The sequence below is a fragment of the Pongo abelii genome, chromosome 1 (assembly GCF_028885655.2).
Source record: "Pongo abelii isolate AG06213 chromosome 1, NHGRI_mPonAbe1-v2.0_pri, whole genome shotgun sequence".
Taxonomy (NCBI): domain Eukaryota; kingdom Metazoa; phylum Chordata; class Mammalia; order Primates; family Hominidae; genus Pongo; species Pongo abelii.
The window spans coordinates 143,770,689-144,014,481 of record NC_071985.2 but is presented as its reverse complement, the minus strand read 5'-3'; the positions used below and the strand labels follow the sequence as shown (position 1 = coordinate 144,014,481).

Below are 243,793 nucleotides of genomic sequence, written 5' to 3'. Positions count from 1 at the left end.
GGTGCCAAAAAGGCTGGTGACTGCTGACTTAAGATGTTTGCTCACCTATTTCCTCCCATCTTTATTCTGACCCTTCTTCCAACCAATGTAGTTTGTATGGAATTGACCTCAAATTGGCTTAAGACATTTAGCAAACCTAATCCCATTGGCCACAGTGATTAGTTCAGGGATGGGTCAATAAGACACAGTATGCCATTTGCTGGAGCTTCTGAGAAAGTGTCCTCTTTTGCTGTGTTTGCTAGAGTAACTATGTGATATTTAGAAACTGCTACAGCCATGTTGCTATCACTAGAGGGGTAATCTTAAGGTAACACTGACACACGGAGAAGACAGAACTGTGAAATGGAGCTTGGTGAAAGATTATAAACAGATTCCTGTATCAAGCTGTAACTGAAACTCTTCTACTCCTAAATCTCCAGTTGAGACAGAAAATTACCATTTATTAGATTTAAAACCATATGACATAGGCTTTCTATGCCTTGCAACATGAATATTGTTAATATATGTCAAGTAATCACATTTTCATTTTAGAAAGCTTATTTTGGTCTATAGGGATAATGGATTGCAAGGCATAAGGAAGGGAGACAAGTCCCAGGAATATTAGGTCACAGTTTAAAAATTTCCTTGATTTACAAAGATGGTGCACCTCCATTTCCAAGTTCTGGGCTCTTGCTGTTGCAGGGCAGACTATGGCTGCCAGGAAGCCACCCCAGGCAGCCTGTCAGAGGAGAGCAGTACTTTGGACCTGCCATAAGCCTGTATGTGAGGGATTATGTCCTGCAGAGATGCAGCCAAGAGGCCAACAGCAAGGCTTTTAGTTCTGTGAAATTCCATTCTTTTCCTTGCTTTTCTGATGTGGATCCAGACACCAGGAGCCTAAATACTAAACAAAATGACTCTGGGACCACTGAGAACTTTTGATTTCACCTTTCTGTGAAAAGCCAATCAGAGACCAAAGAAGAGGATAATGGACTTCAGAAATCTCTGGATAAATTCTATGAACTCTTTGGCTATCCAAAGCTAGCCTCTGGGAATCCATTCTCTGCATCTGTCTGCCAGTGCCTGTCTCAGAAAATCCCTCAGCTAAGAGTCCAGGAGAGCCAAAAGTATGCCCTCTATAGTTTTCAAATGTCCCAGGTCATCTTTAACTGCGATGGCTGCTCAGTCTTGCAGAGGGACATCCACTTCTACTCACTGGAGGAAGGAAGTACATCTGTAGATGATGAAAAACCAACCCAGAACTTTCAAAAGATATTATTAATTTTCTCTTATGGCAGAATGCAATGAAAGACCCAAAACTGGTGCCTGGTGGTGAGCAGGCAGTATTGGAGGTATAGGTTGTGACCAGTACTGTTGGCAGCCACCCAGATCCCCCAGGGTCTCTTGCCAGCTCACTGTGTTTAATCTTAACTAAGTGATTTGTGGTTAAAGGCTGGCACCTATGACCTGGTGTTGGAGCCAGTCAGTCCGTATAGAAAGCAGCAGGGTCTGGGGGTTTTATGTGCCTGTGGCCACTCCACCTCCCACTCCCCTTGGCTGAGGCCATTGACTGACAGGGTTAGGAGTCAAAAGCCCAGCTCCCTTCACAAGGAGGCACACACTCTGAGGCATAATTTATACTCCATAAGTCCCTCCCCTGGCAGTCAGGCCAATGCTGGGACTTACATGAAATCACACTTGCTGAGTTTCATCCCTTTCCCCATCCTCCTCCCATTCATTTATGGGTGTGTCTGTAAGCCTTTCCTTAATAAACCTCTTATATCTGAAAAACAAAATTCCTTTGTTCAATACTGCACTATTCACCCACAGACCTCATATTTAAAATCCATTTCCAGGCAACCACCTTTGGGTCCCCTCCCTTTGTATGGGAGCTCTGTTTTCACTCTATTAAATCTTGCAACTGCACTGTTCTGGTCCCTGTTTGTTACAGCTCGAGCTGAGCTTTTGCTCGCCATCTACCACTGCTGTTTGCTGCCATCACAGACTCGCTGCTGACTTCCATCCCTCCAGATCTGGCAGGGTGTCTGCTGTGCTCCTGATCCAGCCAGGCACCCATTGCTGCTCCCGATGGGGCTAAAGGCTTGCCATTGTTCCTGCATGGCTAAGTGCCCAGGTTCATCCTAATCGAGCTGAACACTAGTCACTGGGTTCCATGGTTCTCTTCCATGACTAATAGAGTTACAACACTCACCACATGGCCCAAGATTCCATTCCTTGGAATCTGTAAGGCCAAGAACCCAAGATCAGAGAACACGAGGCTTGCCACCATCTTGGAAGCAGCCCACCGCCATCTTGGGAGCTCTGGGAGCAAGGACCCCGGGTAACATTTGGTGACCACGAAGGGATTTCCAAAGCAGTAATATTAGACCACTTTCGCTTGCTATTCTGTCCTATCCTTCCTTAGAATTGGAGGAAAATACGGGCACCTGTCGGCCGGTTGGTCTGCCTGGAGCCAGCTTCCACTTTTAATTTTCTGGGAGAAACCAAGGGCCGACTAGAGGCAGAAAGCTATTATCCTGAACTCCTGACATTAGCCGGTTGAGATCATGACACAGCCAGAAGTCTCTACAGCCGCCCATGCGTGTGCCCCTACCTTTCCTTCTGACCCATACCTCCCGGGTCCCGACCATGACTTTCTTGAAAGTGTAGCCCCAAAATTCTCCTTACCTCTGAATCTGCTTCCTCTGATCCATGCCTCCTAGGTACTAATGGTTCAGACTTTCATTTCCTCTAGCAAGTTGTATCTCCAAAGGGATCTAAGGAAGCTCTGTGCTGTGTCCTTAGGCATCTAGACATAAACCCAGGGAGTCTTATCCCTGGTGTCCCTCCTGATTTAGTTATACAGCTCTCGACATGGGCAGTTATGTGGGACCCGTTCCCCACCACCCTTGCCAGGGCCCCAAGTTTATAATGGCTAAGAGAAGAGAGAGAGTGACAGAGGAGAGAGAGATGGAAGAGAGAGAGGTGGAGGAGAAAGAGAGAGAGAGAGGAGAGAGAGAGAGATGGAGGAGAGAGACAGAGGAGAGAGAGAGACAGAGGAGAGACGGAGGAGAGAGAGAGAGAGAGAAAGAGGGAGTCAAAGAGAAAAAGAAAAAGATAGAAATAGTAAACAAACAAACACGCAAAAACCAGTGTGCCCTATTCCTTTAAAAGCCAGGGTAAATTTAAAACCTATAATTGATAATTGAAGGTCTTCTCCATGACCCTATAACATTCCAATACCACTTTGTTGTCAGTGTAAATAAGGGCGTAGTCGAAAGCACTGAGGCCACTGACAACCAGTAGCCTTCCTATCAAAAGTCCTTAACCCAGGAACCTGCGGGTAGCCCAAATGCATTCAATCTGTAGCAGCAACTGCTTTGCTAACAGAAGAAAGTAGAAAATTAGCCTTTAGAGGAAACCTCATTGTGAGCACACCTCACCAGTTCAGAACTATCCTAAGTCAAAAAAGCAAACAGGTAGCTTACTAACTCAAAAATCTTAAAGTATGCGGCTATTCTGTTAGAAAAAGGTAATTTAACACCAACCACTGATAATTCCCTTAACCCGGCAGATTTCCTAACAGGGGATTTAAATCTTAATTACCATACAAAGGTCCGACCAGACCTAGGAGGAACTCCCTTCAGGACAGGACACAGGGTCTTGCTCTGTCACCCAGGCTGGAGTGCAGTGGTACAATTATGGCACTCATTGCAGCTTCAACTTTCCAGGCCCAAGCAATCCACCCACCTCACCCCCACAATTAGTTGAGGGTACAGGTGTGTGCCACCATACCTGGTTAATTTTTCTTTACTTTTTGTATAGACAGGATCTCACTGTGTTGCCCAGGCTGGTCGCAAACTCCTGGGCTCAAGCGATCCTCCTGTCTTGGCCTCCCAATGTGCTAGGATTATAGACGTGAGCCACCACACTTGGCCCTGACCGATAGATGGTTCCTCCCAGGTGATTGAGGAAAAAACCACAATGGGTATTCAGTAATTGACAGGGAGACTCTTGTGGAAGCAGAGTTAGAAAAATTGCCTAATAATCGATCTTCTCAAACATGGGAGCTGTTTGCACTTAGCCAAGCCTTAAAGTACTTACAGAATCAAAAAAGACTATCTCAATCCTGACTCAAAAGGTTACCTACACCCTCTCTGAAACAAATTTGCATAAGAACTGTTGTTTATAGGAATGAATCTTGATGGGGCAGCTGGGTTGTTATGAAATACTCAGGAACCCAGCCCAGGTCTAGGACTCACCCCTGAGCACAAATGCAATGTTGGGCACACTGGTAAAGGACCACTAGAATCCAGCAGCCCGGACCCATTTCTTTGTGGTCAAGAAAAATGGAAAAAGGGGTGCAGGACTGCTACATCGGTAAGCGTAACTAATCTGATAAGCAGAGGTCCATGGGTGGTTACACACCCTGGAAAGGAATAAACATTAGGACCATAGAGGATGCTCTAGGACTAATGCTCATCAGAAAATGACTGGGGGTCCTGGCATCCCTATGTTCTTTTTTCAGATGGGAAACTTTCCCCCTAAGGCAAAAACGCCCGTAAGATGTATTCTGGAGAATTGGGACCAATTTGACCTGCAGATGCTAAGAAAGAAACTACTTATATTCTTCTGCGGTACTGCCTGGCCACAATATCCTCTTCAAGGGGGAGAAACCTGGCTTCCTAAGGGAAGTATAAATTATAACAGCATCTTACAGCTAGACCTCTTTTGTAGAAAAGAAGGCAAATGGAGTGAAGTGCCATATGTGCAAACTTTCTTTTCATTAAGAGACAACTCGCAATTATGTAAAAAGTGTCATTTATGCCCTACAGGAAGCCCTCAGAGTCTACCTCCCTACCCCAGTATCCCCCTGACTCCTTCCCCAACTAATAAGGACCCCCCTTCAACCCAAATGGTCCAAGAGGAGATAGACAAAGGGGTAAACAATGAACCAAAGAGTGCCGGTATTCCCCAATTATGCCCCCTCCAAGCAGTAGGAGGAGGAGAATTTGGCCCAGCCAGAGCGCATGTACCTTTTTCTCTCTCAGACTTAAAGCAAATTAAAATAGACCTAGGTAAATTCTCAGATAACCCTGATGGCTATATTGATGTTTTAGAAGGGTTAGGACAATCCTTTGATATGACATGGAGAGATATAATGTTACTGCTAAATCAGACACTAACCCCAAATGAGAGAAGTGCCGCCATAACTGCAGCCCGAGAGTTTGGTGATCTCTGGTATCTCAGTCAGCTCAGTGATAGGATGACAACAGAGGAAAGAGAACGATTCCTCACAGGCCAGCAGGCAGTTCCCAGTGTAGACCCTCATTGGGACACAGAATCAGAACATGGAGATTGGTGCCGCAGACATTTGCTAACTTGCGCGCTAGAAGGACTAAGGAAAACTAGGAAGAAGCCTATGAATTATTCAATGATGTCCACTATAACACAGGGAAAGGAAGAAAATCCTACTGCCTTTCTGGAGAGACTAAGGGAGGCATTGAGGAAGCATACCTCCCTATCACCTGACTCTATTGAAGGTCAACTAATCTTAAAGGATAAATTTATCACTCAGTCAGCTGCAGACATTAGAAAAAAACTTCAAAAGTCCTCCTTAGGCCTGCAGCAAAACTTAGAAACCCTATTGAACTTGGCAACCTTGGTTTTTTATAATAGAGATCAGGAGGAGCAGGCGGAACGGGACAAATGGGATTAAAAAAAAAAGGTCACCACTTTAGTCATGGCCTTCAGGCAAGTGGACTTTGGAGGCTCTGGAAAAGAGAAAAGCTGGGCAAATCGAATGCTAATAGGACTTGCTTCCAGTGCAGTCTACAAGGACACTTTAAAAAAGATTGTCCAAGTAGAAGTAAGCCACCCCCTCATCCATGCCCCTTATGTCAAGGGAATCACTGGAAGTCCCACTGCTCCAGGGGACGAAGGTCCTCTGAGTCAGAAGCCACTAACCAGATGATCCAGCAGCAGGACTGAGGGTGCCCAGGGCAAGCACTAGCACATGCCATCACCCTCACAGAGCCCTGGGTATGCTTGACCATTGAGGGCCAGGAGGTTAACTGCCTCCTGGACACTGGCACAGCCTTCTCAGTCTTACTCTCCTGTCCCGGACAACTGTCCTCCAGATCTGTCACTACCCGAGGGGTCCTAGGATAGCCAGTCACTAGATACTTCTCTCAGCCACTAAGTTGTGACTGGGGAGCTTTACTGTTTTCACATGCTTTTCTAATTATGCCTGAAAGCCCCACTCCCTTGTTAGGGAGAGACATTCTAGCAAAACAGGGGCCATTATACACCTGAACATAGGAGAAGGAACACCCGTTTGTTGTCCCCTGCTTGAGGAAGGAATTAATCCTGAAGTCTGGGCAACAGAAGGACAATATGGACGAGCAAAGAATGCCCATCCTGCTCAAGTGAAACTAAAGGATTCCACCTCCTTTCCCTACCAAAGGCAGTACCCCCTTAGACCCGAGGCCCAACAAGGACTTCAAAGATTGTTAAAGACCTAAAAGCCCAAGGCCTAGTAAAACCATGCAATAGCCCCTGCAATGCTCCAATTTTAGGAGTACAGAAACCCAGCGGACAGTGGAGGTTAGTGCAAGATCTCAGGATTATCAATGAGGCCTTTGTCCCTCTATACCCAGCTGTACCTGACCCTTATACTCTGCTTTCCCAAATGCCAGAGGAAGCAGAGTAGTTTACAGTCCTGGACCTTAAGGATGCCTTTTGTGCATCCCTGTACATCCTGACTCTCAATTCTTGTTTTCCTTTGAAGATCCTTCGAACTCAATGTCTCAACTCACCTGGACTGTTTTACCCCAAGGGTTCAGGGCTAGCCCCCATCTATTTGGCCAGGCATTAGCCCAAGACTTGAGCCAGTTTCCATACCTGGACACTCTTGTCCTTTGGTATGTGGTGATTTAATTTTAGCCACTCGTTCAGAAACCTTGTGCCATTAAGCCACCCAAGCACTCTTAAATTTCCTCGCCACCTGTGGCTACAAGGTTTCCAAACCAAAGGCTCAGCTCTGCTCACAGCAGGTTAAATACTTAGGGTTAAAATTATCCAAAGGCACCAGGGCCCTCAGTGAGAAATGTATCCAGACTTTACTGGCTTATCCTCATCCCAAAACACTAAAGCAACTAAGAGGATTCCTTGGCATAACAGGCTTCTGCCGAATATGGTTTCCCACGTACGGCGAAATAGCCAGGCCTTTATATACACCAATTAAGAAAACTCAGAAAGCCAATACCCATGTAGTAAGATGGACACTTGAAGCAGAAGCAGCCTTCCAGGCCCTAAAGAAGGCCCTAACCCAAGACCCAGTGTTAAGCTTGCCAACAGAGCAAGACTTTTCTTTATATGTCACAGAAAAAACAGGAATAGCTCTAGGAGTCCTTACACAGGTCTGAGGGATCAGCTCGTAATCTGTGGTGTACCTGAGTAAGGAAACTGATGTGGTGGCAAAGGGTTGGCCTCATTGTTTACTGGTAGTGGCAGCAGTAACAGTCTTAGTATCTGAAGCAGTTAAAATGATACAGGGAAGAGATCTTACTGTGTGGACATCTCATGATGTGAATGGCATACTCACTGCTAAAGGAGACTTGTGGCTGTCAGACAACTGTTTACTTAAATATCAGGCTCTATTACTTGAAGGGCCAGTGCCGCGACTGTGCACTTGTGCAACTCTTAATCCAGTCACATTTCTTCCAGACAATGAAGAAAAAAATAGAACATAACTGTCAGCAAGTAATTGCTCAAACCTGCGCCGCTCGAGGGGACCTTCCAGAGGTTTCCTTGACTGATCCCCACCTCAACTTGTATACCAATGAAAGTTCCTTTGTAGAAAAAGGACTTCGAAAAGTTGGGTATGCAGTGGTCAGTGATAATGGAATACTTGAAAGTAATTCCCTCACTCCAGGAACTAGCGCTCAGCTGGCAGAACTAATAGCCCTCACTCGGGCACTAGAATTAGGAGAAGAAAAAAGGGTAAATATATATACAGACTCTAAGTATGCCTACCTAGTCCTCCATGCCCATGCAGCAATATAGAGAGACAGGGAATTCCTAACTTCCGAGGGAACAGCTATCAAACATCAGGAAGCCATTAGGAGATTATTATTGGCTGTAAAGAAACCCAAAGAGGTGGCAGTCTTACACTGCCAGGGTCATCAGAAAGGAAAGGGAAATAGAAGGGAACCGCCAAGCAGATATTGAGGCCGAAGGAGCCGCAAGGCAGGACCCTCCATTAGAAATGCTTATAGAAGGACCCCTAGTGTGGGGTAATCCCCTCCGGGAAACCAAGCCCCAGTACTCAGAAGAAGAAATAGAATGGGGAACCTCACGAGGACATAGTTTCCTCCCCTCAGGATGGCTAGCCACCAAGAAGGAAAAATACTTTTGCCTGCAGCTAACCAATGGAAATTACTTAAAACCCTTCAACAAACCTTTCACTTAGGCATTTATAGCACCCATCAGATGGCCAAATTATTATTTACTGGACCAGGCCTTTTCAAAACTATCAAGGAGATAGTCAGGGCCTGTGAAGTGTGGCAAAGAAATAATCTCCTGCACTGCAGGCCATATATTACAATCACTGTATCTTTAACCTCCTTGTTAAGTTTGTCTCTTCCAGAATCGAAGCTGTAAAACTACAAATCATTCTTCAAATGGAGCCCTAGATGCAATCCATGACTAAGATCTACTGTGGACCCCTGGACCGGCCTGCTAGCCCATGCTCCGATGTTAATGACATTGAAGGCACCCCTACTGAGGAAATCTCAACTGTACAACCCCTACTATGCCCCAGTTCAGCAGGAAGCAGTTAGAGTGGTCGTTGGCCAACCTCCCCAGCAGCACTTGGGTTTTCCTGTTGAGAGGGGGGACTGAGAGACAGGACTAGCTGGATTTCCTAGGCCAACTAAGAATCCCTAAGGCTAGCTGGGAAGGTGACCACGTCCACCTTTAAACACGGGGCTTGCAACTTAGCTCACACCTGACCAATCAGAGAGCTCACTAAAATGCTAATTAGGCAAAAACAGGAGGTAAAGAAATAGCCAATCATCTATCACCTGAGAGCACAATGGGAAGGACAATGATCGGGATATAAACCCAAGCATTCGAGCCAGCAACGGCTACCCTCTTTGGGTCCTCTCCCTTTGTATGGGAGCTCTGTCTTCACTCCTGCAACTGCAAAAAAAAAAAAAAAAAAAAAATCCATTTCCTCCCCCTCCCCAGCTCAGGTTAATGATTCTGTCTCTTGAATCACCTAGACATGGAGTTTCCCATGGTAATCTTAGGGCTGTTGGATCAAACTGTGGAAACCCTCACTCCAGGGTGCACACAGAAATTCTAGAAGCCCTGAGGTTGAGGCTGACATGCAAAGCTTCAATGATCACAGCACTTGATTCTAGTATTACAGAATACTGTCTACTGAGAGCTCTAGCTCATTCTTTGAAGGCACTGTGAAGAAACCCTATGACAACAGTGTTGATGAAATTCATTCATGTTATTGTGTGTAGCTGTACTTTGTTAATTTTCATTGCTATATGATATTCCACTGTATGAATATGCCCCCTAAATTATTAGACTATTGATAGATATTTTGGTTGTTTCCCATTTGGAGTAATTATATACAATGCCACAACAGACATTATTACTATTATTATTTTAAGACAGAGTCTTGCTTTGTTGCCCAGGCTGGAGTGCAGTGGTGTGATCACAGCTCACTGCAGCCTCGACCTCCTGGGTTCAAGCAATCCTCCCCCTCAGTCTCCCAAGTAGCTGGGACTATGGGAGCACACCAACATGCCTGGATAATTTTTAAATTCTTTTTTGTGGCAATAAGGTCTCACTATGTTGCCCAGGCTGGTCTGGAACTCTTAGCCTCAAGTGATTCTCCTGTCTCAGCATCCCAAAGTGCTGGGATTACAGGTGTGAGCCACGGCACCAAGGTGGCATTATTTTACATATTAAAAAAAAAATGGAACAACACTCTGATTCTCTGGATTAAGCCATCATCCTTATAATAGTCCTTGAGGTCCTATGTTACTTCTCTGATGTAATACCTACTACTCTCCCCCTTGGTTATTCCATCCAATCACACCAGACTTTTAGTTACTCATCAAACATGCCAGGCACCCTCCTGTCTTAGAAGCACTGCACTGTCTATTCCTTCTGCTGGGAATGTTCTCCCCAAGATCTGCACAAGGCTGTCTCCCTTCCCTCCTTTAAATTTGCTTCCATGTCCCCTCCATAAGACCTTTTCTGACCACACTATTGTAATTTCAATTTGCTTCTGTAACAGTCATCCCCCTTTATTCCGTTCTAGTTCTTTTCTTCATACAATTAGGTATAAATTTACATACAATATATTTTATTATGTTTATGACTTAATCTCCCTCCCCTGGCTAGATGAAAAGCCTAGAGGACAGGAATCTTTAATTTTTGTTCACTGATGTATAGTAAGTGCCTACAAGAGTGCCTGGCACATAGTAGGAGTTCAGGTGATACTTATGGAAGGAAGAAGGAGGAGAAGAAGGAAAAAGGGAAAAGAGAGGAGGGAGGGAAAAAGTAGGGGAAGGAGGGAGGCAGAGAGGGAAGAAGTAAAGGAGATAGGAACAAAGGAAAGAAGGAAGGGAGGGAGGAGGAGGAGAGAGAGGAAAGACAGAAGGAATTTTGCCCTGAATAGGAAGACATAGCAGGTTAGTAGATAGACTCAATCAGTGAAAGAATTTTCTAAGATGGGAGAGATTGGAACATATCCCACTTCTGAAGAAGGGAACCAGTAGAGATTGAAGGTCCAAGAGCATAGACTGAGCCAATTCTGAGAGTGTGTGAGGAAACAAGATCCAGAGCACAGGCAGTGGAATTAGCATTAGACAAGCCCAGGGCTGCAAAAAGCTGCTTTAAATCCTGGTGAAAATTTTGTCAAGTTCCTAGCAAGGGTGGACAGGCTAAACATTTGCCATGGGATTTCTGTTGCTACAGAATTGTTGGCTCTTGGGGTCCTGAGCTTCCTTCTAGATGGCTGGGCCTGGTAATTTTTAACCAAGTCCTCCTTACTCTACTGCCACCCCTAACCTGTCGGCCTTGGACAAGTCAAAGGATGAATGACCATTATAACTGGAGGGAAGGAAGGATGGATGGTGATGCAGACAAGTCACAGGCTTATTGGTATGAACCTAGTTGGAAGTGCTGGTTTGGTAGCTTGTTTTTTCATTATATTTTTCACAGAAGTGGGGTTGAAGTTATTTGCTATGATGTAATCATGCTACTGGTGGTAGGCTTTGAGGTGAGAATGGAGGTAGCATATTTTTGTTATTAAAAATAGGAGAATCGGCTGGGTGCGGTGGCTCATGACTGTAATTCCAGCACTTTGGGAGGCTGAGGCGGGCGGATCACTTGAGGCCAGGAGTTTGAGACCAGGCTGGCCAACATGGTGAAACCTGTCTCTACTAAAAATACAAAAATTAGCTAGGTGTGGTGGCGCACACTTGTAATCCTAGCTAACTGGATGGCTGAGGCATGAGAATTGCTTGAACCTGGGGGGTGGAGGTTGCAGTGAGCTGAGATTGCGGCACTGCACCCCAGCCTTGGCGACAGAGTGAGACTCCGTCTCAAAACAAAACGTAAATATAGGAGAATGGTAGGAATTGCTGCTGTGGTAAAAGGTAGGGGAACATAGAATTATGTCTAGTTCGTGTCAGTGATGTGAATTCATGGTTGCTAGAACATGCCCAACTGTGCAATGTACAGCCCAGGTACAGGCATGGAGCTCCAACCCCAGGGTTGAGTTCTTTCTTTTTGGTCAGCTGAGATAGAACAATGGTGCAAATAATTCAAGGCAGCAAAAGCAACTTGGCTGAAGTGATAGACAATGAAGTCAAGGCTAGATGAGAAAGGGAGTGAAGATTTAAGGGAACCGATAGAAATAAAATGGAGGATTCTACAAACTACAACAGTAATGATCAAACTTTCATGTGTGTAAGTATCACCTGGAGGGCTACATCCTGAAATTATTATTCACTAGGTCTGGGGTGATGACCAGAATCTCTATCTTCAACAAGGATCCTAGTAGATTCTAATGAAAGAAGGTCATGGACCAATTTTTTGTGAAATAGTGGATTTGAAATTGCAGTAAGTTTAAAGAAGTGATTTTTTTTTTGAGATGGAGTTTCACTCTGTTGCCCAGGCTGGAGTGCAGTGGCACAATCTTGGCTCACTGTAGCCTCTATCTCTCAGGTTCGAGCAATTCTCCTGCCTCAGCCTCCCAAGTAGCTGGAATTACAGGAATACGCCACCACGCCTGGCCATTTTTTTTTTTTTTTGTATTTTTAGTAGACATGGGGCTTCACCATGTTGGCCAGGCTGGTCTCAAACTCCTGAATTCAAGTGATCCACTCACCTTGGCCTCCCAAAGTGCTGGGATTACAGGCATGAGCCACTGCACCTGGCCAAGAAGTGATGTTTTGAAAAGAGCTGAGGAGAAGGAGATGGAGGAGAGAGAGGGACAGAGAGAGAGAGAGAGAGAGAAGGGAGAGCATGAGCACAAGACAGCAATAATGAGCTGGAAGAGTAGGTCATTATAGTGGGAGACGATGAATTTGTGATCTCAAAAGGTGAAGCCCACTTGAATGATAAAAGCCTCAGGGAGCCACCAAGGCAGGGGTGGCTGAAGTGCAGTGGAGGCGAACATCACCAGAGGTGAGGATGTCAAAGTATGGAAAGCCTGGCTAATCCATGTGGACCTGAAGCCACCGCAAATAACAGCAGTACTTGGGGTATGAAGCAAAACTGTGAACAGAGTTCAAGGTCATTGGTAAATGAAAGGGAGGAACTACAGGTGGGTACACAAAACAAATAGATGTGGTTGAGGGGTGGAACTGGTTAGGAGTTTTTACACAATGGTGGAAACATGAAACCGGCTAAAGTCAGATGAGTGTTTATTGTTTGCCAGGCTTTTTGCATACATTAGTCCATTTAATTCTCAGAAACGACCTTCATATGAAACAGGTACTGATTTTATTCTGAGAGATTTATAATGAGAGAACCGAGTTACTGAGAGGTTAAACATCTCACAGTTCTTATCCACTATGTTATGCTGACTCTTATAAAATGATTGTGGAAGGTGTGTTAATACATTTCAACTGGAAAAAAATGGTCAGATCCCCTGAATATTGTTAGGAGCTGGGTTAACCGCTTTGGAAAAACAATGGAAATATTTAAATTCCAGTTGTACTGAAATACCTCCTAACATCCAGCAGGTGGCAGCACTAAGTAACAATTCCATACTAGGTCATCTAACAGAAACATTAATCCATTCTGCACAAATCAAGACTTCTGTACACTCCATGCCTTGATGATTTCTTCAGCAGCATCTAGTGTGCTGTCTTTCTGTAAATTAATGAAATAATCATTATTATAGATAGACATAAATTCAAGATGAAGCAAAGATTTAAATATACAACATAATGAAGATTTAAGTGAATATCTGATCTCAAGTGAAGAAAAATTTTCAAAGTGAAAAAGCAAAAGCAAAACCCAAAACAGGAAAACAGTTAACCAAATGAATTATAATTACAGAAACAGGTCAAAGGGTGCAGAAGAGTTTACACTGAAAAATAATAGCTGTCTGCTCCACCCCTTTTCCACCCGTTTCTATGACTCCCTCTACCTTCAAGATAACTTTTTATGGCAATTTCTGGTTTTAGTTCTAATGGCTACCACCAAAATCTAATAATGTACTCATGCTTCTGTTTCCTTATTTGTGAACTTCGCATATTATCTACTATATCTATACTTTGCTCTGAACAAAAAAAAATTAGTTCATTCACACTACTCTGCCCCTTGCTTTCAAGGTTTCATAGTTGTAATTATTGAAAAACAGTTTATTTTTTGAATAAGTGATTCATACATATAGCATAAAATTAAACAGAGGTGTAAGCAGAGACAAATCCAGCCTTCTGTTGTTCATCTTCTGTTTCTCTACTTCTTTTTCTTTGTCTTCTCTCTCCACCAGAATGATTCAGTCTGAAAGCCAATAGGTGAGGCTGAGCAAAGCGGCTGTCCATGTATAGGGCTGGGAGAGCCTTGGCAACCCTAGTGCAGGACACTGCAGCCAGAATGGAGTGAGCAGGGTGGCCAGCACGGGTGTCATGAGGTGATAGTGCTGGCTGGAACAGGATGTCAGAGTCTGAGTGGGGTAAGTGAGGCACCTGTATGGTAGGGTGGCCTCATGCAGGGTCCTGGAGCCTGGATCAGATGAGGCAGGCATCTGGCATGGTATCAGTGCCCAAGAGGGGCAAGGAGGGCTTCTGTGTAGTAGGTGACAGTGGTGGCCTGGTATGGGGTATTGGAGACCTAGATGGGGGCACTTCTCCAGGAGGATGACAGGACAGGTCAGCATGGGTGATAAAGCCCAGGTGGGGTGAAGATGTAGTGTAGTAGCCTGGCACAAAATGTCAAAGCCTGAACGGGGAAAAGGGTATCCTCTCAGGGACTGGGAAGGTGAGGGGTGCAAGTGGCTTTGACAAGAGATTGATCCCACACAGAAGTATTGATTAAATTAGTAATTACATGACTAGTGACCAAATCTGGGAAAATCTAAGTATCAAAATAAGTAATAATAATAATAAATTATAGCCCACTGTACTACAAAATAAAAATCCAGAAGTCTACATTGATACATATGAATAAGTTAATAAATAAATTGCTTAATGAGATATGGAATATTTTCATAGTACCTTACTACAAAATATTTATTATTTAACAAGAAAAAGTATAACTTTATAGTAGAAAAGACTGGCAAACACCACCTTAATCAGGTGGTTAAAGTTAACATCACTGGTAATAGGAATAATTGAAATCATGTGCCTCCTGATACAATGAAAAGGATAGAGCATCATCACTTCTGTGGTTTCCCGCCGAAGTGCATAGCCTGAATCTAAGCATGAGGAAACATCAAACTTAAATTGAGGTACTTTCTTAAAAATAATTCATTGATAATTTTCAAAGTATCGAGATCATGAAAGTCAAAGAAAACTGAGAAACCATTCTAGCTTGAAGGAGACATGACAACTAAATGCAAGGCATGATTCTAGCCTGAATTAATTAATTATTATAAAAAGGACATTATTGGGACAATGAATGACATTTAAATCGGGTCTGAGGATTAGATGGAGTATCAAGGTTAACTTCATGATTTTGAGGGTTATATTGTGGTTTGGGAGGAGAATGTCTTGTTTATGAAGAATACAGAAGAAAGTATATGGGGGTGATAGGAGCATCATCAGTAATTAAGTTGACGACTTACTCTGAAATAGTTTAGAAAAAAGTTCTTGAAACTTTTAGGTTGTGATCATTTAAAAATATTCGTTTTAAAGTAAGTCAGCTTCCCACCTATCTTCCTCAGTCACTCAGTTTTTCTCTCCAGAGGCAACACTGGGATTTCATTATATATTTTTCCAGAGATTTTCATCTATCTTTCTTTTTAAAATTGTATATTTTTTATTGTTCTTGTTTATTTATTTTTAACTTTTATTTCAGGTTTGGGGGTACATGTGAAGGTTTGTTACATAGGTAGACTCATGTCACAGGGGTTTGTTGTACAGATCATTCCATCACCCAGGTATTAAGCACAGCACCCAATAGTTACCTTTTCTGCTCCTCTCCCTCCTCCCACCCTCCACCCTCAAGGAGGCCCCAGTGTCTGTTGTTCCCTTCTTTGTGTTCATGAGTTCTCATTATTTTTGGCTCCACTTATAAGAGAGAACATGTGATATTTGGTTTTCTGTTCCTGTGTTAGTTTGCTAAGGATAATAGGCTCCAGCTCCACCCATGTTCCTGCAAAATACATGACTTCATTCTTTTTTATGGCTGCATAGTAGTCCATGGTGTATATGTACCACATTTTCTTTATCCAATCTGTCATTAATGGGCATTTAGGTTGATGTGAATGTAGCATCATTTATTCAAGCAGCCCCCACTGGTGAATAATTTTGTTGTTTACAATATTTTGCTATTACAAATGATGCCTCAGTGAAAATCCTTGAATATAAGTCATTCAAAATGTGCAACTAAATCCACAAGAAAACACTTGTGGAAGGAGAATTGTTGGATCAAAGGGTATGGGAAATCACATCTGAATAGAAATTTTCAAACTAACCATCATAGAGATTTTACAAATTATACTCCCACTCTCAATTTGTGAGAGTGTTTTATGAAACTTTTTAGTTGTTTTGGTTGTTTCCAATCTAAGAGATAAAATTTCTTTGCAGTTCTATTTTTCATTTCCCTTACTATGAAATAAGTTTGACAACTTTTATAAGTTTAACAACTACTAAGGATCTTACCCATAATATTATAAAGTGCTATTTTTACCTTAAATTTATTTACTTTTATCACTTTTATTTTGCTCTGAATTCAAACTGATTTCTTTCAATTTCTATTTTCTTGGTATGTTTTTGTCATTCTTTTATTTTTAGCCTTTCTAAGAGGTGGAGTTAGGTGTGTCCACTTTCCCTAGAAACTTCCAGCTACTTCCACACTATCTGCCAATATTGACTGCTGATGTAAGAAGAGTCTGGGCCCATACTGATCCTCCTCTTCTGGCCCCTCTGGAGGCCTTGATCTTATTGTCTAGGTGACCAAAGGAATTGTCTTTGAGGCCCAATATATCAAGCGAGGTATATGTCAGTGTTAATAATTGTGTGACAATTATTATTATATCCAGGTTCCATTTGTTCTGCTCTTATTTTTTTCTAGCAACTCTACATATTTTATTTTTCCTCTGCATCAATAATTTTTCTGCCTAATATTTTGAAAATTATTTGTTCCTTTCCACTTCCTTTTGCTCACTTATCTCCATCCTTAATGTCCTTACAGAAGTATTTAGTGCTCTTTGTGGTGTTTCTATTAATAATGTCACCATAATTTCTAATAGCTTTATTTTTTCTTTTCAATTTCCTACCTGAACTCTGAAAGCTCCCATTTGATCTTCTTATAATATCTTACTCTATCTTCCCTGAAATCATAAAATCTCTGCTTTCTCATTTTAAAGGTTTTAAATTTGAAATAGCACTAATTTTATTTGCTCCATGGCAACATTTTTTTTGGGCGAATATTCTCTAACACTTGTTTTTCCTTGTACCTTTCTCTTTTCCTTATAGTGTCCTATATAGATTCACAGTTGGTTCCTCTTTTATTATTATTATTGTTATCATATTTTTTGAGACAGAGTCTGACTCCATCACCCAGGCTGGAGTGCAGTGGAGCAACCTCAGCTCATTGCAACCTCTGCCTCCTGGGTTCAAGTGATTCTCATGCCTCAGCCTCCCGAGTAACTGAGATTACAGGCATGTGCCACCACACCCACCTCAATTTTTTGTATTTTTAGTAGAGATGGGGTTTCACCATGTTGGCCAGGCTGGTTGTGAACTGCTGACCTCAAGTGATCCTCCTGCCTCGGCCTCCCAAAGTAATGGGATTACAGGTGTGAGCCACTGCACCTGGCCCCTCCTCTTTGATTATCAATCATTTTTGATTGAATTCTCTTTGTAAGCTTCCACTGCCAAAGCATGTACTATACCTATTGTTCTGAGTAATAAGCATGCTACCTGCTGGCTTTGTCTGTGATTTGAAAATAGATTTGCTGATTTATATAAGGGAGAAGCTGGGGCAGCACCAGAAAAGAGCAGAAATTCTCCTTGTCTCATAGTAAAATTTAATACAGTTGATGTAGGGTTCAGTGGGTGAGAGTTCTTTTAGACCACACTTCTTACCAAATAATTAAATTGGCTATCCCCAATTTAAGACATCTCTTCCGCATTGCTTCAACATAGCTTTTAGCAAAATGACAGGAGTAAATGAGGAAATCTATAGACCAACCAGAGTCTCCTTTCCACCTTGCCTTACATAGTTTCCGGATGACACGACTGTATGTTTTTGCCCTGTTTCCTCCATCATGCCAAACTGTCTAGAGAAGTTCCTGCTGCCAGTGCATCGACTGCTCCTATTGTTCTCAATAATGAGTATGCTGCCTGCTGGCTTTGTCTGTAATTTGAAGATGTAAAAGCAGGATCTTTTCTAGGGATCTTCCCTCTACCATCACCTTCACAGTATTTAGCAGCCTTTCCTTAAACACTGGGGAATTTGTTTTCTATTATCTTAGTTGTTTTTAAATAATTTCTAAAAAGAGATTGGGGAGGGCTGGATTTACCATTTTAAAACTGGAAGTCCTACGTTACTTCTTTCTTCTGTTAGTTTTGTTTACAATTTCAAATAATATACCACTATTTCTCAATCCAGTGTAAGATGAAGGATATTAATAGCATTATCGTTCTTTAAAATTTCAGTCAATTGAATGTTTACATTGTTAGGTTGTTAATATTTATATTCTATTCTGAGCAAGTCTGGCGATCCGTTGTCTCTAAAAGTTGAAAACAGTGTTTATGTTATTCTGACTAGGTTTAAAGATGAATGGGTTGATAGAGTGTCTTGATCTTAATAAGACTATTTTCAGTACCAACAACATTTTAAAAATAGCAGTAACACACTTGGAACCTTTTAAAAAAGGAGAAGTTTGATAGTGATAAATCTCTCAGCTTTCATTTGTCAGGGATATCTACTTCATTTTCATTTTTAAAGGATATTTTCCTACATATGGCATTCTAGGCTGTTATTTATTTATTTTTTTTATGTTGGTGCTCAGAAGACGTTATTTCATTGTATTCTGGTCTCCACTGTTTCTGATAAGAAGTTAGTTAACATTTCTACCTGGACGTGCTGGGCTCATGTGATCCTTGTACCATAAACTCCTGAGTAGCGAGTACCACAGGTGTGTGCCAGCAAGCCTGGCTAATTAAAAATATTTTTTTATAAAGACAGGATCTCATTACGTTTCCCAGGCTGGTCTTGAACTCCTGGACTCAAGCAATCCTCCCGCCTTGGTCTCCCAACATGTTGGGATTATAGGCATGAGCCACTACACCTGACCTCTGGCTGCCTTTAATATCTTATCTTCACTTTTGTTTTCAGCAGTTTATGATGTACTTAGTTGTGCTTTTAAAATATTTATCCTGTTGTATTTCATTGACCTTTTTAGACATAAGTTGCTTTTCACCAAATATGGGAACATTTTGACTATTATTCCTTAAAATATTTTTTCTGTCATATTCTCTCTCTTGTTTTTCTTGGTTCTCCAATGACACATATATTATCACTTGGTATTGTCTCATAGACCTAAGGTTCTGTTCACTTTTTAAAAATAATATTTCTCCTTTTTTCAGATTGGATAATTTCTATAAATCTGTATTCAAGTTAACTCTTTTTTTCTGACATCTTCAATACTCTCTTAGCACCATAAGTATTTCATAGCAGATATTTTACTTTTAAGTTCTTGAATTTCCATTTGGTTCTTTTTTTTTTTTAATAGTTTGAATCTCTCTGTTCACTTATTATAACCACATTTTCATCTAATTTCTTAAACATACTTCAAATGTTTGCTTTAAAGTCCTTGTCTGCTAATTTCTAGATCTGGGTCACCTTTAGGCCTATTTCTATTAACTTCTTTTTTTCTTTGCTACAGGTCATATTTTCTTGTGTTTTCCTATGTCTAGTAATTTTTCATTGTAAGCTAGAAATTGTCATATTACATGGTAAGGGGTCTGTATTATGTTGTCTTCTTTCAAAAAGTGTTGAATTTTATTTTAGTAAGCAGTTAATTTTTTTTTTTGAGACGGAGTCTGGCTCTGTTGCCCAGGCTGGAGTGCAGTGGCGTGATCTCGGCTCACTGCAAGCTCTGCCTCGTGGGTTCACGCCATTCTCCTGCCTCAGCCTCCCTAGTAGCTGGGACAACAAGCGCCCGCCACCATGCCCGGTTAATTTTTTGTATTTTTAGTAGAGATGGGGTTTCACTGTGTTAGCCAGGATGATCTTGATCTCCTGACCTTATGATCTGCCCGCCTTGGCCTCCCAAAGTGCTGCGATTACAGGCATGAGCCACCATGCCTGGCCAGTAAGCAGTTAATTTTAAAGCCATAAGCCAAAATTTAAAAACTGCATATGAGCATATCATTTTTAGAAACAGAAGAAAATAGTGCTTTAAAAATTGAAATGAGGATACTATATATGTGTTTTCAATAGAGCAGGGAACTTACTTTAATGAAGCAAAATCGCACAAACTTCTCAAACTGTGATTTAGTCTCTGAGTTACAGAATGCTGAAACGGGGATGGCTGATAGTTTCTGAAAAATAAATAGAAACATATAATAAGAAAACTACTTACACTTCAAATATTAATTTTGGTACTGCAGATACTAGAGGCAACTAGATACTTTTAAATAGTCACAATAATTTCCAAAAAGAAAAATGCTTTTAAAAGCCACAAGTGGAGTATCATATAACGTTACATTTGATCGATTTCAAAGCATACCAGCAGATTTCCTTCATAAATTAACTATAAAATATAATAGAATCTTGCAAAGAACAATAAACATTACCTTATGTTTAGTCATCCATTTCACAAACTTATAGTCATAAGGCTCATTATTCTTCATATCAGAGAGGTCTGGATCTAAAACCACAATGAAAATTAGGTGGCCTATGAATTTCTTCTGATGCAACATGTATTTCATTTAAGTCTATCAAGATTCAACATTTTCTCCTATTTAAATTAGCTTGGTTTAGAATTTTCTCAGAACATAGTCACAGAATATGCTGGAGTCTCACACTGTACGGTGGGGTGGGAAGTGAATTCACAGAGCTTTACTGATAGTCTAAGGCAGTACTCACATATGCATCAGGGTGATTAGGCTTATACATGCAGCTTTCAGCACAGGAAGAGAGTAGAAAAGGTGAAGGGCAGAGGAGGGATGCCTTTCCATTGAGAAATAAGATTCTATGATCATTACTAAGGAAATAACTGCTAAATTTATAAGTATTCATCAGTAATGATTATATCTCCACATAGCCACTCATTAGACTATAAGTTCCACAAAAGTAAAGTGTCTGTTTGGTAACCTATCGTATTCCCAAACCCTAGGTCAGTGTCTAGCACATAAGTGACAAAAAGTATATTTGTTGAATGAATAAATTAATATTATGCATTATTTATAAATACAGGATATCTGTTTAGATCTTCCAAATGCTACTCTTAGTTTTCATCTCTTGCTCCCATATATTATACTGTTTTTTAAATTTGTGAAAAAAGTCAAATATATACTCCTACTCGCTCGTGCCTCAATTTTGCTTTAAGGTCTGGGCAAGATATATCTCTGGCATTCAGTTTCAGCAATCCACATTTCATATTGTTTCAACTTTATTGACTTGTACTCTTCAATCTTCTTGAATGCCCTAAAGCAACTAATGTTGATGGTTATCGTCATCAAGGAAATTTTATAATTTATTGCTGAAAACAAATTGAGGCAGATATCTTAATTCTTTCTTCTATACATTAAATACTAGTGGTTCTTTTCAAATTAATCATGTAAAACCTTTGACACTGAAGAAAGGTTCACCTGTATTTTTAAAACAAAGCCCTAATATCCTTTTACCTGCTATTTTAATCTCCATTCTCCCCTGTGTTTTAAGGAGAACATAAAATTTCCAAGTAATAATGCCAACAACAAACTGCAATTTATTGAACACTTACTATTGGTTAAGCATGCTACATGATCATCTCATTTAGTTGTTACCACAATTCTGAGAGGTAATGATAATCCTCTGTTTACAGATAAGGAAGTCAAATTATTATTTCAAGGTATTTATGTGTAATTCAGGTTTGGCCCTAACAAAAATACCAGCTAAAAAACTTAGTCTAATTGTAAATTATGTAAAAATTCCATGTGACAGGTATACAACAGCAGTGAATTGAAGGTACACAGGTAGCCAGAGAAAGGAGTGAACACCTAAGGGAGTAGAAGAGGATTATTAACTAATTCTAATTGACCCTGTACTACTCATTTATTCTTGTAGAGCTTAGACAAAAGGAATTTATTTATTTATTTATTTTTTGAGATGGAGTTTTGCTCTCGTTACCCAGGCTGGAGTGCAACGGCATGATCTCGACTCACTGCAACCTCCACCTCCCGGGTTCAAGCAATTCTCCTGCCTTAGCCTCCTGAGTAGCTGGGATTACAGGCATGCACCACCACACCTGGCTAATCTTTGTATTTTCAGTAGAGATGGAGTTTCACCATGTTGGTCAGGCTGGTTTCAAACTCCTGACCTTAAGTGATACACCCACCTCGGCCTCCCAAAGTGCTGGGATTACAGGCATGAGCCATGGTGCCCTGCCAGAAAAAAGTAATGTAATACCATGATGCTGAAAAAGGAAAGAAGGGAATAAATATAATTATAAAGGTTTTATAGTCAGAAGGAAGTTGGAATCTATTTCTTTTGACATGCCTCAGTCAGACATCCTCAAGGGAACTAAATAAAGTCTTTCTTTATTGACAGTAAGAGTTTAAATCAAACGTGTGAGCATATTTAAGTAATCTATGAAGGCCCAAATTTGTTTTTGCATTCTTACTATATCCTCCATAATTTTGGATCCTATTATTTCACTAGAAAAACTGTAATAATCTCATTTGAAATCTTGTCTTCTAATTACTGGATTCAGAGGCCAGCTTTGATACTTATTAGTTGATTAACTTAAGTAAATTACTTGATTCTCTATCTCCTCTATCAATAGTGATATAATAGCACCAATTTCATACAGCTTTTGTGAGAATATATTTGCAAAGCTCCTAATGTAATTCATACTGTATCATAAATTCTCAATAAATATTAACTAGTCAGCCCTTGCTATTAATTGTAAAGGGAAGTAATTACTATTTTCATGAATATTATGGTTTACTTTTATTCTCAAGCTACAATTAAATAAGAGTTTTTGTTTTTATCTCTAGTTTATGGGCCAACTTTTAGTATATGGAAGAATTATCACATTGCAAATTAAGCAGATGAAAAGGTAAAACAAAACATAAATTTCTTTATATGTAGGAAGGTTTCGTGGACATTAACATTTTTCCACATGAGTGAAGGAAGACCATAAAAAAATCTTGTTTTCATTATCAGAAAAGCTTTCCTAACCAAAATCCTTTTTGCTCCTATTATCACCACACTAGTTCAAGATCTAAGACCTAAATTAGTATTGCATATAGAATGGATTGACTGAGGAAAGAAATGGAAACTAATTAGGAGCTTAATGTAATATTCTGAGTTGTATCACTGTTCTTTTGATAGTTAATGTCACAATGTGATAAATCGAGTTTCATATCTGGAAAAGCTTGGTTCCAGGAAAGAATTGTTCTTATCTAAAAAGCTGTTTCCTTTTAGTCAAAAACTATGCAACTAATTTCATTTTTCTGTTTGCCTTTACTGTCAGGAAGTTTAGTCTCAAGTTAATGCTAATTACAATACTATGTGAACCTAGGTGACTGAAATATTTGCTTTCTTCCCCTCCTATGTGTCACCGATTTTTTTTTTTTTTAATTTAAGAGACAGGATCTCACTATGTTGCCCAGGCTGGTCTTGAACTCCCGGGCTCAAGCAATCCTCCTGCCTTGACCTCCCACATTGCTGGGATTACAGGCAGGAGTCACTGCACTGGCCATGTGTCATTGATTTTTGATTTAGATACAATCATTTCTATTTATATATTATTGCATAGAAAACTTTTAATATGAGTAGGCTTACATTCCTTTTGGAAGCATATAAAGTATAAATGTTGTTCTTTTAAAAAATAATAATTCATATGGAAATCTTGTGGATTTATGATTCAAAGGCAAAAATATAAGTGATGACAACTGTGCTAATATTTCTTTTTATCATTTCATAAAATGAACTGCACATTTAGACTCAATATAGAAAAAGCACTTCCCAAATCTCAGAGTCTAGAATACCTTAAGGGGTTTTATATAAGCATAGAGCAATAGGACTGCAGGAATCTTTGCTTGTCAAAGCCTCTTCTCTCACAACAAATGAAGAAATACGCTAATGTGAAAGGAAGGAGAGTGTTTCAGTTTGAGCCAAACCTCATGTAATGAATTCTTATGACTGTATGTTGCCTTGGCATCCATTGTGAATTTAAGTTGGTCTTATACCAGAAGCAGGGCTTAGTCACCCTTGACACAATTTCTGCTTCTCTTCCTCCTCACAGTTCCTCAATGTAGTTGATTCAGATATCTGCCTGAGACAACCACCTCCTGGCGAGCACCTCACTGTGGGACAGCTAGATACAACCTACTTGACTCGCCCACTGACCCCCACCCTCCTCATGGACTGCCTAGATATGCCACAGTGACCACCTCTCAGTCACAGCCTGACACCATGAGCTTGTGCCTGCTTGCTCTAAACCCATCTGTTAGAAGTCTCTGCAGGAAACCTGCTTGGGTAACACCCTGGGCCCCCAAAAAGGCTTTGGCCCGCAGATCCCACTCTCTCTCTGTTCCCCACCTGCTGGTTGAATGTGTATATCCTGGACCACTCCTCACTTCCCATTGGTCCCAGGAGGCCTGCTGCCTCCTCTGTGTCCCAACTGACCAACACACTGGAACCTAACTCTCCTCCTCCTAGAGAGTGGCTATCTCTGTGGAAATAAACTGGATACAGGTCAGACGAGAGCCACAAGGGTGTCTGCCAGTATAAACCAGTTTCCAGGGATGTCTGGTCATGGGTCAGGCACTTAACATCAGGCCATCTGCCAGGATAAACAAGTAGCCCATGAAAGGCACACTGCAAACATCCAGGACCTCCCCTGGAGCCCCATCAGGGAACAGCTAGAGTTTATAGCCACTTTCCAGAGAGACAGATCTGAAGACCAAATTATAGGAAAATCATAACACCTTACTTTTCTGAAATTTGCTAAGATGATAATGAACCATTACAAGTAAAAATTGCTAGCATCAAATGCTTATAGTAAGAAAGAACTCAGCCAGTGGCTCATGGCTGTAATCCCAGCACTTTGGGAGGCCGAGGCAGGTGGATCACTCATTAAGCTCAGGAATTCATGACCAGCCTGGGAAATGTGGCAAGACCTCGCCTCTAAAAAAAATTTAAAAATTAGCTAGGCGTGGTGGTGCCTGCCTGTGGTCCCAGCTACTCAGGAGACTCAGGTGGTGGGATGGCTTGAGCCCAGGAGGCAGAGGCTGCAGTGAGCTGAGATCACACCACTGCACTCCATCCTGGGTGACAGGGCCAGACCCTGCCTCAAACAAAACAAAACAAAACAAAATGAAACAAAACAAACTCCTATGTGAAGGATGTAAAGTTAAAAAATATGATCAATGTTTTGTTATAAAATTGAAAATTTCCTTTACTCTTTCCAGCTTTATACAATTTGGTATAAATAAAACACTTCAGTTTTTCAAGTTCATTGGCATATAACTTCATTGTAATAAAATTTGAAAACATTTAAAGCTATATTTAGAATGGCTGTAATTTCTGTCACGATAAATTAGGCTTCAAGGTTTACTATTACTAATTTTTTTTAAAAGAAAATTTATATATGACACATTATCATGCTTCTAACTTTAGATTTGTATGGCATGTCAGAATTACATACAACAGCTTTAGATAATTTAAAAACCAATGCTTTTTGGAAACAGAACTATTTAGAATCTAGCTGTGTGGCTTCAGGGAAGTTATTTAAAACTTTCTAAATCTTCTTACCTGCAAAAATGGAGCTAATGTTTTCTTCAAAAGGGTGTTTTGAGTACATGGCACAAAGTAGACCCTCAATAAGTGTTATTCTCCCATTTATTTTATTTCGATACATTCTAAAATGGCAAATATTCCCTGATAGCTTCAAAATTTGTAGATATTTTTCTAATGAAATAGTACATTTTGTTAAGTAAAAAGGAAACTACAATTTTACTCAAATGAACACTGAGTATATAATATTATTTCACACACTTGTGTTTTAAAATTACACACCAGAAGAGAGTGATAGCAAATCCTACGTTTAATAGACTAACTAGAACAACACTGACTCCATAACCATTTAACAATGGTCACATTTAAGGTAAAAGACCTAAAAGTAAAGATAATTATAGAAAATGTAGACATTGCAAAAATCTATGCTTCTCCACAGATAAAATGCTGCTGTGGCTTTGACACCAATCTTTTCTCCATAATTCTGATATAATTTCACACGTAAGTTTCCGTATAGTTGAAATAATAAAAGCCTTTACAAACCTAGCAAAGACACATCAGCGATGATGAAGTATCCTCCATCAGGAACTATGGGTTTTAGGCCAACACTTTCAAGTAAACGTACCATCCGATCTCTTTTTACTTCTAACTCTTTTGGCAAAGAATTAAAGTAACATTCTGGGTCATCCATGCGCTTGATGTCAATCCAGAAAGCTTGAGCCAAGGCTTCCTGTTTGTTAAGAATTAAAAAATATGAAAAGGAATATGGCAATGTTATTTATTGCTTAGTTTATTGGTATAATAAATAGAGATGATCTGAATAAAATTATTGGCAAAGAAGTCACTCAGGAAATAACAGTTGAATTCCTGTGAACCTATATTAAAATCTGTAGGTTAATGGAGGAATCAGTTATACCTAAATGATTAAATCTCATGTGAAGAACTGAGAATGAGTCCTGAAAATTCAAATTGAAAAAGAGCTGTTACATAAAGGTGGCTTGCTTGGAAACAAAAAGACATTAAGATATTTTCTGCTGAGGTGAGTTGTAGAATGACTTGCTAAATCTAAGTCAGAAGAACAACCAGAGAGTAGTCAGCCTCTCACCATTACATTTGGGGACAGAGTGGAAATGAAAGCTCACCTACTGTGCAAAGGAGAAATATGCCTTTCTTATTCTCCATAGGTGTGGAAATCCTTGCTGGAATTATTCATATGCCAGGAAGGTGGTCAAAGTGTAAGAGGGACTAGAAATGAGTTTCTGGAACATCTACAGTAATTCCTCTACCTTTCTTCAAGAGCCAGGACAGCAAACTGGGCCAAGGAAAAAGGCAATGTTGTTAAGTACAGTGGACTGAATGTTTGTGCCCACTCTCATATTCATATATTAAAATTGTAAACCCCAAGGTGATGGTATTAGGAGGTAGGGCCTTTAGGAGGTGATTAGGGCAGAAGGGTAGAGCCCTCAGGAACAGGATTAGTGCCCTTACAAAGGAGGGTTAGCTTGCTCCTTCCACCATGTAAGGACACAGCAAAAGTCACCATCCATGAAGAAGCATGTCCCCACCAGACACCAAATCTGCTGGTGCCTTATCTTGGACTTTGCTGCCTCCAGAACAGTGAGAAATAAATTTCTGTCGTTTATAAGCCACCCAATCCAACTAAGACATTAAGGATCAGGCAGGTAAGAGAGACTGTGTGGCAAGAGATGAGACTGGAGACAGAGAGGGGCAAGATCACAGAGATTTTATGCCAAAAGAATGCAGTAAAACAGAATTAGTAATAAATCTCCAGTACCACAAAATCTTGGAAAATAAGGATCAATTGCCTTAGCCTGGAAATCTCTGGTTTCCTGGAACCAAACATGGTTGTCCCAGGACAAAACAGAGCACCCAGCTGAAATGGAGAATAAGAGGGTTCAGAAAAAGATGTTCTGCATTCTTAGCTATATCTTTTTTTTTTTTTCTCTTGGCAACTTGTTCATTTACTATAGGAAATACTGCCTTAGAAAATTCCAAGTATAAGGAGACATAAATATCCATCCTAACTACAGCATTATCCTGGACTCCTTTCTTTTTCACATATCCCATATGTAACCTATTGACAAATAATGTTGGCTCTACTTTCAAAATATATTCAGAGTCCAATCACTTTTTACTGCTTCTACCATCCCCATCTTGGTTCAATGCACTGGCATTTCTCTCTTGGATCACTGTAACAGCTTTCTCACTCAATGGGGCAGTCAGAGTCCGTTTGCTAACACAAGCCAGACCAAGTCACTCCTGAGCTCAAAACTATCTAGTGACTTCCTGTCTCACTCAGTCCTTACAGTGACATGCATGGCCCAGCTCCACTGGACTCCCAGCTACCTCTCTGATCTTAGCTTTTCCTACTCTTCTCTCGATCATTCCATTCCAGTCTCTGTGCTGTTCTCTGATATTAACATGCCAGCCAGGCTGTCTACCACTGGGCCTTTCCACTTGTTCTCTCTGTCCAAAGGGGTTTTTCTCTAGGTAACCATGTGGCTGCTTAATCTCCTTCAGTTAGTTGTTCAAATGTTACCTTATCAGGGAGGCTTTCAAAGATTACCCTATTTAACACTGTATATCTCCCACCTGGAGCTTTATATCCTTCCTCTTCCCTATTTTATCTTTCTTCTTCATACCTATCGACATCTTTTTTTTCTTTCTTTTCTTTTTTTTTTTTTTTTTTGAGAGGAAGTCTTGCTCTTGTTGCCCAGGCTGGAGTGTAGTGGCATGATCTCGGCTCACTGCAACCTCTGTCTCCTGGATTCAGGCAATTCTCCTGCTTCAGCCTCCTGAGTAGCTGGGATTACAGGCGCCCGCCACCATGCCCAGATAATTTTTGTACTTTTAAGAGACGGGGTTTCGCCATGTTGGCCAGGCTGGTCTCGAACTCCTGGCCTCAGGTGATCCGCCCACCTTGGCCTCCCAAAGTGTTGGGATTATAGGCGTGAGCCATTGTGCCTGGTTCTTTTGCCCTTTTAACTGCCTTCTAGAAAAATACTATTTTTTTCAGCATTTTGATTACCCATAGAATGATGGTAACTAAATCCCTATTTCCATAATAAATATTAAAAATATTAAATATTAAATAATATTTAAATAGTTTTTCTTTTTTTACTTTATGATGTATTCTAGAAATCTTTTTTATCTCAGTACAGTAATTATAGTATTTCCCTATTTTCTTTCTTGTTTCTTTTCTCTTCAGCAGCCAGTAGACAGAGTAATGGGTCCCAATGACATCTAGGTCTTAAAACCCAGAACTTGTAAATATGTTACCTTGCATGGTGAAAGGAACTTTGCAGATGTGATTGAAATTAAGGAGATTATCCTTAATTAATTGGACAGATTATCCATTGGGCCCAATGTTATCTCAAAGGTGCTTATAAGGGAAAAAGGGAGGCAGGAGGGTTGAAGCCACAGGAAATGTGTTGACGGAAGCAGAGGATGGACTCTTCTAGAGCCTTCAGAAGGAACACAGCAGTGCCAGCACCTTGATTTTAGCCCTTTAAGACCCAATTCGGACTTCTGAGCTGAAGAACTGTAGGATAATAAATTTGTGTTGTTTTAAGTCACTAAGTTTGTGGTAATTTGTTATAGCACCAGTAGGAAACTTAATATGGTCATATAATGTTTCAATGTTTGGATAGATCATGGTTTAGTAATCAATTGTCTGTAGATGATAATGGATTATCCTCAATCATCTGCAATGAATAGCCAGGTAAGTACATAACTTCTTACATGTGCAGATAGCTTGATATGGTTTGGATCTGTGTCTTCATCCAAATCTAGTGTCCAGTTGTAATCCTCAATGTTGGAGGTAGGGCCTGGTGGGAGGTGATTGGATCATGGGAGTGGTTTCTCATGAAACCACTTGAGGCTGTTCTCATGATAGTGAGTTATTGTGAGATATGGTTGTTTAAAAGTGTGTTGTACCTCCCCACTTCTCTCCCTCCTGCTCCAGCCATGTAAGACATGCCTACTTCCTCTTTGCCTTCCACCATTATTGTAAGTTTTCTGAGGCCTCTCCAGAAGCAGAAGCCACTATGCTTTCTGTACAGCCTGTAGAACCGTGAGCTAAGTAAATCTCTTTTCTTTATAAATTATTAAGTCTCAGGTATTTCTTTACCTAAGTGCAAGAATGGACTAAAACACAATTTTAGGGTAAATTCTTAGAAGATGGATTGCTTTCATAGGGCAAACACATGTGTAATTTTGTTTGGTGTTGCCATTGTCCTTCACAGAATTTGTAGCACTTTAGATTCCTGCCAGCAATGTTTAACACACCTAAAATTGTGTTTAAAAAAAACCCCAAACCATCCTTGATAACAGTGAATATGTATCTGCTCCCCAAATTCCAAATTATATTAGAAGGCCCTGCAACAGAAGGAAAGAGAATTAAGTCAATTCAAATGTGCAATATAAAAGTAATACCTTCACCAAAAGACCATGCTTCTACCCTGAGTTACTATAACACTTACCTGTAAAGGAGTTGCACAAGTATAAATCGTGTTTTGTTGAACTGTCTGTAAATGTTTTATCAAATGATTTGGACCAATGGACCAGCCAAGCTGGAAAAGGAAAAGATAAAAGGTTTCAGAAAATCTAATTGTATATAACAAATCTGAGGCAGCAGTTTAAACTTAGTGCAATCGTTAAATATATACAATCCTAAAATGTTGGCTGGGTATGGTGACTCACACCTGTAATCCCAGCACTTTGGGAAGCCGAGGTGGGTGGATCACTTGAGGTTTGGAGTTGAAGACCAGCCTGGTCAACATGGTGAAATGCTGTCTCTACTAAAAATACAAAAAAATTAGCTGGGCATGGTGGTGGGCACCTGTAATCCCAGCTACTTGGGAAGCTGAGGCAGGAGAATCACCTCAACCCGGGAGGCAGAGGTTGCAGTGAGCTGAGATCACACCACTGCACTCCAGCCTGGGCAACAGAGTGAGACTCCACTTAAAAAAAAAAAAAAAAAGTTTACACTATGAAAGTAGTACAGTATTAGTACTTAGAATCATTTCAATGGTGTTCTTTTCAAGGAACAGCTTCCAAATGGAGTCAGTAAACTCTGCTTTCATCACTAAGCTCTGCCTTTCTGAAGGTAAACAGCCTGCAATCATTATTAGCCTCTTCCTTTCTTCTAATTTGCTACTTCTGGTATTCTGGAATATTAAAAACTGGTAACAAAGCTTGTTTGATTTACAGATTAAAGTAACTCTGAAAGAGGGCCTAAGGGACTCGTAATTAAAACATATAGACTTGATTCTCCAGGCCTAATTTTTGTTTGATGCTCCCTCCTTCTTCTTCTTCTTTTTTTTTTTTTGAGACGGAGTTTTGCTTTTGTTGCCCAGACTAGAGTGCAATGGCCAGATCTCGGCTCACTCAACATCCGCCTCCCAGGTACAGGTGATTCTCCTGTCTCAGCCTCCCAAGTAGCTGGGATTACAGGCATGTGCCACCACGCCTAGCTAATTTTTTTGTATTTAGTAGAGATGGGGTTCCACCATGTTAGGCTGGTCGAGAACTCCTGACCTTAGGTGATCTACCTGCCTCAGCCTCCCAAAGTGCTGGGATTACAGGCGTGTGCTACCACGCCTGGCCGATGCTCCCTGCTTCTTACCCATGTTCAGGAGAGGTGAGGCTGGAAGAGAATTGGGTTTTAACTGGATAAATTATTGTAATAAATAATACAGTGGTTAAGTGCATGAATTCTGGAGCCAGACTTCCCGTACTGGCTTGAATTATTAGCGGGGTAATCTCAGGCAAGTCATTTAACTTCTCTGTGCTTTAGCTTTGTCATCTGTAAAATGAGGATACTAATCATACCCACCTTACAGTGTGGTTATGAGAATGAAAGAAATTAGTATATGTAAAACATTTAGAACCTGGTATATATTTAGAACCTGCCAAAATATTAGCTACTATTATTTTTTCTCCTTTTATATTAATATGCAGCAATCTGAACACTTTTTTGCAAAGAAAAAGGTGTCATAAAAGGGAAAATGACCTAATTTTTCTTACTTTTAAAGAAATAATTAGGTCTCAAAAAGGATAAAACTCAACATGAAAGCCAAATAAGTCAAGAGATAAGCAAAGATCACCAGGTATAAAAATCTATATAAACTGAATATGTATGTAATTATTCATTTATCTGTTTACTTATTTATTTCATTATTTTTTAAAGATGGTCTTGTTCTGTCTCCAAGTGGCTGGAGTGCAGCTCACAGCAGCCTCAACTTCCTGAGCTCAAGTGATCCCCCCATATCAGCCTCCCAAGTTGCTGGGACTGCAGGCATGCACCACCCTGCCTGGCTAATTTTTTAAAAATGTATTTGTAGAGACAGGGTCTCACCATGTAGCCAAGGTTGGTCTTGAACTCCTGGCCTTAAGTGATCCTCCTGCCTTAGCCTCCCAAAGTGCTGGGATTACAGGCATGAGCCACCATGCCTGGCCAGCATTTAAAACACAAAACACTCAACAAAAAATAAATAATATATAGGCCTATTTTTAAGCAATTAAATTCTTACTCATCTTACCTTCCAGCCAGTTACACTGAAAGTCTTTCCAGCACTTCCTATTGTTATTGTTCTCTCCCACATACCTGGAAAAGTAGCTAAACAGAGGAGGAAAAAAGGGTAAATATTGTTTTCCAATTAATCACATTTAGTATAATCTAAAAACATAACAAAGATACATAAATTCAATGAAAATAAGTGTATTATAGTTTAGCCAGTATAGTTATTTCTAGTTTTTTTTAGATAATGTAACTTTAATGCAAAACACAGATGAAAAGGTTACAATACTGTAATGTTGCACCAAAATAATATATAAATAGATTTAATAATTTTAAAATTAGTTCTGGGGCAGGAGTGTCAGGGGTACCAGCAGGCAGTGTTCCAGACTGCCTTAAGTGGCAGCTGTCACAGGAGCTGTAGCATTCAGTGTTCAATGTTAGCAGTGGCTGCAGTTTCAATATAATAGGCCAGTGGCAGGGCTTAGGTTGTGATCCTGATTATTGTTTAGGCCCCTTTATTTTGCCTATTTTCTGAGTGTATTTCTCCAGGCTTCCTAGAGCAATGGCTCTTAAAATGTGATCTCACACTAGCAATATCAGCATCACTGGGCAATTTGTAAGAAAGGCAAATCACTGGGCCTCATCCCAGATCTACTGAATCAGAAGCTCTGGGAATGGGACCCAGTAGTCATGTGTGCACGTGTGTGTGTGTGTGCGCGTGTGTGTGTGTATGTGTGTATGTGCATGTGTTTTGCTAACAACTTTATTGGGATATAAATCCCATAAATTCACCAATTTAAAGTATGCCATTCAGTGAGTTTACAGTATATCCATAGACCTGTGCAACTATCACCATAACCAATTTCAGAACACTTTTTTCATCCCAAAATAAGCTCTGTACCTTTTAGCTATCACTCTTTAATATCCTCATGGCCATTGTGCCTGAATGAAACTTATCAAACACACATATTTTCTCCGTAAGGAACATCACAGCCTTCTTGCACTTAGGGATACTAGACAGCACTTCAGCACTAGGCTTGGGGGCCATTTTAAACAGCAAAATCACTGTACAGAGAACAATTGCTTATAGTGTGAATTGAAACAGAAGCAGAGTGTGGCCTTGTTTGACCTCGACTGGGAATGTGTGTAGGGTGACTCAAATTTCCCCTTTATTGATTTTGGGGTTACACGTATATTTTAGGAAGTAGGCAAATTTGCAAATACAGAACTCAAGAATAATGTGAATTGGCTGTATAATGGTTTTCAAGTTGATTAACATCTTTAGTAAAGACATTGATTCATTCGTACATCAAATATTCATTAGCAACCAACAGGTGCCTAGGGACTAAGGTCTAGAGGAAACAAAAATGAATAAGATGCAATTCTTCAAAAAATTTAATGTCTAGGGACATGAGACACATACAATGACAATTGTAATACAGTGTGATAAATGCTGTAATAGCAGGAGGCATGGAGGGTGATGCAAGAATAGAAGAGGGTGTTGAGGGTGGCTTTCTGCAGCCGGTAATTCTTAAGCTGAGACATAGAAGACCACATAGGCCATAGCCAGGCAGAGAAGGGGAATGAAGATATTTTGGGCTAAGAGAATGCAGGTAACAAAGGTCGGGAGGTCTAAAATGCAAGAGTATGTAAATTTTGCTAGACATTGGTAATAACTGGTAAATTACCATTCTGTCACTCTTCTGACAATGTCACCCACAATACTGCTTTTTGGATTCCTCAAATAATTTAGTTGTGACGTTCTTTCCATGCAACCCACAGGTTTTTCCACTTGTTTTTCAGAAGCACAAGTGGGGGCTCTTGTATTGTTCTTAGAGTGTTGGTACACACAAAGGGAAAATAAATGCTCGTCTCTGGGAATCTAAGCTTCTGCTTTCTTGAAGTAATCTGCTCATAAGCAAGTAAAGTGCCTACTAAAATGTAAGGCAGCTACAGAAATTTCCAAAACAACGTATAAGTAATTTCAGTCTACCCTGAAATACCTGCTAAATTTGAAACAGTAGGAAAAGTATATAAATCAGAAAAGTTATAATTTTATTCTCTGTGGAATATAACAAAACCCAAAAAGATAAATGAGAAAAATAGTTAGAATGTCCACTTGAAGAAGGAATACTTTAAAATTTGATGTAAATAATTATATCCCTTCTACTTTCGAGACATTTCTGGTCTTCCAAAATACTCCAAAAGAACACTATGACACATGCCCCACTTTTCTATTTGACCAGAGAAAATCTAAACTATGTATAATGTGGATTATCACTTCCTTTAAAGTAAAGGATACATCATATATTAAAGGACTACTGTTGTACTTTGCAAATTGATGTAATAGCCATTTTGTAGCCATTTTGCATCTTTAATGTAACAAAGACTATTATATTTGATAGAATACCTAAGTTTTAATGCAAACAAATTGCACTTTCTAAATAATGAAATAGTGTATCCATTTTTTGGTCTTATTTAAACTTTATGGGCTGTTACAAATAAAAAAATCTAAGTTCAAAATATACATCTTGCATATCTTTAGTAAATACTGTTGCATATCTTTAGTAAATAATGTTACCAGTTACACTTTACCTGGAAGGGCTTAAAATGAGTAGATCTAAACAATAAATTTCAAGATGATCTAAAGTGATCTTTTGGGATGAATATTGCTACACTGAGTTAATTACAACAAGAAAGTAACTGTTCATGTTAACCTGATTTTCCACTGGTAAACAGTTCAAATTACGTGAGACAGAGGTCACCAACAAGATGGGCAATGGTGGACTCTGATGCAATTTAACACATGATAACATTTTGGTGTATTAAGGTGTCACACCCTGCAAATCTCTGGCTGCCTTCTCTGTTTATATATTCCCCCTGAGAAAATTCATTCTCTTCCATGTGTCCAGCTACCACCAACATTTTGATAACTGCCAAAAATATATCCCATTATAATTTGATTCTGATGATCAGGCCTATAATTCTACTTGTCCCCAGATATCTATTCTTCTATGTCCTACAGACACTCAAACGCAGCAAGTTTAAAGCATGAGAAGCGGGAATTCCCTTTGCTCAGCCCTTCCGTACAAATCTGCCCCTCTCCATATTTACTCTGGTTAAAGGCCTCATCACTGCTGAGTAGTTCAGGCTAGAGATCTTAGTATCATGCTTGCTTTCTTCCCACCTTCAAATGCTATACTCTATAGTTTCTAAATAGCCCCGACGTACCATCTCCACTGCTAGGTTATCTGATTTGCTTAAGACCCTCCTCTGTGGCTGTCTCTCATCTTCGTAAAAAAAAAAAAAAATCTAGTCATGGAACCAATTCTCCTGTTTTGTTACACCTTTTGCAATAGTTCTCAAAGTAAGCTCACTGGCACTCTGGTGATCAAATTAATGTGCAGAATTTTAAAAAATCAACGTTAAGTTTTCTACCACACAATTTTCTTAAGCCTTTAGCAAATACTACCACTTATCTGATAGTGGATGCTCCAATAGTGAAACAGATGAGCATTTAGTAAATGCATATTAATGGCAAAATCAGAAAAACTCAAATGTGTTTATTTCAATAGCTTTTTGTTGTGGACAAGTATGAACAGAAGTGTGATTTTTATATTGGCTTCTAATTGTTGAATTTCCTTTAGGAAAATTGCTATTACTGTCAGGATGGAATTCACAATATCACTGTTTCATGATGTAGAACACTGTGATCTCATGGTGATCTACCACTAAAGTAAGTTTCAGAACCACTGACCTCCTCAACAAAGTTTACACTCTTTATCTCATATTCAAAGTCCTTTAGAATCACCCTAGTTTTCCACCCTGATCTATGCCAGTTACTAAAACTCACCCTCATAAATCAAACTGAGGCTAGGTTCTATGGCTTATGCCTGTAATCACAGCTCTTTGGGAGGCCGGGGCAGGAGGATCGCTTGAGTCTAGGAGATTGAGAATAGTTCCAGCAACATAGTGAGATGCTATCTCTACAAAAATTTTTAAAAAATTAGCCAGATGAGGCGGTGCAGACTTGTAGTCATAGCTACTTGGGGGGCTGAGGCAGAAGGATTGCTTGAAAGCAAAAGTTTGAGATTACAGTGAGCTCTGCGCCACTGCATTCCAGCCTGGGTGACACAGCGAGACCCTGTCTCTTAAAAAAAAAAAAAATAATAATTAAGGCCGGGCACGGTGGCCCACGCCTGTAATCCCAGCACTTTGGGAGGCCGAGGTGGGTGGATCATGAGGTCAGGAGTTTGAGACCCGCTTGGCCAACATGGTGAAACCCCATCTCTACTAAAAGTAAATTAGCCAGGCGTGGTGGCGTGCACCTGTAATCCCAGCTACTTGGGAGCCTGAGGCAGAAGAATTGTTGGAACCCAGGATGCGGAGGTTGCAATGAGCTGAGATCACACCACTGCACTCCATCCTGGGCGACAGAGCAAGACTCTGTCTCAAAAAAAAAAAAAAAAATTAAATAACTTATTTACCTTTCTTCTTCTTTGTTTTTAAAATTTCAATAATCATTTACCTTTCTTAAGTGTATCTTGACCTTTCATACCTCCTTGTCTAAGTACATGCTAGTTTATGTTTTAGGAATTTAGTTTCTATTTCTCTGTTTAGCTAATTCTCTATCTTTCGGCCACTCCTTTTTTATTCCCCTCAAACAGTTGCTTTCTCTTCCCATCTCTATAGCAACTTGTAATATACTATAGGAATAATTATGGCACATGCAACAATGCAACAATTTAATATATAAGTGCATTACATTTCTTATTTTTATTTTTCTTAAAAAAAATTAGCTGGGTATGGTGGTCTGTGCCTGTAGTTCCAGCTACTTGGGAAGCTGAGGTGGGAGGATCGCTTGAGCCCAGGAAATGGAGGCTGCAGTGAGCCAGTGGTGCCTGGGCTCAAGGTATCCTCCCACCTCAGCCTCCCAAGTAGCTGCGACTACAGGCACAGACCACCATACCTGGCTGATTTTTTGAATTTCTGTGTAGAGATGGGGTTTCTCCATGTTGCCCAGGCCAGTTTTGAACTCCTGGACTCTAGCAATCCACCCACTTTAGCCTCTCAAAGTGCTGGGATTACAGGTATGAGCCACTGTACCTGGCCTAAATTTTAAAATTTATCTATTTCTGCCACATTTTTTAGTCATCCTTCCCTTAATCTTTTCATCTTTCATCTTCATTTATTCAACAATTTCTTTCTAATTCTCTACCATGTACAAGATTCTATGGAAAATGGGGATGCAGAAGAGACTAAAACAAACAAAATCCCTCCATTACTGCGGTTTAGAAGTAAAATGTATAGATTCTGATATTTACTATAGAGGAAAAAACAAAACAAAACAGAAAAAGGACAAAGCAAATGCTGGAGGGAGAGGTGTAGCTATTTTCAATGTGATGGTCATGAAAACTGACATTGGACAAAGGCGTGAAGGAGGCGAAGGATATTTGGAGCCAGGTGGATATTTGGAGGAAAAGTGTTTCCAGGCAAAGGAAAGGGAGGCGCGAAGACCCAAAAGTTGCAGCCCAGTTTGTAATCCTATAGTTGACATGGTTTGGACTACCCCAGCAGACACTACGGCATTCATGAGATAGCCCAGTAGTAATGGCTGAATCTCAAGCAAGGGCCAAGCAGCATACCTGACTACCCCTGTAATTTCTTTCTGTTGACATGGCATTTTGGTAAGTTGTCTAGCACAGACCGTCTAGAACCTCTTCAGGCACAAGAAAGCTCCCTGTGTCTTATGTAACAAGTAATTGCTGGATTTCTGCTAAGAGGCCAGGGATATATGGGCAAAAGAACTACTTCTCTGGTATCATAGCTTTATAGTATGATCCAAAATCTCTTACTCTTTGTCCTTTGAACTATTCATCAATTCACTAAAGTATTGCTTATTTAAATACTATTTTTAAGTGTTCATACAGACAGATACCCATTACAAAGACTATTTTAGAGTTGGTCTGGGATGCTTTCCAATCAGTTCTTCCATATGTGCCCAAACACATTTAGATTTGTGACTCTATATTATAGTTGGTACCTATTTTTAAGTGCTTATTTCCAGAATATACAAGCCATTCATAAACCTCATCGCTGATGCACAGTGTGTCATATTTGATGCAAAGGTCAGCAATTACTTGCAGTTCCTCTTTGTTATACACCTACACATAATAAAGGAAAGAGCACAGCCAATTATTCAACACGTGAGAAAATGATAGGTCAGAAGACTGTATAAGGAGATAAGAGACTTGCTTACCTTGCCGAGTGGGTTATGTGGAGTATTTAGTATAACAGCTTTGGTTTTGGAATTAAATTTACTTTCCAGTTCTTGAGGATCTAATGTCCAGTCAGAACTAGACCATCTTTTTCCATAAACAGGTTTCTAAACATGAAGGATGAAGATATAATTTAATTCAATTAAGTCATGTTTACTGTCTTACAAACGAATAACCTAATAAGGAAAAAAACATCAAAGAAAGTCATGGCAAAGGAAACTGAATAAATTACCAACAAATGCTTCCCTGGAGTAGGAACAGAAAAAAAAGTAGAAAAAGACTAACAAAGAAGATAAACAAATAACTAGGATGTAGTTCTGCTTAAGAGCCTAAAAAGACCTAAGTCTTATGCTCACACCTGTTAAATGGAAAAATAAGCCCTGTCAACATTAACTGCTGTTAATATTACTTCACAGGAACTAGCTATAACTATGGTTAACATGTCTGACATTGTAAGGCTAGCTGAAGATTTTGTGACTCACCTTAGTGTATTACTTATGTTGAAAATATTTAAAAAAGACAACTAGACAAATGGAGATATACGGGAAATCTCCAAATGCAATCAAAGTAGAAACTTTATCATGACAAAGTAATTGGTATTTTCAAGACTTCTTAAGTCTTGAAACTTTGCCATATGAACCGTACTGGCAAACTTACAGATCTCAGGGGAATAAAAACAGGTGTTGCTCCAGCCATTCTCACCATGGGCTCATAGCAGTCATAGAAAGGCACTATTAGTATGACCTGCAATAAAAGCAAATAAGACCACAACCTGTCAATCATTTATTCAAGTTAATAATACTGTGTACCTACTGTGGGCTAGGCACTGTACTATGTGTTGGGATACAGCAGTGAAAAAGGCAGTCTTTGCCCTTGTGGAGCTAACATCTGAGGGGAAGAGACCTCGGAGACAAACTTGTCCAGGTAGTCTTAATTGGACTCCTTGGTATCACATGCAGTGGGAGTATTTGAAATTACATATAAAATTTCATATATGCATAGGTAGATTTACCTGGAGAATGGGACTATCACATTCTCAAAGGGATATTCCAGCCAAAACGATTAAGCATTTCTTCATATTTCAAATTAGAAAATAAAATCTAGAATATAAGTGATGTATAAGCAGTGACAGACAGCAGGCTATGTGGAAAGAGAACACTGTAATGTTCCCTGGTATAAAATGCTAATTTAAAAGCATTATCTTGAGAGTAAAGATGTTTCTCTCTTCTCAAAATCACGGTTAATTTTTGTATTTTTAGTAGAGATGGGGTTTCGCCATGTTTCCCAGGCTGGTCTCGAACTCCTGACCTCAGGTGATCTGCCTGCCTCAGCCTCCCGAAGTGCTGGGATTACAGGCCTGAGCCACCACACTCAGCCTCATCTGTGAAGTTCTCAGGGACTAAGACAACCTATCTTTGTAACTCTAGTGGGAAATATAAAGCTCAATACAAAGTGAGAGCACAATAAAGGAAAATAAATTGGAGAGGCAGGGCAGTAGAGTGGGAGAAATATACCTGCTACTCTTCGCCTTGATTTTTTCACTTTTATGATGTGAATAATTCCTCTCTCTTTTTTTTTTGAGAATATTTATTGAGTCCTCACTCTTTTAGGTGCTGGCAGTAAAGCTATAAGGTTCTCCTAGAACTTATATCCTACTGAGAGAGGCTTATAATGAACGTAGATACAAATAAGGACATTAGATAATTTCAGATAGTAATAAATGCTATACAGAAACAATAAATAGGTCAGTATGATAGCAAGTGACATGTATGTGGTTTCAAAATACTAGATAAGTTGATGAAGGAAGAAAGAATAGAGGAAAGAAGGCTAAGGGCTAAGCCTTACAATACTCCCAACAGAGTGCAGAGAAAGAAGCAACAAAGGATTAACAACATCGAAGTATGAGACAAAACTATGTTATAGGATTAAAGGAGATTATGTATATGAAACTGTGAACTTCCTTAACATGTTTCCTTAAACATCTTGTCTGGCAGAGTGGAGGGAATCAAAGTTGTAAAAGAATAACATAACACAAAGCAGATAGCAGCATCTTTCATAAAAGTGGTATGATAAAGGGTTATGAGAGTTTAAAGAAAGTTAACAATATAGATCAGGATAAATATTCGTTCTTCAGTCCCAGCTTAAGCAATGTCTCTCTGGAGCTTTCCAGACTTAGCAGAGGTGATTGCCTCTTCCTTTTGTCACTACCATAATGTTCCTCTTAATCCATTTGCAAGTCTGTGTTCTCTACTAGACAGGGAACACCTTCTGCATAGAATCTATCTTTAAAATATCGTCTATCTCACAGTGCTTAGCATATATTGGATCCTCAGTATTTTCTGAATAAATGAAAGAGGCAAAAAGTATTAAAGCAAGGCTATTGGAATGCTAATGGGAAATATGGGTAGAGATGACTGAGGTAGGTGCAAAAGTTGGTCACACATCACAGTACTAAATCGCAGAAATCATTTTACCTTCCTATTATATTAATACATTCTCAGCTGGGCATGGTGGCTCATGCCTGTAATCCCAGCACTTTGGGAGGCTGAGGCAGGCGGATCACCTGAGGTCAGGAGTTCGAGACCAGACTGGCCAACATGGCAAAATCCCATCTCTACTAAAAATACAAAAATTAGCTGGGCTTCATGGCGGGTGCCTGTAATCTCAGCTACTCAGTAGGCTGAGGCAGGAGAATCACTTGAACCCGTGAGGTGGAGGTTGCAGTGAGCCAAGATCGCGCCACTGCACTCCAGCCTGGGCAACAAAGTGGGACTCCGTCTCAGAAAAAAACAAAAACAAACACAAAAACATCCTCACATGGGATGGCTTATACAATTACTGGGCACACAAAGACATTGATCAAAAACTTGCAGACCAAGTTAAGAGTAAAGGTTATTTTAGCAATGAAAACAAAAGATTCTTTTTCCCCAGCAGTGTTAGTCCCTTCCATCTGCCCTTATTTAAATAGGCTATAAAAATAAGAATAAATTATATGCAACAAAATGGATGAATCTCACAGATGCAAAAATAAATGAATGGATCTAGACCCAACAGTATACACTGTATAATTATATTCATATTAAGTAAAAGAGCAGTCAAAACAAGCCTATTGTAATAGAAGACATGAGAGTAGTTACCTCTGGGAGAATATAGACTATGAAGAGGAACAAAGGAGCTTTCTGGGTACTGGAAATGTATTATATCTTTGTCTGGTTGTAGTTGCACAGAAATTTACACAGTAATTTATCCAGCTGTACATTTAAGATTTGTGAACTTTACTGTACATGCATTATACTTAAAACATAATCAAAAATAAAAAGAGAAAAGAGCATAATATAAGCAAAAGATTCAAAGGTGGGACAAATGATAATTGATTAATATAGGTATTATGATAATGTTAATATACTTACTTCATCTCCCTCATCAATTAATGCTTGAATGGTGTTAAAAAGAGATCCATATGCTCCTACTGTCACAAGGATTTCTTTATTTGAATCAATTTGCTTTTGATAAAGCTTTTCATACAGATAGGACAGAGCTTTCACAAGTGACGGATGGCCCTGTTGGATTAAAAATAAGAACAAAACCTTGAATTTAAATATGGGAACTACTGTTTGAGGTACTATGGCTCTAAAATGTAAGAATTTTTAAAATTTGGATTTGATGTTTATAATTACCCAAAGAAAATTTATATTTTTTAATGGCAATAAATTTTTAAAAATTTCCTACATTTAGAGTATTCCCACACTATTTGTCATGAAGGCTTGCTAATGATTAAAACTTCTTACTAAATAAAGGGTTTGGGATTATATAATTTCAAAGTATTTGCTTTGAATAAAAATCAATCATTTGTATTTTTTGACAGTAATTAAGTCATATTGAAAAGAGTTGGATTTGTTTCCCAGTTAAAATAAGTAAAAAAAACCCACGTTAACTGTATACCCACTCCTTGGCTCTTCCTGATTGCTGGAGAGATGGTTATGCCAACCAATGGACTAGAGAGAGAGAACACAAACAAATTCACCAACGACACGAACACTGGTGTTGATGTGATAGCAAATGTTAGAAGGAAGTGAGACACTACTCACACTGACAGTCAAGAAAACAGTTGTTATCCAAGGTAACTACTTTCATAGGAGAAGTGAAGGGATTATGAAGGTACAGTCTGAGGCAAGTAGGGGGTCTGAAGACTCCTGGATTAGCTCTCCCTAAGTTCTCTTCTAGGTTCTCTCTCCTTCCTTCCTTTTTTTTCTTCCTTTTCCTTTCCCCCTCCTTATTTTATTTAGTATTTAAGTCAGTATTTCTTGTTGTTTTCTGTCCAGCATCTACCTCCTCATTTTGCTTTTGAAGTACCATCCAGATTTTCTATCCGTTGAGAGTAAGAGTGCAAGTGCAGGTCATGTGCCTTTGTTTGAAAGCACTTTGGGCTCTGGAGCAATAAACTGAGTTCCTTTGAATTTTACTTTAATAGCAGGTCTAACAAATTCTAGCAAAAGGAGATCTGAAAAGCAACTATAAACACTATATACATGTCTTAGAATGATAAGTGTTTGTGCTTTTAAAATTAAAAATTTAAATACAAAAATAATTTATGCTTCATGTAATAAGTAAAACTAGGCAAAGATGTGTAAAAAATTACAATCGCTCCTCAATATTATTTCATTCCCATCCCCCTGAGGTGACGAATGTCCACAGCCTGGTGATAGTGCAACACCACTTTCAGTGCTTATACCAATATAAAAACACATAGACATGTATATACCTATGTATTTACAAAAACTAGAATATACGTATTAATAAATAAGTGGGTGTGGTTTTGTTCTAATGAAACTTTATTTACAAAATTTGACATATTGGGTCCATAGGCCACAGAATGCAAAACTCTGCTATAGACCAATTTGGGAAAACTGACATAGACAATATTTAGTCTCTCAATCCATGAACATCATTCCCAATTTATTTAGGTATTGCTTAATTTCTCTCAGTAATGTTTTATAGATTTCATTGTACAGATCTTGGATATATTTTAAAAAATTTATTCTTAAATGTTTTGTGTTTTGGGGTATTACTATAAATAGTATTTAAAAAATTTTACTTTCTAATTGTTCATTTTAATATACAGAAATACAACTGATTTTTGTATATTGGCTTTGTGTCCTGTGACTTGCTCTATTCATTTATTAGTTGTAGTAGGCTTTTTTTTTCTTTTAGAATGCCTTAGGATATTCTATGTACACAATCATGTTTTCTGAAAATGAGTTTACATTTTTCTTCTTTCTAATCTATGTATCTTTATATCTCACAGGACTCCAGTACACTGATGAATAACAATGGTCAGAGTGGACATCTTTGCTGTCTTTTCAATCTTACTATATTATGTGCATTACAGGTGTAATCTGTAGGTTTCTCATAGATTCCTTTTATCAGAGTGAGAAAGCTCCATTCTATTTCTAATTGGCTGAAAACTTTTATTATAAATGAGGGTTGAATTTTGTCAGATGCATTTTCTATATATACTATGTAAGATGATTTTTTTTTCTGATAATATAGCATAATTGCAATGATTAATTTTTGGATATTAAAACTAATCCTGCATTCCTATGGTAAACCTTACTTGGTCAGGATGTATTACTTTTTATATCTTTATACACACAGGCACACACACATGCACACATACATATCTGGATTTGATTTGCTAAAATTTCATAATCTTTGTTTCTATATTCATGAGAGATATTGAACTGGAGTTTTCTTTATTTCTTTTGCTGGCATTTTTTAAATCAGTTTTTGTATCAGGGTAATGCTGAAACTAATTTTATGAGACCAGCATTACCCTGATACAAAACCCCATTAAAAGGTCAGACAAAACCATTAGGCATTTCTTTATTTTTCAAATTACAAAAATTGTTGATCAATAAGTAAAAGTTTTTCATCCTGCTCCACTTTCTGAATAAATGTGTGCAGAACTGGTATTATTAGGTTCGTGCAAAAGTAATCGTGTTTTTGTCATTAAAATTAATGGCAAAACCGCAATTACTTTTGCACTGACCTAATAGTTCTTCCTTAAATGCTTGATAGAATTCACTAATAAGCCATCTAGGTATTGAGGTTTGTTTGCAGGAAGACTTTAATTACAAATTCATTTTCTTTCATTGACACAGGGCTAGTTGCATTTTTCATCTCTCCTTGTGTCAGTTTTGGTAATTTGTATCTTTTAAATAATCTGTTCATTTCATCCAAGTTGTCAATGTACTGACATAAAATTATCCATAATATTATCCTATTATTGCTTTCATGTTTGTATGATCAGTAATGATATTCCTTATTTCATTCTTCATATGGTACTTTGAGTTTTCTCTTTTTTATTGGTCAATCTAGCTAAAACTTTTACTTATTGATCTTTTCAAAGAACCAGCTTTTGGTTTCATTAATTTTCTCTATTGTTGGTTTGTTTCTAGCCTTTCATTATGGATTTGTATAGGCTGGGGAGTGAGTTATGTTGAGTAGGTCTGAGATGGGGGTCTGTAGGGTGGGCCAGGGAGTGAGAGTCTATGAAAAGCAGGGATTCTCACCAGTGTCAAACCTTGTGACACAGGTAGGTTTCACTGCTTTTCCCTGTGCTATTCCCAAAGCAAAACCCTTCTATAGATTTTTATAGTTAGACCACTAATAAAAGACAAAAAACAGGCTTCCTCCTATACCATTCCGCTCCCCATTTCCTCCTATACCATTCCCCTCCCAATATCATATAAGGAAAAGACAAGTGCTCAGACATATGATAATTGTATGGCTTTTGGCACAACAGATACAAGTCTACAGTTCAAAGGTACATCTGATCTAGAAAATCTTTGGCTATCCTAGGCATTTCATTACAGAAGGATGGGAGTGAGCTGGCACAGGGAGGAAAAACGTAGCTAGTTGGATATAGAGTATATTAAATAAAGGGTCAGTGCTGAGGCTGCATAAATGTTGATGAGATAGAAAAGACATGTCTCAAGAGAATGTTGTTCCTTATCGTGTTGCCATAGGATCCTATCGTGGAGCAACAGTAAAGTAAGGGCCAAAAGAAAAGTGTAGAGGGGCTGGAAGTAGGGGAAGGCTCATCCCAGGACATAGGGCAAGGGCAGAAGTTTCTGTGGTTGCTAGGATGGGACAGCTGGTCCCAGAAAGTCACTTACATATGAATGACAGAAGGGCACATGCACACACACAGACACACACCCCAGTATAAAATAAAAGCTCACGCCCCATATGGTCTTGATATACTTACAAAGCCTCGTGTATACTGATTCAGGCTATCGATTGCTGCAATCTTTGATAATTCTTCTTTTACATATATAGGAGGAGATATATCTGGAAAGCCTTGGCCAAGATTCACAACAGAAGGGTCTGCAGCCAATTTGGTAAATTCAATCCTAAGATTGAAAAAAATACTAATATTAATAAGTTCTACAATTATAAAGTTTGCTTTTTTACATCTTATAGTCTTATCACAAAACAGACAAATAAGATCCTAGTTTAGTCCTATAGGTTTTAAAAAATGAGTTTCCAACAAAAATTTACCAACCACAAATCAGTTTACCAAATAGAATGATGGCTGAATTTATGAACCCAATGTCCCTTACAAACCTCAGTTTCACGCTACCCATATTTTAACCATGTATATATATTTTCTCAACAATTCCAGCTGCTGCCAAGTTCTTTCATCAACTATTAGAGAACAGAACTAATAAGAAAAGTTCCTGGATTGGAAGGTAAGTTCCATGAGGGCATTAACATTTGTCCTTTTCTCTGCCATATGTCCAGTGTCCAGCACAGGGCATGGCACATGTGCCAAATGAACAATTCAGTATATGGATTGCTAACTTCCTTCCATTTTCATTTAATGGATGAATTAAATGAGGACCTTTATTTATAGACCATGGATGAGGCAAAAAAACTCCTATCTAAAGATACGAAAATATGTAGGAAACCCTCACTAAATTATTATTATTTATTTTAAGATACTCACCACATATTACTATCAAGTCCTTCAATCCGTTTTGCATTTGTGAATTTCAATGACATTTTCTGAAATATATAAATATTGAAAAGGATTTGCCTTAGTCAAAATTTTAAAACCAGTAAATCATGGGTCACTCTTCTTCCTTTTCCCTACTGTTACCATGTAAATAGTAGTTCCATAAAGATAAACCTTAGACTCCAACACAAAATTCTGAAGAGGAATTCATCTCCCACCTACTACTGAAGGAATGCCTTTTTTTCTTTTTTTTTTCTCAGACATGGTTGCCCAGGCTGGAATGCAGTGGTGTGATCATGGCTCACTGCAGCTTCAACTGCCCAGGCTCAAGCGATCCTACTGCCTCAGTCTCCTGAGTAGGTGGGACTATAGGCATATCCCACTGTGCCAAACTATTTGTTGTTGTTGTTGTTGTTTGTTTGTATATTTTATAGAGACAGGGTCTTGTGGTGTTGCCCAGGTTGTTCTCAAACTCCTGGCCTCAAGTGATCCTCCTACCCTGGCCTCTCAAAGTTTGGGATTACAGGTGTGAGCTACCATGCTTGGCTGGAAGGAATGCTTTTTAAAATGAAATTTAGATGTTCATCTTCTCACCTAAGGACAAAAAGTATCATCCTACCCTAGAAAGCTAATCCGTTTGAAGGCTTGTAACGTAGTAAAGAGAACAATAATAATATTTAAAAAGTCAGTTTCAAAAAATATCTTAAGCCATGCTCTGAAGATCATTTTAGGTAAGATGTACTAAGAGTTTCACAAGTAAGTTCCTTGTATGACATACAGGAAAGACTCAACAAATGGTTTTAAAGCTACTCAGTAAGGGGTTCCGTAATTATTGCTAACATTATTGAGTACTGAGTATGTCCTAGGTATTGTTCTAAGTGCTTTACGTAATGAACTCATTATTACTGTATGTTTACAAAAATATGTAGTAGTTCTATCACATAGTTAGAACTATGAGGTACAGAGGTACAGAGAGGTTAAGATCACACAACTTTTCTCATCTGCTCAAGTTTATGAAAGCTTGTAACATTTAAACCCAAACAGGTTCAACTCAGGATCTGAACCCAGACAGTCTGACTCCAGAATCCATACTCAGAACTGTTATATAATTTTATACTGTCTTTTATATAATAAGACCTTCTAAAAATATTACTAGAATGCTGCCTCTTGAAAGTATATTATAAATTTAGGATAAGCCTACTAATACCAAGCAAGCTAAGGCTGTGGTAGAAAAATAGGAATTAAAATTATCACATAGCATACAATTTTTTAGTTCTTTAGATTCTAAAATTGAGTTTTATACTATCTCTCAAAAGTATTGAATTAGCTTTGAGTTCATTGTTAACAAGCTGGTAGAAATAAAAAAATGATTGACAGCATTTTTGCGAAGAATTTTCTAATAGAATATTAATGTAATTTTAATTCAATCTGGGAAGAAGATAAAGATAATGGTTATTAAATAAACCATTGTTCTCATTCTATTCTAAATAATGGGACCAAGAAAAATACCTTTTTTAGTCTCATATTTTGTCTTTGAAACTCCAGTGAAGTAAATCACATGAAAATTCTCCAGAGGTTAAAAAGCTTGCTGGAATAGCATTATAATTACCCACCTGAACATGATGCCATTCTAGAGACAACAGTTGTACAACTACCAAGTTCTAGCATGATAGGTTGAAATATCTATCTTAACAAATGCTCTTGTCTATCTCTAACACAATGTTTAAAGCTTAATTCATTCAGTAGAGACCACAAACACAAAGGATGATGTATACATAAAAAAGTGAGTTTGATGTGCTGTAGATAATTTAGACACAAAGTCCAACTTTACTTAAAATTATTTAGATAATTGAGGTTGAAATGCACTTTCAGGTTTAATTTTCTTTAAAATTTGTTTCTAGACTGGCCTCTTCTCTCATTGTTCTTCTTGCTTCCTCTTCCCTCCCAATTCTATGCCACACCCATTCTAATTTTTCAAATAGTCTATGTTCTCTCTCATTTCAGTAGTTTCATGTGTGATCTTTCCTATGCCCAAATGCTCTTTCTATACCAATGTTTCTCAATGTTTTTTTTTTTTTATTATTGCCTATCTAAGGAGACCTTCTTAGAAATGTTTTCCTAGTCATCTTCCCTCCCCTCAATTAAATATTAAGAGGAATACAATTTTGTCACATAGGATTGAGCTTTGGATGGTGACAAAACAGTGTGATAGCTAAGATTTATCTAGTCTGCCAAGCACCCATTTTCTTCTTCTGGGGGAGATCATGCCCTTGTTTAGAGTGCATGTTCTCTACTCAGTCCAATTCCTGGTCCCCACCACCCTTCCTTGCACTTGGCTAACTCCTATTCCACCTGCCAAGTGCAGTTCTCAAATTCGACTTCATTGCCTCCCGAAAGGCTTCTTTGGTTCTACGAGTCAGGGTCAGGTGCGTCCCCTATGTGCTTCCATTAAATGCAGTACAGCAAGTCATCACTTAAAAGTGTCATATAGGTTCTTGGAAACTGCAGCTTTAAGCAAAATGATATACAGCATGACCAATTTTACCATAGGCTAATTGAGATAAATAAGAGTTCAGTTTCTACAGCATATTTCTGGTCACAAAAACATTACTATACTTCTAAATAAAGACTGAAACACTTCTAATATGAAACATTGAAATAAATGTGAGCTATACATACATTTATTTTAAGGAACTGGCTTATGTGTTTGTGAGGGCTGGCAAATCTGAAATCTGCAGAGCAGGTTGGAGACTCAGGGAAGAACGGATGCTGCAACTGGAGTCAGAAGAACTCCCTCTTCCTTGAGGACCTCAGTCTTTTCCTCTTAAGGTCTTCCACTGAATGAGGCCCACCCATATTACGGATGGTAATTGGCTTTACTGAAAGCCTACTGATTTAAACGTTAATCTCATCTAAAATACACCTTCACAGCAATACCTAGACTGATGTTTGGCAAATATCTGGGTACCATGGCATAGCCAAGGTGACACCATCACAGTGTCCAACATACAGTTATATGCCTAGCACACAGAGAGTTTTTAATAATTATCTGATGAATGAATTTTTTTAAAAAAACCTCACTCACCTTACAGGGTGAACTTATGGTGTCAGTTAGCTGTGTCAGTCAGCTAAAGTTAATTTATGCTTCAGTGATAAATGACCCCAAAGTCTTGGTGGCCTAAAATCATAAAGGTTTTCTTGTTCATACTACATATCCACTGAGGTTCAGCTGCTGCCCTGGTCTGTGTCACTGTCATTCTGAGACATAGGCTGATGAAACAGCCTTCACCTGGAACACTGCCTGTTTCACGGCAGAGGGAAGAGGCTCTTAAAAGGTTCTGTTAGGATGTGCACACATCACTTCTTTTCATATTTTATTGAGCAGAGCAATTTCACGGCTAAGCTTCACATCAGTGGGGCAAGGAAATGTAACTGTCCAGCAGGGAAGAGCAGCAAATAATTGTGAAAAACAACATGGTGGAAATGAAGCCTGGAAGTCTAATGAGATATGTGGTTGCTATGGGTTGCACCATGTCCCCCTTAGTTTCATATGTTGAAGTCCTACGTCCCAGTTCCTCCGGATGTAATCTTATGTGGATATAGAGTTACTGCAGATGTAATTAGTTAAGATGAGGTTATTAGCATGAACCCTAATCCAATATGACTGTGGTCTTATAAAAAGGTGAAATCTGGACATATACATAGACCCTGTGTGAAGATGAAGGCACAGACTAAGGTGATGCTCCTACCAGACAAGGAATGCAGAGATTTCCAGGCAATCACCAGATGATAGTGGGGGTGGGGTATAGAACAATCTTATTCACAGCTCTCAGAAGGAACTGGCCATGCTGATACTTATCTTAGACTTTTAGCCTCCCAAACAGTGAGGGAATAAACTGCTGTTATTTAATAAGCCACCTAGTTTGTAGTACTTTGTTAAGGCAACCTGAGGGAACTAACACACTGGTGAAAGTTTACAAGACACTATACAACGTTCAGAGTCACCAAGATTCAGCAGTAGATGCAAATGCTCACTGTCTAAGTAAGAACTACTTCCCAGAGCAGATCCGGTATCAGGTAATTAAATCAACCTGGAATCCTATGGGGAATCAAGGCATGAGTCCCAGGCAAGTAAGGGAACGTCTATAAGGCTTGTATAACTTCTGGATCAGCTAACCCTGTGATATGACTTTGGCTACCAGGGCGATTAAAGGCCTATACTTCCATGTAATTAACGTAAAACTGCTAGTGAAATCAAAGGTGGCATCTTTTAACTTTACTTTTGCTAACTTGAGGCTAATTTCTAGAACAATGAAGTTCTAGAAATTCACCACCAGGTGGCAACCTTGACAAAGATAAGGAAAAGATTAAGTCTTTAAAAGATTAAGTCTTAATCCAAACTTAAAGATTAAGTTTGGACAGATTGAAAAAAACTAATACTATATGTTGAACCCATGATCTTAAGACCCTAGTCCATCAAAGTTTCAATTGTATATATTTTTAGGACTCTTCCCATAAGATCTGAGGCAGGTGAGATGGGACAGGTACAGAAAAAGTCTTCCTAAATGATGGGCTGAAGCTGGGGGAATTGAGCCTGTGGATATCTGTGTAGTATGGGCTGTGAAACAAGTCTTCATCCAGAGAAGCCAAGGTCACATTCAAAAAGTTTAATATTAGTAACAATAATAATAACTGCAAGAAAAGGCCAGAAATAGGAAATGCAAAGCTCATGGTTGGAGAGGTGAAAACAGAGAATCAGGCTTGGGAAACAGATGGATATCACACTTCAGGACCAGGAAAGAGCAGAAGTGAGCACCCTTTTCATGGGGAGCCTGGATGCTGGAGGGCCCAAATGTTACTCTCTTTTAGATCTATGAAGTAGGGATTTGTAGTTGCAATAGTGTCGTTTAAAAATATTTTTAATTGTCTCTTAACAAAGTACTGTATCTTAACTATTTTATGAATTTTCTGAGTCATAAAAATTTCACTTTTAATTACAATGTATATTTTTGGTTGTTTATGTGCCATATTTTACTCATTCATTCCCCTGTTGCTGGGCATGTTATTTCCAGTGTCTTGTTGTCTTGCAGTGCATTTTGGTGTTTCTTTCTTTTTTTTTTTTTTGAGATAGAGTCTCGCTGTTGGCCAGGCTGTACTGCAGTGGCATGATCTCGGCTCACTGCAACCTCTGCCTCTTGGGTTCAAGCGATTCCCCTGCCTCAGCCTGGGACTGAGAGGTGAAGCCAGGTGGACTTCCTGGGTCTAGTGGGGACTTGGAGAACTGTTCTGTCTAGCTAGAGGATTATAAATGCACCAATCAGCACTCTGTGTCTAGCTAAAGGATTGTAAATGCACCAATCATCATTCTGTAAAAATGCACCAATCAGCACTCTGGGTCTTGCTAAAGGATTCTAAACGCACCAAATCAGCACTCTGTGTCTAGCTAAAGGATTGTAAACACACCAATCAGCACTCTGTAAAATGGACCAATCAGCACTCTGTAAAATGGACCAATCAGTGCTCTGTAAAATGGACCAATCAGCAGGATGTGGGCAGGGCCAAATAAGGGAATAAAGGCCGGCCACCTGAGCCAGCAGCGGCAACCTGCCCAGGTCCCCTTCTGTGGTGTGGAAGCTTTGTTCTTTTCATGCTTCATAATAAATCTTGCTGCTGCTCACTCTTTGGGTCCGCACCACCTTTAAGAGCTGTAACATTAACCCGAGGGTCTGTGGCTTCATTCTTGAAATCAGCAAGACCAGGAACCCACTGGAAGGAAGAAACTCCGGACACATCTGAAGGAACAAACTCCAGACACACCATCTTTAAGAGCTGTAACACTCACTGCGAGGGTCCGTGGCTTCATTCTTGAAGTGAGCGTGACCAAGAACCCACAGGAAGGAATAAATTCCGGACACAGGACTACCGGCACGTGCCACCATGGCTGGCTAATTTTTCGTATTTTTAGTAGAGACTGGGTTTCACCACGTTAGCCAGGATGGTCTCGATCTCCTGACCTCATGATCTGCCCACCTTGGCCTCCCAAAGTGCTGCGATTACAGGCATGAGCCACAGCGCCCAGCCCCGCATTTTGGTGTTTCTACTGTGCATTTTAACTATATGGTCTCTGCTCTTTTTCCCTTCATTTTAAAGTTTCATGTGGAAGGTGAGTGCTGTATTGTAACAAAACTAACTATCACAAGAAGGATATCCTCAATATTATAGTCATCTGGTTCTATCAAACTAAACACATTTAACTTTTGATTTACTTTTATTGAAGCTTTACATTATATATACAACACAGAGTCATGTGCTGCATAAACACATTTTGGACAACGACAGATCGCATATATGACGGTAGTCCTATAAGACTATATGGAGCAGGCCAAGCATGGTGGCTCATGCCTGTAGTCTCAGCACTTTGGGAGGCCGGGGTGGGCGGACCACCTGAGGTCAGGAGTTTGAGACCATCCTGGCCAACATGGTAAAACCCCGTCTCTACTAAAAATACAAAAATGAGCTAAGCGTGGTGGCAAGTGCCTGTAGTTCCAGCTACTCAGGAGGCTGTGGCCGGAGAATCGCCTGAACCCAGGAGGTGGAGGTTGCAGTGAGCCGGGATCATGCCACTGCATTCCAGCCTGGGCGACAGAGCGAGACTCCATCTCAAGAAAAAAAAAAAAAAGAGTATATGGAGGTAAAAATTTCTACTTGCAGCCAGGCGCAGTGGCTCACGCCTGTAATCCCAGCACTTTGGGAGGCTGAGGCGGACAAATCACAAGGTCAGGAGTTCGAGACCAGCCTGGCCAATATGGTGAAACCCTGTCTCTAATAAAAATACAAAAATTAGCAGGGCATGGTGGCATGCGTCTGTAGTCCCAGCTACTCCGGAGGCTGAGGCAGGAGAATTGCTTGCACCCGGGAGGCAGAGGTTGCAGTGAGCTGAGATTACGCCACTGCACCCCAGCCTGGGTAACAGAGGTAGACTCCATCTCAAAAAAAAAAAAAAAAAAAAAAAAAAAACCAAAACAAAACAGTTCCTACTTGCCTAGTGGAGCCATTGTAGCTGTTGTAACATTGTGGCACAATGCATTAGTCATGTGTTTGTGGTGATGCTGGTATAAACCTATTGCAGTGCCAGTCATATAAAAGTCTAGAACATACAATTATGTACAGTACATAGTACTTGATAACAAGCAACTATGTTACTGGTTTATGTATTTACTATACCATACCTTTTATTGTTATTTTAGAGTGTACCCTTAATTATTAAAAAAAAGTTGACTATAAAACAGCCTCAGGCAGATCCTTCAGGACATTCTGGAAGAAGACATTGTTATCATAGCAGATGACAGCTCCATGCATGTTATTGTCCCTGAAGACCTTCCAGTGGGACAAGACGTGGAGGTAGAACACAGTGATATTGATGATCCAGTTCATGGGTAGGTCTAGGCTAATGTATGTGTCTTAGTTTTTAACACAAAAAAGTAAAAAAAGAAATAAAATTTCTAAAAATAGAAAAAAGTTTATAGAATGACATAAAATATTTTAAAATATTTTGTATAGTTTGTATGTTAAGTGTTACAGAAGAGTCAAAGATTAAACATTTAAAAAGTTTATAAGGTAAAAAGTTATAGTAGGTGAACTTGTCTTCAATTTATTATTGAAGAAAGAAGGTTTTTTTGTTTTGTTTTGTTTTTTTGAGACGTAGTCTCACTCAGTTGCCCAGGCTAGAGAGCAGTGGCACGATCTCGGCTTACCACAACCTCTGCCTCCCGGGTTCAAGTGATTCTCCTGCCTCAGCCTCCTGAGTAGCTGGGACTACAGGCGCGTGCTACCACGCCCAGCTAATTTTTGTATTTAAAAAAAAAATTATTTTTATTTTTTTGAGACCAAGTTTAGCTCTTGTTGCGCAGGTTGGAATGCAACGGCGCAATCTTGGCTCACTGCAACCTCCACCTCCCGGGTTCAAGTGATTCTCCTGTCTCAGCCTCCCGAGTAGCTGGGATTACAGGCACCTGCCACTATGCCCAGCTAATTTTTGTATTTTTAACAGAGATGGGGTTTCACCATGTTGGCCAGGCTGGTTTTGAACTCCTGACCTCAGGTGATCCACCTGCCTCAGCCTCCCAAAATTCTGGCATTATAGGCGTGAGCCACTGCACTCGGCAGAAAAAAGTTTTAATAAATTTAGTATAGCATAAGTATACAGCGTTCATAGAGTCTATAGTAGTGTACAGTAATGTCCTAGGCCTTCACATTCACTCTACTCACTCACTGACCCACCCAGAGCAATCATGCACGCTCTATTCATGGAAAGTGCTCTACACAGGTGTACCATTTTCTTATCTCACTGCATTTTTACTGTACCTTTTCTATGTTTAGATATGCAAATACCATTATGTTACAGTTGCCTGTAGTATTAAGTACAGTAACATGCTATATAGATTTGTAGCCTAGGAGCAATAGTCTATGCCATATAGCCTAGGTGTGTAGCAGGCTATATACCGTCTAGGTTTGTGTAAGTGCACTCTATGATCACAGAATGTATCCCAGTTTTTAAGTGAAGCATAACTCTATTGTATATAGATATGTATATAATATATACACGTATGTATATATGTATATAATATACACATGTATGTATAATGTTATGTATATTTTGATGTTCCAACCATCACAGTGATGACATTTAGTATTAATTCATTCCTTAGCACTTGTACCATTTCCTAAGTATCTTTGTTTAAACACAGATCTATCTTAAAAAGAAACTTTGTTCTTTCCTAGCTTTTTTGCTTTTTCTTTCCTGCTATATAATTGTGTTGGCTGCTCATGCTTCCATGAGATTTTATTACTTCTCCAGGTGGAGTTGTGGTGTCTTTTTTTTTTTGAGACGGGGTCTCGCTCTGTCACCCAGGCTGTGGCAGTGCCACCATCATGGCTTACTGCAGCCTCAACCTCCTGGCTAAGGTGATCTCCACCTCAGCCTCCCAAGTAGCTGGGATGACACATGTGTCAGTATGCCTGGTTAACTTTAATTTTTTTGAGATAGAGTCTTGCTCCGTTGCTCAGGCTGGAGTGCAGTGGTGCAATCATGGCTCACTGCACCCTCAACTGCCCAAGTTCAAGTCATCCTCCCACCCCAGCCTCCTGAGTAGCTGGGACTACAGGTATGTGACACCACACCTGGCTAATTTTGTTCTTTTTTTTTTTGGTAGAGATAGAATATTGCTATGTTGCCCAGGCTGGTCTCAAACTCCTGGGTTCAAGTGATCCTCCTGACTTGGCCTCTCAAAGTGCTGGGATTACTGGTGTGACCCTCCATGCCTGGCCTTAATTTTTTTTTTTTTCAAACATTCATTTGTAGAGAGGGTCTTGCTTTGCCCATGCTGGACTGGAACTCCTGGCTTCACACAATCCTCTTGCCTTGGCCTCTCAAAGTGCTGGGATTGTAGGCATGAGCCACCACACCTGGCGGAGTTGTGATTTTTGCTAAAGGGCAGAGTACATGCTTCAGGTTGAACAGTGGGGAAGAGACAAGTGCATAAGATGCCTTAGAAGCTCCGAAGCTATAGTAATTAGATCTCTTAGTTGTGTGAGAGAAACTCAATCTGAAACAGTTTAGGTGAAAAGGGAGAATTCATTAGAAAGCTCATGTTACCATGGGAAAGGCAGAGGTCCAGCCAGACTGAACGGTAACAGAAACCAGGAACTTGAACATCACAGGGCTTTGCTTCATCTCCATTTGTACCCATTATCTCAGTTTGCATTTCTTTACTTGAGACTAAACAGAGTCACACATCTCCCACCTTCATGACCATAGAGGGACTGAGAGATGAACACTCAAAAAATGTTAATTATTATTAAGCCTTGACTTAAAAAAACTATAAAATCTATATATCATTCAGTGGGCTCAAGTATCTCTTAAAAAGTTGCCAGATTCTAAGCCACAGAATGAAAGAAAAGTATTTACGAACATGTGTCTTACAAAGGACTTTAATACAGTATATATAAACAACTTTTACAACTCAATAAGACAAACAATCCAATTAAAAGTGGGCAAAAGATTTGACAGCCACTTCACAGAAGATATACAATTGGCCAAAATGTACCTTAAAAGATGCTTACCAGCATTAGTCACCCGGGGAAATGAAAATAAAACCACAATGAGATACCACTAGATTCCCATCAGAATGGCTGAAAACTGAGTGTTGGCAGCTGGAACTCTATACAACCCTGGTGAGAATATAAAAGGGTATAGCCCCTTTGGAAAACAAACAGTTTGGCAGTTACTTGATTAAACATAAATCTGCCATGCAACCCAACCATTTTACTGGTAGGTATTTACCCAAGAGAAAGGAAAATGTATGTCTACACAGTGGCTTGTACACAAATGTTCCTAACAGTTTTATTCACAGTATCCCCAAACTGGAAACAATCCCAAGGTCCATCAACAGGCGAGTAGAAAAACAAATAATGGCATATTCACATAATGGGACACTACTCAGCAATAAAAGGAATAAGCTACTGATACACTGCAACCTGGTGAATTTCAAAGTGATTATGTGTGTGAAAGAAACCATAAACAAAAAAGTACATGCTACACAATCCCATTTATATAAAATACTAAACAACACCACGAAGCAAACTAATATATGGTGACAAAGACAAATCAGCAGTGTGAGGGATGGATTGCAAAGGAACTTGAGGAATCTTTTGGGGGCGATGGAAGTGTTCTGCATGTTGATGGTGACAGTGGCTTCATGGCATATACATCTGTCAAAATAACCATTGAGTTGTAATTCTAAACAGATACAGTTTACTGTAACTTGATAAAGCTGAATTTAAAAAGCTGCCAGAGTATTCTGAAATCATGCCCTCTTTTCTCCCTCTGGACCAAGCACCCGCCCAAGCAAGCCAACTTTAACAAAATTATCTCATAGATTTTGGAATTTTTTTTTTTTTTTTTGGCCATGTTAAAGTTGTATTAAGTTTCAATACAAAACATTCCAAAAAGTGAAAAGTGATCTATAATACCTAAGTTCTATGTTCAACTACCACTTAAACAAGGAAAACATTTTCTATATCATTCTGTTTTACAACCAGTATAAACCTGGAAGAATCAAGATCTGATTCTTTTTCCACACGTCTGCTAGGTCAGTAAACTATCTACCAAACAGGTGTCTGGTCATTTTAACATACTCCTTGCTTTGAACAATATCATTCATATTTGGTACAATCTCTATATCCTATATTTAGGATATCTAAAAATTTTAAATATTTAGGATATCTCAAGAGCCAAAAGGTCCTCACAGAAGCTTTAACCCAAGTAATCATTAGAATATGGAAGGATTGGGCTAAGACAACTATGGAAGTGCAACAACCACATAAATTTGGTCATTACCCTTGTGGTCTGTGATTAGTAGTAGTCTGTCAAATGAGAGTTAAAAATGTTGTACGTACTATCCCTAGTTGCAAATGTTAAAACATGACAGTGCCATAATTATGACAAAAAAAATATTAGAAGTTGAGTTAGTTCCTCTAATCTAACAACTCGTCTGTTTCCTTTGAGAATATTATACTATTGGCTCTAGTCTCCAAAGCAATAAACTAAAACTTGTTTCCAAGACTGGGAGGTAAAGTAGGCTTATAAAACAATACAGCAAAAGAAAGCCAAGTGGCCCAGTTGTTTCCAGTGTGTTTGCCATCTTAGCATGGTTGTTACTTTCCAGATGTCACTCATAAGTTTTATTCTACAACTAAACTGTTTCTGGATAAGCCACCACAAAAAAAATGTTTCACTTACTGACAGACACTTCACTAGATAGAGCTACCACTTATATCTATCATTTTTATAATTCATCTTAAGTTCTAAATTGAAGAGTTGTCCCCATGACTTTAGCTAAACAAAATGAAACCCAAAGCTGTAAAATTTGTGTAAAGGACCACAAGAACTTCCTGACTACCTCCACTTACCAATTTCCTTAATTACTTCCCCTTTTCCATTTGGTCAATTACTTGTTTTAAGTAACTACCACTCACTCCCTAGTTATGAGTGTTAATCAACACTGATGCCTTCCTGAGATCCACAGGAACCCTTGAAGGCAAAATCTATTGCCTGCACCAAACCAATTCTGACAGCACTGCTTATGCAACTGCACTGACTTACTGAGAATCAGCCGCCTTCTGCTTCAACAACTCTTAGCATTTGATTTCTCTTACTGCCAGCTTTATCTACTGTGAATCAATCAGCACTCCACAACCATAATGAGCATAATCTTCAACCATCTTTGCTGTTTCACGGCATTTGATGCTTTAAATCTGATGTGGAATGCTGATAGATTCACTTTTTAGAAGTCATAAGCCTTTAGGAAGTTGGAGATAACTTCATTGCTTATCTATTTTCTCCTTTGCAATCAAGCTGTTCCTTTAAAAGTGAGACACTACAGAGTTGCAAAAATTTGAAAGAGTAAGAGCAAGCACCTTTGCAGCTTCATGGTTGGTTTTGGCCAAACTTTTTATTTAGTATTCTGTAGTTGTTTAGCACACACTTAAATGATCTTATTGTGGGAAGGGAAAGGGGAGGTTCTTGCAGATTCCCAAGGAAATGTCAGAAAGACAAAATGGCCAGCATTATCCATTTGCTTTTTTTGGGTTTACTGGGTGAACAGCACTTTCCTTACATAGGCATCTGATTTCAGGTTTTGCATACTGACAACATTGAGATTTCAGTTGGAAAACACCCTGAAATCTTATGAGTAGCATACCCCAACCACCCTCAAATAGCTAGCTTGTTTGTATTGGCAGAATGATTCATCTCTCCATTTTAGATAGCTAGATGTTTTGTGGAAGATCTTAGAATTGCTTGCCTCATTTACTGGGAAAAACCAGATAGGAAGTGGTCTTTAGGGACATCTTTACTTGGAAAGTTACACCACTAGTACAAGGCTTAACACATTTAACATTTGCTTGTTGAAAAGCAATGTCATAAAGTCAAATAAAATTAAACACGTTTTACCTTTTTCCTCACAAGAACATAAAAATTACGGAGGGGAACTTAACAGGGAATTTTAAAAAGGTAACACAATTTTTCCTTTTAGTAGTCCTTGGGTAGTTATGATAGAATAGTTTCCACTCTTTTTTTTGTTTCTTTGAACTGGGATTTTGGTCCAAAGTTTTGTTTGTTTCTAGTATCTGCTTCTGCCTTCCCCTCTATCAGATCGGCTTCCTCCAGCGCCAGCACCTCTTGGTGCTCCGCGGCTTGAACTGCTGTAGGAATCACGTGAAGAAGGGTATCCCCTTTCTACAGAAGGGGGAAGCCCTCTTTCTTGTCTGCCAACCCTATCACAACCACTTGAGTAGAGATCACTTCGGCTGCTTGAGTAACTGTCTCGACTTCCACCATATCCATCACGTGAGCTGCTATAATCATCATAGCGACTGCTTCCACCATAAGATGGCGGGGGCCCTCGTGTAGGTGGAGCACTACGTGAGTTACCGTAACTCTCATATGAATCTCTGTAGGAACCTCCACTTGGATGATCTGAATAGTCACGATCACGACCATATCCATCTCTATCGCCATAGCCTCTTGATGGATAGTCATCACGTGAACTGGAATGACCATAATCACGGTAAGTATAATCTCGTGGTGGTGGTGCATAATCTCTTGTATCACGAGAATTTGGGTAATCTCTGCTTGAATAGCTGTCTTTAGTAGAATACCCATCATCTCTTGGGGACAAATAAACATCTCTACGAGAGGGGAGCGGTTCCCTTCGAGGTGGACCTCCGTAACTATCTCTTCCACGTGATAGAGGAGCTCTTCCTCCCATTCCACTGCTGCTGCGAACTAGTCCTGAAGGTGCAGATCTCTTAGGAGAAGGACCCCCACTTCTTGGTGGTGGTCCTCTTTTTACTGGGAGTGGTCCCCTGGAAGAACTCATGTTAAAATTCATGGAATATCCACCGTCATCCATGTGTCCTCGTGAAGGAGGTCCCCTGGTTCCTCCACTTCCTCCTCTTCCAGCTCCAAAACCTCTTGGAGGACCTCTACTTCTTGGAGGTGGGGGCGGTCCATGTCTACCTCTTTCAAATGATGGTTTGGTGGCTTGTTCCACCTTGATGGCTTTTCCATCTAATGACTTTCCATTCATGTCTCTGGCTGCATCCTTAGCGTCTGCTGGGCTTTCAAAGGTGACAAAAGCAAATCCTCTTGATTTGTTGGTTTCACGGTCTTTTATTAAGAGTACTTCCACTATTCGTCCATATTTGCCAAATACTGTTTCAAGAGCTTTCTCATTTGTTTCCGTATTAAGCCCACCAATGAAGAGCTTTCCTGGGCGATCTGCTTCAACCATTTTTTTTTTGCCGGTGAGTCGGAGGGGTGACAATGGGTTCAAGCTCCAACAAGCTCGCCGACAGGGGCTTCCTAGCAGCTCGACACCAGTGGCGGCTGTCGGTTAGGAGGACTGAACCGCGAAGCCGCTAGCACTACTGCTCAATCTGGATGCTTTTTAAGGTATGGCTATCCATTCAAAAAACCAGGAAAATTACTTTCTTTTGCCACTAGATGGCAGAGGAAAACAACAGAATGTTCCTGTAATGGTGGAAGAAATGAAAGTAAAACTCAGAAGTGGAAATGTAAAGCAGGGAAAGATGCTTAAAGATACATAAAAAATGCAATTATATTAAGCTCATAAGTGCGTATAATTAACAGGAACCCTTTTTTTGTAGCCTTTTTTTTTTTTGTAGACAGAGTCTCACACTGTCGCCCAGGCTGGAGTGGAGTGGCACAATCTTGGCTCACTGCAACCTCTGCCTCCCAGGCTCAAGCCATTCTTGTGCCTCAGCCACCTGAGTAGCTTGGATTACAGGCATGCGCCACTACACCTGGCTAATTTTTGTATTTTTAGTAGAGCGGGGTTTCACCATGTTGGCCATGCTGGTATGGAACTCCTAGCCCAAGTGATCTGCCTGCCTCGGCCTCCCAGTGTTGGGATTATAAGGGTGAGCTACCATGGCTGGCCTTAACTGGAACTTTGAAACAACATATATTTTGTTACTTTATTTTATAAAGAATTATTTGTGCCTGATACGCTATAGCTATTTAATATGTTGACTGAACAGATCTGCTGAGTGAAAGGGAAGCAATTTGGACTCCCTCTGAGAGATAATGTATTTGGGGAAAAAATTGTACTTCAATAGAAAACTATGCACTGGCCACAACACAGCTTTAGGGCTGATACTTGCAGGGCTAGAATTTGCCTTTGAGTTATTCTGGGCTTTTGTAAATTGAAGCTAAGTGACAGGCATGCAAATTCTGGTTCTAGCGTTTTGATTATCTTCCCTCCACCCTGTAGAAAAAACAGTTTTGCCTTCATTTGCAATCCAATTCCTTTACTACATATGAATTCGTGCTTTTTGACTTTCCATATGTACTGGTTATAACTTCTGTCTGGTTATCTCATATCACTTGAGTAAAATAAAAATCTTTATTAGCACATGTTCATTTTTATATTTGTATGAGTCATGATTTAATCTTTTTCTGAAAATTGTATTTTAACAATTACTTCAGAGAAACAAGCTTATTGGAAACAAGGCTTTCTCTAAACCTGAGAGCTGATAACAGGTAAATACATGGCTGGAATGCCAGAAATGGAGTCAGGCCAAGTGGAGAACAAAAAGCCTGGTTTATTCTCTCAAAAAAAATTGGGTTCAAGCCAAGACCTTGGAAGAGTGAGTAAGTGAAGGGAGTGTGTGAGTATTGTCCTCACCCATATGAACAGGCCTGGGGCCCTTCTGCCTGCCTACACTGTGTCATCTCAGCTCCCCCAATCACAGCTATAATTAAATCAGAGTTGGACAGTCAGGCTGAACCAATCAGGACAACTGGAAGTTTGGATTTGAGGCTGAGAAACAGGTTGTTTCTGCTGGGCACATGAAACAGGAAGATTGGTAAGTTTGAATCTGGGCAAGTCTGTGCTCAGTCCCTCACACACATGCCATGTTCTGTGCCAAAAATACACCTATGTTCTAAGTATATTGTTTAAGGTTGTTTAATGCAAAGAGCTTCAAGCCAGATAGATCTTAGTTCAAAATTAAACATCAAAACTCCTAGTGTGTGAAGTAGGCAGGTTACCTGACATCTTTGAAATTCAGTTTCCTTATTTGCTAAGCAGGAAAATGAATACCTGCCCCATGTAAGTGCTATGGCAATTAAATGAGGCAAAGCCATAAGCGGAAAAATAAAGTTCATGGCATACAATATATATACTCCAAAACTAGTGCCCACTCAGAAAGTAGGAAAGATTCTCTTAGATACAAGTAAGGATGAGTAACTTTGCACTAAAGGAGGCAAAGAGATGTTGGGTATGGACTAAATGTACAAAAGGTGATACTTTCACATCAAAAGAGGGTTGGACTGGACATAGTGACTCATGCCTGTAATCTCAGCACTTTGGGAGGCTGAGGAGGGTGGATTGCTTGAGCCCAGTAGTTTGAGACCAGCCTGGCCAACATGGCAAAACCCTGTCTCTACAAAAAATACAAATATTGGCCGGGAGTGGTGGCGGGCACCTATAGTCCCAGCTACGCAGGAGGCTGAGGCAGGAGAATCACTTGAACCCGAGAGGCGGAGGCTGCAGTGAGCCGAGATTGCGCCATTGCACTCCAGCCTGGGCAGCAAGAGTGAGACTCTGTATGGGGAAAAAAAAAGACAGAGAGACAGAGAGAGTTGATTTCCTTAAGGAAGGACAGACCTAAGGAAAAGGTTTTGTCCAGTGTTGCTTTTGCGCTTCTCTGGTGGACATTTAAATTTTAGAATCTCTTAAAAAAAAAAAAAATTAATAGACTATTTTAGGGCCAGGCGCAGCGGCTCATGCCTGTAATCCCAGCACTTTGGAAGGCCGAGGCGGGCGGATTACAAGGTCAGGAGATCGAGACCATCCTGGACTACAGGCGTGTGCCCAGCTAATGTTTTGTATGTTTAATAGAGATGGGGTTTTGCCATGTTGCTCAGGCTGGTCTTGAACTCCTGGTCTCAAGCGATCCACTGGCCTCAGCCTCCCAAAGTGCTGGGATTGCAGGTGTGAGCCACTACGCCCCGCCTACATTTTTCCTTTAGCATTCAAAACATTCTTTAAAATTAGAGAATACGTAAAATGTTTTTGTAAAAAAGCAAGTAATACAGGAAAATACAGCCTATCCTTCATTCTATTCCCTCACTTGGAGGTAACCTTCCCGGCAGGTTTTCATGACATTAAGGATGATGTGGATGAAACGAATATTCTAAGTAGGTTCACAGTAACTTATCTGGCTGGTTCTGACAAGTCTTTCTTGATTTAAACTTATCACTATTGCTTTTGTAACACTGCCCAGTGTTTTTCATTTGCCCAGCAATAGGAAGAATATTTATCTTTATCCCTGTGCGACTATTTTAAATGCAAAGCTTCTGATGAACTGTAGACACCTTTCCAATGTAGTTAAAATGATACAAACACTTTGGCAGTTACTTAATTAAACATAAAGCTACCACACAACCCAACCATTCCACTGCTAGGTATGGAGAGGGGTCAGTGCTATCACAAATAGTCCACAAGTTTGAATAATGCATTGTCAGTGGTTCTTGCCTGGGACATACATCAGAATCAGCTGGAAAGATTTTTCAAAATACATTCCAGATATGTAGAATTAGAATGCATAATGGTGGGCCCTGGCATACGTAGTCTAATAAAAGTTCCACAAATGAGGATTGTGCACACAAATGCCCTTTTAGTGCCATGGTTTCATATGATCGCCTTGGGGAAGCACACCCACTTCCCTGGCTTCAACTGAATTCTGTGTTGGGAGAAGGCCTGAAAAAGGTGGTCATGGTGGCATACAGGAGAGAATTCAAGACAGTTATGAGGTAGAATTCATAGGATTTACATATAGAAGACACTGATGATGGTTTTTATGAAAATTTTAAACCATTGAGAAAATTTTAAACCAGTTGAGAGATTAGAATTAGGTTGAATACAAAATTGCCAATATTCAACCATTTATGACAAAAATGGTACTTCATATGCCAAAAACGGAATTTTCATACAAAAATAGCAATTTCATATACTTTAACCTAATATAAAACACTCATATGCACACTACTGAGATTCAGTAATTCTCAAGATTTTGCCTCCTTTTTTTTTCTTTAATTGCTGAGTAACTTTCAAGCAAATCTTAGATCTTAGATCATTACATCCCTACATACTTGGCATATATCTAAAAAATATTGCCACTTATATAACTGCAATTTCATTACCACACCTCACCAACAATAATTTCTTGTTATCATCTAATACCCAGTCCACATTCGTATCTCTCTGATTGTCTTTAAAAAATGTCTTTCTGCATTTTGGTTGACTGAATCAAGTTCCTAAAGCAGATGTACACATTGTATTTGGTGGTTATGGTTTTTAAACCTTTTTCCATCCCTGAGCAGTCCTCCTGAAATATCCTCTTCTACTTTTTTCCCATGCCACTGGACCTATATTCATAACTTGAAGGGTTTTGTGAAGACAAAATGAGGTAATGAATATATAATGACCAGCACATGGCCTGATCCACAGACAGGCAAGCAGTTGCTCAGTGAATGTCAATTCTAGTCAACGACAAGAGACACCTTCAGCATATGTAATAGAAATGTTCATTTCAATAAAATATTTGTAAAAAAGCATCTGAAAAATTACATATTTTTTGGACAGTGCAGAATATGTACAATAATTTATCTGTAAGTAAGCAATACCTACAGCAGAAGTAGAGAATCCGAGGATTTTGGAAGAAGAAATTGTCTTCAGGAATTTTGCTCTACCGCTAAGAGAGCAGAGGCTCCTCTGGGCCAAAAACATGCTATTAAATAAAAGAAAAATTGAGAAGAGGAATAAATATATGATGGGTACATCACTATCAGACACTTACAGCTAGCTGATATATCATAAGCTTACGTAAAATCCAAGTAAACATTTTTGATAAGTGAGCTTGCTTTCTTTCAAGTTTTCTTTCTATGATATAATCTCTCATCACTGGAAGCATTCTAATAAATGCATTCTTCCTTACACAAATTTATATTCACATCATTTTAAACTAGAGAGCTTTAAGAATATTCTTAATTCAAAAAATAAGGCTTCAATTTAGTCAAGAGCATTAAATTTCAGTAAGTGAAAGTTCCATTTCTAGCAGCTATAAAATCCAGAGTATTTCAATCTAGGAACTACTCAAATTTCAGAATCCTCTGGATAACAGTCACTAGTAAAAGCATAATTTGTAACAGTAAATTAAAGTTGTTAGAAACAGTTATTTAAAAAGTTGTTTGAAAAGATGAATGACAGTAGGTCCTTGATAAATATAAAGAATATATGAGTGAATCTTAGGTTATTCTGAAGGTACTTCCTCCAACAATTCCCACAAGCCATTTTAGTGGATTCCAGTGGCATGATAGGCATACATTCTGAATTGCTTCTCTACCTGCAAGTATAAAATTGATATCCATCATGGGTAAACGGAGGAAGACCAAGGCAATGAAACTCTATTATAATACTGCCACTTAGACGTGGAAAGAAAACCCAGCTTTCTAAAAACATTCAGGCAAATAGATATTTCTCATAAGGTTTTACTCTGAGAATGTTGTTCTCTTAAGTCTACAGTATAAGGCTGCTGTATCAGTGGATGGCATTTCGTCTAACAGTTATCAAACCTTAGAGAAAAAGAGACCTAATCTATGGAAACTAAATAGAACTTCTATATAAAATGCTAACAAATCAAACCCAGTAGTATACAAGAAGGATAATACATCATGACCAAGGGGGGTTGGGTTTATATAAGAAATCTATTAATGTGATTTACCACATTAAGAGATTAAAGCAGAATTCAATCTTAAAAAAAGTTTCTATCTGTAGTCAAGTTATGGACTCTTGCTGGGCCTCAGTTTCTCCATTTTTCACAATAGATGAATAAATTAATAAGGTTTGAGTTAAAGCAAGCAGGTAGAGGGAACCCTCTAATGACATAAAGATACAATGGAATTTGCTGATTATGGCGCAGCTGTCCCAAAAGACACAGTTGAAACTTTGGAAAATGGAAGAGAAAGGAAGAACTGGGTCAGTTGCCAGGAAGTACATTGCATGATGGAGGTAATATGCTAATAATAAAAGCAAGTAAGCTTGGAGTGCAGCTTCTGGGAGATTTCACCCCAGACTGGGTGAGCCATACTCTCTAGGTACCAGGCCTCAATGCCCACCTTCCTTCTTAGGGAGTTGCCCCTAAATCTAAATCTACTTGTTTTCATCTGGAAATCTCAAAGCCTAAATCCCAAATCCCTCTCTCCTATCTGTCTTCTACAGCACATTACCTCCATCATGCAACGTACTTCCTGGCTGTGGACTGCTGGAGAAAGTCCCACAGGATATTGGTTTCACCACAGATTTGTGGTCATCAGTCTTAAATTGACCCCCAACACTGCAGCATTTCTACTATATTTTGTAGGCAACACTTGTCTCCCATAGTCCAAAATGATTCTTTAAATTTTTCCCACACTCCTTTAAACTAAATCCCTCTACCTTCCTCCTCAGTCCAAGCAGATTGTGCTCTCTACTTTCCCAAATCTAACAAATCCTTGTTTTTCCTTCCCAATATAATAAAGGAAATTACCCTCCTTTAAAAGGATCGCCTCTCCTCCACGACTTAGATCTCATTCCCTCTATGGAGACCTTGCTTCACTGATTATTACCTCTTTTCTCCTGCATATTCAACTTTGTCTCTCCCGGTTAAAAAACATAAAAAACAAACAAACAAAAAAACCATAAAAAACAAACAAAAAACACAAAAAATAAAACTCTTGACTGTACCATCTCCCTGTTGCTCATTTTACTAGCTCTCTCCTTTTCCTCAATCTACGCTCCTCAACCCAGTGCAATCTGACTTTTCACCCATTACTCCATAATGGCAACTCTTACTAAAGTCAGTTTTGACCTTCATATTGTTAAATCCAGTGGACATTTTGCAATTCTCACTTTCCTAGAGCTCTCTGCAGCTTTAGATACTGGCAAGCAAGCCCTTTTTCCCCTGAGAAACACCATGTCCTCTTGGCTTTTGACATCTTACAATCTCTCATTTATCTCCTACCTCTCCCACAATCCGCCATTGAATGATGGAATTCCAAGACGTAGACCTAGACCTAGGCTCTCTTTCCATCTAATTTATGACCCTCTCACTAGGTAATCTCATTGTGTAAGGAACTGTGGGAGCATAGGTGAAAAAATGGCTCCGAAGAAATCTAAGCAGGCTGATAAATGCAGACTCAGAACCTTTGAACCAAGCTAGTTTACATCTGCATTTTATTAAGTATTTTGAGCAGTATTTTGGGCAGCATTTTCTAATGCAATCAACATTGCATATATATACATATATTCACAAATGAGATAAATACATTAAATTTAGATGTCATCGAAAAGTTGGAGAAAATAAAAAGGTATATGGCTTTTAATTCTAAACAATATTTTCATTGTATTTTTCTAGTTTCTCCCTAAAAACAATTTCTGTGAAGAAAACCTGGCAACTCATGAATCAGGATGATCTACGTGATCTAATTATAGCATATTATGCATAAAGTCCATATTCCAAAACGCATGATCTATACAAATGAAACTGTCGATTTATTATCAACGGGTTAGACTGTTTAAAATGAAGATTCAGAAGGTACGCTTGGCAGATTTGGGGGTGGCCTGAAGCTGAGAAAGCTGGTGAATTTTGGGGGGCCGAATATAAAGCTAAAAGGCAGACAAGCCCGTCAAAATAAATCTTAAGAGGCTTAAAGCTCTAGACTTAAATCCAAATGATCAATTTATACTTCACACACGGGGAGGAGAGGTAGGAAGAGATTTAATTTGACAAAGTCCAGAACATCTGGGTTAACTGCAAGTTGAAGCAAGATTAACATGAGGCAAAAAGGGCTACAGCTAATAATGCGCCGCCCACACTGTTACAAGAGTCCGACCACTGGAAAGATGATTTTCCTTTCACACTCTACCTTGTTAGTTTGCTTCTAGAATGTTTATAAGGTTCACTGATACAACAGAGGGCATCTAGACGGTGAACAAAGTCCTGGACGGGGGAGTACAGTGGAAGGATGCGCTTCAAAGCCAGGTCTTTAGAACAAGAGCGGAAAGAATTAGCCAAAGTCGGGCAGCATATGCTTTAAGGAGACACGAGCCTGAAATTGCTGAAAAACTGTTCTATGAAAACGGATTCGTGTAACTATAAACATCTCCAGAAGGAAAGCAGTGCGGCTGCCTGGCTGATAGCAGGAATTCGGTTTTGGCTCCCGAAGTCAGACTTGCTAAAGGCTGACCTGCAGCCCCAGTCCCCCCTCAGGTGGCCGCCAAAGAGCCACGCGTGGGAGAAGCAAAGGAAGCATTTCTGCGCCACTCGACTCCAAAAGCAACAGACACCTTTTCTCTTTCAACTACAAATGTTGGATTCTGCTAAGTTTCATTTATAAGGCAACGTAACAACCTTGGTATTCTTTTAGATTTTTTTTTTTTTTTTTTTGAGACGGAGTCTCGCTCTGTCGCCCAGGCTGGAGTGCTGCGGCCCGATCTCGGCTCACTGCAAGCTCCGCCTCCCGGGTTCACGCCATTTTCCTGCCTCAGCCTCCCGAGTAGCTGGGACTACATGCGCCCGCCACCACGCCCGGCTAATTTTTTGTATTTTTAGTAGAGACGGGGTTTCACCGTGTTAGCCAGGATGGTCTCGATCTCCTGACCTCGTGATCCGCCCGCCTCGGCCTCCCAAAGTGCTGAGATTACAGGCGTGAGCCTCTTTTGTATTTTTAAATTAAGAGTCCCAAAGTCACTCTTCTCAGACTGCCTTCTAAAAGCCCAAACAGCGAAATCAAGAGTAAAAGCGCCAAGACGGTGACCCGGGTCCAGGGGATTCCCCCTGGAGGCCAGTCACCTCGGCGCCTTCCCCTCAAACTGTTAATCTAGGGCCGACTCCCTGCAGCCGCCCCCGCAGGCGGCCCCGGAGCGACTCCGGCAAGAGCAGCCCGGCCTCCGTCCCCTCACCCCGCACGCCGGGACGGCCCTAGTCAGTCCGCACCGAAGCGCCGCGCCACGCGCCCACCCCACTCACCTATCCGGTGCGGGAACCTTGCCTCCCTAGGCTCGAGTCCCGACTGGGCTTGAGGGCCCGGCTGGGCGGGATTCGAACGCGGGGGGCGGAGCCGGGACAGGGATTGACTCTGGGGTTTGCACTCAGTGCGCGCTTTGGCGGAGGGGTAGGCCAGGATCTCTAAGCTGGAAGAGACTGGATGAGGGGTGTTTTTTTTGGGAGGGGAGGGGCGGGATTTGGGGAGTTCCGGGCTTGTGGGAACAAGGGGGAGGGGCAGGGGCGAGCCCGGATGTGGCCAGGGATTGGCTGTGGAGTGTGACTCACGGCGCGCGATGACGGCGGGGTCCGCCGCGATCGCGGACTGGATGGAAATGGAGGAGGGAAGGCGTGGCGGCACTGGGTTGGGCTTGAGTGAGGAAGGGAACAAGATGGAGGATGGCCTGGACGTGGCCGAGGATTGGCTATGGGTGTGGACTCAGGGAACTCATTGGCTGTGGAGTCGGCCGGGATCACATGCTGGTTCTGGCAGGCGTAAGTGCGGACTCGAGTTAGTGGGGCGGGGACTTGGATATGGGTATGGAATTTGGGCCCAGGGCTCGAGTCGGATGTATGCGACTGATCGGGGTGGGGCAGGTTATAGGACGAGGACTGGTTTGCAAGGATGGGCAAGCTGTGGGGCCGCTGGGCTTGTACAAGTGGAGGGATCGGGGTGGAATAACTTTGGAAGGTGCGTGAGAGGGCAGGGCTAGAGAGAGTGTGAAAAGGAGTTCCTAGATGCATTTGTCATTTGAGATGGGGGTGTGGGGTTAAAAAGCGGAAAGGAACTTCACTTTCCTGGATATTAGTTTGATCAGCAAACTAAGAATGAAAGGGACATGTGAGACTGAAGGAGGAAGAAAAATGACACTAAAAAGCGAAAAAGAAAATTCTCTAGGAAAACAAGGAAGGAAACCACTGGTGACTTCTTTGGGGAGGGCAGTGTCAGCGAAAAGAGAGTTTTTGTTAAAAATTGAATTTTATGTTTGGATATTTTTCCTCTTCTATTTTAAGAGGATGAGAGGCTAGAGGGAGTGGGAGAGGCGTTAGCATTGTTATTCAGTTCTAAAGGAGGGAACAAAAGTATACATTGATTAAAGGAATATAGTCTTCAACTAGGTACAGGGAGTTTCAGCAGACGGTTAGGTGCATGGAGAAATTATTGTGTACAGGTAGGGGCGAGCCTGGATGTGGCCTGGGATTGGCTGTGTAGTGTGACTCAGCGCGCATTGCCTGTGGGGTCCGCCGCGATTGGGGATCATACTACATCTCACCTTTAGGAGGGAGGAAAAGTGCAAGGCTAAAGCTGTAATCCGCAAAGAAGCAACAATCATATTAGCTGGGAGGGGAGGATAGTTTGATATTTTTGTAGTTTGCACAGTGACCTTTTTAAAAATCTGGCTGGGCAAAAATAGTGTGATCTTGTTTGTTGTGTCACTTCATTATGATCACAGAATGACCTGGTATGATGTTAGTGTTTTGTGAGATTGTTATGTTTTAACAGGGGAACACTGCAGTCAATTCCTAACAACACTAAAGTGTTAGTTCTGTTCGTGACACCAAGGGCTGTTTTTCTTTTTCTCATAGAATGTTGAGGCAACTGGGAAGAATGAGGTAGAGAAAACATGTGTCTTAAACCTTACATTCTGGTAGGGAGAGACAAGCAATAGACAAGTAAGTATAAAAAATGACTTTAGAGGGTGATAAGTGCTATGAAAGAAGCAGTGATGGGTGGAGATAGCTGCAAATTTAAATAGGATGGTCAGGAAGGCTTTTTTGAGGAGGTGACATTAGAATCAGAATTGAATGGTAAGGAAGCAGCCTTGCAAAAGTGATTCTGGAAAGGGAAATAGGAGTTGAAAAGGCCCCGAATGTACAAAAAGGCCGTGTAAGTGAGTCCCTTAAATTACTAGCTAATAGGCTGGGTGCGGTGGCTCACGCCTGTAATCCCAGCACTTTGGGAGGCCGAGGTGGGCGGGTGGATCATCAGGTCAGGAGTTCGAGACCAGCCTGACCAACATGGTGAAACCCCGTCTCTACTAAAAATACAAAAAAATTAGCCAGGGGTGGTGGTGCGTGCCTGTAATCCTAGCTACTCAGGAGACTGAGGCAGGAGAATCGCTTGAACCCGGGAGGCAGAGGTTGCAGTGAGCCGAGATTGTGCCACCATACTTCAGCCTATGCGACAGAGTGAGACTCCGTCTCAAAAAAAAAAAAGAAAAAGAAATTACTAGCTAATAGGTATATTGCCCTTTAATCTTGTTTTCTGAATACAAAAATTACCCTTATACCCTAATATTACCCTTATATTACCTTATACCCTTGTTTTCTGAATAAAAAATTATGTAGATTAGGCCTTTTTCCTTGCCTCATCTAAAGAACTGAAAATATTTTGAAATATAGCAGAGAGAAGGTGGTATAGCATAATGGATAAGCCAAATTGCCTGGTTCAAATTCCACCTCTGCGATTTTCTAGCTGTGTTACTTTGGGCAAGTTATTTCATTTCTCTGTGCTTCAATCTCCTCAATTGTAAAAAGTGAATAATAGAACCTTACTCAGAGTGTTATTGTAAGGATTAAATGATTTAATGAATCAGTCAACCAAAACAAAACCAACGATACTTAGGAGAGTACTCAGTCCTTAGTAAGTACTATAACATTGGTCGTTACGAAAAAGGGAAAGAGAAACTTTAGGATGGGGCTGCTATTTATCCCCCACTATTTGATACTCTCTTCTATTTTTTTTAAAAACTTTTTTTTGGGTCACAATCCCTTTTTAAATCTATAGTAATAGAGTCCCCAAGTTTCAGCAAAGTACATGGGTGCATTGTATAAAGAATGCATTTCCACCTTCTGTTATGGCTAGGTTGGCTGTATGACCAAATTGTGGCCAATGGCATATAAATGGGAGCTGTACGTGCAGCTGCCATGAAATGTCTTAAAGGAGTGGTAGGCCCTTCTTGTTCCCTTGGTTTGCAGTTTACCTGCCAGTTTGGGTGCAGGGTACAGGTCTAAGATGCCTGCAGCCCTCTTGGACCACCATATGGAATCTACAAGTTCAAGATGATCTAGTGCAATAGAACGAGAGAGAAGGATCCTGAGCCCTGACATCATGGAGCCACCACTCCAGCTCTGGACCAACTATCTATATTTGCAGATAAATAAATCAACTTCAATTTCGTTTAACTCTTTTACATTTGTTTCCTGAAGTATAGCCACAGTTTGCCTGTAATTGTTTACTGACTACTATTCTAGTTGATTCCCAAAGGCATTCCGCTTTCCTTTTACATGGATCTTCCAGGTGACAATAGAGGAGTGAGGGAGGAAAACAAGTTGGAAGATAGTAGCAATGCCTCATTATCTGAAAATGCTGCTGAAGAGGTATCTGTGACTTCTAGGTACTAAGAGTCAAGGAGGCAGGACTACATTTTCTTTTATCTTATAACCCTACAGTAGTACTAAGAAGGACCTGCTCTAGGAAACAAGACAACTAAGTGTGGGTTTGGAAGTTCCTAAAGACTTTTCCACCTTATAATCCTGCTCTAGAGAATTATGTTCAGTTTTCAGTCTCACGTAAGTATTTTAAATGCAATATTTATGTGTGTGTATTAGAATATTAAACTAATGTTTCCTAGCCAGATAATAATAGCTATACAAACATTAGTTCAACTATTTCAAAAACCATAATAGAAATTGTACACTTAACCCATGGAAAGGCTGATCAGGGTAAATGTGTGTCTCATTTATCTGTTGTCTGTCTATCCACATACACGTTTGGCTGTATTGATAGCAACTTAACTGTTAGAATTTGTGATTTGAATCAGTCAGATAGTCTTTACAGTCTTTGAACAATTTTTAAAAAGGGAAAATGAATTTTGACTTTACAAATCAGTTTGGCAGCAGGATATACATTCCTCTCATCTGCACATGGCACATACTCTAAGGCTGACCACATACTCTAAGGCTGACCACATGCTCAACCATAATGCAATTCTCAACAAATTGCAAAAAACTGGAATAATACCAGCCATACTCTAGTACTACAGCACAATAAAAATAGAAATGAATACCCAGAAGATCTCTCAAAAGTATAAATTACATGGAAATTAAATAGTCTGCTCCTGGGTGACATTTGGGTAAACAATGAAATTAAGGCAGAAATCAAAAAAGTCTTTCAAACTAATGAAAACAAAGATACAACATATCAGAATCTCTGGAACACAGTTAAAGCAGGGGTAAGAAGAAAGTTTATAGTGCTAAATGCCTACATCAAGAAGTTAGAAAGATCTCAAATGAACAACCTAACATCACACCTACAGGAACTAGAAAAACAAGAGCAAATCAACTCCAAAACTAGCAAAAGAAAAGAAATGACCAAAATTGAACTGACTGAATGAAATTGAGATGCAAAATCCATACAAAAGATCAATGAAACCAAAAGTTGTTTCTTTGGAAGAATAAATAAGATTTAAAGACTATTAGTTAGATTAATAAGGAAAAAGAAAATCCAAATAAACACAATCAGAAATGACAAATATGACATTACCATTGACCTTACAGAAAAAAAAATACCCAGACACTATTATGAACTCCTCTGTACACACAAACTAGAAAACCTGGAAGAAATGGGTAAATTCCCAGAAACATAACCTCTCAAGAATGAACCAGGAAGAAATTGAAATCCTGAACACACCAATAATGGGCTCCAAGTTGAATCAGTAATAAAAAACCTACCAACAAGAAAAACCTGTGGACCAGATAGATTCACAGCCGAATTCTACCAGATGTATAAAGAAGAGCTGTCAATAATCCTACTGAAATTATTCCAGAAAAATCAAGGAGGAGGGACTCCTTACTAACCCTTGAGGTCAGCATCAGTCTGATATCGAAACCTGGCAGAGACACAGCAAAAAAAGAAAACTTCAGCCAGGCGCAGTGGCTCACGCCTGTAATCCCAGCACTCTGGGAGGCTGAGGCGGGCGATCTCGAAGGAGATCGAGACCATCCTGGCTAACACGGTGAAACCCCGTCTCTACTAAAAATACAAAAAATTAGCCAGGTGTGGTGGCGGGCACCTGTAGTCCCAGCTACTTGGAGGCTGAGGTAGGAGAATGGCCTGAACCCAGGAGGCAGAGAGCTTGCAGTGAGCCGAGATCTAGCCACTGCACTCCAGCCTGGGCGACAGAGCAAGACTCCGTCTCAAAAAAAAAAAAAAGAGAAAACTTCAGGCCAACATCCCTGATGACTACAGACACAAAAGTCCTCAGCAAAATACTAACAAATCAAATCCAGCAACACCAAAAAGCTAATCCACCATAACCAATAGGCTTTATTTCTGGGATGCAAGGTTGGTTCAAAATATGCAAATTACACATAAAAACTACTATGAGATATAGTCTCACCCCAGTTAAAATGGCTTACATTCAAAAGACAGGCAATAACAAATGCTGGCAAGGATATGGAGAAAAGGGAAGCCTTGTACACTGTTGGTAGGAATGTAAATTAGTACAACTACTATGGAGAATAGTTGGGAGGTTCCTGAAAAAAAAAAAAAAAAACAACAACAAAAACTAAAAACAGAGCTACCATATCATCCAGGAATCCCACTAGTGGGTATATACCCAAAAGAGAGGAAATCAGTATATCAAAGGGATGTCTTCACCCCCATGTTTATTGCAGCAGTGTTCACAATGCTGGCCCAAAGTTAGTGCTACATGCTTCATGCCAGTTAGATCCCTAGAGCAATGTTAGGAATATTAATCAACACCAGCTTCTCCAGGTTTTTAAAGAAGGGATACTGATGAAATCCTTTGTGGGGAGTAGAGGGAGAAGATTCTATTATAAATAGCACAAGAATATAAATAATTATAAAACTCGTGAAATAATATGATGTTTAATAATTGTAAACTTTCAGCGGGAAGTGTTAGGAATGGAGTTGGGATAATAAAGTGTATATAAGATGTTCATTCATTTAAAAAAATTATTTATTGTATGTATGTGTGCCTGGCAACCTTTCTAGACTCTATTGATGCTGTGAGGAACAAAAAAGACAAAGACCCTGCCCGCTGGACCTTATTTTCTAGTAGGGAGGGGAGACAGGCAGTAAGTTTGAACAAACTCATCAGTAATGTAAGGTAGTGATTAAATATTGTGAGGAAAAATAAAAATTCTGGCCACTAGATGGTGCTCATTACTTTCTTAATTTCTTTCACTTACCCAGTTCATTCAACTGGGTAGGGATGCTGACTGCATGATGCTCTATTAAAGTTGTGTTTGGGGCCAGGTGCAGTGGCTCATAACTGTAATCCCAGCACTTTGGGAAGCTGAAGTGGGAGGATTGCTTGAGCCCAGGAGTTCAAGATCAGCCTGGGCAACATAGCCAGGGCTCATATCTATTATTATTATTATTATTATTCTTTTAAAGTTGTGTTTGGGTCAAAGTAATATGTTCTTTCTTTTCCTGTCTCCCTTCTCCCAATTTTGATTTGTTTAAATTTGTTTTTTATTTTTTAGAGACAGGGTCTCATTGCTGTGTTGCCTAGGCTGGAGTGCAGTGGTGGGATCATAGCTCATGGCAGCCTCGAACTCCTGGGCTCAAGCAGGCCTCCTGCCTCAGCCTTCCAAAGTGCCGAGATTACACGCGTATGCCACCATTCTCAGCTTCCTTAGAGATTTCCAAGGACTTTTTTTTTTTTTTTTTCTTTTTTAAGAGGCAGGTCTTGCTCTGTTGCCCAGGCTGGTCTCGACTTTGTGGCCTTATGCAATCCTCCCTCCTTAGCTTCTCAAGTACCTGGGACTACAGGCACACACTACCATGCCCTACTGGATTTCTCTCTTTCTTTCCTCCCTCCGTTCCTCCTTCCCTTTCTTCCTTCCTTCCTTCCTTTCCTTCTTTTCTTTCTTTCTTTCTTTCCTTTTCTTTCTTTCTTTTCTCTAATTAACTGATAAGGTGAAATAGGGCTAAGACATCCTAAAGAGCTGTGTGAACTATCTTGTTATAGGGGGATTAGATTAACTCCTTCCTAAATCATAGACGTGCTCTCCCTTCAATTTCCTGGGTATTTAATTTTCTTTCATTTGTTTAATATATGTATTCAGCATAGACTTTTAGCTCTTTAAGAGAGAAACACAACTATGTTTCCTAGTCCTTGGCGGAGTATCTTGTAGATAACAAATATCTTGAATGAATAAATTCCTCTAGCCTAAGCAATTGCTGTTTTCTATGTAGTCTTACCTAACTTCCTAAAAGGACCGTTTTAGAGTTAGACTGGGGGGAAAATCTATATAATAAAACATGAGAGAACATTAAAGTTAGTCTTTGTTAAGGCTAACTCTAGAAAGAAGGTCTTGAGCCTTTTCTATAGTGAGTAGAAGGAGCGTTATAAGAAGTACAGGGTCATGGAATCTAAGGAGATACAGGAATTGTGATCCATCCTGACAGTCTCTTGGTCTTAGAGTAGTTTCAATATACAGATCCTGTTCATGCTCTGTTAGATTTATATCTATTTGTTTCCTTTTTTTGTAGCTATTGTAAATAGTGTCATTTTTAAAATTTTGGTTTCCAGTTGTTCTTTGCTTATATACAGAAACTGTTGAAGGTTGATTTTTGTGGGCTGACCTTGTATCTTTTGACTTTATTAAATTCATTTATTAGTTCTAAGAGTTTTATTGTAGATTACCTGTGATTTTCTACATAGGCAATAATGTTGCCTGCAAATAAGGACAGTTTTATTTGATCCTTTCTGATCTATATGCCTTTTATATCCTTTTCTTCCCAAATTGCACTAACACTTCCATTGTACTAACAATTCCGGTGTAATGTTGAATGGGAGTGGTGAGAGTGAACATTCTTGTGTTGTTCCTAGATCTGAGGGGCAAAAGAGTCAGTCTTTCATCAAGTATGATGTTAGCTGTAGAGTTTTTGCAGATGCCCTTGGTCGGTTTGAAGAAGTTCATTTCCACTCCTATTTGCTGAGTTTTCATATGAATGACTGTCATATTTTATCAAGCTTTTTCTTTATCTATTTATATAACCATGTGATTTTTTTTTCCTTCTTTAGACTTTTAGTGTGGTGAATTACACTAGTTAATTTTTGAACTCTTTGCATCCACAGGATGAATCCCACTCGATTGGTGTGCATTATTTTTCTGTATTGCTGGATTTGATTTGCTAATAGTTTGTCGAGGATTTTTGCATCTATGTTTATGAGGGATAATGGTCTGTAGTTTTCTTTTGTACTGTCTTTGTTTAATTTTGTTATCAGGATAATGCTGTGCTCATAGAATGAATTGGGAAATGTTCCCTTTTATATTTTCTGAAAGAAATTATTAAGAATTGGAATTATTTAAAAAATGCTTAGTAAGATTTGCCAGTCAAGAGGAACTGTCTGGATGTGGAGATTTGTTTTTCAGATTCTTAACTTTTTTACTCTGTTTTAGTTTCTTTAGAAATTATATGACAGTTCAGGTTATCTATTTTAATTTGGGTGAGTTTTAGTTGCTTGTTTGTGCTTTTTTCAGAAATTAGTCCATTTGTCTGAGTTGTAGAAGTTACACACATAGAATTGTCAGAATATTGAAATGTTGATTTTTAGTTTTACTATTTAATGCATCAAAGATTAAAAGTATTTCTTAAATCTTTATGTTTTTTATAATTTTTTTGGTAGGAACACTTTATTTGGCTTTGTGGATTCTTGAGCCTGGTCATTTGTAAGACTGATTGGACAGGTTTCACTGAGGGATTTCTGCTTTTTTTTTTTCTGTCAGGATCTCAGTGTTTGATGTGCTCCTTCCCTGTAGATCAGAGGAAGGAAACTCAGAGAAGGAAAACTAGCAACTTTTTACTTAAACAAGAGAAGAAATACTTCTGTAAACTGAAAATATTTTTGGCACAGAGACACATACCATACAGGCCAACAATTGTAGGCCTTAAGCTATGGTAGCTTCAGCAAACAGGCAGGAAATGAATAAGGGAAACCTGAAGCACCCTGTCATATAGATAGTGAGAAGGCTACAGGGTCATTCCAAAAGGACTCCAGAGCCAACTTAATCAGGCTCCCAATGGCCAGTACTCCTGGTTGTAGATCCAGGAACAATGCAAGAAAAGCATAGCATTGCATTGCCATTTTCTTGTCATTGTTGCACTCAATGACACTCTCAGACCTACTATGTCAGAAAGTCAGAGGAAGGGTAGGGGCCAGGGAATCTTTATACTTAATAAGGTGATTTTAATGCATATCAGGATTGAGGAGCACTGGTGAAAGCAACATGCCTCCTTGGAGAGTGAGCTTTATTTGATTCCTGGAGATATTAAAGAAAAGCACTAAATCAGAAGTCAGATGATATGGATTCGGATCAGGACATCAATGCTACCAAACTAAGGAGGAAGTAACTTAATTTTGCTGAGTTTCAATTTTCTTATTTTTAAATGGTTGAAAAAGAAACTATTATTTGGTTTTGAAGGCAGAGTGAAATTTTTCTACTGTGAAGTTTCAACAATAAAAAATGTATTTTATTTAATCCTTTGTAGCAATGCAGCTTGAAAAAGAAAATACAAAGTATGTATTAGTCCGTTTTCATGCTGCTGATAAAGACATACCTGAGACTGGGAAGAAAAAGAGGTTTAATTGGACTTACAGTTCCATGTGTCTGGGGAGGCCTCAGAATCATGGCAGGAAGTGAAAGGCACTTCTTGCATGGTGGCGGCAAGAGAAAATGAGGAAGATGCAAAAGCGGATACCCCTGATAAAATCGTCAGATCTCATGAGACGTATTCACTGCCATGAGAACAGTATGGGGGAAACCGCCCCTATGATTCAAATTATCTCCCACTGCATCCCTCCAACAACATGTGGGAATTATGGGAGTACAATTAAAGATAAGACTTGGGTAGGGACACAGCCAAACCATATCAAAGCATATCTACAAAAACATACCATCTATATGTTGTGGTCTTTACTGGTCCCCTATGAAGTTTCAGTTCAGGTGAAGAAATACTGCTTGGCAGCACCATGCTCAACTGTGAAGAGGCATTTCCATCTGATGGGAGAGGAGGGAGTTCTCGATTAAAAAAAAAAAGACCCCAAAGCAATCAAGAAAGACAGTTATTAATGTGGATTGAATGGCATAACTGCTTTCCTGCTTTTTTCTCATCATGTAATATTTATTTTTTTCCATAAGTTATTGGGGTGCAGGTGGTATTTGGTTACATGAGTAAGTTCTTTAGTGGTGATTTGTGAGATTTTGGTGCAACCATCACCTGAGCAGTATACACTGCACCATATATGTTGTCTTTTATCCCTCACTCCCTTCCCACTCTTCCCCCCCAAGTCCCCAGAGTCCATTGAATTATTCTTATGCCTTTGCATCCTCATAGCTTAGCTCCCACATATTAGTGAGAACATACGATGTTTGGTTTTCCATTCCTGGGTTATGTCACTTAGAATAATAGTCTCCAGTCTCATCCAGGTTACTGTAAATGCTGTTAATTCATTCCTTTTTATGGCTGCATAGTATTCCACTGATATATATACCACAGTTTCTTTATCCACTCGTTGATTGATGGGCATTTGGGTTGGTTCCACAATTTTGCAATTGTGAATTGTGCTGCTATAAACATGCATGTGCAAGTGTCTTTTTCAAATAATGACTTCTTTTCCTCTGGGTAGTACCCAGTAGTGGGATTGCTGGATCAAATTGCTGGTAGTTCTATTCTTAGTTCTTTAAGAAATCTCCACACTGTTTTCCATAGTGGCTGTACTAGTTTACATTCCCACCAGCAGTGTAGAAGTGTTCCTGTTCACTGCATCCATGCCTACATCTACTGTTTTTTGATTTTTTGATTTTTTGATTATGGCTATTCTTGTAGGAGTAAGGTGGTATTGCATTGTGGTTTTGATTTGCATTTCCCTGATCATTAGTGATGCTGAGCATTTTTCCATATGATTATTGGCCATTTGTATGTCTTCTTTTATATGTCTATTCATGTCCTTAGCCCACTTTTTGGTGGGTTTGTTTGTTTTTTTTCTTACTGATTTGTTTGAGTTCGTTGTAGATTCTGGATATTAGTCCTTTGTCAGATGTATAGATTGAGAAGATTTTCTCCCACTCTGTGGTTTGTCTGTTTACTCTGCTGCCAGACAACCTGCCGGCTCCGGAGGGGTAGAAGTCAGCGGCGGGTCTGCAATGGCAGTGATCAGCAGTGGTGGATGGCGAGCGGTAGCTCAGCTCAAGCTGGAACAAACATGGACCAGAAGAATGTGCAGTTGCAAGATTTAACAGAGTGAAAACAGAGCTCCCATACAATGGTAGGGGAGCCAAAGTGGGTTGCTGCTTCCTGCTCAAATTCCTGGGTTTATATCCCGATCATTGTCCCTCCCCCATGCTCTCAGGCGATATATGATTTGACTATTTCTTTACCTCCTGCTTTAGCCTAATTTGTATTTTAGTGAGCCCTCTTTACTACCTGATTGGTCAGGTGTGAGCTGAGTTACAAGCCCCATGTTTAAAGGTGGGTGCGGTCACCTTTCCCAGCTAGGCTTAGGAATTCTTAGTTGGCCTAGGAAATCCAGCTAGTCCTGTATCTCAATATTAAAAAGACAATCCACCACGATCAAGCAGGTTTCATACCAGGGATGCAGGGATGATTTAACATATGCAAGTCAATAAATGTGATACATCACATAAACAGAATTAAAAACAAAAATCACAAGATCATCTCAATAGATGCAGAAAAAGCATTCAAGAAAATCAAGCATCCCTTTATGATTAAAACTCTCAGCAAAATCGGCATACAAGGAACATCCAGCGAGGCGCCCATTGCCGCTCCTGATCGGGCTAGAGGCTCGCCATTTTTCCTGCATGGCTAAGGGCCCAGAGTTCGTCCTAATGGAGCTGAACACTAGTCTATTAGAAGCATGACCCACGGCTTCTAATAGAGCTATAACACACAACACATGGCCCAAGGTTCCATTCCTTGGAATCCGTGAGGCTAAGAAACCCAGGTCAGAGAACAAAAGGTTTGCTGCCATCTTGGGAGCTGCCTGCCCCATCTTGGGAGCTCTAAGAACAAAGACCCACCTGTAACAATATGTTGTTGGATTTGGTTAGCTAGTATTTTGTTAAGGATTTTAGCATCTATGTTCATCAAGGATATCGGTCTCTAGTTTTCTTTTTTGGTTGTGTCCTTTCCTGGTTTTGGTATTAGGATGATGCTGGCTTCATAGAATGAGTTAGGAAGGGTTCCTTCTTTCTGTAGCTTGTGGAATAGTGTCAAAAGGATTAGTACCAATTCTTGTTTGAATGTCTGTTAGAGTTCTGGATTGAATGTCTGTGAATCCATCTGATCCTGGACTTTTTTTTGTTGGTAACTTTTAAATTACCATTTCAGTCTCACTGCTTGTTATTGGTCTGTTCAGGGTTATCTTATTCTTCCTGATTTAAGCTAGGTGGGTTATATTTTTCCAGGAATTTATCCATCTCTTCTAGGTTTTCTAGTTTATGTGCATAAAGGTATTTATAGTAGCCTTGAATGATCTTTTGTATTTCAGTGGTGTCAGGTTTAGTACCTCCTGTTTTGTTTGTTAGTGAAGTTATTTGGATTTTCTCTCTTCTTTTCTTGGTTAATCTTGCTAACGGTTTATCAATGTTATTTATCTTTTCAAAGAACCAGCTTTTTGTTTCATTTATCTTTTGTATTTTTTTCAATTTCATTTATTTCTCTGATCTTTGTTATTTCCTTTCTTCTGCTGGGTTTGGGTTTGGGTTTGGTTTGTTCTTGTTTCTCTAGTTCTTTGAGGTGTGACCTTAGATTGTCTGTTTGTGCTCTTTCAGACTTTTTGATGTAGGTGTTTAGGGCTATGAACTTTCTTCTTAGCACTGCCTTTACTGTATCCCAGAGGTTTTGATAGGTTGTGTCATTATTGTCATTCAGTTTGAAGAATTTTTAAATTTCCGTCTTGATTTTGTTTTTGACCCAATGCTCATTCAAGAGCAGGTCATTTAATTTCCATGTATTTGCATGGTTTTGAAGGTTCCCTTTGGAGTTGATTTCCAGTTTTATTCCACTGTGGCCTGATAGTGTGCTTGATATAATTTTAATTTTCTTAAATTTATTGAGGCTCATTTTATGGCCTATCCTGTGGTCCATTTTGGAGAAAGTTCCATGTGCTGTTGAATAGAATGTGTATTATGAGGTTGTTGGAAGAAATTTTCTGTATGTATCTGCTAAGTCCATTTGTTCCAAAGTATAGTTAATCCATTGTTTATTTGTTGATTTTCTGTCTTGATGACCTATCTAGTGCTGTCAGTGGAGTATTGAAGTCCCCCACTATTATTGTGTTGCTGTCTATCTCATTTCTTAGGTCTATTAGTAATTACTTTATAAATTTGGGAGCTCCAGTGTTAGGTGCATATATGTTTAGGATTGTGATATTTTCCTGTTGGACAAGGCCTTTTATCATTATATAATGTACCTCTTTGTCTCTTTTAACCACTGTTGCTTTAAAGTTTGTTTCACCTGATATAAGAATAGCTACCTCTGGTCACTTTTGGTGTCCATTTGCATGAAATGGCTTTTTCCACCCCTTTACTTTATGTGAGTCCTTATGTGTTAGGTGAGTTTCCTAAAGACAGTGGATAGTTGATTGGTGAGTTCTTATCTGTTCTGCAGTTCTGTATCTTTTAAGTGGAGCATTTAGGTGATTTACATTCAATGTTAGTTTTGAAATGTGAGGTAATCCTTGCATTCATCATGCTCTTTGTTGCCTGTGTAGTTTTGTTTTTGTTGTTTGCTTTTGCCTTTTACCTTGTATTTTTGTTTTGTAGGTCCTGTGTGATTTATGCTTTAAAGAGGTTCTGTTTTGGTGTGTTTCCAGGATTCGTTTCAAGATTTAGACCTCCTTTTAGCAGTTCTTATAGTGGTGGCTTGGTAATGGTGAATTCTCTCAGCATTTTTTTGTCTGAAAATGACTGTTTCTTTCCTTCACGTTTGATGCTTAGTTTTGCTGGATACAAAATTCTTGGCTGATAATTGTTTTGTTTGAAGAGGCTAAAGATAGGGCCCCAGTGCCTTCTGGCTTGTAGGGTTTCTGCTGAGAAATCTGCTAGATTAGTCTGATAGGTTTTCCTTTATAGGTTACCTGGTGCTTCTGTCTCACAGCTCTTAAGATTTTTTTCCTTTGTCTTAACTTTGGATAACCTGATGACAATGTGCCTAGGTGAAGATCTTTTTGTGATGAATTTCCCAGGTGTTCTTTGTGCTTCTTATGCATGTCTTTGTGCATGTCTAGGTCTCTAGCTAGGTTGGGGAAGTTTTCCTCAATTATTCCCCCAAATATGTTTTCAAAGCTTTTAGAATTTTCATCTTCCCCAGGAACACCCATTATTCTTAGATTTGGTTGTTTAACATAATCCCAGACTTCTTGGAGGATTTTTTCATATTTTCTTATTCTTTTTTCTTTGTCTTTGTTGGATTGGGTTAATTCAAAGACCTTGTCTTTGAGCTCTGAATTTCTTTCTTCTACTTGTTCAATTCTATTGCTGAGACTTTCCAAAGCGTTTTGCATTTCTAAAGATGTGTCCAAAGTTTCCTGAATTGTGGATTGTTTTTCTTTAAGCTGTCTATTTCATTGAATATTTATCCCTTCACTTCTTGTATCATTTTTTGGATTTCCTTGCATTGGGCTTCACCTTTCTCTGGTCCTTCCCTGATTAGCTTAGTAACTAACCTCCTGAATTCTTTTTCAGATAAATCGGGATTTCTTCTTGGTTTGGATCCATTGCTGGTGAACCAGGATGATTTTTGGGGGGTGTTGAAGGGCCTTGTTTTGTCATATTACCAGAGTTGGTTTTCTGGTTCCTTCTCTTTGGGTAGGCTCTGTCAGAGGGAAGGTCTAAGGCTGAAGGCTGTTGTTCAGATTCTTTCATCCCATGGGGTGTTCCCTTGATGTAGTACGCTCCCCCTTTTCCTATGGGTATGGCTTCCTGTGAGCTGAACTGCAGTGATTGTCGTCTGTCTTCTGAGTCTAGCCAGCCAGTGCGTCTAACCAGCTCCAGGCTGGTACTGGGGGTTGTCTGTACAGAGTCTTGTGATATGGACCATCTATGGGTCTCTGAGCCATGGATACTAAGGGAGGAAACCACCCCTCATGTTGTCTTATGCCCAATTTCTGCCTCCAAAGAAAGAAGAAGTAAAAATTAAAAGGCAGAAATGAAATCCACAAGCAGACAGCCCAGCGCCACACCCTGGGCCTGGTAGTTAAAGATCGACCCCTGACCTAATTGGTTATGCTGTCTATAGATTACAGACATTGTATAGAAAAGCACTGTGAAAATCCCTGTCCTATTCTGTTCTGTTCTAATTACTGGTGCATGCAGCCTGCAGTCATGTACCCCCTGCTTGCTCAATCGATCACGACCCTCTCACGCAGACCCCCTTAGAGTTGTGAGCCCTTAAAAGGGACAGGAATTGCTCACTCAGGGAGCTCAGTTGTTGGAGATGTGAGTCTTGCTGAAGCTCCTGGCTGAATAAAGCCCTTCCTTCTTTAACTCAGTGTCTGAGGGGTTTTGTTGGTGGCTTGTCCTGCTACAATACCAGTGCCTGTTCCAGTGGAGGTGGTGGAGGGTGAAATGGACTCCATGAGGGTCCTGGCTTTGGTGGTTTAATGCTCTGTTTTTGTGCTGGTTGGCCTCCTGCAAAGAGGTGGCACTTTCCAGAAAGCATCAGTGGGAGAGGAACTGGTAATGGGCAGGGTCCTAGAAGTCCCAAGATTAAATGCCCTTTGTCTTCAGCTACCAGGGTGGATGGAGAAGGACCATCAGGTCGGGGTGGGGCTAGGAGAGTCTGAGCTCAGACTCTCCATGGCTGGGTCTTGCTGTGGCTGCTGTGGGGGATGGGGGTGAGATTCCCAGGTCACTGAAGTTGTGTACCTCGGAGGATTATGGCTGCCTCTGCTGAGTCATGCAGGTTGTCAGGGGAGTGGGGGAAGCTGGCAGTCACAGGCCTCACCCAGCTCCGTCACAAACTGGAAGGCTGGTCTCACTCCCACTGTGCCCTTCTCCCTGCCAACAGCCCTGAGTCTGTTTCCAGGCAGAGGGCAAGAGGGGCTTAAAATTTGGCTAAGCCTTTCTGCCTCCAAGCTGAGAAAGAAAAGGACTTTAGTTCTTCACCAGCCTGTGAAGTTTGCATGCTGGATTTGTGCCCTCCCCGAGTTCTGGCAGGAGGCTTCTCGCCCCATTCAAATTGTTACAAAGTTCGGTTGGAGAATTCCTTCTTTCTGTGGAGTTTAACCCATCGCTCCTCTGGCTGACCTCCCGATAGATCCATGTGGTGCCAGGCAGGATGGTCTGCCTGGGGACACAGTGAGCTCCCAGGGCCTTCCAACTGCTTCCTCTACTCCTGTATTTCGCTCGGCTCTCTAACTTGACTCAGCTTCAGTTAAAGTCGGAAACTCTTCCCACCCACAGACCTTCAGCTTCTCCAGTGGGGCTATGTGTTCCAGAGAGGAGGGTCTCCCTTTCCCACTTCTGCAGTTGGGGCATCAGAATATTTGGAGTGTTTCCTGGGTCCTGCAGGAGCAGTCTGCTTCCTTCAGAGGGTCTGTGGGTCCTCTTGGGATTCATCATGTAATATTTTGAAACACTACATAATTATTTCAAGATTCTAACATATACAATCTAATCCTTATGATTCTTATAAATGTAAGTAAAATAAGGCAGGTACATAATGAAACTTTGACTAATGTTTCTATAAACAAAGGTCTGCAAACTATAGCTTGTGTGTGCCACCTGGTTTTGAAAATTAAGTGTTATTGGCACATAGCCCCACCCATTTACTTATATATTGTCTATGGCTGCATTTGTACTATATGCAGAGTTTAGTAGTTGAGACAGTTGACCTGCAAAGCCATAAATAATCACTGTCTGGTATTTTTACAGAAAAGTTAGCCAACCACTGCTATAAAGACTCAAACCTTATTTTTTGGTGAAAAACTAAAAAAAAAAAAAGGAAATAAAAAAACTAGTGAAACTTACTTTATTTCTTGTTTAGTTTATTTCTAGTTCAAAAATAATCTGTAATTGCTGTAAGAAATGTCAACCACTTACCTAGGATGTTTGACAATTGGGATGAAGTCTACATATACTAAGTAATAACAAGACAATTATTTTATTGCTAAAAAAAAGTCAAAAAAATTCCATATTCCCTTTGGGGAAAATTGGCAGGATTTCAAGTATGACCTTTAAGAATCAGGAAAAGACTAGCCTATGCTTTAGGATTAAAACAATCAAATAATTAAATTAGTTCAATTTTCTAACATAGTCTCTATCTTCAGTTAAAGCACATCATTGCAAGTTATACTTTACTAAAATTACACAGTGCATAATTGTTATCATGTGACTAATTCAGTGTCAACTCTAAAGGTCTAAGGTGTCACATTAAGGTTATAATCTAGATGAATTGAACAAGAAAGAAAAGATTTCTTCATTAGTCCATTTGTTTATGATTCCATTCCTACTCATGCTAATGATTTCTTTACCTTCCTATGGAAAATATAAGATTCTAGATCTCTGTATAAGATGGTTTGCTTTAGCTTGAGATCCGTCAGTGAGAATTATCCATGGGCAATGTCCAGAAATCACATTATTGCTCATAGACCTTGTAGCCTTGATATAATGGAGAACTGTACACTGTCTTCCCTAGGAAGCTAGGATGGTTGTTTCTGATATTGAGACCCATTGTACACTTGGCCAAACCAGTGCCCAAATATGTCCCAAGATTTTTACCTAAGACTTTCCTCAGTATCCACTGGTCATCTGGAAGAATAAACTTCTGAGTGGCAGCAACTCATGATCCCTCCTCTGTTGGTACAGAGGTAAATGCATCTTTGTTGCACAATTTACAATCTTTTTAAGGAAAAAACATGATTTTGATCATTGAACTGCATGTTCTTGTAAACTTTTAGTGTTATGATGCAAGATCTAATTATTATCAAATATAGTGACACTTGTTCCAAATTCTAAAATTGTTTCAGTTATGCCTTGGGTCAGGGTGACAGAAAAGCTCTGTTGTTTAGATCTTTAGCTTATGGGACATATATCTCTTGGTTTTTTTTTTCAGGGTCTTCTGTAGCTTTTGTATCTCATTTTGAAGTTGGGTACTTTCACCTTGGCATCTCTCCTTTAGTAGTCGGGCCTGTTCCTAAAAAGGGACAAATGGAGGCTAAATAAGTGTAGCATTAAGTAAATCTCTGTAAGCTATCTAGTTTCAACATGCATTGATTTATTTAGTACTTAATTTTTTTCTTGAAATTTTCTCTACCCTTGATTTTAATTATAGTTTTTCTTGGGCATTTGGGCTGTGTGATTATTTCTCCTGGGTTTTCTATAGCCAAAAGAGTTTCAGCTTATGCCTTCTGCTCTATTGATGAAGGTCTTGCTCTTTTCCCCCTATTAATTATACAAAACCTTTGTGGGCAATCTTAACAATATATTTGACTTCAAATCTTCTCTATGCATTATAGACTTTTTAACACACCTACCTACACACATATTATTATTATATACACATAATACAGAAATAAGGTACTCTCAAAATCTGATTAGCTATATGAATCTTAGATCAGGAAATTTGATCTAAGTCTCTACTCCCTATTGGCAGGGGTAGCAGAAGATAGGCTAGGAAATCCGAGTGCCAGACTTACCATATAGAATTTCTGCACATAGCTCCCAACTCAACACAAACTGTGAGTAGGGCACAGAAAACAGGCAGGAGTGGTAGACTGCCCTACAGGTGTGAGGGTTAGGGAGTCCTTCTGCTCATAGAAGTTCTCTTAGAGCCAAAGTCATACTAGATGGGATAGAAAAAATATTACTGTGGATTCCACTAAGTGATGAAGATGGGCCAGATATTTACTAGCTGTGTGACACTATGAAAGTTATTTAATGTTTTCTGAACCTCTGTTTCCTCTCCTAAGTAATAGGGATAAAGTTCTCGCTTCATATGGTATTAAGCAAGAGATATAGATAAGGCATTTTTATGATGCCTAGCATATGACAGCCGTAAGTGGAAGGATACACTAAAACAGGACTGAATGTGACACGCTGCAAATAAACTTAGTGACCACATGTAGGCAGTGGCCATTTCAAGTCAGACAGACAGAAACAAGAAGGTACAAGTGAGCAAGCAAAATCCTTCCCCTGGGCTTTATGTTCTCTCTGCCATACTAAGTTTGTGATCAGGAAGAACAGAGAGAAAACAGAAAAACAAACCACAAGGTGATGCATTTAGATACCTGAAATTTACTAGTGAGGGTCTTCTCTTGCTCTTCTAGCAACTGGGCCCTCTCCCTCTCCATCTTCTCAGTCAATTGTTTCACATGTTCCTGATAACTCTTCTCTTTCTCTTCCATCATCTGCTGATACTTTATTTGCATTTCCTCCACCATTTTTGCTGAAGCCTGTGCAGATTCAGCTTTTACACGTTCCACTGTGGAGGAAAAGGAAGAAGAAAAATTTGTGTGGAGTTATCTTGTTGCCTCATTCTTTGTTACACAGTTACCCTCCATTGTTGCTGCTGACTGCATATGCCCTACTCAGAGATGACCTCAACAAGTAAGACATGTCTTGCTTTAGTTTATGGAACTTAGGTTTATCCAGTCAAATTATTTAAAATTTGAAAAGCTTTAGGATAATCTGATCCTTTGACTTGCTCCTCACCTTCAATCTCCTTTTCCTTTTCTGTGAGAATTTGGTCTGTCTGTAGAATTGCATCAGTCACAGACTCCTTGGATTTCAAGTATGTCTGCAGAATCTCTTCAGCCTTAGGACCCAGAGAGCACAGAGTGAGAAGTAGGAAATGGCTGTAAGCAGGTGTTCCTGTTCGTCTGCCCACCATCTTTTCTTCTGAGAATTCTTCCTCTTGGCCCTGGTGTGCCTGGTGGTCAAGATTCCCTATCACAGGGCCAGATACATGCTCCAAGCTGGCCAATCAGATGACCCTACTTAGCAGAGTCTTATTTAGGAGGATGATATAGATACTGGGAAATAAGATTCCCTGTCCTTTTCAAACTGAGGGCTCTAAATTTGATGCTGTGGTTCCATATGGGCTGAGCTGACTGGAGAATGAAGCCCTCCTTGAGAGAGCAAATCAGAGTGATTCAGATAGAGGGAGTAAGAGAGGGAGAGAACTGTGGGGATGCAGGGAGGACATCGGGCAGAGAGACAGATCATGACATTATTTGAAATCTTGGATCCAGATGTCCTTTAAATCCAGTTTGAAACCTAAAACGATGAATTACCATTTTTTTTTAAGCAATCATCATTGGGTTTCTGTCTCTTGGAATAGAAAAAAATCCAGCTGTAATGATCATGACAACAACTTGGTGGTTAATCTGATAATTGAATTTATAACTCAGTAGTTAATTGACTGCACTCTCTAATTAATTAATTATTTTTATTTATTTATTTTTTTGAGACAGAGTCTTGCTCTGTTGCCAGGCTGGAGTGTAGTGGCGTGATCTCGGCGCACTGCAACCTCCGCCTCCTGGGTTCAAGTGATTCTCCTGCCTTAGCCTCCTGAGTAGCTGGAATTACAGGCGCCTGCCACCACGCTCAGCTAATTTTTGCATTTTTAGTGGAGTCAGGGTTTCACCATGTTGGCCAGGATGGTCTTGATCTCCTGACCTTGTGATCTGCCTGCCTTGGCCTCCCAAAGTGCTGGGATTGCAGGTGTGAGCCTCTGCGCCCGGCCTAGTTAACTAATATTTGAAAGACAGAGTCTGGCTCTATTGCCCAGTCCAGAGTGCTGAGGTGTAATCTTGGCTCACTGAACCTCCTGGGCTCAAGCAATTCTCCTGCCTCAGCCTTCTGAGTAGCTGGGACTACAGGCACGTGCCACAGTGCCCAGCTAATTTTTATATTCTTACTAGAGACATGTTTCACCATGTTGCTCAGGCTGGTCTTAAACTCCTGAGCTCAAGCAATCTGCCTGCCTCTGCCCTCAAAATGTTAGGATTACAGGCTTGAGCCACCGCACCCGCCGACTGCACTCTCTTTGATGAGCACCTGGGACATATCTGATATAACAGTCTCCCTGCATATGTTATTGAATAAAAGCATGAATGTTATACAAAAAAGCACATCTGTGTGCAGTGAAGCTTGGTCACTTTGGTGTTCATAGGAGGCAGGTCAGCAGGTTTCCATAATCGACAGATGAATCTTGGTTACCTGTATCCCCTTCCTCGGTTCCTCATAGTACTTTTTCTCCAGGTCTTGTAGCTTCTGAATAAAGAGACAATAGCCCCCTGGTTTCGAATAAATTCCCGCCTTCACTTCTTCTTCTAGAGGACTGAAAATGACCTGAAGTAAAGCTGAGCAATGATCTGATGATGCTTCTTGATTCTGTTTACAAAAGTCATCCCGCTTTTTTTCTAGCTGGGCCTTTAATGTAAAAATAGGAAGTAAAAAGAGTAACAGGGAAAGGATGTTAGCTTGACCTCAGAATTTTGGGAAACATTTCTGAAAATAAAAAGTCAATGATGCTGGAGAAACTGACAGACTCCTCAGCAGGAACACGCTGTTCCTCCTGACCCCACTTTCTACTGAAGTCGCTTTCTCTTTAGAGGTGAGGTTCAGGGCTGAGATTGATAGCTTTATGTCAACCGTTAGAGGAAAACTCTGCTTTTGCATATTGGACTAATGATTTCATATGGAATAAATGTGGCTGAACAGAAGCCTGCTCAAGATAACTAAGATGAAAATTTTCTTTGCATTTGGCTAGAATATCAAATCAGTCTGAGAAGAGGGGGCATGTAATTTGATTAGAAGCTCTGATTGTCAGTTATATGAATTTAATAAAGGGAAGACCATTTATTGATAAGCAATGTTTTTAAACTTTGAGTCTGAAGTAATAAAATTGTTTTTGTCTGATTATTATCATTACCAAGAGCTAGTTGTCACCATTTTAAAATCTAGAGTAATCATTTCTCTCAAAATAAATACCAATTTCATTTCTTAGTAGTACTTTGCCTTCCAAAATCCAAATCCATGTAAACGTGATAGAAAAATTACCGCTAATTTCTTTTGAAACAGATGGTCCACGTCCTTGAAAGAGTTCTTCATAAATACTTCAGTGGCCTCCCTCTCACTAACCCTGTGCAGGTCCAGTAGCTCCTGGAGGGTTTCTGCGGGCAGCTGCACCTTCTGGCCCATCTGCTGGTCATAGTGGGCAATGGCTTTTTGCACTGCAGCTGAGTTCTCTATCTGGGCCAATGCCAGGACTGCGTTCTCCATGCAGGGCAGATCCCCTCTGCTGATAGTATCGATATAGGTCAGCACCAGGCTTTCTAGACCTACATATAAAGAAGAAATGATAATGTTTCTTGTACTAAAGAAAACTCTCTATTCTGTGTAATTCTGAACATGTCAATTTCCACCTATTTTCCTCACAGCATCAAGGTCCTCAGAATCACCTGGAAGCTTGCTGGAAATGCCTGTTCTCAGCCTCTGTCCCAGATCTACTGAATTAGAGTTTTCTCTTTGGGTAAGATCCCTAGATGATATGTATGAATATCAACATTTGAGAATCCTTGTTCTAGATGACCTAGGCCTGTGTTAGTTGAATGTTTGCATCCATTTCAACCCCAAGCACCATCAGGAAAGGAACTCATAGCTATTCCATTTATGACTGTATCCTCAGCTTATTCACAGTAGCATTTGATCAATACTTATGGAACAAATGATACTCTCCTAATCAAAAGGAGCCCTCCATTTGGTTTATTTTAGCACAGCATTGTCCAAGAAAACTTTCTGTAATGGTGGAAGTGTTCTGTGTGTGCTGTTCAGTATGCTAGCCACTAAGTACATGTAAATATAAGCCTTTGAAATATAGCCATGTGAATTGACCTTTAATTTTTCCTTATTTTAATTAATTTACATTTACATTTAGATAGCCCCACTTGTCTAGCAGCTACTGTACTGTACAGTGCAGGCCCAGTTTACTGTGGCAATTTTAAGTAATAAAACTTTTTTCCTTTGCTTTTCCTATCTTTTCCCACCAAGAAGGTTGACCAACAAAATCTATTAGAAATGTTGGTGTCATCTAGAATTTAACACAAATGTAGCAGTAGATTGGGATTTTTCAATGCTGATACTAGGTGGAGTTATTCCATGCTCCTTTCATATTTTTTTTTTCCTCTGTCACCCAGGCTGGAGTGCAGTGGCACGATCTCATCTCACTGCATCCTCTGCCTCCCAGGTTCAAGCAATTCTCCTGCCTCAGCCTCCTAAGTAGCTGGGATAACAGGCATGTGCCACCATGCCTGTCTAATTTTTTTTGTATTTTTAGTAGAGACATGGTTTTGCCATGTGGGCTAGGTTGGTCTCAAACTCCTGGCCTCAAGTGATCTGCCCTCCTCGGCCTCCCAAAGTGCTGGGATTACAGGCATGAACCATCATGCCTGGCCATCCTTTAGTTTTAACAATGAGTGGAAGTACTAGGAAGGGGACTTACGAGGCCCATTGACCTTGATGCCTCCTGAAAGAGTTTTAGTTTTGGAATTGCTGAAGATGTAGGAACAGAAGTCTGCTACTTGTTGCACAAATTCAGGGTCAAGCTCTTCATCATGTAGTTTCTCGAGCTGGGCAAGCTTCTTGCAGTGAATGGGCAGATCGAAGACAAAACATTTTTTCTTTGGGAAGAACTTCTGGATACAGAGTCGGGGCAGATTAAAATTTTTATCTTTTTCACTGGTACCTAGAGAAACATAATAAAGAAATTTGCCTACTGTAAGTGTTTCTGTAAAGGGTCAAATAGTAAATATTTTAGGCTCTGCAGGCTAGGTGGTCTCTTTTCCAAGTACTCAACTCTGTTATTGGAGCATGACAACAGCTTTAGACAATATTTAAATGAACAGGCATAGCATTCTTCCCCAAAAACCTCATTTAGAAAGACAGCTAGCAGGCAGAATTGGCCATCATTTGTCTGAGGCTGCAGTTTGCCAGCATTTGGACTAGTACACTGTTCATGTTTAATCTATGTTCTTTAAGTAAATATCCATTGTCCTTCATATTTTACAGGTAAATACAGAATCACAAACCCTACATAAGGAGATAAAATTTACCTAAATTATAAAATAGGGACAAATGAAAGAAAAAGAAACTTATTTTAGAACACAGGAGAATATAATTTAAAACCTAATCTATTAATTTAGATATTCAGCAAGCATTCATTCCTTTTTTCCGTTTTTCAAAAAACCTTTTCTATTGCTAATAGCAAGCATTAGTTCTTAAGAATAGCAAGCTAGAGATATAGAAAACTGTAAATGTGAGAAAACTATCAATAGTAAACTAAAAAATGATAATTTATAGCGTTTTGTCATCCTCATTTATCAATGGTACGTCCCTGTTACCTTGTGTTAGCTTCAGGGAATACTCCAGGTACTCATCTGCTGTGAGGGGTTGTCCATCTGCTTCTAAGTCCAGGGAGAAATCTCTCAGTGTCCACACAAAGTCTGGGAAGAAGCTCACAAAGTCAGCTGAATCCTCATTCTCATTCTCATCAGGTGAGGATTTTGATCGGATTCGATGTGTCAGCTCTGTCACATAGCTGAGTAGCTAACTAAGGAAATGTGACAAAATGAACAGGGACCTCATCCCATATTAGTTCAACACATTCCCAAACCTTCCATTTTCCTTTGCTCCTAACCTAGGTGTCAATTCTAAAGTGGATACATGGGATCTCTCCTCTGTACTCGCATTATTTTTCGTTTTCTCCTTTTGAGCTTGATTCATCAGGATTCACAGTCAGGCAGCTGGTTTATGAATACAGGTGTCCCCTCTGACCTTGGTGCTGTTCTGGGTCACAAAAGGATACTACAGTTGGTCCATAGCCTGCTGGTTGATGGTTCCCATGCTATTGTACACGAGGGTGCTGCTCAGGAGGACGGCGAGGGCGAAGATCCAGGAGTCATTCTGGTTGTCACCCTGGAAGTCAAGACACACTGGAGTCAGGAGCAAGTTTCATCATCACAGCACTTTCCAGAGTAACAGTAGTAAAAGTATATCATAAGTTAGAGTTTTCTTTTAAGACTAATGACCTATGAAAAGAACCCAAATCCAAACAAAATGATTGTTACTCAGCTGTGGAATGTGTATAGTTTTTTGATTAGTGTTTTTTGGTATACATTGATTCTCACTAGGTCCTCTTATGATCATTGGCAGACAATTGCAAAATAAATATTCAAGGTTAGTGGGCATTCTAAGGCCTGAAGTATAATTTAAACTTGCTCAGGCTACTGAATTATAAGTTCTTTGCAGGATAGGACTCGTGACATTGGACTTATTTGTGCTCCCTTTATGCATCTGTGTTAACTCACATAGCTTACAACCTATAGTTAGTAGAATACTGTGTGTTGACCACCATGCTTTGCTAGGATTCTGTCTTATGAATATTTTTCTCACTTTTGGTTGCTAAGTTTGGCCTTATGACATGTACACAGAAATGAAAAGACAAATTATAGTTAAATGCAAACTCTTCTTTAAGAAAAAACTAAATGGTGCTTAAAATATTCAGAGATGAGGGGCTTATTTCAAAATTGAATCTCTGACCCTTACCTTCTTTACATCTCCCAGGCCCTCAGTGTCAAGCAGGACTAAGGTGTGTTCTGGCTTCTTGGGGTGAGGCACACACCACATCCAGATTCCTTTGGTGTGAGATTTCACTGTGGAACCCAGAGAGAAGCCTGTAAAGGAGATATGGGATAAGAAGGGCTGGAGGTTTAATAGCAGGTACTTCAGGAAATTGAGGCAAATATAGCATCATCATTAATGTTAAGAGAGATAACCAAAACCACAATCAGTACTTATCTTACTTATAATCAGAAAAATAGAAAAATTTGAATATCCAGTACATAAATGGATTCAGGACCTTTCATGATAAAAACAATCAACAAATTAGAAATAGAAAAAAACTGAGGCAGGAGAATCACTTGAACCCAGGAGGTGGAGGTTGCAGTGAGCCAAGATAGCACCACTGCACTCCAGCCTGGGCAACAGAGCAAGACTCTGTCTTAAAAAAAAAAAAAAAAGAGGGATAGAGAAACAGAAAAAAATTACCTAAACAAAACAAAGGACATACATGAAAAATCCACAGCCCACTTCATACTCAATGGTGAAGACTGAAAATTTTCCTCTAATATGGGAACAAGGAAAAGATGCGCACTTTTGCCACTTCTTTTCCACAAAGTACTAGAGGTCCTATCCAGGGTAATTAGGTGAGAAAAGGAAACAGAAGGCATCTAAATTGGAAAGGAAGATGTAAAATAATCTCTATTCATTGATGATATGATCTCTGCAGAAAACTTTAAATATTACACAGAACTGTTAGAACTAATAAAAAGAATTCAGCAAAGTTGCAGCATACAAAATTAACATGCAGAAATCAGTTGCATTTCTATACAGTAGCAAAGAACAATCCACAAAGGAAATTTTGAAAGCAATCCCATTTAACATACCACCAAAAGGGCAAACTACTTCAGAATAAAATTGGCCGGGCACAGTGGCTCATGCTTGTAATCCCAGCACTTTGGGAGGCTGAGGCAGGTGATCACAAGGTCAGGAGATCCAGACCATCTGGCCAATGTGGTGAAACCCTGTCTCTACTAAAAATACACACACACACACACACACAAATTAGCTGGGTGTGGTGGCGGGCGCCTGTAATCCCAGCTACTCTGGTGGCTGAGGCATGAGAATTGCCTGAACCCAGGAGGTGGAGGTTGCAGTGAGCCGAGATTGTGCCACTGCACTCCAGCCTGGTGACACAGCAAGACTGTCACAAAACAAACAAAAAACCCAAAAAACTTAACAATAGAGGGGAATGACTTGTATAATGAAAATTACAAAATTTTTTTTTTTTTTGGAGACAGTCTCACTGTGTCATCCAGGCTAGACTGTGATCACGGCTCACTGTAGCCTTGACCTCCCAGACTCAAGCAATCCTCCCACCTCAACCTCCCGAGTAGCTGAGACGACAGGCACGTGCCACCAGACCTGTCTAATTTTTGTATATTTTGTAGAGATGGGGTTTCCCCGTGTTGTCCAGGTTGGTCTCAAATTCTTGAGCTCAAGTAATCTGCTGGCCTCAGCCTCCCAAAGTGCTGGGATTACAGGTGTGAACCACTGCACTTGGCCAAACATTCTTAAAAGAAATTAAGGAAGAGTTAAATAATTAGAAAGACATCCTGTAAAAGTGACATACAGATTCAATGCAATCCCTATCAAAATTCCAATGACTTTTTTATAAATAAAAATATCAAAAATATCCACACTAACTTTCATATAAAATTTCAAGAGATCCCCAAATTGTCAAAATAATCTCGAAAAGGAAGAAGAAAGTCAGAGGCTCACAGTTTCTGAGTTCTGAAACTTACTACAAAACCAGGATAATCAACACAGTTTGGTATTGGCTTAAACACTGTTATCAACCAATGGAGTAAAGTAGAGAGCTTAGAAATAAACTCTCACATCTACAGTCAAAAAATTTTCAACATGGGTGCTAAAATCATTCAACGCAGAAAGAGGAGTCTCCACAACAAATGACATTGGGAAAACTGGATATTCACATGCTCACATACCAAAAAAAAAAAAAAAAAAGTTGGACTGTTAGCTTACACAATCCAAAAACTAACTCAAAATGGATCAAAGAACTAACCATTAGAGCTAAAACTATAAAACTCATGGGAGAAAACAAAGGGGAAAAACAGACAGTAAAAGGAAAAACAGATAACTTTGACTTCATCAAAATGAAAAACTTTTGTGTATCAAATGACACTATCAACAGAATAAAAAGGCAACACATGGAATGGAAGAAAACATTTGCTAAACCTGTATCTGATAAGGAATTGATGTCTAGCAAATATAAAGAATTCCTACAATGCAACACAAACAGATTAAAAAGTAAAGAAAGAACTTGAATAGACATTTCTTTAAAGAATGGCCAATAAGCACCTGAAAAGATGCTCAACATTACTAGTTGTTAGGGAAATGCAAATTAAAGCCATAGTGAGATACTACGTCACATCCATTAGTATGGTGACTATCAAAAAAATTGAAAAGGGCTGGGTGCAGTGGCTCACGCCTGAAATCCCAGCACTTTGGGAGGCTGAGGCAGGTGGATCACCTGAGGTCAGAAGTTTGAGACCGGCCTGGCAAACATGGAGAAACCCCATTTACACTAAAAATACAAAACTGAGCCATGCGTGGTGGCAGGTTCCTGTAATCTCAGCTACTTGGGAGGCTGGAGCAGGAGAATCGCTTGAACCTGGGAGGTGGAGGTTGCAGTGAGCTGGGCTCATGCCACTGCACTCCAGCCTAGGTGACAGAGTGAGACTGTCTCAAAAAAAAAAAAAAAATTAAAATAACTGTAGGGAGACCCCCTGAAACTATTGCTATGGAATAAAATATGAAATGCTCCTGATTATTGTAAATACAAAATTGCATGCAGGATTGTGTAAAGACAATGCCAGGTTGGATCACCAGAATGAGCCAACAGCGCATGATGTGCTTCCCCCTGCAGAGAGCCTATGAATGGACGTGCAGTCAGGGAGGTTTCACATCACCAAGATTCCTATCTCAGAAAAGCAGATGTTCATAGCTCTGGGAATGGAATGCGACCCTTGTGGAGAGCCTATAAATGGATGCATGGTGGGGGGCACCTGTCCATGTGGATAAGATAGGGCTATAAACGCCCTCATCTTGCCATGGCTCTTCTAGGCATCTTTAGGGTTAAGGCATACTCTTTTCTGAGAATTTCTGGTCTAACCGGTTGTCTAGCTTCATGTCCTGTTTCTATGGATTGTTTGTAACCAGCTTTTGCTGCAACTGTTACTGCTGATTAATATCTTGCTAATCATAGGTTATGGAAAGACTGTGTTTCTGTTTTAAGGCTCTGTTAGAAATTACTGATGCACACACTATATTGTAAATTCTTATCTCTGTATACTGTACTTCTGCATACAGATGTTATGTTAAAGAATTACTTCATCCCCATGTGACCATCTCACCTCATAATCAAACAACCCTAAATCCCTCACTAACCTACCCCCGCCCTCACTAAACTTAATAATAAATGCTGGCATATCCAGTGCATTGGCAGCACCGCGGGACCAGAAGACTGTGACCCCCCTGGACCCAGCTTTCACTATCTTGTGTGTATCTATTATTTCTTGACGTGCCAATCTGGCTGGGAACAAAGAGACAGCCCCGTTGCATTGCAGGCTGCTGGCCAGATCCCGCAATAAATAACAAATGTTGGTGAATATGAAGAGAAATTAGAACCCTTGTGCATTTCTATTGGGAATGCTAAATGGTGCAGTCACTGTGGAAAATGATATAGCAATTCCTTAAAAAATTTAACATGGAATGACTATATGAGCCATCAATTCCACTTCTAGGTGTATACTGAAAAGGAGTGAAAGCAGGGACTTGAACAGATATTCAGACACCCATGATCCTATCAGCATTATTTATAATAGCCAAAAGGTGTAAGCAACCCAAGTTTCAACTGACAAGCGAACAGATCAATTAGTGTACACATATAATTACTTAGCCTTGAAAAGGAAGAATTTTTTATTTCTTTATTTATTTTTGAGATGGAGTTTCACTCTATGCCCAGGCTGGAGTGCAAAGGCACGATCTTGGCTCACCACAACCTCTGTTTCCCAGATTCAAGCGATTCTTCTGCCCCAGCCTCCTGAGTAGCTGGGGCTACAGGCATGTGCCACCATGCCCACCTAATTTTGTATTTTTAGTGAAGACGGGGTTTCTCCATGTTGGTCAGGCTGGTCTTGAACTCCCGACCTCAGGTGATCTGCCTGCATTGGCCTCCCAAAGTGCTGGGATTACAGGCATGAGTGCCCAGCCAAAAAGGAAGAATTTTGACACATGCTACCACACTGAACCTTGAAGACATTATGTGAATTAGAATAAGCCGATCACCAAAGGACAAATATTGAATGACTCCATATATATAACATTCCTAGAGTAGTCAAATTAATAGAGATGGAATGTAGAATTGTGGTAGGAGATGGATGTATGTGGGGCTTTTGTTTAATTGGCACAGAGTTTCTTTTGGGGAAGATTAAAAAGTTCTGGAAATAGATGGTAGTGATGCTTGCACAACAATTTGAATTTAATTAATACCACAGAACTACATACTTAATAATGGTTACAAGGATAAATTTTATGTTTATATATTTTTTAAAACAATAAACAAGAATATCTAATACAGACTGAAACGTTTTTTCAACCTTAAAGATCAGTGTAAACTTGCTGTTACTATGTGAACATAGGCAGGTGACCTCTTGAGCCCAGGAGCTTGAGACCTGCATGGGCAACATGATGAAACCCTGTCTCTACAAAAAGTACAAAAATGTGTATTTTTGTGTGTGGTGTGGTGGCATGCATCTGTAGTCCTACCTACTCAGGAGGCTGAGGTGAGAGGACTGCTTGAGCCCAGGAAGTCAAGACTGTGGTGAGATGAGATCTTGCCACTGTACTCCAGCCTGGGGAAAGAGCAAGACCTTGTCTCAAGAAAAAAAAAGAAAAAAAAAAAAAAAAAAAAGACTAGTCAAGTGCAGTCAGTAGTGAGAAGGGTGAGGGGAAAGAGTAGAACAAGAAGTTCAACTGTAACTCATGGTGAACCGTCAATTGAGATAACTCACTGCCTTCAGAACAGCCGTGAGCTGATGCTTATTCCCTAGAAGAGTGAAGATAAGGAGCCCAACTGTGAATGGAAAGTTAGCTTATTCCCAGTGCCAGCTTTCTCTCCTCACATCCTCATAATGGATGCTGACTGTGTTGGGGGACAGAAGGGACTTGGCAGAGCTTTGCTCATGCCACTCACCCTTATTCTTCCCAGCCAGCTTGTTCATCAGGTAGGATTTTCCTGTGCGGTAGAGGCCCACAATTGCCACCACCACCACAGGCTGTGTAATGGCAGACAGGATCTTCAGAGCTTCTGGATTCACCACCAGTTCCCCGTTAGTGTTCTCAATGAGGCACATTGGGCCTGTCATGTGGATCTCTGGAGCCAATGTCCAGGGCATTGTTCTCTTGTCTGCAAGGGAAGAGTTGGAATGAATTAGAATTTCCAGTCTTTTGCATTTAGAGGATAGAGTCACAAAATTCTCCAGGATGGCCAAAAGTTTTGTGTGTGTCAGTGAGAGAGATGAGGGAAAATCTGTATCATTTTAAAAAATTATGGAAGTATTATCATCAAATTAAATATTGGTATGACAGTAACTTATCAACAGTCAACTACTCTTGCAACCTAGAACTTTCATTTAATTTATTGTGGAAAAGCTTCCCTTGCATTCTCATTAAAAAATTTACACTGGGGGGAGGGGGGAGGGATAGCATTAGGAGATACACCTAATGCTAAATGACGCGTTAATGGGTGCAGCACACCAGCATGGCACATGTATACATATGTAACTAACCTGCACATTGTGCACATGTACCCTAAAACTTAAAGTATAAGAATAAAAAAAAAATTTACACTAGACAATAAATGGAAGATAAAGTAGAGAATTTTTTTTACATCCTGGCTATATGTAAGAAATTAAATATTGATTTGTTTATTCATGAATTCTTATGGTGAATAAAGAACCCCATGAGTAAATGTTTCATTGTTTGACATGCCCTTAGGACGATTTCCAGAGATTTTAAAATGTGTTCCTTCCTCCATTTTCAACTGGTTATGCTTATTTCACTGTAATGAGGATCCACAAAACTTCTCACAGTGCCATTCTGGAAGTGGAACCAATGTAACATACTTTGGCAAATTCTATAGAACTACATAACCATGTGAAACACATAGCTAGGGACTTTTCCAAGGGCTTTGAAGGGACACGTGCAAGAGAGGGGCCCTGAAACTTAAGCTTTATTAGCGTCATGATAAGGTAGACTCTAACTCAGTGTGGGTATAAATGCAAAACTGCCAATACTGAATGTTGCTAAGAAACACGCACACACACACACACACGCACATCCCAAAAAAAACCAAACCAAACAAACAACAACAACAACAAAAAACCCCATGAAATAGGGACTGAAAGACCAGGAGGCACATAAAGAGAGCTACATGGGAAGATGTTAAAAGAAAATATATTTCCAGCAATACAGCTTTAGGTTTTCTGTTTTGTTCTGTTTTTCCATTTTGTAGAGTAGGAGAAAGGGAAATGGGAAGAGGAGAAATAGAAGTGAGGAGGACGAGGAGAAGGGGCTGGAAAGATGAGAGAGAGAGAGAGAGAGAGAGAGAGAGAGAGAGAAGTGCCAGCGAGGGAGATGTCAGACAAGGTGATGAGTGAAGCTAGTGTTTTGCCAAGGAATTCAGGGGAGGAGTTTTCAGAAGGTGGGATCTAAGTTGTCTGAGTGCGTGGGAGAGGTTAAAGTAAGCAAAGATACTGGATTTAGTAGTGATGCATTACAGGAAATTCTCCTGTAAATTCTCCAGAGGAAAAACTAGGCCACCGCCCTCTCTCTCTCTCTCTCTCTCTCTCTCAAAAAAAAAAAAAAAGAAAAAGGAGAGGAAGCTCTTTAGCCTAGATTATTTCTAGAGAAACAATCTGAAACAAAGTTCAAATGTGTAATAAAAAGTATACTGTTTTCATGAATCTTCCTCTTTGATGCTGGGTTTCAGTTTTTTCTTTGTCTATAACCGTGTCAGTGGGCTGCTTACTCTGCATTACCTTTGCTGTTCTTTCCTTCTGGTGAAAAGAACTCATTTGTAGCTCTTTCCATTTCTTAGCTGCATAGGAGCAGGATTCAGCAAGCTCCATCACTGACAATGGAAATGTAATCATGTCCCTAGTCAACACAGACAATGTCAACAAAGAGAAAGACTATCCTAGTGCATTTCAAACTCTCAGTTTAGTTGCTGTCTGCTGGTGCCTAATTCAACACAAGCACTGTAGTGGCACTTAGAGCCATGGTACTTCTGATAACACCAGGATTTCATCTGATCTGTGTCTCACATCAGGCTCAGCTGCAGCCTAATTTGGTCCTGGTCATTTTTAAGAAAATGAACTGACTTATAAATTCCTTTCCATCCTTGCCACAACGTTATAGGCTCCATGTCCCTGAGCTGAGGTACTTCAGAGCTGGAGAGGAAGCAATAGGAGTTCCTACCTGTGCTTTTCTCTTCAGTCCAGGTAAGGTTGTTTCTGTCACTTCTCTTTTCTTTCACTGGATCGCTGGACTTTTATTTCACCCCTTTAGTGTTGTGTAGCTTTCTGGATTTTCCTCAGTGAACCTTTGTAATGGCTTCAGAGCCTAATGAAACTGAAAGTACTTCTTTCAAGGCAGTGACTCAGTAACCATAAATGCAATTTCTGGATTCTGCTAGTAGGAGGGTTTAAAGTCAAGTTTCAAAGTTTTTTTATTGGAAGAGATCTTAGAGACCATTTATTGTTTTAAAAACATGTCCATTAGGTATTGAAAAAAATGGAATATATCTCAAGATTGGAGATCTGTTTGAGAATTGTAGAATGAGGAGGCATCACATTAATTTTTAGATATAATTTCCTATAACAAGAGACAATTCACAATGGAGCCGCCTATTCTTTTAGAGGTGCAGTAAGTCAGGAAAGGGCATGTTTTACACACTCATGAACACCTAGTCCCTGGCACTTAACACCCAGCACACAGTCAGGAGGGGGCTCCATGCATTGTACTCAAGTTCCAGGCTCAGTGCTGACTGCTTTACATGAATTACACTACTTAAATCTCATAACAAGTATTTCCCTATGATTTTATAGAAACCAAGGCACAGAAAGACTTTATCAGTTGTCTAAACTCATAGCACTATAACTAATCTGAACCCAGGGAGTCCTGATCCCAAACTGTCTTCTTGAACCACCTTACTGTGCTGCCTCTGTTTGGTAAGTGAATAATTGTAAAAATATTTAATTTATAGATGCTTTTCCTCTTTTTATTTAGTATACTGTAATTTGATTTTTCATAAATTGTTTTCTAAGAGCTTCATATGTTATGTATCTATTTCATTCATGACTACTTACATGCAGAATAGGTGGTATTAACTCTATTTTACAGTAAAAACAAGAAATTGTAAAAAACCCTTGTGAGCATGTATTTGTTAATTTAGTTACACACACATAAAATATTATACATTAGGTATATATGAAATGAGATATATTGTTCTATCTTACTCATATTTTATAAAATAATTTTATTCAAACTCTTCCTATTCTTCCTGAACACTTTAGCTTCATCATTATTAAAACTACTTTAAAGTATTTTTTTTTTTAGACGGAGTCTCACTCTGTCCCCCAGGCTGAAGCCTGGAGTGCAGTGTTGCAATCTTGGCTCACTGCAGCCTCCGCCTTCCAGGTTCCAGTGATTCTCCTGCCTCAGCCTCCCAGGTAGCTGGGATTACAGGCACATGCCACCAGGCCTGGCTAGTTTTTGTGTTTTTTAGTAGAGATGGGGTTTTATCATGTTGGCCAGGCTGGTGTCGCACTCCTCACCTCAAGTGATCCACCCATCTCAGCCTCCCAAAGTGCTGGGATTACAGGCATGAGCCACCACGCCCGGCCAAAGTCTTTTAACCTATTTTTTCAGAGTATATCATTGTTACTTTTGTCATAATCATTTGAACCATTTAAAATCTCTGCAAATTGTCATAAAAACATATATCAAACAACAAAACATCTATTCAAGAAGACCCCTACAATTATGGTAACAATAGAAAGAGTCGACGGTACTGTTCCACAACCTGCTTCTTCGCCATGTTCAATTCAGATTGTCAAACGTTCCACTACAAGTAGGTATGGCCAAGAAGCCTGTGTTCCCTCTTCTTTCATCTTCCAGTCAGGGTTAAAATATCCCATTAGGAGGGGCAGTCTATGAGCATTTCTCATTCCCTCCACCACCAAGTTGTAGAAACTAAATTCCTGGTGAGTGTGGCCAGAAGTCAAGGGCTTTCAACCTCCCCTGCCCCATTCATACAGTGAAAGGTCTAACCCAGGCTTGTCAGCCTGAGAACACCGGATCCCTTCACTGTGGTTCACGTGTAGGGTGGAGTTTCCATGCTGGGAGAGACAAGCAAAGAAGACCAGAGGCTCCCACCCCTGTCCAGTGGAAGGGGCCATGGCTCAGAGGTTTTGCCCAGGGAAAGAGGCCATCCATAAAATCAAAGGCTTGGAAGCTATTCCCCAAAATACCGACTTTGGTTGAAACAACATGTGGAAAAATTCAAGCATAGAAACTTGAAGAAAAGTTATTGCTAGCTGATCTACTCTATGAGCAATACTAAAAGATGATTTCAAGCAGAAAGCAAGTGACCTTTTCAAATGGTAATACAAATCCACCTGGACAAATAGTAAGGGAATTATGTAATTATAAAAGACAGCATAAATGTATATTTTTTCCTTTCTCCTTGTAACTTATTTTAAAAAATAAGTATTTTATTGTATAAAAGAGTATGTATATAAGTGTATTTCAAGGTCTATAACATACAGAAATGTATTACACTTAAGAATGACACAAAGGGAAAAGGTGGGAGCAAAGGTATATTGGAATAAAGAAACAACAGCAGATGTTAATTTGAACCTCTAGAAATAAGGAGAACTTGTAAGTAAGAAAATAAAAATGAAAAGCTCTATAAATGTATACCTTTTTCTTCTGCTTCCTTAAAAGACATAAAATACTATGAATTAATAATCATAATAGTGTATTATTGAGTTTGTAACATATATAGATGTAATATATGTAATAATAATAGCACCAAAAGAGGGAAGAGCCAATAGTTATAGTTATTAGTATAATAATTCAGTGTCTTACAGGAATTAATTTAGCATAAATTTCAGGCATCCTTTGGTGAGTTATGTATATGATAATGCCTAGAACAATTACTAAGAAAATAATGGGTCTCAAATCAATAAACTAGTCTTTTACCTTGAGACACTGGTAAAAAACCAAACTAAATCTGAAGCAAGCAGAAAGAAGAAAATGAAAAGTTTTGGAAATTAACAGAGTAGAAACCAATGAAATAAAGAATAGAAGAAAAAAGTAGAGAAAGTCAATAAAGCCAAAAGCTGTTTTTAGAAAAGATCAACAAAATTGACAAAGCTTTTAGGTAGACTGGCCAAAATGAAACAAAACAAAATGAAACAATCCAGAAAAACAACAGAAGACTCAAATAACTAAAATTGAGAATGAAACAGGGGGCATCACTACTGACTTTACAGAAATAAAAAAGATTGTAAGTAATACTATGAACAACAGTATGTCCACAAATTAAATTATACAAAATAGGCAAATTCCTAGAAAGACACAAACTACCAAAACTATCTCAAGAAGAAATAGATCATCTGAGTAAAAGTAACAAGTAAAGAGATTGAATTATGTATTCATCGATTTTCATGCTGCTATGATAAAATACCTGAGACTGGGTAATTTGTAAAGAAAAGAGGTTTAATTGACTCAGAGTTCTGCATGGCTGGGGAGGCCTCAGGAAACTTACAATCACAGCATAAAGCAGGAGAGAGAATGAGAGCAGAGCAAATGGGGGAGCTCCTTATGAAACCATCAGATCTTATGTGAACTCACTCACTATCATGAGAACAGCATGGAAGAAACTACCCTGTGATTCAATTATCTCCACCTGGTCCTGCCCTTGACACTTGGGGATTATTACAATTTAAGGTGAGATTTGGGTGGGGACACAGAGCCAAACCATATCAATTAGTAATCATAAAACTACCACAAGAAAAGCACAGCCCCCAGTGACTTCACTGGCTACTTCTACTAAACAGGTAAAGAATAATTTATACAAGTTTCTTACAACCTTGACCAAAAATAGAAGAGTACAATTTCCCATTCAGTTTGAGGCACTATTACAATGCTATGAAATCCAAAGGCATCACAATTAAAGTGTAGACCACTACGTTTTATGAAAAAGGATGCAAAAATCCTCAATAAAATACTAGCAAACCAAATCCCAGAAAAATATACCAAAACTTACATGAAGTGGGATTTATCCCATGAAAGCAAGTATGGTTTAACATGTGAAAATCAATTAATATAAAACACCGTGTCAACAGAATGAAGGACAAAAACCATGTAATCATCTCAATATACACAGGAAAAGCATTTGATAAAATTTGGTAGCCCTTCCTGATAAACACAGTCAACACACTGAGAACAAAAGGGAACATTCTCAGCTTTATAATGTCCTATGAAGTTTTATTTTGATATAATTTTAGACTTCAGAAAAGTGGCAAAATAGTACAAAGTTTCTGTAGTCTTTCCCTCAGTTCCCCATATGTTATCATTTTAAATTTATTTTCTTTCTGTCTGAACTATTTAAGAGTTAGTGACAGACATAATGGCTCTTTATACCTAAAAACTTCAGTGTGTGTTTCTTAAAAAAGAGAAATTATTTTACAGAGCCACAATATATTTGTGTAAAGTCCTTCTTAGGCCATACAGTTTTTTTCTAGTTTTTTATTTATTTATTTTTTATACTTCAACTCTTATTTTAAATTCAGGGGTACACGTGCAGGATGTGCAGGTTTGTTACACAGATAAATGTGTGCCATGGTGGTTTGCTGCACAGATCATCCCATCACCTAGGTATTAAGCCCAGCATACCTTAGCTACTCTTCCTAATGCTGTCCCTTCCCAAAAATCCCACCCCAACAGGCTCCAGTGTGTGTGTTCCCCACCATGTGTCCATGTGTTCTCATTATTCAGCTCCCACTTATAAGTGAGAACACATGGTGTTTGGTTTTTTGTTTCTGTGTTAGTTTGCTGAGGATAATGGCTTCCAACTTCCATCTCCATCCATGACCCTGCGAAGGACATGATCTCTTTCCTTTTTATGGCTGTGTAGTTAACAGCTGGAATTCTGTGTCTCCTTCTTGGAGGGAAAACAATATGTAACAGACTCTTTAGCCTGTTCTTGCAAGTGTAACATGGATATGTGTCTTTAAGAAGCAAATATTAGTAGTTAATATCTGAATTTCTCTGCCTATCTACTTTATTGGGAAATGATAGAAGGTTGATTCAGGACTGGTGGAATCCTTTGGTGTCATTCTTGAAGCTCTTTAAGGTGAGGGACTGGAGCACTCGGTGTTGGGACTACCTACTTGTGCATTTGTCCCTGAGATAATAAACATTATTCACAAATTTTAAGATGTTCAAACTATTATGAGATCTTGGTTGGCATATCCCAGAACTAAAAGTCTGCATATGGTGTTTAGTTAGTAAATAATGTTTACAAGAACAGATTTATTTACAAGGCATGGTTTTCCAACTGAATGGATATAGAAGAACTCTCAAAATATGTTAAAGACTCCACGGAGCATATGAAGGCTTGAGTTTTTTTAATTCAATGTAAATCAAATAAAAGCACTTACCAAAGTCTTGAAGAACATTTGTTATCATTTTGAATGAATAGTGGCAATTATTGTATTTTAATTGAGGCTTGCTCCACATGAGGTTATGATTGAAAGTGACATTCCTGGAATAATGGGTATTTCATAAGAATCATGAAACTATTTGCTGAATTTTATTCATTTTTACATGACTATCTGGAAAAATGCCAAAATCAAAAAAAGACAAATGTGTCATCTGTATTCAAAATAGAGCAGAATGAATTAATCAAAGTAAAAAATATAAAAATATTTGGAAAAAAACCAGACCCCCAAATACCAGTCCAGTATTGTAAGTTTTTCATGAGATTGGACAAATACTAATCAATTAACGATTATTATGAGTTGAAGGTATTATAGAAAACCCTGAAAGTTTGTAAATGTGTTCATTTCTTGCCACCTGAAAACAATCTTTCTCTGAGAAAGTGGAATATACATGTTCTGGATGTTTGCAACATTCTATTGAACAGTATTTGTGGACAGTAGTATAACTATATCATATGACAATATAGCTGTTATGAAAAGTAAAGATAAAGGATTGCATGCACTTTTTAAATTACACTTTAAGTTCAAGGGTACATGTGCACAATATGCAGGTTTGTTACATAGGTATACATGTGCCATGTTGGTTTGCTGCATCCATTAACTTGTCATTTACATTAGGTATTTCTCCTAATGCTATCCCTCCCCCTGCCCCCCACCCCATGACAGGCCCTGGTGTGTAATGTTCCCCACCCCGTGTCCCAGTGTTCTCATTGTTCAATTCCCACCTATGAGTGAGAAAATGCAGTGTTAGATTTTCTGTCCTTGTGATAGTTTGCTCAGAATGATGGATTCCAGCTTCATCCATATCCCCGCAAAGGACATGAACTCATCCTTTTTTATGGCTGCATAGTATTCCATGGTGTATATGTGCCACATTTTCCTAATCCAGTCTATCATAGATGGACATTTGGGTTGGTTCCAAGTCTTTGCTATTGTGAATAGTGCCACAATAAACACATGTGTGCATATGTCTTTATAGAAGCATGATTTATAATCCTTTGGGTATATACCCAGTAATGGGATGGCTGGGTCAAATGGTATTTCTAGTTCTAGATCCTTGAGGAATCACCATACTGTCTTCCACAATGGTTTAACTAGTTTACAGTCCCACCAACAGTGTAAAAGCATTCCTATTTCTCCACATCCTCTCCAGCAACTGCTGTTTCCTGACTTTTTAGTGATCGCCATTCTAACTGGTGTAAGATGGTATCTCATTGTGGTTTTGATTTGCATTTCTTTGATGACTAGTGATGATGAGCATTTTTTCTTGTGTCGGCTGCAAAAATGTCTTCTTTTGAGACTTCTCTCAAAAGAAGACACATCCTTTGCCCACTTTTTGATAGGGTTGTTTGTTTTTTTCTTGTAAATTTGTTTAAGTTCTTTGTAGATTCTGGGTATTAGCCATTTGTCAAATGGGTAGATTGCAAAAATGTTCTCCCATTCTGTAGGTTGCCTGTTCACTCTGATGGCAGTTTCTTCTGCTGTGCAGAAGGTCTTTAGTTTAATTAGATCCCATTTGTCAATTTTGGCTTTTGATGCCATTGCTTTTGGTGTTTTAGTCATGAAGTCCTTGTCCATGCCTATGTCCTGAATGGTATTGCCTAGATTTTCTTCTAGGGCATTTATGATTTTAGGTCTAACATTTAAGTCTTTAATCCATCTTGAATTAATTTTTGTATAAGGTGTAAGGAAGGGATCCAGCTTCAGCTTTGTACACATGGCTAGCCAGTTTTCCCAGCACCATTTATTAAATAGGGAATCCTTTCCCCATTTCTTGCTTTTGTCAGGTTTGTCAAAGATCAGATGGTTTTAGATGTGTGGTGTTATTTCTGAGGCCTCTGTTCTGTTCCATTGGTCTATATCTCTGTTTTGGTACCAGTACCATGCTGTTTTGGTTACTGTAGGCTTGTAGCATAGTTTGAATTCAGGTAGCATGATGCCTCCAGCTTTGTTCTTTTTGCTTAGGATTGTCTTGGCAATGTGGGCTCTTTTTTGGTTCTATATGTAATTTAAAGTAGTTTTTTCCAATTCTGTGAAGAAAATCATTGGTAGTTTGATGGGGATGGCACTGAATCTATAAATTACCTTGGGCAGTATGGCCATTTTCATGATATTGATTCTTCCTATCCATGAGCATGAAATGTTCTTCCATTTGTTTGTATCCTCTTTTATTTCCTTGAGCAGTGGTTTGTAGTTCTCCTTGAAGAGGTCCTTCACATCCCTTGTAAGTTGGATTCCTAGGTATTTTATTATCTTTGTAGCAATTGTGAATGGGAGATCATTCATGATTTGGCTCTCTGTTCTTGGTGTGTAGGAATGCTTGTGATTTTTGCACATTGATTTTTGTATCCTGAGACTTTGCTGAAGTTGCTTATCAGCTTAAGGAGATTTTGGGCTGAAATGATGGGGTTTTCTAAATATGCAATCATGTTATCTGCAAACAGGGACAATTTGACTTCCTCTTTTCCTGATTGAATACCTTTATTTCTTTATCTTGCCTGGTTGCCCTGGCCAGAACTTCCAACACTATGTTGAATAGGAGTTGTGAGAGAGGGCATCCCTGTCTTGTGCCACTTTTCAAAGGGAATGCTTCCAGTTTTTGTCCATTCAGTATGATATTGGCTGTGGGTTTGTCATAAATAGTTCTTATTATTTTTAGATGCGTTCCATCAATACCTAGTTTATTGAGAGTTTTTAGCATGAAGCACTGTTGAATTTTGTCAAAGGCCTTTTCTGCATCTATTGAGATGATCATGTGGTTTTTGTTGTTGGTTCTCTTTATGTGATGGATTATGTTTATGGATTGGTGTATTTTGAAACGGCCTTGCATCCCAGGGATGAAGTTGGCTTGATCATGGAGGATAAGCTTTTTGATGTGTTGCTGTATTCGGTTTGCCAGCATTTTATTGAGGATTTTCGCATCAATGTTCATCAGGGATATTGGTCTAAAATTCTCTTTTTTTGTTGTATCTCTGCCAGGCTTTGGTATCAGAATGATGCTGGCCTCATAGAAAGAGTTAGGGAGGATTCCCTCTTTTTCTATTAATTGGCATAGTTTCAGAAGGAATGGTACCAGCTTCTCTTGGTACCACTGGTAGAATTCGGTTGTGAATCCATATGGTCCATGACTTTTTTTGGTTGATAGGCTATTAATTATTGCCTCAATTTCAGAGCCTGTTATTGGTCTATTCAGAGATTCAACTTATTCCTGGTTTGGTCTTGGGAGGGTGTACGTGTCCAGGAATGTATCCATTTCTTTTAGATTTTCTAGTTTATTTGTCTAGAGGTGCTTATAGTATTCTCTGATGGTAGTTTGTATTTCTGTGGGATCGGTGGTGATATCTCCTTTATCATTTTTTATTGTGTCTATTTGATTCTTCTCTCTTTTCTTCTTTATTAGTCTTGCTAGTGGTCTATCAATTTTGTTGATCTTTTCAAAAAACCAGCTCCTGGATTCATTGATTTTTTGAAGGGTTTCTTGTGTCTCTATCTTCTTCAGTTCTGCTCTGACCTTATATTTTTTGCTTTCTGCTACCTTTTGAATGTGTTTGCTCTTGCTTCTCTAGTTCTTTTAATTGTGATGTTAGGGTTTCAATTTTAGATCTTTCCTGCTTTCTCTTGTGCGCATTTAGTGCTATAAATTTGCCTCTACACACTGCTTTAAATGTGTCCCAGAGATTCTGGTCCATTGTGTCTTTGTTCTCATTGGTTTCAAAGAACGTCTTTATTTCTGCTTTCATTTCGTTATTTACCCAGTAGTCATTCAGGAGCAGGTTGTTCAGTTTCCATGTAGTTGTGCGGTTTTGAGTGAGTTTCTTGATCCTGAGTTGTAATTTGATTGCACTGTGGTCTGAGAGACAGTTTGTTGTGATTTCTGTTCTTTTACATTTGCTGAAGAGTGCTTTACTTCCAATTATGTGGTCAATTTTGGAATAAGTGGGATGTGGTGCTAAGAAGAATGTATATTCTGTTGATTTGGGGTGGAGAGTTCTGTAGATGTCTATTAGGTCCACTTGGTGCAGAGCTGAGTTCAAGTCCTGGATATCCTTGTTAACATTCTGTCTCGTTGATCTGTCTAATATTGGCAGTGGGATGTTAAAGTCTTCCATTATTATTGTGTGGGAGTCTAAGTCTCTTTGTAGGTCTCTAAGGACTTGCTTTATGAATCTGGGTGCTCCTGTATTGGATGCATATATATTTAGGATAGTTAGCTTTTCTGGTTGAATTGATCCCTTTACCATTATGTAATGGCCTTCTTTGTCTCTTTTGATCTTTGTTGGTTTAAAGTCTGTTTTATCAGAGACTAGGATTGCAATCCCTGCTTTTTTTTCTTTCCATCTGCTTGGTAGATCTTCCTCCATCCCTTTGTTTTGAGCCTATGTGTGTCTCTGCATGGGAGATGGGTCTCCTGAATACAAGACACTGATGGGTCTTGGCTCTTTATCCAATTTGCCAGTCTGTGTCGTCTAATTGGGGCATTTAGCCCATTTACATTTAAGGTTAATATTGTTCTGTGTGAATTTGACCCTGTCATTATGATATTAGCTGGTTATTTTGCTAGTTAGTTGATGCAGTTTCTTCCTAGCATTGATGGTCTTTACAATTTGGCATGTTTTTGCAGTGGCTGGTACTAGCTGTTCCTTTCCATGTTTAGCACTTCCTTCAGGAGCTCTTGTAAGGCAGGCCTGGTGGTGAGAAAATCAGCATTTGCTTGTCTGTAAAGGATTTTATTTCTCCTTCACTCATGAAGCTTAGTTTGACTGGATATGAAATTCTGGGTTGAAAATTCTTTTCTTTAAGAACGTTGAATATTGGCCCCCACTCTCTTTTGGCTTGTAGACTTTCTGCTGAGAGATCAGCTGTTAGTCTGATGGGCTTCCCTTTGTGGGTAACCTGACCTTTCTCTCTGGCTGCCCTTAACATTTTTCCTTCATTTCAACCTTGGTGAATCTGACAATTATATGTCTTGGAGTTGCTCTTCTCAAGGAGTATCTTTGTGGTTGTCTCTGTAGTTCCTGAACTTGAATGTTGGCCTGCCTTGCTAGGTTGGGGAAGTTAGAAACCTGTCAGGCCCATATTTCCTTCTCCCAAAAGGCAAAAATAGTACTTAAGGTAACCTCACCAGGAGATTTGGCTACAGAAATGAATAACCCAATTTTTAATCTATTCAGCTAGTCTCACCACTGCTACCCAAAGAGCTACCTGAGAGTCTTGGAGACACAACTGAACACCAATGATAATCTCTTAGATTATAGCTGGGGATATTACCAAAGATGTGATTTACCCAGAAGGATTAACTCTAGTGAAGCAGCTAGATCAGGAAGGTTACTGGGTAACCGGACGGGTTTGGACTATGCTCTGCTTGGAATGAATATATGGTCAGAAATCTTTCTTGTGCTGTTAATAGAATGAACTGTTCCACTGGCCAAACTGTCAGAGCATAGCAGAAGTCCCAAACTCCCTTGCTCATGTGGTTCTAGACAACTACATTTTTTTCGACTATCTCCTCGCTGTACAGTGTGATGTTTGTGCTGTTGCTAACATTTGCTGCTGCACCTGGGTAAATACATCCAGTTAGATTGAATTGGAAACATCTAAGATCCTAAAGTTAGCTAAATCTCTGAATGGTACACCTTCAAAAAGCCTCCTGGCTGGACTTCCTGGCTTGAATTTACAATTTCCAGATATTTTCAGCTGGCTTTTGTCTCTAGTCTAGGATACCTTCTGTGTTCCATCCTACAGATCTCAATGATCCTTCTATTTGGGCTAATCATTGGGTACTCTTTTGAATTGTTCTAGCCTGTTTTTTTTTTTTGTTTGTTTTGTTTTGTTTGGAGATGGAGTTTTACATTTGTTGCCCAGGCTGGAGTGCAATGGTGGGATCTCGGCTCACTGCAACCTCCACCTCCTTGGTTCAAGTGATTCTCCTGCCTCAGCCTCCCGAGTGGCTGGGATTACAGGCATGCACCACCACACCTGGCTAGTTTTGTATTTTTAGTAGAGATGCATTTTCTTCATGTTGTTCAGGCTAGTCTCAAACTTCCAACCTCAGGTGATCCGTCCGCTTCGGCCTCCCAGTGTGCTGAGATTACAGGTGTGAGCCACTGCGCCCAGCTCTTCTAGCCTGTTTTAACAGATGTCTGCAAGAGGCTTGGATCATGCTGACCTAACCCACGAAACTTTAAATTTACTCCATTCAGGAACCAGAATCAACGTAACCTACGAGACTTCGATTAGAATCTAACAGGTATCTGAGTGCCTTTTGTAAGTAAATGGCTCTAGTTGCTCAATTGGCCACTGCTCTGCCACCAGGATCCCTAGAAGAGACCAGATAAACCTGAAGCACGTAGCTAATCACTTTCATGCCGTGATGGAATGCAAAGCTGTCTGCCAACAAGTCTGAGCCAATCTTTCAAGATGCATCCTGAGTGGCTAACTGGGCCTACATTTCAAGTTGAGCCAAGGGACCATTTGCTAACGAGGGAACACACACATGTTCTGAGTTCACCCAAAACACATACCTTATTATTTTGGGGCTTTTCAGCTCACCTGCCTCTGCCAATCAGGGCTCAGCTGTATTGACCAATTAGAACTCAGCTGGGTTGACCAATCAGAACTAAGTGAGTTTCAAGTTTTAATTCTCAATTGAATGAACAGACCTGATTGGGAACCTGCGTGGGAACTTCAGCTATAAAACCTGAGCATTCTTTCTGTTCTCTGGAAGAAATAATGTTTAAGTTGCTAACATTTTATGCATTTTCCTAAAATTGAATCAAACAACTCCTTCTGAAACATAAACCTGATATCAGGGAAGTCGTACAACACCGTGCCAAACAATTTTATTCCTCTAACCAAGGTCTGTGCCCTAATCAGCAGAAGTGTTAGAGTGCCTGTCGCCCATTCTCCCTCAAGATTGAGAAATGAACAATGAAAAAAGGGGGATTTGAAAATGCAGAACCAGCCCAATGTGGTTCAATTTTGTGTAATAAAATAATGCATTGTTTTACAGTTGCCACGGACTCCTGGTTTCAAGTTATGTTACCTGAGCATGCCCAGACACACTCTGCATACAACCACGGTGGAACCTAAGTACTTGGACCAAGGAGCAGGGCTGATTTAAGAAGGAGACACCTCAGGGCTTAATCTGTGATCTGAACAGATCCAGCCCTGACATCACCTCATGGCACGATGCAGTCAGATCTTACCTCATTACCCTCTGTCTATAAAACCTGCCCCAACCCCCAGATCTGAGAGACAAATTTGAACATTTCTCCCATCTCCTTGCTAGTCGACTAAAAATAAACCTTTCCCTCTAAAAAACCCTTGTGCTTCCTTGTTTGGCTTTCCATTGCAATCAGGCAAACGGCCTCCATTGGTTTAGGTAACTGACACTCCCAAGACTCAAGGAGCTGCCGCGCAGCACTATTTTGAGAGCCCAGCCCCCACCAGACTGTATCTTGCTCTGGGGCCCAACAGCCCCATCATCTCCACGTCCCTGGAGCCCTGCGGACGTCTCTTCATTTCCACCCAGAGGGCTGCAACTTTGTCCCGTGGGCTGAATCCAGTGGTGCAGTAAGGAACAGGCAGTGCACCATACCAGGGAGGCTGCCCTCAGGACAAAGGGAGCCCAAATGCACACTCTGCTGTTTCTGAAAGCCACTTGCCTGGGGCCACTGCCACTGACAGCAACCCTCTCAACCTTCCACCCGAAGCAGGGCCACCAAGCATCTGCATGTGCCTCCAATGGTCCTGGAGCTGGTCTGCCCAGACACTGTTCTGTGTCCTGAGGACAGGCTCTCATACCACCCCCACGCAAACATGCTGCCCAGGGCCTGGGGATCATGCTGCCTCAACTGTAGCTGCGGGCGTGTGCACACAATATCAGGAAGTCTGACAGCAGGACCAGGTCACCTGCCACTGGCACCCAAGCATGCCATCCAGGAGCTTGGTGATTGCCCGGCCCCACTCGCCATAGCCTGCACCCTTGCACACCATTGGAGGGCCTAAGGAAGGGAAAGCGACATGCCTCCCTGGAGAGAGCTTGATTCTGTTCTGGCATATGTTAGAGAAAAGTACTAAACCAAATCAGATGGTTTGGAATGTGGTCTAATTTTTTCTTTTTTTTTAGACGGAGTCTCGCTCTGTCGCCCAGGCTGAAGTGCAGTGGCGCGATCTCGGCTCACTGCAAGCTCCGCCTCCCGGGTTCACACCATTCTCCTGCCTCAGCCTCCGGAGTAGCTGGGACTACAGGCACCCGCCACCACGCCCGGCTAATTTTTTTGTATTTTTAGTAGAGACGGGGTTTCACCGTGTTAACCAGGATGCTTTCCATCTCCTGACCTCGTGATCCGCCCGCCTCGGTCTCCCAAAGTGCTGGGATTACAGGCATGAGCCACAGCGCCTGGCCGGAATATGGTCTAAATATTAATACTACCAAACTGGGGAGGAGGTAACTTAATTTTGCTGATTTTTCATTTTCTTATACTTTATTGGTTTACAAAGAAACCACTATTTGCTTTTGAAGGCAGAGTTATTCTTTTCTACTGTGAAGTTACTTCAACTCATAAAAATGTATTTTATTTACACCTTTGTAGCAATGGAGCTTGGAAGAAAATATAAAGCATATCTACATGAGCATTTCATCTAGTATTCTGTGATCTCACCTGGTCTTCTATGAAGTTCCAGTTCAAGTGAAGAAACAGTGCTTGGCAGCCTATGCTCTATTGTGAAAGGAGGCATTTGCCGTGTGATTGGATCACAGGTAGTTCAAGGTAACAAAAGGCCTCAAAGCAATTAGGAAAGACAGGATTATTAATGTGGATTTAATGGCATTAGCTGCTTCCTTGCTTTTTTCTTACTGTGTTATTTTGAATAACCACATAGTTTTTTCAAGATTGTAATATATATAGTCTAATCCATATGATTTTTATACATGCGAGTAACACAATGCAGGTATATAAAACTCTGACCAATGTTTCTGTAAAACAGAGTTCTGCAAACTATGGCTTATGGGTGCCATCCTGTTATTGAAAGTAAAAATTGATTGGAACACAGCCATACCTATTGGTTTATGTATTTTCTATGGCTACGTTTGCACTACATGCAGAGCTGAGTACTTCAGACAGAGATGTATGACCTGCAAAGCCATAAATCGTTACTATCTGGTATTTTACAGAAAAGATTACCAGCTATTGCTATAAAGACTAAAACCTTATTTTCTGATAAAAAGAACTGCAAAAAAGAAAATCAGAAATAAGAAGCCTAGTGAAATACATTGTATTTTCAGTTCAAAAATAATTTTTAATTGCTATAAGAAACATCAACCACTTTCCTAGGACTTTTGACACATGAGACAAAGTCTACATATACTAGGTAAACACAAGAGCATTATTAAATGGGTCAAAAATGTCAAAAAACATCCCATATTGTCTTCTGGGGAAACTCAGAAAGATTTCAAGTATGAGTGTTAAGAATTAGAAAAGATTAGCATAAGATTTAGCATTCTAAATAATAAGTAATTGAATTAGTTCAGTTTTGCTACACATCATCTTTTAAAGTCCATCTTTGCAAATTATACATTGCTATAAATACATTGTGTATTCGGCATTATGTGAATTTGTTTAATCCAGTGTCAATTGTCTAATGGTCTAAAGTGTCCCATTGAAGTTATAGTCTGGATGAACTGAACAAGAAGAAAAGTTTTCTTCTTTAGCCCAATTGTTTATCACTCAATTCCTACTCCTGCCCATGGTTTCTTCCACCTTCCTCTGGAGAACATAAAGAGATTCTAGATCTCTGTATAAGGTGGTTTGCTTTAGCTTGAAATCATCAGTGAGGATTATACATGGGCAATGTCCAGAAATCACATTATTGCTCATAGACCGTGTAGCCTTGATCTAATGGATAACTGTACATTGTCTTCACTAAGAAGCTAGGGTGGTTGTCCTTGATATTGGGACATTGTAGACTTGGCCAGACCAATGCCCAAATATTTCCCAAGACTTTTACCTAAGACTCTGCTCAGTATCCATTTGTCTACTGCTGGTCATCTGGAAGAATAAACTTCTCCTGAGTGGTACCAGCTTATGAGATTTCCTGAGTTGATACAGAGGTAAATGCATCTTTGTTGCACAATTTACAGTCTTTTTTTTTTTTTAAGAAAAAACATGATTTTGATCACTGTACTGCATGCCTTTATAAACTTTTGGTGTTATGATGCAAGATCTAATTATTATCAAATGTAGTGACGCTTGTTCCAAATTCTAAAATTGTTTCAATTATGCCTTGGGTAGGGGTGACAGGAAGGCTCTGGTCTTTAGCTTATGGTGCATGTCCTTCGTCGTCTCATTTTCGTCTGGAGATCCTGTATCTCATTTTTCATTATTCTGCTTTCTTCTTGAAATCCCTCTTTTAGTAGTCGCTCCTGTTCCTAAAAAGGGACAAACGGAGGCTGAGTAAAGTGTAGCATCAGGCAAATTGAAATATTCTATCTGGTTTCCACATTCAATGATTTGTTATTTAATTTTCTCTGAGTCACGCAAGATGTAAATGTCGTACTTTGGCCTATCCTTGACCAAAGCACAGCCATGTTCCTTACCCTATTATGTATATGACATAACACAGAAATAAGCAAAGTATCCTCAAAATCTCATAAGGTATATGAATCATGGTTCAGGAAATTTGGTCTAAGCTGCCACACCTTGGTGTCAGGGGTAGCAGAAGATAGGTAAGAAATCTGAGTTCCAGACTGACCGTACTGAGTTTCTGCACATAGCTCACAACTAACAAACTGGGAGCAGGACATAAAAAATAGTCAGAATTAGCAGAGTATCACACAGGTGTGAGGGTTAGGAGGCTTTCTGCTCATAAAGGTTTCTTAAATCTAATTTCATACTAGGTGTCACAGAAAAAAATAATCATCGTGGATTCCACTAAGTGATGAAGACAGCTCTGATATATTTACTAGCTGTGTGAACTTAATTATTTATTCTTTTTGGAACCTTTGTTTCTTCTTCTAAGTAATAAGGATATAGTTCTTGCTTCATATGTTATTAAGCAAGAGATACAGATTTTTTTTTTTGGAGTCTCGCTCTGTTGCCCAGGCTGGAGTGCAGTGGCACGAGCTCAGCTCACTGCAAGCTCCGCCTCCTGGGTTCACTCCATTCTCCTGCCTCAGCCTCCTGAGTAGCTGGGACTACAGGCGCCCGCCACCACATCTAGCTATTTTTTTTGTATTTTTAGTAGAGACGGGATTTCACCATGTTAGTAGCCAGGATGGTCTCGATCTCCTGACCTCGTGATCCGCCCGCCTTGGCCTCCCAGAGTGCTGGGATTACAGGCGTGAGCCACCACGCCCCACTGAGATACAGATATTTTAATGATGCCTAGCAGATAATAGCTGCCTTGAAATGAAGGATATACTGATAAAGGACTGAATGTTACACAACTGCAAATAAAAAACTTTTAGTGACCAGACTTGGCAGTAGCCAGTCAGGCTGGACAGACAGGAATTGAAAAGTACAAGTAAGCAAGCAGGGTCCTTCCCCTGGGCTTCATGTTCTCTCTGCCACACTAAGTTTGTGATCAGGGAGAATGGAGAGAAAACAGAAAAACAGAAACCTCAAGGTGATGCAATTAGATACCTGAAGTTTAAGAGCGAGGGTCCTCTCTTGCTCTTTCAGCAACTGGGCCCTGTCGCTCTCCATCTTCTCAGTCAGTTGTTTCAAGTGTTCCTGATAACTCCTCTCCTTCTGTTCCATTATCTGTTCATTCTTTCTTTGCATTTCCTGCAACATTTTTGCTGAAGCCTGTGCAGACTCCGCTTTCACACGTTCCACTGTGGAGGAAAAGGAAGAAGAAAAATTTGTGTGGGGTTATCTTGTTGCCTCATTCTTCCTTATACACTTACCTGTCGTTGTTGTTGACTGCATATGCCCTACTCAGAGATGACCTCAGCAAGTAAGACACAACTTTGTGGATCTTGCTCTAGTTAAAGGGTCCCATGTTTATCCAGTCAAGTTATTTCAATTTTTGGAGCTTTTGAGGCCATCTAATCTTTTAACTCACTCCTCACCTTCAATCTCCTTTTCCTTTTCTGTGAGAGTCTGGTCTGTCTGGAGAATTGCATCAGTCACAGACTCCTTGGATTTCAAGTATGTCTGCAGAATCTCTTCAGCCTTAGGACCCAGAGAACACAGAGTGAGAAGTAGGAAATGGCTGTAAGCAGGTGTTCCTGTTTTTCTTCCTGCCATCCTTTCCTCTAGGAATTCTTTCTCTTGGCCCTGTTGTCCTGGGTGGTCAAATTCCCTGTCAGAGTGACAGACACATGCTCCTGGCAAGCTGATCAGAGCATCCTACTTAGCAGTCATTTTTAGTAGGCTAATATAGATACTGGGAAAAAGAGAGTCTCTGTCCTGTTTAGATCAAGGGCTCTAAGTTTGGAACTGTTAATGCTGTGGTCCCATATGGGCTGAGCCTGCTGGGGAATGAAGCCATCATTGAGAAAGCAAACATCAGAGTGACTCAGATAGAGGGAGGGTGGGAGGGAGAAAACTGTGGGGATGGGGGAACACTGGGCAGAGAGACAGTTCATGATGTTACTTGAAACCTTAGACCCACCTGTCCTGTAAAGCCAGTTTGCAGCCTAAATCAATGAATTACATTTTTGTTTAAGCAGCCATCATTAGGTTCCTGTCTCTTGCAACAGGAAAAGCCCAGCTGTAATGATGACAATAATAACTTTGTGCTTCATCTGCTAATTGAATTTATAACTTAATAGTTAATTGACTGCACTCTCTTTGATGAGCACCTAGGACATATCTGGTATAACAGCCTGTTTGCATATGTTATTGAATAAAAGCATGAATGTTATGCAAACAAAAAAGCACATCTGTGCAACGAGGCTTGGTCACCTTGGTGTTTGTAGGAGGCAGGTCAGCAGCTTTCCATAATTGACAGATAAATCTTGGTTACCTGTATCCCCTTCCTTGGTTCCTCATAGTACTTTTTCTTCAGGTCTTGTAGTTTCTGAACAAAGAGACGATAGCCCCCTGGTTTCGAATAAATTCCCGCCTTCACTTCTTCTTCTAGGGGACTGAAAATGACCTGAAGTAAACCTGAGCAACGATCTGATGATGCTTCCTGATTCTGTTTACAAAAGTCATCCCGCTTTTTTTCTAGCTGGGCCTTTAATGTAAAAATAGGAAGTAAAAAGAGTAACAGGGAAAGGATATTAGCTTGACCTCAGAATTTTGGGAACGATTTCTGAAAATAAAAGTCAGTGATGCTGGAGAAACTGACAGGCTCCTCACCAGGACCACACTCTTCCTTCTGACCCCACTTTCTACCGAAGTCGCTTTCTTTTTGGAGGTGAAGTTCAGGGCTGAGATTGATAGCTTTATGTCAACTGTTAGAGGAAAACTCTGTTTTTGCATATTGGACTAATAATTTCATATGGAATAAATGTGGCTGAACGGAAGCCTGCTCAAGATAAGTAGGATAAAAATTTTCTTTGCGTTTGGCTAGAATATCAAATCAGTCTGAGAAGACTGGGAAGGTGATTTTATTTGAAGCTCTGGTTGTCAGTTGTATGCATAAGTAAAGGGAAAATTATTCAGGAAAAAATGTTTTAGAACTTTGGGTCTGTAATAATACAATTGGTCCTTCTGACTGATGTGATTACAAATCTGTTTTTTTCGCCATTATGGAAGCTAGGAGGAATTACTTCTATCAAAATAAGTAATAGTTTTCTTTCCTTGTAGTACTTTGGCTTCCATGACCCTAAACCGTATACATTTGAGACAAAAATTACCCCTAACTCCTTTTGAAATAGATGGTCCACATCGTTGAAGGAACTCCTGATGAAGACTTCAATGGCCTGTCTCTCACTGTCCCTGTGCAGGTCCAGCAGCTCCTGGAGAGTTTCCGTGGGCAGCTGCACCTTCTGGCCCATCTGCTGCTCATAGTGGGCAATAGCCTTTTGCACTGCAGCTGAGTTCTCTATCTGGGCCAAGGCCAGGACTGCATTCTCCATGCAGGGCAGATCCCCACTGCTGATGGCATTGACATAGGTCAGCACCAGGCTCTCTAGACCTGCATATGGAGAACAAATGATAATGTTTCTTGTGGTAAAGAAAGTCTCTATTCCGTGTAATTCTGAGCATGTCAAATACCACCTATTTTCCTCACAGCATCAATGTACTCAGCATCACCTGGAAGCTTGCTAGAAATAGACTCTCAGACCTTGTCCAAGATCTATTGAATTAGACTTTTGTCTTTAGTAAGATCCTCAGAAGATATGTATGCATAGCAACATTTGAGAGTTCTTGTACTAGATTACATAGACTTGTGTTAATTGAATGTTTGCATCCATTTTAACCGCAAGCACTATTAGGACAGGAACCATATCTATTTCATTTATGTCTGTATCTTCAGTCTATTCATAGTAAGCATTTCATCAATATGTATGAAACAAATGACTCTATTCCAATAAAAAAGAGTCCTCCATTTAGTTTATTTTATTGCAGTATTGTTCAAAAGCGCTTTCTGTAATGCTGGAAACGTTGTATATGTGCTTTTCAGTGTGCTAGTCACTAAGTACATGTAAATATTAGTCCTTGAAATACAGCCATGTGAATTGACTTTTAAATTTTCCCTATTTAAATTATTTACATTTATGTTTACATAGACACACTTGTCTAGCGACTACTGTATTGCATAGTGCAGGTCCAGTTCACTAGGGCAATTTCAAGCAATAGATAGACTGGATTAAGAAAATGTGGCACATATACACCATGGAATACTATGCAGCCATAAAAAATGATGAGTTCATGTCCTTTGTAGGGACATGGATGAAATTGGAAATCATCATTCTCAGTAAACTATCGCAAGGACAAAAAACCAAACACCGCATGTTCTCACTGATAGATGGGAATTGAACAATGAGAACACATGGACACAGGAAGGGGAACATCACACTCTGGGGACTGTTGTGGGGTGGTGGGAGGGGGGAGGGATAGCATTAGAAGATATACCTAATGCTAAATGATGAGTTAATGGGTGCAGCACACCAGCATGGCACATGTATACATATGTAACTAACCTGCACATTGTGCACATGTACCCTAAAACTTAAAGTATAATAATAATAATAAAAAAAAAAAAAAGAAAAGAACTTTTTTTCCTTTGGCCTTTTCCTAGACTGGTAATGTGACTAACAATATATGTTAGAAACATTGGTGCCATCTAGAATTTAACACAAATATAGCAGTAGATTGGGATTTTTCAATGCTGAAACTAGGTGGAAGTTATTCTATGCTCCTCTAGTCTTAAACAATGAGCAGAAGTACTGGGAAGGGGACTTACGAGGCCCGTTGACCTTGATGCCTCCTGTAAGAGTTTTAGTTTTGGAATTGCTAAAGATGTAGGAACAGAAGTCTGCTACTTGTTGCACAAATTCAGGGTCCAGCTCTTCATCTTGTAGTTTCTCGAGCTGGGCAAGCTTCGTGCGGTGAACGGGCCGATCAAAGACAAAGCATTTTTTTTTTGGGAAGAACTTCCGGATACAGAGTCTGGGCAGGTTAAAAGTTTTATCTTTTTGACTGGTACCTAGAAAAACATTAAAAAAATTATAAAATTGCCTAATATAAGTGTTTCTGTAAAGGGCCAAATAGTAAATATTTTAGGCTCTTCAGGCTGGATGGTCTCTTTTCCAAGTATTCAGCTCTGTTATTGGAGCATGACAACAGCTTTAGACAATATGTAAATGAATGGGCATAGCATTATTCCAAGAAAACCTTATTTACAAAGACAGCTGGCAGGCAGGATTTGCCATGATTTGTCTTGGGCTGTAGTTTGCCAATGCTTGGACTAGCACATGGTTCATGTTTTAGTCTATGTTCTTTAAATAAATATCCACTGTACTCCATACTCTATGGCTAAGTAGAAGATCACAAACCCTAGGCAGGGAGATAAAATTAACCTAATCACAGCATACACAAAGGTGAAAGAAAAAGAAACTTGTTCTAGAACAATGACAAATGTAATTTAAAATAACATCTATTAATTTGGATATTCAGCAAGTATTAATTTCTAGGAATAGCCAGCTGAAGACACAGAAAACTGCAAATGCGGGAAAACTAGCAATAGTAAACTGAAAAATGATAATTTATTGTGTTTTCTCATCCTCGTTTATCAGTTGAAGCTCTCTGTTACCTTTCTTCAGCTTCAGGGAGTATGTCAGGTACTCATCTGGTGTGAGGGGTTGTCCATCTGCTTCCAAGTCCAGGGAGAAATCTCTCAGTGTCCACACAAAGTCTGGGAAGAAGCTCACAAAGTCAGCTGAATCCTCATTCTCATTCTCATCAGGTGAGGATTTTGATCGGATTCGATGTGTCAGCTCTGTCACATAGCTGAGTAGTTAACTAAGGAAATGTGACAAAATGAACAGGGACCCCATCTCATATTAGTTCAACACATTCCCAAACCTTCCATTTTCCTTTGCTCCTAACCTAAGTGTCAATTCTAAAGTACATGGGATCTCTCCTCTGTACTCGCATTATTTTTCATTTTCTCCTTTTGAGCTAGATTCATCAGGATTCACAGTCAGGCAGCTGGTTTATGAATACAGGTGTCCCCTCTGACCTTGGTGCTGTTCTGGATCACAAAAGGATACTACAGTTGGTCCATAGCCTGCTGGTTGATGGTTCCTATGCTATTGTACACGAGGGTGCTGCTCAGGAGGACGGCGAGGGCGAAGATCCAGGAGTCATTCTGGTTGTCACCCTGGAAGTCAAGACACACTGGAGTCAGGAGCAAGTTTCATCATCACAGCACTTTCCAGAGTAACAGTAGTAAAACTATGTTCATATGTTAGAGGGTTTTTTTTTCTTTTTTCTTCTTTTTTTTTTTTTAACACTAATGACCTACTAAAGGAAGACAAATACAAAAATTATTCTCAGTAGGATGTGGCTTTTGGGTAGTTTTTCGACGACTGTTTTTGGGTTACCATGATTCTTACTAGATCTTCTAATGATCATCAACAGATACTTGTAAAATTAAAATTCAAGGTTGGTGGGCATTTGAAGGCCTGAAGTACGATCTAAATTAAAAATTTTCTCTTCTTTTTTCAATAACAAAATTCACATGTAAGATTGATACTATTAGTTGTTATTTTATTGAATAATTAATATACACCTGAAATGTATTATCTTATTAAATATTCAAAATAATACTATACGGCCAACATAGGTCTTTTCCATACATTTTAAAGATTAGAATGCTGAGGCAAAAATAAGTCAATTTTCTCAGGCTACTGAATTAGTGACAGAATTTAAATTTAAATACAAAGTCATGGGGCTTTAGCACCCAAATTCTTAACTAAAGTTCTATGCAGGATAAGACTCATGACACTGGGATTCTTTGTGCTCCCTTTATGCATCTGTGTTAACCCACACATATTACAACCTGTAGTTAATAGTTAATAAACCATTAACCAGTGCATAAAATATTCAGAGAAGAGGGGCTCACTCCACAATTGGATCCTTGAGTCTCACCTTCTCTACGTCTCCCAGACCCTCGGTGTCCAGCAGAACTAGGATGTGGTCTCGCTTCTTGGGATGGGGCACACACCACATCCAGATTCCTTTAGTGTGAGACTGCACCGTGGAGCCCAGAGAGAAGCCTGCAAGGGAGAGAGGAGACCAGAGATGGAGATTTAGTAATAGGCAGTTCTGGCAATTGAAGGAAAAAGTAGCATATTTAAGGTTAAGAGAGAGAACCGAAACAACAATTAGTATTCACCTTACTTACTTACAATCAAAGAAATAGGAAATTTGAATATCCAATGCATGGAAACATTCAGGAGGCCTTCATGATAAAAATAATCAACAAAGTAGAAATAGAAAGACAGTACCTCAACATAATAAAGGCCATATATTAAAAACCCACAGTTCACTTCACATTTAATGATGAAGCGTCATAGCTTTTCCTACAACATCAGGAACAAGAAAAGGATGCCTACTTTTGCCAATTGCATTCCACAGAACACTGCACGTCCTATCCAGAGTAATTAGAAAAGAAAAGCATAAAGGAGGCATCCTAATTGGTAAAGAAAAAGTAAAATTATCTCTTTCTGCTGATGATAGTATCTAATTTGTAGAAAACATTAACTATCCCACAAAAAACTATTAGAACTATTAAAACAATTCCTCAAAGTTGCAGCATGCAAAGTCAATATGGAGAAATCAGTTGCTAGTGTAAAAATAGAAAAGGAAATTTTGAAAACAATCCCATTTAACAGCATCAAAAGAATAAACTACCTAGGAATAAGCTTAACCAAGCAGGTGAAAGACTTGTAGAGTGAAAACTTCAAACACCCTTTAAAGAAATTATAGATGACATAAGTTATTAGAAAGACATCCTGTGTTTATGGATTGGAAGACTTAATATTCTTAAGATGTCACTACTACCCAAAGTGATGTACAGGTTTGATATAATCCCTACCAACATTCCAATTACTTTGTATAGATAGAAAAATCCACCATAAATTTCATATGAAATTTCCAGAGATCCCCTAATTATAAAAATAAAAAGGAAGAGCAAAGTTGGAGTCTTACAGTTTCTGAGTTGTGAAACGTATTACAAAACCATGTGTGGTACTGGTATAAAGACTGACATATAAACCAATGGAATAGAAAAGACAGCCCATGAATAAACTCTGATATATATGGTCAAATGATTTCCAGTACAGGTATCAAGATCATTTAATGAAGAAAGGAGAGTCTCTTTAACAAATGATGTTGAGGAAATGAGATATCTCCTTAAAAAGTTGGGCTGTTACCTTATAACTTACAAATATGAACTCAAAATGGATCAAAGAACCAAACGTTAGAGTTGAAACTATAAAAGTTGTAGAAGAAAACAAAGGGTAAAAGTTTTATAATATTGGATTTGGCAATTATTTTTTGAATAAGAAACCAAAAGTATAGACAATAAAAGAAAAAATAGATTAGTGGAACTTCAGCAAAATTTAAAACTTTTGTGTATTAATGGACACTATCAACAGAGTTAAAAAAGGCAACACATAGAATGTAAGAAAATATTTTCTAAACATGTATATGATAAGGGATTGATATCTAGAAAATATAAAAAGATTTACAAAGCAACACAAATAAACAACCAGATTAATAAATGAACAAAGGACTTGAATAGACATTCTCCCAAAGAAGATATACAAGTGGCCAATAAGCACGTGAAAAGATGCTCAACATCACTAGTCATTACAGAAATCAAAATCAAAACCACAACGAGATACTACTTAACATTCATTCGTATGGCCACTATAAAAAAAAGCCACCAAAAATAAAAAATGTTGGTAAGGATGTAGAGAAATTAGAACCCTTGTGCATTTCTGTTGAGAATGTAAAATGGTACAGTCACTGTGGAAAATGGTATAGTGATTTCTTAAAAAAAGTTAACATGGAATGACTGCATGAGCCAGCAATTCCCCTTCTGGGTATATTCCCAAAAGAAGTGATAGCAGGGACTTGAACAGATATTCAGACACCCATGTTCCTATTAGCATTATTTATAATAGACAAAAGGTGGAAGCAATCCAAGTGTCCATTGACAGATGAACAGATAAACAAATTAGTATACACGTACAATTTCAAAGCCTTAAAAAGGAAGAGTTTTGACACATGCTAACACACTGATGAACCTTGAAGACATATGAATTGAAATAAGCCAGTCATAAAAGGACAAATATTGAATGATTCCACTTATATGAGGTTTCTGTAGTAGTCAAATTCATAGAGATAGAATGCAGAATGATGGCAGGCAATGGGTTTATGTGGAGCTTTTGTTTAGTTAGTACAGAGTTTCTGTTAGGCAAGATGAAAGAGTTCTGGATATGGATGGAGGTGACAGTTGTATAACAATGCGAATTTCATTAATGCCATAGAGCTGTACACTTAAAAATGGTTACGAGGTTAAATTTTATGGTTTTTTTTTACAACAATAAAAAGGAATATCCACTACAGACTGAAACATTTTTTCAACCTTAAAGATCACTGTAAACTCTCTGTTATTGCATAAAAATTGTAATAAACATTGTATAGTTTATTATAGTTATTATTATGTACATTAATTATTTTTATTACTGTCGTACTCCTTTTAGGAAAGGCATAATTTGTGCTTTTTAAAGGGAAACTAAGGTATCATGGGAATAATTAATGAATTGATTCTTATCCCCTAGAACAGCGTGAAGATAAGGAGCCTGACTGTCTATGGAAAGTTAGCTTTCAGTATTCATCCTCATCTCTTTCCCTCCTCACATCCTCATAGTGGGGGCTGACTGTGTAGATGGACAGAAGGGACTTGGCAGAGCTTTGCTCATGCCACTTACCCTTTTTCTTTCCAGCCAGCTTGTTCATCAGGTAGGATTTGCCTGTGCGGTAGAGGCCCACAATTGCCACCACCACCACAGGCTGTGTAATGGCAGACAGGATCTTCAGAGCTTCTGGATTCGCCATCAGTTGCCCGTTAGCGTTCTCAATGAGGCACATTGGGCCTGTCATGTGAATCTCTGATGCCATGTCCGGGATGTTCCCTTGTCTGCAAGAGAAGAGGTGAAATAAATGAGAATTTCTAGTGTTTTGCAATTATAAGGGAGAATCATAAGATTCCCCTGTATGGCCAAAAGTTTTGTGTGTGACAGCGAGAGAGATGAGGCAAAATCTGTATCATTTGAGAAAGTTATGGAAGTATTGTCAAAGTAGCTCATTATAAAAAAATGTTAGCATGACAGTGACTTGTCAACACTCGACTACTGTCATGACCCAAATATTTCATTTAATTTATTGTGGAAAACTTTCTTTTTGGATTCTTATTAAATATTTTCACTAGTCAATTAATGGAAGATAGAATAGGATTTAGAGGATTTATTTTGCATCCTGGCTGTATGTAAGAAATTCAATATTGATTTACTTATTAATTCTCACAGTGAATAAACATTCAACACAGTGAATCAGTATTCATAGTTTGATGTTTACCCTTAGAACAATTTCCAAAGATTTTTAAATGTGTTCCTTCCTCCATCTTCAAATGGTTATGCTTACTTCACTGCAATGAGGATTGACAAAGCTTCTCACAGTGCCATTTTGGAAGTGGAAACAATGTAACATACTTTTGCAAATTTTATAAAACTATACAACCATGTGAAACACACGGCTAGGGAACCTTCCAAGGGCTCTGAAGGGTCATGTCCAAGAGAAGGGCCCTGAAACTTAAGCTTCATTAGAGTCACGATAAGGTAGCCTCTAACTCACTGAGGGTATGAATGCAAAATTGCAAATACTGAATGTTTCCCCCAGATAATAAGGATTAAAAGATCGAGAGGCAGATAAAGAGAGCTACCTAGGAAGTTGTTCAAATAAAATATATTTCCAGCGATACAGCTTTAGGATTTCTGTTTTGTTCTGTTTTCCATTTGGTAGGGTAGGAGAAAGAGAAATAGAAAGAGGAGGAATAGTAGGAGTGGAGAGGAGGAGGAGAAGGGGCTGGGAATGTGTGTGTGTGTGTGTGTGTGTGTGTGTGTGTGTGTGTGTGTGTGTATGAGAGAGAGAGAGAGAGGAGCTGTCAGACCAGAGGCGATGAATGAGGCTAGTGTCTTGACAAGGCATTCAGGGGACTACTTTCCAAAAGGCAGGATCAAAGTAGTCTGAGTGCATGGAGAGGTTAAAGTAAGCAAAGACATTTTCTCTAGAGATGCATTACAGGAGAATTAGAGAGGAAACACTTTAGGCCCCGCTCTCTACTAAAAGAAGACAAAATTGGAAGCACTTTAGTGAAGCAGTGGGGTTGAATTTCACTTCTAAGAGACAGGTGATCAGTGGGCACTAGGAAATTAGTGAGTCTGGACTATTTCTAAAGAAAGTAATCCATTCTGAAACAAAGTTCACAAATGTAATAAAAAGTATACTGTTTTCATGAATCTTCATCTTTCAGGCTGAGTTTCAGTTTTTTCTTTGTCTTTAACCGTGTCAGTGGGCTGCTTACTCTGCTTCTCATTTGCTGTTCTTTCCTTCTCATGAAAAGAACCTGTTTGTAACTCTTCCATTTCTTAGCTGCATAGAAGCAGGATTCAGCAAGCTCCATCACTGATGATGGAAATGTAATCATATCCCTAGTCAACATAGATAACGTCAACAAAGAGAAAGACTATCCTAGTACATTTCAAACGCTCAGTTTAGCTCGTCTGCTGGTGCCTAATTCAACACAAGCACTGTAGTGGCACTTAAGGCCATGCTGTCCCTGATAAAACCAGGATTTCATCTGACCTGCGTCCCACTTCAGGCTCATCTATAGCCTAATTTGGCTCTAGTGATGTTTAAGAAAATGAACTGACCTTTATAAATTCCTTCCCATCCCTGCCACAACCTCGTAGGTTCCATATCCCTGAGATGAGATCCTTTGGAGCTAGAGAGAAAGCTGCTTGATGAGAAGTAGTAAAAGTTCTTACCTGTTCTTTTTCTCCTCAGTTCACGAGGACTGGCTTCTAGCACTTCTGTGTCTCTCACTGGATCCCTGGACTAATGTTTCACTGTTCCAAAGTTGTAAGGCTGGGATTTCTTCGGTGATGAAATATTTAGAAGTTAAGCAGATTTGTAATGGATTTAGAGTAATATGAAACTGAAAGTACTTCGTTCAAGTCACTGACTCCACTACCATAAATGGAATTACTGGAGTGTGCCAGTGGGAGGGTTTAATGATTTCTCAACCAGAAGCTTCAAATTTTTTTTGTTGTTGTTGGAAATCTTAGAAACCATTTGTTGTCCAACAAAATGCCCATTAGGTTTTGAATACAATGATACATGTCTCATGGATTGAGTCAGTTTGAGAATCCTAGAATGAGGAGGCATCATGTTAATTTTCAGATACAATTTCCTAAAATAATAGACACACTCACAATGGAGCTGCCTATTCTTTGAGAGGTGCAGTACATAAGGAAAGGGCATGTTTAACACACTCATGAACACCTAACCCCTGGTACTTAATGCCCAGCACACAGTCAGGAGGGGGCTCCATGTGTTGTACTCATGTTCTAGGCTCAGTACTGATGGCTTTACATGAATCACACAACTGAAAACTCATAATATTTCCTCATGGTTTTATAGAAACTGAGCACAGAAAGACTTTATTTGTTGTCTAAAATCATAACACTGTAACTAATCTGAACCCAAGCACTCATGATACCATACCCTCTTCTTGAACCACTTCACTATGCTGCTTATTTGCTAAGTGAAAAATTGTGGAAATATTTTATTTATAGGTTTTTTATTTTTAAATTTATTATAGTGTGATTTTAGTTTTATAGATTGTTTTCTAAGAGCTGTTTGTGTTTTATATCTAATTCAGTAATGACTTCTAACATACAGAATAAGTGGCATTATCTCTATTTTACAGCAAAAGCAAATAAAATAGTAAAAAGCCTGAATGAACTCAGGCTTTTAAATGAATTCATTTAAAAAATATATTTATAGTGATGTGGTCTCACTTTGTTGCTTAGGTTGGTCTTGAACTCCTTCCTTCAAATGATCCCCCTGCCTCGGCCTCCCAAATTGCTGGGATTATAGGCATGAGCCACCAGACCCAACCTTGTGTGAGCATTTCTTTTTTTTTCTTTTTTTTTTTTTTGAGATGGAGTTTCACTCTTGTTGCCCAGGCTGGAGTTCAGTGGCACGATCTCGGCTCACCGCAACCTCCTCCTCCTGGGTTCAAGCAATTCTCCTGCCTCAGCCTCCCGAGTAGCTGGGACTACAGGCATGCACCACTATCCTGGCTAATTTTGTATTTTTAGTAGAGACGGGGTTTCTCCATGGTGGTCAGGCTGGTCTCGAACTCCCGATCTCAGATGATCCACCCACCTTGGCCTCCCAAAGTGCTGGGATTACAAGTGTGAGCTACCAGGCCTGGCCAAGCATTTCTTACTTACACATTAACATTATATATTAGATGTATATAAATTGCAGATATAGTGTCTTTTCTCATTCATACTTTGTAAAATAATTTTATCTAAACTCTTTCTGTCATCCTTCCTTAACACTGTAGCTCCTTTATTATTAAAACTACTTTAAAGTCTTTTACTTTTTAGAGCATAACATTCTTACATCTGTCAAAATTATTTGAACCATTTAAAATCTCTGCAAATTGTCCTGGAAACATACATCACAATGAAACATCTATTCAAGGAGAGCTCCTATAACTCTGGTAAGAATAACAAGAGTCTGTGGCACTTGACCCTTGGGCCTCTTCATCCTCATTTTCAGTTTGGGCTGACAAAAGGTCCACTACTGGGGGCTATGGAAAGAAGGTGGAGCTGCCTCTTCTCTCATATTCTGAGCAGGGATAACATATCCCATCAGGAGTGCCAGTCCACCAGAATTTTTCATCCCCTCCAATAGTGAGTTGTAAAGACTAAATTTCTGGTGAGTGTGACCAGAAGACAAGGGCTCCCAACCTTTCCCAGTCCCACTCATAGAGCAGAGGCTCCGTAATTGCCCAACAGGTTTTCCTTGCCTGTTGCCTAGATAGAGCTTATTTATCAAGACGGGGGAATTGCGGTAGAGAAAGCGTTTAATTCACGCAGAGCTGGCTGTATGGGATTCTCAAGTTTTATCATTACTCAAATGAGTCTCCCTGAAAATGTGTGTATGGGGGTTTCTGAGGATAATTTGGTGGGTAGGAGGTTGGGAAGTGGGGAGTGCTGATTGGCTGGGTTAGGGATGAAATCATAGGGCATCAAAGCTGTCTTCTTGCATGAGTTGGTTCCTGGGTGGGGGCCACAAGACCAGATGAGCCAGTTTATTGACCTGGATGGCAACTGGAAAGGTCTGGAATCTTGTGGCCTCTAGCTGCATGACTCTCAGAACATAATTTCTAATCTCATGGCTGATTTGTTAATCTTGCAAAGTCAGTCTAGTCCTCAGGGAAGAAGGGGTTTTATTTTGGGAAAAGGCTGACTAAATTCCTTCCAATGTCAGTTCGGCCTATGCTCAGGGATGAACAAGGACAGCTTGGAGGTTAGAAGTAAGATAGAGTCAGGCCAGATCTCTTTCACATAATAATATTCTCAGTTATAATTTTTGCAACAAGATTTCAGCTTTAGCTCAGGAATGGCAGAATGAGAAACCCTGGCCTGTCACCCTCACTCTGGTTCACTTGTAGGGTGGTTTTTCCATGTTGGGAGGGGCAATTGGCAAAGAGCAGAAGCTACCACCTCTGCCCAGTTGAAGGGGTCATGGCTCAGAGATATTTTCCAGAGAGAGAGAGAGGCAGTCTATAAAATCAGAGCTCCAAAGCTTTTCCCACAGAAACTGACTTTATTTGAAAAAGAGTGTGGGCCAGGGGGAGATTCAAGCCTGGAAACATAAATAAAATTTACTACTAGATGACTGACTTTACAAGAAATACTATTAATAAAAGAAGGTTTTCAGGCAGAAAGCAGATGACTCCAGATGGCAATACACATCCACATGGACAAACAAAGAGCACCAGTAAGATAATTATATAGTTATAAAAGACTGTATAAATGCATATTTCTTCTTATTTCTCTTTTTAACTAATTTTTAAAAGACAGTTATATAAGGCAATATGTATATAATTGTGTTTCAGGCCCATAACATATAGAAACGTGATATACTTAACAAGAACAGGACAAGAGAGAACAGTAGGAGCGAAGCTGCATTGGAATAAAGAAATGACAGCAGATGTTAACTCGAACCCCCAGGAATACATTAAGAGAACCTGAAACTGTAAGTTAACATAACAAGCTCTATACATTTATACCTTCCCCTTCAGCTTCTTTAAAAGACATAAAATTGTATGAATTAATTTATAACAATGTATTGTATTGTTTGAACATATATTTAACATATTTAATAATATCAAAAAAGTGAGAAAAACTAGTAATTTTAGACTTATAAGAGTAAAAATTGTCTCACTGGAATTGATTTAGCATAAATGTGAGATACATTCTCATAAATTACATATATGATACACTCTAGAGCAATTAGTAAGAAAATATTAGAACTCAAATCAATAACCTAACCTTTTACCTTAAGATGCTAGTAAAGGAAGAGCAAACTAAATCCAAAGCTAGCAGAAAGAAGAAAATAATAAAGAATTTTGGAAATTAAGAGTAGAAATTAATGAGATAGAGAATATAAGACAAAAGTAGAGAAAATCAATAAAATCAAAAGCTGTTCTTAGAAGAGATCAACAAAATTGGCAAAACAAAACTGTTTTGTTAGACTGGCCAAAACAAAACAAAAAACCCAGCCGAAGAACAGGAGACTCAAATTACCAAAATCAAGAATGAAAAGGGGGACATTACTTCTGACCTTACAAAAATAAAAAAGATTTTAAGGTAATGCTATCAACAACTGTATGCCAACAAATTAAATTAGACATAATGGACAAATTCTCAGAAAGACTCAAACTGCCAACTGCCCCAAATTGAAAGTGAAAGCAGGGACAAGCTCTTCAATTCTGGGAAATGGACTAGATGTTAAGAAAACTACTCTTTTCTGTTTAGTGCAATGTGTTGGGGACAGTTTTTGTGCCTTTTGTTTTTATATCAGACAGCTGGGAAAAAATATCTAGGGGATTTTTCATTTAGATGGTGGGGATGAGGAAGCATCATTTCCTCACTTTTCAGTTCACTTGGTTTGCAGTCTATGGAATCCTTCAAGTAGATGGTCACAGATCAAATTAATTCACAGTTTAGTATTATTACATGATGCAATAATTAATGTATATATGCCTAGCAGTCTCAATATTAGCATCCAATGAACAGACTGAATTTCAGGTGTGGAATGTTTTGATAATAAGCTTATTTTCACACAAAGAGCTCTATGCAGCTGGCTGTAGAGTGCATAGCAAGAGGGACTCAGTGATTCAGCTGGGGTCACTGAGTCTCATATCAAATGGAAGCAAGACCTGCAAGCTAGAAAAACAACCATATGCACGTATGTGTATAGAGAGCAAATATACTGCGTGCACAGCACTGTACTAGGTGCTGAGAAGTGTATGAAGATTAATTAGACACAGGTACTGCCCTAAACTGGACTTAATCTAGTGGGTAAGACTGACTTGCACTCAAAGCATAAAAGCAAAGGCCTGGAGAGGAGTGGAAGAATGGAGCACTGAACACTGAAATATGTAACCCAAGATTGCACAATGGAAGATTTCAAACTTTTATCCATGAAGAATTTCCTTTCATGTCACTTATGTGAAATGGGTTGAGTTTTAATTTTATAAAAAATGACCTGACAGTAAAAAACAGACACGTAGACCAATGGAACAGAATAGAGAATTCAGAAATAAATTTATATATTTAAAGTCACCTTATTTTTGACACAGAGGCCAGAAATATACATTGGGGAATGTATGTTCATAATTGATGCTGGGAAATGTGGATATTAATGTGCTGTGTGAAAAATCAATTCAAAATGGATTAAATATTTAAATGTAAGACCCCAAGCTGTAAAACTATCACAGAAAAACATAGGGAAAACACTTGCGGACATCAGTCCAGGCAAAAATTTGATGGATAAAACTTCAATAGCACACTCAACAAAAGCAAAAATAGACAAATTAGACTGTTAAACTAAAAGGCTTTTGTGCAGCAAAGGAAAAAATCAACAGAAAGGGGAGTCATCTTATGTAATGGGATAATGTATTTGCAAGCTATTCAACCGACAAAAGACTAATATTCAGAATATACAAACGTCTCAACTCAAAAACAAACAAACAATCTTATTTAAAAAATGGGCAAAATATATGAATAGACATCTCTCAAAAGAAGACATACAAATGGCTAACAAGTATATAAAAAATGCTCAACATGTCTTAGATCCAGCAAGATGACCGAATAGGAACAGCTTTGGTCTGTAGCTCCCAGTGAGACCAACGCAGAAGGTGATTTCTGCATTTCCAACTGAGGTACCCTGTTCATCTCATTGGGACTGATTAGGCAGTGGGTACAGCCTATGGAGAAGAAGGGTGGGGGTGTTGACTCACTTGGGAAGTGCAAGGAGCCGGGGTCCTCCCTCCCTCAGCCAAGGGGAGCCCTGAAGGACTGTGCTATGCAGCCCAGATACTATGCTTTTCCCACGGTTTTTGCAATCCATAGACTAGGATATACCCTCTTGTGCCTACACCACCAGGACCCTGGGTTTCAAGCACAAAACTGGGCAGCTGTTTGGGGAGACACGAGCTAGCTGTAGGATTTTTTTTTTTTTTTTTTTTGTATGCTAGTGGCACCTGTAACCCCAGTGAGACAGAACTGTTCACTCCCCTGGAAAGGAGGCTGAAGCCAGCGAGCCAAGTGGTCTTGCTCAGCGGGTCCCACTCCCACACATCCCAGCAAGCTAAGAACCACTGGCTTGAAATTCTCACTGCCAGCACAGCAGTCTGAAGTTGACCTGGGACAATGGAGTCTAGTGGGGAGACGGGCATCCACCATTAGTGAAGCTTTGAGTAGGCGATTTTTCTCCTGACAGTGCTAAGGAGGCTGGGAAGTTTGGACTGGGTGGAACTCAACACAGCACTGCAAAGCAGCTGTGGCCAGACTGCCTCTCTAGATTCCTCCTCACTGGGCAGAGCATCTCTGAAAGAAAGGCAGTAGCCCCAGTCAGGGGCTTATAGATAAAAAAAACTCCCATCCCCCTGGGACAGAGCACCTGGGGCAAGGGGTGGCTTTGGGCACAGCTTCAGCAGATTTAAATGTTCCTGCCTGCCATCTCTGAAGAGAGCAGTGGATCCTGACAAGGAGGATTCTCCCAGCACAACGCTGAGCTCTGCTAAGGAACAGACTGCCTCCTCAAGTGGGTCCCTGACTAGGAGAGACCTCCCAACAGCGACACCTCATACCAGAGAGTTCCAGCTGGCATCAGGCTGGTGCCCCCCTAGGACATAGCTTTTGGAGGAAGGAGCAGGCAGCAATCCTTGCTGTTGCGCAGCCTCTGCTGGTGATACTAGGCAAACAGGGTCTGGAGTGGACCTCCAGCAAACTGCAACAGACTTGCAGAAGAGAGGCCTAACCATGAGAAAAAAACTAACAGAAAGCAATAACATTAGTATCAACAAAACGGACCCCCCCACCAACAAAAACCCAGTCCAAAGGTCATCAGCCTCAAAGATCAAAGGTAGACAAATCCACAAAGATGAGGAAAAGCCAGCACAAAAATGCTGAAAATTCCAAAAACCAGAATGCCTCTTCTTCTCTAAATGATCCCAATTCCTCTCCAGCGAGAGCACAAAACTGGACAGAGAAGGAGTTTGACAAATTGACAGAAGTAGGCTTCAGAAGGTGGGTAGTAACAAACTCCTCTGAGCTAAAGGAGCATGTTCTAACCCAATGCAAGGAAGCTAAGAACCTTGATAAAAGGTTATGGGAACTGCTAGCTAGAATATCCAGTTTAGAGAAGAACATAAATGACCTGATGGAGCTGAAAAACACAGCACGAGGACTTCCTGAAGCATACAAAAGTATCAATAGCCAAATCAATAGTGGAAGAAAGGATATCAGAGATTGAAGATTAACTTACTAAAATAAGGCGTGAAGACAAGATTAGAGAAAAAAAGAATAAAAAGGAAGGAACAAAGCCTCCAAGAAATATGGGACTATGAAAAGACCAAAACTACGATTGATTGGTCTACCCAAAAGTGATGAGGAGAATGAAACTAAGTTGGAAAACACACTTCAGGATATTATCCAGGAGAACAGCAAGACAGGCCAACATTCAAATTCAGGAAATATAGAGAACACCACAATGATACTCCTTGAGAAGAATAACTCCAAGACACATAATCGTTAGATTCTCCAAGGTTGAAATGCAGAAACACACGTTAAGGGCAGCTAGAGAGAAAGGTCAGGTTGCCTACAAAGGGAAGCCCATCAGGCTAACAGTGGATCTCTCTACAGAAACCCTACAAGCCAGAAGAGAGTGGGTGCCAATATTCAATATTCTTAAAGAAAAGAATCTTCAACCCAGAATTTCATATCCAGACAAACTAAGCTTCATAAGTGAAGGAGAAATAAAATCCTTTCCAGACATGCAAATGGTGAGGGATTTTGTCAACACCAGGCCTGCCTTACAAGAGCTCCTGAAGGAAGCACTAAATATGGAAAGGAAAAACTGGTACCAGTCACCACAAAAACATACCAAAATATAGGGACCATCAACACTATGAAGAAACTGCATCAACTAATGTGCAAAATAACCAGGTAGCATCATAATGACAGAATCAAATTCACACAGAACAATATTAGCCTTAAATGTAAATGAGGTAAATGCCCCAATTAAAAGAAACAGGCTGGCAAATTGGATAAAGAGTCAAGACCCATTGGTGTGCTGTATTCAGGAGACCCATTGCACATGCAAAGACACATATAGGCTCAAAATAAAGGTATGGAGAAAAATTTACCAAGCAAATGAAAAGAAAAAAAAAAAAGCAGAGATTGCAATCCTAGTCTCTGACCAAACAGACTTAAAACGAACAAAGATCAGAAAAGACAAATAAGGGCATTACATAATGGTACAGGTATCAATGCAACGAGAAGAGCTAACTATCCAAAATATGTATGCACCCAATACAGGAACATCTGACCTAAAAAGAGACTTAGACTCCCACACAATAATAGTTGGAGACTTTAACAGCCCACTGTCCATATTAGACAGATCAACGAGACAGAAAATTAAGAAGGATACCCAGGAATTGAACTCAGCTCTGCACCAAGCAGACCTAATAGATGTCTACAGAACTCTCCACCCCAAATCAACAGAATATACATTCTTCTCAGCATCACATAGTACTTATTCTGAAATCAACCACATAATTGGAAGTAAAACACTCCTCAGCAAATGCAAAAGATTGGAAGTCATAACAAACAGTCTCTCAGACCACAGTGCAATCAAATTAGAAGTCAGGATTAAGAACCTCACTCAAAACTGCACAAATACAGGGAAATTCAACAACCTGCTCCTGAATGACTACTGGGTAAATAATGAAATTAAGGCTGAAATAAAGAAGTTCTTTGAAACCAATGAGAACAAAGAGGCAACATACCAGAATCTTTTTAACTGGGACACAGCTAAAGCAGTGTTAAGAGGGAAATTTATAGCACTAAATGGCCACATCAGAAAGCAAGAGAAATCTAAAATTGACACCTTAACATCACAATTAAAAGAACTAGAGAAGCAAGGGCAATCAAATTCAAAAGCTAGCAGAAGGCAAGAAATAACTAAGATCAGAGCAGAACTGAAGGAGATAGAGACTCAAAAAACCCTTCAAAAAATCAATGAACCCAGGAGGTGTTTTTTTGAAAAAGTTAAAAAAATAGAACACTAGTCAGATTAATAAAAAAGAAAAGAGAGAAGAATCAAATAGACACAATAAAAAATGATAAAGGGGATATCACCACTGATCCCACAGAAACACAAACTACCATCAGAGAATACTATAAACACCTCTAGACAAATAAACTAGAAAATCTAGAATAAATGGCTACATTCCTGGACACATACACCCTCTCTAGACTAAACCAGGAAGAAGTCAAATCCTTGAATAGACCAATAACAACTTTTGAAATTGAGGCAATAGTTAATAGCCTACCAACCAAAAAAAGTCCAGGACCAGACAGATTCACAGCCAAATTCTACCAGAGGTACAAAGAGGAGTTGGTACCATTCCTTCTGAAACTATTCAAAACAATAGGAAAAGAGGGACTCCTCCCAAACTTGTTTTATGAAGCCAGCATCATCCTGATTCCAAAACTTGGCAGAGTCACGACAAAAAAAGAAAATTTCAGGCCAATATCCCTGATGAACATCGATGTGAAAATCTTCAATACTGGCAAACCAAAACAAGCAGCACATCAAAAAGCTTATCCACCAAGATTAAGTTGGCTTCATCCCTGGGATGCAAGGCTGGTTCAACATATGCAAATCAATAAACGTAATCCATCATATTAACAGAATCACATAATTATCTCAATAGATGCCAAAAAGGCCTTCAATAAAATTCAACACCCCTTCATGCTAAAATTCTCAATAAACTAGATATTAATGGAACATATCACAAAACAATAAGTGCTATTTCTGACAAACCCATAGCCAATATCATACTGAATGGGCAAAAGCTGAAAGCATTCCCTTTGCAAACTGGCACAAGACAAGGATGCCCTCTCTCAGCACTCCTATTCAACATAATATTAGAAGTTCCAGCCAGGGCAATCAGGCAAGAGAAATAAATAAAGCACATTCAAATAGGAAGAGAGGAAGTCAAATTGTCTCTATTTGCAGATGACATGATTGCTTATTTAGAAAACAGCATCATCACTGCCCAAAAATCTCTTTAAGCTGATAAGCAACTTCAGCAAAGTCTCAGGATACAAAATCATTGTGCAAAAATCACAAGCATTCCTATTCACCAATAATAGACAAGTGGAGTGCCAAATCATGAGTGAACTCCCATTCACAATTACTACAAAGAGAATAAAATACCTAGGAATACAACTTACAAGGGATGTGAAGGACCTCTTCATGGAGAACTACAAACCACTGCTCAAGGAAATAAGAGAGTACACAAACAAATGGAAAAACATTCCATACCTATGGATAGGAAGAATCAATATCTTGAAAATGGCCATACTGCCCAAAGTAATTTTCAGATTCAATGCTATTCCCATGAAGCTACCATTGACTTTTTTCACAGAACTAGAAAAAACTACTTAAAATTTCATATGGAACCAAAAAAGAGCCCATATATCCCAGACAATACCAAGCAAAAAGAACAAAGCTAGAGGCATCGTGCTATCTGACTTCAAAGTATACTACAAGGCTATAGTAACTAAAACAGCATGCTATGATACCAAAACACGTATATAGACCAATGGAAGAGAACAGAGGCCTCAGAAACAACACCCACAACTACAACCATCTGATCTTCAACAAACCTGACAAAAGCAAGCAATGGGAAAAGGATTCCCTATTTAATAAATGGTGCTGGGAATACTGGCTAGCCATATGCAGAAAACTGAAACTGGACCCCTTCCTTACATCTTACACAAAAATTAATTCAAGATGGATTAATGACTTAAATGTAAAACCCAAAACCATAAAAACCCTAGAAGAAGACGTAGGCAATACCATTCAGGACATAGGCATGGGCAAAGACTTCATGACTAAAACACCAAAAGCAATTGCAACAAAAGCCAAAATAGACAAATGGGATCTAATTAAACTAAAGAGCTTCTGCACAGCAAAATGAACTATCATCAGAGTGAACAGGCAACCTACAGAATGGGAGAAAATTTTTGCAACCTATCCATCTGACAAAGATCTGGTATCCAGGATCTACAAGGAACTTAAACAAATTTACAAGAAAAAAAAAAAACAAACGACCCCATCAAAAAGTGGGCAGAGGATATGAACAGACACATCTCAAAAGAAGACATTTATGTGGCTAACAAACATATGAGAAAAGGCTCATCATCACTGGTCATTAGAGAAATGCAAATCAAAATCACAATGAGATACCATCTCACGCCAGTTAGAATGGTGATCCTTAAGAAGTCAGGAAACAACAGATGCTGGAGAGGATGTGGAGAAATAAGAATGCTTTTACACTGCTGGTGGGAGTGTAAATTAGTTCAACTATTGTGGAAGACAGCGTGGCTACTCCTCAAGGATCTAGAACCAGAAATACCATTTGACCCAGCAATCCCATTACTGGGTATATACCAAAAGGATTATAAATTATTCTACTATAAAGACACATGCACACGTATGTTTATTGCAGCACTATTTACTATAGCAAAGACTTATAACCAATCCAAATGCCCATCAATGATAGACTGGATAAAGAAAATGTGGCACATGTACATCATAGAATACTATGCAGCCATAAAAAAGAATGAGTTCTTGTTCTTTGCAGGGACATGGATGAAGCTGGAAACCATCATCCTCGGCAAACTAACACAGGGACAGAAAACCAAACATCACATGTTGTCATTCATAAGTGGGAGTTGAACAATGAGAACACATGGACACAGGGAGGGTAACATCCTGAATTATGAAAGTTAATGATGGCCCAATCTCATATTTGGGTTTGGAAAAAAAAATTATATTAATGGAGAAGGTGGGAGACATCAATTTACGTATCAGTTTTCTTCCAACCAAACAATACCCATTCAGAGTTATGTCAAGCCTCCTTTTGTGTTAATTGTCAGAAATATTAATATTTGACCAAATTCTCAAACCATTACTCATCAAAACTGTTGCCTTTTTATCTGTATTGTTTGCACATTTGGTGTAAAAATGTAAAAAATAAGGTTCATTGTTTAATATTAATGTCAGGCTCCAAAATTCCTGATAGAGAGGGAAATGTATGTTTTTGGAAATAAACTTGAAATGCATATTGGAGAAGAGGCATAGCTCCAACAATTTAAGTTCAGCAGATACCTAAGCAAGAAAAAATGACTATGAAATTGCTTTGTTAAAAAATTTTGTTTGTTTTGAAAAACAAGGTAGTGAGTAGAGGGAAGAGGATAGAATATGGGAGAGGACAGATTGAAACTAGCAAGGTAGAAGTGGGCTGGGCTATTGTGGAGTGAAGGGCTGTGGTTACCCTCAAAGTTATGATGGTCAGAGAAATCTTAGGAAGAAAACTTCCAACACTTAAATCTTTAACTAAATCTACTACACTCAAATGTGCTTTCTCAATTGTCTTACATTTGGGAGTGAGGGTAGATGAGGCACTATGTCCAATTCTATCTCATGTTAAACTGCCAACCCCAAACTGAGAGGTCTTCTTCATTATGGTTGGGAAAGTCCTATTGGAATGGATCTGTCAGTGACACAGCATCATCTCAGCTGGCCCTGGAAAACCAGCAAATGACATAGGAATATAATGGAAAACTCTGTGTAACCACAGACACCAGATTTAGACATAAAAGTGAAAGCACTCAAATGTTCATCAAGAGTTGAGCGATAAATAGTTCATGATATATTCATATAGTAAACACTATAGAGCAATGAGAACAATTGACCTACAGCTAAACCCAAAAATATCTACCAATCTTACATGTTTATTATTGAGTAAAAGACACTGGATGCTAAGAAACATGTACTCTAAGATTCCATTTGCCTAAAGTACCAAAGCAGGATAGTAGTTTTGATGGCTGTAGGAGGAGGTGGTAGAGCATGAAGAGGGCTTCATGGAAACTGTTGTATTCTGAATTTTCTTTGGGTGCTGGCATTCTGAATATATTTAGTTTGTTCAAATCCACAGACCTGTATATTTATGATGTGTCCACTTTTCTATATGTGTATTTATGCTTCAAAGTAATTTACTTATCTAATAAAATATAGAAATAAATATAACAAAATATGCCAAGGACTATATACTGAAAACTATGCAATATTTCTGAGAGAATTAAAAGGGCTAGTAAATGGTGGAACATGTCGTGATTATGGATTGGAAGACTGACTATTTTATGAGTCTAATTTTTCCACAAATATATCTATATATTCAATGTAATTGCCAGACTTATACATATAGTGCGTTGATTTATGGTAATGATAGTGAAAGGATAATCTTCTCAATAAATGGTGTTAGGCCTTCTATACACAGGTTAGAAAGAAATAAAAACTGGTTCTTACCCTCGTGACATTAAAGACAAATCAATTCCAAATGGATTATAGATCTAAATGTGGAAGATAAAACAATCAAACTTTTAGAAAAAAAAAGTCAATGACATTATTTTCACATTCTCCAGATTGGAAAACTGATACAAAACTATAATATTAAGTATAAACAAAATGTCAATATGTTTAACTACATTAAAATTAAGAACTGACAAAGATATAATTAAGAGACTGAAAAGGCAAATCAAAGATTAAAAACATATTATATATATAATTAGAATATGTAATGCAGTCTTCAAATCTACAAAAAAAAGAAGTAAAAGTCTTAAATAAGCTCATCCAAAAGAAGATATCCTAATGAACAGCAAACATGAACACATGTTCAACTTCCATAATTGTCTTTTATTCTCAAGGAAAATCAAATTAAACTGTGAATGAAACCTACATGTACCCACTAGAATGACTATAATCCAAAAGGCTGACATATCCAAATGATGGCAAGAATGTGGAGCATTGGGGAGTCTTAATATTGCTGATGAGAGTATAAATTGTGACAATCATATTAAAAATCTATTTGATATTATGTACTATGAGGTGAAAAAATGCATACTATATATTGAATACTTCCACTCCTAAGTATCTTTAGTGAAATATTATTACAGAACCCAAAAGCTTTCACATATATTTTAATACATAATATTGAGTTAAGGAAGTCAATCATAAAGCAAAACATTGTGTATGTTTCAGTTTATATAAAGACAAAAAGGAGACAATAGCCGGATGCAGTGGCTCACGCCTGTAGTTCCAGCACTTTGGGAGGCCGAGGTGGGCAGATCACAAGGTCATGAGTTCGAGACCAGCCTGGCCAATGTGATGAAACCCTGTCTCTACTAAAGATACAAAAAATTAGCCGGGCATGGTGGCATGTGACTGTAATTCCGGCTACTCAGGAGGCAGAGGCAGGAGAATCGCTTGAATCTGGGAGGCGAAGGTTGCAGTGAGCTGAGATTGTACCATTGCATTCCAGCCTGGGTGACAGGGAGATATTCTGTCTGAAAACAACAACAACAACAACAACAACAACAACAAACAGACAATAACAATCTATGCTCTTCCAAGTCAGGTAAAAGTTTCTGTATTAATTATTTGATATTGCATAAGAAATACCCTCCAAATGTAGTGAACTGAAACATTTATTGTCTCATAGTTTCTAAAGTTCACAAGAATCTAGGAAGAAGGGGGATAATTATCTTTGTCATATTGCTGAGACATAAAATAAAATGAGGATGGAGAATTGACCATTCGACCTATCAACATGGAGCCAGCAGGTCATGGGAGGGACTGATTGTGTGGGACTCTTGATATTGAGATTATGGAGGAGGTTTAGTTACTGTTAAGGAAAAGTTTCAGGCTGAGGTGAGATGATAGAAAAGACTTTCAGCTATTAGGAGGTCAAGGAACTGAGAGGCTGGGGAGATGCTTGTCTACCATATCTGAAAGGGCCCAAAGATCAACAAGAGTAGTGGTAAGGAGAGAAAGGGTCAGCCGTTAAAATATTCAGTGAATAAAGGGCTTGCGAGATCCAGGATGCCTGGCGCAAAGGAGTTTTGAGTAGTACAGCCTGATGACATATGCTTCACTTTGTGTGTTTGTTTTGTTGTTGTTTTGTGGTTTTCTGGTGGGTTGAGGAGCTAAAGAAAGAGGGTAAGTTATCTGGAAGCAACAATGAAGAGGAAGAAGGGCATCTAATCTATCACTTCAAGCTCTGTCAAATTAGGAATATGGAGGAAAAGCATGGTGTCAACACTTGAGGAAGGTGCTGGCATATCGCATATGGAAAGTAACTCTGCCAGTCATCAGCTTTGTGAGTTCTCTATGCCTCATTTCATCATCTTCTCAATAAGCACATCAATACCTAATTCATATTGTTTTGTGAGGCTGAACTGGGAAAATGTACATAAAAGTCTTAACACATTATTAGAGGCTCATTTTGAACTTTGAAAATTTAGTAACACTTTCAATTAAGTATTAAAACACATTTCCCAAACTTAGTATTTGAATGTATGCTCCTTCTAAAAATGTTTTCAGAGCACAAAATAAGTAATAATGTTATCTTTTATGTTGGTATCATTAGTACTTTGCCTAATACCTGTTTTGATATTTCACATATATCTATAAAATGTCTATTCAGGATGAGAGGACATAAAATAAATTACATAGCATTTTGTATCTGTATAAAATAAATATGGTCTAAATAAGTATTGTCAGAATACTATGCAGCCATAAAAAAGATTGAGATTGTGTCCTTTGCAGCAACATGGATGGAGATGGAGTTCATTATCCTAAACAAACTAACACAGGAACATAAATCCAAATACCACAAGTTCTCGCTTATAAGTTGGAGCTAAACTTTTATTACATAGGGACACAAAGAAAGGAACAGCAGACACCAGGGCCTTCTTGAGGGTTGAGGGATGAGAGTGAGGGTTGAAAACTACCTATCAAGTACTATGCTGATTACCTGGGTGATGAAATCGTTTATACACTAAATCCCTTTGACATGCAATCTACCTATATAATGCTTGCACATGTACCCCTGAACTTAAAAGTTGGGAAATAGATAAAAATAAATGTTGTCAGACCATGCTTTATTGACACCATATACTAAGCAAATGACTTAACTGTTTTTGTCTAGTGTTCATACTGTAAGAAAAAGCTAAAGAAAGAGGATAAATGATTTGGAAGCAAAAAATAAGAATAAAGGGCATCAAATCTGTGACTCTGACCTTTGTCACATCAGGAATATGGAGGAAAAGCATGGTGTCACCACTAGAGGGAGGTGCTGTCATATCACATATGGAAAGCAACTTTGCCACTCCTCAGCTTTGTGAGTTCTCCATGCCTTATTTTGTCATCTTCTCATTGAATATCCAGTTCGTATAGTTTAGTGAGGCTGATATAAGATAATGTACATAAAAGTCTTAGCTCATTTTGAACATTGAAAATGTAACACTGTCAATTAATTATTTAATATCAAGATACCTTTCCCAAACATATGTAAATATATGCTCTTTCTAAAAATGTTTTCAGAGCATAAAATTTGTTATAATGTGTAAATATGTGATCTTTTATTAAGGAATTTTTTTGCCAATCATTTACATATTCCGCAGTTTGAACAGAGGAGTGTAAAGCAATTCCAGCAGCCGCAGCAGTACCTGTGACTGTAATAAGGCCCATAATGACCGTTATAAGGGTAAAAATAAATCTTTTTGTTTTGGTAAACACTCCCCTTAACATTTCTGTGACGATATGAATGGAAGGAGAGGCTTCCCTAGGTCTATTGAAGGAAACCGGTATCCAAACTCCTTCTCTAGCCCTCACCAGCAACACAGATGTTTTTACACCAAATGTGCAATCAATACAGATGAAAAGGCAACAGTTTTGACAAGTAATGGTTTGAGAATTTGGTCAAATATTAATATTTCCGACAATTAACACAAAAGGAGGCTTGACACAACTCTGAATGGGTATTGTTTGGTTGGAAGAAAACTGATACGTAAATTGATGGCTCCCACCTTCTCCATTAATATAATTTTTTTTTCCAAACCCAAATATGAGATTGGGCCACCATTAACTTTCATAATTCAGGATGTTTAGGGTCTATGATTGGATTAATAATTTTTGGATGTGGGTTGGCCATACCAAAATTGGTCCAAATTATGGGAAAATGAGCACGTTTTTCAGTGTAAATGGTGTCATCTCTTTGATAATATAGTTCTTGGTTTAGTCCTATCTTGCATCTATCATTCTGATTGGTACAGTTAACTGCAAAGGTCCCCTTAGGGGCCCAATCAATGATGATTCCATAGGAATTATTTTGCAGTACCACAGCATGATGCAATGCAATGTATGCAATCCTTCCAAATCAATGCAATCCTTCCAAATCAATATTTCTAAATCCTTTGACCATTATTGAGGTTGTTGACACCTCTCTTTTCTGGGCTTAAACTGTTCCAATTGAACCAAACTTTGTAAAATAAATGACAGGATACTGATCTTTGATTATGACCTGGAATCTTAACTAGCCAATGTTGTCGGTAGCCTTTTAGGCAACAGATAGCCGGCCCTATGCAAACAGGGGGGAACTGATAACCCACAGACACATTTATTAACATTCCTTCCTCCTCTGGGTGAGAGGGCCCACGAGAATCTGTAGGCTCAGGCATCCAAACACTACTATTAACATAAACCTCAACCGGGGTTTCCAACCATGTGACAGGCCTAATTAAAGGCAGGAATGGGACATATGCCCAATAGGCATAATTAGCTGCAGTTGCTCCTGCAGGCCTGGGGAGACTTACCACCGTCGACACAATCATCAAGGCTTCAAGCTGCATATTCTCTGGAGTTTGGATTACCCTTGTGTTCTTTAGGCTTTTTTCAGCTAACTGTGTCAGCTTCTTTAATTGTGCCCAAGTCAGCGGCTCCGCTTTCTTGGTAGATGACAACTTTATCTGTAAGCTGTAGGTACCTAAACTGGAAGCTGGTTTTTTCCTGGGGAAATACAAGCAAAACCTCTCCCACATGTTATCACTTTCCCTGTTTCCCATGTTTTATTTTTATTATCTTTCTACCAATCAGTTTTCCTTCATGTGGGCTGTTCCTTTTACCAGTAAGATGTTCTGCAGGGGTAATGGTCTGATTTCTATAAATGTTCAAAAAATTTAAAGTATAGAGTACTAGATTAAGTTGCATCTAGGGAGTGTTAATACTCCTTACTGTCTTTTCCTTTTTTTTTTTTTGGTTTAACCAATTGAGCTTTGAGTGTTCTATTAGTTCTTTAAATTATGGCCTGTCTTTGGGAATTATAGGGAATTCCTGTTGTATATGTAATTTTTCACTGATTTAAGAATTTTTGAAAAGCTTTATTACAGTATCCTGGCCCATTGTCCATTTAAATTTTTTTTTGGAACTCCCATGACAGCAAAACAAGATAATAAATGTCTTTTAACATGGGAAGTACTTTCTCCTTTCTGACAGGTTGCCAATATGAAATGTGAATAAGTATCAACTGTCACATGGACAAATGACAATTTTCCAAATGAAGGTACATGCGTGACATCCATTTGCCATAACACATTAGGACTTAGACCTCTGGGATTAACTCCTGCCTCCTGAGTGGGCAGGTGTAGAATCTGACACTGGGTGCAATGTTGTACAATATTTTTTGCCTGTTTTCGTGTGATATCAAATTTATTTTTAATCCTCCTGCATTTACATGAGTCAAGGCATGAAGTTCTTGTGCTTCCATGAATGCAGATGATACTAGCAAGTCAGCCTGTTCATTTGCTTTAGCTAAAGGCCATGGTAAATTAGGGTGTGCTCGAATATGAGTAATACAAAATGAGATATTTCTTTTTCTTACAGTTTGTTGTAACAAATTAAACAGCTTATTTAACTGATCATCCATACTATATTTGATTAGGGCTATTAACATGGTTGGAACCCCCGGTTGAGGTTTATGTTAATAATAGTGTTTGGATGCCTGAGCCTACAGATACTGGTGGGACCTCTCACGCAGAAGAGGAAGGAATGTTAATAAATGCGTCCATGGGTTATCAGTTCCCTCCTATTTGCATAGTTCCCTTGGCTGTGGGTGGGAGGTCCCTGGCTTCTTGCACTTCCCGGGTGAAGCAACGCCCCACCCTGCTTCTGTTCGCCCTCAGGTGGTTGAACCCACTGCTTAACCGTCCCAATGAGATGAACTGGGTACCTCAGTTGGAAATGCAGAAATCACTTGCCTTCTGCATCGGTCTCGCTGGGAGCTGCAGACCGGTGCTGTTCCTATTCGGCCATCTTGGTCCCTCCCCTCAACTGGCACTCTTTAAATAATAAAAATCTTATGAGAATCATCAAACCTTTTGCTGAATTTGATCCGTTCTCTCATGAGTACTTGGAAAAATGGCAATGTGTGAAAATAAATATGACAGTTGTATCCAAAATAAATTATAAGACTTAATTGAAATAGAAATAGGCACATAGAAAGTGAAATGTTAAATAAATAAAGCAGGTTCTAAAAACTACTTCCTTATTAGATTTTATACCACATTGGATAAATACTGATCATTGATTCTTACAAGCTAACGCTATTACAAAAAATCTTGAAATATTTTTTTCTAACTCAAATTATTTATCTGACTATATTCAACAAATGAAACAAATTCTAGTTGATTGTAACATGCCATTGAACAGGATTTGTGGGATTAGTCTGACTCTGTGCTATGACAATATAGCTATTATGAAAAGTAAGGATTAAAGATGTGTGCACTCTTTAAAAACATCAGTAAATAAACAGAATGTGCTATATGGAGCTTATTCTCTTTTATAAGGGAATAAGCTGTCCTCATAGTACTCAAAATGTTAAATACTAAGGTATTTTCAAGTTATATTTTCTTTTTGGGTTCATCTTGAAGAAGAGTGTATTATGCACACATATCAATGTGCATTTTCTTAATTTTTATTCTTTATGGATACATAATAGTTGTATGCATTTATGGGTTACATGTGATATTTTGATACAAAAATAAAATATGCAATGATCAAATCAGGATAATTGGGATATCCTTCACCTCAAGCATTTATCATTTCTTTGTGTTAGGAATATTCCAATTCCACTTTTTTAGTTTTTTGAAATACGGGTACAAAAATATAGTTAGAAGAAATAAGATTAATGTTGTTAAAAATAGTTTAAATGAAATGTCTACTTCTTGTGATGACAAAGGGAAGGAAATATAAAATAAGTGGTAGGGGAGGGATAGGGTGAACGTCAATTCTGCCTTTGATTGAAGTTGCAGGAGCAAACTGTGGTATGTGCCACCAACTCCTGTGTATTAAGTTTTTTGTAGAACTGTAGCTGGTTATGAACTTGAGGACTTGGTAACAGACTGAATTTAATGTAGGGCGGGCACAGTGATCAGAGTGCTGAAGGGGTGAACTGTGTCAGATGCATCTCATACACTGACTTATCCTCTCAATATCTCCTCTCATCCCAACTGTGACTGGAATGGAGCGTTCAAAGGAATTCAAGCTGATAGCATCTTGCTTTAGGACAGGTGTTGCTTGTCTTTCTGTTCAATCTTAAGGCCATTTCTATACAACGGACACTTTTTTTTTCTGTATTAAGAGTCTGTCTATTTCAGTATTAAGGTAAAAGAACCCAGTTATAATAAGTGTTTTTCATATCTTTCTTCATCATTCTCACAACAAATATATGAGAAGAATGATGCTTAAAGGGTATGTAACTTTCTGAGGTGAGGCAACTAGTAGGTTGTAGAATTGGTTTTTGAATGCAGATTTCTCTCTTTCTTTCTCTACTGTTCTTTCTCACCCTTGTTTCCACTAGTGATCCTACCTTCTTTCTACAGCAGCAATATTTATTTTAACAAACCTACATAATTTATAGACCACGCTAATATTTTTTTTGTCTTTAAAATAGTAACTTTGTGTGAATATTCCAATAATATTACTTTTTATAAAAGAAATTTAGGGCACCCTTCAGTGTTTCCTGTCAAAGGCAGGTTATGAGCCCTGGGAGAAGAGTTTTACTTCATGTCTTGTCACATTGTATATGTCTAAAATTCGCGGTGAATTGGTTACTGACAATTATCATAAAGTTTGGTAGTGGATAATTTAAAAAGATTCTTAATGGATAAAAGATATGACATCTCCATTGACTTTAGGGAAAAAAAGTGTGTTAAGGGCTCTTAAGGCTATTTAAGAAAAAAGCTTGAAGTGTCATATCATAGCGTTTCAGAACTGAAACAGATCATCGTCTGTCTTCCTTTTTCAGCCCAAAGATACTTTTAAGTGGTTTAAAGATAACGTACAGATTATCACATTAGAAACACAAAGTTATTCAAGAAAATGTTCACCAAAAATATTTTTTTCTGTGTTTACACATTCATAAGACATTTAATTCCAAGAAGGAGATTTAATGTCTACCACTAGAGCTAATGAAACAGTGAAGACAGATTGCTACTTAATCCCCTTGAACTAAGGAAAGCTATTTTTTGGTGTTTTCTTTCTTTTTACTTTAAGTTCTGGAATACATGTGCAGAACCTGCAGGTTTGTTCCATAGGTATACATGTGCCATGGCGGTTTGCTGCACCTATCATGTATTCCATGGTGTATATGTGCCACATTTTCTTTATCCAGTCTATCATTGATGGGCATTTGGGTTGGTTCCAAGTCCTTGCTATTGTAAATGGCGCTGTAATAAACATATGTGTGCATGTGTCTTTATAGTAGATTGATTTATAATCCTTTGGGTATATACCCAGTGATCACAGAAACTTTTATTCATCAAGAACTTATTTTGAGAAATGAGATCAGCGAGATGATGAAATATATTTCAGGCTTTACTCTCTCCTTCAGAAATTTCAACTAGCAACTAACCATAGACTGGAAGATGTTTGTGAAAGTCCCAGTACAGTACTTGGAAACAAGCCTAAAACACCTGAGGGTCCATAGAACTGAGTAAAACTGAATTAGAAGGGTAAGAAAAATGGTCTCACTTTGACCATGCTGCCCCTCCTATTCCCTCACTTCAGCACAATACCACACAGAGGGGATTCCTTGGTTCCTTTTTTTTTTTTTTTTTTTTTTTGAGACAGAGTCTCTCTCTGTCATCGATTCAGGGGTGCAGTGGCGCGATCTCGGCTCACTGCAAGCTCCACCTCCTGGGTTCACGCCATTCTGCCTCAGCCTCCTGAGTAGCTGGGACTACAGGCGCCCGCCACCACGCCCGGCTAATTTTTTGTATTTTTAGTAGAGACGGGGTTTCACCGTGTTAGCCAGGATGGTCTCAATCTCCTGACCTCGTGATCCGTCCTCCTCGGCCTCCCAAAGTGCTGGGATTACAGGAGTGAGCCACCGCGCCTGGCCTGGGTCCATGGTTTTTACAGAGGAAGAAGAAAATTGGAGGTGGTCCGTCAGCTTCCCTAGCATTCTGAGAGTCTTTCCAAGCTCACTCCAGTCTAACCACATGGAAAACACTGACAGTAGCAGTCTTTGGTGGTACCTCTGTGTTCCTGCCAGCTGTGTTGCCCAATTGGAGATATCAGCCACCAGCATAGCCCATGCGTAAAGCTGAGCTGGTTGCTTTCAGAAGCACGGTGGGTAGTTCACAGTGACCAGCTTGCAGTCTTTGGTGGTACCTCTGTTTCTACTAGCTGTGATGCCCAATTGGAGATATCGGGAACCAGTGTAGCCCATGCACAAAGCTGATCTGGTTGCTTTCACAAGCCCGGTGGTAAGTTCAAACTGGCTTGAGTCCCTAGATAGCTCGTCTTCAAGTCCATTATCAGAGCCGATCCCAAAGACCTGCCTAGGCAGGGAGACACCATCTTCTGTGCATTTTGGTGAAGAATAACAGCTAGTTTTGCTTAACTCAGGAGGCCAAACAGTGGTTCCACTCAGCCAAAACACCTTCCCCATGGTCTCACCCAAGGGAAAAGATGCCCACCTTGCCTATTTAGGAGAAGCATGTGAGCTATTTTTAAACAAAACTATTAATAACAACTATAGCTAAAATAAATTATCAAGGGATACATATTACAAAATGATGAAAATTCTGACATCCAAAACAAAATGTGTGTATGGTGGGGTGAGTAAAATTAGAGTTGTTGCATGAAATCAAAGTTGTTATCAGCTTGAAATAGACTGTTATAAGTTAAATGTTTTATATTCATAGTAATCACAAAGTAAAAGTCTATAGTAGATGCACAAAACAAAAACAGAAATGATTCAATACATACTATTACATAAATTCATGAAAACTCAAAGAAAGACAGCAAGAGAGGAAGAGAGAAACAAAAAGTATTTCCAATAATGATGGAGATCTTTATGATTATCCGCTTCTACTTAATGAACAGTAAATAAATTTTTCTTCTTTGCTATTTTCTTAAAAAAATTTAAGAGACAGGGTCTTACCATTCCCACGGCTGGAGTACAGTGACATAATCCGCTCACTGCAGCCTTGAACTCCTGGGCTCAAGTGATCCTCCTACTTCAGCCTCCCAAGTAGCTAGGACTAGAGGCACACACTTTTGTACCCAGCTAAATTTTTTTCTTTGTAGAGAAGGGGTCTTGCTTTGTTGGCCAGGCTAGTGTTGAACTCCTGGTTTCAAGAGATCCTCCCATCCTGGCTTCTCAAAGTGTTAGAATAATAGGCATAAGCCACCATGTCCACCCTTCTTATGATTTTCTTAATAACATTTTGTTTTCTCTAGCTTACTTCATTATAAGAATACAGTATATAATACATATATAAAAATGGGTTAATCAATTCTTTATATTATTGGTAAGGCTTCTGGTCAATAGTAGGATATTAGTAGTTAAGTTTTGGGGAAGTCAAAAGTTATACATGGATTTTTGTTTGTGTGGTGAGACAGTGTCCCTAGCCCTTGTATTGTTGAAGGGTCAACTATATATTCACTCAAGATCAAAGCATCTAAATGTATAAAGCAAATATTAAATGATCTGAAGGTAGAGAAAGATTGCAATACAATAACAGTAGAGGACTTTAGTGCTCCACTTTCAACAATGGACAAATCATCCAAACAGAAAATTAATACAGAAACATTGTACTTGAATAATACTTCAGACCAAGTTAACTTAATAAACATATACAGAATATTCCACCCAACAGCAACATAACACATATTCTTCGCAATCACACATGGATCATCACTAAAATAGATCACACATTAGGCTACAAAACAAGTCCTAACAAATTTAAGAAATTTTAAATCATACCAAGTATCTTTTCTGATAACAATGGTATAAAACTAGAAGTCAATAACAGGAATAATTTCAGAAAATTCCCAAATACATAGAAACCAAACAACATGCTCCTGAACAACCAATGGGTCAATGATCAAGTTAAAAGAGAAATTCAAAAATATCTTGAGACAAATAAAAATGGAAACACAACATATTAAAGCTTATGGAATCCAGCAAAAATAGTTCCAACAGAAAAGTTTATAGAAACAGAAACTATATAAAAAAAGATCTATAATAAACAACTCAATGTTACTCCACCAGAAGTAGAAAAAGCAGAATAAACTAAGCCCAAAGTTAGCTGAAGGAATTAATAAAGCCCAGGCAGAAATAAATAAAATAGAAACTAGAAAAACAATATAAAAGATCAATAAAACTAAGAATTGGCTTTTTAAAAAGATAAAGAAAATCAACAAATATTTATCTATACTAAAAAGAAGAGAAGAATCAAAATCACAATGAAAGAGGAGACATTACAACCCATAGTACAGAAATACAAGGGATCAGAAAAGATTACCATGAACAACTACATGCCAAAAAAGTGGATAACCTAGGAGAAATGGATACATTCCTAGACACATGCAACCTAGCAAGATTGAATTATGAAGAAATAGAAAACCTTAATAGACCAACAATATGTAAGGATGTTGAATCAGTAATAATAAGTCTCCCATCAAAGAAAAGCCCAGGATGTGATGTCTTTACTGTTGCATTCTACCAAACGTTTAAGTATTTAAAAATTTTAAATTTATATTTGATTGAACCTTTCCAGTGAATTTTTTAAACTAGATATTGTTGTTCTATAACGGAATGACTTCAACCGGGAGCCTAAGGCAGATTCTCTCATGTAGAGTTCCATGAGCATATGTAGTATTTTTAAATGAATTAAATTTGCATAATTTTGACATGGCATTACCATTCAGTTCAATTCTCTGTTATCTTACAGATAGTCCACGCTGCTAGTGTATTGGACGTTTCTGGCCTCACAGAGTGGTGAGTTTTCAGTCCTCATGGAACTGGCATCCATTAGGACAAATTTTGCTGTGGATCAGTCACCAATAAAACCAGATGAGCATCTCCTTCCATTTAAATTTTTGTCCTAAGAGCTCAGACTTCATCCATAGAACATTTTTTTTTTTTTCTAATGTTCTTCCTGCTGGAGAGCAAAGATTACTGGGTCTATATTTGGAGAGGGTCAGCTTTCAGGTTGGAGGCACCAGACATGAGGTGCACAGGCATTACCTTCTTACAGACTGTCATCAGTCTCATGAAGTCATCTTGTTACTGCAGCTTGGACCCTGATTTCTTGGCTCTTGTGTAAATAGAAGTTAACACCGGACCAAACAGAAATTTTTATCAGGCAACATTTAATAGGCTTGCAGCCTGAGTAAGGCAAGGGAGCAACGTACAGGAAAGGGATCCCCATTGCTAGCTCTCCAAAAGGCTTAGCTCTTGTCATTTAAGGAAGTTGAGGAGAAAAATAAGTGATATGTAGGCAGGTAGAGGTGGGGAGTTTTTAGCACCAAAGATGACTCGGTCCTTCAGAAGCCACTCTGAGGAACATTTGTCTTGAATAAAACTTCATTTTAGAGGCACTTTCAAAAAGAAAGAGGATAAAATTTCTCTGGCCCAATGGGTAGCACTTTTGGTTGATATGGAGAGGTCTCCAAATGCAATTCTGAATAAAAAACTGCTTCACTAACAAATTCATTGGTCAAAGCCAATGAGCAATTTGAAAAAATTAAGTAGTAACAAATGACTAATTTTATTAGTAAATCCTTCTCTTCTTTGCCTACATCTACCTCCCTATATTCAGCTTTCTCTATTCCCCCTTATATTTCTGATTTCCCTGCTTCAACACCTTCTCATACTCCTTCCTCCTCTTACTCTGACCTCTAGCTTTTCCCAACTCTTCTGAAACCCCCAAATGCCAAGGACCTCTGATACAGGTCACATTTGACAGTTTACTTTAAAAGTAAACAGGCTTCCAAAGGTACTCATGTTGGGGAAGTCTTGTAATTAATGGCAACATCCTATCCCCGAGTAAAAAATATTAACATGAAGAGTCCTCTTCCCTTCTTCTAAACTTTCCTATGTGTTCCTATAAAAGCCTTCCAACTTGTAACAGATTCTGGAACACTCCCAACTGTGTTGGTGTGTCTTCCAGGATTTATCCTCATATTTGTCTTCCAATATACTTTTATCAAATTTTTTGTCTCAACAGCCTTATTTTGGTGGATACTTCTAAAGATTCTTTCTCATTATCCAAGTATGAAGGGAACTATAAAGTTTAAACTTTGTACTGAATTAAGCTGAATTAAGAACTCTAATAAAAGATTTCCCTAAACTCAAATAAGGTTGGCAAATATTCATAGAAGAATTTAGAATTCTTTCGGGTGAACATGACCCAGGGTTACCTGATTGTTATAGATGGAATGTTTTTGCTTTGTTCCCCCACACTCAACTGTTGAAGCCCTAACTTCCAGTGTGACAGTATTTGGAGATGGGCTCTTTGGGATGTAATTAGGGTTAAATTAGCTCATGAGGGTGAGGACATCCAGATGGAATTAATGACCTTATTAGAAGAAGAAGAGATCTTTCTCTTCTTGTCTGTGAAAAAGCAGAGAGGAAAGGCCAGATGAGGACACAGTAAGTAGGCAGCCATCTGCAACCCAAGGAGAGAACACTTCCCACTCTCTAGAACTGTGAGAAAATAAATATCTGATGTTTAAGCCACTCAGTATATGGCATTTTTTTTTTCTGACAGCCCTAGTGTTGCAGGACTTTTCCTTAGTTCAGCTAAAGATGGGGTTCTTGTCCATCCCATGGACATGAAAATTTAGGCTTCCAAGAGGTTTAAAGGGTGAGTGAAGCAGAGTTTTATTGGGTGAAAAGGGAAAAAAGAGGGGAAACAGGGACTCTCGCAAAGCCAGAGGCCCTCTGCTAGAGGGCTTCCCACCAGGCACTTGGAATCTGAGATTCCACCCAGGAAGAGGAGGGGCCAGGCTTGGGCTCCTCCCTGCTGCAAGCGTCCTGAATTTCCCCAGGCTCCACCTCAGCGGGCTGAGGCAGGAGAATGGCGTGAACCCGGGAGGTGGAGTTTGCAGTGAGTGGAGATCGTGCCACTGCATTCCAGCCTGGGTGACAGAGCGAGACTCTGTCTCAAAAAAAAAAAAAAAAAAAAGTATATATACAATAGCGTATTAAACATTTTTCACTCGTCGGCCATACTGACAGTGCAAATACAAATCTGGACTAAATGTACAAACTCTCAAGCAACAATGTACAGCTTTCTTCGTCCTCCATGCTAAGAGATGTAAAAGCTTAAGGGTCAAACAATACCAAATGTACAGGCTTCAAAAACCATCTAAGTTAGGGCATTCTCTAGTTTTAGCTAAGATACACCTGGAACACTGACAAGTGATCACTTACATAGAATAATGTGAAGCAAATTTTTTGAAAAATAAATTTTAGTGGAACGATCCTGAGGGATAACACCAGAGCAATAGCAGGTTACCAGTAAGGTGTCAGCCAATTTGTTCAGCCACTTTTGAATCCATGTTCTATAATCTAAAATTTAGCTCTTTCCCTAAGCTGAGAGCGTCCTATCATCATGTCAGTATCTATGTTATGAAGAAAAGGAGACTTAGGTGAGATGTTTTTATTTATCACAACTGCTGCATTAATTGCCTGGGACCTCAACAGCTTCATGAAAGTCTGGGAAATGTTCATGCATAAGGTTATTGCCTTAGCTGACTTAAAATTGCCCCCTACAATGGTACATATCAACCCTTAGTGAAGCCTTTTAAAAACAAACAGGTTGAAAAATGGGTTAAAGTAGGCAGATACAGCATCTGCTTTTAGATCAACTCAGGAATTCTCTCAATTACGAAATCTTGCAGAGAAGTTATTTTTCTCTCAAAACCCAGGTGATGACAATATTCCTTACTCCAGATCTGGCATTTTTTCATCATCACTGTCTTGTGAATCATCATCTGCTCCATCTACTTCTAGTAAATCTACATCCTCATCACCACCCATGTTGTTCATCATCTCAGAGAAACGATCAAAATTAGACATGTCTTCATCTGAATCATCTTCCCAGTCATTCCAATTATTGAAGTCAACACTAAGCCAATTAAGCTTTGCCCTTTCTTTTGTTAACCTCGACCATGACTGTCCAGATTCTCCTTTTCGTAAACAACATAAAGTTGATCTGTCCGTTCTTTTATGCTTGGAATCATTTGTATCAATACAGTGAAAAAGATCAATTTCATTTAAATTATCACTTCCTCCGAGACAACTGAATGCAAGTTTGGATTTTTCAAAATTTACATTAACATCCTTACGGTCTTCAACACAAAATTCAATGAAGACATAGTCCCTTCGATTGTACCACTTTGCAGAAGCAGGCTGCATTGTGAACGGGGCAGCGGGACGGGCGAACGGGTGGACAGGCCTCTCTGGCAGCGGCTGCTGCTAGGGAGTCGACTTCTCTCCAGGGGTGACTCCGCATTTTCTTCCCCGGTCGCGGCCTCTTCTCTCTTCCCTCAGGCGAGGGCAAGAGCGGCGGGCTCGACCTCGGTCCCCAGAATGCACCCCGCAGACTACTAAGAGTTTTAACCACATTTTATGACAGTTCATAATGCCACAAGGTTCTGGAACTTGGTTCAAATGATAACTCACTTTGTTAAAAAAAAGCAGGTTAAATTATGTTTAATAACTGCTCCTTGTTCTTCAAAGTAGATTAGAAAAGAAAGTGGACTAGAACAATCTGGAACTCTGTATGTGTATCTCTACCTTTCCCTTCCAATTGTGAAAGTTTGATTATTTATTTTCTAAAATAATAGTACTGAGAGATTGTGTAAGTCTTACACCAAGTTGCATCTGGGGCATAGAAGATGAGTTAAAGAGACTGATCAGAATAGATTAGCAACAGAGAATTCTTTTGAGAGACTTATTGGTGTGCATTGATATCCACCCTCTCTTTATCTCTGCTCATTTTCCCCATAGGGCAATGAGAGGTGCTGCTTTCTTACTATCTTTACAAACTAAGTAGCATTGGGCACTTAAAGATCCTCTTGAAAAGCTGATATGTGCTCTTTGGGGTTTGGGGACACTAGTACTGGTGCCCAACTCATGCCTAAAAACATCTAAAAGTGATAGTCTGGGATGGAATGGTTTGTGGCAAAATAGGAAAGAAAAGAGAGTTGGGGGCATCCTGTTCCTACGGTGTATGGCTAAACTGGTGTGCATGAGTTTTTCTCATGGGTATAATCACTGGGGTGTTCTGGACTTGGGTCATATTGAAGGAAATCCTGCACAAGATGTCAGCATGTCAAGATGCATTGATCTCAACACCAAGAATATATTGAATGAGTGGATCTCTAGAAGACAGAATTTGAGGAAAGGAATCAGCAGTGGATTACAATAGGGACGTGCTATCAGGAGGTCCTGGCAAGGGGGATCAGCAAAGAACCCAATCATCCTTAAGGACTTAAGCCACCACCAGAAGGTGCCAACACCAGATCAGTTATGTATAATGTAAGGTTTCTTTTCCTTAATTCCCTGCACTCTAGTGTTAACAACTTGAAGGTATCATATACATGAGCTAGTGTACCCAGTGGGAGGTAGAGCTGGAAATGAAAATAAAAAGCCATACTCCTTTCTCACTGTGTGCCTATAAGGCTGAATCAGGCCTGGGCTGTGTGACTGAGTGGAATCTGAGGGGGAGCAAGATACAAGGGGAGGAACTTTAAATCAAAACTCAGAAAGAGATTTAAAAATTTAGGTCAAATGTTATTTTTTTTATTTAGAAAAAGAGACTATTCATTTATCTGAGAGTGACTAATGAACAAACAGGAAAGAAATGTTCTGATTAAGTAAAAGGGGAATTGTAAGAAAGAATAAAGTTGCTTTTTGCTTTCACAGAACTAGATACAAAATATTAACTGTTTAAAAGGTAAGAGCAATAACTAAATTGAGGCATAAACAAGATAAATCTTAAATACAAATGACCTAATATGTTATATTGTGTTTCCAGGGTTGGGGAATAGGGAGTACCTATTTTATAGTCCTATTAAGTCTTTCTTAAGTATCATTGTTAAAAACTAAAAATAACTTAAAGAATATTAACAAAGTGCATGACATGAAACAACAGTGGAAAAATTAAAAGAACATTGAAAAATAATGACAAAAAAGATGAGAAGAGTGTTGTATCTGATGTACACAAAAATACTAACTCAAGTCTTAGGTTATTCCTAGTATAAGATTTATCTCCATACATCTACGTGGAAAAACTGGTTGACTTAAACATAGAGGAAAATTTCCCACGTTATTAGTTTCTTCCTCCAAAAGTAGAAGATAAAAATACTCTAATTCTCAGACTTTCCCATGGGTAGGCATATGATTTAGATTCTTCCCTGCAGATTGACTTTTGTGAGGCTTAGCTGGAGATGTGAGCAGCTCAAAGATGCAACTTTTCATGGGGTAGGGGAGTGTTTGTTTACTGAAAATGTGAAGGTGGTGACATCCATTTACTCATAGCTTACACTGCAGAAGCTTCCAGCATTTCATCCAGAGATCATGGTGCTGGTTCATGGTAGCTGTGTTGTTTTCATATGAGATGCCTTTACAATGGTAGTATTATCCTTGGTGGAATAGCTGTAGAGTATGGCTCCCTCACAATTCTGGAGTATCGGTGTGCAACCTAATGGTCTTAAAAAGTAAATTACTTTTTACTTAAATTGCTGAGCAGATTGTTATTTGCCATGAAGAACTCTGAATAATACACATCCTGAAACAATTGTAGTAGGATAATGTTTTGTATTAATGAATTATTCTTGATTTTTCAATCTGTCATTTTTTTTTTCCTAGTAAGTCATTTACCCTGAGTAGCTTTGAGGATATAATGTCATAGCAGAGGGGCAAAGAGAAAAATGCAGTCACGTTTTAGGCTTTATAGGATTATAGTCCTGGTCCTCAGAAGAATGGAAAGTAATTTGAGTTTGAGTTAAAGCTTTCCTTTCTGTGATTGTAGAAGTTATTTTCTAAACTTCAGGAAAGGGAAAAGACTAAGAAAGGGAGACTAGAGAAGAGGGATCTAGGTGGCCTGGTAATGGGGCAGTAATTACCTAGAGGGTTTATATGGACAGAGAAGGTGGAGCTTCTACTCATATATGCATTCTGCACAGAGGCAACCACTTTCTCTGCTAGTGCCCACAGATCATGCAGCCTCCACCCAAATGAGAACTGTGCACTGTCTGTACTTTAAAGCCTAGTTAAGTGTTCCAGATCTCCTTTATTTGCAGCCAGCATGCCATACAAAGACCACTTGGCAGGAGTGATGCTCAACTGTGCCTCATGGTTTGTTTGAGCTCATCACATTTTCATCATATTCACAACACTTCAGCTCTATCCTACAACCATAGTTAAATCCCCGAATAAGAGCATAGGACTGAATATACAGAAGGGTGGTGCACATGAGAGAAAAAAATCTACCCAGAACAGAAACTGCAAGATATCTCATTGGAAAATGCATCCCAGTTACACAATATCTCTCTTGAGTCCTTGTGTATGATTTCAAATATAGGATTTAGTTAAAGATCATATTAAAAGTTAGTACTATAAATAAGCATGAGTTGAATTGCTCTGTAGGTAAAACATTGACCTCATACTTAACCTTTACTTTGCAAATTTTATGGTTCAACAAAAATGCATGCATCATGATTTTGAGTTAAGTTTAACGGCAGTTGTTTGACACTCTGAAGTTGCTCATTCATCTTGTTTCTTGGGGAGAGGGAGCTGGACAGGCAAATTTTGCTCCTTGGACTTTTAGAGTATGTTACATATTGGGTGCAATGATTTGCTTCTCATCTGGATATCCCGTATTTCTTTTTGAAGTCTCTTGCTCTCATTCTCGAATCCCTCCTTGAGAAGGCGTTCCTGTTCCTAAAAGGGAAAGTGGAGACTAAGCCTATCCAGCTTAACACATTTTCACCAAATTAGTTCCCCTTTTGGTACTTATATTGATCCTTCAAGAATTATTGACACTTGTTTTTGAAATGCTTTCTTCCCTTAATTTCCATTCTATCACTCTCTTCTGAGTCTCCTATACCTGCCAATAATTTTTCTATGATTTTTTTAGCTTCAAAAATGTTGTTGTTCTACAGTTTCTAAAATATTAGTGACCCAGCATTTTATTCCTCGGTCCCTTCACCGTTCGCACTCATGCAACACAGTATTTCTGGAAAAACCATAACTTTCTCTTGTTCTTTTTGTTGTTGTTGTTCATTTCTGATCTATATAGTATGGACTCTTAAATATATATCTAGGAAGGTATGAAAGATAGATGATTTCCAATTGGTAGGTTACTACATAACTCAAGACTAGGACAAATATTTGATCAGGGAATTTAGTACAGGTCTCCAAAATTCGGAGGTAACAGAAATAAATTGAGGAGATCAGGGCTTACAGTGGCCCATAGGGTATTTCTGGGCAAACGTAAATGTGGAAAAGAGCCCAGAGAACAAGAAAGTATTGGCACCATGGGCACTTAACCAATGTGCTTAAGTGGGTAGATGGTTAGGGAATCTTTCTTTCTTTTTTTTTTTTGAGATGGAATTTGGCTCTTGTTGCCCAGGCTGGAGTGCAATGGCGCCATCTTGGCTCACTGCAACCTGCGCCTCCCAGGTTCAAGCGATTCTCCTGCCTCAGCCTCCTGCGTAGCTGGGATTACAGGCATGCGTCACTATGCCCAGCTAATTTTGTATTTTTGATAGAGATGGGGTTTCTCCATGTTGGTCAGGCTGGTCTTGAACTCCCGACCTGAGGTGATCCACCCCCGTTGGCCTCCCAAAGTGCTAGGATTACAGGTGTGAACCACTGCACCCGGCCTGGTTAGGGAATCTTTCTACTCATAACAGTGCTTCCAGACATAAAGTCTTAGCAGGCATGACAGAAACAAAATCCCCATGGATCCCTCTCAGTAGGAAAGACTGGCTAGATATTTCTCCAGGTAGTCTGATGCAGAAAAGTTACTTATTGCTCATGAAATTATAATTACTTCATTTAGCAAATGAGAAACTAATAGCTCCTCTGCCATTAGAGGAAAATTTGATCACGTAATGTAAAATACTTGTGCAGTGCCTAGCAATGTTTATTAGTGATAGCATAATAAAGAATTCCATGCGATTGTATCCTGCAAGTAAACAGTCTTTACTATCTTTACTAACCAGAGATGACTGGCATAAAAATAGTTAGGGAAGGAAAAATGTAGTAGTGTCTGGGCTAGAAAGTTTTTTGGGAGGCATTAGGTTCTCAACCTTATACTTCATTTTCGATATGGGGCACCAGAAGAGAAAATTGAGATGATGCAATTGAATACCCGAAGTTTAAGAGCGAGGGTCTTCTCTTGCTCTGCCATTAACTGGGCCCTGTCCCTCTCCATCTTCTCAGTCAATTGTTTCACATGTTCCTGATAACTCTTCTCTTTCTGTTCCATCATCTCCTCATTCTTCTTTTGTATTTCCTCCAACATTTTCTTTGCAGCTTCTGCAGATTCAGCCTTTACACGTTCCACTGTGGAAGAAAAATAAGCAGAAAAAATATGAATATTCAATTGTAGGTGTTCCCTTTTCCTTTCCCTCATTTTTGTTTGTCTTATCCTTACATCATTGAGAAAACTTCTTGTAATTTTGCCTTGGGTAACCAGAAAACCAATGATCATACAGATTAGTTAAGAAAACTCTCTTAGAACTATAAATGACACTTGCCATTCTTTCTCTACAATAATAATTCCAGGTGGACCAATATTGCTAACTAACATTTTGAGAGCTTTCCGACCATGTAGAGTGTTTTCAGCTGTTCTCACCTTCAATCGCTTTTTCTTTTTCTGAGAGTGACTGATCAGTCTGTAGAAGTGCATCAGCCACATCCTCCTTGGACTCCAAGTATTTTTTCAGCACCTCTTTGGCCTGGTTATACAGAGAAAGGTAGAATGAAGAAAGAGTGATTGTGGGTTAGAGCCAGCAATCCCACCACTGGGTATCTACCCAGAGGAAAATAAGTCATTACACAAAAAAGATACTTGCATACGCATGTTTATAGCAGCACAATTCGCAATTGTAAAAATATGGAATGAGCCCAAATGCCCACCAATTAATGAGTGGATAAAAAATTTTTTCATATATATGTAAAGCATATAATACCCACACACACACACCATGGAATACTACTCAGCCATAAAGAGGAAAAAGACGATGGCATCCATAGCAACCTGGATGGAACTGGAGACTATTATTCTAAGTGAAGTAACTCAGGAATGGAAAACCAAACATCCTATGTTCTCACACATAAATTGGAGATATGCTATTATATGAGGCCACAAAGGCATAAGAATGATACAGTGGACTTTGGGGACTTGTGGGAAAGGGTGGGGCGGGGGCAAGGGATAAAAGACTACACACTGGGTACAGTGTACACCAAAATCTCAGAAATCACCACTAAAGAACTTATTCATGTAACCAAACACCACCTGTTCCCCAAAAACCTATATGAAATGAGATAATTTTAAAAACTCTACAATATCTCTAATGAAAATTGATGCAAAAATCCTCAATAAAGTACTAGCAAACCAAATTCAACAATACATTAAAAGGATCACTCATCATGACCAAGTGGGATTCATCCCTGGGATGCAAGGATGGCTCAACATATGCAAATCAATCAATGTGATAAATTCTATCAACAGAATGGACAAAAACCATATGATAATTTCAATTCAAGCTGAAAAAACATTTGATAACATTCAATATCCCTTCATTAATAAAACATTAAAAAAACTGGGTATAGGTGGAACATACCCCAACATAATAAAATCCATATATGACAGACTCACAGCTATTATCATACTGAATGGGAAGAACAACAAAAATACTTTCCTTTAACATCTGGAATACAACAAAGATGTCTACATTTACCACTGTTATTTGCCATACTATTGGAAATACTAGCGAGAGCAATCAGTAAAGAGAAAGAAATAAAGGGCATCCAAGTTGGAAATGAAGAAGACAAACTCTTCTTTATTGCAGATGATATGATCTTATATTTGGAAAAATCTAAAGATTCCACACCAAAAAACTATTAGAACTGATAAACAAAAATAAGATTTGTTGTTTGCAAGAACATGGAACTGGAGGTCATCATGCTAAATGAAATAAGCCAGGCACAGAAAGAAAACCATCGCATGTTCTCACTTATTTGTGGGATTTGAAAATCAAAACAATTGAATTCATGAAGATAGAGAGTAGAAGGATGGTTGTCAGAGGCTGAGAGAGGTAGTGGGGTGGTGGGGGGAGGGAGGTGGGGATGGTTAATGGGTAAAAATAAGTAGAAAGAATGAATAAAATGAAGTATAGCACAACATACTTGATAGCATAAAACTTGATGGCACAAAAGGGTGACTATAGTCAATAATAATTTAATGGTACACTTTAAGATAACTAAAAAAGTGTAATTGGATTGTTTGTAACACAAAGGATAAATACCTGAGTCGACAAATACCCCATTTTCCATGATATGATTATTGTGCATTTCATACTTGTATCAAAATATCTCATGTACCCCATAAGTATATACACCTACTATGTACCCTATGTACCCACAAAAGTAAAAAAATAAAAAAATTACAAATTTGGGATATTAGTAATACATATTTTATAGAATTGATCTGAGTTTTAAATGAATAAGGCTCTCAGCCCAGTTCCTGGAACACAGTAAGTGCAATATAAATGTTAACTGTTATTATTATTTGTTCATAAGCTATAATTTGCTAATTGCCTGTGTGTACTTTGACAGAGCTTGATCTTTTTTTTTTTTAACTGCTGTATCCCCAGAAACTTGACAAGTTCCTGGCATACAGTTAGGTCAAAATAAATAATTGTTGAATGACTAGATGAATAAATAAATGAGTCAATTCGATAAACATTTTTTTGAGGGCTACATCTGTGCTTCTGAGGAGGAATTCCTATTATGGTGGGCTCTCTTATTGAATGAATGTGTAAATGGAAAAATGAAAGGCAGAGGCCCTAGGCATCAGTCGCAGTGCCATTTACCTTCTTCCCAGTGGGCTTTAAAAGCATCCCCTCAGCGAGTCCCAAGAAATGGTACCCACTGTGTAGTTTACCTGTATCCCCTTCCTTGGCACCTGGTAGTACTTATTCTTCAGCTCCTGCAGCTTCTGAGTAAAGAGACGGTAACCTCCTGGTTTAGAAAATGTTCCCTGCTTGACATCTTCTTCTAAAGGGCCAAATATATCCTGAAGTAAAGCCATGCAACGATCTGATGATGCTTTCGAATTCTGCTTACAAAAGTCATCCCGCCTTGCTTCCAACTGGGCCTGTGAAGTGACAAAAGAGCACAGATGTTTCAGTAAAGCCATGAAGAGGATGTTAACTATGTAGAGACTGGAAAATGCTTCTCCTTCAGAAATTGTGGCCCTCTAAATAGGGCCATGCTCCTCACCTTGCTGTTAGATCCTAGAATATCCCTAAGTTGTGCTGATTGCAGAAATTTATCTACTTCTCTGTTTGTGATTTCCTAAAGCTCCTTTCTCCCAGTTTTCCTGTTTCAGAGAATGATTCTCAAAGCACATTCACTATTTCATATGAAACTTTTATCTTTCCAACTCTCTCATTTCAGGAATAGTTCTGAGCACAAACACTGGAGTCAGGCAGCCTGCCTGGAGTTCCCTGATCCACTACACTGTGGCTTGTGACACTCAGTCTTTGTGAACTGAGGATTCCTTGTCTGTACAGCAGAGGAACAATACCCATCTCATAGATTTCTCTGCAGGGTTATATGAGGTGATGTAAAGTATTAAGCCCAGGGACTTTTTAGAAGTGCTCAGTAAGGAGTACGTGATTATTTAGTACATTCTTTAATATAAGAATATTTTTGTGTATTTTCTCAACATAGGGCTAATGAAAGTAATGAAGATTGTGCCATAGGTATTTTCAGTATTTAGAAAGTCTCATAGAACAGCACATTTATCTACATTAAATCACTTAAGATAACTTAACTATGAAGCTTTCTCTTTCCTCCTTAGGTTGGAAGGGTGAAAACTGCTGACATCGGCTATCTAGCTTCACCAGAACCTCTGACTGTAGCAACGTATCATTTATAAGATCCCGCCTTTCTAGCTAGGGAAAGGACTTTCATTTGTCAAGTGGTCATTCTGCATGCAAAAATACTTCGTTCACTTGGAATGAGGCAGACATTAAAAATATTCGCTAATAAAATTTATATAATTAATTTCTCTTTCTTGGCTTTCTGAATATTTTACCATTGGCTCACATTAAAAAAAATTATTAGGGTTATTTAAAAATAATTTAGTCCCCACTGATAATTACCAGAGAACATAAAAACAATGTATTTTTTAATTTAAAAGGACAAAATAAGTTAAAATAGTCTTTAACAATGCAGTTGTACCATCTACTTACTTTCTTAAAATATGGGACCCAGAAAGGAAAAACTAACAAAAGCAAATTTTTGTAAAAAAATTAGGTGTCTTTTTTTAAAGGTCTAAGGCTATGCACATTCTAGTCTTTTAATGATTATTTCAAATATGTACACATAACTGAGTGTAACTATTTTGGGGTCTAGAAAGAATTATTTTCCCATGAAGGGCCCATATTTTTCTGCCTCTCATGACCTAGAACACCAAATATACCCCTAATTTCCTCTGGAACATTTGGTCCACATCCTTGAAAGAGTTCTTCATGAAGACTTCAATGGCCTCTCTCTCACTGTCCCTGTGCAGGTCTAGCAGCTCCTGGAGGGTTTCCGTGGGCAGCTGCACCTTCTGGCCCATCTGCTGTTCATAGTGGGCAATAGCCTTTTCCACTGCAGCTGAGTTCTCTATCTGGGCCAAGGCCAGGACTGCGTTCTCCATGCAGGGCAGATCCCCACTGCTGATGGTGTTGACATAGGTCAGCACCAGGCTCTCTAGACCTGCAAAAGGGAATTTTTAAAAAAAATGTGACTATCAGTTGGTGGGACAGAATATTTTGTGTGCTTTTCAAGTGAGTGTCACAAATAATACTTTTAAATAAGTTTTGGATAAAGAATAGTAATGGAATAATTTGTTAACCTCTAATCACAGAGGAAATTGAAGTTGCTCTTTCCTATTTCCTTCACCCAAAAGGAAGATATTGAAATGAATAGGTTAGGATATTTTGGGGCTGAGATACTAGGTCAATGTGTTTTCTTACGTTTCTTTTCTCTCACCTCTCCCTCTATTCCCTTTCTCTCTTCACTCCTAATTTATGAAAAAAGTCAATGAGAAAACTTAGCCTTTTTATTTTTATTAATTTTAGTGGTGCAGACCACTAGTCACTAGTCTGGTGTCTGGCTAAGGTAAACATGTCTTCTTAGATATTCTCTCATCAGAACTACAGATAGGGTAATCAACTCATCGAGTTTGCCAGGGCTTTGCTGGGTGTAGCACTGAAAGTCTCACATGCCAGGAAAACCTCATCTTAGGCAAACTGGAGTGGTTGGTCACACAACAAGAGATGATTCTTTTTGACTCAATCCTGGACCTTCTCATCTCTCTGCAGTTTTAAGTACCATCTGTATGGATGGCTGGTGTATTTTGTTTCCTGCTTTGACATTTCTTTTAAGCTTTGGATTAAAAATAAGTTTTGCACCTTATTTTTAATGCCTATCTTATATTCCTTACTGCATAAATCAGAAGAAACTCAAATAATCTAAATATCAAAACTTCATCCACTCTGAAAAACTATTTCTCCTCCTGATGCTACTATCTCATTAAATAACACAGCCATTCAAGCAATTGCTAAACTCGAAACTCTGGAGACAGGCTTGGCATTTCCTTCTTATTCCCTTCATAAATCCATATTCCCTCCATCAACAGGCCTTTTGGATTTAATATCCAAAGTATGTTTGGATCTTGTCCATTTTCACCATTTTCACTGTCATAATCTGAGACTAAACCAATGCCCATTTATTGCTCAACCACTGCAAATAGCATCCATCCTCTCATTCCCTCCCTTTCACTACTCCAACAAATTATCTACAAAATATTCAGAAAGATATGTATAAACATAAATTAGATAACCTTACCTCACTGCCAAAAATTCTTCAAGATCTTCTCTAGAGCTTAGACAAACTCTAATCTCCTCAAAGTCCTCTGCCAGTCCTTTCAAGACCTGACCCCTTTATACCTCTCCAATTATGACACCACTCTTATTCAGTCTACTCTTGTTCCAATCACCTGTCTTTCTTCTATTTTCGTTTAAAAAATTGAGATGGAATTCTGGTCTGTCACCCAAGCTGAAGTGCAGGGCATGATCATAGCTCGCCATAGCCTTGAACTCCTGTGCTCATGCTGGGTCCTCCTGCCTCAGTGTTCTGAGTAGCTAGGACTCGGGGCAAGCACCACTGCACTTGGCTGATTTTTAATTTTTTCATAATGATGAGGTCTTGCTACTTTTCCCAGGCTGGTCTTAAACTTAAACTCCCAGGCTCAAGGAATTCTCCCACCTTGGCCTCCCAAAGTGCTGGGATTACAGGCATGAGCCTCCTGTGTTCTATTTTCTTGAATTTGCAAAGTTCTTTCCTGCCCTAGGCATTTCCACATTACATTATTTGCTATAAAGCTATTCCTCTATGTGCTTTGGTTAGCTCTTAACCATTTATTTTATATATATATATATATATATATATATTGGAGACAGGGTCTCACTCTGTCTCCCAGGCTGGAGTGCGGTGGTACAGTCTCGGCTCACCGCAACCTCTGCCTCCCAGGCTCAAGTGATCCTTCAGACTCAGCCACCTGAGTAGCTGGGATTACAGGTGTGAGCCACCATGCCTGATTAATTTTTGTGTTTTTAGTAGAGGAAGGGTTTCCCCATGTTGCCCAGGCTGGTCTCAAACTCCTGAGCTCAAAGTGATTCACCCACCTCAGCCTCCCAAAGTGCTGGGATTATAGGCATTAGCCACCGTGCCCAGCCAACTCAATCATTTTTAAGTTCTCATCTTACATGTGATTTTCACAGACAAGCATTCTCTCACACTCTAAATTATATCTCCCTGCCTCTCCCTTTACTCTTTCATAGCAGCCTATTATTTTTATGCATTGTGTTAACCACTATTTATCATTATACTTTTTTTTTTTTTTTACTTTTTACAGAAGTATCTTTTGCTCCTATTATGCTGGAATGAGGACAAAAGTCACATTTCTTTTATCCATCATTATACTCAGTGGTTGGTACATTACATTATAGGCATTCCCTAAATATTTTAGAATTGCTGAACAAGAAAATTGTACTGCAGTTAGTTAGTGGCAAAGTCTCACATATAGTATTTGCTTTTTTCTTTGTTGGTCAGTATATATATCCTAGATGTTTATTTGATAAAGAGGGAGCTGAGAAGTTGGTGGAGAAGTTTACCATAACAGAATTCAATTCTAGTTCTTTTCTTTTTTTCTCCTTGCAAGGAATATGAGACGATACTATAGTTTTAGTTTTCATGTAAAGTTTATAATGTGATTTTCATGTTGTATTTTCCTTGCCATCAATAGACTATGCATTTGTCAGAAGTGACCCTTATGCTTTCCATTTTATCCTCTACAATGGGCAGAAGGAGAAAGTCCAGGTAGGAAGTGGGTAGAGAGAGTGACTCACGAGGCCCATTGACTGGAATGCCACCTGAAAGAGTCTTGACATTGGAATGGCTGAGGATGTAGGAACAAAATTCTGCAACTTGTTCTATGAAATCAGGGTTCAGCTCTTCCTCTTTTAGCTGCTCTAGGTGAGCAAGGTACTTCCTAGGAGCGGGCCAATCGAAGACGAAGCACTTCCTCTTGGGGAAGAACTTTCGGATGCACAACCGAGGATCATTAAAGCTTTTACTTTTTTTGTCAGTACCTACAGGAATGAAAATTAGAAGTAGTAAAACTTAAAATTAATTACTTCAAATATGATCTTTCAATTTTATAATTTTCACAAAGCCCATGTAAGGAGGAAATTAATTAGGAAGAAGGAATAAAAAATTAAAGGGGTAGAGAAAGGAAAGTCTCCAAGAAGAGGTAGGTAATGCAATTTAAAATTGGTTCCAACTGATAAAGTCAAGCAATGTTTCCATTTCCTCTAGCAGAACAGTCAGGAAAATACAGTTAAAAATTATAATTTTTAGCACTACACAGAAATGGTTATTTTGATATTATTTGCTCTCTATTTGTTACCCAACCAACCATCAGACCCAGTAACCTTTTCTTAGCTTTAGCGAAAGCTCCAGGTAGTCATCAGCAGTGATGGGTTCTCCATCTACTTCCAGTTCCAGGGTGAAATCTCTGAGAGTCCACACAAATGCTGGAAAAAAGCTCACAAAGTCAGCTGAGTCATCTACAGAATTGTTACCAGGTGAGGAGTTTGCCTTGATTCGATCTGTCAGCTCTGTCACATAGCTGAGATGCTAAATTAAGAAAACTACAGAAAATGCCACTCTTTATACTACATTTTATCCTAATGCTTACCTAAAATAATTTGGTTTCTTTTTATTAGCTCATTCATTCATTCATTCACAAACATTTATTTACAGAATTCATTCACTCATAAACATTTATTGAGCACCTACTATGAACCAAGCACTGCCCCAGGGACTAAGAACGCTGTAATGAATTAGACAATGCTACCATTATAGAGCTTACATTCTAATGATGGAGACAAACAATGAACAGGTAAACAAAAATATAATAAATTATCAGGTATTGATAACAATTGTCTTGAAGGAAAATGAACTGGGCAACTAGCTCCTAGTGTATTTTTAGAAACTAGCAACCAGTAGACTTTCATCTAATACTCTGGTGTCTCCCAAATCTACCAATAAGGAAGGCAGAGAATAACCGTGTGTATCTGCATGTGGTGCTGATTTATGTAGTTTTCCAGGTAAATTATCTCTGACATTGTAGTTGAGCAGTGATCTGAATGAATTGAAGAAACCAATCATGTACAAATCTATCGAAGGAACATTGCAGACAGAGATCACAGACCCTGCAAGCCCCTTAGATAGGAAATTACTGAGTGTGTACAACATATATCAAGAAATCCAGTGTGGTAGGGCAGAAGCCTTAAAATAAATAGAGGTTGGGATATGCAAGCTCTGTAAACCAAAGTAAGAAGTTTGAAATTTAATAGAAAGTTAATGGGAAGTCATTGGTGGGTATTAAGTGAAGAGAGGATATAGTATGGTTTTTTTTTTTAAAATCATACTGGCTGGCATTGCATCTGTGAGTCAAGTGTGTATGCAAAAACAAACAAACAAACAAACAAACAAAACTAATACAAAAAACAATTAGGTAGTTGAAAAGATAACCAAGATGAGAGGCAATGGAGGAAGTAGTGAGAATTGGCTAGTCTAGAGAAATAACTTTGATAGTAGAACTGAAGGAGTTTGATGATTAATAATTTCCAAAACATAAGGAATGGAATCATCCAAGATGATTCCTAAGTTCTTGATCTGAGCACTTCTATGAATGATGTGGGAATTTATTGTGATTAGAAAGACTGGGAAGGAGTTGTTTTGGACAGGAAAATTAAGTTTTGTTCTGTACACTTTAGGCTCAAGATGTCTCTTACACATCTGAATGGAGATGTTGCATCAGAAGCTGGATACAAAAGTTTGAATTTGCTCATGCTTCGGAATACAGATTTGATGGTGATAAACATATTGGTGCTACTGAAAGCCTTGAAGCTGGATGTGATCATCTGAGGACTGAAAGTAGAAAAAGAAAAGAGGCACAAGAACTGAAGTGTTATAATATTTAGAGGCTAAAAGGAGAAAGAGGATAGAGTAAAATAATCTGAAAAAGTCTACCAATAAGGAAGGTGGAAAATTAGGAAATGTGGTATTCTAATAGGAACCAATTCCAAGTGAAACAAGTATTTCAGAAAGGTGGAAGGGATCAAATTTATGAAATGCTCCTAGAGAAATAAAAGGCTTATGGAAGATTGGAAGATCAAATGAGGTGAGAACTGTGCATTACATATAGGAATATGAAGGTGATCTTGATGAAATCTAATTCAGTATAACGCTGGAAACTAAGCTAATGGAAATGGTGAGGTCATTGATAATGAACTAGGTTAAGTAATGTGTGAGAGTGGAGAATGACAATAAGGGTGGAGAGTTCCAATAAGGTGATGGAACTGAGACACCAGGGTGTTAAATAATTGTCTATTGGTTGCTGTTCTCTAAAAAGACACTAGGAGCTAAAATCTTTAATGAATGAAGGATGTATTTATTGGAACATTGCTAGATAATTGCAACAAAGAATAGTGGTGTAGTCTGAGGGCATATATATTAAAGAAGATTCTCTTTTTAATGGTAAAGGAATGAGAAAATGTCCATAACTCTAATATGGAGCAAGGAGGATACCTAACTCATCTCTTACACTTATGATATGCAAGGTATGGGATAAAAAATAGTCATCACATAAGACCACTGTGGAGGTCTGTAGGAGAAATAGTATCTATAGTGTATAGCTAGGTATCAGTTAGAAGGCAACACTTAGAGCAGATGATAAGAATATAGAGAGTTGCAGAAGTGAGACCATGAGTTCTAGAGGACATTGAGGGTTTGGACAGGGATAGGAGATTAAGTCAGATAGAGGATATACAGAGTCTTGGGTGGCTGAGTATCTAAGGATACATGTAACTGGGAAGACTTGAAGTTCAGATGGAGATTGAGATAGAATGAGATGTTCAGCATAATGAGATTTATTAAAGAGAGGACTTACGAATTCTTCAGTACCTGTCTGTCTGCCTCTGTACTTGGTGAAAAAATGAAGCTGTTATTTTCTAGGTTTACTGCTGTTCTGGACCACAAAAAAGGATACTGAAGTTGGTCCATGGCCTGCTGGTTGATGGTTCCCATGCTATTGTACACGAAGGTGCTGCTCAGGAGGATGGCCAAGGCAAAGATCCAGGAATCATTCTCATTGTCACCCTGTAAGTCATTGTAGAAGCCACACAGAAGAATGACTAGCAGAATGTACAATCAATTCAGATAGCTGAAGACTGACTGAACTCCAACTCTGTCTCTCATTAGTTGTGAAAACTTAGGTAACTCACTTCCTTATGCAGTATTTTTTTTCTACCTGTAGAACAAATTTATAATATTTATGATGTATAATTTAAGGTGTTATATATAAATATATGTCAGCAGGAAACATATGAGCACTTGGTAGCAGAAGCTATTTTGATCAGCTACTAAAATTCAAACTGGTATCCTAAACTTAGTTTATAACCCTATTCCATTTCCATGGCACATCATAGTAAGACGTTTTTTACACAGTAGTTAAAATAAGCTCCTTTAATAAAAGCTTTCTATGTCTAAGATTTATAAGAGTAGTAATATATTATCCTTAATGAGCAAAGATGTTATCATTAGATTTTACACTTTGCTTCTCTTTCTACTGGTGCTGCTGTGGATGTGAATGTTTTTACTACCTTTGTGGGATCCCACTGTAAAAAGTCAGACATGTTTGTAAAATGTCTACTGAAGTTTATAAGCGCCTTCAGCAGCCTCACCAAAACATTTTACTATAATATGAAAGAAAAATAACTGAAAATATCATTAGCCATTATTTCATAGGTTTGCCCATAATTAATCAATTGAACTTGTTGTGCACTCTGAATGCTTATACCACACAAATTTTAAAAAATAATATATAAATATAATTAACTAGAGCCCTAAATCAAGGAGTAGGAGTGATTGTGCAAAGAGGGTTATTGATCTGACCTGGTTTATGTAGATTTTAATCTACCTAAGTGAAATTTTAAAAATATTTATTTTTTTACCTTCTCTATATCTCCCAGGCCCTCAGTGTCAAGCAGAACTAGGGTGTGTTCTGGCTTCTTGGGATGAGGCACACACCACATCCAGATTCCCTTGGTGTGAGACTTCACTGTGGAGCCTAGAGAGAAGCCTGCAGAAGAAGGAGAGGATAAAAGGGAAAAGAGATTACTTAGTAGGTGTTTCTGGAAATTGAGATAAAAGTTAACATAATTGAAGTTAAAAGAGATAAAAGAAAATACAACTGGCATAAATCTTAATTACAGTCCTGGAAATAGGAAAATTAGATATCTAATACACACTGAAACATTCATTTTTTCTTAAAGTTCATTGAAAGCTTGCTGTCACTACATGAACATTTTAATAAATGTTTTATAAGTCGTTATTATAGAAGTTAATTTTCTTTATTAACATTGTGTTCCTTCCAGAAAGGCACATTTATACTCTTGGTATAAAATAAAAGTAAAGTGGGAAGAGTCAGTTGACTGTAATCCTCCAAAGTCAATGTAAAGAGACCATTAATGGACTGAAAGTTAGCTTTCAACATTCATTCTCATCTCGTTCTATTCTCACATCCCTAAGCTGGATGTTTGCTGTGTGTATGGACAGAAGGGGCTTAGAGCTTTGCTGGTGTCACTCACCGTTTTTCTTCCCAGCCAGCTTGTTCATCAGGTAGGATTTGCCTGTGCGATAGAGGCCCACAATCGCCACCACCACCACAGGCTGTGTAATGGCAGACAGGATCTTCAGAGCTTCTGGATTCACCACCAGCTGCCCTTTAGTGTTATCAATGAGGCTCATTGGGCCCGGCAAGTCAATCTCTGGAGCCATGTCCAGGGTGTTGTTCCCTTGTGTGCAAGGAAAAAGATGAAATGGAAAGCAGTTTTTAGGTAGCTAGCTATGCTGAACTTTACAATATGGATTAAATTTTTGTTTTCTATGCTTGAACATTTTTTCATATATGTTTTTTAAAGCCTGGTTTCTCTTTAAGGCTGTCTTACAAATTGGTTCACTAGCTTTCTTTAAAAATAACTTTATTTTGAAATAGACTTACAGAAAAGATGTACAATGGGTATGGAAAGTTCCCATATATCATTTCCCCTAAAGTTAAAATTTTACATAACCATAGAACAAGGATTTTAACATTGGTACAGTGATAACTAATCTACACTCCTTATTCACATTTCACCAGTTTCCCACTAATGTCCTTCTGCTCCATGATCCAATCCAGGATTCCTCATTGCATTTAGTCATTATGTTTCTGTATTTTCCTTGCATCTTTGATAGTTCCTTATTATTTCCTTGTCTTTCATGTCTTTGACATTTTAGAAGTTGACTGGCCTATGATTATGTAGAATATCCCTCAATTTGGGTTTTTTGATGTTTCCTTATTATTAGATTGAAGTTATATATTTTTTTTGCAAATGTCACCAAAGTGATGTTCTGCCATTTTCAGTGTCTTGTATTAAGGGATTCATGATGTTGACATGACTTTTTCTGGTGCTGTGACCTTAACTTTGATCACTTGGTTAAGGTGTTCTCTGCCAGGCTTCTCTACCACAAAGTGTTATGTACCATTTTGTCACTAAAAAGTACCATTTGAAGAGACAGTTTGAAGACTATGCAAATAAAGATTCATCATACTTCCATAATTTTTTCAGTCACGATTTTTAGCATTTGTTGATAATTCTTGCTTATAACATACTGTGATGTTTGACTGAAAGTAATTTTCTATTTTCATTCCTTCTACATTTATTAGAGTTCTAATGTGAGCAAGAACTGCCCTTTCTCCTCTATTTATTTTATTTACTTATTTAATCATTTAGTTGTATCAGTGTAGATCTATAGATATTTATTTTATCATACGGGTAACACTTTACTATCACTATTTATCTCATTGCTCAACTCGTCCCAGATTAGTTCACTGAGAGCTCCTTCAAGCTATAGACCAGGTTCTATGGACATGCTTCCATCATATTTTCAGTGCGTCTTTCCTTCTGGCATTACAATATATGCCAGGCTTATCTAATATTTTTTCTGCTTCAGCCTTAGAATGGACCATTTCTCCCAAGGGCTCTGGTTGCTTTCATTGGATAATGGTAGATAGACAACAAGATTATCACACTAGGTGTAGTCATTACTTCTAGGCCCTCTCAGGGGGAAAGTTAAGAAATCTGTGTTTGTATACCAGCACATGAATACACACATCTACATTTATTTCTCATTTATCCGTTTCTATATATAAGCTTAAGTTTCTTCTGATATTTCTAATTCCAATTCAACAAAACAAAACTTATTCATGTTTTCCCCTTGTTTTTAAAACCTTTTCTCTGAGTGTGTCATTATACATAATAAATTTAGTTATTTGCTCAATTCTAGTACATATAATTTGTTTTAAAGTTACTAACTCATAAGTGTTTGAAAGATAAATTTGCTAACTAGAGTGCACTATTAGTTAAAAGTTCTTCTTGTCTTTGGTCTTACACATACAGTCAAAACACTGTATTCCAAAATTGCTTAGACTACTTTTTCCTTCTCCATTCTCTTTGATGTAGTTAAATTATTTATTTGTAATATAGTTAGGTTCATTTGTTGGTTGATTTTAAGCATGCATTTATTTTTGAGTATGTGAAATATCAGAGTTCTGAAAGTCAGAGCTTTACAACAAGCTGTAGTCAGAGAAGTGTCACTTTTCCTTCATCTTGGCACTGCGTTCCCATTCCATCTGTCTTTCTATTCTTTCCACTTCATGCTCACTTATCCTCCATAGATATCCAATCTTGTTAGTTTCTAGCTTACCTTTCTTGGACATTTTTTTTCATTAATGAGCATATACATGTATATTTTCTTATTCACATTTTCCAACATAAAGATCACATCACATAGAAATATGGGAGTCTTTCCATACCAGTTCATAGGAAGATTTCTCAATTCTTTTGACAGGCATCTACTCCATTTATGTGGACATACCACAGTTTATTCAACCGTTCTTTTAGGTATAGACATTTAGATTATTTCTAATATTCAGCAATTACAAACAATGCTGCAATGAAAACCTCTGCTAACCTTGTGAGTGTATATTTTTATATTGCTATAGGAGTAACTTTAGGATAGCATCCTATAAGTGAGATTGCCAGGTCAAAAGGTAAGAGCATTTTATTTTGTTGGATATTGCCAAGTTCCTCTCCAGAAGGATGTACCAGGTTGAATTCCCACCAGATCATCTTGTATCTCACTGTTCAGAAAATGGATTTTTTTTCTAGATATGTCACATTTTCTGACTTAATTACAAAATTTTCTTTGGAAACTTTTCACATTCACATTTAGATATTTGGACTGAGCAAAGCTGAGCTTGCTAAGCTCATGTACACAGTAATAGGAACTTTTACCTGGGGAATCTTGTGTCATACATATCTCCATACTTTGAAACATAGATACCATTCTAACCCAGCCTTGGTCCTGATTTCTTCCAAGCCTGGCTATGGACAGGGTCTGGTCAGACTGTGGGACTCAGGTTACCCAGTGGCTTCTTCCTGTCACTATGCAGGAAGCCCTTTGAGCTACCACAGGACATCACTTGTTCTTAATATTTGCTGTGAATCAGCATTCACCTGTTATTTACTCAAGCTTGGTATCTCAAATCTGACATGTAGAAAATTTGCTGATTTTTTACTCAATTATGTTACCAGATTTTAACCTCTCTGTTTTAAGACTGATTCTTTATTACCTGCATGTATATCAGTTTGCATATTGCTTTCAATTATTTCAGGTAATGAAGCCAGCATCAGGAAACATTCTCTGATGAACCAGGGCTTGTTTTTTTTCTGACTTCTGCTTCATGGAGAGCAGTATATACACAATTGTAGGCATATCCTGTTTAACCAGGCCTTGATAATTTGATAATTTTGTAAATTTAAAATGAGCAAAAAGCCTACCTGTAGTAACATCTTAATTTGTATTTTTGCCTTGAATGTCTCAATCCCTGTAACTTAAAATGATCATGATATAACATTTTTAATTTCTTTAACATACAATCATAGACTGTAAGCATTACAGCTTTCCTTCTTCTATAATAAAGAGTGCTTTGTTTATAATTTGGACCCGATTACTTCTGACTTGCTCTGATGAAGGCTTATATCTAATTATCTGTTTCCCATCCCTTCAGCGGACAATGGCAAAAAAACTTTATTTTTCTGTGGTCAGGACCCATTTTCTCTTACAGCAATGGCTCACAGACACTTCTGGCAAGACTTCTGTTTCATTTTATAGCATGATGTACACCACCTTAAAATGGGAATCAATCAATGACTGACTCAGAAAAGTAGCTGCACAAAGATTGTATAAGCTCCCTAATTATAATAACTTGTTCCCTCTCTTTGCAGATCCCAAGTTGCCTACCTTCATTTACCTAGAGCTCTACAAGTGGCAGTAATGAATGTGATGGAGCCCTAACTTTATTAAGCAGATACTAATAATGATAAAGTTAATTTAAGATGGTGTCAAGAAAGAAATAACAATTTAGAAACATTCCTATCTCTCTATGTAGGCTCCACCTCTGCTGGAGACTAGTTCACAGCAGGAGCAGAGAGCACTAAGGAACCTGCAGCCACTTGATAGGGCCAGGATAGTATGTGGACTTGTGTCCCACAGCAAGCTCAGCTGCGGCCTATCGTGGGAATGGTCAATTTAGATAAAACTGATGAACCCTGGTAAATATTTTCCCACCCCTGCCCCAGTCTTACCCAGATCAGAGATCCTTTAGTGTTGGAAAGAAGGTTGTTCCAATGTGAAAGTCGAATCCTTTTCCTCCTCTCTTTTCTTCTGAGTTTGGCTGCACTGCTTTCTCCCTCTTTTTTCTCTCACAGTAACTGTGGAGTTTTACTTTACCCCTCCAACGTCCTGGGGCTTCCTCCAACGTCCAGGCTCTGTCAATGTCAGAGACCTGACGAGAGACAAGAAAAAGAGGTAACCTCTGCAAAGAAATGGACTAATACGAAACAGAAAGTATCAACTAAAGCAGTGACTCATTCACCATAAAAGGAATTGTTGACAGCTGTGCTAGTAAGAGGGTTTGTCATGATTTCTCAACCAGGAACTTCCCATTTTATTATTGGAAAAGATCTTAGAGACTGCTTGCTATATTAAGTTTTAAAAACCCCTTCATTGGGTCATTTAAAATAGTGCTATTTATTTCATGTTTGTGGGCCAGTTTGAGAAGCATGTGGATGAGAAAGTCTCATATAATATTTTCTTAGGTCCAATTACCTTGAATATTAGCTTGAGCACCGTTAAGTGCCCTGAGGGAATATCTATGTCTTATATACTTTTGAATTATCAGCACCTAACCCAGGTCCTGACTCTTAATATTTAATAAATAATAAATAATGATGAAGGTAACTCTCATTTATTGCACACTTGATACAGACACAGTGATAACTTGTTTATATGAATCATACCATTGTATTCTTATTTTGTATTTGTTTATTTTTTAGAGACGAGTTCTTGCTCTGTTGTCCAAGCCAGAGTGCAGTGACATAATCATATTTCACTCTAACCTGAAACTTCTGGGCTTAAGTTATCCTTTTGCCTCAGCCTTCTGAATAGGTGGGACTACAAATGAGGCATCATACCAGCTTTTGTGTGTGTGTGTGTGTGTGTGTGTGTGTGTGTGTGTGTGTGTTAGATATGAAGTCTCATTATGTTGTGAGGCTGGTCTCCAACTCCTGGTCTCAAGTGATTGTCCTGCCTTGTCCTCCTGAAGTGCTGGGATTATAGGTTTGAACCACTGCACCCATTCCCCCTTGCATTCTACAGTAATTTCATCACAATGTTACCAAGAAATTTAACAACTTGTTAATATTACAGAGCTACCAAGTGAGGTTTGAACCCATCTTCCTCTAAAACCCATATTATCAACCACTTCACGAAAATATCTCTGTGTTTGTTGAGCGAACAACAATAACGTTTTTTATTTATCAATTACTTTCTAGGCCAGATTATTTACATACATTATTTAAACAACACAATACTGCTTCAAAATATGGGGTGTTTGTTATTCCCTTTGTCCAAGGAGGAAAAAGAGAAAAAGATTAAGTAATGTCTAACTAAAACCATTGAGCAACTTCAAACTAGCAAGTCATTATGTGAGATTCTAACTTGAAAAATCAATTTAATTCATATCATGTTATATCTGTGTTCCACACTGTCTCTAAAAGAAAGAGAAAAAAATAAACAATGAGAGAAGAGAGTAAGATCGTGTGTGTGTGTGTGTGTGTGTGTGTGTGTGTGTGAGAGAGAATACTGGTGACATTGAAAGTGAAAGTAGAGCAGGGTTATTTCAAAATAGAAGTAATTCTAGGAAATCAGCTGCTTTTTTTTCTTCTCAACAATAAAATCTATCATTTATATTGGGGAACCATAAAATAGCTCCAGGGACAACTGAATCTTTGTGAATTATGTATAGTTTAAGGGTAAATAAAGATGAAGACTTGTTTATTAGCTAAAAGAGCCCTTTTTTCTAAGTTTCTGGCCCTTCCTTTACTATGCTAAACATTGTAATTGCCCTGTGAGCCAAAGGCAGTAACTTCATTCCAGGGTGATTATCATAGGTGAGAAACTTGAGGAACACAGGGGCCATGTGGTGTCCAGTCCCTCAGAGAGAACGGGGTAAATTCAGACAAGTGTGCATGTTCTTTCTAATTCAGTTACTCCCTTCTGCACTAGTTTCTAAAATTGTGTCCTTTATTTTGACAGCTCTAGAAATTGGGAATACAGTGAGGATATGGTAAATTGGGGCCATATTGGAGGGTAGCTTATGTACTTAGCTCACACCTGAGCTTATGTGGTGGGTATTGTGCTTGGAACTAAACCTAAGTTGATGAAGAAGACCTAGCACCTGAGATCAAAGGTGGTAGACGGGTGTAAATAGGCATTTTCAATGTTACAATTATATAACATCTTCAATGGTAGGAGTGACAAGATGGTGCCATGGCAAAACCAGGAAGGGCATCTCATCCAGCCTTGGAAAGTTAGGAAGTAGGACACTTTAAGGATGAGCGGGGGCTGAGAAATAACAGATATAGGGTGAGGAAGCAGAGTTTTAAGAAATCTTTGCCCCTTTTGCAAAGGCCCTCAGTCAAGAGAATATGCCCAACTTATGGACTTACAAGGAGTTCATTCGAGTTCATTCAAGTACTGAGAACTAGAAAGCCAAAACAAATTCCTAAAATGTTGAGTTGAAAAAAAAATTTCCTTCTACTTCATCATCTTTATAAATATGGGACAGCATTTAGAGACCATTCCAAGCAACATCCCAGGGGACTTTGTATCTGAAAGTATGCTTTGGAATAAACTTTGAAATCTTTATTGAAAGGTCATAATAAAAATGAAATTAGGATGCATGTCTTGTGCCCTTTTTAGTTCCTTGTTCTGATGAGCTGGCTTCTCCTGTTGAGCTGACTTATGCTATTTCTAGTGGTATTAGTCACTTTCTTCCTATCATGAGAACTCTCCCATCCATTCATTGTTATTTCCTTTTTTATTTTAATAATAGTTTTTATCTATGTTTGAATACATATCAAGTTCATATAAAATATTAAAGGCACAGAAGATCACGAAGTATGATTTTTTTTTGGTGGATTAGTATATAGAAACTGCTTTCAGCTCCCTGAGAGGCTGGATGGAGGTGGAGGCTATGTGCTTGCAGTGCTGGTAGAGTGCTACAAAAGAATGTAATTTACTATGGTGCTGAGGTCACAGGTTAATGCTGCCTGTGTGAAGAGGACAAATGCATAGAAAGACTCAAGAGAGTGGGACAAAACCATATGGACAAAACAGTGAAAGACTTCTGGAGTGCACACATCAGAGGAGCTTCTTTCTGGCTTCATAATGCCTTGGAAGAGGAAAGAACAAGAGATTTTCATAAGAATTTGCAATCACTGCTTGGCCTCCCAAAATCTTCAACAAATCAGATCAAAGATCAAATCCATGCTGTGGCAGCAATTCTTTTTAACTAAATGGAGCTCCCTATGTGGAATACAAGAAAGTAAGACTTTATAAGTAGTTTAAAATCCTTTAATGTATCCTTTTTTTCAACGAAGTATATTATATTTGTGTTCATCTTGACAATCTTATCTTTGTTTCGCTTTTGATATGTCTGACAACCCAGTTGAAGACTGATTATTCCAGTCCTTGATAATAGAGTCTATGTAGTGGATTTGGAGTTATGAAATACAAGTTGAGGTCATAACTTGGCAACCTAACAGATGATCTTGGGCAAATAGATTAATCTCACTATCTTCCTTTTATTGTCCATAAACTCAAGATAACATTTGCCTTTCAAGGTTATAGTAAGAACTAAATGAAATCTGTATTTGTTAATCTAAGGCACTCAACAAAGATAATAAATATAACATTAATGCAATCAATTTTTATAAAAAAATAAAGGCACAGAAGAATACATGATGTGAAATGAGTTATCTTCTAATTTCTCACCTCAACTATTCAGGTTCATTCCTGCTGTGACCATGTATACTAGATTATTTTCTATTTTTCCAGAAGAAGATAATAATATATGCACACATTTATTATTTTCTAAATTCAGTGGTAGTAATTACACATGCTTCCTGCATCATTTTTTTTTTTCACTTATGATACATCTTGGAGACTTGTCATTGTTAGTTCAAATAGAGCTTCTCCCTTCATTTTAGTGGCTGTAGAGTATTCCTTTACGAGTGTTTCCCAAGATTTCCCTTATCAGTACCTGAAAGAGGGACTTTAATGTTTTTTTCAGTCTTTTGGCATTACAACAATGCCACAACATAAATACTATTTTATATATATGATTTTCAATTTGAGTAAATCAATTTACATGATAGATTTCTAAATTTGGAAATGCTAGATCAAAGGTATGTGCACTTAAATATTTCATATATGATTCCAACAGTTCACACTCTCACTAGCAAATATGAGACACTGACAATATCCTCAAACCCTTGCCAGCTCAGTGCCCTGTCAAACTGTTCTTTCAAGCCCATGATAAATTGAAGCAAGAACCTCATAGTTTTTCTTTGCACAACTTTTATTCTCAGTAAAATTAAACATTTTTATTATCATATTTTTGCCTGTTTAAAATATGTGGTGTTACTGTCTTCTCACTGATTTTCAAGAGCTAATTATAACTTAAATTATCTCTGTGACTATAACATTAATTGAAAATAATTTCTTTATCTTACCATTTGTTCTTTTGCTTTACTTAAATCTTTTCTAGGAATAATATTATCTTCTAACTTGTTCCCCATTTCTATTAATTATTACTTCAGTCAAAATTAAGATTGTTTTTATGAACTTCAGGCCATAATATTCTTTGAAATTTGCTTTTTAATTTTAAACTTTTCTTAAATGAAACTGCAATAACACATATACTTTTAAAATGAGCAACAGTGTTACACCATTTTAACAAAAGAAACCTCAGCTTATAATTTTCTTACCAGGATTTCTCAGCCTATTACATAAATGAGCTAAGAATTTTCATCCCTAAATCAACTAGCTTAGCAGCCCCAGGTAGTGCTGCAATGAATATACTGCCAGCCACATCAAGAATCTGTGAAAACACTGAGGGCTCCTCATTTTCAGCTGCTTCAATCTCTTCTTTCAGTCGATTAATCTCTTCATTTAATGACTCAAATATCTCTTTAAATCCTTCAGTAAGCGGTTCTTCTAGGACCTATAAAAGTAAAAGAGCCTACTTTTGAAAATCCCCAATTTTTAAGAGTCCGAGTTTTGTATTTAACAATTTCATTAGTTAAACACGTGTCCATTTCTCTAACATCTTAGAAAATCTTTGATGAGTTTGTCTGACATTTCCAGACGACTGGACCTAAATAATGGGAGTATCCATGATTTACACCTTTGTGACATTTCCTCAGCACCATCTCACTGGAGGTGGGGAGGAATTTTGTTCCAGCACAATGAATGCCCTTTGAGAGGGAATGCAGATTTAATTCTAATTGATTCCCCTTTCCACTGATATAACAAGGCCATGCTCATCTAGCAAATAATGGGGACTGCTGACCCTGTATAAAACATTGGTTGTCAAGCTCCAGGTTGGGACAAGGAATATATTTTACTCTAGTTGTATAGGATGAGTCAGGCAGATACAGAAACAAATGGAGCAATTTTGAGATCATTCAGTATCATTTCATATCAAGCCAAATCTGATACTTTCATCCAGATGGATCTATTTTGGGTCCTTTTGATGGTTGTGCCAATAATCCTAAGGGCTGGTGGACTAAGGTCCTAATTAATTGGGGCACAGTGAGACCATCCTATAATCACCACAAACAGCAGCCCGGCACCCTGGGGGATGTTATGTGTACTCTCCAAAGTCTAACATGACAGAAAGTGCTGGAGTCTTGTAAACTTACAGGCTTCAGTAGAATTCATATGTATTTGAAATTTAAGTGAAATATATACCTTTTGTGTTTCCTTCTGGAATCTTGACTGAGCTTAAAATTTTGGCCCTTCCCTAACTGAGGAACTGGCATTGTGCCTCAAGCACTGCCAAGCTTCATCCAGACTCACCTTCATCTTGTGACTCAGCATCTTTCTCAGCTCTCTCATATAGTTTTCCCTTTCCCTCTCCATCTTCTTCTTGAGTTGAGCTATGTTTTCCTGGAAGCTTCTCTCTTGAGCCTCCATCATTTGCTGCTGTTCCTTCTGTTTTTGTCTTAGCAGCTCCTGTTCCTTTTCAGCTGCCTCCGTCTTAGCCTGCTCAGCTGTTCCACAGAGGGAAGAAAATAACAGTCAGGTGGGAGAAGGACCATCATGGCTAAGTAGATGCAGTCAGGAAGAGCTTCTCCCACTGAGAGACCAGACTATAAAGAAGACTGATAAACTCCAAGCAGGACTTCAGAAGGAAGGCATTGAGAGTCGATGAAGGAAGGATGCAGACCCAAGGCTGAAGGGAGAGGAAGCTGGGAACCTTGCACAGGTTGCCAAGCACCAAGACTCATTCCTAATCCTGAGCAGCTCCTGGGGAATGGGTGAGGTAAATTGGTGCGAAGTGGCCCACCCTCGCCATGGACCTCTGAAATCCTAGCTTTAGGAGACCTCACAACTCCCATAGACGTTTGAGCTGGCAAAGAGAGCTGCTTGGAGAGTTGGTAGGGACAGGACTCTGGCCAGCGTGGAGCCTAGATATTTGGCACAGGAATGGCTGCAGTGGAGCACAACCAGGAACTTCCATCCCCCAAGGCTTGCCATGCCCAAATACGTGGCCTTGGCTTTTGTCGACTATTGGTCCTGGATAGAACTGGGCTATCTTGCCTGTGGGATGGGTCCAGTATGATCTGAGCACCTCCCAGTCTGCTAGCCTCTCTCATGGTCCCTGCCTGGCTGCATCCACTTAAAGTGCAATGTCAGATGCCTAACCGAAGCACTTCCCAGCAGCCATCACCATATCTTCTTTGCTGACATACCCTACCTAACCATCATAGAGCTTCAGCAGATGGGCTCACACCAGTGTGCACTCAATGCACCCTCTCCCCACTATTTTGCTGGCACACACTCACTTGCAGCCTCTCACCACCGCTTTGCTGGTACACACACCTGTGCAGACCCTGTCAACCTGCCACCACCAATGCACATGCACAGAACCTGCAGCACTACTGCCCTGCAGCTGCTGCTCACCCATGACCTTGGACTCTACTGCCACTGCTCTGAGAAAGTACTTTTGCCAGCACTCCTCATCGGTGTGTTGTTGCCAGTTAACCAGGAGCAAGTTGGCCCCTGCAGCACAGCAGGTGCTTAACCTAGAGGGGCCAGAGAACAAAGCCATGGGCCTGGTCCCAGCCTACTAAGGTTCAAGCCCCCAGCTCAGGAGTGCTGATCTGAGCCTTGGCCCCTTGAAATCATCCAGAAAAAAAAAAAAAAAAACACCGGTCAAATGAACCCAACTTATACCAGTTGAATCTTCAAGAGAATAAAATAAAATAAAAGCCAAAAACCCCATGAAAGAAACAGACACTTCAAAGACTAAAGGGATATAAGCCCACACAGATGAGAAAGAAACAGTGAAAGAACTCTGGCAACTCAAAAAACCAGAGTGTCTCTTACTTCCAAATGAATCCACTAGCTCCTCAGCAATAGTTCTTAATCAAACTGAAATGGCTGAAATAGTAGATATGGAATTCAGAATCTGGATGGCAATGAAGATTATCGATATTCAGGAGACAGTTGAGATACAGTCCAAGGAATTGAAGGAATTCAGTAAAATGACTCAAGAACTAAAAGATGAAATAGCCATTTTAAAAAAGAGCCAAACTGATTTGATAGAGCTGAAAAACATGCTACAAGAATTTCATAATACAATCAGAGTATTAAATGTAGAATAGACCAAGATGAGGAAATAATCTCAGAGCTCAAAAACCCGTTTTTCAAATCAACTTAGTCAAACAAAAATAAAGAAAAAAGAATGAACAAAATCTCAGAGAAATATGAGATTATGTAAAGAAACCAAACCTATGACTCATTGGCACCCGTGAAAGAGAGGGAGAGATAGCAAGCAATTTGGAAAACATATTTGAGGATAATGCCGGTGAAAATTTCCCCAACCTCACTAGAGAGGTTGACATTCAAATTCAGGAAATCAGAGAAGCCCTGTGAGATCCTATACAAGATGACCATCCCCAACACCTATGAAATGGTCATCAGATTTTCCAAGGTCAGTGCAAAAGAAAAAATATTAAAGGCAGCTTGAGAAAAGGGGCAGGTCTTCTACAAAGGGAATCCCATCAAGCTAACAGTGGAACTTTCAGAAGAAACCCTACAAGCCAGAAGAGACTGGGGACCTATACTCAGCATTTGTAAAGAAAAGAAATTTCAAGGAAGAATTTCATATCCAGCCAAACTAGGTTCATAAGAAAAAAAAAAAATCCTTTTTAGACAAGCAAATGCTAAGGGAATTTGTTACCACCAGACCTGCCTTACTCAAGCTGCTGAAAAGAGCATTAAACATGAAAATGAAAGACCATTATCGGCCACTACAAAAGCACACTTCAGTACATGGATCATTGACACTACAGAGCAACAACACAATCAAGTGTGGATCAAATCCACACATATCAATATTAACTTTGAATGTAAAAGGGCTAACCACCCCAATTAAAAGGCACAGAGTGGCAAGTTGCATAAAGAAATAAGACCCAACTGTCTTCTATGTTCAAGAGACCAATCTCATATGCAATTACACCAATAGGCTCAAAGTAAAGGGATGAAGAAAAATCTATCAAGGAAATGGAAAACAAAAAGAGCAGGGGTTGCTATTCTTATTTCAGACAAAACAGACTGCAAACCAATAATGATCAAAAAGGATAAAGATGGGCATTACATAATGATAAAAGTTTCAATTCAACGAGAAGACTTAATTATACTAAATATGTATGCACCCAATACTAGAGAACCCTAGATTCATAAAACAAGTTCAAAGAGACCTATGAAGAGACTTAGATAACCACACAACACTCCACTGACAATATTAGACAGATCATTGAGGCAAAAAACTAACAAAGATATTCAGGACCTAACTTGACACTTGACCAAATGGACCTAACAGACATCTACAGAACACTCCACTCAACAATAACAGAATATACGTTCATCTCATCTGCTCATGGCACGTACTCTAAAATTGACTCCTTGCTCTGCCATAAAGCAATTCTCAACAAACTAAAAAAAAAAACCCAAATCATACCAACGCTGTCAGACCACAATGCTGTAAAAATAGAAATCAATACAAAGAATATCTCTCAAAGCTATACAATTACATGAAAATTAATTAATCTGCTTCTGAATGATTTTGGGGTAAACAGTGAATTTAAGGAAGAAATAAATTATTTGAAATTAATAAAAACAAAGATACAACCTACCAGAATCTTTGAGACACAACTACAGCAGTGTTAAGAGGAATGTTAACAGCACTAAACAACTACAGTAGAAAGTTAGAAATATCTCAAATTAACAATTTAACATTACACCTTGAGGAACTAGAAAAACAAAAGTGAACCAAGCACAAAGCTAGCTGAAGACAAGAAATAACCAAAATCAGACTTGAAGTGAACAAAATGGAGACAAGAAAAACCATACAAAAGATCAATGAAACCAATGGTTCTCTGGAAGAATAAATAAGATGGATATACTTCTAGTTAGACTAAAAAAGAACAAAAAAAAGAGAAGATTCAAATAAACACAATAAAAAAATGACAAAAGGGACATTGCTACCAACTCCACAGAAATACAAAAAATCCTCAGAGACTATTATGAACACCACTATGCACACTAACTAAGAAACCTAGAAGAAATGGATAAATTCCTGGAAACGTACAACCTACGAAAAGTGAACCAGGAAGAAATTGAAACCTGGAACAGACTAATAAGAAGTTCCAAAATTGAGTCAGCATTAAAAAGCCTACCAAGCAGAAAAAGCCCTAAACCAGACAGATTCATAGTCAATTCCACCATACATAGAAAGAAGAGCTGGTACCAATTCTACTAAACTATTCCAAAAAAAAATGGGGAGGAGGGAATCTTTCCTAATACATTCTATGAGGCCAGCATCATTCTGATTTTAAAAACCTGGCAGAGACACAACAAAAAAAGAAAAATGCAGGACAATATTCCTGATGAACATGGATGAAAAAATCTTCAACAAAATACTAGCAAACCAAATCCAGCAGCACATTAAAAAGCGAACCCACCACTGTCAATTAGGCTTTATTCCTGGAATGCAAGGTTGATTCAGAATATGCTAATAATAAATTGATTCCTCACACAAACGGGACTCAGAACAAAAACCACATGATCTTCTCAATGGGCACAGAAAAGGCTTTTGATAAAATTCAATACTTCATGTTAAAATATCTCAACAAACTGGGCCTCAAAGGAACATACCTCAAAATAATAAGAGCCATCTATGAAAAACCCACAGCCAACATCATACTGAATGTGAAAAAGCTGGAAACATTTCACTTGAGAACCAAAAACAGACAAGGATGCCCACTCTCACAACTCCTATTCAACATAGTACTGGAAGTCCTAGCCAGAGAAATCAGGCAAAGGGGGAAAAAAAGTTATCCAATAGGAAGAGAGGAAGTCAAACTATCTCTCTTCATAGACAATAGAATTCTGTACTTAGAAAACTCCATAATTTCTGCCCAAAGTCTCCTCCATCTGATAAACATCAGCAAAGTTTCACGGTAAAAAAGTAAATGTAATACCATTTGACCCAGCCATCCCATTACTGGGTATATACCCAAAGGACTATAAATCATGCTGCTATAAAGACACATGCACACGTATGTTTATTGTGGCACTATTCACAATAGCAAAGACTTGGAACCAACCCAAATGTCCAACAATGATAGACTGGATTAAGAAAATGTGGCACATATACACCATGGAATACTATGCAGCCATAAAAAATGATGAGTTCATATCCTTTGTAGGGACATGGATGAAATTGGAAACCATCATTCTCAGTAAATTATCGCAAGGACAAAAAACCAAACACTGCATGTTCTTACTCATAGATGGGAATTGAACAATGAGAACACATGGACACAGGAAGGGGAACATCACACTCTGGGGACTGTTGTGGGGTGGGGGGAGGGGGGAGGGATAGTGTTAGGAGATATACCTAATGCTAAATGACTAAATGATGAGTTAATGGGTGCAGCACACCAGCATGGCACATGTATACATATGTAACTAACCTGCACATTGTGCACATGTACCCTAAAACTTAAAGTATAATAATAAAAAAAGTAAATGTACAAAAATCAGTAGCATTTCTACACACCAATAATGTCCAAGCTGAAAGCCAAACCAAGAACACAATCCTATTCACAATAGCCACTGTGAATAACCAAGAATAAAATACCTAGGTTTACAGCCAATCAGGCAGGTGAAACATCTCTACAATGAGAATTATAAAACACTGCTGAAAGAAATCTGAGACTGCACAAACAAATGGAAAAATATTTCATGCATATGGATAGGAAGAATCAATGTGTTAAAATAGCCATACTGCCCAAATTGATTTACATATTCAATGCTATTCCTATCAAACTATCGATGACTTTTTAAAAATAGAGTTAGTAAAAACTATTCTAACATCCACATGGAACAAAAACAACAAAAAAACCCCGAGTAGCTAAGGCACTCCTAAGCAAAAAGAACAAAGCCAGAGACATCACACGACCTGACTTTAAACTATATTACAAGACTACAATAACCAAAATAGCATGGTGCTGGTCAAAAAACAAGACAAAACAAAACAGACACATAAACAAATGGAAAAGTTTAAAGAAAGCAGAAATAATACCACACACCTACAACTATCTGATCTTTGGTAAAGCTAACAAAAAAAGCAATGGAGAAAGAATGCACTATTCAATAAATGGTGCTGGGTTAACTGGCTAGCCATATGCAGAAGATTGAAACTGGACCCCTTCTTCTCACTATATACAAAAATCAACTCAAGATGAGTTAAAGATGTAAACGTAAAATTTAAAACTATAAAACCACCAAAAGGAAACCTAGGAAATACCATTCTGGACATAGGCACTGGCAAAGATTTCATGATGAAAACTTCAAAAGCCACTGCAACCAAACAAAAAGTTAACAAGTGGGACCTAATTCAACTAAAGAGTTCATGCACAATAAAGGAAACTATCAACAGAGTAAACAGAAAACCTACAGAATGGGAGAAAATATCTGCAAACTATGCATCCAACAAAAGTCTAATATCCAGAATCTATAAGGAAGTTAAAGAAATTAAGAACAAAGCAAACAACTCCATTAAAAAATGGGCAACGGACATTAACAGACATTTATCCAAGAAGATATACACATGGCCAGCAAGCATATGAAAACATGCTCAACACCAAAATAGAGATATAGATCAATGGAACAGAACAGAGCCCTTAGAAATAATGCCACATATCTACAACCATCTGATCTTTGACAAACCTGACAAAAGCAAGAAATGGGGAAAGGATTCCCTATTTAATAAATGGTGCTGGGAAAACTGGCTAGCCATATGGAGAAAGCTGAAACTGGATCCCTTCCTTACACCTTATACAAAAATTAATTCAAGATGGATTAAAGACTTACATGTTAGACCTAAAACCATAAAAACCCTAGAAGAAAACCTAGGCAATACCATTCAGGACATAGGCATGGGCAAGGACTTCATGTCTAAAACACCAAAAGCAATGGCAACAAAAGCCAGAATTGACAAATGGGATTTAATGAAACTAAAGAGCTTCTGCACAGCAAAAGAAACTACCATCAGAGTGAACAGGCAACCCACAAAATGGGAGAAAATTTTTGTAACCTACTCATCTGACAAAGGGCTAATATCCAGAATCTACAATAAACTGAAGCAATTTACAAGAAAAAAACAAACAACCCCATCAAAAAGTGGGCAAAGGATATGAACAGACACTTCTCAAAAGAAGATATTTATGCAGCCAAAAAACACATGAAAAAATGCTCATCATCACTGGCCATCAGAGAAATGCAAATCAAAACCACAATGAGATACCATCTCACACCAATTAGAATGGCGATCATTAAAAAGTCAGGAAACAACAGGTGCTGGAGAGGATGTGGAGAAACAGGAACACTTTTACACATTGGTGGGACTGTAAACTAGTTCAACCATTGTGGAAGTCAGTGTGGTGATTCCTCAGGGATCTAGAACTAGAAATACCATTTGACCCAGCCATCCCATTACTGGGTATATACCCAAAGGATTATAAATCATGCTGCTATAAAGACACATGCACACGTATGTTTATTGCGGCACTATTCACAATAGCAAAGACTTGGAACCAACCCAAATGTCCAACAACGATAGACTGGATTAAGAAAATGTGGCACATATACACCATGGAATACTATGCAGCCATAAAAAATGAAGAGTTCACGTCCTTTGTAGGGACATGGATGAAATTGGAAGCCATCATTCTCAGCAAACTATCGCAAGGACAAAAAACCAAACACCACATGTTCTCACTTATAGGTGGGAATTGAACAATGAGAACACATGGACACAGGAAGGGGAACATCACACTCTGGAGACTGTTGTGGGTGGGGGGATGGGGGAGGGATAGCATTAGGAGATATACCTAATGCTAAATGGCGAGTTAATGGGTGCAGCACACCAACATGGCACATGTATACATATGTAACAAACCTGCACATTGTGCACATGTACCCTAAAACTTAAAGTATAATAATAATAAAATTTAAAAAAAGAATTGAAAAAAAAGAGAAAAATGCAAATAGAAAGCACATGAGATATCATCTCACACCAGTCAGAATGGCTGTTACTAAAAAGTCAAAAAATAACAGATGCTGACAAGGTTGCCAAGAAAAGGGAATTCTTAAACACTGCTGGTGGGATTGTAAATTAGTTCAGCCGCTGTGGAAAGCAGTTTGGAGAGTTCTCAAAGAACTTAAAACAGAACTATCATTTGACCCACCAATCCCATTACTGGGTATATACCCAAAGGAAAATAAATCATTCTACCATAAAGACACATGCATGTGCATGTTCGTCGGTGCACTATTTGCAATACTAAAGACATGGAATCAACCTAAATGTTCATCATTGGTGGACTGGATAATGAAAATGTTGTACATATATGCCTTAGAATACTACACATCCATAAAATGAATGAAAAAATGGCTTTGCAGCACTGTGGATGCAGCTGGAGGTCAATACTCTAAGGGAATTAATGAAGGACTAGAAAACCAAATATCACATATTCTTACTTATGAGTGGGAACTAAATATTGAGTACACATGGACACAAAGGGACCAATAGACACCAGGACCTACTTGAGGGTGGAGGATGGGAAGAGGGTGAAGATTGAAAGACTAACTATTGGGTTCTATGCTCATTACCTGGGTGATGAAATAATCTGTACAACAAATCCCCATGACACAATTTACCCATGTAACAAACCTACTTGTGTACCCTCTGGACCTAAAATAAAAGTTGGAAAGAAAAAAAAAAAAAGAAAGTAACAGCCTTGTCTGAGTTCTACTCTCCTGAGTTCAGAGGCCAAAATGACTTTGAAAAAAGCACTCAGGTGGGGCATTGAGAATCTCTGAATTCTCTCACTAGCCATGTCAGCAAGAGCATGTTTAAGAATGTTGTGGGAAGGAACTGAGTGGCTGGATGTTCAATCCCAACTCCCCTTGTTATTTTCAGTTTTAGCAGAACATGTGTTCCCTATGAGAAGAAAGCTCCTGGTATAAGGAAAATCATTTTTTCTGAACATCAAGAGGGTGTTGCAAGAACCTACCCATTTGCCTGAGAGCTGAGCCCTGCCCCTTTACCTGCTATGGCCTTCTCTCCAGCAGTGAGGGCTTTGTCTGACTGCAGGATGGATTCCTCTATAACCACCTGAGACTGCAGGAAGCTCTGGAGGACCTCGTCTGCCTGAAGAACCAAGAAGGAGCAAAGACCTGTCAGGCAGCAGAAATCTTGTCTTGTGATGAGGAAATTATTGTTCAACAAAACCACAAATCTAACCTTGTAAACTTTACATTATTCTTAAGCTTCCACAGTGGTTTCTTTCCTTCCACAGCCACAACAAAAAGTCCAAGCTCTTTGTTGAGACATGAAAACCCTGTGTAGCAGCCTCCCTCCTGCCTGTCCAGCCTCTTCTCCTAGGGATGCTGCTCACCACCCACCCCAGGGTACAGACAACCAGATTTCTATGCAGTTCTACAAACACACATCCTCCATAGTTTGCATTATTTGCTTTCTTTTTTCTTCTGCCTGAAAGCCTGTCTACCCTTTTCAAATTAGGATAACATCTATTGATATTTTACCTAATAGCTCTTACCTCGCCGGAAGCTTTTCTAGGCTATTTATTTATTTATTTATTTATTCACTTTTGGTCACTGTTAAGAATGTTGATAATAGTTCATTAAAAGTAAACCATGTATTCAAATTTAATTTAAAAATTTAAAACCTTAAAAAGACCGAACAGGTAACTATTTAGTCTATTTACAGGAGTAGTAGTGAATATAATGGAAAATTAAACAGTTGAGAAACTTTTTTTTCTTTTTTGAGACAGTCTCACTCTGTCAGCCAAGCACAAGTTCAATGGTACTATCACTTCAACCTTGAACTCCCGGGCTGAATGCTGCTGCCTTAGCCTCCTGCATAGCTGGGACTACAGATGTGTGCCACCACGGCTGGCTAATTTTATTTGTATTTTTGTAGAGATGGAAGTCTTGTCATGTTGCTCAGGATGGTTTCAATCTCCTGGTCTTAAGCAATCCTCCTACCTTGGCCTCGCAAAGCGTTGGGATTATAGGTGTGAGCCACTGTACCTGGCCCGAGAAACTTTAAGAATTTGAAACTTTAAGAGAGTAACATGGCTGTCCAAAATTGGAAATTACCAATCAAGGAAAATACAACACTGCATAGACTTAACAGTCACACATGGGAAGGAAAAAGAGGCATAAATACCTCAGCCAATAAGTGATTAGTGACTGAAATTTGGGTGGGTGGGGCACATCACAGAAGGAAGGACCTAGCCATTTTTTGATGGTTATTTTCCTTGTTCCCTTCTTTCAAAAAAAGTTTAGATTCATGGGTGTGTTAGGCCATTCTTGCATTGCTACAAATACCTGAGACTGAGTAATTTTTTTTCTTATTGTGTGATTGTAGCTTATTCATTTTCATTGTGATATAGTATGCCATTATGTGAATACATTAGTTTACTTGTTCTATTGTTGATGGACATTAGGGTAAAATTTCAGTTTGGTGCTATTGTGAATGATGCTGTTGTGACCATTTCTGTCCCAGTCTTTTAAGTGAATGTATATATCTAGGAACGGATTTGCTGGGTCATTTGGTATTTGTTTTTCAATTTTAGCAATTAAAACCAAACAGTTTTCCAAATTGGTGTTCTGATTTATACCTCATTAGCAATGTGTGAGAATTCCAGTTGCTTCATATTCTTCTCAACACTTGGAATTTTGATTTCTTAAATATTAAACAGTCACCTTCTTTTCATTTTGTGAGGAAATTGAAACTCAGATAAGTGAAATTACCTGACCTGTACTAGGCTTGGTTCTGAGAATGCAAAAGACCTTGCAGTTCACAATTAAGCACTTTTTTCTGTTTAACTGGTAGGGACTTATGAAGTAAAAAATCACACTCAGATTTGATATACATATCTTTCCAAGGAGGATTACAAGTAGCTATTTGTTTTTATCTGATCTGAATTTAAAATAGTTTTTTGGACACTACTGTTTTAGGGTGAGTGAGCAATAATGATTTAGGTATAGAGTTAGGATCTACATTTAATTTTTTTAATTTAACTTTTAAGTTCGGGGTAATTTATAACACAAAGAGGTTTAATGGGCTCATAGTTCTGCAGGCTTTACAGGAAACATGGCTTCTGGTAAGGCTTCAGGAAGATTTTACTCCTGGTGGAAGGTGAAGCAGGAGATTGCATGTCACATGACAAAAGCAGGAGCAAGAGAGAGTGAGAGAGAGTGGTGGGGGGAAGTGCCACATACTTTTAAATGACCAGACCTCCAGAGAACTCACTATCACACAGACAGCAGCAAGCCACAAAGAATCTTCCCCCATGATCCAAACACCTCCCACGAGGCTCCACCTCTAGCACTGGGGATTACAATTCAATATGAGGTTTGAGTGGGGACAAATAGCCCAACTTGATCAATGGGGTTTGCATGCAGGTTTGTTACATGACTATATTGCGTGATACTGAGGTTTGGGCTTCAGTCAAAACAGTCACCCAGATAGTGAACGTAGAACCCCAAAGGTCGTTTTTCAACCCTACTTCCCTCCCTGCCTCCTCCCTCTTGTATTCCCCAGTGTATATGGTTCCCGTCTTTATGTACATGTGTATTCATTGTTTAGCTCCCACTTACAAGTGAGAACATGCAGTATTTGGTTTTCTGTTTCTGCATTAATTCACTTAGGATAATGGCCTCCAGATGCATCCATTTTTCTGCAAAGGACATGATTTCATTCTTTTTATGGTTGCATAGTGTCTCAAGGTGTATATGCACCACATTGTTAAAATCCAGTCCACAATTGATGGGCGCATAGGTTGATTCTGTGTCTTTGCTATTGTGAATAGTGCTGTGATAAACATATGAGTGCGGGTGTCTTTTTGGTAGAATGTTTTATTTTCCTTTGGGTGTATACCTAGTAATGGGATTGCTGGGTTGAATAATAATAATAATTCTATTTTTAGTTCTTTAAGAAATCTCGAAACTGCTTCCCACAGGGGAATTTACAATTTGCAATCCCACTAGCAGTGTATAAGCATTCTCTTTTCTCTACAACCTCACCACTATGTGCTATTTTTCCCTTTTTAATAATATAGGCTAATTTCTAATTTTGTTTTACAAGTTTTTTGAAGTTGATTGATAGATAAAAATTATGTTTAAGAGGAAAAGCATGATATTTTGATATATGTATACATTGTGAAATGATTATTATAATCAAGCTAATATATCTGCACCTCATGCAGTTATCTTTTTTTTGTGTGTGGTGGGAACACAAGGGACCTACTCTCTTAGCAAATTTCTATTATACAGTACATTGTTTTAACTATAGTCACCATGCTATACACTAGGCATCCAGAACTTATTCATCTTATAACTGAATGTTTGTACCTACTGACCACTATCTCCCTTTTCCTCCCACCCCTCTCCCCCGGTAACCACCCATTCTACTCTCTGTTAATGTGACTTTCACTCTTTTTTTTTTTTTTTTTTCTGAGACAGAGTCTAGCTCTGTCACCAAGCTGGAGTGCAGTGGTGCGATCTCGGTTCACTGCAACCTCCGCCTCCCGGGTTCAAGTGATCTCCTGCCTCAGCCTCCAGAGTAGCTGGGACTACAGGCATGCACCACCATGCCAGGCTAATTTTTGTATTTTTAGTAGAGACAGGGTTTCACCATGTTGGCCGGGATGGACTTGATCTCCTGACCTTGTGATCCACCTGCCTCAGCCTCCCAAAGTGCTGGGATTAGAGGCGTGAGCCACTGTGCCTAGCCGACTGTCACTCTTTTTAAATAATTTCACATAAAGGTGCATCATGCAGTATTTGTCTTTCTAAGAATGGCTGATTTCACTAAGCATAATGTCCTCCAGGTTCATTCATGTTGTCGCCAGTGGTAGGATTTCTTTCTTTTTAGGATTGAATAATACTTTATTTTATATATCTATATTTACATATAGATATGCATATATATCACATTTTCTTCACTTGCTTATTTGTGGATGGACACAGGTTGTTTTCATGTCTTGGCTATTGCGAATTATGCTGCAATGAACATGGGAGTGAAAATATCTCTGAGAACATGGGAGTGAAAATATCTCTGAGATAGTGACTTTAGTTCCTTTGGAAATACAACCAGAAGTCCACTTACAGCTGTTAAACTAATAAATTCAGTAAAGTTGAGGATACGAAATTAGCATACAAATTCAGCTACATTTCTATGCACTAAGAACAAACTATATGAAAAAATAAGAAAACAATCACATTTATAATAGCATCAAAATTATAAAATGCTTAGAAATAAATGTAACCAAAGAGGTGAAAGATCTGTACACTGACAATCATAAAATGCTGATGAAATTAACTGAAGAAGACATAAAATAAATGGAGAGATATTCCATGTACATTGACTGGAAAAAGTAATATTGTTAAAATGTTCATACTATCTAAAAAAAACTACAGGTTTACACAATTTCTATCAAAATTCCAATGGTGTTTTTTCACAGCAGTAAGAAAACCAATTATAAAATTCATATGGAATCATAAAAGACCCCAAATAGCCAAAACAAGAAAAACAGAGCCAAAGGCATCATACTATCTGACTTCAAAATCTACTACAAAGGTATCAAGTAGCATAATGCTGGCATAAAAACAGACATCTAACTCCATGGAACAGAATAGAGAGCCAGGAAACAAACCCACACATTTACAGTCAAAGACTTTTCAAAAAAATGTGTCAAGAGTACACCATGAGAAAAAGGTAGTATCTTTAATAAATGGTGGAATGGTGGTGGGAAAACTGGACCCTTGTACTACACACAAACGTCAACTAAAAATTGGTTAAAGATTTAAACATAAGACCACAGACTGTAAAACTCCTAAGAGAAAACCCAGGAAATACTCCTTGACACTGGTCTTGGCAATGATATTTTTGAATTTCACACCAATAGCACAGGAAACAAGTGCTGAAAGAAACTAGTGGGACTGCATCAAACTAAGTTACCACTCAATAAAAAAAAAAGGAAAAAAGAAAAGGCAACATACAGAATAGAACATATTTGCAAACCATGTATCTGATAAGTGCTTAATATCCAAAATATATAATGAGCTCATATAACTCAATAGCAACACAACAAAACAAAATACAACAAAACTGATTTTAAAAAAATGAGCAAAAGACCTGAACAGACATCCCTCAAAAGAAGGCATTTAAATGGCCATCAAGTATGTGAAAGCATGTTCTGCATCACTAATCTTCAGAGAAATGCAAATGAAAAACCATAATGAGATATCACCTCACACAGAATGATGATTATCAAAAAATCAAGAGATAACAAGCATTGGCAAGGATGTGGAGAAAAGGGAACCCTTAGACACCGTTGGGAGGAACGTAATTAGTATAGTCATCATAGAACACAAGACAGTTTCTTCAAAAAGGAAAATCCTGAGTTTCCGATGGCGTTCAAGTACTTAGATCAGCCCATCAGCTCCACCGCTTGGTGATTGTGTCATCTTAGGAAATTTATTAGCCTCTCCATGTGTTAATATTTCTCAATTGCCTACGTGGAAGATAGTAGTAACTAATTTACATTATTCTGAGAATGAAATTGATAATCCAACAAAATCACCTAAAATAATATCTGATACTCAAAATGAATGCTCAATGTCTATGAACCATTCTTTTCATCATCACCATCATCATCACCACTTTCAATGTATACCAATATGATAACCACAATCACACCATATCCAATTGAGTATTAATTTGTCCATCTTGTGTAAAACCATAAGCTTCTGAAAACAAAGTTTTTCCTTTCATAGTGTATTTCTGTACTTAGCACAAAAACTGTCACATTATTTGATAAATAAGAGAAATGGTTTGTTTCACCCTGACTTCTGATTCTAAATCCTCTTTGGGAAAAAAAATAGTTCTGTTTTAGTAAGAGTAGCTAAATAATTGTGGATTTTAAGATTTAAAATATCAAGATATTGCCATGCTTCACTTTTTGTTGATAAATGGTGCTGTGTTCTTAGATTTTCAGAAGAGGCAACAAAGACCCTCTGACTATCCTGTCATCCATCCCCTTCTCCCCTTATTCCTCACCTTAACTCCTTTTCTGGGCACTAGTGTATAGTCCTGTTCAATCTTCTTTTTTGCTTCTAAGTAGATATTGTGCCCTCCAGGAACAAAGAAAGTTCCTCTTGAAATACTTTCCATCAAGAGCTCTGAAAGCCGCTTAAGCTCAGCCTGACAATATTTGGCAGATGCCTCTTCATTCTGCAGCACAAAGTCTTCCTTCTTTTTCTCCATGGTGTCCTGCCAGAAAAGTGTAGGGAAAAACAGCAGAAAGAAGCTGTTAGAAGGGAAGGTCCAACTGTGATCCTCTTGGAAGAAGTAGTCTGATGGCCTCAGAGCAGACTGAGTTATGGTGTAGACTAAGAGTCAGAAGACTTCTTTTAGTTCCAGTTCTGGTCAATTCTCTGCATGACCTGTGGAAAGTTCATGAACTCTATACTTCCTTCAGCAAAAATATGATTAACAGTGATCTAACTATAAACAACAAGCAAGGGACAATTCAGTTGTGGCAGTAGTAGTGTCCTTAGAGAACACGGATTGCTATGGATAAAATGTGCACACAGAAAATCAACCCTTTGGGTATAATCACATCCCAGTAATGACTTGATTGTACCCTGAACAGAACTTGGAACTCTTTTGAAATTCTTCCAAAAAGGATCTTAAAATGTGAAGATATGGGAACATTATTATTTTTTGCTTACACTTGTAAGCTATGATTGCATCTGGGTTTTCTCAATATGTACTAAGGGATTTCTGTCACTTGTGGACTGGTAATAGACAGACGGAAAGAAGGCTATTCAATAACAGTGCCAACGGCAGATTTAAGATATCCCCCAGGATTTCCCCTCCGAGGTTTCCACACTCTCCATAGTCCCTGGGCTTATTAATATGATGGAGTGTACTCCAGTGTTTAGGTAACATTATAAGATATCTGTTGACTTTTAGAAATGGAGAGTATTCAAGTAGTACTGAGTACACTCAAGAAAGTATTTAAGAATTACCAAATTACATGAGCTCTTTGAAAGCAGAGCTTTTTTTAATTTTTTTATTATTATTATACTTTAAGTTTTAGGGTACATGTGCCAGCTTTTTTGTTTACCTTGAGGCAGAAGAGGAAGCCATAGAAATTAGAAACAAGAGAAACATTTGATGCATTATTGCTGACTTGAAGATGGAGAGAGGTTCCCCTGAGCATACAGGTAAGAAGTAAGCTCAATCAACACCTTGTTTTCAGCTTGTGATAACACTGAGTGGAGCACACGTATGCCCTAAAAAGAACTTCTGACTTACGGAGCTGTGAGCTTAGGCATTTTTTCCACACTGAGTCAGGCTTCTTTATTTTACCTTTTTAAAATAAAAAAAAATTCTATATGTATAATACTTACATCAGGTTATTTTGAAATGTAACATAATCTGTACAAGAATTCCGTTTAATTTGTATAGATTATGAAATTACTAAATCAAGCTAATTAACATATATGTTAACTCAAATATTTGTCATTCTAAATACTATTCTCTTAGTAATTTTCAAGAATGCAATACATTGTTATTAAATGTAGTTAGTATGTTGTATAAATGTGTTGTTAAATGTGCTACAATCATAATTTCTTATGCATGATAGAAAATTAATAAATTTCCCATATTTTAGAAAAATCAAAAACTGTAGCCCATTAAATTCAGTCACATAAAATAATCCAAGCTCCCTTTACCATGAGAAGGAGATGAACCATGGCATTAAAAAGGTGGACTATAAGTATCATTCTAGAAAGGCAGGAATCAAGAAAAAAAAATACAAAGACAGATTACCACAAGCTTCTTCTGAAATTCCTGGCTTTTATCTTTGAAGGAGTACTCCATGAAGACTGCAATGGCTTCCCTCTCACAAACTGCATGCACGTCCAGCAGCTCCTGGAGCGTGTCTGTGGGGAATCTCACTTGCTGGGCCATCTGCTGGCTGTAGTGGTTGGCTGCTCTCTGCACGGCCACTGAGTTCTCACACTGGGCCAGAGCTGCCATTGCATTCTCCAGACAAGGAGTCGCTCCACTGTTGATGGCATCCAGGTAGGTCTCCACCAGCATCCCCAGCCCTGAATGATTTAGGAAATTTAGGGAATAGATAGAAAGTTTTCACTCATTATTTTACGAGTGGTATGTATCAGCATTCTAAAAATTAGAAAAAATTCCATTTAACATGAATTTTCCCTCCTTCTCCTTCTTTCAATTCTACTATTACTACTACTACTTTTTATGGAGTCACTTTCTTACGATAATAACACTGTTGTTCCTATTTATTCTTTCTATTTTGTTCTCCAGCTCATCACATTACAAAGTTAATTACTAATCACAAACAATATGTAGCAAGGGTTTCTTGAAAAAAAAAAATACTTTTCTGCTTAAGTAAAAATTTAAAAGCGTTTATTCAGCAAAGTAAATTATATCATTTGTGGATCATAATTCTGAATGTAAATGCAGGTGCCTTTATAAAAACACTTAAGACAGTGCCAGAACATCAAACCCTGTGAGAAGCTCTTTTCTGTACAGAGCACTAAAAGACTGCACAGGTAACATGTTCATGAAGCCAGCTTTGTTTATAAGATTATGCTGAATTTTATATCTCAAAATCTCAATAGGCTTGCAGAAACTCATGACATGCTACTTACTTTCTGTTTTGTGTAAATTCACAATACAGCTTTTATACTCTCACTGAGAAAAATATCCTTCACTTATCCCACACCTCATAACACAGATGTTATCTCCTTACTAGTTGTTCGTGCTTATAAGCTTAGTTTACTAGTTTTTGAGATACAGTAGGCCTCAATAAACACCCATATAGGGAAATAGACTCACGGTTTCCAGTGACAAGGATTCCCTCTCTCAGGGTCTTGGTCTTTGCATGGGTGAAGATATAAGAACAGAAGTTTTCTGATTGCATCTGGAAATTACTATCCAGTTGGTCTTCTGGTACTTCTTCAACATGGAGTAAGAGTTTTTTGTCATTTATTGGCCGGTCAAAGACAAAGCACTTCCGTTTTGGAAAGAAATGCCTGATCCACTCCCTGGGCTTGTTAGAATTTTGGATTTGGGGATTCTTGCCTGCAGAATTAGTGAAAAAGTGACTACTGAAGAACAGGTTTTAAGCGAGCCTGAAGATTTTCATTTCCAAAGTTCCTTCCATCAATCACTACAGTCTCTTGTGTCTGTGAATCTACTCTATGTAACCAAACCTCTCATGCAACCAAACTTATGCTAATCTACTTAAGGTATGAAAAGTCAGTTTCTGCACAAAGCAGAGTCAGAAAGGTACTTCTGGAAATGAAGGGAACGCATCCACCTCAAGTGAAGGAATTTGTGGTTGGTTTCCCCCACTGTATGATGTCTGGTAGACTGACGATTTTTTAAATGTTTGTTGAATTATGATTAACTAAAATATGATAAGAAGTACTTTCTTTAAAAATTGTATATATTTAAGGTGTTATAACATGATATTTTGATATACATGTACATAGTGAAATTACTACTAAGTAAGCAAATTATATATCCAATACTTTCTATACTTTTCTTCCCTTTTTTTGTGGTAAGAGTACCTAAAATCTAATCTCTGTAAATTTTAAATGTAAAATACAATATTTTTAAGGATAGTTCTCCTGAAGTATATTAGATCCCTAGACTTTCTCACCCTATATAACTTCAAGTTTGTACCCTTCACCCACATGTCCTCATTTCCTCCCTCACCATGCCCTGGTAAACACTGTTCTACTCTCTGTTTCTATGTATTTGACGTTTTGAAATAGAATCCATATAGAAATGAGGTCCTGTCATATTTTTCTTCCTGTTTCTGGCTAATATTACATAGCATCATGGACTTTCTCAATCTTACTGTCCCCATGTCAGAAATGAAATGTTGGGCTTAAAAATAAAGTAATGCTAGAAACAAGGACAAGATGCGGCTGGGGAAAATGTTGGAAAGAGACGGAAAATAGGTCAGATTATATTAGGTCTAACATTGTCTTGCAGAGGGATTCTGTGACATATATCAGTTATTCAAAACAAATATTTGTTGAAAGGATGAACAAATGAACAAAGATGGATATTGATTGTAGGTGCCAACAGGTATCCACTCCACTAAATATAATCTGTTTAACAAATGTATAATAGATTGACAACATATTATATGAGACTGTAGAATGAAGTAGGTGATGTTATGAAAACGGTAAAATAAACGATTTGACAGTTCTACCGGAAGCATATCTCTGTGTTATTTTTTTTAATTTCCTGAATCATTAACTGTATGAATCTCCTTTTTCTCTAAAGTTTATAACTATCCAGGCTAATAAAATAGACCGAGTGAAGTATATTTCCAAAATTTGATCATTTGACTTCTTGTGATTCTGTGTTTACCAGCTTCCAAGTTTATTAGTTAATTTTCTCCAAATAGAATAGGAGGAGCACTTGAAGTTAATAAGTAACACAAATATATGAGTCTTAGGATGTGATAATACTAATTGTAATCCTCAATATATTTTTCATGGTACTTACTGGTCTAAAATCATTTGATAGAACTTTGAGAGTTAAATTTCCTCAATGAATTTGAACCTCAGCCTCTGGGAAATTTCAAGCAAAAATAACCACAAAAATCATAATCACTTGTCAATCACCAACCACCACGAGCAAGGGCCTCAATCCAGTCCAATATAAAAATTTGTGTCAGGCGTTGAACGGTAGGTCCTAGTTGATTCCACCCGCTGCTGAATCTTCTCCCATCTAGGCCATGCTCTGATACCTGAAATCAGCTTCAAGGCATTCTGCAGGTACTCATCTTCTGTGATAGCGTGTCCATCTAACTTCAGCTCCAGGGTAAAATCTCGAACAGCCCAAATAAAGTCTGGAAAGAAACTCACAAACTCGCTGGAGTCCTCAACTTCATCAGGTCTGGGGCACGATTTTGCCCTGATTAGCTCTGTTAGCTCAGTCACATAGCTGGGATCTCAGCTAAGGAAGGAGTAGCACCCTACACCATCATTTTCACATCTAACTTAGAAACAAGTTTTATACACATTCCCTTTTGCACTATTTCTCTTCTTACTCAACCAGGACAACTGAGTCACAACAAAGAAGACACAGTATCAGTTTCCATTTCCCTAAACTCCATAAAACCTGGCTCTTCACTTCCTGGAAGGATACTGCAGCTGCTCCAGGGCTTGGTGGTTGATGGTGCCCATGCTGTTGTAGACAAAGCTGCTGCTTAGAAGCACAGCCAGGGCAAAGATCCATGAGTCATTCTTAGGGTCACTCTAGTGTTAAAGAAAAAAAAAAAATGGAAGGCACAGTTCAGGTACATCTCAAGGTCAACTACTTGTATCCATGTAACCAAAACTGAAGTCATTCCAGTTTTCCCAAAATGCTGTGTCTAAAGGAAACACAAATGTAAGCTTTATATGCTTGCCAGCATGATTCAGTGAAATTAAATAAATCAGCTATAGAAAAAGTGCTTAAACATCTCTATTTGCCCTAAAAATATTGTTAATGTATAAAGCCAGTCACACGATAAGTAATTATATTTCTTCCTTTATGCTTTGTCAATGGTGCTGTAACCATTATGAGGAGAGCATCTTGGTATGAAGTCTCCTGAATGATGCTCTCCACTTTTTGTATGCAATAAACTTAAATTTTTCCAAACTTAATCTGATATTGTTTGTGACACTAGAAAGCACATTACAGTTAGGACTTGAGAGTCTCCTTTTGATTCATTCACTTATTAATTCATTCATTTGGTTGTTCATTCACTATTTTGGCTGTAGTATATATAGCTGAATAGTAGGGCATGTAATATGAATTTTGAAGATCACATTAAAGTCAAGCTGTATTTTTGCCATTTATATTGATTTTCTCAGGGCTTCTCTTTCTTTAGATATTAAAAGTAGCAATTGACACTGTCAATGTGTAAAATATTTAATGCAGTGCCTACAGTATAGTAAGTATGTAGTAATTAGTGAATTATAATCCTTTTGAAAATTTTCTCAATCATGCCTATATTAGGAATGCCAATGTTAATCAATTGAATTCACCAAAAATTGTTCAGCTATGTACAAAATGCAGATGCTGCCATTGGTTTTGTGGATGCAAAGTTCCATAATCACAAGAAGATGACTTTCAGGAGTGGCAGATAGCATTGTCAACATAAAAATGCAACCAAGATGATAACTTCTGCCAGGAGTGGAAAAAAAGTCGTAATGTAAAAAACAAAACAGACAACAATCCAAAAAATGGGAAGTGGGAAGAAAGGAAAATAAAGAGAAACAAATGCTCTGTGAGTTCAAGCAGAAGTTACTATGTCTAACTCGAATAAGATGGCAGTAGGTTGAAAAGAGCTGGACGTTAAGGAGTACATAAAATCAGGACTCGTGGAAATGAAAGAATTAAAAAGGTGAAAGACCCAACAGAACCCAAGTCAAAATTGTTAGGGTATGATCATATAATGATATTACAGAGTTATTTAATTCAACTGAATGAGTGAATAGGTATGTGGAGAAGACAAGGCTGGAAATAATATTCAGGGCAAGACATGAAGGTCTCTTAAATAGAATTAAATGCTGATCAAATCCACAAATTCCAAGGCCGACAAGTAATTTTGCTTCCATCAAGCATGTATATATTTGTATATTTTGGTCCCTTGAACAGTCATACTTTTGCAAATAAAAAAGTTTATGCACATTACAATCTACTTCAAATGCACATTACAATCTACTTCAAATCAATATTTCATCTTTGTTGTACACTGAAATGATTGATAACTTTAGTACTGTATGTTTAAATTCACTGTTTCTAAATGAGACCCCACACACATTTATAATTTTTGCAGTATGAAAGCCAAAAATTCTATTTTCTTTTTTTCTTTTTTTTGAGATGGAGCCTTGCTCTGTTGCCCAGGCTGCAGTGCAAAGGTACAATCACTGCAACCTCCACCTTCCAGGTTCAAGCAATTCTTCCACCTCAGCCTCTGAAATAGCCGGGCTCATAGGCACCTGCCATCATGCCCAGCTAATTTTTGTATTTTTAATAGAGATGGGATTTCACCATGTTAGCCAGGCTGGTCTTGAACTCCTGACCTCAGGTGATCCACCCACCTTGGCCTCCCAGAGTGCTGGAATTACAGGTGTGAGCCACCACACCTGGCCTCTATTTTCTTTTTTTTTTTAACTTTTAAGTTCAGGCTTACCCCCAAACTAAATAAAATAAAATAAAATAAAATAAAGAAGTTAAAAAATATTTTATTTTAAGTTCAGTGGTGCCCCTGAACTTAATGAAATACCATGAAAGTTAATAAAAGTTTAAAAAAATAAAATAAATAAAACGTTCCTGTCTGACAGCTTTGAGGAGAGTAGTGGATCTCCCAGCACGGAGTTTGAGATCTGAGAATGGACAGACAGCTTCCTCAAGTGGTTCCCTGACCCCCGAGTAGCCTAACTGGGAGGCACCTCCCAGTAGGGGCCGACTGACACCTCAAACAACTGGGTGCCCCTCTGGGACAAAGCTTCCGGAGGAAGGATCAGGCAGTAACATTTGCTGTTCTGCAATACTTGCTGTTCTGCAGCCTCCACTGGTGATACCCAGGCAAACAGGGTCTGGAGTGGACCTCCAGCAAACTGCAACAGACCTGCAGCTGAAGGCCCTGACTGTTAGAAGGAAAACTAACAAACAGAAAGGACATCCACAGCAAACCGCATCTGTGCGTCACCATCGTCAAAGACCAAAGGTAGATAAAACCACAAAGATGGGGAGAAACCAGAGCAGAAAAGCTGAAAATTCTAAAAATCAGAGCACCTCTTCTCCTCCAAAGGAATGCAGCTCCTCGCCGGCAATGGAACAAAGCTGGATGGAGAATGACTTTGACGAGTTGAGAGAAGAAGGCTTCAGACGATCAGTAGTAACAAACTTCTCCAAGCTAAAGGAGGATGTTCGAACCCATCGCAAAGAAGCTAAAAACATTGAAAAAAGATTAGACGAATAGCTAACTAGAATAAACAGCATAGAGAAGACCTTAAATGACCTGATGGAGCTGAAAAGCATGGCACGAGAACTACGTGATGCATGCAAAAGCTACAGTAACTGATTCGATCAAGTGGAAGAAAGGGTAACAGTGATTGAAGATCAGATGAATGAAATGAAGTGAGAAGAGAAGTTTAGAGAAAAAAGAGTAAAAGGAAATGAACAAAGCCTCCAAGAAATATGGGACTATGTGAAAAGACCAAATCTATGTCTGACTGGTGTACCTGAAAGTTATGGGGAGAATGGAACCAAGTTGGAAAACACTCTTCAGGATATTATCCAGGAGTACTTCCCCAACCTAGCAAGGCAGGCCAACATTCAAATTCAGGAAATACACAGAACACCACAAAGATACTCCTCAAGAAAAGCAATTCCAAGACACATAATTGTCAGATTCACCAAAGTTGAAATGAAGGAAAAAATGTTAAGGGCAGCCAGAGAGAAAGGTCAGGTTACCCACAAAGGGAAGCCCATCAGACTAACAGCAGATCTCTCAGCAGAAACTCTACAAGCCAGAAGAGAGTGGGGGCCAATATTCAACATTCTTCAAGAAAAGAATTTTCAACCCAGAATTTCATATCCAGCCAAACTAAGCTTCATAAGTGAAGGAGAAATAAAATACTTTACAGACAAGCAAATGCTGAGAGATTTTGTCACCACCAGGCCTGCCTTACAAGAACTCCTGAAGGAAGCACTAAACATGGAAAGGATCAGCCAGTATCAGCCACTGCAAAAGCATGCCAAATTGTAAAGACCATCAAGGCTAGGAAGAAACTGCGTCAACTAACGAGCAAAATAACCAGCTAACATCATAATGACAGGATCAAATTCACACATAACAATATTAACCTTAAATGTAAATGGGCTAAATGCTCCAATTAAAAGACACAGACTGGCAAATTGGATAAAGAGACAAGACCCACCAGTGTGCTGTATTCAAGAGACCCATCTCATGAGTAGAGACACACATAGGCTCAAGATAAAGGGATGGAGGAAGACCTACCAAGCAAATGGAAAACAAACAAAAAAAAGCGGGGGTTGCAATCCTCATCTCTGATAAAACAGACTTTAAACAAACAAAGACCAAAAGAGACAAAGAAGTCCATTACATAATGATAAAGGGATCAATTTAACAAGAAGAGATAACTATCCTAAATATATATACACCCAATACAGGAGCACCCAGATTCATAAAGCAAGTCCTTAGAGACCTACAAAGAGACTTAGACTCCCACACAATAATAATGGAGACTTTAACACCCCACTGTCAACATTAGACAGATCAATGAGACAGAAAGTTAACAAAGATATCCAGGAATTGAACTCAGCTCTGCACGAAGAGGACCTAATAGACATCAGAGCTCTCCACCCCAAATCAACAGAATATACATTCTTCTCAGCACCACATTGCACTTATTCCAAAATTGACCACATAGTTGGAAGTAAAGCAGTCCTCAGCAAATGTAAAAGAACAGAAATTATGACAAACTGTCTCTCAGACCACAGTGCAATCAAACTAGAACTCAGGATTAAGAAACTCACTCAAAACCGCTCAGCTACATGGAAACTGAATAACCGTCTCCTGAATGACTACTGGGTACATAACAAAATGAAGGCAGAAATAAAGATGTTCTTTGAAACCAATGAGAAGAAAGACACAACATACTAGAATCTCTGGGACACATTTAAAGCAGTGTGTAGAGGGAAATTTATAGCACTAAATGCCCACAAGAGAAAGCAGGAAAGATCTAAAATTGATACCCTAACATCACAATTAAAAGAACTAGAGAAGCAAGAGCAAACACATTCAAAAGATAGCAGAAGGCAAGAAATAACTAAGATCAGAGCAGCGCTAAAGGAGATAGAGACACAAAAAAACCCTTCAAAAAATCAATGAATCAAGGAGCTGGTTTTTGGAAAAGATCAACAAAATTGATAGACCACTACTAAGATGAATAAAGAAGAAAAGAGAGAAGAATCAAATAGATGCAATAAAAAATGATAAAGGGGATATCACCACTGATCCCACAGAAATACAAACTACCATCAGAGAATACTATAAACACCTCTACCAAATAAACTAGAAAATCTAGAAGAAATGGATAAATTCCTGGACACATACACCCTCCCAAGACTAAACCAGGAAGGAGTTGAATCTCTTCATAGACCAATAGCAGGCTCTGAAATTGAGGCAATAATTAATAGCCTACCAACGAAAAAAAAAGTCCAGGACCAGACGGATTCACAGCAGAATTCTACCAGAGGTAAAAGCAGGAGCTGGTACCATTCTTTCTGAAATTATTCCAACCAATAGAAAAACAGCGAATCCTCCCTAACTCATTTTATGAGGCCAGCATCATCCTGATACCAAAGCCTGGCAGAGACACAACAGCAAAAAAAAAAGAGAATTTTAGACAAATATCCCTGATGAACATTGATGTGAGAATCCTCAATAAGATACTGGCAAACCGAATCCAGCCGCCCATCAAAAAGTGTATCCACCACGATCAAGTTGGCTTCATCCCTGGGATGCAAGGCTTGTTCAACACATGTAAATCAATAAACGTAATCCATCATGTAAACAGAACCAAAGACAAAAACCACATGATTTTCTCAATAGATTCAGAAAAGGCCTTTGACAAATTCAATAGCCCTTCATGCTTAAAACTCTAAATAAACTAGGTATTGATGGGATGTATCTCAAAATAATAAGAGCTATTTATGACAAACCCACAGCCAATATCATACTGAATGGGCAAAAACTGGAAGCATTCCCTTTGAAAACTGGCACAAGACAGGGATGCCCTCTCTCACCACTCCTATTCAACATAGTGTTGGAAGTTCTGGCCAGGGCAATTAGGCAGGAGAAGGAAATAAAGGGTATTCAATTAGGAAAAGAGGAAATCAAATTGTCCCTGTTTGCAGATGACATGATTGTATATCTAGAAAACCCCATTGTCTCAGCCCAAAATCTCCTTAAGCTGATCAGCAACTTCAGCAAAGTCTCAGGATACAAAATCAATGTACAAAAATCACAAGCATTCTTATACACCAATAACAGACAAACAGAGAGCCAAATCATGAGTGAACTCCCATTCACAATGGCTTCAAAGAGAATAAAATACCTAGGAATCCAACTTACAAGACATGTGAAGAACCTCTTCAAGGAGAACTACAAACCACTGCCCAATGAAGTAAAAGAGGACACAAACAAATGGAAGAGCATTCCATGCTCATGGATAGGAAGAATCAATATCGTGAAAATGGCCCTACTGCCCAAGGTAATTTGTAGATTCAATGCCATCCCCATCAAGCTACCAATGACTTTCTTCATAGAACTGGAAAAAACTACTTTAAAGTTTATATGGAACCAAAAAAGAGCCCGCATTGCCAAGAGAATCCTAAACCAAAAGAACAAAGCTGGAGGCATCACACTACCTGACTTCAAACTATACTACAAGGCTACAGTAACCAAAACAGCATGGTACTGGTACCAAAACAGAGATATAGACCAATGGAACAAAACAGAGCCCTCAGAAATAATACCACACATCTACAACTATCTGTTCTTTGAGAAATCTGACAAAAACGAGAAATGGGGAAAGGATTCCCTATTTGATAAATGGTGCTGGGAAAACTGGCTAGCCATATGTAGAAAGCTGAAACTGGATCCCTTCCTTACACCTTATAAAAAAATTAATTCAAATGGATTAAAGACTTAAATGTTAGACCTAAAACCATAAAAACCCTAGAAGAAAACCTAGGCAATACCATTCAGGACATAGGCATGGGCAAGGACTTCATGACTAAAACACCAAAAGCAATGGCAACAAAAGCCAAAATTGACAAATGGGATTTAATTAAACTAAAGGGCTTCTGCACAGCAAAAGAAACTGCCATCAGAGTGAAGAGGCAACCTACAGAATGGGAGAAAATGTTTACAATCTATCCATCTGACAAAGGGCTAATATCCAGTATATACAAAGAACTTAAACAAATTTACAAGAAAAACATCAAACAACCCCATCAAAAAGTGGGCAAAGGATATGAACAGTCACTTCTCAAAGAAGACATCTATGCAGCCAACAGACACATGGAAAAATGGTCATCATCACTGGCCATTAGAGAAATGCAAATCAAAACCACAATGAGATACCATCTCACACCAGTTAGAACGGCAATCATTAAAAAGTCAGGAAACAACAGGTGCTGGAGAGGATGTGGAGAAATAGGAACACTTTTACACTGTTGGTGGGACCGTAATCTAGTTCAACCATTGTGGAAGACGGTGTGGTGATTCCTCAGGGATCTAGAACTAGAAATACCATTTGACCCAGCCATCCTATTACTGGGTATATACCCAAAGGATTATAAATCACACTGCTATAAAGACACATGCACACGTATGTTTATTTTGGCACTATTCACAACAGCAAAGATTTGGAACCAACCCAAATGTCCATCAAAGATAGACTGGAGTTAAAAAACATGGCACATATATACAGTGGAATACTATGCAGCCATAGAAAAGGATGAGTTCATGTCCTTTGCAGGGACATGGATGAAGCTGAAAACCATCATTCTGAGCAAACTATCATAAGGACAGAAAAGCAAACACCGCATGTTCTCACTCATAGATGGGAATTGAACAATAAGATCACTTGGACACAGGGTGGGGAACGTCACACACTGGGGCCTGCTGTGGGGTGGAGGGAATGCGGAGGGATAGCATTAGGGGATATACCTAAAGTAAATGACAAGTTAATCGGTGCAGCACACCAACATGGCATGTGTATACATATGTAACAAAGCTGCACATTGTGCACATGTACCCTAGAACTTAAAGTATAATAAAAAAAATGTACCTTAACTTCCTCATCTGTGAAGATTTTAAAATTTCACTTAGGGAGGAAGCAAAGTGAAGAACACAGATTTCACAGATGGGATGCCTGGCTCAGATTCCAGCTTGACCGCTGGTAGCTGTGTGACCGTGGGCAAGTTTCTTGATCTCTCTCTACTCAGTGTCCTTATCTGTCGAGTAGGGATAATAATAGTACATATTTCATAGGGTCGTTGTATGATTAAACAAGTTATTATTTATCGAGTGGTTAGAATAGTTCCTGGCACATAGTTAGTGCTATATGTGTTTAGTAAATAACTAAAATTAGAAATAGAGGCAACAAAAAAGAAATAGTTTTGTCACAATAAAGGCTTATTTCTTTCCTTTCCAAATGCTTAAAAACAACACTTAAAAAAATTTCTTCTGAAAAAAATAGAATTAGTATGTTTTGGCTTTCATACTGCAAAACCGGGGTTTGTTACATAGGTAGACTTGTGTCATGGGGGTTTGTTGCATAAATTATTTCATCACCCAGGTATTTAGCCAAGTACCCATTAGTTTTTTTTCCTGATATTTTCCCTCCTCCCATTATCCACCCTCTGATAGGCTCCAATGTGTGTTGTTTCCCTCTATGTGTCCATGTGTTCTCATCATTTAGCTCCCACTTATAAGTGAGAACATGTGGTATTTGGTTTCCTGTTCCTGCATCCATTTGCTAAGGATAATGACCTCCAGCTCCATCCATACCCTGCAAATGATCTTGTTCTTCTTTTATGGCTGCATAGTATTCCATAGTGTATATGTACCACATTTTGTTTATCGAGTCTATCATTTATGGGCCTTTAAATTGATGCCATGTCTTTGCTATTGTTCCATAATGAATATTCATGTGCACGTATCTTTATAATAGAACAATTTATAGTCCTTTGGGTACATACCCAGTAATGGCATTGCTGGGTCAAATGGTAGTTCTGTCTTTAGGTCTTTGAGTAGTTGCCACACTGTCTCCCACAATGGTTTAACTAATTTACACTCCCACCAACAATGGACAAGTGTTCCTATTTCTCTACAATCTAACCAGCATCTGTTATTTTTTGACTTTTTAATAATAGCCATTCTGACTGGTGTGATCATGATAGTATTGTGGTTTTGATTTGCATTTCTCTAATGGTCAGTGATGTTAAGCTTTTTTTTTATCATATGATTGTTGGCTGCATGTATGTCTTCTTTTGAAAAGTGTCTGTTCATGTCCTTTGCCCACTTTTTAATGTATTTTTTTTTTGTGAATTTGTTTACGTTCCTTATAGATGCTGGATATTAGTCCTTTGTCAGATGCAGAGTTTGCAAATATTTTCTCCCATTCTTTAGGTTGTTTGTTTACTCTGTTGATGGTTTCTTTTGCTGTGCAGAAGCTCTTTAGTTTAGTTAGTTCCCATTTGTCAATTTTTGCTTTTGTTACTATTGCTTTTTTGGTGTCTTCATTGTGACATCTTTGCCCATGCCTATGTCCTGAATGATATGGCCAAGGTGGTTTTCCAAGGTTTTTATAGTTTTGGGTTGTATATTTAAGTCTTTAATCCATCTTGAGTTAACTTTTGTATATGGTCTAAGTAAGGGTCCAATTTCAATCTTCTGCCTATGTCTAGCCTGTTATCCCAGCACTATTTATTGAATAGGGAATGCTTTCCCCTTTGCTTGTTTTTTTTTTTTTTTTTTTTTTTCAGGTTTGTCAAAGATCAGATAGTTGTAGGTGTGCAGTCTTAAATTCTGTGTTATCTGTTCTGTTCCATTGGTCTGTGTGTCTGTTTTTGTACCAGTTCCATGTATTTTGGTTACTGTAGCCCTGTAGTATAGTTTGATGTCGAGTAGCATCCAGCTTTGTTCTTTTTGCTTAGAATTGCCTTGGCTATTTTTTGCCTGAGCTCTTTTTCGGTTCCATATGAATTTTTTAAAAATAGTTTTTTCTAATTCTGTGAAGAATCTCAATGGTAGTTTAATAGGAATAGCATTGAATCTATAAATTGCTTTGGGCAGTCAGGTCATTTTAACAAAATTGATTCTGTCTCTCCATGAGGAAGGAATGTTTTTCCATTTATTTGTGTCATCTCTGATTTATTGGAGCAGTGGTTTGTAGTTCTCCTTGGAGAGGTCTTTTACCTCCCTAGTTAGCTGTATTCCTAAGCAGCTATTATGAATGGGAGTTTGTTCCTGATTTGGCTTTCAGCTTGACTGTGGTTGGTGTATAGGAATGTTAGTGATTTTTGCGTATTGATTTTGTATCCTGAGACTTTGCTGAAGTTGTTTATCAGCTTAAGAAGCTTTTGGGCTGAGACTAAGGGGTTTTCTAGACATATAATCAAAGTCATTGGCAAACAGCAAGAGTTTGACTTCCTCTTTTCCTATTTGGATGCGCTTTATTGCTTTCTCTTGCCTGATTGTCCTGGCCAAGGCTTCCAATACTATGTTGAACAGGAGTGGTGAGAGAGGGCATCCTTGTCTTGTGCTGGTTTTCAAGAGGAATGCTTCCAGCTTTTGTCCATTTAGTATGATGTTGACAGTGGGTTTGTCATATATGGCTCTTATCATTTTGAGCTATGTTCCTTCAATACCTAGTTTATTGAGAGTTTTTACCATGAATGGACTTTGAATTTTATTGAAAGCATTTTCTGCATCTATTGAGATAATCGTGTGGTTTTTGTCTTTATTTCTGTTTATGGGATGAATCACATTTATTGATTTGCATATCTTGATCCATTCTTGCATTCCAGGGATAAAGCCTACTTGATCATGGCAGATAAGCTTTTTGATATGTTGCTGGATTTAGTTTGCCTGTATTTTGTTGAGGATTTTTGCACTGATGTTCATCAAGGATATTGGCCTGCAGTTTTCTCTTTTGTTGTTGTATCTCTTCCAGGTTTTGGTATCAGGATGATGCTGGCCCCATAGAATGAGTTAGGGAGGAGTGCCTCCTCCTCAATTTTTTGGAATATTTTCAGTAGGAATGCTACCAGCTTTTCTTTGTACATCTGGTAAATTCAGCTATGAATCCATCTGTTTCTGGGCTTTTTTTTTTTTTTTTTTTTTGGTAGGTAGGCTATTTATTACTGCCTCAATTTCAGAGCTCGTCATTTGTCTGTTCAGGGATTCAATTTCTTCCCAGTTAAGTCTTGAGAGGGTTTATGTGTCAACAAATTTGCCCATTTTGTGTAGATTGTCTAGTTTATGTCCATGGAAGTTTTCATAATATTGTATTTATGTGGGGTCAGTGGTAACATCCGCCTGTCGTTTCTGACTAATCCTATTTTCAATTTATACTCAGACAAATATAAATAAAGGAAAAGACTGCACTTAATACTATAAAGCAAAATTATCTAGAATTAGCGAATTTGCAAATTTTTGTGTGGGGCTAGCTCACGCTATTCTAGAAGTCAGTGATGACTACATTGCCTAGCCCAGTAAATTGGGTAAAAACTTTTATAAATGTTCCTGGTATAGCTGGTGGTTTTCTTTTCTTTTTCTTTTTTTTTTTTTTTTTTGTTTGTTTTGTTTTTGAGATGGAGTCTCACTCTATCACTCAGGCTGGAGTGCAGTGGCATGATCTCAGTTCACTGCAACCTCCACCTCCCGGGTCCAAGCAATTCTCCTGCCTCAGCCTCCTGAATAGCTGGGATTACAGGCACCCGCCTCCGCACCAGGCTAATTTTTGCATTTTTAGTAGAGATGGGGTTTCACCATGTTGGCCAGGCTGGTCTCGGACTTCTGACCTCAGATGATCCACCCGCCTCGGCCTTCCAAAGTGTTGGGATTACAGGCATGAGCCACCGTGCCCGGCTAGCTGGTGCTTTTCTATACATTTAAAAGCAGATTATTTCAGTGAAACTCTATTTTCCTGACTTCTACCTTCAAGCCTACGAACCCCACACACCTTAACTAGTAGCACCCATTAATCCCACAGGTTACAGCTTCTTCCAGGAAGCTTTCTCCTAAATTTTATCATTGGGTTAGGCCCTCACTTTCAGCATCTGAGCACTCTAAATGGTCACAATGTTGTCTTTGCCACTAGGCTCTGAGCATTTACCTGGTTCATTGATTAGTGTAGAGCTTTGAAATTCAGGATTCTGTATTAATATAGTACACAGCCCTAGACTTCTGCTATGCAGTAAGTATTTATTAAATTTTATAATTCATCCAACTGTTAAAAATAAGAAGATGTATCACCAATAGTCCAAAATATTTGAGCTTACCAAGAAAGTAAGTTCCAGGAAATGAAATTTAGCTTTGTTTCCCATAATCAGATTTGTGATTCAGGAACAGGCCAGAGAAGTTGGATTGATACTATGCATAAAAACATAAATAGAGAATCAAAGGTAAAGAAGATTTCTCTATGTCTCTTTCTTACCTTTTCCATATCACCTAGGCCCTCCGTGTCCAGAAGGACCAGGGTGTGGTTTGGCTTGGAGGGGTGGGGCACACACCACATCCAGATGCCTTTGGTTTCAGACTTCACTGTGCAGCCCAGAGGGAAGCCTTCAAGGGAAGAGGAGAAACAACATATAGTGACAGCAGAATCCAGGCAGACAAGGCCTATACCAGTTAAATGTATAGGAATGTTAAGTTCCTGGCAGGGGAAACAGGCTGCTTCCATTTTAGCAAAGACAATCAATCAAATCTTTATTTGTAGAAATGACTTTCTCAGGAAGTACTTGGGTCACCTATTCACTTCATATCTATATGGGCTCAAATAAGTTATATTACAGAATTAATGTAAACTCTATTAACCTGTTGCTATGGTCTGAAGTTAGCCCCTCCAATCCTTCTTTCATACGTTGGAACTTCAGTGAAGTCTGAAACCAAACCCCAAGGTGATGATATTAAGAAGTCAGAAGTGGGCTGGGTGTGGTGGCTCACACCTGTAATCCCAACACTTCGGGAGGCCGAGGCAGGCGAATCACAAAGTCAGAAGACAGAGACCATCCTGGCCAACATGGTGAAACCCCGTCTCTACTAAAATACAAAAAATTAGCCAGGCATGGTGGTGCACGCCTGTAGTCCCAGCTACTTGGGAGGCTGAGGCAGTGGAATCGCTTGAAACCAGGAGGCAGAGAGATTGCAGTGAGCTGAGATTGTGCCGCTGCACTCCAGCCTGGTGACAGAGTGAGACTCCGTCTCAAAAAAAAAAAAAAAAAAAGAAGTCAGAGGTGATTAAGTCATGAAGGGTCATGTCCTCAGTAATAAAGTTAATGCCCTTATAAAAGGCCTTGAGGGATGAGTTCACGTCCTTTGCAGGGATGTGGATGAAGCTGGAAACCATCATTCTCAGCAAGCTAACGCAGGCACAGAAAACCAAACATCACATGTTCTCACTCCTAAGTGGGGGTCCAACAATGGGGACACATGGACACAGGGAGGGGAACATCACACAACCGGGCCTGTTGGGGGGTAGGGGGCTAGGGGAGGGATAGCATTAGGAGAAATGCCTAATGCAGATGATGGGTTGATGGGTGCAGCAAACCACCATGACACATGTATACCTACATAAGAAACTTGCATGTTCTGCACATATATCCCTGAACTTAAAGTATATATAAAAAAAGACCAATTTCATTGTTTCTTCTGCCCCTTCTGCCATTTGGGGACAGTGGGAAACCCCCTCTATGGGTAACAATCCCTCACTAGACACTGAATCTCCTTGTGCCTTAATCTTGGACTTCCCAACCTCTAGATCTACGAGAAATAAGTTTTTATTATTTATAAATTACCCTGTCTAATGTATTTTGTCATAGTGGCAGACACAGACTAAGATACCTGTGTATTTTTATGCAACACTCAAGAGGAAGAAAAAAGCATGCATTCATAAGTAAAATTAGAGAGAGGGCTGATACAAGAGGTCCAGGTACTGGGTTCATCTTCATGTAGTGATTCTTTTTCCTTATGCAGGTCCCACGTTAACAGAAGGATATCCAAATGGAGGAGATTCTGACATGGAAAGGACAGTATAAAGCATCCACTCTAGTATAGTCTGTTGAAATGGCTTCCAGGAGTGGAGTAGTGAGAATAAAATCTTGAAACGTAGTTGAGGAGTCTGTGATTTGAACCCCTGAATATGTAGCCCAGTAGACCAGATTTGTTAGTAACAGAACCCACTGAAGTGTTTCAGATGGATGATGACAAAAATCAGGAAAATATTTAAGAAAATCCAGGAGGTATTAGAATACCACAGGAATTAAAAAGTTATACCTTGGACTAGTAAAAGAGTTCTATAATTTTAAAGGTGGAAAGTGTGAAAGTTGTTAGCATCAAAATGCCAAACTTGAATGAAATGAAGTCAGCAGACCATGAAGGAAAAGCTCTCGCACACACTTTCCTGTGATGGGAACTGCCATTGAAGATGTTGCCAATCCACAACCTTGCAACAAAGGCTAATGTTCTTATGACATCTTTCCAGTAATAGCCAGTTGTAACTGTAAACTTGCAAGTGGTCTAACTTGCAATCAGAGTCCCTGCAATCAGGGTGCCTTCTGTGAAGACTCTCTCTTAGCAAGAGCCAGCACACATATTAAGTCGTGTGAGTAAGCTCCGGTAAACAAATAAACTTTTGTTTCAAAACACCCTGCATGTACTTCTCCTTTTTGTCTTTAAAGTTTCCCACTGTCTCAACCACCCTGGATGCACCTATGATTTATTATAACGTGCATACCTGAATTTGGTATGCATATGGTCCCCTGCTCATTCTTAAATAAACTCATTTCTTTGGAGAACTACTTTCTCTGTTGTTATTTTAGCTTGACATAATCTGGCATCAGAAGTAGGACCTAAAGTGAGCTCATCTTGGAATGATCATCAGCCCCTGAAACCGTGCACGGTATTCACTTGTTGAGCCCTTTGATTTCTTCATTTCCACAGCTGACCTTTTCTACTGTGTTGAGTCTCCCATTGGGTTAAAATCCCTTCTTTTTGTCTAGTTCAGGATCTTATTTGGATAAGGTCACCTCAATAAAAGGCCTTGAATCCCTTCTTAGCCTAAAAACAACTTTGTCTTTTCTGGGAAGCCCTTCACGAGATAAGAACATTGTCCTTCTGACGAGTACTCTGTGTGTTTTTTTTTTTTTTTTTTTTTTTTTTTTTTTTTATTTAACTTCTGCATGCCTGGTTTAATATTTTGTTTGGTCTGCCTGCTTGATTTAAAAATTTGGTGAATTGAGTCTTTTCTTACTTCTGAACATCTGCCAAGAGCAAAAATAAACGTACCAAACAGTAGGCATGGGTTGACCAATTTACAGCAATTAAGGCAGCGCCATCATTAATGAGGGACTCCAGTCTCTGAAGATAAAGTATTTTGTGTGAAGGTAAACTGGCCATGGATGGGCAAGGTTACCATTAGAGCATCTGCCACACTTAAGAAAATTTCCATGCAGCAGGGAAAATGTGGTCATGGGTTGGACAACTAAGGCAATGACTGTCCACCAACTAAAATAAATACCCTGGACCAGGTACATTGTAAAACAAAACACCAGTCCAAACTCCTGACATTCCCAACCAGATTAATAGGATTTTATTTTTTTCTCTGCAGAGATTAATGAGAAACAAAATGAGATACTCAAATTTAAAGGCATGTCAGAATAATCTTTCTCCTGGGACTCTAGCCAGCTATATTTATGGTCCATCTCATGCACACTTCTCAATTGATGGGGAAATTACACCAAAAGTAGTTTAGAATTACAATGGCCATTACGTGGAACATTCCAGATGAACTTTCAAGAACTGCACTTTAAGAAGAGCATTTAAAATTGGAAGGGATCCCAAACATCTCAGAAACAATGAGATGTATTTCTGATTGGCATACAGAGGCTTCTAACTTCTCTATTTTTGCTCTATTTTTCCTCTATTTTTCCTCTTACTTTTTTGCTCGGTTACCTGCCCATTCCTAAGGAGAAAAAAAAGGAAAAGAACTAGATAAGTATTTATAAAAGTTAGGCTCTCCAATCAATTAGGTCTGCTTTTTAACCCCCTTGTGCTTTGGCCAAAATCTAGAGCTCAGAGTAATAATAGGTCTCTCTGTGAGCAGAAAATGTCTTCACTTCCATATGGACCAGAGAAAACAGAAAAACTGAAAATAACCTTTTAAAAAATATTCCTAAAATATCTTCCACCCATGCTGACTAGCTGAGCAAAGCAAAACAGCAAACAAAAGAAAGGTAAATTTGTTACTAAATTCAAGACTGCTTGGAGCATTTATTTTTCCACCAGCTCTAGCTAAAATATAAACATCTAATGAATTAACCACTATACTCATTTGAGACTGAATTTTTTTTAAAAGGAAGACAAATATTTTTATACTTAAAACCAAACTGGCCAGGTGTGGTGGCTCACACCTGTAATCCCAGCATTTTGGGAGGCCAAGGCGGGTGGATCACCTGAGGTCGGGAGTTCAAGACAGACTGACCAACATGGAGAAACCCTGTCTCTACTAAAAATACAAAAAAAACACAAAAAAACAAAAAAACAAAAAACGGTAGCCGGGCATGGTGGCGGGCTCCTGTAATCCCAGCTACTCAGAAGGCTGATGCAGGAGAATCGCTTGAACCCGGGAGGCGGAGGTTGCGGTGAGCCGAGATCGCGCCATTGCACTCCAGCCTGGGCAACAAGAGCGAAACTCCGCCTCAAGTTAAAAAAATTAAAAAATAAAAATAAAAAACTCCTGTGGAAACTGCAGTTCACCCCAAATTTAGTCCACAGCCTCCATAGAATTAACAGTTAAAGGCAGATGAAAAATCTCAAAAGGTTAGCCATTTGAGCAAGTAACCTTAACTTATTCTATTTTTTCAGAAAAATAAGTTTGGATTTAGCTGTCCTTTTACAAACAAGTGAGTTTGTATCTCTATGTTTTACCATGTCATGACTAAAATTTTTAAAGTGAAAAACCCTGTGACCTTTGCTTGTGTATGTATTTATGTTTGCATGTTTTGTGTATGTAATAATTTTCTTCCAAGATATGTGAAAGAGCTCTATTTAATTGGCTTAAAGTGTCAACGAAGCAAACTTAAAAGAGCCTCATGACTATTCTTGCTGTACTTGTATAAATAATCAGGCTTTGTTTGATGAGGTTAAATTTATTCTGCAAACAAAGAAACCTTATCTTGGTAAAAACTAGAATGACTAGAAGAGAAAATTTATGATTAAGAAAGGAAAACTATAGTTCATCTGTTATTAGATTGTAGCCCTATGCATTACTTTTGAGTTTATTATTATTTATCTACAACCTGGACTAAATTTTGAATTCTTCTAGGTTCGTCCAGCCCAGTTTTCTGGCCTGGAATTGCTAAAATAAAAAACTGCTCTGTTCCTGAAGCTCTATACACTAAAGCTACACAACTCAATGTAAATTTCAAGGGATGAGTCTCATGTTTCATGTTTGGGCCACACAAAAAGTTCGCCAAACCACTCAATGCCATACCCAAAGACATTTAGTGTGTAAACCAGTATGAGAAGTTGATGGCTTCATGCTATGGACGGCTTTTTCTAAAAATGATAGAAGAATACTTATAAAAATGAGACTCTTATCCTTCTTAAATTTTCTTTGCTTGTGCCTTCTTTTTCACTTGACAGGATAATGCTATAGTTATAATTTCATAATCAGCAGCTTCTGTGCATACTTGGTGGAATGTTGGATCTGTCATGCCAATCCCAAATCTTTACATGACCTAACAGATGCTTTCCATGTAGTGAATAACTTTGGCAATATTCCTAACACAACTTTTCATTCAAATTGTACCAGTGATCCCTTTTTACAGAGTTAGCATTCTCGGCTTTAATTTAACCAAGTTATGAGATACTAAATAATAGAATCACTAATCAAACTACATAAAAGACTCAATGCCTATAACAAATCTTACCCAGTTCCACATGGTCTTTTAATTTGTTTAATTGGCCTCTTGGTTCAGAACCATCGTCCAAAATGAATTTGTTATGCTCCTGTTGGTTTTGCTTTGCATTATTTTCTTTAAGCTTTGTACCTGTTACCTGTCTGACTTCTGCAGAAATGACACTCCTAACAGAATAATGCTGGCTCAGCACTTAAAGAATATGCTGAAAATGTGGAATTGAAAAAATTGACTTAATAATGAATTCCAGGTAGAATTAAACTGAAACCCACTCCTTCCAAACCTCCTTGTTGCTCAAATGTGGCTAAAAGGGTTTTGAAAATGACCCTTTTAAAATTTCATTTTGAAAATGAAAGGGGTTGAAAAGTCACCAATCACTTTCCCCTGACTTGGGACCAAACCAACTAAATCAAGTGCATCCAAGCACTAAGGAACACAAAGTATAAAACTACAGGGTGATCGATCAGAGATGCTTTCAGAGAAAGATCTTGATCAAAGGGGGAACTGCAAAAGTTGTCAGAAACAAAATGGAGTCACTTATGCCAAACCCTAACAAAATGGAGTCAGGAGTTCATGAAGGAAGGGCTTTCATGTATACTTTCTTGTAGTGGAAACTGCCGTTAGGACATTGCCAAACTACAACCTTGCAACAAAGGCTACTTCAGTACTTCCAGTAATAGCCAGTCCTAACCACAATCTTGCAAGTGGCCTTACTTGCTGCCATCAGGGTCCCTGCAGTCAGGGTTCTATGCATAAAACTCTGTCAAGCAACAGCCAATGCACTTGTCCCCACCTGCAATATGATCCTGTAAACCAATGAACTTTCATTTTACATCAACTGGCATGTATGTCTCCTTTTTGCCTTTAAAAGTTTCTCACTGCCTTAACATTTCCAGATGAGTTTATTTGTTATAGCATGCATTTCCAGAATTTATAAATCCCCTGCTTACTCCTGAATATATTCATTTCTTTGGAGAGTGACTATCTGTTGTTATTGTGAGTTAACAGAGGAACTCAAGATATGGTAGTCAAATCACTCATTTCCTGAATGATGAAACTGAAGAGTAGAAATAGTAACTGATTGGCTTAGTTAGAAAGACATACAAACTACACTTTAACATCAGCCTTCTGACTGGTAGCTTGGTGCTTTGTAAGCCACACTGAGCCCCTGACACTGGACAACAGTCTTATGTAAAAGAGATAAGAGAAGTTATAACCAATAGTGACCTTAATTACAAAAAATAGAGAAATTAGAATATCCAATATGGATTGAAACATTCATTTTATCTTAAAGTTCTGTGGAAACTTGCTATTACTACATAAATATTTTAGTAAATATTTAATAATGCATTATTATTTAAGTTAATTTTTTATTAATACCTTATTTATATATGAAATGTGAAAATAAAGGCAAAGTGAGAAGAGTCCGTTGACTCCAATCCTCCAAAGTGAATGTAAAGGGTTCACTGATGAATTCAAAGTTAGCTATCAATATTTATCCCCAACACTAACTTTCTCTCATCCCGTCTTCATACTAGATACTGACTGTGTAACTGGACAGATGGGGCTCATCCATGCTTTGCTGGTGCCACTCACCTTTGTTCTTCCCTGCCAGCTTGTTCATCAGGTAGGATTTGCCTGTGCGGTAGAGGCCCACAATTGCCACCACTACTACAGGCTGTGTAATGGCAGACAGGATTTCCAGAGCTTCTGAATTCACCACCAGATGCCCTTTAGTGTTCTCAATGAGGCACACTGGGCCTGGCATGTGGATCTCTGATGCCATGTTCAGGGCATTCCTTTGTCTGCAAGGAAAAAATGAAATGGAAAGTAATGTCTGGTAAGTCAGTTGAGCTGAATTCTACAATAGGGCATAAATTTTTGTTTTCTATTCTTGAACATTGTTTCTTGTGCATTTCTAAGAAGACCTGTGGCCCTTTAAGGCTGTCCTATAGACTGGGTCACTGTCTGCCTTTTAAAATAATTTCATTTTGAAATAGACTTACAGAAAAGATGCATGATAGGTATGAAGAGTGCCCATACACCACTTCCCTGGCTTCCCCTAATGTAGATATTTTACTTAACCATAGAACAATTACTGAAACCAGGGTTTTAACATCAATACGATGATAACTAATCTACACTCCTTATTCACATTTCACCAGTTTCCCACTAATGTCCTTCTGCTTCACGATCCAATCCAGGATCCCTCATTGCATTTAGTCATTATGTTTCTGTAGTTTCTTGCATCTTTGATAGTTTGTTATTCGTTCTTTGTCTTTCATGTCTTTGACATTTTAGAATAGCACTGGCCTGTGATTTTGAGGAATATCCTTCAATTTGGAGTTTTCTGATGTTTCCTCATTGATTGAAGTTATGCATTTTTTTTGCAAATGTCACAGAAGTATTGTTCTGCCATTTTCAGTGTCTTGTATTAAGGGATTCATGATGTTGACGTTACTTTTTCTGGTGCTATGGCCTTAACTTTGATCACTTGGTTAAAGTGCTTGCTGCCAGATTTCACCACCTTAAAGAGTTATGTGCCACTTTGTCACTAAAAAGTTTCCATTTTGAGAAACAGTTTGGAGACTATGCAAATACAATCTCATGCTACTTTTGTTTTTTTTTTTTTTTTTTCCAGCCACTACTTTTAGTTTTTATTGATGATTCTTGTTGTGGTGTTTGACTAAATAGGATTTTCTATTATAGTCATTCTTTCTATATTTATTAACTGGAGTTCTACCATGAGCAAGGGCTGTTCCTTCTTTATTTATTTTGTTTGCTCATTTAATCATTTACTTGTATCAATGTAGACTCAGAGATATTAGTTTTATTCTGAGGGTTTCAGTACTTTACTGTCAATATTTATTTTGTTACTCAACTTGTCCTAGATTTTGTCATTGAGAGCTTCTTCAAGCTGGATCTATTTTTTTTTTTACATGCTTCCATCATATTTTCAGCACTTCTTTCCTTTTTGACTCCACAACATATTCTAGAAAAAATATCTGTATTTTTCCTGCTTTATCCCTAGAATCCAACATTTCTCCCAGTATCTTTGGTTTCTTTCACTGGATAATGGTACTTTGACACCAAGATATCACTCTAGGTGTGTTCATTATTTCTAGACCCACTCAGGGGCAAAGTTAAGAAATATATGTATGTATACTAGGACACATCTATATTTATTTTTATCTGTACATTTCTATAATAAAGCTTGAGATTCTGTTGATATTTCCAGTTCCAGTCCAACACATCTGAGCTTATTCAAACTTTTGACTTTCCTTTTTAAACTGTTTTCTCCAAGTAAGCTAGACTTTGGTCTTCTAATACATAATACATTTGTTTCCTTGCTCAATCCTAGTATATTCATATAGTAGTTTCAAAATTGATAATAAGTCTGTGGAAAAATAAATTTACTTCCTATAGAAAATTATTAGTGTACAGTTCTTTTGGTCTTTAGCCTTACATACACACTCAAAACATTGCATTCCAAAGTTGCTTAGGTTAGTTTTTTCCTTCTCCACCTTCTTCAGTATGGTTAAATTATTCATTTGTAAAACAGTTAGTTACATTTTAGTTACATTTGTTACTGTTTGTGTTTCATTTTGGCCTCCCTCACATCTTGGTATCTTGGTTGATTTTAAGTATGATTTATTTTTTAAGTTTGTGAAACATCATGGTTCTGAAATTCAGAGCTTTTCAAAAAGTTACAGTCAGAGAAGTGTCACTTTTCCTTCATCTTACCACTCCACTCCCATTGCAGTGGTCTTCTATTCTTTCTACCACATTCCCACCCATCCTCCATAGATACCCAATCTTGTTAATTTCTGGTTTACCCTTCTTGGATTTTCTTTTCTCAAATGAGAATGTACATATTTTCTTTTTCACATTTTCTAACACGAAGATCACATCATATAGAAATTTGGAAATCCCTCCACATCTGTTCATAGAAAGTTTTTAAAATCCTTTTAACATGTATCTACTCCTTTATGTGGATTATACCCCAGTTTATTCAATCACTCTTCAATGTATGGGTGTTCAGATTGTTTCAAATATTCTGCAATTACAAACAATGCTGCAATGAATAACTCTGCTAACTTTATGCACATGTATTTTTATATTGTTACAGGAGTAATTTCAGGATAGATTCCTACCAACGGGATTGCTTGGTCAAAAGATGAGAGTATATAATTTTGTAGATATTGCCAAGTTCCTCTACAGAAAGTTGTACAAGGTTGCATTTCCACCAGCTCATCTTGTATGTCATTTTCCAGAAAAATGAATTTTTCCGAGGTGCCCCGCTTGCTCTTCTCACTTAATTACAACATTTCCTTTGGAAGCTTTTCACGTTCACATTTAGATCTTTGGACTGAGCAAAGCTGAGCTCGCTGAGCTCATGTATATAGTAATAGTAATCTTCACCTGGGGAACATTGTGTCATACATATCTCCATACTTTGAAACATAGATAGCATTCTAACCCATCCTTGGTCCTGATTTCTTGCAAGCCCCTCTGTGGGCAGGGTCTGGTCAGACTGTGGGACTCAGGTTACCCAATGGCTTCCTCCTTTCACTGTGCATCAGCATTCACACGTTATTCGTGCAAGCCTGATAGCTCGCACCTGACACTTACTCTGTTGATTTTTGACTCGATTATGTTAACAGATTTTGAATTCTCTGCATTTGAAGATTGATTCTTTATTACCTTCATGTATATCAGTCTGCATATTGTTTTTAATTATTTCATGTAATGGAGTCACAGCATGAAACATTCTTTGAAAAACCATGGCTCGTTTTTCGTCTGATCTCTGCTGTATAGAGAGTAGCATATGCACAATTGTAATCATGCTATCTTTATCCAGGGCTTGATAAATTAAATATTTTGATAATTTTGTAAAGTTAAAAGGAGTGAAAAGCCTTCTTGTAGTAATGTTTTAATTTTGTGTTTTTAAGTTGAATGTCTCAATCCTTAGAACTTTGATCATGATACAAAATATATAATCTCTTTAAGATACAAGCAAATATAGATGACAGATACTGCAGTTTTCATTTTTATCCTATAATAAAGAGTGGTTTGTTTCCACTATAGAGTTGGTTACTTCTGACTTCTTCCTCTGGAGGCTTATATTAAATTATCTGGTTTCCCATCGCTTCAGCAGAAGATGGAAAAAAAGCCGTTTATTTTTCTGTGATCATGACCCATTTCCTCTTATAGCAATGGCCTACAGGATCGGCTGGCAAGCAAGAAGGGCAAACCAGAAACTAAAAAGATTGGGTATCTATGGAAGATGAGTGAAAACAGAGTATGCGTCTGTCCAATTCTATAGCATATACTATGCTACCATAACATAGGAATCAATCAATCACTGGCTCAGAAAGGTGGTGGCACAAAGATGTTATAAGCTCCTCGATTATAATAATGTGTTGCCTCTTTGCAGATCACAAGTTGCCTACCTTCATTTACCTACAGCTATAAATGTTGGGCCCAATAAAGAAAGTGACAGTCTATTAGGCAGATATTTAAAGATAACAGTAATTTAAGATGGTGTCAGAAAAGAAATAACAATCTTAGAACACTGGCTTCTCTGAATATCTGTTCCACCTCTACTGAAGCCTAATCTGACACAGCAGGATAAGAGCACACTAAGGTACACACAGCCACCTAAGAGGCCAGGATTTCATCTGGACTTGTATCCTGTAGCTGGCTCAGCTGCAGCCTATCTTGGGGATGGTCAACTTAGAGAAAACTAATTGATCCTTATAAATCATGAAATCCTTATAAGTCCTAGTCTTACCTAGAGTAGAGATCCTCTGGACTTGGTAAGAAGGCAGCTTCAATGAGAAAGTTATGAGTCTTTATTCTCTTCTCTTTAGTTCTGAATTTGGCTGCAGTGATTTCTCCCTCTTTTTTTCTTGCTGGAACTTTGGACTTTTACCTTACCTCTCCAATGTCATGGGGCTTTCCAACTTTCTAGAGACCTGTATTTATACATGTAAAAAACAATGCAACCTCTGCAAATAAATAGAGTAATATGACAGTCCATGATTTAGCAACCATAAAAGAAATTGCTGACAGCTGTGCTAGTGAGAGGATTTGACATAATTTCTCAAACAGAATCTTCCAATTTTATTATTGGAAGAGATCTAGAGACAGCTTGCAATTATTAAAAAACTTCAATGAATCGTTTAAAATAATGACATTCATCTCATGTTTGTGGGCCACATTGAGAAGTACAGGAATAAGAAAGCTTAATATAATATTATTTAGGTTCAGTTGGCTTGAATATTAGACTCTTTTAAAATGGACCTCATTATTTGTGTTTAATAATGAGGACTGTAAGTGCCCTGAAGGAATGTCTACGTCTTATGCATATTTGAATTATTAGCACCTAACTCAGGTCTTGGCACTTAACGTTTAATAAATAATAATGACGATAGTACCTGTTTTGTTTACATAGATTATCCCATTGTATTCTTATCACAAATACTTGTACCACAATGTTAAAAGAGGGATTTAATAATTTGTTACAATTACAGAGCTACTAAATAAGATTTGGGCCCAAGAAGTCTTGCTGTCAATCACTTCATTAAAATACCTCTGTGTTTGCTGAGTGTACAATAACAATGTTTTCTCCTTATCAGTTCCATTCTAGGCCATATTCTTTACACATGCCATTTTAAATATCAAAATACCTCAAGATAAAGGTTGTTTATTATCCCCATTGTCCAAGGGGGGAAAATAATCAGAAAACGGGTAATTAATATGTCTAACTAAAGCCATTGAGCTACACACCAAGGTAGCAAGTAATTGAGTGAGATTCAAACTTGAAAATCCATTTGATTAAAATCACATTGATTCTCTACTGCACATTGTCTCTAAAAGAGAGGAAGGTGGGAAGCGGCGAAGAGAGAGGGAGAAATGGAGAGCAGAGAGTAAGACCTCTGTGTGTGTGTGTGAATATTGATGAGATTTAAAGTGAAAGTAAGGCAGGGTTATTTCAAAACAGAACTATTGCTAGGAAATCACCTGCTTCTTCTGAGTAATAAAATCTACTGTTTACATCATGCAAACAAAAAATAGCCCCAGGCAAAACTGAATCTTTGTGAATCATGTATAATTTAAGGGTACATAAATTTATAAGAAAAAAAGATCCCACTTTCCCAACTTGTTTTTTTTTTTGAGACAGAGTTTCTCTCTTGTTGCCCAGGCTGGAGTGCAAGGGCACAATCTTGGCTCATTGCAACCTCCACCTCCTGGGTTCAAGTGATTCTCCTGTCTCAGCCTCCTGAGTAGCTAGGATTACAGGCATGAGCCACCACGCCCAGCTAATTTTGTGTTTTTAGTAGAGATGGAGTTTCTCTATGTTGGTCAGGCTGATCTCGAACTCCCGATCTCAGGAGATCCACCCGCCTCAGCCTCCCAAAGTGTTGGAATTACAGGTGTGAGCCACCATGCCAGACCCCAGCTTGTTTTTAGAGTGTTTCTTTAGAGACAAGTGGGCCAGAGTCCTTTCTTTAACCTTTTGAATATAAATAGAGCTTTCTAGGGGCTAAACATCATTGCCAGCTTTACAACCTAGAGATGTCTTCAAGAGTCTGGGCTCCATGCCTTTTGAAATGGAAATATCCAGAAAGACAGAGACCCAGGCTTCCTGACACTTTGGGAGCTTAAGCCCGGTGCCTGTCCTTTCTGTAGCCATTTCTTCCAAGGGAGATAAATTTTAATATTCTTTCAGATAAGCAAATAGCTACCACATTTCCAAGGTGAGCATAGGATGAAGAATACAAGGAAGGTATAGCAAAGTTCAGGATGTACCAGCAAATTGTGTTGTCAATTCTCTAATAGGAAAACAGGATGGCATTGATCCTAAGGAAACATGTTATATAAACCAGCTAAAAATAGTGCCGTGTAAATGCTGGGCAAGGTGGCTCACACCTGTAATCCCAGCACTTTGGGAGACTGAGGTGGGTGGATCACTTGAGGTCAGGAGCTTGAGACCAGCCTGGTCAACACAGTGAAACCCCAACTCTGCAAAAAATACAAAAAAATTAGCCAGGTGTGGTGGTACATGCCTGTACTCCCAGCTACTAGGGAAGCTGAAGCAGGAGAATCGCTTAAACCTGGGAGGCAGAGGTTGCAGTGAGCCGAGATAGCACCATTGCACTTCAGCCTGGGTGACAGAGTGACAGTTTCTCTCAAAAAATTATTTTATAAAACATGAATAAGAAAAGACATTAAAATTAAAATTAAAATGACTAAGAGTCACTATTATAACATGTAATTGAGACTACTAAAATAGTTTTACATGCAAATTGTGTAAGAAGAATAGAATGTGTTTTTTTTGGTAAAAGGTTATAAGAAGGCATGGAAAAGTAAATTATTGCCTAGGGTTAAATAATTGTTTTAAATTAGATAAGATAAAGCTAAAAGTTCAAATAAGTGGTGGAAGGTTTCTAAAAATTAATCCTGCAAAAGAAATTCTCTGTGTGAACATATTGACTAAATTCAAAAGGGTATTATATTGTTTTTCTGTAAACTGAGCATTAAAAGTACAATAAGGTTTTCTTAAGGCACTAATTTGCTCTTTGGCAAAATTTGTAAAGTGTTATAAAAGGTTTTTGCTTGTTTAAAATTTCTGAGTCAACCTTTTGGCAAAATAAATCGTTCATGGTAATCTGGAATTCTATTTCATAATATCAAGTGTTTTAAATTCCAAACATATTTAACAGCCTTCCCAAAATCAAACTTCAGTTTCAAAATTGTCTTTCCCGATGCCTGGTTTTTTGGAAGGATCAGGGGGCCCCTGAATCACCCCGAGAAGAGGTAAACAGGATTATTTAACATATTTAGGTACATAGTATTGCCAAAATGTTGTTCAATCTTCTTTAGGTTATATTTTTGTGAATAATGCTAATATATGTCCCAAAATTGTATGAGATTTCTAAAATTTTTAATGCCTAAGTACATGCTGTCAATTATAATTATGGTTATTATATTAAGTTATAGTAGACCACATAAATAACAAAATTTCCTTGTATAAAGCTACTAATCTAAGTAGAACAAAAAAATTAATTGAATAACCAGGTTTTGTTTTTCCTCCTGCAAATGTCTGTAACGAACATTCCTAACAGCATAGGTATCCACCTCCTGAAGTTCCAGTTAAATCTTTTAACCAAATTCACTTTCTCTCACCTAGAGACCATCAAGCTTCAGAAGATCATGTGACAAATGTTCCAGCCAGTTCCAGTTGAAAACACCACCCCTGGCCATCAAGAAGCTACTCTGCCTCCACTAGACAGAGCAGGGTGAGAGTTCCGTGATCCCCAATAGGTAGGGACTTTGCTTCAAGCCAGCATGAAGCAGTTACAGAAGAAAGACCATTAGTCACCCCACCTCCCATAAAGATTTATGGGGATCACATCTCTCAGGGAGGAAATGAGGCAGGAAAATAGGATCTGGAGGCATAGAACATAAGGCCTATTCACATTTCAGCTATGACGGGAAATATTATCTCCATTTACATAGGGCATACACAAAGTAACCAATGGAAACCTCTAGAGGGTATTTAAACCCCCCAAAATTCTGTAACAGGACCCTTGAGCCCCTATGCTTGGGCCCACTCCCACACTGTGGAGTGTACTTTCATTTTCAATAAATCTCTGCTTTTGTTGCTTCATTCTTTCCTCTCTTTGTGTGTTTTGTCCAATCCTTTGTTCAAGATACCAAGAACCTGGACACCCTCCACTGGTAACAATAAGCTTGAGGAACATAAAGTCAATGGAGTGTCCAGTCCCTCAGAGAGAACAGGGTGGCAGATTCAGACAACTGTGCATATTCTTTCTGACTCAGTGAGTCTTTTCTGCATGACTTCCTAAGATGATATATTTTATGTTGAGAGCTCTAGAGATTGGGAATACAGTAAAGATATGGTAAATTGGGGACCTATTGGAGGGTAGAATATGTACTTAATCAACCCAAACTTGAGCCTCTGTGCTGGCTTTTGTAGTTGGAACTAAAGATAAGTTGATGAGGAAAAGGAAGCACCTGAGATCAAGAGGTGGTAAAGAGAAGTAAATAAGCATTTTTAATTTCACAGTTACATAAAAAGTTCAATGGTAGGAGTAACAAGTTGGTGCCATGGCAACCCAAAAGGGGAATATCACCAAGCCTCAGAAAGTCAGGAACTAGGACATCTTAAGGATGAGCAGGGCTTGGTAGACAAAGGACAGAAGGTGAGGAAGCAGGGTTGTTTTAAGAAGTCTTTGTCCCCTGCAAAAAGGCCCTCAGTCAAGAGAATACTAGTTGACAACCCAGGGAATGTTGTATTTGACCATATATTTGGGGATAAACTTTGAAATCTTGTTGAAAGGCCATAATAAAGACAAAATTAGGATGCATGTTTTGTGCCTTTTCTAGTTCTCTGTTCCAAAGAGAAGATGTTTCCTGTTGAGCAGACTTATGCTATTTCTAGTAATATTAATTACTTTCATCCTGTTGTGGGACCTCTCCCATCCATGTATTATGATTTCAATTTTTAATTTGAATAATTGTATTTATCCATTTTTGAATACATGATAAATTTACATAAAATGTTGAAGACATATATGATGTAGAGTTATCCTCTCATTTCTCACCTTAACTATTCAGTTCCATTCCTGGTATGACCAGGATACTAGTATATTTTTTATTTTTCCAGGGGAAGCTAATAATGTACACACATATTCATTAGTTCCTAAATTAAGTGGTAGCAGCATACTTTCTGCATCTTTTTTTTTTTTCTAATGATATATCTTGGATACTTTCTCATAGTAGTACAAATAAAGCTTCCTTTTTCATTTTAGTGACTGTAGAATATTGCTTTGAAAGTGTGTCCCAAAATTTGCCTCATCGGTAAGTGACAGATATATATATATATATATATATATATATAAATATATTTACATACCAAATATATATAAATATATATAAATATATTTATATACCAAATATATATAAATATATAAATATATTTATATACCAAATATATATAAATGTATTTATATACCAAATATATACCAGATATATTTATATTTATATACCAAATATAAAAATAAAATATATATATTTAGTTTCACTCGTGTCTGTGTGAAGAGACCACCAAACAGGCTTCGTGTGAGCAATAAAGCTTTTTAATCACCTGGGTGCAGGCTGGCTGAGTCCGAAAAGACAGTCAGCGAAGGGAGATAGGGTTGGGGCCGTTTTACAGGATTTGGTTTGGTAAAGGAAAATTACAGTCAAAGGGGGTTGTTCTCTGGCGGGCAGGGGTGGGTGTCACAAGTTGCTTAGTGGGGGACATTTGAGCCAGGATGAGCCAGGAGAAGGAATTTCACAAGGTAATGTCATCAGTTAAGGCAGGGACCGGTCATTTTCACTTCTTTTGTGGTGGAATGTCATCAGTTAAGGCAGGAACAGGCCATTTTCACTTCTTTTGTGATTCTTCACTTACTTCAGGCCATCTGGACGTATGTACATGCAGATCACAGGGGATATGATGGCTTAGCTTGGGCTCAGAGGCCTGACATTTAGTATATTTACTAAATAGATATAAATATATATTTACTAAACATATACATTTATATTTATATGTACCATATAAATACCCAATAGTAGAATCGCTAGACAAAATGTATGTACATTAAAATTTTGATATACAATTCCAACAGATCACTCTCACTAGCCAATATGAGACATAGTCAATTTCCCTAACTCTGTGCCAGCTCAGTGTCCTGTTCTTCCATTCCTATGACAGAGCTGAAACAAGAACCTCATAGTTTTCCTTTGAACAACTTTTATTGTTAGTAAAATTCAATATTTTTAATCTCATATTTTTGTCTATTTAAAATATGTGGCATTAATAACATTCAAGCCGAGACCCAAATCAGGAATGCAATCCCATTCACAATTGCCACAAGAAGAATAAAATACCTAAAAATACAGCTAACCAAGGAGGCAAAAGATATATATAATGAGAGTTACAAGATACCCCTGAAAGAAATAAGAGATGTCACAAACAAATGGAAAAACATTCCATGCTCATGAATAGGAGCACAGCTTTGTAAATAAAGGACATAGGGTGAGGAAGCCGGGTTGTTTTAAGAAGCCTGTGTCCCCTGTGAAAAGGCCTATGGTCAAAAGAATATGCATATCTTGTAGAATTACAATGAGTTCATTCTGTAGCAGGATGAGCTGCAGACAAAACTTCTCAGACACGGAGTTGTAGAAGGAAGGGCTTTTTTCAGCTGGTGGCATCTGCAAGCTGCTGCCTTAAAATCCGAGCTCCTTGAATGCAAAGTTTCTGTCCCTTTTAAGGGCTCACAACACTAAAGATTTCACATGAAAGGGTCATGATTGACTTGAGCAAACAGGTGGTATGTGACAGGGGCTGCATGCACTGGTGGTCAGAGAGAAACAGAACAAGGCAGGGAGTTTCACAATGTTCTTCTATACAATGTCTGGAATCTATGAATAACATCGGTTTCTAAGTTATGAGTTGATTTTTAACTACTGGGTTTAGGCCAGGCAGGCCCAGGCCTGGTTTCGGGCCTGGCTCTGGGCTGCCTGTCTTTGGTTTTACTTCCTTGTTGTTTTTTCTTAAAACAGGTACTGAGTATCAAACAATATAAAACCATATAAGAAGGTCTCTCTCTTCCCTCAATTCTAGCTGCAAGTTTTGAGCACTAGACAGCTGAAATAAATTCCTAAAATGTTGAGTTGAGCAAATAGTTCAATGCTATCCCTATCAAACCACCAATGACATTCTTCACAGAATTAGAAACTACTTTAAAATTCATATGGAACCAAAAAAGAGCCTAGCCAAGGCAATCCTAAACAAAAAGAACAAAGTGGGAGGCATCAAGTTACCAAACCTCAAACTATACTACAGAGCTACAGTAACCAAAACAGCATGGTATTAGTACAAAAAACAGACACATAGATAAATGGAACATAACAGAGAGCCCAGAAATAATGCTGTACACCTACAATCATCTGATCTTGGACAAAGCTGACAAAAACAAGCAATGGGGAAAGAAGTCCCCATTTAATAAATGGTGCTGGGATTACTGGCTAGCCATATGCAGAAGATTGAAACTGGGCCCCCAGTTTCAATTTTGTATACTCTGCATACAAAAATCAACTTAAGAAGGATTAAAGACTTAAATATAAAACATTAAACTATAAAAACTCTGGAAAATAACCTAAGAAATACCATTCTGGACATAAGACTTGGCTAAGATTTCATGATTAAGACAACATAAGCAATTGCAGCAAAAACAAAAACTGACAAATGAGATCTAATTAAATTAAAGAGCTTCTGCACATCAAAAGAAACTATTGGCCAGATGTGGTGGCTCTTGTCTAAATCCCAGTACTTTGGGAGGCTGAAGCAGGCAGATTGCTTGAGCTCAGTAGTTCAAGACCAGCTTGGGCAACATGGAAAAACCCATCTCTACAAACAAATACAAAAAATTAACTGGTCTTGAGGGTAAGCACCTGTAGTCCCAGCTACGTGGGGGGCTGAGGTGAAAGGACTGCTTGAGCCTGGGAGGTTGAGGCTACAATGACCCGTGTTTGTGCTACTGCACTCCAGCCTGGGTGTCAAAGTGAGACCTTGTTTCAAAAAACAAAAACAAAACAAAACAAAATGAAACAATTAACAAAGTAACAGACAACCTACAGAATGGTAGAAAATATTTGCCAACTATGCATCCAACAAAGATCTAATATCCAGAATCTATAAGAAACTTCAAAAAATTTACAAGCAAAAAACAAGCAACCCCATTAAAAAGAAAGTGGGCAAAGAACATGAACACATTTCAAAAGAAGACATATATGCATTTAAAAAGCATATAAAAAAATCACTCAACATCATGAATCACTACAGAAATGCATACCATCTCACAGCAGTCAGAATGGCTGTTACTAGAAAGTCAATAAATAACAGACGCTGGCAAGGTTGTGGAGAAAATGGAACACATACACTGTTGGTGGGAGTGTAAATTAGTTTAGCCACTGTGGAGAGCAGGTTGGTGATTCCTCAAAGAACTCAGAATTACCATTCAACTCAGCAATCCCATTATTCCCAAAGGAATGCATATTCCCAAGGAAATATAAATCATTGTACCATAAAGGCACATGCACGTGTATGTCCATTGCAGCACTGTTCACAATAGCAAAGATATGGAATCAACCTAAATGTGCATTAATAATAGGCTGGATAATGAAAATGTGGTATATACAAACACCACGAAATACTATGCAGCCATAAAAAACAACAAGATCATGTCCTCTGTAGCAGTATGGATGGAGCTGGAAGCCATTATCATAAGCAAACTAACACAGGAACAGAAACCCAAATACCACATGTTCTCACTTATAAATGGGGGCCAAACAAAGACAACACATGGATACTAAGAGAAGAACAAGAGACACTGGGATCTACTTGAGGGTGGAGGTTGGGAGGAGGGAGAGGATCAGAAAAAAACCTATTGGGTATTATGATTAATAATTGTGTGATAAAATTATCTGCACACCAAACCCCCATGACATGCAGTTTACCTATGTAACAAACCTGTACATGTACCCCTGAATCTAAAATAAAAGTTAAAAAAAATTAAAAATTGTGGTGCTGCTCTCTTATTAATTGGCAAGAGCTAATTATAACTGAAATTATTTCTGTAACTATAATATAAATTGCAAATGGTTAATGGCTTCTTAATCTTACCAGTTGTCTTTTTGCTTTACTTAAATCTTTTCTAGGAATAATGTCACTACTTCTGACTTGTTTCCCATGTTTATAAATTATTAGTTCAATCAAAATTGTTTGTTTTTTGTGGATGTCAGGCCCTGATATTCTTTGATAATCACTTTTTAATTTTAAACTTTTCTTGAATGAAACTGCTATAACACATATACTTACAAAATGATCAACAGTGTTACGTTATTAAAATAAAATAAACCTCATTTTATATTTTCTTACCTGGAACATTCAGGCTCTTAAATACGTGAGCCAAGATATTTTATCCCTACTCCAAGTAGCTTAGAAGCCCCAGGTAGAGAGACAACCATTATGTTGCTAGCTATGTCAAGGATCTTTGAAAACCTTAACTGTTCATTTTCAGTGCTTTCGATTTTTTCTTTCAGTTGATTAATCTCTTTATTTAACTGCTCAGATTTCTTTTGAAACTCTTCCTTAAGCATTTCTTCTTGTACCTATAAAAGGCAAATAGTCCACTTTTGAAAATCTCCAATTTTCTTCAGGAGTCAGAGTTTTGTATTTAACTAATTCAACATTTAAGCACATGTGTCTATTTCTCTATTATCTTAGAAAACTCTTTGATGAATTTGTGTAACATATCCAGATGATTGGACCTGAATCATGAGAGTATACATGGTTTACCTTTTGTGACATTCCCTAAGCAACATCTCACTGGAGGTAGAAAGAAATTTTGTTCCAGCACAAAGAATGCCCTTTGAGAGGGAATGCAGGTTTAATTCTAATTAATTCTAATTTCCACTGGTGTAGCAAGGCCATGCTCATCTAGCAAATAACGGGAACTGCTGACCCTGTATAAAACATTGGTTGTCAAGCTCCAGGTTGGGACAAGGAATATGTTTTACTCTAGTTGTATAGGATGAATCAGGCCAACACAGAAACAAATGGAGCAATCTGTGATCTTTCAGTATCATTTCATATCAAGCCAAATCTGATACTTTCATCCAGATGGATCTATTTCAGGTACTTTAGATGGTTGTGCCAAAAATCCCAAGGATTGGTGGACTAAGGTCCTATTTCACTGGGGCACAGTGAGACCATCCTGTAGTCACCACAAACAACAGCCCAGGACCCTGGAGATGTCATGTGTACTCTCCAAAGTCTAACATGAAGAAGATGCTGGATTCTTGTAGACTTCCAGCCTTCAGTAGAATTTAGATGTATTTGAGATTTTAGTGAAACATACAACTTTTGTGTTTCCTTCTGGAATCATGACTGTGCCTAAAATTTTGGTCCTTCCTTTCCTAAAGAAGCAGGGCATTATCGCTCAGGCACTGCCATGCTTCACTGAGACTCACCTTCAGCTTGTGTTTTAGTAGCCTTTCATGCTCTCTGAGAAGGTTTTCCCTTTCCTCCTCCAACTTCTTCTCCATTTGGGCCATGTATTCCCGGAAGCTTCTCTCTTGAGCCTCCATCATTTGCTGCTGCTCCTTCTGTTTTTCTCTTAGCAGCTCCTGTTCCTTCTCAGCTGCTTCCTTCATGGCCCGCTCCGCTATTCCACAAAGGTTTTAGAGAGGGAAGAACATGACAGTTATTCCTGAGTTCTACCCTCCTGAGCTCAGATCAAACCGACTCGGAGAAAAACACAAAGGTGAGGGATTGGGAATCTCTGAATTCTCTCACTAGCCATGTCTGGAAGACAATGTTGAACAATGTGATGCGAAGGCACTGGCTGGAGGTTCGACCCCAATCCCCTTGCGATTTTGAGATTTAGCAGAGTATATGTTCCATGGTGGGAGGAAGCTCCCTCCTCTATAGTAAGAGAAAGCAAATTCCAAGTATACAATATATTTTTTAACTATAGTCGCTATGCTGTACATTTGGTATCCAGAACTTATTAATATTTTAACTCAATGTTTGTGACTTTTGAAGCTCCTTTTAACTGGAATATCTTTCGGTGTGATCAGCAAGAAGGCATTGCAGGAAACTCCCAACCCCTCTGATAGCTGAGCCCTGCCCCTGTACCTGCTATGGCCTTCTCTCCAGCAGTGAGGGCTTTGTCTGACTGCAGAATGGATTCCTCTACAACCACCTGTGACTGCAGGAAGTTCTGGAGGACCTCGTTTGCCTGAGGAACCAAGAAAGAGCAAAGACCTGTCAGGCAGCAAAGATCTCATCTTATGATGGTGAAATTATTGTTCAATGAAGTCACAAATCTAACCCTGTAAACTTTGCATAATTCTTAAGATCCCACAGTGGTTTCTTTTCTTCCACAGCCACAAGAAGTCCAAGCTCTTTGTTAAGACATAAAAACCCTGTTTAGCAGCCTCCCTCCTGCCTGTCCAGCCTCCTCTCCCAGGGATGCCACTCACCACCCACCCCAGGGTACAGACAACCCGACAACGTAAATGGGCAGTTCTATAAATACACATTCTCAGTTTTTTGCAGTATTGCACAATCTTTTTCTTCTGTTTGAAAGCTGTGCTACATTTTCTTAACTAGGATAACCTCTATGGATATGTCAGCTAGCATTCCCACTCTGCCCAGAAGCTTTTCCAGGCTGCATTCTGAAATTTGTTCCCACTTTATTGAGGAATGATTTACAACTGGAAGTTGTGTATATTTAAGTTGTACAGCCTGATGTTTGATATATGTATTCATTGTGAAATGATTACTGCAATCAAGCCAATTAACATATGTATCACCTCATAGAGTTCTCTTTTCTTTTGTAGAGAACACTTGAGATCTACTCTCTTAGCAAATTCCAAGTAGAATTCTTTTTTTAGCTACAGTCACTATGCTGTACATTAGGTATCCAGAAAGTGTTAATATTATAACTGAATATTTGTTACTTTTGATCAATATCTCCCCTTTTCCCCACCTCTCTGCCCTTGGTAACCGCCATTCAGCTCTCTGTTAACATAAGTTCAGAATTTTTTTTCTCATTCACATAAAAGTGAGTCATGCCATATTTGTCTCTCTGAGTCTGGCTTATTTTACTAAGTCTAAATTCCTGGAGGTTCACTGATGTTGCCACAGTGTCAGGATTTCCTTCATTTTAAGGCTAAATAATATTTTATTATATATGTATATATACACATACCTATACACACACACATATACATGTATGTATATCACATTTTCTTCATGTGTTTATCTGTGGATAAACAAAACTTGTTTTTATATCTTGGCTATTATGAATAATGCTGAAATGAATAGGAGTACAAATATCTCTTTAAGATTGTGATTTTGTTTCTTTTGGAAATACACCACGAGTCCACCAAAAGCTGTTAAAACTAAGTTCAGTAAAGTTGCAGGATGCAAAATTAACATACAAAATCAGTTACATTTCTATACACTAACAAAATATTATATGAAAGATAAGAAAATTACATTTACAATAGCATAAGAAATAAAATACTTACAAATAAATTTAACCAAGGAGGTGAAAAATGTGCACACTGAAAACTATAAAATGTTGAAGAAAGAAATTAAAGAAGATATAAAATAAATGGAGAGATATCCCATGTTCATTAATTAGAAGAAATAATATTGTTAAGATGTCCATACTACCCCGAATTATCTGTAGATTTAATGCAAGCTTCTATCAAATTTCCAGTGACATTTTTCACAGAAATAAGAAAACCAATTCTAAAATTCATATAGAAACAAAAAAGATCCTGAATAGCCACAGTTTACAGCTATCTTGAGTGACAAAAACAAAGCTGGAAGTATTGAATTACCTGATTTCATAATCTGCTACAAAGCTATGGTAATCAAATAGCATAGTACTGGCATAAAAACAGATAGATAAACCCCACAGAACAGAACAGAGAGCCAGGGATTAAATTTACATATATATATGACCAAGTAATTTTCAACAAATGTGACAAGAGTACACTTGGGAAAAGGATAGTCTCTTCAACAAATGGTGCAGGGAAAATTGGATATTCAAAACAATAAAGCTGGAACTTTATCTTACACTATACAGAAAAATCAACTAAAAACAGATTAAAGATTTAACCATAAGACCAGATATCATAAAACTCCAAGAAGAAAACAGAGGGGAAATGCTCCTTGATATTGGCCTTGGCAGCAGTCTTTTCGATTTGGCATCAAAAGCACAGGCAACAAGTGCAAAAATAAGTGGGACTACATCAAACTAAAAATTTCTGCAGAGCAAAGAAAACAATCAATAAAATGAAAAAGAATTGTCTTCCATACAGAATGGAAGAAAACACTTGCACACCATAAATCTGATAAGGGGTTAATATCTAAAATACAAAAGGAAATCATATAACTAAATAGCAGAAAAAAACACTCAAGAAACCAATGAACATATTAAAAAATGAGCATAAAACCTAAATAGACTTTTGTCAAAAGAAGACCTGGCCAACAGGTATGTGAAAGCATGGTCAACATCACTAATCATCAGGGAAATGCAAATCAAAACCGCAGTGACATTTTATCTCACACATTTTAGAATGATAATTATCCAATAGTCAAAAGATAACAAGTGTTGGCAAAGATATGGAGAAAAGGGAATTCTTGGAAACTGTTTGTAGGAACAGAAATTGGTATAGTCCTCATGGAACACAGGACAAAAGTTTCCTCAAAAGGAAAAATTCTGAGTTTCCAATGGCTGTCAAGTACATAAGTCAGCCCTATCAGCTCCACCACTTGCTGGCTGTGTTGTCTTAGGCACACTTCTCCTTGCATTACATTTCTCAACTGCCTATGTGGATGATAGTGGTACCTAATTTACATTTTTCTGAGAATCAAACTGATAATCCAACAAAATCACTTCCTCTGATATAGGAAGTGAATCATCAAGATCATCATCATCATCATCATATTAGTACATACCAGTACGATAACCGTAATTGTACCCTATCCAGTCGAATATTAATTTGTCCATCTCAGGTAAAATAATACACTTCTGAAAACGTAGTTGTTTGCTTCATAAGATATCCTCTGTACTTAGCACAAAAACTATCCCATTAATTAATAAATATAATAAATGGGTTGTTTCATCTGGATTCATGATGTTAAATCCTCTTGGAGAAGAAATATTTCTGATTTCTTAAGAGTGTCTAACTAATTGCGGATTTAAATACTAAAAAACTCAAAATAGCATCATGTTCTGCTTCCTCTCCACAAGTGGTGCTATATTCTTAGATTTTCAGAAGGGGCAACAAAAACCCTCTGACTATCCTCTGTTATCCATCCCCCATTCCCCTTTTCCTCACCTTAACTCCTTTTCTGGGCACTAGCTT

At 38.6% G+C, this 243,793-nt stretch overlaps 9 protein-coding genes, 2 long non-coding RNA genes and 1 pseudogene across 22 annotated transcripts in view; 3 read left to right on the top strand and 9 right to left on the bottom strand.

Moving 5' to 3' along the window:
* The first annotated feature begins 637 nt into the window (after positions 1 to 637).
* On the top strand, positions 638 to 1,337 carry LOC100438916 (shieldin complex subunit 1-like; annotated as a pseudogene).
* Positions 1,338 to 4,507: 3,170 nt separating this feature from the next.
* LOC129057926 (uncharacterized) lies at positions 4,508 to 8,822 on the top strand. Its single transcript, XM_063723898.1, has 3 exons — positions 4,508 to 5,589; positions 7,635 to 7,872; positions 8,676 to 8,822. Exons 1-3 carry the CDS (start codon positions 4,508 to 4,510, stop codon positions 8,820 to 8,822), a joined length of 1,467 nt encoding a protein of 488 aa, XP_063579968.1.
* Positions 8,823 to 12,921: 4,099 nt separating this feature from the next.
* KYAT3 (kynurenine aminotransferase 3) lies at positions 12,922 to 69,906 on the bottom strand. Of its 2 annotated transcripts, XM_003775650.4 has the most exons (14): positions 69,641 to 69,906; positions 65,263 to 65,362; positions 46,475 to 46,533; positions 45,734 to 45,878; positions 41,874 to 42,023; positions 39,121 to 39,207; positions 38,445 to 38,570; positions 38,229 to 38,349; positions 32,208 to 32,284; positions 30,147 to 30,236; positions 26,188 to 26,374; positions 20,493 to 20,566; positions 20,151 to 20,237; positions 12,922 to 13,389 (listed from the first exon to the last, which is right to left on the bottom strand). In XM_003775650.4, the coding sequence occupies exons 2-14, from the start codon at positions 65,359 to 65,361 to the stop codon at positions 13,327 to 13,329; spliced, it is 1,365 nt and encodes a 454-aa protein (XP_003775698.2). In that variant the 5' UTR covers position 65,362; positions 69,641 to 69,906; the 3' UTR covers positions 12,922 to 13,326. The 2 variants fall into 2 exon arrangements, with proteins under 2 accessions (XP_003775698.2, XP_002810685.3); XM_002810639.4 differs by lacking the exon at positions 65,263 to 65,362 and having other exon boundaries at positions 69,641 to 69,795.
* Positions 56,458 to 69,806, bottom strand: RBMXL1 (RBMX like 1). Its single transcript, XM_024232890.3, has 2 exons — positions 69,641 to 69,806; positions 56,458 to 61,076 (listed from the first exon to the last, which is right to left on the bottom strand). The coding sequence occupies exon 2, from the start codon at positions 60,835 to 60,837 to the stop codon at positions 59,665 to 59,667; it is 1,173 nt and encodes a 390-aa protein (XP_024088658.1). The 5' UTR covers positions 60,838 to 61,076; positions 69,641 to 69,806; the 3' UTR covers positions 56,458 to 59,664.
* Positions 69,907 to 69,934: 28 nt separating the features above from the next.
* On the top strand, positions 69,935 to 158,263 carry LOC129050137 (uncharacterized). Of its 9 annotated transcripts, XR_010135498.1 has the most exons (11): positions 69,962 to 70,150; positions 92,101 to 92,192; positions 94,070 to 94,212; positions 102,779 to 102,861; positions 103,468 to 103,590; positions 114,203 to 114,397; positions 115,160 to 116,921; positions 133,822 to 133,961; positions 144,609 to 144,984; positions 145,550 to 145,725; positions 146,557 to 146,894. It is a non-coding gene; the product is annotated as an uncharacterized LOC129050137 (long non-coding RNA). The 9 variants fall into 9 exon arrangements; XR_010135495.1 differs by lacking the exon at positions 114,203 to 114,397 and having other exon boundaries at positions 115,160 to 116,599; positions 116,745 to 116,921; positions 144,609 to 145,725; XR_010135494.1 differs by having other exon boundaries at positions 144,609 to 145,725.
* GBP3 (guanylate binding protein 3) lies at positions 79,261 to 103,050 on the bottom strand. Of its 2 annotated transcripts, none has more exons than XM_063711282.1 (11): positions 102,839 to 102,994; positions 100,554 to 100,766; positions 95,264 to 95,391; positions 94,524 to 94,633; positions 94,060 to 94,256; positions 93,162 to 93,404; positions 91,721 to 92,001; positions 90,878 to 91,090; positions 89,369 to 89,471; positions 88,945 to 89,138; positions 79,261 to 79,693 (listed from the first exon to the last, which is right to left on the bottom strand). In XM_063711282.1, the coding sequence occupies exons 2-11, from the start codon at positions 100,753 to 100,755 to the stop codon at positions 79,670 to 79,672; spliced, it is 1,695 nt and encodes a 564-aa protein (XP_063567352.1). In that variant the 5' UTR covers positions 100,756 to 100,766; positions 102,839 to 102,994; the 3' UTR covers positions 79,261 to 79,669. The 2 variants fall into 2 exon arrangements, with proteins under 2 accessions (XP_063567352.1, XP_024088631.2); XM_024232863.3 differs by lacking the exon at positions 79,261 to 79,693 and adding an exon at positions 86,687 to 87,851 and having other exon boundaries at positions 102,839 to 103,050.
* On the bottom strand, positions 117,425 to 130,879 carry GBP1 (guanylate binding protein 1). The gene is given in 12 exon segments (XM_024232855.3): positions 117,425 to 118,504; positions 118,507 to 118,579; positions 119,793 to 119,986; positions 120,224 to 120,326; positions 121,123 to 121,335; positions 121,961 to 122,241; positions 123,514 to 123,756; positions 124,363 to 124,559; positions 124,823 to 124,932; positions 125,703 to 125,830; positions 128,555 to 128,763; positions 130,670 to 130,879. Coding segments are annotated over 11 exon segments (1,809 nt in total). The 5' UTR covers positions 128,745 to 128,763; positions 130,670 to 130,879; the 3' UTR covers positions 117,425 to 118,427.
* LOC129050140 (uncharacterized) lies at positions 144,782 to 151,366 on the bottom strand. The gene is made up of 3 exons (XR_008513650.1): positions 148,223 to 151,366; positions 146,648 to 146,814; positions 144,782 to 144,913 (listed from the first exon to the last, which is right to left on the bottom strand). It is a non-coding gene; the product is annotated as an uncharacterized LOC129050140 (long non-coding RNA).
* Positions 158,264 to 158,347: 84 nt separating the features above from the next.
* On the bottom strand, positions 158,348 to 159,120 carry LOC100434336 (prostaglandin E synthase 3-like). Its single transcript, XM_054531590.2, has one exon. It carries the CDS (start codon positions 159,118 to 159,120, stop codon positions 158,647 to 158,649), a length of 474 nt encoding a protein of 157 aa, XP_054387565.1. The 3' UTR covers positions 158,348 to 158,646.
* A 1,367-nt stretch (positions 159,121 to 160,487) lies between these two features.
* GBP2 (guanylate binding protein 2) lies at positions 160,488 to 180,616 on the bottom strand. Its single transcript, XM_002810632.6, has 11 exons — positions 180,318 to 180,616; positions 176,217 to 176,423; positions 175,581 to 175,708; positions 174,617 to 174,726; positions 171,993 to 172,189; positions 171,408 to 171,650; positions 168,431 to 168,711; positions 166,886 to 167,098; positions 164,573 to 164,675; positions 164,087 to 164,280; positions 160,488 to 162,651 (listed from the first exon to the last, which is right to left on the bottom strand). Exons 2-11 carry the CDS (start codon positions 176,404 to 176,406, stop codon positions 162,535 to 162,537), a joined length of 1,776 nt encoding a protein of 591 aa, XP_002810678.1. The 5' UTR covers positions 176,407 to 176,423; positions 180,318 to 180,616; the 3' UTR covers positions 160,488 to 162,534.
* A 4,005-nt stretch (positions 180,617 to 184,621) lies between these two features.
* GBP7 (guanylate binding protein 7) lies at positions 184,622 to 229,642 on the bottom strand. The gene is made up of 11 exons (XM_024232838.2): positions 229,560 to 229,642; positions 225,362 to 225,570; positions 218,284 to 218,411; positions 206,180 to 206,289; positions 205,779 to 205,975; positions 203,846 to 204,091; positions 202,805 to 203,085; positions 201,026 to 201,238; positions 194,983 to 195,085; positions 186,157 to 186,350; positions 184,622 to 185,299 (listed from the first exon to the last, which is right to left on the bottom strand). Exons 2-11 carry the CDS (start codon positions 225,549 to 225,551, stop codon positions 185,081 to 185,083), a joined length of 1,881 nt encoding a protein of 626 aa, XP_024088606.2. The 5' UTR covers positions 225,552 to 225,570; positions 229,560 to 229,642; the 3' UTR covers positions 184,622 to 185,080.
* A 5,275-nt stretch (positions 229,643 to 234,917) lies between these two features.
* Positions 234,918 to 243,793, bottom strand: part of GBP4 (guanylate binding protein 4) — a 19,244-nt gene continuing 10,368 nt past the window's right edge. For both annotated transcript variants that reach the window (XM_054531556.1, XM_054531562.1), the window contains 4 exons: positions 243,767 to 243,793; positions 240,543 to 240,645; positions 239,876 to 240,069; positions 234,918 to 239,014 (listed from right to left, as the gene is read on the bottom strand). The exon at positions 243,767 to 243,793 is cut by the window's right edge and continues 186 nt beyond it. In XM_054531556.1, coding sequence (XP_054387531.1) covers positions 238,799 to 239,014; positions 239,876 to 240,069; positions 240,543 to 240,645; positions 243,767 to 243,793 — 540 coding nt within the window. In that variant the 3' untranslated portion in view covers positions 234,918 to 238,798. The remainder of the gene's footprint in view (positions 239,015 to 239,875; positions 240,070 to 240,542; positions 240,646 to 243,766) is intronic.

Excerpts from the sequence above, each read along its gene's own strand:
- LOC129057926 (XM_063723898.1), top strand. The coding sequence starts at position 4,508 with ATGGGAAACTTTCCCCCTAAGGCAAAAACGCCCGTAAGATGTATTCTG. Across the intron at positions 5,590-7,634 it reads ATTAGAAAAAAACTTCAAAA|GCTCTATTACTTGAAGGGCC; the intron begins GTCCTCCTTAGG and ends CTTAAATATCAG. Across the intron at positions 7,873-8,675 it reads GAAAAGTTGGGTATGCAGTG|ATGCAATCCATGACTAAGAT; the intron begins GTCAGTGATAAT and ends ATGGAGCCCTAG.
- RBMXL1 (XM_024232890.3), bottom strand. The coding sequence starts at position 60,837 with ATGGTTGAAGCAGATCGCCCAGGAAAGCTCTTCATTGGTGGGCTTAAT.
- KYAT3 (XM_003775650.4), bottom strand. The coding sequence starts at position 65,361 with ATGTTTTTGGCCCAGAGGAGCCTCTGCTCTCTTAGCGGTAGAGCAAAA. Across the intron at positions 39,208-41,873 it reads TAATTGATGAGGGAGATGAA|GTCATACTAATAGTGCCTTT; the intron begins GTAAGTATATTA and ends CTTTTATTGCAG. Across the intron at positions 38,350-38,444 it reads CACATAACCCACTCGGCAAG|GTGTATAACAAAGAGGAACT; the intron begins GTAAGCAAGTCT and ends TATTATGTGTAG.
- GBP3 (XM_024232863.3), bottom strand. The coding sequence starts at position 100,755 with ATGCCCTGGACATTGGCTCCAGAGATCCACATGACAGGCCCAATGTGC. Across the intron at positions 92,002-93,161 it reads CATCAAGGTCAATGGGCCTC|GTCTAGAAAGCCTGGTGCTG; the intron begins GTAAGTCCCCTT and ends CTTTATATGTAG. Across the intron at positions 91,091-91,720 it reads TGTTTCAAAAGAAATTAGCG|GCCCAGCTAGAAAAAAAGCG; the intron begins GTAATTTTTCTA and ends TTTACATTAAAG.
- LOC100434336 (XM_054531590.2), bottom strand. The coding sequence starts at position 159,120 with ATGCAGCCTGCTTCTGCAAAGTGGTACAATCGAAGGGACTATGTCTTC.
- GBP2 (XM_002810632.6), bottom strand. The coding sequence starts at position 176,406 with ATGGCTCCAGAGATTGACTTGCCGGGCCCAATGAGCCTCATTGATAAC. Across the intron at positions 175,709-176,216 it reads GCTGGCTGGGAAGAAAAACG|GCTTCTCTCTAGGCTCCACA; the intron begins GTGAGTGACACC and ends CTTCTTCTGCAG. Across the intron at positions 168,712-171,407 it reads CATTCCAGTCAATGGGCCTC|GTCTAGAGAGCCTGGTGCTG; the intron begins GTGAGTCACTCT and ends TCCCTTTTGCAG.
- GBP7 (XM_024232838.2), bottom strand. The coding sequence starts at position 225,551 with ATGGCATCAGAGATCCACATGCCAGGCCCAGTGTGCCTCATTGAGAAC. Across the intron at positions 201,239-202,804 it reads AATTTCAGAAGAAGCTTGTG|GACACCATGGAGAAAAAGAA; the intron begins GTAATCTGTCTT and ends CTTTTCTGGCAG. Across the intron at positions 186,351-194,982 it reads TGGAGAGAAGGCCATAGCAG|CTGAGCAGGCTAAGACGGAG; the intron begins GTAAAGGGGCAG and ends TCTGTGGAACAG.